A 288,358-nucleotide genomic window follows, 5' to 3' on the forward strand; every position below is an offset into this window, starting at 1 on the left:
GCTTGCCTGCCAATGCATGCTTGTCCCAACCCATGTTTTGACAATTGAATGGGAACTTGCCTGCCTGCCTGCCCGCCCATTTGATCGATGACAAATACATTTGATTGACATCTCAAATCAAATCAAATTGTATTGGTCACATACACATGGTTAGCAGATGTTAATGCGAGTGTAGCGAAATCCTTGTGCTTCTAGTTCCGACAATGCAATAATATCTAACAAGTAATCTAACAATTCCCAACAACTATCTAATTAACACAAATCTAAAGGGTTGAATGAGAATATGCATATATGGATGAACGATGGCCGAGCGGCATAGGCAAGGTGCAATAGATGACATAAAATACAATATATACACATGATATGAGTAATGTAAGATATGTAAACATTATTAAAGTGGCATTATTTAAAGTGACTAGTGAGACATTTATTAAAGTGGCCAGTGATTGGGTCTTAATGTAGGCAGCAACATCTCTGAGTTAGTGATTGCTGTTTAACAGTCTGATGGCCTTGAGATAGAAGGTGTTTTTCTGTCTCTCGGTCCCAACTTTGATTCACCTGTACTGACCTCACCTTCTGGATGGTAGCGGTGTGAACAGGCAGTGGCTCAGGTGGTTGTTGTCCTTGATGATCTTTTTGGCCTTCCTGTGACATCAGGTGCTGTAGGTGTCATGGAGGGCAGGTAGTTTGCCCCCAGTGATGCGTTGTGCAGACCGCACCACCCTCTGGAGAGCCTTGCGGTTGAGGGCGGTGCAGTTGCCATACCAGGCTGTGATAGGATGCTCTCGATTGTGCATCTGTAAAAGTTTGTCAGGGTTTTGGGTGACAAGCCAAATTTCTTCAGCCTCGTGAGGTTGAAGAGGCACTGTTGCGTCTTCTTCACCACACTGCCTGTGTGGGTGGACCATTTCAGTTGTCTGTGATGTGTACACCGAGGAACTTAAAACTTTCCACCTTCTCCACTGCTGTCCTTTCGATGTGGATAGGGGGGTGCACCCTCTGCTGTTTCCTGAAGTCCACGATCATGTCCTTTGTTTTCTTGACGTTGAGTGAGAGGTTACTTTCCTGACACCTCCTCACCTCCTCCCTGTAGGCCGTCTCGTCGTTGTTGGTAATCAAGACCACTACTGTTGTGTCGTCTGCAATCTTGATGATTGAGTTGGAGGCGTGCATGGCCACGCAGTCGTGGGCGAACAGGCAGTACAGGAGGGGGCTTAGCACGCATCCTTGTGGGGCCCCAGTGTTGAGGGTCAGCGAAGTGGAGATGTTCTTTCCTACCTTCACGACTTGGGGGGGGCGGCCCATCAGAAAGTCAGGACCCAGTTGCACAGGGCGGGGTTGAGACCCAGGGCCTCCAGCTTGATGATGAGCTTGGATGGTACTATGGTGTTGAAATCTGAGCTGTAGTCAATGAACAACATTCTTACATTGGCATTCCTCTTGTCCAGATGTGACAGTGTGCAGTGTGATGGTGATTGCATTGTCTGTGGACCTGTTGGGGCGGTATGCAAACTGCAGTGGGTCTAGGGTGGCCAGTAAGGTAGAGGTGATATGATCCTTGACTAGTCTCTCAAAGCACTTCATGATGACAGAAGTGAGTGCTATGGGGCGGTAGTCATTTAGTTCAGTTATCTTTGCCATATTGGGTACAGGGACAATGGTGGCCATCTTGAAGCATGTGGGGACAGCAGACAGGGATACGGAGCGATTGAATATGTCCGTAAACACACCAGTCAGTTGGTCTGCACATGCTCTAAGGATGCGGCTAGGGATGCCGTCTGGGCCAGCAGCCCTGCGAAGGTTTACACGTTTAAATGTTTTACTCACGTCAGCCACGGAGAAGGAGGGGGGGGGGGTGCAGTCCTTGTTAGCAGACCACGACGGTGGCTCTGTATTATCCTCAAAGTGGGAAAGGTGTTTAGTTTGTCTGGAAGCGTGACGTCGGTGTCCGTGACGTGGCTGGTTTAGTTTTTGTAGTCCGTGATTTCCTGTAGACCCTGCCACATACGTCGTGTGTCTGAGCCGTTGAATTGCGACTCCACTTTGTCCCTGTACTTGCATTTTGCTTGTTTGATTGCCTTGCGGAGGGAATAACTACACTGTTTATATTCAGCCATATTCCCAGACCTCTTTTTATGCGAAATGCAGTGGTTCGCGCTTTCAGTTTTGCCCGAATGCCACCATCCATCCATGGTTTCTGGTTAGGGTAGGTTTAATAGTCACAGTGGGTACAACATCTCCAATACACTTTCTTATAAACTCACTCACCGAGTCAGCGCGTAGATCGATGTTGTTCTCTGAGGCTGACGGGAACATACTCCAGTCAGCCTCAGAACAATCTTGAAGCGTGGATCAAAACATGATCAAAACATTCTTGAAGCGTGGACTCCAATTGGTCAGACCAGTGTTGAATGGTACTAATCACTGGTACATCCTGTTTGAGTTTCTGGCTATAAGACGGTACGAGCAAGATGGTGTCATGGTCGGATTTGCCGAAGGGATTGCGGGGGAGGGCGTTGTACGCATCGCGGAAGTTAGAGTAGCAGTGATCGCACATATTACCCCCGTAAGTAGTACAATCAATATGATGATAGAAATTAGGTAGCCTTGTTCTCAAATTTGCTTTGTTAAAATCCCCAGCTACAATAAATGTAGCCTCATGATATACGGATTCCAGTTTACATAGAGTCCAGTGAAGTTCCTTTAGGGCCGTTGTGGTGTCTGCTTGAGGGGGAATGTACACAGCTGTGACAATAACTGACAAGAAATCTCTTGGGAGGTAATATGGCCGGCATTTGATTGTAAGGAATTCTAGGTCAGGCGGATGTTACAATCTCTGATGTTTCTCTTGAAGGCAACCCTTGCTCGAATTTCATCTACCTTGTTGTCTAGAGACTGGACACTGGCGAGTAGTATACTCGGGAGCGGTGGGCGATGTGCACGTCTACGGAGCCTGACCAGGAGGCCGCTCCGTCTACCCCTTCTGCGGGGCCGTTGTTTCGGTTTGGCTTCTGGGATTAGATTCATTCTCCTGGGTGGTGGTCCAAACAGAGTATCCGCTTCGGGAAAGTCGTATTCCTGGTCGTAATGTTGGTAAGTTGACGTTGCTCTTATATCCAATAGTTATTCCCTGCTGTATGTAATAATACTTAAGATTTCCTGGTGTAAATGTAAAAAATAATACATAAACAAGCAAAATACTGCATAGTTTCCTAAGGACTCGAAGTGAGGCGACTATCACTGCCTCCGCCATCTTGCTATCCCTAACTAAGGGCGCATTCGTAAATTTCCTCCAGTGTGTCAGAGTGCGCTCTGGGTCGTTTGTAAATGCAGGGCGTTGTCAGATTGTCGGTTCGTAAATTCTGAGTGTGTCGCTCTCCGAACGCTCTGAGAGGACACTGCACTATTGGCTGAGGAGTAGGGTTGGCTGAGGAGTAGGGTTGATCCGAGCATTCCTCACAATGGTAGTCAATCACCGAAGCTAACTGGCTAAAAATGACACCTCACTCGCCCTAGCAGAGCTGGTCAGGCTGTTTACATGTTATATAGAACATTAGTGACTAACTTTGCTGCTGGCAACAATTTAATAACTATACTGATACCGGTAATATTCAGAGGGTGTTGCGCGTTTGTAAATTCGGCAGTTATTCAGCGCTCTGGCACAGTCAGGCAAGAGTGCTCTGAAATCAGAGTAGATAGCCAGAGTGAATTTATGAACTCAAAAGATATGCTAACTGGAAAACTGTTGTTTAAGTTCAACATAACTCGATTTTTCTTGCTAGTTAACCAAATAACACCTGCATATCTAGCTGTAGCCACCGGAAAATTAGGTGAAGGGGCAAAGTCGGTCACTCACCCACTCCTCCAATGACATGACATCCTCCCAGCAGCTAGCTAGCTAATGTTCTGCTGTTTTTTTCCCTTGCTAAATAAATAGCTACATATACTGAACAAAAATATAAATGCAATGTGCAACAATTAATGATGTTACTGAGTTACAGTCAATTGAAATAAATAAATGAGGCCCTAAACTATGGATTTCACATGACTGCGCAGGGGCACAGGCATGGGTGGGCCTGGGAGGGCACTTGGGAGCCAGGCTCAGCCAATCAGACTGAGCTTTTCTCCACAAAAGGGCTTTATTACAGACAGAAATACTCTTCAGTCTATTCAGCTGTCCGGGTGGCTGGTCTCAGACAATCCCGCAGGTGAAGAAGCTGGATGTGGAGGGCTGGGTTGTGAGGCCATGTGGATGTCCTGCCAAATTCTTTAAAACAATCTTGGGGGAAGCTTATGGTAGAGAAAATTAACATAAAATTCTCTGGCAACAGCTCTGGTGGACATCCCTGCAGTCAGCATACCAATTGCACTCTCCCTGCTGTTTAATCAGCTTTTTGATATGCCACACCTGTCAGGTGGATGGAGTATCTTGACAAAGGATGAAGATATTCTAGCCTATTAGTCATCTATATACTACTGCAACATCATCTAGTTTGATTTTATTGACATTCCCAGCCTTAGTTATATTCGTCCATTTTTGTACAAAATATAGTCATTTGAAACTGAAACAGTGCATCAGGAATGGGTGGAGTCAGCAAGCAATCAACCAGGGCAGATGTGATTTACAACCTGATAGCAATATTTTTTGGACTACCATATTAATCATGCATTGAACTGCATCCATCTATTCTGCCAACAATGGCTTACATCATGGAATTTGGAGTAAAACATAACATATTTTTTTAAACTCTTTTATAGTTGGTTTTGTAGCGTAAACTGGGAATTTGATGTTTTGAAATGATTGTCTGTTTATTTCATATCCGCAGTTAGTTAAAACGCTGTCAGTTCCACTTTAAACAAATCTACCATTGTCACAAGTGGATGATTCCATTGAAACCAAGTGATGTTTGCATGTTTTGTTCAACTTAAGATCCTGTTGCGGTTGCTCTGCTTTCAAATGATCTTGAACGCTCCTCCAATCTATTCAGCCCAACTCTCCCTCTGAGATCCCTGTTCCAACCCAACGAGACAATTACACTGCCGATAATCTTCTTTGCCCGCAGCATAGGTGGGCATCAATTACACTTGTTTATTGGCAGTAAGTCGCCCTGGAAAACAATGGTGGGGTTGTGCCACTTTAGAATGAGTCTGAACGACGTCCCGCAAGACTCATTCTATTCTAACAGGCCCTCTTTTCGTCCGGAGCTAAACGAGTGATTACGGAAACGACTTCAAGGGATCTGGATGAACCGTCTCTAAGGATATGCATTGATCATTCATACTGAGATTTTAAAAGGATAGCAAGGGATGGCATCTATATTGTGCTTCTCGCTCGGGCCTCGATTCATTCAAACCTGCATTGACACATTTCAACAGTTTCATATATACATACCTTTTACCATTTGAGCTTTTTTAGTTGTTGCAGAATTGTTTGGGGTACATACCCTGACTACTACATTTTTATGGCCCAAATACTTGTCACATACCACTTGGAATTACGTTCCAGAAGTGGGCCTGGTTGCCATACCATCTTCCAGGCACGGTGGATGTATCCCTCATTTAGTGGACCAGCATCTAGGGGACCACATACCTCAATAAAGGGCTGGCTCATAAGCAAAGGCCCAACCCTTCAGTGTGCATTCGGACCAGATCTGGGTCATATGATGCGTGGTAAGATCTGACCCACAGTCTGGGTACTAGTAGACTCCCCTCACAGGTAGATGCTTCCAGTATACAAAATAGCTCAAGAAAATCTTGACCCCCAATGAACGGATAGGAAAACATTGATTTCATGCCTGTTCCATCCTGACATTTAGAGGTGGAAAACAACCAGGACATTAAAACATTCATCAGTTGATGATACCACAGAGCTCTGTTTTTTTCTCTAGATTTCTCACGGTGCACATTGTCATCTCTCTTTAGTGCATGTGTGTGTGTATCTCTCTCGTGTGTGTGTGTGTGTGTGTGTGTGTGTGTGTGTGTGTGTGTGTGTGTGTGTGTGTGTGTGTGTGTGTGTGTGTGTGTGTGTGTGTGTGTGTGTGTGTGTGTGTGTGTGTGTGTGTGTGTGTGTGTGTGTGTTTGAGTCTCTCTCTCCAGTGGACGTGTTTAACTAGACCAGAAGTCCCCACAAGAATAGTAAACAAACAAACATTTTATCAACTGGTGATATTTTGTTAGTCCCCACATAGTAAATGCTTTAAGGTTAGGGTTAGAATTAGGCTTAAGGTTATGGTTAGGCGCTAGGATTAGTTTTAGGCTTAGGGATTAGGTTTAGGGTTACAAGTAGGTTTAGGGGGTTGGGGTCAAGGTTAGGGTTAGGGTTAAGCATAGGGTTAAGGTTAGGTTTGGGTTAGGTTAAGGCTTAGGGTTAGGGGTTCGGGAACATAGGATTTTGAATGGGAATGAATTGCTTGTTCCCCACAAACAAAGTAAAACAATTGTGTGTGTGAGTGTGTGCGTGTGTCTCCTTATGTGTGAGTAGTACCAGTGTTTGTCTATTTGACCTACAAATTGTGTGTGTTCGCTTGAGTTTCAGTGTGTATACTGATGTGCCCAGTAGAACTACAGATGAATAGAGGTCAGTGGCGATGTCCTCTAGTGGTTTTTCACAGGTCACTGTCACGTACACAAGCCAAACGTCTGCATCTTGCTCTCTCTAACACTTCTGTTGATTCTCAAAAATGTACTACTGAAAGCCACACACACACACACCATAACGAAAGGCTAAAGAGCTACTCGTTCTCACCTAGCATTGCTGATGAGTGTTTGTATCCTCAAAACTGATTACAGATCAGCTATTTCTACCCTACCAGCCCTGGATCAGTTTCTATGAGCCACAAAGCACCCCTACCAAATGCCTGTATCTACTTTCCCGCTCAACTCAGCTTTACTACGATGACCTATCAGGCAGCTTTACTATGATGACCTGTCAGGCAGCTTTACTATGATGACCTGTCAGGCAGCTTTACTGCGATGACTTATCAGGCAGCTTTACTATGATGACCTATCAGACAGCTTTACTATGATGACTTGTCAGGCAGCTTTACTATGATGACCTGTCAGGCAGCTTTACTATGATGACCTGTCAGGCAGCTTTACTATGATGACCTGTCAGGCAGCTTTACTATGATGACTTGTTAGACAGCTTTACTATGATGACTTGTTAGGCAGCTTTACTATGATGACCTATCAGGCAGCTTTACTATGATGACTTGTCAGGCAGCTTTACTATGATGACCTGTCAGGCAGCTTTACTATGATGACTTGTCAGGCAGCTTTACTATGATGACCTGTCAGGCAGCTTTACTATGATGACTTGTCAGGCAGCTTTACTATGATGACCTATCAGGCAGCTTTACTATGATGACTTGTTAGACAGCTTTACTATGATGACCTATCAGGCAGCTTTACTATGATGACTTGTCAGGCAGCTTTACTATGATGACCTATCAGGCAGCTTTACTATGATGACTTGTCAGGCAGCTTAACTATGATGACTTGTCAGGCAGCTTTACTATGATGTCAGGCAGCTTTACTATGATGTCAGGCAGCTTTACTATGATGACTTATCAGGCAGCTTTACTATGATGACTTATCAGGCAGCTTTACTATGATGACCTATCAGGCAGCTTTACTATGATGACTTATCAGGCAGCTTTACTATGATGACCTATCAGGCAGCTTTACTATGATGACTTGTTAGGCAGCTTTACTATGATGACCTATCAGGCAGCTTTACTATGATGACTTGTTAGACAGCTTTACTATGATGACCTATCAGGCAGCTTTACTATGATGACCTATCAGGCAGCTTTACTATGATGACTTGTCAGGCAGCTTTACTATGATGACTTATCAGGCAGCTTTACTATGATTACTTATCAGGCAGCTTTACTATGATGACCTATCAGGCAGCTTTACTATGATGACCTATCAGGCAGCTTTACTATAATGACCTATCAGGCAGCTTGACTATGATGACTTGTCAGGCAGCTTTACTATGATGACTTGTCAGGCAGCTTTACTATGATGACCTATCAGGCAGCTTTACTATGATGACCTGTCAGGCAGCTTTACTATGATGACCTGTCAGGCAGCTTTACTATGACGACCCGCGGTAAGAATCAGTCATGAAAAAAGCCATGCAAGCAGAATAGGCCGTGGTGGCAGGCTTTTACTGCATCCCATATAGCACTATTCCCTATTCCCCATAGGGCTCTGGTCAAAAGTGGTTTACTATGTATGGAATAGGGTATCATTTGGGACACAGCCTATAGCTGCGGGGGATATGAGAGATTACAGCTGTGGTCATGGACTCATGGGTAGTGCCGCTATGTTTGTAATGGGAAGCAGGGTGCTTTACTGCCTCTTTGTTGCCCTGCAGTGCTGTAATGTATTTTATGTGTGTGCTAGCAATGGTCCCATCCTCATCTCATATACGGCCTATTTTCTCTCTCTTTAAATTCCCTTGCCATATCCACATACACTCTCAGACACGCAAAAGTGTGTGTGTGTGTTTGTGTGTGCGCAGACACGAAAGCAAGCCCACAGACACGCGCACGCACGCACGCACACACACACACACGCACACACACACACAGCTGTCCTTGGGTCTCACCCTCCATGTGTCTTGTCGGTAGATGATGGATTTGAGGAGATTATGTCCATAAGAATGCAACTTTATTCAAATGCAATAACATTCACAATTCACATGCTGTGACAGCACTCTGGCGGACATGTTCACATCTTTTTTGGGCTATTCTCCATTTTTCGCATGTCTCAATAAATTCACTATGTCGTGTTCGCTTGCTCTTTGTAGAGACATATTACGCTCCGTTGCCCGGGGGGTTGGCGGGTGGTCTATGTACTTTAGCCAAAGCTCTCCACCTCTGTTTTATCTATCTCTCCATCTGAAGAGAAATTCTGCAGGACAGGGTCCTCCCCCAAACCATTCATCTCACAAAACATTGTTTTCACTCATAAATACTCATCGCCTGGTCTGAATTGACTTCAGAACAGACCAGAACTCCCTTCCTCTTTGAAGGCGGAGAAAGCTGAGTCTCTGTTCAGTGTCAAGGAAAATCTGGCTCACCACTCACCGGTTTGAGTGAGTGAAGGAAACACACCCGCTGTTTTGGGCCATTTTCTTCAGTTACCTACCTAGGAGATTAACTGTTTTATTACAGTAGCTGCCGCAGCTGTGGAAGTATCAGATGACTCCAGCCTTTCAGGGTGCCGAGGTGAGAGGCTCCGGAGCTCTGAAGCTTTCCTTCCAGTGGCACTCGCCCACTCACAGACACTGGTTGACCTTTCCGTCAGTTAACCAGTCCATGAGGGTGAGTGATTCACCAGGATAGTGGCACGGGGGTCAATAGCGGATAACGTCGACGTACCTGTCACCTCGGAGAAGGAGACAACTGGTCCATGAGTTCAGGAGGAAGCTCTCATAAACCTCCGTCGGCAGTCTAGGTCATTCTGGGTGGTCCCTCCATCAATCCAGAAGCTTCTTCTCCATTAACCTCCATTGCCTATAAGCAGATTTGCAAAAGAACTGCAGTGAGTCATGAAGACGGAGACAAAAGGGGACTAGGTTGTAGAGCTATAAAAACAAATGTAACCCCAAATAGGTGGTACGGTTTAATGTGGATATTCACATTTGATTCCCTTCAATCCAGAAGCTACTCCCATTTAACCTCCGTTATCTATAAACATTGTTTTAAAATGGCTGCCACAGTGAGTCGTGAAGACAAATATAAAACAGCTATAGGCTTATAAAACAAATATAACCCCTCTTAGGTGGTATGATTTCACGTGGGTATTTCCCGTTTTAGCTTTATGGCGGTTCAATCCAAGCTAAGATACTGTGTATACATCCTTTACCTGTAAGGGCCATGCGATATTCACGTAGAAAGAGCTGGCCCAGGGCAAAAGTTCCACTAAGTTGTAAGATGGTCGTTTCAGAGATAAATGTCCAACGCTAGTTCCACAAAATCAATTATATGAATTTGTCTCCTTCGGGTGCAAAAATAGTCACCATGATACGCCCACATGTTTCTTGTAATTAGCGACAAAACCGATCAATGGAAAATAAGCGAAGAAGATTAAAAATAGATTCATAGAGGGAAGGGTCTGGTTGGAGAAATAATGAGTCTGAGAAAGAAAGCATGTATCTTTAGGGAGTCAAGAAATGTTCTATACGTGGGTGGGTGAATGTATGTATGCATGTTAGGGTTGGCAGCAGTGGAATTGCATCAGTATTTGGTACCGGGGAGATTTCATGTTGTGGAAAGCAAACAACACTAATCTTCTTGTCTCCCGGAAATGGAGCAATTCGCTGTAGATTTAATTTGAGATTCTTATCGGGTGATACTGTGGGAAACTCTAATAGCACAAACATTTCACTTCCTAGACGGTGCAGACATAATTTAGGTGAAGTAATCTTGATAAAACCTTGCCCTTTAAATCTCGTTTTAGAGTAAACAAATGATTTTTAAAAGGCACCTCAGCGCGAATGAAGACAACATAAAGATGTCACTGAGAATCAGAGAAAAAATATTTTAGGGAACTTTTCTTTTGCGGTCAGTGGGATAATAGATCACTGATAGGGTAGCGGATTACTTTGTACTAAAGGCGTTTTGTGATGTCGCAGAGAGATTTTTTACTTTGAATTACCAATAAGAGTTGGGAGAAGATAGATGAGAGGGAGAAAGAGGCAACATGGGAGTAGAATAAACAGTCCTAGACCACCAATACTCACAGAATACCTCCATTTACGGCAATTCAAACTGCTGTGGGATGGGTTTTTCCAGAGTACAATTTCATTGAGTCCCCTATACAAGTCACCAATACTATCTAGTCACTACTCTGTCTTACTACTCTGTCATTGGCTTGTAGAAATGGTCAACACAACACTTTGCTCCGCTGCTCATTTATTATGTAAACATTCCCAAGGACTTTCATGTACAGTCATATGCCATGTGGCATATGGCCTAACATATGACATTAACTATGAACTAACCTCACCTTGACTTCTGGGTCATCGGAGATACGAGCATCTGTGAAATGAATAAATGTATATGCAATTTCCACATAGTTGTCTCAGCGTGCACCTGCAACCCCCTGTCGTATACCCTTGGTCTTTTATGATACGCCATACGACGACTCTAGTCGGCGACCTAAGTACGGCCGAGCTATTCTCGCATTAGAAGGACTATAGGCGGATTGATGGCCGTATACATGGCCGAGTCAATATGCGGTGCTATGTTGGTCTTACCTTGTCTTTCCTTGTCCCTCCCTTATCAACTTAAATCTCTAATCTGCAAACCAGACGCACGTTACTTCTGAAGGATTAAATTACATCGACTCTCGACTCTCGATGAGAGGGGAAAGTGTGGGTGTGTGCTTGCGCGCGTTTGTGTGTTTCACTGACCAGGAACCTTCTGAGCCTTGTTTGGAACCCGTTACCCCATTTCCATCACTCTTAAAGATACTGTACACTATGCAAAAATCCTAACAGTTTCAATAATTTCAGTTTACGTGACAAAACAAACAAGTTTAGTGTAGAGAGTCATTGTACCATCCAAACCGCAGTGAGATATCTTTTCCATAACCCAAAATATTGTATTTTCAGCTATTTGAAAAACCAAAAGTAAAAAATGCAAAAAGAAAACATAAGCACGGGCAGCATAGAAATAGCAAACATAGAACAGATCTACCCCATCTTAGACTTGCTTTCAATGAGAATGACAGATCTATAACCTATATTTCTATGTTGATTTGGCCAGGTCTCTCTTCTCTGCATACACCAACGATGTCGCTCTTGCTGCTGGTGATTCTCTGATCCACCTCTACGCAGACGACACCATTCTGTATACTTCTGGCCCTTCTTTGGACACTGTGTTAACTATCCTCCAGACGAGCTTCAATGCCATACAACTCTCCTTCCGTGGCCTCCAACTGCTCTTAAATGCTAGTAAAACTAAATGCAACCGATCGCTGCCCGCACCTGCCCGCCCGTCCAGCTTCACTACTCTGGACGGTTCTGACTTAGAATATGTGGACAACTACAAATACCTAGGTGTCTGGTTAGACTGTAAACTCTCCTTCCAGACTCACATTAAGAATCTCCAATCCAAAATTAAATCGGCTTCCTATTTTGCAACAAACCATCCTCCACTCATGATGCCAAACTAACCCTCGTAAAACTGACCATCCTACCGATCCTCCACTTCGGCGATGTCATTTACAAAATAGCCTCCAACACTCTACTCAACAAATTGGATGCAGTCTATCACATTGCCATCCATTTTGTCACCAAAGCCCCATATACTACCCACCACGGCGACCTGTACGCTCTCGTTGGCTGGCCCTCACTTCATACTTGTCGCCAAACCCACTGGCTCCAGGTCATCTACAAGTCTTTGCTAGGTAAAGCCCCGCCTTATCTCAGCTCACTGGTCACCATAGCAGCACCCACCTGTAGCACGCGCTCCAGCAGGTATATCTCACTGGTCACCTCCAAAGCCAATTCCTCCTTTGGCCGCCTTTCCTTCCAGTTCTCTGTTGCCAATGACTGGAACGAACTGCAAAAATCACTGAAGCTGGATACACATATCTCCCTCAATAGCTTTAAGCACCATCTGTCAGAGCAGCTCACAGATCACTGCACCTGTACATAGCCTATCTGTAAATAGCCCATCCAGCTACCTCATCCCCATACTGTATTTATTTATTTATCTTGCTCCTTTGCACCCCAGTATCTCTACTTGCACATTCATCTTCTGCACATCTAGCGTTCCAGTGTTTAATTGCTATATTGTAATTACTTCGCCACCATGGCCTATTTATTGCCTTACCTCCCTTATCTTACCTCATTTTCACACGCTGTATTATTGACTGTATGTTTGTTTATTCCATGTATAACTGTTGTTGTATGTGTCGAACTGCTTTGCTTTATCTTGGCCAGGTCGCAGTTGTAAATGAGAACTTGTTCTCAACTAGCCTACCTGGTTAAATAAAGGTGAAATAAAAATAAAAAGGTTGCCCAAAAAGTTACATGTTGCAGCTTTAAGGGAGACGTCCTATCAGCAACACGACCTAACTATATCTACTGCTGATAGAGCTGCAAATTCCAGCTATTTTTCCCTCAGGTAAAATATTACATTATCAGATGGATCTCTCTGGTGAAACACTATCAATCTACTGCTTATAGCTCTTTGGGAGTACACTGTCACTACACTATCTACTGTTGATTTTCAGGTACTGCTGATATCTCCTCAACATGGCATACAGTACTGATATCCCTTGGCCTAAGTTATGCTACAGTACTACACCACTGTAAATCTACTGCTAATATATATTTGTGAAAACTCTAACAATGTACTGTTGATGTCTTGAGCTGTATATTTATAGGAGTATAGTAGGATACTTTAGCCTGAATTATGGGATGTCAGTAGTACTGTTTGGGTATAGTACTTCTGATATCTCCTCCATACTATAAATCTACTGCTGAAATCTCCTCAATGGTAGAATTGTACTGATCAATACAGCATGTACTACTGACATCCCATAATTTACGCTATAGTAGCCTACTATGCCACTGTAAATATACAGCTAATTTCTATTGTTGCTATCACTGTTGCCATCTCTGCTGTTAGAATTGTACTGATATCCGCTTTATATGATGCATCTACTTATCGTATCTTCTCCGGTTGTGGTCCTGGGCACCTTCAATATCTCTTCATTTGCAGCAGACAAACAGACCAACAGTCCAGAGATGATTTGACCCTGATGCTCCTGGGATATTTACGGCTCTATTGAATTTCCCTCCTCCAGGAACGTTCCTCTTCTCTAACGCCAATGACACATCGCTAAACAAGTTCTGTCCTGGTCTTCACTCCAATCCAATATTCTGCTATTGATATTGTATTTTTTTTGTCGTTCTTCCGAGTAGAAAGGATGAGGGGTACTGGCGTCTTTTCGAGGGAAAACAAGACGACGAGGAGTGGAAATATTGTTGTTGTTATTTGTGGCGTTCTGGGAGATAGGAAACTAAGCGTTGCTCTGTTAAATTGAGAGAAATTGCTTTGGCAATGTAAACATATGTTTCCCATGCCAATACAGCCCATTGAATTGAAGTGAAATACAGAGTAGTCTTCCACAGCAGGGAGTTTACTGTCAACAACACCTTGACGCTGGCAGCACTAGCACAGAACACCATGCAGGTACGCACTTACACACACACACGCACACACACACACACACACACACATTAATACAGAGCCCCATACAGAGAAGGCAGCCCTGAAAGTGCAGCACCTCAACAATTATGATGCTTTGCTACACAGAGACAAAACATGGAGAGCGTATTTACTCTCATGGAGTGAAGAGCTTGTTTAGTTCAGTGTGTTGTTGTCCTCCAAGAGCCTCTGCCTGAACACAAGCTCACATTACTCTACTATGTGTGTGTGCGCATGTGTCCTTAACCGTGTGCATGTGCATGTGCTACGTAAGTGGTGCCCTACGTGCAATCCAGTGAACAGAAATATCTTAGAAGATCATACATACTTTAACCTTCTGTTGATGACCAATCTACCAATCCATCTTACTGGATAAAAACCTTCTCCAGAGCCTTTGAGATTCGTCCCTCATGCATTCTACAGTAGATTTACATTGAAGTCATTTAGCAGAGCAACTTACAAGAGCAATTGATTTTTTGAAGCGCTTTGTTCAGATTTTTACCTAGACAGCTCAGGATTTGAGCCACCAACCTTCCGGTTACTGGCCCGATGCTCTTAACCACTAGGCTACCTGCCAATTTGCTGCAGATTTATACGCCCTTGCATATAACGCCGCAGTATGAATTATGTGAGCTCTTACTGTTCTACCTATCTACTTATGTCCACTCATAGTTTTATCCATTTCAGCCGGGAATTCTCCTTGGTCAGATATATGAGATCCTTTATGAAAATATTGATTTTAGATATTACTCCGGCGCCCACGTGTCAAAGTATGATTTTAAGTATGCAGTGCAAACACAAATCATGTTGTGATAGTTCCCCTCTTTCGCGCGTTCCTTTCTTTTTCTCATTTTCCCACTACATCCCTGCAACACTCATCCCTCTCTCTGTTCCCTCTCTCTGTTACCCACATTTATCTCTCTCTCTCTCTCTCCCCCCCTCCCCAACTCACTCTCTCCTTAATACACCCGTACACAGGAAAGCACACACACATTTCATGTAGCCTTATCTAGCTACATGATGGTTTATGGTAATGAGTTACTAAATGAGATTTCATGTCACGCTTCAGTTTCTATCAATATAAATAGATTGGGCTTTGATTAGACCTTAAAATAGATGGGGGTAGATGGGAGCTATAGTGTATGTAGTTGGTCCCAGGTCTTCATCTGCCTACAGCCACACCAGCACACACACTGTTGCACCTCTCTTTTTTCTCTCTCTCTTTTTCTCTCTCTCTTTTTCCACATCTGTCAGCCCTGCATTTATCTTTCTATCTGCCTCGGACTTTTTATTTCTACATCTCTCCCTTCCTCCTCCTCTCTCTTTCCTCTCGCTGTGTGTCATATTCCTTGTTCTCGCTTTCCTTCTCCACCCCTCTCCTCTCTCTCTCCCTTCTCTCTCTTGCTTTCTATCCCAACCCCTCAACCCCAATCTCTCTCCGAACAAGTTCCTCTCCAGATGAATCCATCTACCCCTGTGGCAGCTGAGGACCCAGCCATCCAGACAGCAGCCAGGCCAGATAAAGGACCAGTTAGAGATGCTCCACTCTGGGGAGATGAGAACAGAGGTGCTCCACTCTGGGGAGATGAGAACAGTTAGAGATGCTCCACTCTGGGGAGATGAGAACAGTTAGAGATGCTCCACTCTGGGGAGATGAGAACAGTTAGAACTGCTCCACTCTGGGGAGATGAGAACAGTTAGAGATGCTCCACTCTGGGGAGATGAGAACAGAGGTGCTCCACTCTGGGGAGATGAGAACAGTTAGAGCTGCTCCACTCTGGGGAGATGAGAACAGTTAGAACTACTCCACTCTGGGGAGATGAGAACAGAGATGCTCCACTCTGGGGAGATGAGAACAGTTAGAGCTGCTCCACTCTGGGAAGATGAGAACAGTTAGAGATGCTCCACTCTGGGGAGATGAGAACAGAGATGCTCCACTCTGGGGAGATGAGAACAGTTAGAGATGCTCCACTCTGGGGAGATGAGAACAGTTAGAGATGCTCCACTCTGGGGAGATGAGAACAGTTAGAGCTGCTCCACTCTGGGGAGACGAGAGCTGCCTCCCTGATACACAACAGAGTAAATACATATTTACAGTCTGAGCTGAGATTACAAGAGAGCACAGAGGAACAGAGATTCTGTGCAGATTGCCAGATAGCAAAAAATGTATGTGTGAAGGGGGGACCTGGATTTGCCTTCTATGACTATTGGACTGAGGAGGGGGAATCGTTCCAGACAGGTTTGGAGATGCCTTTAAATGTAGTTATATACAATAGGTTAGAAACGCCTCTGATATGGTTCCAGGGCTTTAGGGTTAGTTAGAGCATGTTGGTGGCAACACCAGGCTTGTGGGTTTGATTCCCCCATAGCCCACACATATTAAATACACTGTAAGTTATTTAAGTCGCTTTGGGTAAAAGTGGTTGCTAAATTAACTTATAGAAATGGCTAAAACTGAACATTATCTAATGGGAATATAGTGTTCTAAGTCAGATCGACAAACCCACAGCTTTAATTACAGGGGAGAAATAAAGTTTGTTGAGGTTAGAAGTATATCATTACAAAGCACGCCAAATGTTAAACCTATAATCATTGATTTTTCTCTGACCCTGCCGTCTTCCCTGTGAACCATGCCAGGCAGAGATGAGATCCTTGCTCGTGTTCCTAAGTGCACACCGTCACAAACGTTTTGCAGCAGAACATTTGCACAAGTTGAGAGAGTTTTCTCCTCTGTTGTGTCTAATGAACATGAGCATGGTTTTTCAGGCGGCTAGGTTATGTTAGTACATCTTGTTCCCGGGTGCAGTCATACACCAGTGGAGGCTGCTGAGGGGAGGACGGCTCGTAATAGTGGCTGGAACGGAGCGCCTGGAATGACATCAAATACCTGGAAACAATGTGTTTGATGTTGTTGATACCTTTCAACCTATCCCGCTCCAGTCATTACCACATCATTCTCCTCACAGTTCAATGGCTTCCGCTGTTACCACTTTCCCCACAGTGACTCGGCTGGGGTGTTTTGTACACAAACCCTGAGAGGGCTGAGATGGGGGCAGTTTGCTTTGCGCCGGCACATTCTCTAGACCTTCAAAGGGGAGCCGCCCGTTCCCTGATAATGCTGTGTTTGGACTTGTCTCTTTGAGGAAGGATACTGTAGGTGAACCATATGATGGGGTGGGTGCAGTGCAAATACACTCTATCCACACTCACACACACACTAACAGGCTATCTAGCTTAATTGAGATCGAAAGAGGCACAGAGAGAGAGTGTAATAGTGACAGAGAAAGAGAGAGACGGGCGAGAGTAAAGAGAGAGTACAGTACATAAAGATGTCCCCACTAGATCTATCTGCGGTGGAAAGGACAGGGGCCAGCTCTCTCATCCTATCAGTGACAGGGAGTCTATTGACCTTTCTGAGTGAGAGATGCTACAGCGTAAAGTAAACAGTAGTTTGTTTGCAGTTTCATGGGCAAGTATGTATCGATTTCGGCCATCAGAAGAAGGTTGCATGCTTGACAGTTCGGGTAATTCTTATTAGGCACATAGAGAAAACACAATTAAGGTTCATCCATGAAGAGAGAAGGCAAATAAATGAAAGCTTAATTAGGTTAGCTTATCGCTATTATGCTGTTGTTTATATAGCATTTTATAAATTTAGCAGCACATGCTCTTCTCCAGAGCAGCTTAAATGGATACTTCGGGATTTTGCCAATGAGGCCCTTTAACTACTTCCCCAGAGTCAGATGAACTCATGGATAGCATGTTTATGTCTCTGTGTCCAGTATGAAGCACGTTAGAGGTAATTTTGCGATCCAATGCTAACTAGCATTAGCACAAGCTAGCAGATACGCATAGACTTCCAGTCATTGCGCTAATGCTGACTGGCAACAGGGACCAGAGTCCGAGTGGACGGAACTGTAGTGGAGAGAAAAGCAGCGCCAGGCTAGGGAAAACAGGCACCACAAGATCTATGCAGGAAGAAACGGCTTGAAATGCAGACTGACTGAGCAGAGGCTACGATCTGGCAGCATGGAAGTGGCAGGGCTGACTATTTGTAGAGGTCTTGATTATGGAACAGGTTGCAGCTGGTGGGGATCTGCTCTGACTCCAGCACACCTGTCTCCACTCACACAATCAGATACACCCACACAGAGAGAGAGAGGGAGAGATGAGACACAAGAGGAGAAGTAGAGGGCTTGGCAGGGGCAGATATAACATAGGCAGGCTAACGTTAGTTAGCTAATTAATTTGCTAGCTATTATACAGTAGGCAAATGTTAATAATTATATAGTTAATATCAGTAGACTGTAGCGCATATAAAGCACCCACGAGATACCGGTGGCTGAAAACACAATCATCGCGGGATGAACGAGTGACGAATTTGCAAGTCTATACTCATTAGACGTCATGATACGTCATCAAATCAAATCAAGTTTATTTTATATAGCCCTTCGTACATCAGCTAATATCTCGAAGTGCTGTACAGAAACCCAGCCTAAAACCCCAAACAGCAAGCAATGCAGGTGTAGAAGCACGACGGCTAGGAAAAACTCCCTAGAAAGGCCAAAACCTAGGAAGAAACGTAGAGAGGAACCAGGCTATGAGGGGTGGCCAGTCCTCTTCTGGCTGTGTCGGGTGGAGATTATAACAGAACATGGCCAAGATGTTCAAATGTTCATAAATGACCAGCATGGTCAAATAATAATCAGGAGTAAATGTCAGTTGGCTTTTCATAGCCGATCATTAAGAGTATCTCTACCGCTCCTGCGGTCTCTAGAGATTTGAAAACAGCAGGTCTGGGACAGGTAGCACGTCCGGTGGACAGGTCAGGGTTCCATAGCCGCAGGCAGAACAGTTGAAACTGGAAGAGCAGCAAGGCCAGGTGGACTGGGGACAGCAAGGAGTCATCATGCCCGGTAGTCCTGACGCATGGTCCTAGGGCTCAGGTCCTCCGAGAGAGAGAAAGGAAGGAGAGAATTAGAGAGAGCATACTTAAATTCACACAGGACACCGGATAAGACAGGAGAAGTGCTCAAGATATAACCAACTGACCCTAGCCCCCCGACACATAAACTACTGCAGCATAAATATTGGAGGCTGAGACAGGAGACACTGTGGCCCCATCCGATGATACCCCCGGACAGGGCCAAACAGGAAGGATATAACCCCACCCGCTTTGCCAAAGCACAGCCCCCACACCACTAGAGGGATATCTTCAACCACCAACTTACCATCCTGAGACAAGGCTGAGTATAGCCCACAAAGATCTCCACCACAGCACAAACCAAGGGGGGGCGCCAACCCAGACAGGAAGATCACGTCAGTAACTCAACCCACTCAAGTGACGCACCCCTCCTAGGTACGGCATGATCAGAAGTGTCCACTTATTTTGAGGACTGAGGGGATAGTGTTTGGATTTCAGCCCTAGTGCGGAAATGCTTGTTTAGTTCCACCCTACAAACACTCACGTTTGGCTCCTTATAAATATTGACTAATTGGGCATGCACATTTCCACCTTTCCTCCGTGTGCACAGCCCATATGGTCTCTGGCACAGCCCACACTCCGCAAATTGTAAACAAACCAAAAAGCCAGGGTAACTTTCTTCACTAATCGCTACAGATCACAGCAAAGCCAGCTACAAAAAGGAGGAGGACCATCCACTCTCTTCCTCCCTCTTCTGCAGTGGATTTGAATGATCAAGGATGAATACAGAATTTAGTGGTAATAATGCAGTTTTACCGGTGAAGCTAAAGACTAAAAGCAGCGATTTACTCAATGAGCAAAATATTAACTTGGTTCGTATGGATTTACTTCACTGCACAGTTAGCTATGCTCTAGATAGCCTTACGTGTATATTAAGCGAGTAACTGCTACTTGCTCGCTACACTCTTGCTGTAGCGCGGCCCTGCACATCTCTCCAGAAACGACGAGGTGTCCCAGCTGTGTTTACATGCCACCTATCCACTTCATCATCCACTAATCAGATGCACTGATATGACATCTTTGGCCGATACCGTTATCCAATATTTCCTTTAAAAAAAAAAACGATACCGATATCCGGCATTAAAGAAATGTGCGGCCTTTTAAGTATTCTAGTGCAGTTAAATAGTTAACACACACACACACATGGACGCAGCGGTATAAGACACTGCATCTCAGTGCAAGAGGCGTTACTACAGTCCCTGGTTCAAATCCAGGCTGTATCACATCAGGCCGTGATTGGGAGTCTCATAGGGCGGCGCAGTTGTCGTCCGGGTTTGCCCGGGGTAAGCCGTCATTGTAAATAAGAATTTGTTCTTAACTGACTTGCCTAGTTAAATAAAGGTTACAGACACACCACACTGACCAAAAAGTTATTTTGTTTGCATTGACGTATGTCCCCATTACCAGTAAAACATAATCAAAACCTATTTCTTTCACTTACTTGCTGTGCTGTTTCGTTGTTCATTTGTTCAGTCGTTTCATTCTCAAACAGGATTTCATCATACATGTCAAGCAGTGAAGTTTCAGCTCTGTCTGTCCTTGGCTTCTCTTCCTCGATGCGCACTGTCACTGTGTCCGTTTCCATCTTGTCCAGCTGTGTATGTAACATTTCACATTAACCCTGTTTCTCGTCTGCATCAAAGTAGTGGTCCTTGTACATAGCATCGAGCGACACAGTAAAGAGAGGCTGTGAACAAGCGATTCGGTGGCATTCTGTCTGCAATTTGTTGAGCAGGCGTTTCAATGCCATGACAGAGGCTATCACATCTGCTGCAGGCGCAGTTGATGAGATTGTCTCGTGTCAGTTGTCCGAATGGAGCTAGCTGGTGTGTTCATGTTTTCAAGTTTCAATCATGTTCTCAAATGCCATTGAAATGGCAGCAGTGGTATGACAACCAACACATTCATGAGCAGGCAACACGACTTTTCTCAGTATGAAATCCTCGAATGCCCACTGTGCCGTCAGACTCAGCATGTGTAACGGATGTGAAATGGCTAGGTAGTTAGCGGTGGTGCGCGCTAATAACCTTTCAATCGGTGACGTCACCTGCTCTGAGACCTTGAAGTAGTGGTTCCCCTTGCTCTGCAAGAGCCGCGGATTTTGTGGAGCGATGGGTAATGATGCTTCGTGGGTGACTGTTGTTGATGTGTGCAGAGGGTCCCTGGTTCACGCCCGGGTCGGGGCGCGAGGGGACGGACTAAAGTTAAACTGTTACACATGCTCATGGGGCTGATATCGCTGGTCCAAATGTCAGTTGTGAAGCTAATAGCAGTGATGCTATCAATGTGTAACTCCGGTAGGGCAACATCTGAAAAATAACGTGCTTGGTAGTGTGTACCGGTGCTCGACCAGTCGGCAAAAGCCAACATCACCCACGACAGAGAACGGTTGATTGTCAAGGACAATGAATTCCATTATCTTGGCGTTAATGGATTCACCTTTGAGTTGTCTCACTGAAATGTTCTTACTGTTTCAAATGACTGCTCGACTTGATGACTACTCGATCCAGACAGCAGACGTTGTGGGCTAGGTTAGGAATGCTGTGTTGCACGTGTAGCGCAAAACTTTACGTGGCATCATTACGTATCCACGTCAGCTTTGACATCGTTTTTGTACATCGGCGTTAAACTAGACATCGGGCCGATACTGATGTTGGCATTTTTAGCTAATATCGTCCGATTCCGATATGTTCACCGATATATCGTGCATCCCTACTATTTTGTTAGTCACCATTTCACCGGCGTCAGCCCATCCAACATCTCCCAACAGTCGAAGTGCATTACAGACCACAGTAGCATCAGGTTGTAAACAGGAAGTAAGGAGCCAACACATGATAGCTCTAACATATTTGTAGGTAGGTGGTTAACTAAAGCCAGCCCTATAACTGACACGTAGTCAGAAAGAACTTACAGGTCACCAATTTCCACAAAGTTCCCACTTCAAGCCCAAATATATCATACTTTGACTAAAATTATGACTTGTTTCCTTAAATTGTTGTGCAACATCATCGGTAAGCTCTGGGCATCGTCTTTCAGCTAAAACAGGTGAATTTTTGCTCGTGTGGGAGTTTAACACTGATGAAGGCAATTTTTAATGGCTGCTGAATTGCAAATAGGAGTCCATAGTGGAGACGCCACATGGGAGACAGGTGTGGGATCAGAGTGTCTCTCTCTCTCTCTCTCCAATCTGTCAGTCCACATGTCAACCGCATAACATTAGCGTCCTGAAAGGTTGCAAACGAGAGAGCGACGGACAAGGGAGATGACGGGAAGAGATGGATGGAGGGAGAGAAAGAGCAACAGACAATTAACTCATAAATATGAGATGAGTCCGTCTGTGTTTGTTGTCCCTAACGTCTCCGATGTGAACAGCAGATGGAAAAATCACTGACGTCTGCTGTTATGTTGCTAGGTAAGATAATGTTGCTAGGTAAGGTAAAGTTGCACTTAGGCTTTCTAGAAGCTGATAAGGTCAGTTTTCATTTAGCCACTAATGGTTATGATCAGGATTTGGGGATGGTTAGCTGATCAATGGGCAACTTCTATGCTCCGGCGTGACGTTTCCCTTAGTTACAGATCTAGGATCAGATTATCCGCCCCTAATCCAAACCTTTACCATTAGTAGGGGAAATACAAAACTGACCCAAAATCAGAGTCTAGGGGCAACCTTAGCCTATTATGAAATAAATAATTAATCAAACCTGTAGTGTCCTGCTGTCTGATCACATCTGAATGTTAATTAGAGTTGTGCTCTCACATAATGGACACTGACCCTCACGCTGGGCTTTGATTGGCTCCCTCTGGGTGTTCTCTGAGCAATTCAATTCTGCCTATGAATATGTCTTACCATATGTTTAACCATAAGAACAATTAGAGCAAGTTGGCAATTATGCATGGCTTTGCCTGCTTAGCAGCTTGAGTTGGAGTGGTCCTATTGTAACGGAGGTGTTCAGTGAATCTTGTCTGACATCTGAACATTTGAGTTAGTACCTTGATATTTACCATTGAATACAATACGGCCTAAAGTCAATCAATTGCATATAAAGGAAAACCACACTGCAGCTTCATGTACGGTATTTTAGCCAAGCACAGGTGTGGTTTCGCATCAATATACAATGACAATTCTAATTTATCTGAAAGAATTGTAAACGTTTTTTTTTTAGGTAGATGGGTGGATGGTGCGTGCGACAGAACAGCAGATGTGTGTGAATGTGTCAGATGTATGTGTGTTTGTGTGTGTGTGAGAGAGAGAGGCAGAAAAAAAAGACAAGAAAGGGCAGTATGTGTGTGTCTTCTGACTCCCATTCATTTCTCTGTGTATCTCAGCATGCTCTACTGTACTGTGGTCTCCACAGTGTGCTGGCTGCTGGCTGGGAGTGAGGACCATCTATCATTGATGAATGCCACCGTCTCCATGCTGCTCCACTGATTTGTCTCTCTGTCCCCGTTGTGATTTCTAGCGCTGGGTCATATACTGGGACTTGTCCCCTCCACTGCACGCATTTTAAAGCGTCTGACTCACACGCCGTTAACTGGCATTACTACTGTTAAGGACCACTATTGTAGAGACATCACTGAGTATCCTTATAAATACTCTACTGAATGAGGGACAGACTGGGCCCCAAGAATTTCTTACACACCGGCCCATATTGGTCCTCAAGGCCTCCTACATCGGCCCATTCTTTCCGTCGAGGCCACCCCCATGCCAGATATATACATTTACATTTTTTGTCATTTAGCAGACGCTCTTATCCAGAGCGACTTACAGTAGAGTGCATACATTTTATAACATTTTTTTTACATTTCATTACATTTTTTTTACATACTGAGACAAGGATATCCCTACCGGCCAAACCCTCCCTAACCCGGACGACGCTATGCCAATTGTGCGTCGCCCCACGGATCTCCCGGTTGCGGCCGGCTGCGACAGAGCCTGGGCGCGAACCCAGAGACTCTGGTGGCGCAGCTAGCACTGCGATGCAGTGCCCTAGACCACTGCGCCACCCGGGAGGACGGATATTAGGATATATATGATAATTCTGTGCAAAACCCCCAATTTAGACAGGCCCACTGGGCTAAAGATGGACCAGCTCTTCTGGCATTTGCCCTAACAGTCCGTTTCTGTTTCAGTCCGTTTCTTCTTAGAATACGTACAGAAGGGTGCACAGTTTTGTGCTTTCAAAGCATGAATCATTTGAAACGATTTGGAATCTCAACTGAATCCAGACATTAGCCCTTAATCTAGGCTAACCAGTGCTTTGGAAACACTTTGTAATGCCAATATGCTGCTTGTCTTTAATCGAGCTGTAATTATACGGTGAGTACACTCTCAGAAAAAAAGTGCTATCTAGAACCTTAAAGTGATCTTGGGCTGTCCTTATAGGAGTCCCCTTTAAATAACCCTTTTTGGTTCTACCCGGAACCAAAAAACGGTTCTCCTATGGGGACAGCCGAATAACCAAGAGTGTAGTACTTTCTGGCCCTACAGGCATTTAAGTACTAAAACACCCATTATCTGTACTGTCTCTGCCAAGGCCATTCAGAGCCTTTTCCCTCCGAGCCTCAAAGCTACAGTTTGGGATTAGTGCGCTCTTTATTTCTTTGAGAGGGGTTACATTTACCCAGACCCATCTCTCAGTGACATACAAAAACAAGTGGTGGGCATTTTGGCTGTGTTTCGAATTCCAAACTGTAACTTCAAGGAACACAAAGCCTCTCCATGTCGAGCTACGAGACGAGAGTCGTCGCCCAGAGCCGCTGAGTATCTTCCCGTTCCCAGGAGCGATGTGACATCATGGGCCAGATCAGAGGATTAGAACCAGGCAAGGCCCAGGGGCGTTCTCTTCCCTAAGCTTCCTAAATAACAGAGACAATGCGCTCCTATTAGATAAGCAAATGTGTGCGGAGATACATAATAAATGATCGCCCAGAGGAGTACTGTACGTTTGGCTTGTTTTTGTCAAAAGAAAGGAGGAAGGAGGAGTGAAGTGGAAGAGAAGGAGAAGAAGAGAATATCATGTTCTGTTACTCAACATTTGCTGCGATATGTGAAAGGAAACATGTAGGCAGGTTGAGAATCAACTGGATATGTGGAGCCATGTATGGTGCTTAAAGGCTCAAAGAATTCACAATCCACTGTATCTCTCTACACTCACTTCTTCAATCCTGTGATGCAAATGAAAGAACACAGAGGATCGGATGTCTGTTGAGAGTTGCTCGTCGAGGCGGCAGTGCGGAGCTTCTCTTCTGATGCAGAAAATGTGGACTTGGGAGTCTTCTAGACTTTGACATGTGTTTCTGCCTGATATAGAGAGCCAAGCAAATTTTCTCATGCAAAATTATCAGTGACCGCAGAGTCGCAGATGAGTAATGTAAATTCGTGAAAAGGAAACGAGCATCGCTGTGTCAGAACAAGATGGAGGCACTTTTTCTACAACCACGAGCATCTATTACACGGCTTTACTAATCCAAACATGCAAATCCATGTCCAAAATGTGCATTTTGTGTATAACCCCAACGCAATTCCCATGGGATTAGGATTGAAAGGGGAAAATAACTGGTCAAATACATAAAGGATTGTGTTATTGGTTAGGCTGCCAAGTACAAATTCGCCTTTAAATTCGGAAGTGCAGTATAAAGACGAAAAATAAACAAGAAAGAACAGTAGCTGAAGAAAACAGAAATGGAGAGCGTCCATGTCAACACTAGCTTCAGAAAGTGCCTGCTCCTGGTGAAGGCATCTGTTTATCTGGCAGCCGAGTGGTAGGGATGATGGTGATAATGGAGTTGTCCTCTCCTCAGACGTTGTTCTCGTAAATCCTCAGCTCCCTCTATAGCGACTGGATGACTCCTCCTCAAGCGATGTGTAGCACCCACTTGTGTGATGCTTCTTTTGCTGCCCTTACGGGTGCTAAAAGCACACCACAAAAGCTTAACTAAAAGCACACCACACATCATTCCAGAGATGAGCGTACTTTGGTACGGAAAGGGCAAATCAATCTCAGAACAGCAAAGGACCTTAATGTAACGGGTGTCGTCTTCTGAAGAGGAAGAAGGATCGGACCAAAGCTCAGCATGTTCATGATATTTAAGTGGTAAGTGTTTATGATATTTATTTAAAAAAAACTGAACATTGAGACAAAATAACAAAATATAACAACTTGAAACAGTTCTGTCTGGTGTAGACACAAAAACAGAAAACAACTACCCACAAAAACCATGTGGAAAAAGCTACCTAAGTATGGTTCTCAATCAGAGACAACGATAGACAGCTGCCTCTGATTGAGAACCACACCCGGCCAAACAACAAAGAAATACAAAACATAGAAAATGAACATAGAATGCCCACCCAAATCACACCTTGACCAAACCAAAATAGAGTGTCACGTTCCTGACCTGTTTTCTGTTGTTTTTGTATGTGTATGATGGTCAGGGCGTGAGTTTTGGGTGGGCAGTCTATGTTTTCTGTTTCTATGTTGGTTTTGGGTTGCCTGGTATGGCTCTTAATTAGAGGCAGGTGTTTTGCGTTTTCCTCTAATTGAGAGTCATATTTAGGTAGGGTGTTCTCACTGTTTGTTTGTGGGTGATTGTCTCCTGTGTCGTCCATGTCTGTACCATACGGGACTGTTTGGCTGTTCGTTCGTTTGATGTAGTCTGTTCCTGTCCGTGAGTTCTACGTTTAGTTATGTAAGTTCATGTTCAGGTTTCGTCTACGTCGTTTTCTTATTTTGTAATTTTGTAAGTGTTTTGTTTTCGTTTTGCCGTCGTATTCAATAAAAGAGATGGCTTATTTTCCTACTGCTGCGTATTGGTCCACTGATCCTTCTCTCCTCTCCTCATCTGAGGAAGAGGAGGACAACAGCCCTTACATAGAGACATAAAAAGATCTCTACGGTCGGTGTGTGACACTTAAGAAGATGCTGGAGGAAACAGGCACAAAAGTATCTATATCCACAGTAAAACGAGTCCTTAATCGACATAACTTGAAAGGACGCTTAGCAAGGAAGAAGCCACTGCTCCAAAAACACCATTAAAAAGCCAGACTACAGTTTGCAACTGCACAGGGGACAAAGATTGTATTTTTTGGAGAAATGTCCTCTGGTCTGATGAAACAAAAATAGAACTCTTTGGCCATAATGACCATCGTTATGTTTGGAGGAAAAAGGGGGAGGCTTGCAAGCTGAAGAACACCATCCCAACCATGAAGCACGGGGGTGGCAGCATCATGTTGTGGGGGTTCTTTGCTGCAGGAGGGACTGGTGCACTTCACAAAATAGATGGCATCATGAGGTAGGAAAATTATATGGATATATTAAAGCAACATCTCAAGACATCAGTCAGGAAGTTAAAGCTTGGTCGCAAATGGGTCTTCCAAATAAAATAAAATAAAGTGGTGATCCTAACTAACCTAAGACAGGGAATTTTTACTAGGATGAAATGTAAGGAATTGTGAAAAACTGAGTTTAAATGTATTTGGCTAAGGTGTACGTAAACTTCCGACTTCAACTGTATGTAACATTCTATTGATTGCAAGAATTTTGTATAATAAATGAAATTGAAAAATTTGAAGTTTTGAATCCGGCGTCGTTTTGCGTGTCAGTTCATAAACCATGTGCCATGGAATTGTTACATCAAATCTCTTCCCAACTATTTTGCAATTTATATGGCACAACTGTCAATTTGTTTGTCCTTAAATGAAACTGGTATATATTTTTATTTATCACAATTTTCTTTAACCATTTCTGGTTGTTAATGCAGGGCCGACAGACATGTTCCTTACTTTTTTCCCCTTCCCAGTGTTGAGCTAAGATAATAACGGCTTATTCATTCCAATAATCTACCTAATATTGAATGCAGGGTTGATAATGGCTCCAATGGTGCAGTGGGTTAGAGAGTGGTGCTGGCAACTCCAGGGTTGTGGGTTTGATTCTGGCATGGGCCACATACTATATATTAAATATGTGTCATATGAACTGTAAGTCACTTTGGATGCTAAAGGACAGTAATGTTATGTAGTGAGCTAGTTGCTATCCTATGCTCCCATCACTCTCATATTTAAATACATGTACCTGCATTAGATCCAATGAATTCCATTGACACTCTATTATAATAGCGTGATTATATCTACCTCCCTCATCGCATTACCTTTCACACCACACCCATCTCTTTGTCTTTCTGATTCTTTGAGTATTTATAATTAATTGGGCTTACTCTCTCTATATATCTCTCCTTTTGTGTGTTTAACTCTTCCTGCCCTCACGCTTGATGGCTCACCTCCACTGACCTCCTTTCTTTCTGCAGAGCCGATGACAATGCACCTCAGAGAATACCTCAAAAAGACTAGGCCCCACGCGGCTAAAGATGAACCATTGATTTGCTCATTTGGATCTATATTGTGGTTTAGAAGGCTGGACTCATTTGGTTTGCAGGTGGATAGTCTGAAATGTTGAGGGTCTGATGGGTCCTGTCAAGTTTGCCAGAGGGGTATGTCACAAAGCACATTTTCAGAGTTTAATGAGGCTGCGCCGGCTTGTTTATGAAGCTAATGGATCCAATCCTATGTTCCAATGTGATCCACCTGGGACACTATCTTAGCCTGCGTAAACCAGACTGTACACTGCATTAACCATTGTTTCACAGCATTCAGTCTGGTTCAACCAGGATAAATGTTTCTGGCTAGTAGGAGGTCCACTGAATAGCAGTGATCTTCAACATACAACAACTTCTTAGTCAAAGATATTCTAAGATCAGATTTCATTGTATGTTCAATTATTTTTCAGAGCCAACTGAACAGCAATGGCCTTCATCAAACAACAACTTCTGTTATGAGTCAAACTGGCAGATCTAAAGGTTATGCGCTATATATTTCTTTTCAGAGAGCATATGTGGATATTTCTAAGACGGACAGACATAGAAGAAGTCTGGTGGGAAGAAGTGCATTATTCCAGACACTGCCATGGCTTAAAGGCCCAATGCAGTCAAAAGGTGGTTTTCCTGTGTTTTATATCATATTGTACAACAGTTTATGAAATCAACACTTTAAAAGTGTGCAAAAATTAGATCAGTGTTATTTCCTGATTGTTGCTGGTTGAAAATACTATCTATTCAGGACCTTCTAATCAGCAGTATTGCATGGGCGGCAGTTTCGGCTTTCCATGGTGACATCACCATGCGGTAAATTTGTTAATAGACCAATATCGAAGAGAGTTCCAAACCTCTCTGCCTATAACAGCTAGTTTCCCCCTCCCACTCAGACCACTCCCAGACAGTCTTAGCAAAATGTTTGCTTGAGAAATATTTTTTGCAAAAAAAAACATTTTTTCCCATTTGAATGGAAATGTATTATAGTAGGGTACTTAATTGTTACCCAGGAATGATTTGATATCGATATAAAAATGTCTGTATTGGGCCTTTAAAGCAAGCAAGCTGCGATCCCCATACAAAATGACCCTATAGACAGTGTTGTGTCTGACACAGATATAAAATAATGCATAATGTCTACCCTGACTGTCAATTCTCTCATAGCAGTTTGTTTAAAATTTTGAGAGCGCGGTTCTGTTCTATCATTTTTGGTGGGTAATTACAAGTAGAGCTCCAACCATGAGGATTAATCTTCTGGCCTCACTCAAGGGAGAAGAGGGAATTTGTATTTGGCGCACAGCAGTCGTTCACACTAGCTGCAGGAGGAAAAATGTTGCACTTTTGTTATTCCCCATAAACGCTTATGAAATTGCCTGAAATCCACTAACACATTTGCATTGTGATGGGGGTGCCAAATGCACAGTGTGACATTGTGAGAACATTTGGAATAGTTTGTGATTCAAAAACAAGAAAATCAGCCTTGGGGTAAGCATTGCTGGGACAATGCTAGCAATTTGTTATACTTTTAGCGAATATAACTCAATCACCCCTCTTACTGGTATTGAGCCTTTTGGTTCAGATTCCATTGTTTTATAGGAGTCAAGGGTTATGTCCCAAATGGTACCCTTTCCCCCATGAAGTGCCCTACTTTTGGTCAGAAGTAGTGCACTTTGTAGGGAATAGGGTTCCATTTGGGATGTAGTTGGAAAAAATGATGTCGGAGGGGATGGCTGCCGTTTTACGGGCTCCTAACCAATTGTGCTATTTTGTGTGTATTTTGCATTGTTTATTTTGTAAGTAATGTTGATGTTACCGTCTCTTATGACCGAAAATATCTTTTGGATATCAGAACAGCGATTACTCACCTCGAACTGGACGAAAGAAAATTATTTCATGAGTCTGACGCGTAGGATATAATGCTGCTTCCAGACAAGGCCCAAATCCCCGTCATTAGCATGAAGAAAATAAGGAAATACAGGGTGCGGAGATCAGGGTAACATGTGAGAATTCGTTGGTGAGTGAGTAACCCGCCTCTACCATCCGTTCCATTTGGCCAACATACAATCACTGGAGAATAAACGGGATGAGCTCCGTTCAAGACTATCCTACCAATGGGACATTGAAAACTGTAATATCTTATGCTTCACAGAGTTGTGGCTGAACAACAACACGGATAATGTACAGTTGGCTGGGTTTTCCGTGCATCAGCAGGACAGGGGTTTTGTGTCTATTTGTCAATAACAGCTGTTTCACTATGTCTAATATTAAAGTAGTCTTGAGGTATTGCTTGCTTGAGATAGAGAACCTTATGATAAGCGGTAGACCACACTATCTACCAATCTATATTTTTCATAGCCGTCTATTTACCACCACAAACCGATGCTGGCACTAAGACCTCACTCAACAAGCTGTATGAGGCCATAAGCAAACAAGAAAATGCTCATCCAGAAGTGGCGCTCCTAGTGATGGGGACTTTAATGCAGGCAAACTGAATCCGTTTTACCTTATTTCTACCAGCATGTCACGTGCAACCAGAAAGAAAAAAACTCTAGACCACCTTTACTCCACACAAAGAGAAGCATACAAAAGCTCTCCCTCGCCCGCCATTTGGAAAATCTGACCATCATCCTATCTTCCTGACTCCTGCTTACAAACAAAACTTAAAGCAGGATGTACCAGTGACTCGCTCAATACGGAGGTGATCAGATGACGTGGATGCTACTCTACAGGACTGTTTCGCTAGCACAGACTGGAATATGTTCCGGGATTCATCCAATGGCAATGAAGAGTTTACCACCTCAGTCACCGGCTTTATCAATAAGTGCATCGACGACGTCATCCCCACAGTGACTGTACGTACATATTACTGCCCTCCTGTACTCCCTGTTCACCCACGACTGCATGGCCAAGCACGAACCCAACACCATCAATAAGTTTGCTGACGACACAACGGTGGTAGGCCTGATCACAGACAACGATGAGACAGCCTATAGGGAGGAGGTCAGAGACCTGGCAGTGTGGTGCCAGGACAACATCCTCTCCCTCAACAAGAGCCAGACAAAGGAGATGATCGTGGACTACAGGAAAAGGAGGGCCGAACACACCCCCATTCCCATCAAATGGGCTGTAGTGGAGCGTGTTGACAGTTTCAAGTTCCTTGGTGTCCACGTCACCATCAAACTATCATAAAAAATATATATACAGTATATATATTTCACCTTCATTTAACCAGGTAGGCCATTTGAGACTGCGACCTGGCCAAGATAAAGCAAAGCAGTGCGACAAAAACAACAACACAGGGTCACACATAAACAAACGTACAGTCAATAACACAAAATAAAATAAAAATGTAAAAATCTATGTACAGTGTGTGCAAATGTACAAGAGTAGGGAGGTAGGCAACAAATAAGCCATAGAGGTGAAAATAATTACAATTTAATACTGCATTAATACTGGAGTGATAGATGTGCAGATGATGATGTGCAAGTAGAGATACTGGGCTGCAAAAGAGCAAGAGGGTAAGTAATAATATGGGAATGAGGCAATTGGGTGTGCTATTTACAGATTGGCTGTGTACAGCTGCAGCGATCGGTAACCTGCTCTGACAGCTGATGCTTAAAGTTACAGAGGGAGATATAAGACTCCAGCTTCAGAGATTTTCGTTCCAGTCATTGGCAGCAGAGAACTGGAAGGAAAGGCGGCCAAAGGAAATGTTGGCTTTGGGGATGACCAGTGCAATATACCTGCTAGAGCACATGCTATTGGTGGGTGTTGCTATGGTGACCAGTGAGCTGAGATAAGGCGGGGCTTTACCTAGCAAAGACTTATAGATGACCTGGAGCCAGTGGGTTTGGCGACGGATATCTAGTGAGGGCCAGCCAACGAGAGCATACAGGTCGCAGTGGTGGGTAGTATATTGGGCTTTGGTGATAAAACGGATGGCACTGTTAAAGTCTACATCCAATTTGCTGAGTAGAGTGTTGGAGGCTATTTTGTAAATGACATCACCGATGTCAAGCATCGGTAGGATAGTCAGTTTCACGAGAGTATGTTTGGCAGCATGAGAGGCTTTGTTGTGAAATAGAAACCCGATTTCTAGATTTAATTTTGGATTGGAGATGCTTAACGTGAGTCTGGAAGGAGAGTTTACAGTGTAACCAGACACCTAGATATTTGTAGTTGTCCGCATATTCTAGGTCAGAACCGTCCAGAGTAGTGATTCTAGTCGGGCAGGAGGGTGTGGGCAGCAATCGGTTGAAGAGCATGCACTTAGTTTTACTAGCATTTAAGAGCAGTTGGAGGCCACGGACAGAGTGTTGTATGGCGTTGAAGCTCGTTTGGAGGTTTGTTAGCAAAGTGTCCAAAGAAGTGTCAGATGTATACAGAATAGTGTCGTCTAAGTAGAGGTGGATTAGAGAATCACCAACAGCAAGAGCGACATCGTTGATATATTCAGAAAAAACAGTCGGCCCGAGATTTGGACCCTGTGGCACCCCCATACAGACTGCCAGAGGTCCGGACAACAGGCCCTCCGATTTGACACACTAAACTCTATCTGAGAAGTAGTTAGTGAACCAGGCGAGGCAGTCATTTGAGAAGCAAAGGCTGTTGAGTCTGCCGAAAATAATGCGATGATTGACGGAGTCGAAGCCTTGGCCAGGTCGATGAAGACGGCTCCACAGTACTGTCTTTTATCGATGGCGGTTGTGATATCGTTTAGGACCTTGAGCGTGGCTGAGGTGCACCCATGACAAGCTCAGAAACCAGATTGCATAGTGGAGAAGATATTGTGGGAGTTGCTGCAGGGGATGCTGAAATGTTGGCTGGGGTAGGGGTAGCCAGGTGGTAAGCATGGCCAGCCGTGGAAAAATGTTTATTTAAATTATCGTAGATTTATCGGTGGTGACAATGTTTCCTATCACAATGTTACCAGTGGGCAGCTGGGAGGAGGTGCTCTTATTCTCCATGGACTTTACAGTGTCCCAAAACTTTTGGGATTTAGTGCTACAGGAAGCACATTTCTGTTTCAAAAAGCTATCCTTAGCTTTCCTGACTGAGTATATTGGTTCCTGACTTCCCTGAAAAGTTGCATATCGCGGGGGCTATTTGATACTAATCCAGAACGCCACAGGATGTTTTTGTGCTGGTCAAGGGCAGTCAAGTCTGGGGTGAAGCAAGGGCTATATCTGTTCTTAGTTCTAATTTTTTTGAATTGGGCATGATTATTTAAAATGGAGAGGAAAGCACTTTTGAAGAGCAACCAGGCATCCTCTACTGAAGGAATGAGGTCAATATTCAATATTCAATATTCAATATTCAATACCTGGCCCGGGTCGATACCCGGGCCAGGTCGATTAGAAAAGCCTGCTCGCTGAAGTGTTTTAGGGAGCGTTTGATAGTGATGAGGGGTGGTCGTTTGACCGCGGACCTTTTGCGCACGCAGGCATTGAGGCAGTGGTCGCTGAGATCCTGGTTGAAGACAGCAGAGGTGTATTTAGAGGGCAAGTTGGTCAGGATGATATCTAAGAGGGTGCCCATGGTTATGGATTTAGTGTTGTACCTGGTAGGTTCCTTGATAGTTTGTGTGAGATTGAGGGCATCTAGCTTAGATTGTAGGATTGCCGGGGTGTTAAGCATGTCCCAGTTTAGGTCACTTAACAGTACGAACTCTGAAATATGGATGGGGGGCGATCAATTCACACATGGTGTCCAGGTCACAGCTGGAGGCTGAAGCGGGTCTATAACAAGGGGTAACGGTGAGAGACGTGTTTCTGGAAAGGTGGATTTTTAAAAGTAGAAGATCAAATTGTTTGGGCACAGACCTGGATAGTATGACAGAACTCTGCAGGCTGTCTCTGCAGTAGATTGCAACTCAGCCCCCTTTGGCAGTTCGATCTTGTCGGAAAATGTTATAGTTTGAGATGTAAATTTCTGGATTTTTGGTGGACTTCCTAAGCTAGGATTCAGACATGGTTAGGACATCCGGGTTGGCGGAGTGTGCTAAAGTAGTGAATAAAACAAACTTAGGGAGGAGGCTTCTAATGTTAACATGCATGAAACCAATGCTTCTACAGTTACAGAAGTCAACAAATGAGAGTGCCTGGGGAATGGGAGTGATGCTGGGGGCTGCAGGGCCTGGTTTAACCTGTTTGGGCTGCAAGCCCGAATTCGGTACGACAATGACAACAGCTGCAGGGCGCGAAATTCAAAATCTATTTTTTTTTAAATATTTAACTTTTACACATTAACAAGTCCAATACAGCATTTGAAAGATAAACATCTTGTCAATCCAGCCAACATGTCCGATTTTTTAAATGTTTTACAGAGAAAACACCACACATATTTATGTTAGCTCACCACCAAATACAAAAGTGGACAGACACATATGGATATGATTATGAAGTATGAATTATGATTCAAGTAGCATGCACAAGCCAACCGAAATAAACTAAAACCAACCTAAAGAGCCCAGAAAAAACTACCTCAGATGACAGTCATATAACATGTTACACAATAAATCTATGTTTTGTTCATAAAAAGTGCATATTTTAGCTATAAATCAGTTTTACATTGATGCTACCCAAAAATGCTAACACATAGCTAGAGTCTGAATCCAGACGGGAGTAGCCAGAGAAAATACATACACCAACGTCGGCTACTAATTACACCTCATAAAACATTTCAGAAAAACATATGGTGGATAACTAATGAAAGACAGATATCGTGTGAATAAAGCCAACATTTCCGATTTTTGAAGTGTTTTACAGCGAAAACACAATATATCGTTATATTAGCTAACAACATAAGCTAGCATAAGTCAGCACTAGCATTGGTCAAGCGCTAGCCTAGCACAGTTAGCCCACTTAGCACAGCACAGCTCAACAGATATATGAAAAAGCATCCCAAATTGGGTCTTATCTTTGTTGATATTCCATCAGAATGTTGTAACGGGGTCCAATGTCCAGTAGAGTCTTTAGTTGGGTTCCAGAACAAATTATTTCCCTCTTTGGTTAGCAAGCACGATAGCATTGCGGCGCTACACAGCGTTTCTTCAAAAAATTCTTCCGTCGTATCACATCTAAAGTCCAGAATAAATTGCAATAATATAATTAAAGTATATTGAAAAAACATACTTTAGGATGATTTTGTGACATGTATCAAATAATATCGTAGTCAGACATCATATTCACCGTTATCTACCTTGTTCCAGAAGCCGAGACCAAATTATCCTTCGCGCCCGGAAATTTTTTTTAACTGCGCAGGTCTCACAAGAAGGTGTGTTATTCAGTCCATGGACGAGATATTCGACTCCTTTCAATTCTCACTTCCGCATTACAGCCTGACGAAGGCCTGTGACGTGTCCCTATGGTCCCAAGTCAAAGGGCCTTTTATAGAGAAGGTCTTAAAGAGACACATCGCATTTTGGAAATCTCAATTCGTCTGGGAAAATGGCTGTAAAAATATTTCTGTTCGACTTAGAGAAACAATTCAAACATTTTTCGAAACTATAGACTGTTATCTATCCAACAGTAGTAAATATATGCATATTGGAAAATAAAAAGTTTCTTAGGAGGCCGTTTGAAAATGTGCACACATTTTCCAGTTTTTTCAATATTCAGCTTGCAGCCCAAACAGGTTTTAACGTCTACATCACCAGAGGAACAGAGGAGGAGTTGTACGGCTAAAGGCTAAAAGAACTAGCCGTCTAGTGCGTTCGGAACAGAAAGTGTAAGGAGCAGGTTTCTGGTGCGGAATAAAATATTCAAGGTATAATGTACAGGCAAGGGTATGGTAGGATGTGAGTACAGTGGAGGTAAGCCTAAGCATTGAGTGACTATGAGAGAGGTTTTGTCTCTAGAGGCACCATTTAACTTCTACTTGGTCACAATCCCGGATCCGGGAGCACACTCATCAGTAAAAAAGCTGACTAGCATAGCCTAGCATAGCGCCACAAGTAAATACTAGCATCTAAATATCATTAAATCACAAGTCCAAGACACCAGATGAAAGATACACATCTTGTGAATCCAGCCATCATTTCTGATTTTTAAAATGTTTTACAGGGAAGACACAATATGTATTTCTATTAGCTAACCACGATAGCAAAAGACAGAACTTTTTTTTCCACCATTTTTTTCCTGCATAGGTAGCTATCACAAATTCGACCAAATAAAGATATAAATAGTCACTAACCAAGAAACAACTTCATCAGATGACAGTCTGATAACATATTTATTGTATAGCATATGTTTTGTTAGAAAAATGTGCATATTTCAGGTATAAATCATAGTTTTACATTGCAGCCACCATCACAACTCTCACCAAAGCAACTAGAATAATTACAGAGGACAACGTGAATTAGCTAAATACTCATCATAAAACATTTATGAAAAATACACAGCGTACAGAAAATGAAAGACAAAGATCTTGTGAATCCAGCCAAAATTTCAGATTTTTTAAGTGTTTTACAGCGAAAACACAATATAGCATTATATTAGCTTACTACAATAGCCAACCACACAACAGAATTGATTCAAGCCAACAATAGCGATAACGAATAAACCAGCAAAAGATATACATTTTTTCACTAACCTTCTCAAACTTCTTCAGATGACAGTCCTATAACATCATATTACAAAATACATATAGAGTTTGTTCGAAAATGTGCATATTTAGCGGCACAAATCGTGGTTATACAATGAGAATAGTAGACAAGCTGCCAACAAAATGTCGGGAGAAATCTTGGGAGAGGCACCTAATCTAATCAGTAACTAATCATAAACTTGACTAAAAAATACAGGTTGGACAGCAAATGAAAGATACATTAGTTCTTAATGCAACCGCTGTGTTAGATTTTTAAAATTAACGTTACTAAGACATACAGCGTGCGTTAAAGCGAGAACGCACCGAAGTTAATGGCGGAATAGTAGTTTCACATTTTTCAACAGAACAACGAATTAACATCATAAATAGTTCTTACTTTTTGATGAGCTTCCTTCAGAATCTTGGGCAAGTTGTCCTTTGTCCAGAAGAGTCGTTGCTCGGTTGTAGATTGTCGCCTTCAACTTTGGAATTACAGTAAATATTAGCCATGTGGCGAAGACGTGCCCAACTCACTATAACGCAGCACAAAGAAATATCCGAAAATCCCAAAATACTGATATAAACTGATATAACTCGGTTTAAAATAACTACATTATGATGTCTTTAACACCTATATCGAATAAAATCAGAGCCGGATATATCTAAGGCCTATAACGGAAGCTTTCCAGAACGCCATCCTGAGGTCTGTCTTGCGTCATGGCGAATGTTGAAAAGAGTGTACCCCACGTACCCAGACCCTTTAAATGGCCTCAGATCTGCCTAGCAACTCCATTCCAATTCTCACTATTTGCTGACATCTAGGGGAAGGCGTATTCAGTGCATGTCGACCAATAGAAGACATGCAAATTAATAAACTGACCCTAGAACAGACTGCCTGATTTCAGATTTCTCACTTCCTCACAGGAAGTTTGCTCCAACTTGAGTTCTGTTTTACTCACAGATATAATTCAAACGGTTTTAGAAACTAGAGAGTGTTTTCTATCCAATAGTAATAATAATATGCATATTGTACGAGCAAGAATTGAGTACAAGGCAGTTTAATTTGTGAACAAAATTTTTACAAAGTGAAAACAGCACCCCCTATTGAGAAAAGGGTTAAGCCAGGTGCGGTCACCGCATGTGTGGGGGGTGGAACAAAAGGGCCAGCTTAGGCATATTGAGCAGGGCTGGAGGCTCTACAGTGAAATAAGACAAAAATTACTAACCAAAACAGCTATAGACTAGGCATAATGACATTAGGGAGAGGCATATGTAGCCGAGTGATCATAGGGTCCAGTGAGTAGCTATGCGAGCTGGAGGCCCGGCGATTGAGACAGCTAGCAAGCCGGGGCAAGCAGGCGAGCAGATGGGCCTCAGGGGGACGTCGCAACGGGAGAGCCTGTTGAAACCCCCTCGGACGGTTACGTCGACAGACCTGTCGTGATGGATCGGCGAGGCTCCGTGTTGGCAGCAAAGGGTCCAGGCCAATTGGCAAAAGAGGTATTGAAGCCCAGGAATTATCTGATGGATCTCTTCAGCTAGCTGGGAGATGGGCTTAGCTCGAGGCTAGCTCCAGGCTAACTGGTGCCTGCTTCAGGACAGAGACCTTAGCCAGGAGTAGCCACTCGCATAGCAGCTAGCTAGCTGCGATGATCCAGAGTAAAGGTTCAGGTTCAGTAAAGGTTCAGAGTCCGATATGCTCTAGGTTGATATCGCGCTGTGCAGGCTGGCAGGAGTTGACCGGGCTGAGGCTGGTAGATGTCCGAGTTAACAGTGATGACCATTAGCAGTGGCTAACTGACTACTAGCCAAGTAGCTAGTTATCTGGCTAGCTTCTGAAGGGGGTTCCGGTTCTATAAAAAATAGCAGATCCATACCACATTGGGTGAGGCGGGTTGCAGGAGAGTATGTGGAAATAGATGGAAATTGATTGAAAATCAGTTGATGGAAATTGAGATTAACAATATTAAAAATATATATGAAATATATACAATGAAAAACGATATATACAAGGGATGGGACAAGACAATCAAAACAGACATCCCACTGCTACGCCATCTTGGAAGTCTATCATGGTCCAAACACACCAAGAAAGTCACGAAGAGGGCACGACAATGCCTTTTCCCCCTCAGGAGACTGAAAAGATTTGGCATGGGTACCCAGATCTTCAAAACCTTCTACAACTGTACCATCGAGAGCATCCTGACCGGTTGCATCACAGCCTGGTATGACAACTGCTCGGCATCCAACCGTAAGGCACTACAGAAGTTATTCATGCAGAGGTTAGTCTGGAGAGCCCAGTACATCACTGGGGCCAAGCTTCCTGCCATCCAGGACCTATAAACTATACGGTGTCAGAGGAAGGCCCAAAATATTGTCAAAGACTCCAGTCACCCAAGTCATATACTGTTCTCTCTGCTACCACAGGCAAGTGGTACCGGAGCGCCAAGTCTATTTCCAAAAGGCTCCTTAACAGCTTCTACCCCCAAGCCATACTAAGACTGCTGAACAATGAATCAAATGGCCACCCAGACTATTTGCATAGACACCCCCCTTTGTTTTTACAGTGCTGCTACTCGCTGTTTATTATCTATGCATAGTCACTTTACCCCTACCTACATGTACACATTACCTCGACTAACCTGTACCCCGGGACATTGACTCGGTACCGGCACCCCCTGTATGTAGCCTCATTGTTGTTGTTTTATTCTGTTTATTTAGTCAATATTTTCTTAACTCTATTTTCCTGAGAAAAAAAGGAGAAACCCACACACTGCTCTTGATGGTATCACTGCTGGTCTTTAAAGCTCTGACGAAGGCCTTGAGGCCGATACATGAGGCGTATTATTAAAGAGCAGCGATACCATCAAGAGCAGTGTGCGGGTTTCTCTTCTTTTTTTCTCATATTATTCAACTGTTATCTTACACCTGCAAAAAAGATAGCTCCGATGTGTGAGTGCCTTTTGAATTTTTAACTGTATTGTCCTAAAACTGCATAGGCATTTCACGGTAAGGTCTACACCTGTGACATTCGGTGCATTTGACAAATAACATTTGAATTGATTTTCTTTTTTTAGCTCGGAGACACAAATCACAGGGAATAAGTACATTGCTGAAGGCGTGGTAAGAGCTACCTTGTCATGGTCCGTGTCGAGTGACAAGCTAGAGGGTTTGTACTACAACTTAAGGCAGAAGTTAAAGTGGAGTTTGAGCACCCTAACCACAACTATTCTCGAGTCCTTGTTTTAATCCCTATGACATGTCTGTCAATAGCCAACCGTCAGTCTTCCTTTTTCACAACACCACAAAAGTTTGATTACTCTCATGATGGGTAAGGGAAAGGGGGACACCTAGTCAGTTGTACAACTGAATGCATTCAACTGGAATGTGTCTTCTGCATTCAACCCAACCCCCTTCGACCGAAGTCATGGTAGCTTCAAATATCCCATAAGAACAACATTTTAACAGTCATTCTGTTTTGAGTTAATGCAACCTTTGGCGCCAACATGGTGCCCATTCAAAATTCAACATCTCCAACCGAGTTTGCTCAACAGCTCGAGGCTAAACCAAATATTACCTCTACAAGCTGATCTTCACTCCTCCATTGAATAGTCATGGGGACGGATAATCTGATTTTAGACGTAGCTAACTTCAACCCAATGCACCTCCAGCAGCCCGCAACAATGAAATGTCGCAACAATGAAAAGCCCCTGTTGTGGGTGCATGGATGGGCTTACACACACACACACACACACACACACACACACACACACACACACACACACACACACACACACACACACACACACACACACACACACACACACACACACACACACACACACACACACACACACACACACACACATAGAGAGAGAGAGAGCAGTGTGCAATCAGAGCAACAAGATTTGTGGCCGTTGCCATGTGAAAAGGGCAACCAGTGGAGCACAAACAGCATTGTAAATACCCCCAATATTATCTTCCCCTACCTACTATTCATACCACAACTATTTTCCCATTGCTAAAACACTGTACATAGGTGATAATACAGGCGGAACACTTGACATATTTACTGTTAAATTATAATATTTTGGGGTTAATGTTGTTTTGTGCCTTCTCACTTTAGTTTATGGTTTATTTCAATTGCTATGGCAATGTAAACACATGTTTCTGAGAGAGAGACAGAAGGAGAACACCCCAGAACCCCACACAACAGAAGGAGCACATGCCTGTTTTTACACAGACTCTGGGCAAATTTGACTTTAATGAGGTATTGGTGAATGGACATAGGACAGGGTTTAGCATGCACCGGATGACTGGTTCGCATCACACTCAAACGTGCACTCGAGGGTGTGTTAGTTTGTGGCAGACCTGCACACAGCATGGGGTTAACTTCTGGTATGTGGCTGTGACTGCATGGTGGAAGAGTAGTCTGTGTTTGGGTTTTCCACTTTCATGCATGTTGACCCTATATATAAAGGGCTTTTAACCTATTTTCCATAGATTGCATTTTACAGTCATTTTATGAGTTCATGCAGAAATGTGCAGCCTTATGCAACCATATAACATAAATGATAGCCTACACAACCTTAGTTTCTTTTCAACGGGGAAAAAGTAATTGTTCTGGTCCTGTAGCAAAGCAACTGAGCATTACCAACGAGGGAATCCTGTTGGCTACTTTATTCTTTCAGACTCCTAGTCGCTTTGCTTTCAAGTTGAACTTGCATGGGAATCAGCAAGGAGAGCAACGAAGGCGTGTGAGCTTCGTTACGTCACCGCATCCTAAAACCGAGGCATCCCGGTAGAAACAGTAGGCTACTGCTGTTAAACCGATGTAGCAGCCGAAGTGCACGCAGATGAACAGTTGTGGACTCCGAAGTGCCATACACGCTTGATGAAAATGTGGCTTTTACGGATTTCGGAGGCGTTGAAAATGTAAATAATGTCGAATAACCGGTTTCGGATTGGTTCCTGTGTGTCACTTTATCGTTTTCTGCGACATGCTCTCAAACAAAATTTGGCAACATTTTCTGGGATTTATCTGAACAGAACTTTGGAGAGTCGGCGTCATCCAGCTCGTCTGGTAAGTAATCTAGGAAATAGCATTGCTTTACACTGATAGAGTAACGATAATGTATTGCATAAAACAATTGAAAATAGCAGGAGTCTTTCTTAATGATCATCATCAATATTATTGACATGATAAACTTCCGAGGAGGCTTTAATAGTACATTTTACTGGTAGCCTATGCTTCACAATCTCCAAGATTCCACTCTCACTACACCCACGCACGAACGCACACACACGCACGCACGCACGCACACACAGACTATAAAGTTATGGGTGAGCAGCAGCATGTGCCGTCCAGAGCGCAGTGCTTTGGAGAGAAAATAGCCTAAACAATAGTGAGAGAGCGCCATCAATCGCATATCGGTCACACTCCCATGCGCACGAATTTGGGAATAAGATATTATTGCACAGTTATTACAACGAATATTCCAAAATGAAGATACTTTTTGAATACCATGCGTGTACATGTGCACTGCCTCTCGTTGCACACATCGAAATTCAATTTGAGGTTGTAAATAGGAAAACACCTTTTCCCCACATAGGCTCATAATAAAACGTTGTAGGCTATTTGAACCTCACTACTGTATAGGCCATTGTTTACATTAATAGGAACACCATTCACACAAGCTGGATTTAAAAAAATCTAACCTACACCCAAAAAACAATTTCAATTTGCTTGGATTATCTCATAAACACTATTGGCACCGTGCGTAAATGTGCCAAAACGTTGTACGCCTACATTGGGGGAATTGTAATAAAGTGTAAGGTTCACTTTATGGATGCATGTAACATGCAATCATATAGGATAATAGTGCATAGGTATTGGCATGACTTTTCCCTATGAAATCATATTTTATATGATTTGCCTATTATTATATCCAGCCTGCATCACATCCGGCAGTGATTGGGAGTCCCATAGGGTGGCGCACAATTGGCCCAGCGTCGTCCGGGTTTGGCCGTCACTGTAAATAAGAAATTGTTCTTAACTGACTTGCCTAGTTAAATAAAGGTTACACATAAATACGAAATAGTAATTATAGCCTAGGAAGGAATAAATCATTGAAATTAGATTAGGGAATATAGCAGATCAAAGTTAACCGTTATCTCGGTTCTTAAAGCGGAGGAGCGAGCTGGTTGTTTTATCTTCATGCCAGCAAAGTAGATCCGGGCGTGCGCAACGCGGAGAGATACTAGGCGAATTCAGTGTGGAAGAAAGGGAGCAACGAGAAGAAGTGGAAAGTGGATAGAGTCGCGGAGAGTGAAGTCCACGTAGTTACCATGCAGACATTCGTACCTTACAAACTACATGAAAAACCGCCAAATCCACGCCGTTAATGAGGCAATAGGTATGTAATGTGATCTATTTGTTGTAGCACTTTTCCTGTGAATAATTAAGTTCTTTTTTGTGGTTTGTGAATCGGAGTTAAAAGTTGAGATAGTCCGACCGGACTAGTTCTCTGTCAGTGGCGCTCGAGCAGTGGACAGAAATCAGAGTCCTTTCCTTCCTCCAGTGAAGTTTAACGTTTTAAAGTGTTTAGGAAAGGTATTAAATCGGCTACTATCGAAATGAGAGACTTTGGAAGTTGGTCACTGTTTTACGCATTTTGTTTATTTGTGGGAATTGTTTTACACATTGTGTTGTGTTGGCGGTTCGGGCATTGTTGCCATTTCTTTAAACAAACCATACATCTGGCTCCCGCACGGCTGCGTGTCTACGTGAAATGAATAGGAATGGTGACCGTTGGTGGATGTGTTGGACAATTAAACAACAGACAGCAAGCAATGATTTTCACGAAGCTGTTTCAGTTTTGTCTTTTGCCATCTTCCAAGAATATGAATTCAGCAAAAAAGTTCATTATTATACATAACATGTAAATATCATTTAAAAAAAAATTTTTTTATTTTTTATTTGCCAGGAATAGCCTAGTTCAGCAGTTGAAAAATCCTGGAGGTGTATACAGACTTAGTTAAAAAACAACAACATTGTACATGTATTTATTTGACTTACGGTTGCTTACTAACCTGATATGACCGTGCCATAAAGCCCTACGCTGAAGACATGAATAGTTAACCTAATCCTCAGCGGGGGAAAAAAAATATCCTCAAGGCATACTTTTTTGTTGTTGAAAGTTCTCATGCATGCATTATGCCACTAGCCCCATAAAATGTATAGATGTAGTCTATTGGCCACATACATAATCTAAGGCAGCTGGACAGCAGTGTCCGTCATTAGGCTGGGATGTGCTTTTCCAGATGGCAACCCTCTGAAAGCCCAAAGAGTAGCACTGTGTTTATTATAGCACAGCCTACTAGACAGAAAGTAGCCAAGCTCAGGAACTAAGGCCCCAGAGCCAGTATAGAATCAGCTTTTCTGGCTAGAATTCAGTTGTTTTCCTCATACACTATTTCCAGGCATAATGATGTACTTATAATATACATGTGAAATCCAATATGAGCACAAACCTGTATGCCTGAATGTCACTTCCTTTCCTATTAGACCATCTTATTTTGAGTCAGTTTGCATATCTAGCTATGCGAGGACAGTACCACTTTTCCACCATTTCCAACCCTTTCTCCGTGTAATGTATCTGCTTGAGCTATTTTTACAATGTCATGTAGATCAAAGCATTTCGAAGATGTGCAATTTAAGGCTGATAGAAGGAATTGTGAAATCTGCTTATCATAGCTTTGAAGTCCGTTTTCGCTTGACCTGCAATGGAATAAGTGAGACTTGAATGCCTTACCGCTATTTTGTCACTACCAATGACCTCCGTCATCATTTCTACATAGAGGGTTGAATTAGAGGAGTATATGTTCTGAAGTGAAGAGACTGGTCTCGGAATTGTGCTTTGAAACAGTGAAACATATTTACGTAGTGTATCCTTTCTGTTAAACCTGTTGCCGAAATATTAAGAGGAATGCCGGCGAAGATAAATAAGTTATTTGGCCTATATCCTTTCTCCCTCTTCCCCTCTAACATAACACCCATTCATCAGCCTCACCATCATTTGTCATGCCATTTAAAGGAGTCCGTTGAGGCTCACAGTAAAGAGAGGAGTAAGGTTAGAGACCTTTGTCGAGCAGATATTAACAGCAGCCGTTCACCGTGCCACTGTAAAACCACAATTCTCCGAGGAAGGTTCAACATTTAGCCCTTTTGCTTGTTAGCATAAAGACATATTTTATTATGCTCTTAATTTAAAGCACTGATCCATCCCTATTGAGATTTTCAGAAAAATGTATTAAATGTTCAATTTTATGTTTATTTTTTTAGATTGATTCTAACCTTCTGTTTTGTGTGTCTCCAGGTGGTTTGGTAGAGAACACGGTACGAAAATGGGGAAATACTTGACTTCACTGCTCGTGCTGCTCCTGCAGCTCCTCTGCGGCTGCACAGGGAACCAAAGGACGGAGAAGGCATTGGTCCTGCAGTTCACTCACTCTGTTTACAATGCCACCATATACGAGAACTCTGCTGCTAAGACCTACTTGGAGAGTCATGCGAAGATGGGCATCTACATCACAGACCCCACCTGGGAGATACGGTACAAAATAGTGTCAGGAGACAATGAGAACCTTTTCAAAGCAGAGGACTACGTCCTGGGAGACTTTAGTTTCCTGAGGATAAGGACCAAAGGAGGCAGCACTGCCATTCTGAACCGGGAGGTCAAAGACCACTACTTGCTCACTGTCAAAGCTGTGGAGAGGGGCACCGACGTCGAGGCTCGCACCCGAGTCAAGGTCCAGGTCCAGGACACCAACGACCTGAGGCCTCTGTTCTCTCCCACCTCCTACAGCATCTCGCTGCTCGAGAACACGGCCATACGGACCAGTGTGGCCAAGGTCACAGCCACGGATGCCGACATAGGGACGAACGGGGAGTACTACTACAGCTTCCGGGAGTGGACAGATATGTTCGCCGTCCACCCCACAAGCGGGGTGGTGACGCTGACGGGCAAGCTGGATCACTCTGAGACCAAGCTGTATGACCTGGAGATCCTGGCGGTGGACCGAGGCATGAAGCTCTACGGGAGCAGCGGCTTCAGTAGCATGGCCAAGTTGACGGTGAGGGTGGATCCGGCCAACGAGCACGCGCCTGTCATCACCGCCGTCACCCTGGCGCCCTCGGGCGCTGACCGCGACCCCACCTATGCCATAGTGACCGTTGAGGACAACGACCAGGGACCCAATGGGGAGATCGCGTCGTTGAGCGTGGTGGCGGGCGACCCCCTCCAGCAGTTTAAGGCCATGAGAACTAGTCCCGGGAGCAAGGAGTACAAAATCAAAGCTGTCAAGGATGTAGACTGGGACACCCAGACTTTCGGATACAACCTCACGTTACAGGCCAAGGACAAAGGAAGCCCCCCACAGTTTTCCTCAGCGAAGGTGGTACATGTAACATCCCCTCAGTTTAAAGTGGGCCCCCCTAAATTCGAACAAGCTGTTTATAGGGTCAATCTCAGTGAGTTTGCCCCTCTCCATACACCCGTTGCTATGGTAACTGCCTTGCCAAAGTATCCACAGTTGAAGTATGCTTTCAGATATATGGCAGAGAAGAATCGTTTTGCTATTAATCCAGACACTGGCTTAATCACCACAGCTGGACCCATCTATGCGGATTATGCCACAAAATTTGAACTACAAGTTATTACCAGTGACAAAAAGGCAGCGACTAAGGTTATCATTGACATTATAGATGTTAACAATAATGCCCCTGAGTTCCAACAGACCTCGTACAAGGCCACTGTTGATGAGAATGTACCCGTAGGGACTAACGTGTTAGCAGTGAAAGCCACTGATCTAGACAGTGGCGAGAACGGGTATGTGACCTACAGCATTGCCAACGTGAGCCCGCAGCCGTTTGTCATCGACTACTTCTCTGGTGTCATCAGCACCTCAGAGGAGCTGGATTATGAGCTGATGCCAAGGATTTACAATCTTAAAATTAGGGCTTCAGACTGGGGTACCCCTTTCCGACGGGAGGTGGAGTCATCAGTTACTGTCACACTGAATAACCTGAATGACAATAAGCCTCTATTCGAAAACGTCGACTGTGAAGTCACGGTGCCTAGAGACCATGGCGTGGGAGAGCAGATAACGACGGTGTCTGCAATTGATGCTGACGAATTGCAGCTAGTGCGGTACGACATCAAAGCCGGGAATGATCTTGGTCTCTTTGAATTGAACTCCAACTCGGGTGTGCTTTCTTTGAAACGAACACTAAGCGAAGGGGAGGCAGCTAAAGTGTCCTTCCATAGCTTACACATCAGAGCCAGTGATGGAGAGCATGAGACTGAACCAATGATCATGAACATCATTGTCATCACAGCTCGCAAGCCTGTCCAAGTGAAATGCGTCGATACTGGGGTTGCTACCATGTTGGCAGAAAAGCTGCTTCATGGCACTAAGATCCAAGCCCCAACTGAGCCTGACGATAACTTCATGGACATCCATTCGGTTAACCGCTACTCTCCTCAGTTTGCAGAGTCCTTCCCCGGTGTCATTGAGGTCAAAGAGGACCTTCCAGTTGGGGCTAGGGTAGTCCATCTAAGCGCCTCCGACACAGACAGTGGTTTTAACGGAAAACTGGTGTACGTTATTTCAGGAGGAGATACAGAGAGTCGTTTCATTGTAGATATGAACACCGGTTGGCTTTTGGTTCACACTCCACTGGACAGGGAAACGACGGACCACTACACACTGAACGTCACAGTCTACGATCTAGGAATACCCCAGAAGTCCTCCTCCCGTCTTTTAGACGTTAAGATCTTGGATGCTAACGATAACAGTCCGCAGTTCCTGCAAGACTCCTATTCGGTGGAAATAAGTGAAAACACACCAGTGGGCACTGAAATCGTCCAGGTGGATTCCACCGATAAGGACCAGGGAGATAACGGAGTAATCAGGTATTCGATTGTGGCCGACACTGACCAGTTTGCCATTGACGAGCTGACTGGAGTAGTGACGGTGAAAAAGCCGCTGGATCGCGAGGTGCACCCGGTTTACATTCTGAAGATCGCTGCACGCGACCAGGCCGTTAATGAACCTCAACTCGTGTCTACAGTGTTGCTAAAGGTCATTCTCGAGGACGTCAATGACAACCCTCCCAAATTCATCCCGTCCAATTACAGCGTGAAAGTGAGGGAGGACCTCCCGATCGGCACTGTGATTATGTGGCTAGAGGCTCACGACCCGGATGTCGGGCTGTTCAGTCAGGTACGGTACAGCCTCATCGATAACGGGGACGGCAACTTCGAGGTGGACAAAGTCAGCGGCGCGGTACGCATCCTGCAGAATCTGGATTACGAGAAAAAGCAGGTGTACAATCTCACGGCGAAAGCCAAGGACAAAGGGAAGCCCATTTCCTTATCGTCAACATGCTTTATTGAGGTGGATGTCGTGGACGTCAACGAGAATCTGTATCGCCCGTGGTTCCCCTCGTTCGTGGATAAAGGATTTATAAAAGAGGACGTCCTCATTGGGACGTCCGTAATGAAAGTAACGGCTCAGGACGAAGACAAAGGAAGAGACGGAGAAATACGCTACTCCATACGGGACGGCTCTGGCCTAGGGATATTCACCATTGATGAAGATACTGGTGAGTTTCTCACTTTCTTTTCCTCTGTCATTACCATATTGCCCCTATGTGGAGGCCCATTTTGTTTATAATTTATTATTTAAGGCACCAAATGGGCATGCATGAATTTTAAATGACTGGGATGCGAAATAGGGTGCAGTCCCCTGTATCTGTGCAGACTGTGCTCTTCTGCTCATGCCCCCCCCCCCCCTCCCTGAAATATCAGTGGTGGGGGTAAATGGTGAATAGAGGTGAGGTTCGCTTCCTGGAGAACTGCTAAGCTTCCTGATTCCTTTCATTTTTCTGTCTGAGCGAAGAGAATTGATGGCAGGAACAGCTGGAGCAGCTGTCTCCTAGACATGCAGTAGACATTCCAAACTAGTTGCCGTGGAATTAAGAGGGTTGCTTAGTGATTTTACCCACTGACTCCCCCTTTCCCACACAAGCACTGTTGTGCTGAACACTGCATTTTGTTTCAATGTTGAAAAACGAGTCATATGCAAATTTAATAATGCTTCATGCTGGCTCATCCCACATGAGATGGAACTTGTTTGTATAATGAAAGAGTTATTTTTCTGTGATTGTCATATCTGATTTAGTACTGCAAATCTAAATGTTTGTTGTGTTGGCGATATGCCCTTGCTGGCCTCTTTGTGGTCTTACAAAGAAAGTAGTAATACTTTTTTTTCAGCTGCTCACGGACGTTAAAGCACCTGTGCCAAGGGTTTAAAAATAAACAGTCTGGAATTCAAACGGTTTTGCCACAAAAAGCTACTGGTCACCCCATTTTTCGAGCGTCAGACCTGACTTGCTGCCCTTCATTTTAAACACAGGCACCATACTCTGGGTGGCTTAGTGCCAGTTTTTCCCTTTTAAAATGTATTTCTGCATAGGAATATACATATTTAATGTACAAATGGGCCGGTGAAACTTGATGCATAAAACATTAGGTTTTTAGCATATATGTAGTCTATCCCCTAAGTCTGGAAGTTCAATGCAAAGTCTCTGGAAATGTAATTTACAGGTTTTAAAGTAACTAAATGAGAAATTGACGAGAGAATGTTAATTTAGATTCAGGTGGAGGCATACACTTTATTAAGCGGAGTAAATTAGCTGGGCCTTCCATGAACCTGTGGGGAAATCACACTTTCTTTGCTGGTAAATTTAGCATGACGGGATGAGCTGGCATGAAGCATTGCTCCTTAAGGACCATCTGTCGGCTATTGTGCCTGTCCAGTCTTAGTGGGATTGTTCTCTCTGGGGTAGTTGTCAGATTGCTGCTTGTAGATAATTCTACCTCTTTTGTTCAAAGATACAGAGGGAAAATGTAAATAGAGCAAACTGGAGCGAGCCTTTGATTTTTGAAATGCAATTTGAAACTCATCTGAGATTGGTTTAAAAATGGCTTCGGTCCCACTCATCAAAGTTTCCAGAAACGTTCTCACACACAATGCACTCTTTAGGGAATTGACATCTGAAACGAAGTGCCTTATATTTAGGCAACAGAGATTTCTGCTCTGGGGTTTGTTAGTTGAGACTTGGCCCTTGGCTTGGGGTTGTGGATCTTAGGACGAATCTCTGAAGTCTTCTTGATTCCGTAAGGGACACCCACTTCTTGTTTGATATCCCACTCCTGAATGTATTGGATGCAGGTCACCGGGAGCTCCTGACCTGCTCTTCCTCCCCTGCCCTTGACCTCCATGTCCTTCAGAGTGATTTATCAGGAGTGGCAATGATAGGATTGTCCTGCTATTCAGTCCCGTTGTTAGGGATCACAGCCAGAGCTGGTAGCAAACCAAATATGCCTAAGGCAGCGGTGTGCCTCCTGGGAATTCATGCATTGACTGAAGGTGGTTTGGGGGGTTGGTCTGGGTCTGAGCAGAGGGTGGTGCAAGGTTACCACATGAGGATTATGCTCTACAAGAATCGATGTCAAACACACCCAGCATCACTTTCACCCAGTCATGCAGCTACAGCTAGTGCTTTCCGACAAGTAGAAAAACAAAGGTTGAGAAGAGAAGAAAACAAATGAAAAAGTGCTAAAACCAAAGGGTACATGCCAGAAGCCACACACACCTTAAGCTCTGGAAAAGTTTTTATGAGAGGGCTAATATAGGAAGGCTGGCTAACATCTGTGGCTGGTTAAGTTAAATGCCTTTTGGAATCTCATGTTCTCGGTATGCATGCTTTATTTATTCCCTGTATCCTCTTGGAACCCTAGGTTTGAGAATGGAGGGGTAGTGATGAGGAATGTGCAAATGAAAAGGTCTTTAGTGCCAATTTGACTCCCATACCTCTCATCTTACCGCCAAGAAGATACCATTGTGGCTTTCAGTGTATCTCCTTAAGCCTAAATCTTGAACTTTAGTTAGTTACTAGCTTAATTTAGTTCAGTGAACAGAGGCGGAAATTAATTTATGTAACTTCAGCTTTCAATATATTTTTTCACCCGTTTCAGGGTTTGTGTAACAGTCCTGACCTATTTATGTTAGTTTTTATGTGTTTTTGGTCAGGGCATGTGTTATGGGTGGGCAGTCTATGTTATCTGTTTCTATGTTGGTTTCGGTTTGCCTGGTATGGCTCTTGATTAGAGGCAGGTGGTTTGCATTTTCCTCTAATCAAGAGTCATATTTAGGTAGGGCATTATCACTGTGTGTTTGTGGGTGATTGTCTCCTGTGATGTCTTCGTTGTGTTCGATGTATTCACTTTTGGAGCTGTTTGGCTGTTCGTATGTTTCGATGTCCGTTCCTGTTCGTGAGTTTACGTTTGTCCATGTAAGTTTATGTTCAGGTTGCGTGTACGTCGTTTTCTTATTTTGTAGTTTGTTATAGTGTTTGTTTTCCTGTCATCAGTTGTCGTTATTAATAAAAAAGATGGCATATTTCCCTGACTCCGCATATTGGTCTGAAGATCCTTCTCTCCTCACCTCTTCCGAGGATGAGGAAAGCGACAGCTCTTACAGAATCACCCACCAAAATACAGAGACCAAGCGGTATGGGAATGCTCGACGGAGCAACAAGGACTTTTGGACTTGGGAGGAGATCCTGTCTGGTAGAGGACCCTGGGCGCAAACTGGGGAATATCGCTGCTCTCGTGAGAAGAGTGAGGCAGTCACAGCCCAGGAGCGGTGGTTTAAGGAGGCAGCTAGGAGACGTGGATGGAAGCCGGAGAATCAAGCTCGTAACTGGAATTATGAGGGGACTCGTCTTGCACGGAAGCCCGAAAAGCCCGTGAGTAACTCCCAAAAATTTCTTGGGGGGGGGCTAAAGGGTAGTGGGCTAAGGGCAGGTAGGAGACCTGCGCCCACTTCCCAGGCTAACCGTGGAGAGCGGGAGTACGGGCAGACACCGTGTTACGCAGTAGAGCGCACGGTGTCTCCTGTACGTGTGCATAGCCCGGTGCGGGTTATTCCACCTCCCCGCACTGGTAGGGCTAGATTGGGCATTGAGCCAGGTGTCATGAGGCCGGCTCAACGCGTCTGGTCTCCAGTGCGTCTCCTCGGGCCGGCATACATGGCACCTGCCTTACGCATGGTTTCCCCGGTTCGCCTGCATAGCCCAGTGCGGGCTATTCCACCTCGCCGCACTGGCAGGGCGACCGGGAGCATTCAACCAGGTAAGGTTGGGCAGGCTCAATGCTCAAGAGAGCCAGTACGCCTGCACGGTCCGGTATTTCCGGCGCCACCTCCCCGCCCCAGCCTAGTACCTACAGTGCCTACATTACGCACTAGGCTACCAGTGCATTTCCAGAGCCCTGTTCCTCCTCCACGCACTCTCCCTATAGTGCGTGTATCCAGTTCAGTGCCTCCAGTTCCGGCCCCACGCACTAAGCCACCTGTGCGTCTCCTAAGTCCTGTACACACTGTCACTTCTCCCCGTACTAGTCCTGAGGTGCGTGCCCTCAGCCAGGTGCCACCAGTGCCGGTACCACGCACCAGGTATAGAGTACGCTTTGAGAGTTCAGTGTGCCCTGTCCCTGCTCCACGCACTAGTAGGAAGGTGCTTATCATTAGCCCGGTGCCTCCAGTTCCGGCACCACGCACCAGGTCTACAGTGCGCCGTATCCGGCCAGAGCCATCCGTCTCCCCAGCGCCATCTGAGCCATCCGTCTCCCCAGCGCCATCTGAGCCATCCGTCTCCCCAGCGCCATCTGAGCCATCCGTCTCCCCAGCGCCATCTGAGCCATCCGTCTGCCAGGAGCCTGCAAAGCCGCCCGTCTGCCATGAGCCTGCAAAGCCGCCCGTCTGCCATGAGCCTACAGAGCCATCCGCCAGACAGGAGCCGCTAGAGCCGTCAGCCAGACAGGAGCCGCTAGAGCCGCCCGCCAGACAGGATCTGCCAGAGCCGCCAACCAGACAGGATCTGCCAGAGCCGCCAACCAGACAGGATCTGCCAGAGCCGCCAGCGAGCCATGAGCAGCCAGAGCCGTCAGTGAGCCATGAGCAGCCAGAGCCGTCAGTGAGCCATGAGCAGCCAGAGCCGTCAGTGAGCCATGAGCAGCCAGAGCCGTCAGTGAGCCATGAGCAGCCAGAGCCGTCAGTGAGCCATGAGCAGCCAGAGCCGTCAGTGAGCCATGAGCAGCCAGAGCCGTCAGAGCGCCATGAGCGTCGAGAGCCGTCAGAGAGCAATGAGCGTCGTGAGCCGTCAGCCTGCCATGAGCGTCGAGAGCCGTCAGCCTGCCATGAGCGTCGAGAGCCGTCAGCCTGCCATGAGCGTCGAGAGCCGTCAGCCTGCCATGAGCGTCGAGAGCCGTCAGCCTGCCATGAGCGTCGAGAGCCGTCAGCCAGCCATGAGCATCGAGAGTCGTCAGTCAGCCATGAGCTGCCCTTCAGCCTGAAAAGGCTGGATACCCAGAACTGCCCATCAGTCCAGAGCTGTCTCTCTGTCCGGAGCTGCCTTTCAGTCCGGAGTTGCCCCTCTATCCTAATCTCCCTCTCTATCTTCATCTATCTCTATAGTCTTATCTATCCCTCTATCTTGATTTATCTCTCTGTCCCGGTGTTATCCTTATTAAATATATTATTAAGAGAATTGTGTGGGGGAAAAAAGAGGGTGGACATTCTTTGTGGGAGGAAGTTAGGATGGATTATGGTGGGGTGGGAACCGCGCCCGGAGCCTGAGCCACCACCGTGGTCAACTGCCCACCCGGACCCTCCCCTGGACTTTGTGCTGGTGCGCCCGGCGTTCGCACCTTGGGGGGGGGGGTACTGTAACAGTCCTGACCTATTTATGTTAGTTTTTATGTGTTTTTGGTCAGGGCATGTGTTATGGGTGGGCAGTCTATGTTATCTGTTTCTATGTTGGTTTCGGTTTGCCTGGTATGGCTCTTGATTAGAGGCAGGTGGTTTGCATTTTCCTCTAATCAAGAGTCATATTTAGGTAGGGCATTATCACTGTGTGTTTGTGGGTGATTGTCTCCTGTGATGTCTTCGTTGTGTTCGATGTATTCACTTTTGGAGCTGTTTGGCTGTTCGTATGTTTCGATGTCCGTTCCTGTTCGTGAGTTTACGTTTGTCCATGTAAGTTTATGTTCAGGTTGCGTGTACGTCGTTTTCTTATTTTGTAGTTTGTTATAGTGTTTGTTTTCCTGTCATCAGTTGTCGTTATTAATAAAAAAGATGGCATATTTCCCTGACTCCGCATATTGGTCTGAAGCTCCTTCTCTCCTCACCTCTTCCGAGGATGAGGAAAGCGACAGCTCTTACAGTTTGTCTTTGCTAACAGCAGTAATTCAGCCATTTGTAGGCCAAGATAAGATTAGCAAAACCCAGAAAGTTGTTACTTCTAAGATAGGAATCAACATGTTCCTCCCCTATCCAGTTCTTATTGTCCGACTGTAGACGGCGTTATCCGCCAAACGTCTGGCCCATCTGGATCTCTGGCCCTTGTATTTACGTCTGCACATCACACAAACATGTTTAGAGCTGGGGGCTATGTGGAGCCCTGGTGAGATGTTGTGTGCTGTCCAGGCTAATTCTGGCCTCGTGTGCTCAGACACTGCTGTTGGGGTTATCGAGCTAATGGGGGCCTGACACACTTAAGGCCAGCTAGGTATGCCCGCTAACCTGATTGATGTTCCCAGGGCCAGGCATGGAATCTAGTTCCTTGATTTAATAAACCTTCAGTTGGAAAAAGGAACAAACAGCTGGAGCTTGAGGTCGCGATACAGAGAGAAGAACAACAAGATGGACTTATTTTATAAAGTAGGCTAGTTGAGGCTTCAAGTGAGAGGGTGGTTGTGGTTGGGCGTAGAAGTTAGGGCTGGGAATTGCCAGGGACCTCAACATAAGATATTATCACAATACTTAGGTGCCAATACAGTGTTTATTGTATTTCTCATGATTCTACTGTATATATATATATTGCGATTCGATGTTCCAAACATATTACTCACAATATGTCTGCTGCAGAGGGGCAATAGAGCGCCATGAAGAAACAAGTTTTGATCAGGCATAGAAATAAAAGTGCTAAACACAAAATGTCTCCCTATTTAAAAAGATGGAGAACAAGCTATGAAGGAAAAATACTGGTGCAATTATTTTGGTGCAGGTACAGCCACCTAGCTCAAAACTATATTGCGATATTGTCGATGCTATGTGTATCTTTAAAAAATGATAATACACCCCCCCCTCATCACTAGTAGAAGTTGTTGTTGTGGGGTTGCCGAGCTGGTGAGTGGTATTCATTTTGGGACAAAGCCACTGGACGTTCCATTCTCTCTGTGCATCTAAATTGAGATCGACTCTTAATGGTCTTCACTCAGCAGCGCACTATAAATGCTTTCACCGACGTTCCTATAAAAAAAAAGCCAGTAATGCAGCTGTTGTTGCTTAGGGAAGAGGGAAGGGTGGATGATGTTGTTTGTCATGGGCTGTGCTTGATTAATGGTGAGGTAAGCTATAGGCCTAGGCCCTGTATGTCCCCTACTGGTACGTTGTTGTCGATGCAGACAGTTCTCCAAGTAGATCAATTAGACTTGGTGCTTGCACTAAAGGATTGACTGCCGTTTATGAGGTCGGGGAAGGGTCCTCTGTGATCAATTAAGCATGTCTTTCTGTTAGAACTCCTATTTCAGCCTTTGACGTTAAGAGCTAGTTCGACCAGACTCTCTCTCATTGTGTTTCTTCTCCAGGAACTGCTAGTTTTGATGCTGTTTTGACAGAACTATTGAAGGCATGTCTTTTAAGTTCGTTAGCCTACTTTGTGAACTATGGAGAACAACCAAGATGTGATAATTCAATGTGCACTGATTCACTTAACTGGAGGAAGAAGAGCATGGAAAAAAGAGGTGAAAATGCATATTGATGAAAGTCTCCAGGCTTAAAATATACTAGTAGTAAAGGTGAAGAAATGTGTAGGCCTTCATGCGGTGTGTTTGCATTTATGTAGGAAAAAGGGAAGGAGTCTCAAACAGCCCCAGTGAATCGCCTCTTCCGTCCAGATGCTCGTTGGATAATGTATGCATTGCCCTTTGCTCATTGGATAATGTATGCATTGCCCTTTTGCTCATTGGATAATGTATGCGTTGCCCTTTCGCTTCAAGTTGGAGGCAGCCGGTGTGCTGAAAGAGCTCTTTGTGGAAGCAAATGAAATAGTTTGATGTGTAATGGCAAAGTTCTGTGAGCTTGTGTTTTCCCCTCTTCAAATTGGGCCTTTCTCCCCCTCTCTTCCCCAAATTGTCCCCCCATTGCCCTTCCTGTCGAGAGCAAGGTAGGGCCGACCCTCAGTGATGCCAGATAAGGGAGGTATGTGCCGAATGGTTTTGTCTTTTCATGTTTGGCTGCCTTCACTATCCCAGGGTGAGTGGGGTGGGGGGGCGATAGTGGGAGGCGATAGCCGTGTCTGCACAACCAAAGCGTCATGGGAGATTGATTGAACCCAAGCACCCGTGCCCGGTCCCTTCTATTTTTTTGATTCTATACGCAGAAGCTGAAGCCAGAAGTGTGACTTCTTCAGCACACTGAAAAGAGCCACATGACTTGTAATGGTCTTTGCTTGAGCACCGTTGCTGGGGCGACGGGACCAGGAATGTGCAGCGGGCAGAAGTTGATTGTAGGGTGCTAAATGAAAAGCACACTTTCATTTGTTGCTTCTCTCAGCCCATTAAGTATTTTTTTGAAACCTGTAAAGGTGCCACGTGCAGATGGCATGCTCGATTGCGAATGAACTCTTGTCATGCTAATCTAGTCAATTGAGACAAACGGCTAATAATGATTGGTGAGATTTTCTTTTCATGTAAACTACTGAACATTTAAAGTAATGGTTGCACAGAGATTCTGCAGACACATACAAGACTGCAGTAACTACATGTTTGTCACACATTTGACGGGAAAGAAAAGCATCAAATACATTTTAGTGAGGTTTACTGAGATAATTAGAATGCTGAAACTTGGGCCAAGAAACCATTTTGTTGTTCAGTTCTCTATCTTGGCGTGTGTTCCCATGTTACTTTGAAAATACCTGCAGTTCCCTGTGGCATGTTCACCTGAATGTGAAGTCGTTTTTTTCCGATCATTGCCCCAATCAAAATGGAGTTTACCGCAGTGAAGGGGGTAACCGACAGAGGCTTAGCTGGCTGTTTATTTTCTCTATACTATGCATTGGCTATCAAAGCGTAACTGACTGAATGTCAAAGTGAAATGGTACTTGGCGTAACGAGTCTTGAGGTTTCATGTGTTGAGAGACAGCCACTTAAAATCAAACAGCGAGAGATGAAGATGCTCCTTTCGAATTCCCCATCCGTCATTTTCCCTGTTAAGCTGCCAATGTAGAGACCAAAGACAGGAAACATCAGAATTACGGTAGCATGACCAGAGACAGCAGCTTAATGGCACTGGGTTCAAGTCCCGTTTTATACAGATGGAGAAGTGACGTATTTAGGCCTAGGTGCCATGGTTGCCTCTTAGGGTTGGAAAGCTTGGGATAGAAAATGCTGCCCAAACATGCATTTCAACTCCAATACTGTCCCAACATTCCTGTCATACCTCTCAACAACTGTAATGCCTCTTATTTATATATATATTCTTTTTTTACCTTTATTTAACAAGGAAAATCAGTTAAAACTTCTTATGGCTGCAATCCCGTTAACGGGATCGATATGCCAACAGCCAGTGAAAGTGCAGGGCGCCAAATTCAAACAACAGAAATCTCATAATTAAAATTCCTCAAACATACATGTATCTTATACCATTTTAAAGGTAATCTTGTTGTTAATCCCACCAACGTGTCCGATTTCAAATAGGCTTTTCAACGAAAGCACCACAAACAATTATGTTAGGTCACCACCAACTCACAGAAAAATTCAGCCATTTTTCCAGGCAACGAGAGGAGTCACAAAAAGCACAAATAGAGATCAAATTAATCACTAACCTTTGATGACCTTCATCAGATGACACTCATAGGACTTCATGTTACACAATACATATATGTCTAATTTCGATTTAAGTTCATATTTATATCCAAAAACCTCAGTCTACATTGGCGCCATGTTCAGAAATGCCTCAAAAATATCCGGAGAAATTGCAGAGAGCCACGTCAAATAACAGAAATACTCATCATAAACTTTGATGAAAGATACATGTTTTACATAGAATTAAAGATACACTTGTTCGTTAATGCAACCGCTGTGTCAGATTTCAAAAAGCTTTACGGCAAAACACAATATTCAATAATCTGAAAACAGCGTCCAGGCACAAAAGCAAGCCATACAGTTACCCGCCAAATTGTGCAGTCAACAAAACTCATAAAAAGCATTATAAATCTTCACTTACCTTTGCTGATCTTCGTCGGAATGCACTCCCAGGACTCCCACTTCCACAAGAAATGTTTGTTTTGTTCGGTAATGTCCATCATTTATGTCCAAATAGCTATTTTTGTAGCGTGTTTGGTAAACAAATCCAACGTCAGGAAGCGCGTTCACTAAAAGCTGACAAAATGTCCAAAAGTTCCGGAACAGTCAGTAGAAACTTCTCAAACGATGTATTGAATCAATCTTTAGAATGTTGTTCAAATAAATCTTGAATAACGTTCCAACCGGAGAATTACATTGACTTCAGATGAGCGATGGAACAGAGCTCCCTCTCATTTGAACGCGCATGGTCAAAGCATGGTCAGGTCATGGCAGACCTGACTAATTCCCCTCTCATTCGGCCCCCCTTCACAGTAGAGGCATCAGACAAGGTTGACATCTAGTGGAAGTGCAAACTCATCCATATCTCGCTGTGATTTCAATAGGATCTTGGTTGGAAATCGACCAACCTCAGAATTCCCACTTCCTGTTTGGATTTTTGTCTCAGGTTTTTGCCTGCCATATGAGTTCCGTTATACTCACAGACATAATTCAAACAGTTTTAGAAACTTTAGAGTGTTTTCTATCCAATACTACTAATAATATGCATATATTAGCAACTATGACTGAGGAGCAGGCCGTTTACTCTGGGCACCTCTGTGCACCTTTCATCCAAGCTACTCAATACCGCCCCTGCAGCCATAAGAAGTTAAGAACAAATGCTTATTTACAATGACGGCCTACCGGGGAACAGTGGGTTAACTGCCTTGTTCAGGGGCAGAACGACAAATTTTTACCTTGTCAGCTCGGAATTCGAACTAGCAACCTTTCGGTTACTGGCCCGACGCTCTAACCACGAGGCTACCTGCCGCCCCCAAATAGTCGGTATATAGGGGGCGGCAGGTAGCCTAGTGGTTAGAGCATCGGGTCAGTAATCGAAAGGTTGCAAGATCAAATACCACTCTAATCTCTGAAGACAATAATAATTGAATGAAAAAATAATCAACCTTTGTAAATGTCAGCACGACAGCCTCTTGGAAAATGAGAGCTGGCTTATATTTCAAAGCGCCTTATCTGTCTTCAAAAAAAGACCTTTCCACAGGGACCATTTACCGCAGCGCATTGAGTACAGTCGGTGTCAGTGGGCAACTATCTCAGGGGGCTTCATAAACATTTTGCGATAAGGGGAAGACAGACGGTCGCGCCCACTATTGTCAGAGGAACGGGGCATGGCACCAGTGGGCCGGGAGGTAACAGGTCTTAAATTTATAACGTGATATTAAACCAGGTGCCCAGCTCACAGGCCCGCTCTGAGGCTTTCGAAATAACACTGCGCTCTGGTGACAATGGAAACTGCCTGGGCATGTTCCAATAGGCTTCCTCAACTGGAATTAATGGGCTAAATTCTGCCTGAAAAAAAGAGAAAAATCCCATCAGGCATGTTCTCATTGCATCACTCCCCTTTTGTTCATTAAAGACTCTCTCTCTTTCACTGTCTATCTTGTACATTCTCCCCTATTCCCCTCACTCCAGATGAATGCAGCCATTCTTTCATTTCTTTCCTCGGGCCAGAGAATCTAGAATATGATTCTTATTTATTACACAGTGTCATGAAGCTATAGTTTTGAATATCCATGCCGCTTTAAAATATGAATGTGCCACTGGTCTGCTAATGCAGTTTTAGTTAGTGCCCTCTCCTTTTAAGACTATACGATTAGGTCAGTATGTAGAGTGAAGCACACATTGTTAAGTTGTCTGAAATGATTCAGTTTGTCTAAAGTTTTAAGGTACCGTTTTCCTTAAGCCCAGCTGTTTATAGCGCTGTTTTATGCCTCGGGTGGCGATTGTATACAAAATGCACAATGATGCGCGAAGCGGAAGTGGTTGGTGGGGGCACAACTCAGAGGATCATCGGGTCAAAGAGAGATCAAATTGCATTTTGTTTTGTCACGTGCGCCGAATACAGCAAGTGGAAACTTTACTGTTAAATGCTTACTTACGAGCCCTTTCCTAACAATGCAGAGTTAAAAAGTATGGAAATTAGCTAAAAAAAGGAATTAGTAACACAATAAAATAACAATAATGAGGCTTTATACAAGGAGTACCGGTACCGAGTTAGTGTGCTGGGGTATGAAGAAGTTCAGGTGATTGAGGTAATAGGGACATGTAGGTAGGGGTGAAAGTGACTAGGCAATCAGGTTAGATAATAAACAGAGGAGCAGCAGTGTGTGTGAAAGTGTGAGTGTGTTGGTGTGTGCGTGTGTCGTCAATATGCACGTGGTATGTTTTGTGTTTGTAAGCATGTGTGTCGGAGTCGGTGTAGTATGCATGAGTGTGTAGGTAGTCCAGTGAGTGTACATAGAGTCAGTGCAAAAAATATATAATGGGTCGGTGTAAATAGTCCAGGTAGCCATTTTATTAATAACTATTCAGCAGTCTTATGGTTTGGGGGTAGAAGCTGTTGGTTTGGTTTGGTGCTCCGGCACCGCTTGCCGTGCGGTAATCACACGGCAAGCAGAGAGACATGCACTTTTGTGTTGAGAGACTCTGTGTGAACTCATCATGCAGCTGTTTGGATGATGGTTTTCCCGGATCTACACTAACGTACTGAATACCCCCTGAATGCTGGTCACTCTTCAAAGCACCACCATATTTGGTCAATGACCCCGATATGGTCTTTGCCACTTCAATAGCCTGCTAAGTCCTCTTTTGCATGGTGATTCTAAGCCTTTAGCCAATGTGTTACCGTGTGTAACTCGAGCTGTCTGCAGTATTCAGAAATATCCACCATTCTATAAAGTAATAAAGACGATGAGTGCGACAGCGAGCCCTGTAGGCTATGTGGTCATCCCATGAGGTGGAGTTTTTCCTCCTTTGGCTGCACTTCATAGCCTTGTGAATTTTTCAAAAGTTTCAGGAATTAATACTTACAGTATGGACTGAAAAATGTTGGAAGTGGAGGGCTTAGCTTCTGAGAACTCTTGGAACCAAAGATACGATTTGATTTAAGTTGCGGGGGCATGGGAAGCTTAGCTCAGGACTCTATTTCTAATACACCCAGGGCTCTACGTGGTGGAGGAATTTGAAGCATTTCGCCAGGGCCGGTGGAAAGAGAAGAGGGGGGGGGGTTGAGAAAGTTTATGTAGACATGTGAGGCAGGAGTCCTAAGAAGGCTGAGGAATGCGAGGGGAAAGGAGAGCAGAATTACCAAGAGGTAGTTCAAAGCAGACGTCTGACTTTTTCAAGTGCCGACCAAGGGAGTGCTGGCGTAAGCCGAAAGAGCTGATCTCTCGGTCTTGAGAAGACACGTTTTTAGTTCTCTCGTGGTCTCCGAAGCGCGTAAATTATTCCTGTACAGCCTCTTGTTGTGAAGGTCATCGGAAGACCATCTCGACTTCTGTAGATATCTTTGTCGACAATAGAAAAACTGTGAAACTAGTTTTTCTCTGGGCTGTGTAAAGTTGACTGCAGCCTAATTCCTCATTACAACGTTTTCAATGCCAGAAAAAATGTGATATTGACTCAGTTTCTGAAGTAGACAGCGTGCTACCATATGAAAATAAGCATGGGGGATAAACAAGATTTTGCAAATCCTAATCCTTTTTTGACAACTGCTAATCTTTTTGGCGCTCTAATTTGTTTCAATTGCCAGCTTTTGATATCCATGACATGTGCAATCCCCTCCATTTGTGGCGGCGCCATTGTAGTTACAAGGCCTTCTGGGGAAAAGAGTTTGTCTCTCCCCAATTTAGCCCCCCGCCCACTAATTACCCCCTTTCATGACAGGGACCGTGGCCCTATACATGCCAGAAATACTGAGTACACCTCATCCTCTGAACTAAATGGGGAACATCATAGTATAGTTCCGCTGTTACTACCCGCACTGTGTGGTACATTTTTGTTTTTCCCTGGATCAGCTGGACTTATCCAATCCACTTAAATGTTTTCTGTCCTCAGACCTCCAGACCTCCTCTGCCATTTTCCTCGGCGCCTCGTAGCACAACCATGTTATTTCACCATTTTGTCAAAACAACACTCAGCGCCTATGTGTTAAGCAGCGGACTTCTTCCAGCCTCCCCGCTGTAACTAGCTATTGAGTAAATGTCACGGTGGACCTGTTCCGGAGACTGATTGAAATGAACACCCTTTGCTGTTCACACGCCTATATGAGATGGCAGAATTGTAGGAACAGCGTTAGCCGTTAGCTCTTTTTATTGTGTAGCCTAACTGCTGTGCTAGGTGGCTGTGGAAGGTGTAGCCGTAAGGTATGCAAAGAAGAGGGAAAGAAAGGAGAGAGAGTAAGTCTGGCTGGGTAGGTTGCCTAGGCTTTGTGAACTGTTTTTATTGCCTCAAGGGCACATTTTGCAACTTCCTCATTTGACTAGCCTAGAAGTATAGGTGCGATGGCTAAAACACCTCAGATTCATCATTTATTCACATTTATACAGCCAACTATTGTTTCGATAGATGCTTTGTCTTCTAGTAGGTCTATTTAAAGCCAGTCACGCATTCATGTTTGAATAAAAAGTAGATGTCAACTGAAATTGTCATTGTGTTCAGCAATAGTTTAATTGAAATGGTTTTCTCTTTGAATTGAACTTCATATTCTTGGCGTCAGAGCCTCATCAAACTATAAAAAAGATACAAGATTTGGGCTTTCTTACTTCCGCCAGTCAACCATTACATTGCTATCGTACATGTTGGCCTTACCTACCACAGTTTTTAAGGGTCAAGGTCCTCTATGACTCTGTATTCTTGTTGTTAGTCACCACTAGAATGAATGAATGACATTTTATTTTCGTGTCACATCGTTAATTGGCAACCGATCCTTTCCGGGATGAATTGAAACATAAACAAACATTACAATGATTCACTGTGATAACACTTTCGGTGTTCTGTGCTTTACAATAATTCACCGTTATAATTCAGTGATAATTGCGGTAGCAGAACTTCAGTAATATAAAGCCATCTTCTCTTTACTGATGGCTTAAGGGCTGGTAGTGGGCTGCTAAAAGCCTGACACTCATGAGCAAATGGAATGAAATGGTATGGGTGTGGTGGCTAAATCCTTCTGATTCATCATTTATACACTCTGTGAGTAATTATCCAGCCAACCATTGATTTGATATGTTTCGATAGATGCTTCGTCTTCTGGTAGGTTTATTTAAAGCCAGTCACGCATTCATGTTTGAATGAAAAGTAGATGAAAAAAACTATAAAAAAAAAAGATTGGGACTTTCTTACTTCTGCTGGTCGACCATTACAATGCTATCGTACAAATTGACCTCATCTACCACAGTTTGTTTACGTTTCCTGTAAGGGGTGAGTTTGGGTCAAGGTCCTCTATGACGATGTAGTCTTGTTGTTAGCCACCTGTTGCAGTGCAGAACTGCACTAATATAAAGTATTCTTCTCCATGCCAATGGCTTTAGGGTTGGCAGCGGGCTGCTTAAAAGCCTGACACTCCTGAGTGGAATGGTTCTGTTATGACAGTGTCACCCAGTCAAACGGATGAGCACTCAAGCAGGGGCGTCGTCTTTGCACGGGCACAACAAATGTCTCATCCCTCTCGCTCTACCTGTTCTCTTTCACCTTCTATCACACACACTTAGTCTGATTAGCACACATTCTCATCCTTACACGGAAAAGTACAACACACACACACACACACACACACACACACACACACACGCGCACACACTCTCCCCTCTATCTTAGTCTCTCACTCCATTTTCTTTCACCCACTCAACCGCTCTCTCCATCTCATCCTCACTCCTTTTCCCAGTCTCCACCCTCTCTCTCTCTCTCTCTCTCTCTCTCTCTCTCTCTCTCTCTCTCTCTCTCTCTCTCTCTCTCTCTCCACCTCTCACACACTCACTCATACTCTTTCCCGATGCTCTCGCAGGACGCTAGCAGTCAGATTAGCACTCACGTTTCTTATTCGTGCTTCACATTTGCAAATCCCCGCACATCTGTTCCTCCCAGAAGCTATCTCAACGAGTGCAGTGAGTAGTCGACAGTGCTTCCGTGAGAAAAAACTCACACTTGCACATTTTGACTACTTTCTGTTTGGCAATATATATATTTTTTGTAATCTGTTTACTTCGTTATATAATCACATTTGTGGCCTGCTGGAGGTCATTTTGCAGGGCTCTGGCAGTGCACCTCCTTGCACAAAGGCGGAGGTAGCGGTCCTGCTGCTGGGTTGTTGCCCTCCTACGGCCTCCTCCACGTCTCCTGATGTACTGGCCTGTCTCCTGGTAGCGCCTCCATGCTCTGGACACTACGCTGACAGACACAGCAAACCTTTTTGCCACAGCTCGCATTGATGTGCCATCCTGGATGAACTGCACTACCTGAGCCACTTGTGTGGGTTGTAGACTCCGTCTCATGCTACCACTAGAGTGAAAGCACCGCCAGCATTCAAAAGTGGCCAAAACATCAGCCAGGAAGCATAGGAACTGAGAAGTGGTCTGTGGTCACCACCTGCAGAACCATTCCTTTTTTGGGGGTGTCTTACTAATTGCCTATAATTTCCACCTTTTGTCTATTCCATTTGCACAACAGCATGTGAAATTTATTGTTAATCAGTGTTGCTTCCTAAGTGGACAGTTTGATTTCACAGAAGTGTGATTGACTTGGAGTTACATTGTGTTGTTTAAGTGTTCCCTTTATTTTTTTGAGCAGTGTATATTTTTCTCACCCATCTACACACAATACCCCATAATGACAAAGTGAAAACAGGTTTTTAGAAATGTTTGCAAAGGTAGTAAAATAAAGTACAAAAATATCTAATTTAAGTAATCTGAGTCAATACTTTGTAGAAGCACCTTTGGCAGCGATTACAGCTGTGATTCTTTCTGGATAAGTCTCTTTAAGTGACTCTTTCTGGGTAAGTCTCTTTAAGAGCTTTCCACACCTGGATTGTGAAACATTTGTCCATTATTCTTTCAACAATTCTTCAAGCTCTGTCAAATTGGTTGTTGGTCATTACTAGACAACCATTTTCAGGTCTTGCTTTAAATGTTCAGGTAGATTTAAGTCAAAACTGTAACTCGGCCACTCAGGAACATTCACTGTCTTCTTGGTAAGCAACTCCAGTGTAGATTTGGCCTTGTGTTTTAGGTTATTGTCCTGTTGAAAGGTGAATTTGTCTCCTAGTGTCTGGTTGAAAGCAGAATGAACCAGGTTTTCCTCTAGGATTTTGTCTGTGCTTTGCTCCATTCCGTACATTTTTTATCGTGTGAAAACGGTTACAAGCATATCCGTTAGGGTTGGGCGGTATCCATATTACTGGCGCCAAAAAACTGAAAAAAGACCATGGAGTCTGGGAGTCGCTAGGGCAACAGGCCTGCCTGCTCTGCTTGGAGAAGATGGGGGAGGAGCAGGTGGGCCTAGAACGGAGAGGAGAAAAAACGCAAGGAAATCAAGCTGCAGTGGTAGCTGTACAGATAACTCATTCAAAGGGCTTTGGCTTCTCAAACACGGCAGAAAGCTAACACAATATGATGCCCCGTGACCTTATTAATTCAGCCACTTACTTAGATAACTAGCAAGTTAAACTTAGGGATCGACCTGTCTCCGAATTGTTTTGTTTTTCGCATTTAAAAAAATAAGTAAAACGCATAAGAAATATTGCAAAATTTTGTAAATGCAGATCTAAAATGCTTCTTATTGTAATTTTTGCTCAGCATCAAACAAATGTTGTGCTTCAGTTGCACTTTTCCACTCGGATGAGAATTCACGAATGAGCATTCTATCAAACGACAGCGCTCTGACTGATGTGTAACTACTTTTCTCAGTGTAGCCAGCCTACTTTTCTCAGGTAAAATGCAATATTAACTTTAAGCGAAACATTAGGAAATGTAGCTGGTTGCATTTATTCTATGATAAACATTTGAAATATGATGGCCATGCATAGTTTTTTTTTGCAAAAAAGACTTTGCTTTTTCATTGTTAGCTCATTTACTTGTTGTTGCACTTCTGTTGTCATCTGATGAAAAGGAAGCTATTTCCTGCCGAACGTGTTGCACTAATGTATTTTCTGTGAAGGAGAACCATAGCTGCACGTCGCTGATCACTCTTTTGAAGCCCAAAAAAGACTGGTTACTTTCAAAATAAAACGCGATCCCTGTCAATACACAGCTGGTCTCAGCCGCTCCCACTTTCACCCGTTGTGCTATTTACAACCAAACACGCGACCGGTTCAACTGCTCTGGGGAACAACGGTAAGCTTCATAATGAAAAATAATGTGACAGATTAAATGAAAAACGCCATCTGCTTTATCTCCTAACCTATTGCACAAGTTGACTGCAGGTATTTACTTAAAAAGTAACTACAAATATTAAAATGTACGGTATACCGTCCAAGCCTAATACCATAACATGATGCAACTACCACTATGCTTGAAAATATGGAGAGGGCAGTATTTTTGCAGTATTACTTTAGTGCCTTCTTGCAAACAGGATGCATGTTTTTCCTTCTTTTCCCCTAGACAATTCGGTTAGTATATTGGAGTAACTACATTTTGGCATTTTGGTCCAGAGCGACTTACAGTAGTGATTCCATAAATGTTTCTACAAATGTTGTAACTACAGTTTTGTAACTACAATGTTGATCCATCCTCAGGCTTCTCCTATCACAGCCATTCAACTCTGTAACTGTGTTAAAGTCACCATTGGCCTCATGGTGAAATCCCTGAGTGGTATCCTTCCTCTCCGGCAACTGAGTTAGGAAGGACCTCTGTATATTTGTAGTGACTGGGTGTATTGATACGCCATCCAAAGTGTAATTAATAACTTCACAATGCTCAAAGGGATATTCAGCATCTGCATTTGTTTTACCCATCTACCAATATAGGTGCCTTTCTTTTTGAGAAATTGGAAAACGTACTAACTCACTACATTGCAGCTTTAAATTTGTTATTAGATTGTAGAAATTTCAAAATACATAATTCCACTTTGACATGATGTGTAGGTGACATTTAAAAAAAATGTAATCAATTTTAAATTCAGGCTGTAAGACAACAAAATGTGGAATAAGTCAAGGGGTGTGAGTATTTTCTGTCAGGTTATACCGTCACATGGCTGTAGGAAGTGTTATGGAGTGTTACAGTGCTATCCATTTCCCCCTTTGCCGCACTGCCTCCCTGCCTTATTACACGCCTCAAGCTAACCGCTATCCCTGGCTAGCAGTAATGATGAGTAATGACAAAAAGCACCTCAGACTCAGACATAAGATACAGTAAATCTGAGGTGAATAAAAACTCTGAAACCTCTGAAAAGTGAAATGTCAGTGACAGGTGTTTTTGAGTTCTCTCTTTTTCCGGAATCTTTCTATTCCCCCCTGAGGCGAAAGTTAGGCTTCTCTCTCGGTTACAGACCTGCAGTGCAAGTGATTGAGTTACAGGGAGCAACAAAGGTTTTTGAAAGGCAGGCCGTAGGAAAAGTAGGAGAGGTGCCATGGAGCAGTGTCTAATCATTCTTCGGTATATGGCACACTAGGACAGTGTTATAGACTCTCTGCCATATCTAGTGCACAGCAGTATGCGATTACCGCTTGCCTATACACGGGAACCAGGCCCACGCCCTGGCTTTATTATCATTTATTATCGTCGGCGGTGGGCCGGGCCAATGATCTCACTTTTTTATTGCTTTCGATAACAGGTCATTGTGACCTTTTTCTAAAATGTTAATGTTTACTTAAATCGTGTGGAAAGAGATTTTCTAGAGATTGTCTGCTTAACAACTGAGTCATTTCCTATTGCTTTAGCCCTGACATGACACAACACAAGCCTGCATAATGATCAGATATATATTTAAAGCCCCAAATAAAATGTGCATGAGAAACCACATCATAAACATTGGGTAATCCCCGAGGGAAACAACTGTGCACCCATCCAGAGAAGGATTGCTGACTAGACTGCTTTCTAGTGTGCCGTTTTGATGGTTCCACCACTGATCTCCTTTCAGTCATCGGGGGGGGGGGGTATTGTTGTGAAATGTTAGTCCTAACAGGTCTTTGAAAGCTCCTCTGTTTGTTCAGCTGAAAGCTATAGGCCCGTCATGGCATATGGCCTGCTGTAAAACACCAGGCCTGTCATGTAGAAACAGACAGCAGGGGCTGATGTCAATACCAACCTTCTATCCTACCATATTCCCCCCACTGCTGTGCACCGACACCTACCCATGATTAAAATGGCACTGAATGAGTTTCTCTTTCTCCCTATCTTTCCTTTCTTTTTTTCTTTGTTCTCTTTCAAGTGCTATCTACATACTGAAAAATCTATTTTTCCTAAGCGTTTGTGTGTGATCCCCATAGCAGAATGCTGAATGCTCTTTGAACTACTTTTTGAGTGATGGCCTTATTGTTTTTATATGTATGGACGAAGACAATTTCCATCTAAAAAGCTGCGAGTGAAAGGGTTTTCCATATAAAACAATTATATGAATTTCTCTTACATAAATCTTCATAAGGATCGGCGTTCCGTCAATGGGACAGTTGTAAATCATGCAGCGTGTTTTGTCAAGATTGCAGATTTTAGAGAAACAACACGTCGGTACATAGAAGTGCCTTATATCGGCTGAAAACTTAAATTCTTGTTAACATAACTGCACTGTCCAATTTAGAGTAGCTATTACTGCGACAAAATGCCATGCTATTGTTTGAGGAGAGCTCCTAACAACAAAACACTTTTTTCAACGCGATAGGTTTGATAAATGCACCTCTGAAGGTGAAATGTGTACTTACATTTTGAAATCTTGCTCTGATTTATCATCCAAAGGGTCCCAGAGATAACATGAAATGTTGTTTTGTTAAATAAAATAATTTTTCATATCCTAAAAAGGTCCAATAAGCACACACGATCAATTTTGCATTTCCACTCGTTCAATTTGCAAAGAAAGGAATCTGTGAAAATCTCACCCTAAACGTTGTTTCAATGAGTCAAATAACGTTCGTTTCTATTCCTCAGAGACCCTAGAAGGTAACAAGACTTCACTAGTTCACTAGGGGTGTAGTATATCCTATAGGACACCATATTTGATCAGAGAGCTACGCCTTCATGGCACGCCGATGACTCGGGCGGCCATCACTTGAACGGCTGTATCTTTCTCAAATAAGCACCAATCGGGGTCAAACAAAGCTAGCTAGATGGGCTTTACGGGAGTATCCAGAAACCATGTATATGTCGTTAAGTGTTGGTAATAACCTTGTACGACAGCATGCCTTTTCATTTTGGACAAAAATTATAAGGATATTCAGAGTTATGAAGTTAAGGAAACTGGTTGTTTTGCAACTGTTCAACTTATAATAGGGCTACTAATACTTGGAAAGTTGAATCAAAGTCCAAGTATACAGATTTGATGATATTCTTGCAGAAAAATGGAATATGAATGTGAATGTTTCCTTCACGATTTGCCCAAATGACTCTAGGGACGTCACACTAAAAGTCTTGTAGGTCAGTCATTCTTCAAGTTATCCATCTGAAACGTTGCACATACACTGCTGCCATCTTGTGGACACTATCGGAATTATAACCAGAGTGACGGCTATAACAGTGACCTTTCTCTTGCATTTCAAAGATGGTGGTAAAAAAACACTGGTTGGTTTTCTCTTTGTATTTTCTTCCACCAGATCTATTGTGTTATATTCTCCTACATTCACATTTCCACACACTTCAAAGTGTTTCTTTTTAAATGGTACCAAGAATATCCATATTCTTGCTTCAGGGCCTGAGCTACAGGCAGTTAGATTTGGGTATGTAATTTGGGCGAAAATTGAAAAAAAGGGGGCTATCCCTATGGTAAATTATATTTATTTATCTTTCATAATAAAAGAGCCCTAAGAACTAATTATTCTCGCTTTCTTTCTCCCAGGGGTCATCAGAACCCAGGAACTCCTGGACCACGAGACCACCCCGCACTACTGGCTGACTGTGTACGCGACGGACGGTGGCGTGGTGCCCCTCTCGGCCTTCGTGGAGGTCTACGTGGAGGTCCAGGACGTCAACGACAATGCGCCGCAGACCTCTGAGCCTGTGTACTACCCGTCGGTTGCGGAGAACTCGCCCAAGGACGTGTCCATCATCCAGATCGAGGCGGTGGACCCGGACGCCCGGGCCGGCGACAAGCTCTCCTACAAGATCACCAGTGGCAACCCGCAAGGATTTTTCGCCATCAACTCCAAGATGGGTAAGACGAAGGCAAAGGCCGCCACTTTGCTGAATTTAACTTTATTGATTCCCAAGGTGGAATTGAATTCTCGCAGGCAAACATGTGTAGTGCTACTATGCTTTAAATGAAGTGCATTGACAGAATAGTAAAGGAAGACAGAAAACAACCAGTTAAGTTCATATTTGTTATTAATGTTATCCATTTTTGGTACAATGAAATGTGTTGGAAATGGCCTTGTCTTTTGCTTTGTCTATTCCAATGCGTGTGTTCTGTAATATGAAACACGATGCATGTACAGTGCCTTGGATTTATCCTCCCACGTATAATGTGTGGCCAGCAATCAATTAACCATTGCCTATCAGATTGTAGGCAATAGGCTACATACCGACTGAGAGTCAAGTGTATGTAATGTCATGTCCAATTTCATCACTTGAAAGAATCCAACTCCTCTCACAAGGTCATGAATATCGCTTCTACATAAAGAATAAATGTAGAAAGAATAGATGTTCAATTGCCCTTTGAGGGTACACGGGGGCAGTTGTAGGTTATCTAGGTGATGTCAATATTTTTGTTCTTGTTTTATAAGAAGCCTTCGGTATCTCCAGTATGCCCACGCGATTTTAGCATGGTCGATAGGAGTGATGTCTACAGGGGTTTTTCCCACTACCCACAGAGCACAGTGTTCACATATGGTGTTCTGAAAATGGACGAACGTTGAATATTTCATCGTTATTCTTGAGTGGGGTGAAGCCCACTGGAGCAGACAGTGATTTGACTTCAACATGAGCGGAAATAGTAGTAAAAGGAGTACAAGTTGCAAACTGAAGCTTTTGAAATGGAAGCCGAAGTTTTTGAATGTGGATGTTGTAGTTTTTGAATGTGGATGTTGTAGTTTTTGAATGTGGATGTTGTAGTTTTTTCAGAGGACTGTCTGTTATTTTTGGTGGGGTTTTGAGGAATTGTTCACACTTTATATTCAGTTGGACAGATACCATGTTATTATATATGAATGTGATTTATTAGTATAATATCATAGAGCTTGACTTTGTTCAGTTGGCTTTCATTACAATTCAGTCTGGACTTCAAAGGCCTTATCTGCAGGCCCCATGCCCAGTTATGTAATTACAGTTGGGTTACCGAAGCAGTTAGACGCTACAAGGCATAACAGCAGCTCAATATGAAAAGTTTGCTAGACTGAATCAAGTCCATCAAAAAAATGATATTTGTATGTCCCCTTTTAATAATTAACACAGAATGCTCATTACAAACAAGCCTGTTTACTTTGATTGCATTGTGCAACCTTGTATGTCTTTCAGTAACTGCTAATTAACAAACTCATTTAAATCCTTCCTCTGAGTTTTGCATACTAGTCTCTTTTTGCTTTAAATGCAAAGTACTCATTTAAACTGACTTGAGGAATGGGCGGTAGAGCAATCGTCTCTCTCAATTTCCCCCGTTGACTTGTGTGGTCCCATATTCCAAGGCGGTCCTCCAATCAACAAACTGTGGTTATTTTTGTTATAGCAGGGGCCAATGTAAATGTTCTTGACCAAATAAGGGTTCGTCATGTAGCATGCTCTCTCCAGCTTTCCCGACTGATGGCAACTGTCCAAGGAGAGACGGAAAAGAAAAGGAAGAAAGAAAGAGAACGTTTTTTTCTTTCTTTGTTTCTTTTCATTCTAAGGCGCATTTGTCTGCAATTAGATCATTTAGGCATAGGTTTGATAATTAAGGTGGGAGTTGTGTGGGAGGTGGAAAGTGTGGGGGTGTGTGTGTGTGTGGGTTGACTGTAAGATTCCACTTAGACAGATAAGACATCCTGAACACAGTGGGTAAAGTGTATTTATCTTGCAACGGAGCAGGCATTCTTGAAGTGGAGCAGGCTGTAACGGCTGTCGTCGGAATAAGACCAAAGCGCAGCGTGGAAAGTCTTCATGATCTTTATTGTCAAGAATCACTCAAACAAAAATAACGAATACAAAAAACGAAAGGGAACAGTTCCGTCAGGCACAGATACTAAACGGAAAACAACACTCCACAAAACCCAAACGCAAAAACAACAAAGAAATAGAAAACATATATTCTCCCACCTGAGTCACACGCTGACCTAACCAAACATAGAGAATAAATAAGGATCTCTAAGGTCGGGGCGTGACATAGGCATTCTTGAAGTGATTTACAGTATAGACTAGTAGAGATGAGTTCGCCAGACTCATGCTGTCGACATAATAGCCGTTGTTGGATTTTAGGAGTTGGCCTCGATTTGAGTTTCTCCTATCTGTAGTTAGTATATAGAGCAGACCAGCCTAGACATGAATGCACACCGGTGATTAATCACATAGGATCTGATCAGCCGAAGAGGTTTCATTTCACCCTCCGTTTTAACAGGATTGTCTGATTCTATTTTACTGTGTTCCCTTAAGAGCTCCATTGGTGCCCTCTTATCAATGGGCAGATCCATATTTGACCCCGGCCATTGATTTGGGCTGACATCCAGGGATTTTCATTTGACCTCTGAGATGGAAAGCACGTCACCGCTCAACTGTTGAAAAGCCAAAGGTGTGTCTGAGAAAGTGAATTGACGTGTCCGTCTGTCTATTTTCCGGTTAGCTGCTCTAGATCGGCCCCGTAGTCGCTTCCACTGTAGTGTATTGTAGTTGGTTGTTTTTGCCTCCTAACGTATCCGATATGCGTCACGCATAGTTCTTGGATGTTCCAAAAACGACCCTATTTAGCTACCACAGAGCAGATTCCAACGTGCCCTTTGAACCAAATGCTCCTTCTTAACCTACATATTACCAGCAAATATTTCCCCCCTTCCAGATTACGGGGTATTTATGAAACTCAAAGCTTTACGGGGCTACTGAGTCTACCTGTTTATGCTCCAAACACGCACCGCTTCTCCGGTTGCTTTGTAGGCCTTCTCAAATGGTTTACACGAAGGACGGTGGTGAGCAGGGATGAAACCCATTCATGCATATCAAAGTGTTTTACATTTTTTATCAGTGGAACACCAGGGCTCCTAGCATCAGGTTTCGACAAAGAGGCGGCTTGTACAAAGAGAAACTTCAACTAAATCACTGCCCCCGTATATGTGTTTGTGCAATTTCTCTGGAAGAAAGGGAGGGAGGGAGGGAGAGAGAGAGAGTGAGTGAGTGATAGTGCGGGAGGGAAGGTAGAGAGAGATTTGAGTGCATCTCAACTGTTGCTGAATACATTAAATGTAATATTCAGAAGTGAATGGGACACATTTGTTCAAAGATAAACTTAACTAAATCACTTCTATGTGCATTAATATGGAGAGAGAGAGAGACACATTAACTTTTTATGTTCCATATCACTACCATTACGACGGATGCAGATTGGCTTCATACCCGGTCGACATTATCAACTCAATATGACATTCTCCCCACATATTACAGCACAGCACGCTCTGTAATTATATGTTCAAAAACAGCAACGGGAGCAAGGCCCTGTTTTGGCATATCTACAAAGCTCTAGAAAGGGGTGGGGAAAAAAATAAAGGAAAATTGTGTGTGTTGTATGTGTGGGTTTTGGCAAATGTTGCATACACACGTGTAGCTAGCTAGCTTATTAGCTTTGAAGCTAACATTTCTTCCCTTCAGCTTTCTGCTTTAATGTCTGACAGCTTCAAATGCAGAGAGATGAAGGCTTCTTCTCATGCCACTTTTGGGTCACCCTTTTCCCTATTTTGGTGAGCCTTGCAGACACGTGTAGCTTAGCTAGCTAGCTAGCTATCATTGAAGCTAGCATTTTCCTCCTGTAGCTTATTGCCTGACAGTCCGAGGGCTTCAAACGCAGATGAAGGCTTCATCTCCTGGCTGCTTTTGTGTCACCTTGCCCTTTTCCCTGTGCAGCCCCCGTATCGGCTGGCTAAATCCCTGGATGAAAGGCTTACTTTATTTCTGCAGAGTAAACAAGTCCGGCTGTTTAGTTCCCTGTAACTCTGGGGGTTTCATTTAAGTGCAAGGCCAGCTCTCTCCCTCTCTCGCAAGACACCATGGCAATCCCATTCGGAGAAAGCTGACAATGGGAATTCATGGGTTTTGGGGTTTCGCTTGGTCTGGAATAAAAAGAGTTCCTCCCCGCTGTTTGGAAGTTTGAATGTTTTCTTTTCCCCAGTCTTTCGAAGACGCCAAGGAGAATTGGGTCTCTTGAATACTGTCTGCTTTGTGAGATTGACTCCTTGGCCATCAATGTATGTGTGCAGTCTGCGTTTGTAGCGTTGTATGTGCCTCCTCACATAACTCTGGTGTGTATCCAGAGCCGGTGTGAACGACTCTTCCCCTTTCTCCTTCACCCGATCTAGTGCTAACCCACCCGCTCGCTGTGTTGAAGCGGATCAGGTTTATCATGATACACATACCACAGGATTCCCTCCCTTCCTCCTCTCTCATTCGTCCCTCCCCCTCTCTCTCTCTCTGTGGGTTCAGCGTCCTTTTCAAACACAGCTCCGGTCGGAAAACACATTTCTGTTTTCCCACCCTCGCTCGGCTTGACCCCCAGCGAGCTCTTATAGGAGTAGAGTTACCGAGTTACCCACCTCCTGCTCTGTACAAGCCTCCACTCTCACGTGCACTCTCCACTCTTTAAATCGCTACAAAGCTTTGGCCTCTCGTTTAAAAGCGAGGTCGGGGCGTATTTCTCGGGCGGTCGTCAGGAAGAGGTGGACGTGAGCTGCCTACCTGCATAGATGGCGAGTAGGAAGACGGTTACTGTTAATGATACCTGGCGAATGAGGGATTGAAATGACGAAGGCAGCCTGCTGCGACGGTTTGGACTGGGCTTTTAAACAATGTCCGAACTAGAGGTTGTGCTCAAACAGCCGTGACTTCTCGTCGGAAATACACTTGCACTCAGGAAACAGGGAGGGTGAGGGAGAGGTCAGCCAAAGATCACAAGAATATCGCAGAGAGTCTGTGATAGAATTAGACTAACTAGCTGGCAATCCTATATAGGCCAAAGGTGATACACCAATGTGTCATCATGTGCTGATGGTTATGATAAAGGGGATGATCATTGTGATCTGTAAGAGCAAGAGCACCAATAGTCTCTGGTTCAGTATTTCAGTGTTTTAACTACGATCCCTCTAGGACTCTCTTTTATGACGATAGGTTCAAGGTTCCCTAGGATCAAACACTGGCCTTGCCCAAGAGACTATTGTATAGTCTGTTGTATGAAAGTTAGCCTTGGAGCGCAAAACACACAAAACCTCCCCTTTCACAATGAGGCACTCAATGTTCTTCACTTGACAACAGTACGGCATAGCCCATTCACTTAGTTCTGCCTCCTCTTTTAGTCCTGACAATGGCATGTCCTGTGTGGGACAGAGTTGTGTATACCACATTGTTTCCCCCGCATTTGGCGGCAGCAGTTGACCCACGTATTGAAATTAACGGGAAAGATAAACCCAGGTGAATTTTTGTATTTTTTGGGGGCCACCATTGAAAATGAGGGCTCAACGCCTCCTCCTAGCGAGTCCGGATCAGAGAGCCAGTCATTGTTGTAAATTGAAAAGGAATATCTCGGTATTGCGTTGGCAAGCATGGTTTCCCCTGACAGCTTTTATATGCATTTCTAATGCCGGTAGTCGTATGAAAAGCCTTTAGAACAGGAAAAAAAAAAATTTGCCGGTGGGGTCCGGGCTTCAAATCATCCACTCCGTGATATACCCGTATCAGCTTTCAGCGACGCCTTCTCTATTAGAAAAGGGAAGAGAAAAAACATCTGACAATGTGCACCGCGTTTTTCAAAGCGCCCAGGCCGATAGCGAGGGGAAGCCAGATAGGAAATGGATACTACCACCAACAACTTCCTGCCGTTTCCTGCTATTCGGGGGCCGAAAAATTGGCACGAGACACCAAATGTTGTTAAAGGAGCAAGAAAGGAAAGGGATGGAGTTTATTTTTCTCAGGGAAAACTAATCGACAGGTTCTAGCTACCTGCACCTTTGTAGGGTGTTTTGTGTGTGTGTGTGTGTGTGTGTGTGTGTGTGTGTGTGTGTGTGTGTGTGTGTGTGCGTGTGTGTGTGTCCATCTGTCTCTCTGTCTGAGAGTGTGAGGGAGGCCTATAGCACTACAAGGCTTCAAGGTTCATTAAGTATGAGCTCTTAGCACACCTGTTCCTCCCGGCTCGCCCCCTCCTAAGCTCCTAAGCACCTCCCTCACCTCTCTGGGAACAGCTGAATCTACATCCTTGCACACCGACCAGACTGTCTGTCTTCAGCGCGTGACTGAGAACGGGAATGTACACAGGAGCCGATGTAAAAAAAAAAAAAAAAAACATGTCTGTCATCTGCCTGGGGATCGGTGTTTTCTCACTCACACACAAGGTGTTTCCGGTCTTTCACTGTCTATTTTGCTCTACCTTTCTCTTCATACCTCCCTCTCCCTGTTTCTCTCATTCTCTGTCTGTCTGTCTCTGTCTCCCTCTCTCTCTCTCTCTAAATTGAAGGCAGAGACATTACATTCAGGCATAATATAAACAGTATAGCCAGTATGTAGACCCCAGCTGGTAATCAGCTCCACAGTATCCAATTACTCATCCTCGTCACCAAACCATACATCAATCACACGCTCAAACAGGCATCTGGACAGAACCCCCCCCCCCCATAAAAAAACAGACAAGGGCTGCATTCCTATAGGCACACCGTTAGCACAACGTTTTGCAACGGGAGATGAACATTTGTGCCTCTCCTTGGAGAAGTCCCTCACTGTTTTAGCCAGTTGTCTTCCGTTTGGTGCCCTGTGAATACGACCCCAGTCACATTTAACCATGGGAATCAGAATCAGTAACACCCAGGTGGCTCGGATACGCTTTCAATGTACCACGACCACAGATGACATTGACCTTATGAAAATTGGTCCCCGAAATTGCGTTCCTTCAGTGTCGATATTTATTTATGTTTATGGTCGTAAGCAACTGCGCTTCCCGCTTATCGGCAGTCCTGCACATCCTGCCGGGGAAAATTCCCAAGCTTCCAAATTTTCTCGGCTTCCATCATATGAATAATAGTTTTGGAGATGATATATTTCCCCAGATCTCCTGTATCCGTCCTACTCGAGAACCGTCTACAGAGAGACAGTGAGCTCATAGTAGGGGTCCCTCTTTTTGCGTCCCTAATGGAAACCTATTCCCTACTTACGGCATTATTTTTGACCAGGGCCCACTGTCAAAAGAAGTGCACTGTGTAGGGAATAGGTTTCCATGAGGGACGCGGGAATTGTTTATATCCCCTCTTATGAATATCCATTAGGTGAGTCCTATTAGCTACCTGGTAGGAGGGTAATGAGGTAGGGAGCATGGTCCTCTGAAGCATCCCTATCCCACCTTGGGGTGTGTGTGTGTGTGTGTGTGTGTGTGCATAAGGGAGCGGGGCATTTTAGTTTTGAAGGGATTTAGCTGTCCCTCTCTCTCTCCTTCGCTAAATGCTAGCCATTTTCACAAAGACCCCCTCTTAGCAGCAGGTGTGGGAGGGTCACGGGAGGGTATTGTCTGAGTCCACTTACACTGTGTCTGTGTGTGTGCCTGTCAGTACGTCCCTGTCCGAGTGTGTAGTGGTTTCTATCTTGTGTGAATCTGTGTCCCTGTCTGAATCCCTGTTAGTACGCGTGAAGTGGGCTCTTTATGGGGAAGGCAGGGGCCTTTTGTAAGCTGTGTGAAGTGCGGCATTCCCTTAGCTAAATGATACATCTGCGGAGGCCCATCAATGGTCCCCAGTCAACGGCTCTGTGGCAGCTCACCTTTAAAGGAACACCCAAACAACCCCTTCTCTACTCTAAGTGTTTATCCTGCCTTATCTTAGAACCCCTCACACAAGTCGGCCATGCTTTGGGCTACTTCTTTTGGGATACTTTGCCGTGCGACACACGCTTTGGGATAATGCCGGTTTTCTTGGGCTGTGTTGGCTGTGTGACGGAGCAACAAGTGCAGGAAACAAATCTCCCCGGAGACTAGGTTGGAGCTAGTTGGTAGATTCTACAATGAAACACGAAGATGTTGAAATTGTTGTCTTCGGCACACGAAGCTAGGAGAGCTTAAATGTTTTCTCCTTATGAGAAAAACGAGTCGCCCTGGGCCATTGTATATATATATATTTTTTTTTTACCCTCGACACAACAACAGAAAAACAGCAATCCCGACCTAGATCAAATAATGATATCTCGGGGAGATTTTTGCTAGTTTGTCAACAACTACGGTAAATACCTCAAGGCGCTCATATAGCTCGTTCATAACCGGGGAGGGTTTAAACCGCCCACTGCAGACACCAACAACATTCCCACACGTCTGCAGTCGACAGCTAAATATGTGTCACCCCGCTAGACTGCTAATCACTGCAGTAATACCTGGGTTGTGTCGTCCCAGCCCGGCATCGTCCCGGACAGCTCCCACGGCCTCCATTTTGGAGACGCGGTTGTGCTGAAGGACATGCTGAGGAGTGCCTCTCCTCTGCAACTGTTGTTTTTCCCCCTCTTCTCAAAACAGCCTGGCTGTAATTACTGTCGGCCCTGGCTCAGCCCACTCCTGAGGAGGCTTGTGTGTGTTTGGAGCGCGAACGGCAACCTTCTCTCTGCTGTCTAGTGTGTGTGTGATGGCGTGTGTGTGTGATTGCGTGTGTGTGTGTGTGATTGCGTGTGTGTGTGTGTGTTTTGAGAGCTTGTTTTTGGGTTTGGAACTTCAAGCTTCTCCCTGATGGCAGGCCTATATGTAGCCTGTTGGCAGGCCTATATGTAGCCTGCCAACAGCTGTACAGCTCCTCCAACCTTAACACAACTTAGTCATGTTGACTTCTGTCTGTACTCTGTATCTAGGACCAGTCTCTATAGCTATACACCGACTGTAAAAAAAGTTTCCATGACATAGACTGACCAGGTGAATCCAGGTGAAAGCTATGATCCCTTATTGATGTCACCTGTTAAATCCACTTCAATCAGTGTAGATGAAGGGAAGGAGACAGGGTTAACACATTATTTTTAAGCCTTGAGACAATTGAGACATGGATTGGGCAAGACAAAATATTTAAGTGCCATTGAACAGGGTATGGTAGTAGGTGCCAGGCACACCAGTTTGTGTCAAGAACTGCTGGGGTTTTTCACGCTCAACATTTTCCTGTAACTATCAAGAATGGTCTACTACCCAAAGGACATCCAGACAACTTGACACAACTGTGGGAAGCATTGGAGTCAACATGGGCCGGGCATTCCCAGTGGAATGCTTTAGACAACCTAGAGTCCACGCCCCGACGATTTGAGGCTTAATGTTTAGTACACTGTGTATAGTACTTATTGGCAGCAGTGTATTTCCAATCCATAGGCAGAATTGATCTTCAGAGGCTGGAAGCCTGGAGCCGTGGCTCAGGTAAAGATAGGAACGTACGCTAAGCTAAGAGTACCACTTCATAGTTGTTGATGCTTATAACCCCACATCAAAGGACCGCTCCCGAGAGCTTGGAGACAGCTAAGATACTTAAAAAAAGAAAAGAAAGAGCTCCAGCCATCCGGATCAATTTAGAGCAACCTTTCCTAAGAGTTCTACCTCAGTTAAATTTAGCTTCTCGCTAGGATGGGGGTACAGAGGAGTCAAACCCCCGTCCCTTCAATTAAAGCTGTGGAGGATTTTCAGCCTGGCACACTTGGCAGCTTGACAAAGGGGAATGTGTGTGTGAGAGCGCAACCCCCTCTCTTTGCCAGTCTTTGGGAAATGTGGGTAATATTATTGTGTGTATTTGTGTGTGTGTATATACGTGTGTGTGTGTGTGAGCCACTCTCTCTTTCATTCGTTGGGAAATGGGGGTAATACGATCACTTTGTTTATGTCAATTGAGATGCCTTGCAAATTGGCCGCTTTTCAGGACAGCCCCACCGATATGCCTTACCTTCGTTTACAAAGAGCCTTGTTCGCCGTGACCTTTTAAAAGCTACGTCACAGTTAGCTGCTAGTATCAACCCATAACACTACCCATCGCCAAACTACCCAGCATTATTACAACAGTACAGTGTAGCACATTGACTTAGTTCTTGCATTTGTCCTGACAGTGACATGTTGTCAAGAGTCCGTCCTGTCTTAATCGCTACCAATTTCCTGGACAAGCTTTTCCAACGTATTACAAACAAACAAAAACTAGCTTAGCACACAAGGGAAACATTGTCTTTCTCTAATGCTGACATCGCTTTGTTTTGATTTATTTTCAATTCCAAATGAACATTGTTAATTTTTAGGGTATAGCATGACGCTCGAGGGAGCTCTGGCTCAGTTGAGTCCTTCATTTGCCGTGCAGGGCTATTTTGAGAGGTGCTGTAAGTTGTGGGCTTGCTATTCTGGTTCGCACCATATGTGCCATTGATGGGCTCGGGTTTCGGAAATCCTTTTTTTGCTATGATAATCAGGTCGACCAGCCGGCTCTGGTGCGGTCTGCTCTGGCACGTCTACTCTGCACTCATGTCTACTGCAAGGTTACAATTACGCCGGGAGTGAGAACACTGCTTATTATTTGAGGAGAAGAGACTGCTCATATAATGTAGCCATATTTATTTTAAAAATTCTCTCTTCTCCCTGTCCTTTGGTTGAATCTGATTCAAATCGGATCAGATCTCGAGGCACGAGTTTTGCATTGATTTTTTATTCTTAGCTAAGCCGGGATACGCAACGCTTGAAGTCCCTACTACTGTTGTAGCCCTCAGAAAAAGTGAAACACCATTCCCCCCCTGTGTGAAAATAATTGTAGTCACAGTGGAAATCAGGGGATCTCGAAATCCTTAAAACAAACCATGGGATCTCATTCGAAGCCCCTACACAGATGAGTTGAGACTCTGGAGCTCGGGCTTGGGGCTGCAGTTGACTGTGTCTGCCTCTGACTGCCCGCCTCTGTATTTGTTCAGCTTGCGTTATAAACCTCAGTTAGAGTTTAGAGGCCACTGCTGTTTCAGAGCCCGTTAGCGGACCTCCGCGATATTTCACTTGTGGCGGACGGGGTGGCCTGACAGTGGACCTGTCTGGGTCGCGGAGGTGACCGGGGGGTTAGAGACTTTTCTGAGGGTCAGTATCTCAGCCCCTTCCTCCTCTTGCAGGTCATTTAGAAGAAGGGTTGGATGACATAACCAAGGAAACAAAGAATGGAGGGCTTGATTTTCACAAACATTATAAATGTTTACCCTTTACCCCTATTTACCCTGGCCCTTTCATGCTTTAGTGTTAGTTTGGCTTTAGGAAGCACATCATGTGTCTTGTAATGAAGTTTGACTGCCATTACAAATATGCCCTTTTCTCAATATTAGCTGCCTTTTTCTCTATGGTTTTGTGATTTCATTTTCATGATAGCATGAAGTCAAGAAAATGGATATCACATTGTCCTGTAGTAAGGCAATATAACATTGATGCAACATTGATACATTGATCGGGGCCATAATACTAGCAAACCTCTCTTTTTCTCTCGACAGGTCTTGTTACAACTACCTCGAGGAAGCTGGATCGAGAACAGCAGGACGAGCACATTCTTGAGGTAAACACCTTGTTCTGTCTGGTCTACCACTAACAGGAAGGGGGGAGGGAGAAAGAAGAGGGGGAATGAAAAAAAACGGTCTACTTCCTTGTCTGTCCGTCTGTGTGAGCCCTCGTGTTTGTTTGGAGAAGCATTAGCAGCATTGCTAATCATCAGAAAGGCCCTCAAGGACGACCTCTTCAGCCGAAACGGCCGTTAGGCTTGGCTGTCTTCAACCAACGTACTTTGGCCGAGCGCCAAGTATTGCCAACCAAAAACAAGCTGGGGCACAGAGACGCAGCGCATAGTTCCACACTAACCGGCGGACGGGGGTTTGGGTTTTGGATCGTGATTCCGCCGTTTGAGATTTCCAGGGGGGAATCAGGGTGACTGTGCCTTTGTTCTTCTCCAGTGTACCATCACGGGATCGAGGGAGGCAAGCCGGGGCAGGAAGCGAACCTTCAACGCCGGGTTGATGTTTAAACTTGTGGATACTCACTTTTTCTCTCGCTATCTCGCTCTATTTCTGTCTCTCCCTCTCTATCTTCTCTAACCCCATCCTCCTTCCACCCCCCACCCCCCTCTTCATTCCGTTCCCTCTGCCCAACCTAACCAAACGTTTAACGCCAGCACATTTAATTTTGTGCCAAGATCGATTAACCAGATTGGGCGCTGCTTAATTATCGTTATAGGAGTTAATGCAATTCGAGGTTCATTGGATGCCAATTAATGCCGATGTGTGCCTGCATGCCAGCCACTCCCTGTGTTTTCATACTCAATTTACAGTGGGACGCACTCATTTTATTCTGGGACTGGAGAGTAAAGATAGTGGGGGAGAGGAGGGGAGAGATCTGTTCTCCTGAGGAAGACATTTTACTGCCTCCCGCTTCTCCTCCTCCTCTCTCCTTCTCTCGCTCTCTCTTTTTCCCTCCCCTCTCTCTCATTCTCTCCAACCACATCTATGATAAATGAAATGGCCTACTCTTAGATTTGAGTGCCGAGTCGCAGAGGCCTCAAGAGAGAGGAAAACTAAATTGAAGCTTTCGACACAAAAGCCCTTTTAATTTGTTAAAGTGACCAGGTTAGGAGCCCTCTGTGCGAACGACCAAGCAGATTCTCAGGACAGTCAGAGTCAAAAGCCACCCTTGAGGGTTAATCTCAGGGGCATTGGTTGGTGTGTGACAGTAGCATTAGAGATAAAGAGAGTTGATAGCCAGTGTGCTTTTCCAACAGACTCCTGTTTTTACGAATACATAGCCAGAGCCCGTTTATTATTAGTACGCTGCTCATTTGTCCCGTTTGAAGAAATGCTCCATCAGACGTTAAATAACCACATTAAATGTTAACAAGCTCAAAGCGCTCCTCCAGTTCTTTCATGTTGGGGCCAAATTAAAATGCACAGTGACATTTTTACACTTCTTTTCTCTTATATATATATATATATACCGAACCAGTCAAAAGTTTGGACACATCTATTCATTCAAGGGTTTTTCTTTATTTTAACTATTTTATACATTGTAGAATAATAGTGAAGACATCAAAAACTATGAAATAACACATATGGAATCATGTAGTAACTTAAAAAGTGTTAAACAAAGCTAAATATATTTTAGATTCTTCAAAGTAGCCACTCTTTGCTTTGATGAAAGCTTTGCACACTCTTGTCCTAAAGGTGTTCCCACATATGCTGAGCACTTGCTGGCTGCTTTTCCTTCACTCCGCGTTCCATCTCATCTCAAACCTTGGGCTCCCGAGTGGCGCAGTGGTCTGAGAACCTGCATCTCAGTGCAAGAGGCGTCACTGCACTACCTTGTTAGAATCCAGGCTGCATCACATTCGGTCATGATTGAGAGTCCCATAGGGCGACGCACAAGTTGTCCAAGTTTGGCTGGGGTAGGTTGTCATTGTAAATAAGAATTTGTTCTTAACTGACTTGCGTAGTTAAATAAAGGTTATATAAAATAAAAATATCTCAATTAGGTTGAGGTCAGGTGATTGTGGAGGACAGGTCATCTGATGCAGCACTCCATCACTCTCCTTCTTGGTCAAGTAGCCCGTACACAGCCTGGAGGTTTATTGGGTCATTGTGCTGTTGAAAAACAAATGATAGTTCACACTAAGCGCAAATCAGATGGGATGGTGTATCACTGCAGAATGCTGTGGTAACCATGCTGGTTAAGTGTGCCTTGACTTCTAAATAAATCACTGACAGTGTCACCAGGAAACCACCCCTACACCATAACAACTCCTCCTCCGTGCTTCACGGTTGGAACTACACATGCAGAGATCATACCATAACAACTCCTCCTCCGTGCTTCACGGTTGGAACTACACATGCAGAGATCATACCATAACAACTCCTCCTCCGTGCTTCACGGTTGGAACTACACATGCAGAGATCATACCATAACAACTCCTCCTCCGTGCTTCACGGTTGGAACTACACATGCAGAGATCATACCATAACAACTCCTCCTCCGTGCTTCACGGTTGGAACTACACATGCAGAGATCATACGTTCACCTACTCTGCGTCTCACAAAGTCACGGCGGTTGGAACCAAAAATCTTAAATTTGGACTCATCAGACCAAAGGACAAATTTGCACTGGTCTAATGTCCATTGCTCATGTTTCTTGGCCATAAGCAAGTCTTTTCTTCTTATTGGTGTCCTTTAGTAGTGGTTTCTTTGCAGCAATTCGACCATGAAGGCCTGATTCACCCAGTCTCGTCTGAACAGTTGATGTTGAGATTTGTCTGTTTACTTGAACTCGGTGAAGCATTTATTTGGGCTGCAATTTCTGAGGCTGGTAACTCTAATGAACTTATCCTCTGCAGCAGAGGTATCTCTGGGTCTTCCTTTCCTTTGGCGGTCCTCATGAGAACCAGTTTTATCATAGCGCTTGATGGGTTTTCCGACTGAACTTGAAGACACTTTCGAAGTTCTTGACACTTTCCGGATTGACTGACCTTCGTGTCTTAAAGGAATGATGGACTGTCGTTTCTCTTTGCTTATTTGAGCTGTTCTTGCCATAATATGGACTTGGTATTTTACCAAATAGGGCTATCGTCTGTAAACCACCCCTTCCTTGTTACAACACAGCTGATTGGCTCAAACCCTTTAAGAAGGAAAGACATTCCATAAATTAACTTATAACAAGGCACACCTGTTATTTGAAATGCATTCCAGGTGACTTCCTCATGAAGCTGGTTGAGAGAATGCCAAGAGTGTGCAAAGCTGTCATCAAGGTAAAGGGTAGTAAAAAAAATAGTAAAAATAAAGAAAAACCCTTGAATGAGTAGGTGTGTCCAAACTTTTGACTGGTGGTGTGTGTGTGTGTGTGTGTGTGTGTGTGTGTGTGTGTGTATATATACACTGCTCAAAAAAATAAAGGGAACACTTAAACAACACAATGTAACTCCAAGTCAATCACACTTCTGTGAAATCAAACTGTCCACTTAGGAAGCAACACTGATTGACAATAAATTTCACATGCTGTTGTGCAAATGGAATAGACAAAAGGTGGAAATTATAGGCAATTAGCAAGACACCCCCAAAAAAGGAGTGGTTCTGCAGGTGGTGATCACAGACCACTTCTCAGTTCCTATGCTTCTTGGCTGATGTTTTGGTCACTTTTGAATGCTGGCGGTGCTCTCACTCTAGTGGTAGCATGAGACGGGGTCTACAACCCACACAAGTGGCTCAGTTAGTGCAGTTCATCCAGGATGGCACATCAATGCGAGCTGTGGCAAAAAGGTTTGCTGTGTCTGTCAGCGTAGTGTCCAGAGCATGGAGGCGCTACCAGGAGACAGGCCAGTACATCAGGAGACGTGGAGGAGGCCGTAGGAGGGTAACAACCCAGCAGCAGACCGCTACCTCCGCCTTTGTGCGAGGAGGTGCACTGCCAGCGCCGTGCAAAATGACCTCCAGCAGGCCACAAATGTGCATGTGTTTGCTCAAACGGTCAGAAACAGACTCCATGAGGGTGGTATGAGGGCCCGACGTCCACAGGTGGGGGTTGTGCTTACAGCCCAACACCGTGCAGGACGTTTGGCATTTGCCAGAGAACACCAAGATTAGCAAATTCGCCACTGGCGCCCTGTGCTCTTCACAGATGAAAGCAGGTTCACACTGAGCACATGTGACAGACGTGACAGAGTCTGGAGACGCAGTGGAGAACGTTCTGCTGCCTGCAACATCCTCCAGCATGACCGGTTTGGCGATGGGTCAGTCATGGTGTGGGGTGACATTTCTTTGTGGGGCCGCGCAGCCCTCCATGTGCTCGCCAGAGGTAGCCTGACTGCCAATAGGTACCGAGATGAGATCCTCAGACCCCTTGTGAGACCATATGCTGACACATGCACATTTGTGGCCTGCTGGAGGTCATTTTGCAGGGCTCTGGCAGTGCACCTCCTTAAACAAAGGCGGAGGTAGCGGTCCTGCTGCTGGGTTGTTGCCCTCCTACGGCCTCCTCCACGTCTCCTGATGTACTGGCCTGTCTCCTGGTAGCGCCTCCATGCTCTGGACACTACGCTGACAGACACAGCAAACCTTTTTGCCACAGCTCGCATTGATGTGCCATCCTGGATGAACTGCACTACCTGAGCCACTTGTGTGGGTTGTAGACTCCGTCTCATGCTACCACTAGAGTGAGAGCACCGCCAGCATTCAAAAGTGACCAAAACATCAGCCAGGAAGCATAGGAACTGAGAAGAGGTCTGTGATCACCACCTGCAGAATCACTCCTTTTTTGGGGGTGTCTTGCTAATTGCCTATAATTTCCACCTGTTGTCTATTCCATTTGCACAACAGCATGTGAAATTTATTGTCAATCAGTGTTGCTTCCTAAGTGGACAGTTTGATTTCACAGAAGTGTGATTGACTTGGAGTTACATTGTGTTGTTTAAGTGTTCCCTTTATTTTTTTGAGCAGTGTATATGTGTAGATATATGTATATGTGTGTGTGTGTATATACACTGCTCAAAAAAATAAAGGGAACACTAAAATAACACATCCTAGATCTGAATGAATGAACTATTCTTATTAAATACTTTTTTCTTTACATAGTCGAATGTTCTGACAACAAAATCACACAAAAATTTTCAATGCAAATCAAATTTATCAACCCATGGAGGTCTGGATTTGGAGTCACACTCAAAATTAAAGTGGAATACCACACTACAGGCTGATCCAACTTTGATGTAATGTCCTTAAAACAAGTCAAAATGAGGCTCAGTAGTGTGTGTGGCCTCCACGTGCCTGTATGACCTCCCTACAACGCCTGGGCATGCTCCTGATGAGGTGGCGGATGGTCTCCTGAGGGATCTCCTCCCAGACCTGGACTAAAGCACCCGCCAACTACTGGACAGTCTGTGATGCAACGTGGCGTTGGTTGATGGAGCGAGACATGATGTCCCAGATGTGCTCAATTGGATTCAGGTCTGGGGAACGGGCGGGCCAGTCCATAGCATCAATGCCTTCCTCTTGCAGGAACTGCTGACGCACTCCAGCCACATGACGTCTAGCATTGTCTTGCATTAGGAGGAACCCAGGGCCAACCGCACCAGCAAATGGTCTCACAAGGGGTCTGAGGATCTCATCTCGGTACCTAATGGCAGTCAGGTTACCTCTGTCGAGCCCATGGAGGGCTGTGCGGCCCCCCAAAGAAATGCCACCCCACACCATGACTGACCCACCGCCAAACCGGTCATGCTGGAGGATGTTGCAGGCAGCAGAACGTTCTCCACGGCGTCTCCAGACTGTCACATGTGCTCAGTGTGAACCAGCTTTCATCTGTGAAGAGCACAGGGCGCCAGTGGCGAATTTGCCAATCTTGGTGTTCTCTGGCAAATGCCAAACGTCCTGCACGGTGTTGGGCTGTAAGCACAACCCCCAACTGTGGACGTCATTTTGTCATTTTGCAGGGCTCTGGCAGTGCTCCTCCTGCTTTGCTTGCACAAAGGCGGAGGTAGCGGTCCTGCTGCTGGGTTGTTGCCCTCCTACGGCCTCCTCCACGTCTCCTGATGTACTGGCCTGTCTCCTGGTAGCGCCTCCATGCTCTGGACACTACGTTGACAGACACAGCAAACCTTCTTGCCACAGCTCGCATTGATGTGCCATCCTGGATGAGCTGCACTACCTGAGCCACTTGTGTGGGTTGTAGACTCCGTCTCATGCTACCACTAGAGTGAAAGCACCGCCAGCATTCAAAAGTGACCAAAACATCAGCCAGGAAGCATAGGAACTGAGAAGTGGTCTGTGGTCACCACCTGCAGAACCACTCCTTTATTGGGGGTGTCTTGCTAATTGCCTATAATTTCCACCTGTTGTCTATTCCATTTGCACAACAGCATGTGAAATTTATTGTCAATCAGTGTTGCTTCCTAAGTGGACAGTTTGATTTCACAGAAGTGTGATTGACTTGGAGTTACATTGTGTTGTTTAAGTGTTCCCTTTATTTTTTTGAGCAGTGTATATATATATATATATTCAGGTGGTTGTGGAGAAAGGGGTTTCAGGCCAGGGTTTGATGTCTCCCCACCTTCCCTCCACCACCTTTGTCCTATAAGTTGATTTTAGGTCAGTTTTACAAATGCCAGGCTCACCAAGATTAGCCTAGCATTTGCTCACTCAGAGACCTCCCCCACTGCCAGTGGCGCTCACACACATACACGCTGGCATGTGCACACATGCACAGATGCAAGCAAGCAAGCAAGCACGTACACACACACACACACACACACACACACACACACACACACACACACACACACACACACACACACACACACACACACACACACACACACACCACCTACCAACCCCCACCCCAACTCCATCCCTTTCCCCATCCACCCAGTCACCCAGCCATATGACCATATTAGAGAGACATACTTCCCTCAGATTACGCAGATCCACAAGAATTCGAAAACAAACCCAATTTTGATAAACTCCCATATCTACTGGGTGAAATACCACAGTGTGCCATCACAGCAGCAGCAAGATTTGTGACCTGTTGCCACAAGAAAAATGCAACCAGTGAAGAAATCATTTGTATGTTTTTTTATTTTCCCTTTTGTACTTTAACTATTTGCACCATGTTACAACACTGTATATAGACATAATATGACATTTGAAATGTCTTTATTCTTTTGGAACTTCTGTGAGTGTAATCTTTACTGTTCATTTTTATTGTTTATTTCGCTTTTGATTATTATCTACTTCACTTGCTCTGGCAATGTTAACATATGTTTCCCATGCCAATAAACCCCTTGAAATGAATTGAATTGAGAGTGATGGAGAGAGAGGGAGGGAGGGAGAGAGAGGAAACAACAAGGGAGACATGTTAGGACATGCTCGCCTAGACCTGAAAGAGAGGCAAGTTTAATGTTCTGCTCATAGGCATATCTCTACATCAACTTCCCAAGTTTCTATAGTCTCAGCCACTTTCTTGATTAATGCCCTCTGAAGTGTCTAGGCACTAATGTTTCACTACATCAGACTTGACAGTTGGCTGCCATTTGACCAGGGGTTTGTTGCAGACGTGCCAAGTGTAAACATTTCATTACAAAAAGCCTGAGAAGCACTGTGACACGGTCTTCACGTTGTTGTGACTGGCCTCTGGTAAAGGCTTTGTTTTGAAAGAGTAGGATGTGCTGATGAGCAACTGTCTAGCACGGCTCGGAAGCGCACACACAAGCACTCATGTACACACACACACACACACACACACACTCACTCACTCACTCACTCACTCACTCACTCACTCACTCACTCACTCTGTCTGACAAGGTAAAAATCTGCTGTTCTGCCCCTGAGAAAGGCAGTTAACCCACTTGTTCCCTGTAAAGTATTACAGAGTTCAGTTAGTTTTTGTAATTGATGCTCTTATCTTGCCTCTTCGGTCGCTCGGCAATAATTACCATTCAGGTTGCATCCCAAATGGCTCCCTATTTAATGCACTACTTTTGACCAGAGGCCTGTGAGCTCTGGTCGAAAGAATTGCACTATATCGGGAATCGGATATAATTTGGGATGCACACACACACAGCCGAGTTCAGCTGTTCACATTAGCCCGGGTCCTCATCTTCAGCTTTTTTCAATCCACTGCTTTGATTTCACAAAGGGAACAGGGAACTGTGGACAAAGCGTGTGTACCAATGACACTCTACTCCCTATATAGTGCGCTGCTTTTGAACAGGACACCTAGGGCTCTGGTCAAAAGTAGTGCACTATGTAGATGTAGGGTGCCATTTGGGATGCATAAAAATATCATCCGAAAACGTGGCCAAATGAACTCATCTGCCCGTAATGGCAATGTTCATTACAGAATATGAGAATACGGGCCAACGCACCGGCAACACTGCTCCCGAGAGGCGCACGCCGCCTCGAACTCGAATGGTCCTCGTCGTCCCATTTAATTAATTTTGTTCGGGCAAATAGCTCGGGCGGCCTTGGACCGACTAGGCGCAGGAAAACAAAAACACATTATGCCGCTAATTGTCGCTGCTAGTGCCAAATGGCGTGTGACCACAACCCCAAAGTGTTTTTGCTAAAGCGCTGAGCAGATGGTTTTAAATGACTATTGTTCAGCTCTTTATTTTTATTTCTGACGCTTTAAGCTCAGAATTGCTCACATCTCTCCCGGCTGTGAGATAGACCAACCCCAGTTCAGTTTCCCAGTTACTCATGAGATTTAAGGGTTGTGTTTGTTTGGGTCATCTAAGCTTATTGCTGGCTGCGTAAATTAAGCTGGCTGTGCATTTCATTTGAAAGACACCATTCAGCCATTAAGCCAGGCCTAATTAACAAAGTGTTAAAACAGCTGAGTGTTCAAACTACCAAGTGTTAAAACTAATGTTAAAACAAACATAAGTCTCTCCAGCAAACTATGGGCTGTAGGGTTTCATTTTTATTTTTGAACTATTTTTAATCAAACTTCTCCAAGTGTTTTTTAAACCCTGGTCCCAGATCAGTTTGTGCTATGTGTCACTGACCATGGGAATTGTCAAGACCGCACAAACTGATCTGGGACCAGGCTGGTGTTTTGATACCTAATTCTTATTTCGCTGTGAGGAAGAAATCAGTGCTAGAGGCATCACTACAGACACCCTGGTTCATATCCAGGCTGTATCACAACCGGCCGTGATTGGGAGTCCCATAGGGCGACGCACAATTGGCTCAGCGTCATCCGGGTTTGGCCGGCGTAGGCTGTCATTGAAAATAAGAATTTGTTCTTAACTGACTTGACTAGTTAAATAAAGGTGTTAAAAAATTAAAAAATAAATATAAAAACATAAGCATAGATAAAAATTATGTTTTTCTCCTTGTGTCTGGTTGGATGGTGATACATTCATCAGGTAAACCCATTTAACGGAATATGTTATTTTTGGAGCACTAAGGAGACATTGGGAAAGGGGATACCTAGTCAGTTGTCTAACTGAATGTATTCAACTGAAATGTGTCTTCCGCATTTAACTCAACCCCTCTGAATCAGAGAGGTGCTGGGGGGCTGCCTTAATCGATATCCACGTCTTGGGCGCCCGGGGAACAGTGGGTTAACTGCCTTGCTCAGGGGCACATTGCTCACCAAAGAGACGGGACCTGCTACATCACCAAAATAACGACGAGTCTCATTCTTCTGTGGCAGAAAAGCAAAGCAGCAAAGCGAGTGTGGTCTTTGGACCGTCTTGTTGCGCTCGTCTCGTAAAAAAACGGCAAACTATAACTTGCCTCTCACATTCATTGAATCCATTCACCATAAAAAAGAATGACTGAAAGGGAAAGAAAGAAAGAAGGAAAGGGAACAATTCAACTTCAATAAGCGAGCGAGTGAATAACAGCCTGTTCCCTTCGCATATTGGTTCTCGGAAGCACAGCGTGGGTCTTTGAATAAAATGACTTGACAGCTCGCTAATCTCGGAAGGAATTGCTTCAATTTTGGCAGCCAATTGACTAACTGAGAAACATTTGTGAGCACAGCAATGAAATGGAGAGAGGGAGGAAGAGATAGGGGGGAGAAAGAAAATGGGGGAGAAAGAGAAAGGGGGAGAAAGCGAGGGAAAGGGGAGAGAAGAAAGCGAGTTTGCTTTTTACCTCCGCTCTCTTTGGTTAATTCCAGGACTTCGAATAAGGAACGTCCTCAAACGTCGGAGCTCCGGTCATTACATATGCACGAGATGCAGAGTTTACTGCTTACACATATGTGCACCATTATTGCCTGGTCCCGCCCTCCCCTCTGCAGTATATGCATTGTTTCGCTAAACTGGTTTTAAACGTGGCTTTAATTGGAAATGTTTACGTGACAACACTCTTTCCAAGGTTGCATGGGAATATGGAACACATTGTCCGTTCAAAATGTGATGACACTTTATTCACATAGATCCTTTGAAGCGTTTCATTCAACGTTTCTCTCTTTTCCCTCACAGTCTCAAACATAGGATTCCAATTGTAATTCCATGTTTTCCCCAAAATTTCTCTCATGGAATTCCCATTGTAATTCCATATTTCCTGCTCTTTTTTTGTTGTTGCTCGGAATAAAGTCACAGGCATCATAATTTCCATACTCCCATTTTAATTCCATGTTTCTCCCAACTTTTCCCTAATAGATCACCGTCACCGACCACGGGGTTCCCGCAAAATCCACCACGGTCCGTGTCATCGTCAAAGTCCTGGACGAGAACGACAATCGGCCGCAGTTCCTGGAGAAGATCTACAAGATCAAGCTTCCGGAACGGGAAAAAACGGAAAAGGACCGGGCTCTGAAGCGGGATCCCGTGTACCGGGTGATCGCCTCGGACCGCGATGGGGGTGCCAACTCGGAGATCTCGTACTCCATTGAGGAGGGAGATGAGCACGGGAAGTTCTTCATCGAGCCAAAGACGGGTCTGGTGTCGTCCAAGAAGTTCTCCTCCGCCGGGGAGTATGACATCCTCACCGTAAGTAGCCTAGCGCATTTTGATTCATCGTTTTTATACTCGCTAGGAAATTCGCTAGGAAATTCCTCCGCATCTTATACTGAACCAAAATATAAACGCAACATGCAACATTTATTTAGTTCATATAAGGAAATCAGTCAATTGAAATACATTCATTAGGACCTAATCTATGGATTTCACATGACTGGGCAGGGGCGCAGCCATGGGTGGGTCTTGGAAGGCATAGGCCCACCCACTTGGGAGCCAGGCCCAGCCAATCAGAATGAGTTTTTCCCCACAAAAGGGCATTATTACAGACAGTTTCATCAGCTGTCCGTGTTGCTGGTCTCAGATGATCCCGCAGGTGAAGAAGCCAGATGTGGAGGTCCTGGGCTGGCGTGGTCTGTGGTTGTGAGGCGGATTTGGACGTACTGCTAAATTCTCTAAAACAACTTTGGAGGCAGCTTATGGTAGAGAAGTGAACATTAAATTATCTGGTAGCAGCTCTGGTGGACATTTCTGCAGTCAGCATGCCAATTGCACGCTCCCTCAAATGTAGACATCTGTGGCATTATGTTGTGTGACAAAACTGGACATTCAAAGTGGCCTGTTATTGTCCCCAGCACAAGGTGCACCTGTGTAATGATCATGCCTTTGAATCAGTTTCTTGATATGCCACACCTGTCAGGTGGATGGATTATCTTGGCAAAGGAGAACACTTGACAAGTTGCGTTTATATTTTGGTTCAGTATAGTTAGGGAGAAGTCATTTAGGCTTAGATTTTATTTAGCTTTTAGAGGAATGTCAATGTACATACTGAGTTATATGACATCTTAAACTAGAGCCAGGGTTTTAGAGAATTACTGGACATATCGGACTGGGGGCTTTGCTTTATTCACATTGATTTACTTTTACATTTCCAATGTACATGCCATATTGCATTTGTTAATAGTATTTTGAGGTTTAGGATAGTCACAGTACTTTTATGTCATAGAACTTTTGGGCCAATGTTGCCTGTGATAGATTTATCTCACTTGACGGAATTAGACACTTAACACAGTAATCTCCCCGTACATCTGTTTAACGGGGGACGCCATGGTAACAGGTGTTCTGCTCGGTTGTTGTTTTTTCCATGTGGGCTGGCTGACCGTTCTTTGACCCCTTGGCCTATCTGTCTCTGTCTCTCACTCTATTTCTCTCTCTCTCTCTCTTGCTCTCTCTCTCTCTCTCTGTCTGTTTCCTCTTTCCCCCTCTCTCTCCCTGTGTCTGTTTCCTCTTTCCCCCTCTCTCTCCCTGTGTTTTAATTAAAGTATTTTAATTCATGCTTTTAAGTGCTATCCCCTGGGAGTCCAATGTGTTTTGTTGTATAATTTACTTACCCAAATCAATTCAAATCAATTAATTCCCTCTCTCTATCAGATCAAAGCCGTGGACAACGGGCGCCCCCAGAAGTCGTCCACCTGCCGGCTGCACATCGAGTGGATCCCCAAGCCGGAGGTGGCGGCCAGCGCGCCCCCCCTGGCCTTTGAGGAGCCCCCCTTCTTCTTCTCAGTGATGGAGAGCGACCCCGTGGCGCACATGGTGGGGGTCATAACCACGGAGACGTCGGACACGCCAGTCTGGTTCGAGATCACAGGTGAAACCTTGACGAGTGGATGCAGGGTTTTGTTTTAGGTTGTGTGTGGGTCTGTGCATACGCGCATGCGTGTGTATGTGTGTTAGTTGAATGCATTCTAGAAGGAGATGGATCTAGCTGTATAGTCAAGGGAAGACATCCCCGGCATAGATTCTTGTAGCATTCTTCTTAACACTAACCCAAGCAAGCAAATATGAGTGTGAAGCGTACAAACCCAAAAACAAAACCAATGTAGAACCTTTTTTTCTCCTTGCTCACTGTAATAATTGAGTCTCTAATAGTGACTTCTTTGCATGGTGAATGTTAACATCTCTACTGCATAAACTTCCTGATATTTCCTGAAAAATACTTCTCCCTTCTCTCTTCTTCTAACCAACGTATGACTGACGCTTTCCCTCTCTTTTTCTATGTTTTCTGCTTCTCTGCTGCTCTTCTTTTCTCCTTTGGGAATGTCTCTCTTTTACTGGATTTGGTTTGTCCAGAAGGAGACACGGGGGAAGTGTTTTACATCGCTCAGATGGCTTGCGACCTCAACTGTACAGCGGAAGGTAGATCTGCTGTAATGGGATCTCTCTGCTGTCATTGGCTGTATTAAGTGATCTCTCTAATACCATTGGAGATTGTTGACTGTGATGTCTGTCATGCAGATCTGGGTTCAAAAACTATTTGAAATCATTTAAACTACTTGAGGTGTGCTTGACTGAGCTTGCCTGGCTTAATAGACCAATAGGATAGTCCCGGAAGTGCAAACCCCGCCCATCCTACACGTCATGCAGGCTCAAAGTGTTTGAAAGATTTCAAATAGTGTTTGAACCCAGTTGTGCTGTCACGTGGTTGAGCTTGTGCATTGTTTCTGTCATTCTTGTGACCGTGTGACAACAGATTTACATAAACACATATACTGCACATAAACATGAACATATGGCTCCATTTTGTCTATGTACCGTATGTGTATTTCATTCATGGTGTCTTGTGGAATCTATTGACACATGCAACTAACTGTATGCGATTGATGTATGCACATCATACCACTTGCACATATGGTTCCATAATTAGCCTGGAAAGTTAACATAAGTACAGGGAAATCTTTTTACATTGTTGATGCATAGTGCAGTACACATGTGCTTCTGTATGTATCAACAATAAGGATAATGTTGCTTATTATACTAATATAAGCAACCGTATGGATAATTTACATAAATTATTATTATTATACATGGATTACATACAATTTATGTATAAATTCCTCTTGCCTAACGCCACAGCCAAACAGACCCATATGTCACTCTTAGCTTACCTAGCTCCAGTACTGCGTCATAATTTAAACAGGTGATGATAGCCCCACTCATTTCCTGTCCATTTTAATTGTGCGCCCGCCTAACCCTTGCTTCCGTCGTTTCCACCAGGTGGGAACTACGACAGCCGCTTTGACGTGGGCAAGGCCAGTGGGACCCTGATCGTGGCGAGGCCCCTCGATGCTGAGCAAAAATCCAATTATAACCTGACAGTGGAGGCAACGGACGGGACGCGATTTGTCAGCACCCAGGTAATTGGAACGTTAATGTTTGTTGATGGCGGTAGAGTTTGTCATGGATCCTATGAGGTAGGAGGAAACATAAACATGCTCTGCATGAGAGTCTTCATTCTGTGTCCATCCGTTTCAATGCTTTTAGTTGTGATTTCGGGCACTCTTGCCAAATTGAAATTAAGCTGTGACTCCCTTTGTCTGACAGCCAGCCAGACAGAGAGACGAGGAGTTAATCAAGGAGGTGGATCTAGAGTGAGGTCAGAAAATCCGTGCGCCCATCCATTGCCTGTTTTTGATTAGACTCGCGCGTGGGTCAACACCGCACATACTCCAGGCGCTCGCTTTTCCAAACTTGACCCCTAACGTCATAACATGTGCTTGGCGGACATTCCTTCTTCTCTCTGTCCACATCGACCGGCGGCAGAAGAGGTCTGCATCCCAAATGGAACCCTATTCACTCTATCATGCACTTTATTGGGAACAAGGTGCCATTTGGGATACAGGCAAGGAGTGTTCAGAACCGCTTTCTTGGCAGACCAGCTCCAGGATTCTTCCATTGTGTCATTTCTGATGGGCCTAGGAGCGAGGGAGGAAGAAAGAGAGGAGGGCGGAAGAACAGTGCCTGTCTAGCCAGGCGCTTTTTAAAAAGTGTGCATTCCACAGCCCGTGTCTGCAGCTACACCCCTCCTTCACCCTCAATGAACCTGCATGTCTTTTCTTCTCCTTTTCTTTCTGCACTCCTTTCGTTCTCTCCCTCTCTTTCTCTCTCTGTCTCTCTCTCTCGGGAGACATGAAAGTGCATTGAGGTCTCCTGAAAAGACTGGGGCTAAAGAAAAGTGCAGGTCCACTCCACATTCTTTAATCCCGAGATGAACAATCTCTTGAGGTTAGAGGGTTTTATGAAAATCCACAACTAGTCACCTCCAGCTCATGGCAGATGCATAATGATATTGCTATTATGTGATATGTTAATAGTGAAATTGTTAACTTATTGGCCTCTCCGTTTCCGATCCATAGTCTAGATCGGCGTTCAAATAGCATTTGTTTACTTTCAAAGTGTTTCATTGTGCATGCCTAGTGACAGGTTTGCTCTTTTAGGACTATCCTATTCATTCCATTGTGCCAGGCAAGCTCAATCAAAGTATTTGAAATAAAACACACACTATTTCAACTAGAGGTCGACCGATTAATCGGCATGGCCAATTAATTCGGGCCGATTTCAAGGTTTCATAACAATCGGTAATCTGCATTTTTGGACGCTGATTATGGCCGATTACATTGCATTCCACGAGGAAACTGCGTGGCAGGCTGACCACCTGTTACGCGAGTGCAGCAAGAAGCCAAGGTAAGTTGCTAGCTAGGATTAAACTTATCTTATAAAAAACAGTCAATCTTCACATAATCACTAGTTAACTACACATGGTTGATGATATTACTAGGTAAACTAGCTTGTCCTGCGTTGCATATAATCAATGCGGTGCCTTATCATCAAATCACAGCCTACTTCGCCAAACGGGTGATGATTTAACAAAAGCGCATTCGCGAAAAAAAACACAATCTTTGCACGAATGTACCTAACCATAAACATCAATGCACTTCTTAAAATCAGTACACAGAAGTATATATTTTTAAACCTGCATATTTAGTTACAAGAAATTCATGTTAGCAGGCAATTTTAACTAGGGAAATTGTGTCACTTCTTTTGCGTTCATTGCACGTAGAGTCAGGGTATATGCTACAGTTTGGGCCGCCTGGCTCGTTGCGAACTAATTTTCCAGAATTGTACATAATTATGACATAACATTGAAGGTTGTGCAATGTAACAGCAATATTTAGACTTAGGGTTGCCACCCGTTTGATAAAATACGGAACGGTTCCTTATTTCACTGAAAGTGTCGAAATGATAGTGTCCGGATTTGACCATATTAATGACCAAAGGCTCGTATTTCTGTGTTTATTATATTATAATTACGATAAATCGGTATCGGCCTTTTTTGGTCCTCCAATAATCGGTATCGCCGTTGAAAAATCATAATCGGTCGACCTTCAACCCAGGTCCCTATCCATAGTCACAGTCTCAGGCCTATCGACTCATATTCCAATGGTTCTGTGCCTCTTCTCAAAAGCATTCAGAGATCTGTTGTGGGGGGGAAAAAAACTCTACTTGTTGTCTCTGCCTGTAAATAGAGCCTTTTATCATGTGGCCCTGTGCGCCGCCGAGCCCCTCTCAGGCTGCTGGGTTGGGACGGCGAAGCGGGCGGCTGTGTTTTCCACAGCCCGCCGACAGAAGCGTCACTAAATGGAGGCTTCAGATCCATCACAGAGCACCCTATTGTCATATAGAGAGAGAGAGACACACACAGGCAAATGCGCACACAGACTCTCACGCACACACACACACACACACTCACACACACACACACACACACACACACACTTGCATATGTAAGCACACACAAATACATACAGTACCAGTCAGTTTGGACACACTTACTCATTCCAGGGTTTTTCTTTATTTTTACTACTACTACTACATTGTAGAATAATAGTAAAGAAATCAACACTATCAAATAACACATGGAATCATGTAGTAACAAAAAAAGTGTTAAACAAATCAAAATATATTTTAGATACTTCAAAGTAGCCACCCTTCCCCTTGATGACAGCTTTACACACTCTTGGTATTCTCTCAACCAGCTTCAGCTGGAATTATTTTCCAACAGTCTTAAAGGAGTCCCCACATATCCTGAGCACATGTTGGCTGCTTTTCTTAAAGTAATGATGGACTGTTGTTTCTCTTTGCTTATTTGAGCTGTTCTTGCCATAATATGGACTTGGTCTTTTACCAAATAGGTCTATCTTCTGTTTTCCACTCCTACCTTGTCACAACACACCTGATTGGCTCAAACACATTAAGAAGGAAAGAAATTCCACAAATTAACTTTTAACAAGGCACACCTGTTAATTGAAATGCATTCCATGTGACTTCCTCATGAAGCTGGTCAAGAGAATACCAAGAGTGTGCAAAGGTGTCATCAAGGCAAAGGGTGGCTACTTTGAAGAATCTCTCATATAAAATATATTTAGATTTGTTTTAACACTTTTTTTGGTTTCTACATGATTCCATATGTGTTATTTCATAGTTTTGATGTCTTCACTAGTATTCTACAATGTAGAAAATAGTACAAATAAAGGAAAACCCTTAAATGAGTAGGCGTTCCCAAACTTTTGACTGGTACTGTACATGCTTGCATATGCACATGCGCGCGCACACACACACACACACGATCTTCGAGGACAATTCACTTCAGCAGACCCCTCCTTCATTCTCTTCTATCCCAGCCGATACATTGACTTATTAGTTCAATTTAGTCAAGTTCAGAAGACATGTCGGTCAGAAAACAAGGAAATATCGTGTATCGCTGATTCCCTGATCAGTACTTTCCTCGGACAGCGAGGGCGTTGTCCATAAGGCTCTGGTCAAAATGAGTGTACTTTATAGGAAATACGGTTCCAGTTGGAACGCATTCATGTTTTGACCGGCGGGATGGCGTTACAAAGGGGAGAAATGACATAACACAATTAGTGACTGACAGTGTTCAAAGGCTCGGCACGCCGTTTTTCAAGTCGCCTCTCGTTACTGTGAGGGCTGTGTGAAGGCCTTTGTGGAGCCGAACCCTCTTAGTTAGACATCAGAGAAGATCAGTCGCAGGCCGCGGATGAGCACACATACCGGGAATATGGGTCGTGTTGGGGAGTGGGGTGGGGGTGGTCTGGCCCGTTTTAGGGGTGTCTGTGTGTGGGGGGAGAGAGAGAGAGAGCGAGAGAGAATAAAGAATGTGTCAGTTTGACGATCTGTTGATTTAAATTATGTAAAATATTCAGTGTTACCCTTTTTGTTCAATCTTTCTTTTTTTAGAAGGGGTTTTAAAATACTTCAATATACAGTATATTGTCCCCCTGGATTTGTCGCTTTACAAAGTTCAATATTCTGTTTCAGCTTTTTAAGGTTTTTAGATGAGTCTAAAAAGATAACAGAGTAATTGACTTTGTGGATGACCCCCAAGGAAGACCTATTTTTGTGACGTTGCGTGTAAACCGAGGGGGAGGAAAAAAACAACAGAACATGTCAAACAACGGATTAAAGACACAAAGGGATGTTTTGGGTACTTTGTTTTCTGTGACGGAGGTGTGCTGTTTACCCTGTGGCCGGGACTATGCCATTCGTTTAGTCGAAACGGAACACACACACACACACACACAGTTTCATTTATCTTCTCCTTCAATTCAAAGTCATGTGGTGTCTGCCTCTGCCAGACTTGCTGGCCTATTTTCTTTCGTTTTTTCTCTCCTCCCTTCTTCCTCTCTCCAAGGAATGCGTTTGTTTGTTTTCTTGTTTTCTCTCTTTATTTCTCTCTCTATTTGTTTCTATCAGTCTCCATCTCTCTCTCTTTCCCTCTTTCAATTCCCTTTCTCTCTTCCGCTTTCTCTCCCTTTCTGTTCCCTTCCAAATGCGAGGTTCTCCCTCCCTCCCTCTCAGTCCCACCATGCACCGATCATTATTATTCTTTATTCTGTTGAGGGAGAATAAAGCCTAAACAAGAAACACTGGACCTCTGTTGGTCGTGTTCTATTTTAATCCTATTTCGAGAAGCGTGTAGCTACAGGTTGCACCATGCCAACATCCTGGACCCAAAAACCTGGCACTTGGCAGGGGGGGCATCATTGCCCGCCTTACCCGGACATGGCGCCCGCAGAGGGCGGTGGCGTTTTTCTGCCTCACGTGTACCATGTTGGACGCCGCGCACGGGTCTGCGTTGGAGGTCTGTGTGGGGGAGGTGTGAACTCTCTCTCTCTCGCTCTTTTTTTCTTCTCTGGCACCATTTTCCCTTTCTGTCCCTCTCGGAAGTTGCTGGCTGGCTCTCGCTCGCGCTGTTTGTTGTGCGGTTGTGGTTGGACCTAGGCTTATATGCCTGTTGTAGCTACCTTGCTGACCTGTTCCTAGGTCTCTGACTGGCTAAGTGACACCATAGTGAAGTAAAGTGCTTCTGTGTGGTGTTCTGTTATGTGGGAGTTTGTCTGTCTTTCTGTCCATCTTTCTCTCTCGCTCTCTCTTTCCTGTCTGTCTGCCTGCCTATACCTACCTACCAAACGACCAGTCTTGACTCTCTGTTTGTCTGCCTCTTGCTCCAAAGTGGCGCCTCTCTCTCTCGCTCTCTCTGTGTGGGGGTCAGCTGATCCGAAGCAGAGGCGGAGAGAAACATTCCATCCTGGGCACCTCATCGGCAGGGAGCGGTGCCAGCCCAGGCAGGCTGCCCCCTTCCTTCCCTTCCATTCCTTTCCTCTGCCTCCTTGCCTGCCTCCTTGCCAGCCACCCATACCATCCTCCTGCTCTGCAGTAGTGCTGCAGGCTGTTGTGTCCACAATCTGCCTCAGTTCCCTTTTAGTGGTTTTCTTTTTCCATCTTTCTCTCTCTTTCACTTTCCATATTTGTCTTGTGTGCTTTTCTCTATCTGTCTTGTTCCTCACTCTCCTTTTCACGTAGATGCTGTCCGTTTTCACCTCCTTTATCTGACTCTGTTCTTGTTACCTTGGAGCTATCCGTTCCCCTCTTTCTTCATATCGGATGTGTTACATCTTTATCTTTTCTCTCTTTCTTTCTCTCCCTCACTGTCTTCTCTCTCTTTTGCTCTTTCTTTCTTTCTGCCTCCTCCCTCTCTTTTTCTCTTGCTCATCGTGATTCGGGCTCTCCTCTCAGCCGTTTTCTCCCTTTCAATATCTCTCTCTCCTTTTTTATATATTTCCCTTCATCCTTTAATCTCTTCATCTGTTGTATGTTTCCGTTTGCTGTCTCAGTCCCAATCTTGTTTTGTTGACCCGAGTCCCTCAGGAAGGTATCGAGAGTGAGAAGCTTCTCTCCTTTGCCGTCTTTTCAACTGCCAGTCACACTGCATCATGCAGATTCGGGGGTAATGCCCCTTTGAAGTGTCTTGAAGAGGATATATGCTTTCCTCCCTGAATGTGTTTTTTTATTTTTTCGAAAAATAGACCGATGGATAGATAATAGTGTACGTTCGTATTTTTCTCGGTCTCGTTTTCCCCCCTTTCCTTTCTTTCTGACGGTATGTAGACTCACTTGGTGGATGATTGGGCGGATAGCAGCAGACACTCGCCTGGGATTTCTTTTTCTATTGCTTTTTTTTCTTCTCTCAGGCCCAACCGCTTGTGAAGGGCCCTCCTTTTGCTCGCTGCGCTATCTGCCACCGTCCAGATTGAAACGCATTGTGTAGGGGCTCAACTCGCGGTGGTGGGTTGAGAGGGTTTGTATGTGTGTGCAAACTGGATCGCAGAGGCCCCAGGGACCTTAGACAGTGTGACGTCTGGCGTGACATGAAACGAGGCGCCTGGACTAGAGACGGAGACTGGTGGGCTGCCAAGAGGGTCCTATCCATAACACCACACACACCCCACCGGCGACCCCTTTAGGGTCACACTGAGTACAGTTTCAAGAAGGATCTAAACAGGGACCGTGCACAGACGTTTTGGTCCTCAAAAATAACTTTCAGAGCTCTAAATTCATAACACACCAAATGTCTCTCTAGCCAAAATGTCCACATGTATAGACCTATTTATTTTCTAAAACAACAGCCAACATCACACATTGTAAGCAAGCTAATGCCAGACGACAAGAGGTGATGATGTAAATATGTAATATGTAATATGTAAATGATGATGTAAATATGCTAGCTAGTTAGCTATGCTGTTGAAACCAACTCGTTTTTTTCTTGATGTGAGTTTGTTCTGCTGCTGACATCTGCCACTTACTAAGACGCAGTCAAGTTGCCCCATTCTATGTCCCTAACAGTGAGAGACACACATATGACAGATACAACTCTAAAGTAGCCTCCTACCAGTATTCAAGTCTCGCAGCTAGTGGCCGCTACATGCAAGTCAGACAAGTGAGCTTCCTCGGGCTGGGCAGGGGGGACGTTTCTGAGATTCAAGAGCTTATGAAATTTGCTCGTTTGATGAGCACTTTGTTACATTTTAGATGAAAACCAAAAATGAAAAGAGAATCTAAATTCAAATAAAACGTAATTCATAGGAGGGCAAAAGGGCAGGTGCTCGGGCACAGATTGAGCACTATCTGTGGACGTGCCTGCATCTAGATAACAGCCAGTTCCGTTCAAAACGGTATGGGATAGAAAGCGAGAGGGATAGATTAGAGATGCAACTGTACAGTTGCAATATACAGTACACAGCGGTATACAATTCTACTTGGACTGAGAATAATATCTTTCAGAAGCTAACTTTCATCCAATCCACTAGCAGACTGATACAACTCTTGACTGTTAGCATACCGCTAACATTAGAGACTGCCAGCTCTGAAGCTAAAGCACTGCCTAACTAGTATGTAACCTAGCCAATAGCTGTACTCCCCACTGCTTGACATGGGCATCTGTGAACCCAGCCAGCCCTGCCAACCTCACAGCACACGACAGATTTTTTATGTTATCGCACCCGTCAGATTAGGCTATATTTGTCTCCTGCACTCTGCTGGCAGTGCTTTCCATGCTCTCATTGCTGTCAAGAGGCACCAACGGACTTTTTTTTACAGCGTAGCAGAGCAGAGGTGCTGGCAGTGAGTGAGTTGCCTATTTCTGTCCTCTTGACAACGATTCCTACTATAGACCTGAACGCCAACATTGCTGGTCCTAATATTTATATATTTCTTAATTAATTCCATTCTTTTACTTTTAGATTTGTGTGTATTGTTGTGAATTGTTAGAATCCACTGCACTGTTGGAGCACAAGCATTTCGCTACACCCGCAATAACATCTGCTAAATATGTGTATGCGCCCTTTGATTTGATTTGAACCGTGCCGCGCCGGCTCAAATGTTTCGTTTTCACGTTGTCTTTTACAGCACGGTTCCAGCAACTATGGCGGATGTGCAACCAGGCCAGCCCAGTATGGCTCAGCTCGGCGTGGCTCAGTTTGGCCCTATATAGTGGGATTCAGGTATACGGGTTCCAGCTAAATGTGTTATTCCCATGTGGGACATTGCCCCCTGGTGGCTGGCATCCAGGTGTCCAATCTGTGTTTTCCTTTTGTTTCCGCCATGGAAAAGCCCCGCCGGGCCAGCCACAGCCATTCCATGGGCTCGCCCTAATCCCTCGTCGGAAGTCCAGTAGACGAGTGGCTCACGTTGATAAAAACAAGCCTCACTGGATTTTTAGTTCAGGGACCAGGGATGTGATGCTTTGTATGAAATGGGGGGGAACTTCCACATTGCCAACTGTGGTATTGTGACAAAAAGGTCTGTCTTTGTGTGGAACATATATTTCGCAGTATATGTGTTTTGTTGCAATATATGTTTCGAGTATGATGCTGTGTTATGGAATTACACAATGGCACTTTTATCAGAGATCGTGTGCATAAATATATCTGTCAATGTATTATACGTTCCTATTAAAGTGGACCTCAATGTATGAGCAGATATATATTTTTTTCATAATCAAATCTTCATCCTTGAACTATGAAACCCACGTTGTCCGTGTGATAAATAGTTGGTGAACCTTTTGAATCTGCAACGTATTTCTAAATGCATTTCACGTTTCACAACTGATGGCTTACTTTGATGTCATTTATCAAGCGATCACCTGTACCTTTATCACCGCCTCTTTAACGCTCCCTCAATGCTCCCTCAACGTGTCTTCACCTGAAAGCATTAGGGTTATCCCACATTGATTTCTTGTTTTCCTTGTCGGCAGTGCCAAGTGGCCACCCGGTGGAAAATATTTCACAACACTGCTCATTACTTGAAAGATGGATGGAAAGGGATGTAGAGAGGGGAAGAGGGAGCCAGGAAGGGAGAAAGAGGGAGGGAGAGATGGGAAGTAGAGGATGAGAAGAGCACTCTCGGGAATGGAGAAAGAGAGAGTGTGAGTGAAGAGCGGAGACAGAGAAACAATGACTGAGAGACAGTGAAAAGTCAACAACATCATGTATTACTCTGATTGACCCTGACTCAAATATTCACAACATGCATTACTCTCAGATTGACCCTGACTCAAATATTCACAACATCATGCATTACTCTGATTGACCCTGACTCAAATATTCACCACATCATGCATTACTCTCAGATTGACCCTGACTCAAATATTCACAACATCATGCATTACTCTGATTGACCCTGACTCAAATATTCACTACATCATGATTTACTCTGATTGACACTGACTCAAATATTCACTACATCATGCATTACTCTGATTGACCCTGACTCAAATATTCACTACATCATGATTTACTCTGATTGACACTGACTCAAATATTCACTACATCATGCATTACTCTGATTGACCCTGACTCAAATATTCACAACATCATGCATTACTCTGATTGACCCTGACTCAAATATTCACAACATCATGCATTACTCTGATTGACCCTGACTCAAATATTCACTACATCATGATTTACTCTGATTGACACTGACTCAAATATTCACTACATCATGCATTACTCTGATTGACCCTGACTCAAATATTCACAACATCATGCATTACTCTGATTGACCCTGACTCAAATATTCACTACATCATGCATTACTCTGATTGACCCTGACTCAAATATTCACTACATCATGCATTACTCTCAGATTGACCCTGACTCAAATATTCACTACATCACGCATTACTCTCAGATTGGCCTTGACTCAAATATTCACTACACTGACATCCATCATCCCTCTCCCCTCCTCCCACCAGGTGCTGATCCGTGTCATCGACACCAACAACCACCGGCCCCAGTTCTCCCAGCCGCGCTATGAGGTGGTTGTGGCCGAGGACACGCCGCCAGAGACCGAGGTGCTCCGGATCGGTGCCACGGACGAAGACGATAAGAACAAGTTGACCTTTACCCTCTTGAGCAGCACGGACCCCTTCAGTCTGAAGAAGTTCCGTCTGGACCCGGGAACCGGTGCCCTCTACACGGCCGAGCGGCTTGACCACGAGACCATGCGGCGCCACACTCTCACCGTTATGGTACGGATTTCACAGATTTTCTAGAATCGACCTATTTAATAATGTGTGTTATTATTCTGGTGTCAGTGCTGAGTGTGCTGGGAAAAACTTGCTAGAGCTTTGGTCAAAGTGGTGTGGTGCTCAGACAATTAACACTGTACACCCTGAACGAACCCACTCATCCCAGGCAATCGGGAACATGTCGTTATATCATCATTGTTACCATAGAAACGGAACAGATGAAAGGAATGTCGGTGTTCTATTAGCATATTCTGAAAGGTTTGATTCTGAGCCCCTTTCTTCATTGAGAGAGTAACATAGGTTTCAGACCACTCTCTCCTATTCAGCCACTGTGTGTGCCTCTCTCTCTCAATCAGCCACTCTCCAATTCCAACAGATGGGCAGTCAGCCTGTATTGATTAATTGTTTGTTTGTTTGCTGGTATTTGCCATTTGGAACTAACCATGCAGCACCCATCCAAAGGGATTCCTCCCCCCATTCATTGTTTACTTGTTTGGATCACTGGGAATTAAGACACATTCAGAAAAAGAGTTACTTTGACGTGGTTTTTTTAAATGATTTGATGAGTTGTCATTTTAATGAAGTTACCGTTGAGGGAAAGAAGAGGTTTTTTTTTTTCAGATTATATTACAACTCATTCATTCTCTCTTTTTCTGTACCCCTATCTGTCTCCCCCTCTGTCCTATTCCTTTCTCTGCATCTCTCTGTCTCTTTGTCTTTCTTTCGCGCTCTCTTTCCCCCCTCCCCAGGTACGTGACCAGGACATCCCTGTCAAGAGGAATCTGGTGCGCGTCATCGTGGACGTGGAGGACACCAACGACAACGCGCCGTGGTTCGTGGGCTCGCCGTACTCCGGGCGCGTCTTCGAGTCGGCCGCCTTGGGCTCGGCAGTCCTCCAGGTCACCGCCCTGGACAAAGACAAGGGACAGAATGCAGAGGTCATCTACAGCATCGAGTCAGGTTGGCTAACAGCACCACAGGCGCCCTAGAATACATTCTTAGGAGTAGCATGAGGTTGCCCCTAGATGCGGATCTTGGATCAGCTTTGCATTTTCCACACTAATAGTTGTTAGGATTTGAGGAGGGGAAGCTGATCGTAGATCGGTACCTTGGGGAAACTTAACCCCGGAGCCACATTCTTAACATGTCAGCCATTCTGGCATTCTCTAGGCCCTGGCCAGTCATGATAGAGGTATGCATAGCAGCATAGCAGCCCAGTTAGCGATACCAACGCAGGGGGCCTGGGGAAAATGTATGCAGGGCATCCAGAGGTCCCCTGCCCACTGACCCTCGGTCGTGAATGGAATACTTCACACAAAGTAGAAGGACTTTGTCAGAGGATCTCCAAGCATGTGGGAGTTCGGCCGATGCCCCCTCTGAATTTCCCACCATTGTTTTCCCTGTAAAATAAGCTGTGTTTTGGGAGAGGGTCGGGCATATAGTCATTGGCTGGGTTCTTTGTTTAGGATGTACATTTTTCAGATAGTTGAGATGACTCAAGCTCATTGAAATGTATCTTGCCGGAGAACGAGTCAGGTTTTCAAAGCAGAGGTGGACTGGTGTAGGCAGTCTTCACAAATGCCTTTCGAGAGCTATGGCCATTTGGGGGGTGAGGATGAATGAAGGGGGTCATGTCTAGATTTAGTCAAATTGACATCAAAAGTAGATTTGTTTTTGCATGTTAGCTAACCCTAACCCCTTTCCTAACCTTAACCTAATTATCCTAACCTGCTACGTTCATTATCCTAACCTGCTGCGTAAGTTCACCTAGGCTGTATCCCTTTTAGACAAAAGCAGGGAGTATGCTAATCAGAGTTGAATTTGCTGTATTGTTTTAAGGAGGTCATACCAAGGATCATTTTGCTGTTGAACAACAGATACCCCCCCCCCCAAAAAAAAAATCTAAAGGAAGTTTGTTCTGGACATGTATCTAACCCATTAATTTTGACTCTAAACAGTCTCCATATATACTTCCATTAAGAAAAATATACCGGGGAACCTTCAGAAGAGTCTTGTGAGGCCTTTGGGCATCCTAGAGAAAAACATGATGTTCGTGATAGTCTCACTTTTCCACAGAGGGAAGTTGTCAGATCGGCTGTACTGACTTCAGACGTGTCCCAAGATGCTTGTCCCAAGGTCGTAGAGCAAAACAGAGAACACAATTGTTCGTGAGAGTCTCATCCTTCCATAGAGGGGTCATAATAGTTTGTAGGCCAAACTGTTTGGACGCTACAGACGATTTTGTGAGAAGACCAATTTCCAGGATGTCTTATGGTCTGACAAACTCCGCTCTAGCTCTGTCACCTTTCACAGCAGATGCGGAATTGCGCCATCGGCGGATGCAGTGGATTGAGATACATCCACTGCAAAAACATATCTCTAGCTTAAATTGACAAGATTTTTATGGGAATTTTGTATTATGCTAATTAGATTTCCTCAAGGGCGCTGACATTGACTCTAGTTAATTCAATTTACGGTAATCAAGAAGCCTAAAATTGCACCCTGCCTTTACTGGCTGGAATGAAAATCAATGCTGTAGTAACCACATTAATAAATCTTCTTCTGTTCTTTTTTTTGGAACAGGAAATGTTGCAAACTCATTTGCCATTGATCCGGTGCTGGGCACTGTTACCGTGGCCAAGGAGCTGGACCGAAGCAGCAAGAACCAGTTTCAACTAGCTGTGAAGGCAACCGACAAAGGAACCCCTTCGCTGACTGCCACCGCCACCGTCCACATCGCTGTCACCGTGTCGGACAATGCCACCCCCAGATTTACTGCCAAGGAGTTCTCTGCAGAGGTCAGCGAATTGGCCCTCCCCGGCAGTTTTGTAACCATGATCACAGCAACAAGCCAGTCCTCTGTGTTCTACCAAATCAAAGGTGGAAACACTGATGGCGCATTTGATGTAAACCCAAACTCCGGTGTGGTTGTAACTTCAAGGGCTTTGGACTATGAATTGACCCCTGAGTACAGACTGACCATCCAGGGAACCAACATGGCGGGTCTTGCTAGCAACACCACTCTGCTGATTCACCTGAAGGACGAGAACGATAATGCTCCCATCTTCCTCCAGCCAGAGTTCACAGGCATGATTAGCGAATCAGCTCCCATCAGCAGTGTGGTCTTGACCAGAGAAAACACCCCGCTGGTCGTCCGCGCCTCGGACGCTGACCGCGATGCCAACGCCATGCTGGTCTATCAGATCGTCGAGCCGTTCGCTCACAACTACTTTGCCATCGATTCCAGTACGGGAGCCATTAGAATGACAACCACTCTCGATTACGAACAAAGGAGTGTATTCCGCTTCACCATTCAGGTCCACGACCTCGGAATTCCGCGTCTGTTCGCCGAGACAGCCGCCAACGTGACCGTCGAAGTCATCGATGTCAACGACTGCTCGCCGCAGTTCAGTCAGGAGCTCTACGAGACATCAGTGATCGTGCCAACTTACAAAGGTGTCGAGGTAATCAAAGTCAACGCATCAGATGCAGACTCCGGACCAAACTCTAAACTCTTCTTCTCCATCTCAGAGGGGAACATCGGGGAGAAATTCAAGATGGATCCCAACACAGGCATCATCACTATCCAGAACGTCACCCAGCTAAGAAGCAGGTACGAGCTCAGGGTGAGGGTCTCGGACGGCAGGTTCGCCAACACAGCATCGATAAAGATAAACATCCGTGAGAACAAGGAGAGCAGCATGAAGTTCACTAGTCACTCCTACAAGGCTTATGTCAAAGAGAACTCCTCTGAGAAGAAAACATTAGCGGTCATTGCCGCTGTGGGGAACCACATCAATGAACCCCTCTTCTACACTGTCCTGAACCCAGACCAGAGGTTCCAAATCAGCCGTACTTCCGGAGTGCTCTCCACCACAGGGATACCTTTCGATCGCGAGGCGCAGGACATGTTTGACCTCGTCGTGGAGGTGACCAGGGAGGACGCTTCCTCCGAAGTGGCCCACGTTCTGGTGACGGTGATCATAGAAGATGTCAACGACAACCAGCCCATGTTTGTCAACCTGCCCTATCAAGCCTTGGTCCAGGTGGACGCAGAGGAGGGTCAGGCCATCCGTCAGGTGACAGCAGTGGACGGGGACGTGGGTCAAAATGCTGAGATCCATTACCACCTGAAAGAACACCACAAGCACTTCCAGATAAGCCCCTCGGGAGAAATCTCCCTCAAAAAACAGTTAGACAAAGACTCCCTCAACAGTGAGTTCGTCATCAACGTTGTGGCCAAAGACGCAGGAGAACCAGCCCTCTCGGCAGAAGTGGAAGTGCCCATAACTATAGTAAACAAAGCCATGCCAGTGTTTGAGAAGGCATTCTACAGCATTGAAATCCCTGAAAATATCCAGTTACACACACCTGTAGTTCACGTCCAGGCTACTGACTCTGAAGGCCCCAAGATAGTATACACCATCTCTGAGGGAGATGCCTTCAGTCAGTTTTCCATCAATTTCAACACAGGTGTCATACATGTAATCCAACCTCTAGATTTTGAGACCCACCCCGCTTATAAATTGAGTGTCAGAGCCACAGACTCATTGACTGGGGCCCACGCTGATGTCTTTGTCGATATCATTCTGGTAGATGTCAACGATAATCCCCCTGTCTTCCAACTAAAGTCATACAACGCAAGTGTTTCTGAAGCTTCCTTCATCGGCACTGCAGTTTTGCAAGTTGCCGCCACAGACTCCGACACTGGCAACAACAAAATGCTCTTCTACCAGCTAGTTGAGGACAATGAAAAGAGCTCAGACTACTTCAGCATTGACCGTGACTTGGGAATCATCTGGACTGCTTGCATGCTCGACCAGGAGGAAAAGCAGCAACACAAGCTGACTGTCCGCGCAGTGGACGGAGGAGTGCCTGCCCTCTCCAGCGATGTCACTGTGACCATAGATGTCACTGACCTGAATGACAATGCTCCGGTGTTCACTGAGAGCTCTTACAATGCCACAGTCAGCGAATTGGCCCCCCGTGGTTACTTCGTCACCCAAGTCCAGGCGTCCGACGCCGACAGCTCAGACGCCGGCAGGCTTGAGTTCTCCATCCTGTCTGGCAATGAGGACCAGAACTTTGCCATGGATAAAAACACTGGGGCCATCGTCATCTCCAACCACCGTAAGCTACAGATGGAGCCACTGTACAACCTCAACGTGTCCGTGTCAGATGGTGTATTCAGGACCTCGGCCATGGTCAAAGTCACAGTTAACGGTGCCAACTTCCACAACCCCACTTTTCCCCAGCTCGACTATGTAGTTGAACTCACTGAGAACTCGCCGGTCGGAATGTTAGTTGCTGAGGCCAAAGCCACAGATGAAGATGCTGGCACATACGGGAGCCTAACTTACCACATCGTCAACGATTTTGCCAAAGACAAATTTTCTGTCAATGAAAATGGAGAGATTTTCACCCGGGAGATCCTAGACCGCGAGAACGCCATTGAGAAGGTCATCCCCATATCGCTCATGGCAAAGGACGGTGGCGGCAAAGTAGGCTTCTGCATTATTAATGTGATTTTGACAGATGTCAATGACAATGCCCCACAATTCAGGGCAGTGGAGTACAAAGCCAATGTAGCATCGGATGTCCCCAGGGGAACCACCGTGGTGAAAATTGCTGCGTCAGACATGGATGAGGGAAGCAACGCCGACATCGCTTACACTATTGAAGCCGACGTGGAAAACGTGGAGGAGAACTTCGAAATCCACCCCTTCAGTGGAGTCATTGTCACCAAAGAGAGCCTCATCGGACTCGAAAATGACCTCTACGCTTTCTATGTTAGGGCAAAGGATGCTGGGAGTCCTTCCAAACAATCCGTCGTCCGCGTTTATATCAGGATAGTGGCCCCCGAGGTACTGGTCCCCAAGTTTGCAGAGCCACACTTCCGGTTCACCATCGCCGAAGACATGCCCATCGGCACGGATATTGACGTCATCCAGGCGGAGAGTGAACAACCGGTGTTCTACAGCCTAGTGAAGGGCAACACCCCGGAGAGTAACCAGAATGAGGTCTTCGTGGTGGATCGGGACACTGGGGCCCTGAAGCTGGAGAAGAGTATGGACCACGAAACCACAAAGTGGTACCAGCTCACGCTGCAAGCCCAGAGCCAACAGGAGGGCTACGAAACGGTGGCGTCTGTCGACATCAACATCCAGGTCAAGGACCTCAACGACAACAAGCCTGTGTTTGAGTCAGACCCGTATGAGGCGGTGGTGGTGGAGAACCTTCCAGAGGGCACGCCGGTGATCCAGGTCAAAGCCACCGACCAGGACTCGGGCACCAACGGTCAAGTCATCTACAGCCTGGACCCCAAACAAACTTTGTCTGAGATCTTTGAGCTGTTCGCCGTCAACAGTGAGACAGGCTGGGTGACGTCATTGAAAGAACTCGACTGCGAGAAGACCAGCAAGTACACCATTGCCGTGCTGGCCACAGACCGCGGAGACAAGCTGCAGCTGGTGACCAGCTCCACTGTGGAGGTTACCGTGGCCGACGTCAACGATAACCCGCCTCGCTTCACCGCTGAGATCTACAAGGGCACGGTGAGCGAAGACGACCTTCCACCCAGTGGAGTCATTGCCATCCTGAGCACGTCGGACACCGACACAGAGGAGATCAACAAACAAGTCAGCTACTTTATCACAGGTGGGTTTTTATCTCTAACAATACCAGTATTTGCTCTGCTCACAGCTCATGGCTTGATAGCCTTCCCTGTTTGTGTTAATACACAGCTTTAATAAACACCGCTCAAAAGAGGATTAGAAATTTACAGCTGCTTAAATATGAAGATCATATCTGCTCTCTGAACATATAATGCACATTCTTTATCTGTAAACACTTTGAATCGACTAATTTGCGAAGGCTCAAGGCAAATATGTAGGTCATCAGAAAGAAAGAAAGAAAAAGGTCATGTTTAATTATTTCGATGACGCTTTGAAACTGATGGGGGAACTGCACTTCCTCTGGTGCTCATTAGCGGATGGAATGACTTATGCCACGTTTAATAACCAGAGATTTTGATGTCATATTATCTTGGATGCACGTTTCCTACTACACAAAAAAACAGCCTCCTTATTATGGTTTCCTGTGTACCGAAGAGACTTCGTGAACGTCGGTTTGCAAGTTGAAGTGGTTAAGATAAATGAATGATAGGACCGTTACCCGAGGTAGATTTGCTCAGGCACTATAAAGATCCCGGGGGTTGAGCACGACTCTGACCAGCGGACAGCTTTTGAAATAGGAAGCGATGCAGTTCCTCTTTGAGCTTCGCTATCCCTCGCAGGGTAAGATCTTCTTGATTCCAAGACTAACCCTGATAGAAAGGCTTGGATGCATCTTATGTTTATTTTCGCCATTGATGTATGATCCAGTACAGAACACAAACCCTTGAGATACACACACACACACACACACAAAACCACTAGCCCTCTCGAAACCAGAGGCAGGGGCCATATTGTGGCGCGTTGCTCATTAGTTTGAATGCCACTCTCCCCATTTGACTCTCGCCATTGACTCTCTCTCCATTAACTTTCCCCAATGGCTCTCTACCCATACAGGAGGCGACCCTCTAGGACAGTTTGCGATCGAGCACCTCCAGAACGAGTGGAAAGTGTCTGTTAGGAAGCCACTGGACCGCGAGGAGCGCGACAACTACCTCCTAAATATCACCGCCACCGACGGCACCTTTGCCGCCAAGGCCGTGGTCGAGGTCAAAGTCCTGGACGCCAACGACAACAGCCCCGTTTGCGAGAAGGTAAAGAGAGAAGGCAGGCCACTAAAAAATGCCATGTTATCTGCGTGTGGGGGTACACGCTATGCATGACAAGTATCTGAGAGAAAGGAAGGAGGGAGCGAGGGAGGAAAATAAGAGGTTTGGAAAGGCTTCTCGTTGAAGAAAGGCAAGCGAAAATTAAGGGGTAATTTTCTTACATTGAGGGCTATTTTTACCAGCTAATGTATTTCCATTGCTGATTGTATTATGGTTTAAGTGCATACTGCTGTCGATTGTAATGTCTTTTCATTCTACCCCTCTATCCATTTCCTCCCTTCTTGTTAATATACCGATTGAATTATGCTTATTCTTGCATATTCTACCTTTACTTTTCTCTGTCCGCCCCCACCATCAATCTTTTTTCTCCCTTCTGATGTCTTTCCCACTCTTCCCTCCCACACACTCTCTCATTCTCCCTTTCTCTCTCTCCCCTCTCCCTCTCTCCGCTCCCCCAGTCCCTCTACACAGAGAGGGTCCCCGAGGGCTTCCCAGCCGGCAGGCTCATCCTGCAAGTCTCGGCCACAGACGCAGACATCCGCTCCAACGCCCACATCTCCTACGAGCTCCAGGGACCGGGAGCCGAGCTCTTCACCATCGACCCCGACACAGGTGTGTGTGTGTGTGTGTTGGTCTGTCTGTCTGTTTTCCTGTCTGTCTGTGTTACACCTCAACACACTCAATGTGTTGACTAGTCTGCCCATGCTACCATACAGCTAATCAAAATCAAAATAACCACAGGTTCATGTCTGCCACAATGTAGAGTTGTTTCGAGTCATTTCAAATGCTGCACTGCACTCGCATTCATCCAGTCATCACATTCACGGCATGTCCAAGGTTATTCTCACTATTATGACTATCAAATGTCAATGGGTGCGTGATGGCAGCATGACGTGTAACACTAACCCCCACACGCACGCACGCACGCACGCACCCACGCACGCACGCACGCACGCACGCACCCACGCACGCACGCACGCACGCACGCACGCACGCACGCACGCACGCACCCACGCACGCACCCACGCACCCACGCACGCACGCACCCACGCACGCACCCACGCACGCACGCACGCACGCACGCACGCACGCACGCACGCACACACACACACACACACACACACCAGTTTTACAATGTCATGATTTGATGTCTGAACCTAGTATACCTACACTCACGGACCCTGTCTTTTGTCTCCCTCTGTAACATCACAAACAGACACAGTAATAACCTCCCAGTGTGGACACCAGTCATGCACACTGCACACTTTCTGATTGAATCATAATCCATCCACCCCAGTTTGTGTGTGTTTGTGTGTGTGTGTGTGTCCCTAGTGGCAAGGTGGATTTTGTTTACGTCGCATCCTTTTTGATGATTATTTTAATGTATTTTGCCCCCAGAACATTTCCCCGGGGGATTAGCGAGCAATGGCGCTACGAACCCGAGTTTCATCTAACATGCAAGCGACATTGTTCTCGCCTGAAGGTTTCGAGTCTCCTCTGTAGAAAGCGGAGACAAAATGGAATGACACGAGCCAGGCCTTAGAAAACACAATACCAGTTAGCTCCTGTTAACCCCCACACACACAAAAAAAAAATGGCACATTGGTTTACTTCTGAAGGGGGAGAGAGAGGGTTGCGAAGAAACGGGACAGCAGCAGTGTAGAGTAGGCTAGAGACATACTTTTACAGCACAACAACAGCCCATTTTATTCTGGTTCAAATTCAGACGTACTTTGATATGAGCCAGAGACGAGCGAGGGGGGAGAGAAGAAGAGCGAAGAATCAGGCCATTTCAATTTGGTTTTGGCCCAAATTGAAGGAGAAGGATTTAGTCAGAGTATCGTGAGGGGGTCCTTTTTTTCCGTGCCGAGAAGGAGGATTTACAAGCATTTCGCCACACCCGCAATAACATCTGCTCAATGTGTGTATGTGACCAATACAATTGGGTTTGATTATTGCATGCGAGGAACACTAAGAGGCTTCGTTAGTAACGGCAGCTTGTGTGCTTGTGTGGGCGCACGTGTGTGTCCAGCGAGGCCCCGGTAATGTTGGCGTGCACCATATCCCAGGACACCTCCTAGCTGCTCTTAGTTGCCAACTATTCCTGTCCTCCTGCGTTTTCCAACACCCCCCCCCCCCCCTTCCTCTCTGTCAATTATTTCTTTCTTTCTCTCCATCCTCTTCTGAAAACCATGAGTTGTTTGTATGTGGGTTGGATGCTTGGATCAGGGGAAGGGGTTTGTGGCATACAAGAGGATATGAGGTCTCGGAACACGCACGACTGCAGGCACACATTGTCTGACTCAGTGATCTGTGAGAAGTGTTACTTCTGAAAGCACCGAAGCGGCTAATGCCAACTTAAAAATAGAGGTGCGTGTGTGTGGAGATGAGCATGACGAGGTTGTAAGGTTTTTCGGGAACTAAGTGTCGAAGTGAAGTTTCCCCCTAGTTACAGATCAGCTTCCCCCAACCTTAACCTTTGTTTCGGCGACTGTTAGAAATGTAGATCCGCTATCATTTGTACACGGTATCGATTTGGTTTCAGTTATTCTTTCTACTCAAACCAGCCGGTGGGCCGCATTAAATTGGTCGAGGGGCACGCTACACCGAACTAAACGGCTCAGACACCATTTAGCTTGACTTGCCTTTTATTTTGAGGCTTTCTTGGACGGGGCCTGGGGTAGGTAGAGGATGCTTTTCTAACACTATCTGTCCTTGTCGAACAGTCGATGTTGAAAGAGTGCAACCCGCAAGCGCCGTAGCGTGTAGACGTGCGTGTGGATTGCAAGAACTTTTAACACGCCTGTGTGTGTTTGCGTGTGTTTGGCTGCGTGTTTGTGTGTGTCGTCGCTTTTAACGAGTGTGTCTGATTCACGTGTGTGTGTGTGTGATTGCCTGCCCCGTTTATTGACATGTGCCTTTTTCCGTCTTCTATTTCCCAGGTGAACTGAAGACCCAGCAGCCCCTGGACCGCGAGGAGAAGGAGGAGTACCGCCTGACGGTGCGGGCGCTAGACGGCGGCGGGCGCTACTGCGAGGCAGCCGTGCACCTGACCGTGGAGGACGTGAACGACAACGCGCCACAGTTCACCTCCGGCCCTTACGCCATCACCGTCTTCGAGAACACGGAAGTCGGCACCTTCGTGGCGCGGCTGCTCGCCACCGACCTCGACACCGGTACGTTTGTTTGTTTATTTACAAATGAGTTGATATGTTTTGTTTATTGTTCTTATCTGACCAGTCTTCCACCAGGCAATGCTGAGCTCTCTGGTCTAGTGCTTGTACACCCGGTGCTCTCGGCGTTGTGCACAATGCGCAATACGTTGCGTCTTTCTGTTGACTCTGCCCACGTCCGGTAGCCACCGCGGAGCTCGACGTTATCCGCCAGTAAACTTCGTCGAATTTGAACCGCGTCATCTTTATTTGTGAACAGGCGAGTCACTGAATTATTCTGAATGATTAAATTCATCTTTCTGCTGAGAAATACAGACATAGTTGTTTGAGAAGTATGGCTGCTTTGCTTTTCCCCTGCAATGCTGATTCCACAGGATCACAGTAATCCCCACTCCGTTTTACACCAGACTCTTATGGCGTAAAACGATGATAGGGATGGATGAGTGAAATTCTGTTCTCCTCGAGCACTCGATTCTAAAAAAGGCCTACTGGCCATTTTCTATTTGCCATTTGCCGGTGGGTAAGTCACAACCCACACGTTTTCTTCATAGTCTTCTTCTGACTTTTGTGTTTGTGGCCCTGTGCGGCTCTGTTGGTAGAGAAGGGCGCTTACAGCTTCAGGATCACGTGTTCACTTCCCGCTGGGGACACCCATACGAAAATGTACGCGTGCACTACTGTTAGTGGCTTTGGATGAAAGTCTGCTACATGGCGTATGTGTACATCACCGTTCAGGAAACCCACCTGAACGGGTGCAGCTGCTTTGAGATGAAAACGACTGATTTGTCCCCCACAACTCCCTCAAATGGAGGACAGATGAAAGCGTTAGTGTGGCGGCCGTATTTAAACTCGAGAGCTCTGATACTAGCGAACTCCCCTGAAATGGGACACGATTGGCACTTTTAGCGGCAATACCAATTTGACTCGATAGGTTCTGGTTCTTTTACTGGCATTTGGTAATGACTCCTCTGACAGGGCAAGGTGTTCTAGACTAGGGGAGCGTGTCAGTTTATTCCCTTCAAAAGCCTAGGTATGGACGAAGAGATGCTCTCTCTCCCTTTCTCACCCCCGTCCTTCCTCCCTCTCTCTCAGTCCTTCAGGTAAACTGACAGTTTGGACAGATCGAATGGGATGTAAGAACTGGGTCGCTCGTTCGCTCAGAATGTCAAAACGGGGGCCTGCTTTTTCGACAGCTCTTCCACCCAGGGTTGGCAGACGAGCACGGAATTCCTAAAGTCCGCCCTACTTCCGTGCTAACATAAAGGATATCTGAAAGGAGGAGTGGAGGAATTAGTTTCTCACCCTCCCTCCCCCAATTTCAGCTGGAGGTGCATTTCGGATCATTTGGAGCTGGAGAGAGGGAGGGAGGGAGGGGGAGGGAAAGAGGGAGGTAGAGAGAGAGGGAGGGAGACCAAATTGAGACTGCATGCAGAATTCTGCAAAAATATCCTCTGTGTACAACGTAAAACGCCAAATAATGCATGCAGAGCAGAATTAGGCCGATACCCGCTAATGATCAACATCCAGAAAATAACCGTTAAATTCTACAACCACCTAAAAGGAAGCGATTCCCAAACCTTCCATAACAAAGCCATCCTCTACAGAGAGATGAACCTGGAGAAGAGTCCACTAAGCAAGCTGGTCCTGGGGCTCTGTTCACACACAGACCCCACAGAGCCCCAGAACAGCAACACAATTAGACCCAACCAAATCATGAGAAAATGAAAAGCTATTTACTTGACACGTTGGAAAGAATTAACAAAAGAACAGAGCAAACTAGAATGCTATTTGGCCCTAAACAGATAGTACACAGTGGCAGAATACCTGACCACTGTGACTGACCCAAACTTAAGGAAAGCTTAGACTATGTACAGACTCAGTGAGCATAGCATTGCTATTTTGAGAGGCCACAGTAAGCAGACCTGGCTCTCAAGAGAATACAGGCTATGTGCAACACTGCCCACAAAATGAGGTGGAAATTGAGCTGCACTTCCTTACCTCCTGCCAAATGTATGACCATATAAGACACATATTTCCCTCAGATTACGCAGATCTACAGCAAATCCAATTTTGATAAGCTCCCGTATCTACTGGGTGAAATACCACAGTGTGCCATCACAGCAGCAAGATGTGTGACCTGTTGCCACAAGAAAAGGGCAACCAGTGAAGAACAAACACCATTGTAAATACAACCCATATTTATGCTTATTTATTTCTTACCTTTTGCACTTTAACTATTTGCACATCGTTGCAACTCGGTATAGAAAGACAAAAGTCTTTATTCTTTTGGAACTTTTGCGAGTGTAACGTTTACTGTTATTGTTTATAAATATTGTTTGTTTCACTTTTGTTTGTGATGTATTTCACTTACATTGGCAATGTCAACACGTTTCCCGAGCCAATAAAGCCCTTTGAACGAGAGACATTTGCATTCCTTTCACACGTGTTGGTATCACATACACAGATCTGTAGAGTTCTAGTTTGTATCTTTATCGCCAGCCTTGTAAAATGTGTTGGCTGATGCCCGTATTGCCGGGAGAACTGAAAGAGTCCCACACACAGGGAAATAACAAAGTCAATGACGACTCTGATGACAAAATACCACATTTTGCCACAGTCCAGGTCACACAGTCCTCGCTCACTCAGCCGGCGGCCATTGGACTGAGTGTGTGCGTGTGCACCTGCATGTGTCAGACCTCCGTTGTCAGATAGAGGATTCATTCACTATTCGGGCGGGATATCATCATCAGTTGAGACTCCTAGTATCTCTTTGCTCCAAATGTTGACACATTTCGAGCACTGCCAGTTCCCTGCACCAGTTGTGCTATCTAGACCGGCTCATTTGCGTTGGAAGATATTGGGCACTTTCGTACTTACTCGCGTCATTGTCCCCGCTGTGTGCCCACTGCCATGGCGGCGTTTCTCAAAGTGGTTTCTTATCGGTCTGAGGGAAAGAAGCTGACAAACCATGAAGCTGGTTGGTGACCTTTATTGGCGTTTAAGGGAGAAGTTATGCTGACACATTCCTTTCTCTGTTTCTTCTCTCTCTCTTCATTTTCTCTCTCTTCATGTTCTCTCTCATTTTCTCTCTCTTCATTTTCTCTCTCTCCATTTTCTCTCTTCATGTTCTCTCTCATTTTCTCTCTCTTCATGTTCTCTCTCATTTTCTCTCTCTTCATTTTCTCTCTCCATTTTCTCTCTTCATTTTCTCTCTCTTCATTTTCTCTCTCTTCATTTTCTCTCTCCATTTTCTCTCTCTTCATTTTCTCTCTCTCTTTCTCTCTTCATGTTCTCTCTCATTCTCTCTTCATTTTCTCTCTCTTTCTCTCTTAATTTTCTCTCTCTCTCCATTTTCTCTCTTTATTTTCTCTCTTTATTTTCTCTCTTTATTTTCTCTATTTATTTTCTCTCTTTATTTTCTGTCTTCATTTTCTCTCTTCATTTTCTCTCTCTCTTCATTTTCTCTCTCTCTCTCTCTTCATTTTCTATCTCTCTCTTCATGTTCTCTCACTTCATTTTCTCTCTTCATTTTCTCTCTCTTCATGTTCTCTCTCATTCTCTCTCTTAATTGTATCTCTCTTTCTCTCTTCATGTTCTCTCTCATTCTCTCTCTTAATTTTCTCTCTCTCTTTCTCTCTTCATTTTCTCTCTCTTCATTCTCTCTCTCTCTCTCTCTCTCTCTCTCTCTCCATTTTCTCTCTTTATTTTCTCTCTTCATTTTCTCTCTCTCTTTCTCTCTTCATTTTCTCTCTCTCTTTCTCTCTTCATTTTCTCTCTCTTTCTCTCTTCATTTTCTCTCTCTTCATTTTCTCTCTTCATTTTCTCTCTCTCTCTCTCTTAATTTTCTCTCTTAATTTTCTCTCTTAATTTTCTCTCTCTCTCTCCATTTTCTCTCTCTCTCTCTTCATTTTCTCTCTCTTTCTCCATTTTCTCTTCATTTTCTGTCTTCATTTTCTCTCTCTTTCTCTCTTCATTTTCTCTCTTCATTTTCTCTCCATGTTCTCTCTCTTCATTTTCTCTCTTTCTCTCTCATTCTCTCTCTCTCTCTCTCTCAATTTTCTCTCTCTCTCTTCATTTTCTCTCTCTCTCTCTCTCTTCATTTTCTCTCTCTCTCTCTCTCTCTCTTCATTTTCTCTCTCTCTCTTCATTTTCTCTCTTTATTTTCTCTCTTTATTTTCTCTCTTTATTTTCTCTTCATTTTCTCTCTCTCTCTTCATTTTCTCTCTCTCTCTCTTCATTTTCTCTCTTCATTTTCTCTCTCTCTCTCTCTTCATTTTCTCTCTCTCTCTTCATTTTCTCTCTTCATTTTTTCTCTTCATTTTCTCTCTCTCTCTCTTCATTTTCTCTCTCTCTCTCTCCATTTTCTCTCTTCATTTTCTCTCTCTCTCTCTCTTCATTTTCTCTCTCTCTCTTCATTTTCTCTCTTCATTTTCTCTCTTCATTTTCTCTCTCTCTTCATTTTCTCTCTTCATTTTCTCTCTTCATTTTCTCTTCATTTTCTCTCTCTCTCTCCATTTTCTCTCTTCATTTTCTCTCCATTTTCTCGCTTCATATTCTCAAATTCAAATTCAAGCTGCTTTATTGGCATGAAAAACATTGTGTCAATATTCCCAAAGCAACAATGTATACAATATACATTGTAATAAAATTATAAGCAATGACAAATAATAATATAGAATGGCAGTAAATAATAATACAAAATTAAATATAAAAATAGTAACAATAAAATGGTAACAGTCAATAGTCAAATGTAATGTAATATACACTGCTCAAAAAAAAAAGTCTCCATGCTCTGGACACTACGCTGACAGACACAGCAAACCTTTTTGCCACAGCTCGCATTGATGTGCCATCCTGGATGAACTGCACTACCTGAGCCACTTGTGTGGGTTGTAGACTCCGTCTCATGCTACCACTAGAGTGAGAGCACCGCCAGCATTCAAAAGTGACCAAAACATCAGCCAGGAAGCATAGGAACTGAGAAGTGGTCTGTGATCACCACCTGCAGAATCACTCCTTTATTGGGGGTGTCTTGCTAATTGCCTATAATTTCCACCTTTTGTCTATTCCATTTGCACAACAGCATGTGAAATGTATTGTCAATCAGTGTTGCTTCCTAAGTGGACAGTTTGATTTCACAGAAGTGTGATTGACTTGGAGTTACATTGTGTTGTTTAAGTGTTCCCTTTATTTTTTTGAGCAATGTATATTTAAAAAATGAAACTATAACTAACTTATAACTAAATAACGGTCATCTTCATCAGTACTACAACTCCTATCATCATTACCACTACTACCACCACAATCATCATTAAACTGCTATCATTACCATTACCACCCATACCATTACTACTTGGAATGATAAACAACAATAATAATAGTAATAACAATAACAGTAATAACAATAATAGTAATAATAAGTAAGTTTCTGCTTACTATGCAGATGTTATTAATCAGTGTCCCTCAGGCTATGGCAGGCAAATACATATTTCTCTCTTCATTTTCTCTCTTCATATTCTCTCTCTCTCTCTTCAATTTCTCTCTCTCTCTCTTCATTTTCTATCTTCATTTTTTCTCTCTCTTAATTTTCTATCTTCATTTTCTCTCTCTCTCTCTTCATATTTTCTCTTCATTTTCTCTCTTCATTTTCTCTCTCTCTTCATATTTTCTCTCTTCATTTTCTCTCTCATTTTCTCAATCTTCATTTTCTCTCTTCATTTTCTCTCTTCATTTTCTCTCTCTCTCTTCATTTTCTCTCTCTCTCTTCATTTTCTCTCTCTCTCTTCATTTTCTATCTTCATTTTCTCTCTTTCTCTCTCTCTTCATATTTTCTCTTCATTTTCTCTCTTCATTTTCTCTCTTCATTTTCTCTCTCTCTCTCTTCATATTTTCTCTCATTTTCTCAATCTTCATTTTCTCTCTTCATTTTCTCTCTCTCTCTCCATATTTTCTCTCTCATTTTCTCGGTATCTCTTTCCATCTCTTTCCTCTCTATCCCGTTATCTATTCCCATCTCTTTCCTCTCTATCCCCTTATCTCTTTCCTCTCTATCCCGTTATCTATTCCCATCTCTTTCCTCTCTATCCCCTTATCTCTTTCCTCTCTATCCCGTTATCTATTCCCATCTCTTTCCTCTCTATCCCCCTATCTCTTCCCTATATATCCTCTCTTCCTATCTCTATCCCCTATCTCTTTCCTCTCTATCCCCCTCTCTTTCCTATGTCCCCCTATATCTTCCCATCTCTACACCCCATCTCTTCCCATCTCCATCCTCTCGTCTCTTCCCATCTCTTTACTCTCTATCCCCTATCTCTTCCCATCTCTTTACTCTCTATCCCCCTATCTCTTCCCATCTCTTTCCTCTCTATCCCCCTATCTCTTCCCATTTCTTTCCTCTATATCCCCATATCTCTACCCATCTCTTTCTTCTCTATCCCCCATCTCTTTCCTCTCTATCCCCCTATCTCTTCCCATATCTATCCCCCTATCTCTTCCTATCTCTATCCTCTCTTTCCTCTCTACCCCCCTATCTCTACCATCTCTATCACCATGTCTCTTTCCTCTGTCCCCCTATCTCTTCCCATCTCTATCCTCTCTATCCCCTCATCTCTTCCTATCTCTATCCTCTCTACCCCCCATCTCTATCCTCTCTATCCCCTATCTCTTCCCATCTCTATCCTCTCTACCCCCCATCTCTATCCCCTATCTCTTCCCATCTCTATCCCCTCATCTCTTCCTATCTCTATCCTCTCTACCCCCTATCTCTTCCCATCTCTATCCTCTCTATCCCCACATATCTTCCTATCTCTATCCTCTCTACCCCCCCATCTCTATCCCCTATCTCTTCCCATCTCTATCCCCTCATCTATTCCTATCTCTATCCTCTCTATCCCCTATCTCTTCCCATCTCTATCCTCTCTATCCCCTCATATATTCCTATCTCTATCCTCTCTACCCCCCATCTCTATCCCCTATCTCTTCCCGTCTCTATCCCCTCATATATTCCAATCTCTATCATCTCTATCCCTTATCTCTTCCCATCTCTATCATCTCTATCCCCTATCTCTTCCCATCTCTTTACTCTCTATCCCCCTATCTATATCCCCCTATCTCTATCCCCCTATATCTTCCCATCTTTCCTCTCTACCCCCCATCTCTTTTATCTCTATCCCCCTATCTCTTTCCTCTCTATCACCCCATCTCTATCTCTATCCCCCTATCTCTTTCCATCTTTCCTCTCTATCCCCCTATCTCTTCCCATCTCTTTACTCTCTATCCCCATATCTCAATCCTCTCTATCCCCCATATCTCTATCATCTCTATACACCCTATCTCTTCCAAACTCTTTAGTCTCTATCCCATATCTCTTCCCATCTCTTTACTCTCTATCCCCCTATCTCTTCCCATCTCTATCCCCATATCTCAATCCTCTCTATCCCCTTATCTCTATCATCTCTATCCCCCTATCTCTTCCCATCTCTTTACTCTCTATCCCCTATCTCTTCCCATCTCTTTACTCTCTATCCCCATATCTCAATCCTCTCTATCCCCTTATCTCTATCATCTCTATCCCCCTATCTCTTCCCATCTCTTTACTCTCTATCCCCTATCTCTTCCCATCTCTTTACTCTCTATCCCCTATCTCTTCCCATCTCTTTACTCTCTATCCCCCTATCTCTTCCCATCTCTTTACTCTCTATCCCCCTATCTCTTCGCATCTCTTTACTGTCTATCCCCTATTTCTTCCCATCTCTTTACCCTCTATCCCCTATCTCTTCCCATCTTTTTACTCTCTATCCCCTTTCTCTTCCCATCTCTTTACTCTCTATCCCCTATCTCTTCCCATCTCTTTACTCTCTATCCCCCTATCTCTTCCCATCTCTTTACTCTCTATCCCCCTATCTCTTCCCATCTCTTTACTCTTTATCCCCCTATCTCTTCCCATCTCTTTACTCTCTATCCCCTATCTCTTCCCATCTCTTTACTCTCTATCCCCCTATCTCTTCCCATCTTTTTACTCTCTATCCCCTTTCTCTTCCCATCTCTTTACTCTCTATCCCCTATCTCTTCCCATCTCTTTACTCTCTATCCCCCTATCTCTTCCCATCTCTTTACCCTCTATCCCCTATCTCTTCCCATCTTTTTACTCTCTATCCCCTTTCTCTTCCCATCTCTTTACTCTCTATCCCCCTATCTCTTCCCATCTCTTTACTCTCTATCCCCCTATCTCTTCCCATCTCTTTACTCTCTATCCCCCTATCTCTTCCCATCTCTTTACTCTCTATCCCCCTATCTCTTCCCATCTCTTTACTCTCTATCCCCTATCTCTTCCCATCTCTTTACTCTCTATCCCCTATCTCTTCCCATCTCTTTACTCTCTATCCCCCTATCTCTTCCCATCTCTTTACTCTCTATCCCCTTTCTCTTCCCATCTCTTTACTCTCTATCCCCTATCTCTTCCCATCTCTTTACTCTCTATCCCCCTATCTCTTCCCATCTCTTTACTCTCTATCCCCTATCTCTTCCCATCTCTTTACTCTCTATCCCCCTATCTCTTCCCATCTCTTTACTCTCTATCCCCTATCTCTTCCCATCTCTTTACTCTCTATCCCCTATCTCTTCCCATCTCTTTACTCTCTATCCCCCTATCTCTTCCCATCTCTTTACTCTCTATCCCCCTATCTCTTCCCATCTTTCCTCTCTATCCCCCTATCTCTTCCCATCTTTCCTCTCTATCCCCCTATCTCTTCCCATCTCTTTACTCTCTATCCCCTATCTTTTCCCATCTCTTTACTCCTATCCCCCTATCTCTTCCCATCTCTTTACTCTCTATACCCCTCTCTTCTTATCTCTCCCCAGTTGTTATCTTCTTTAAGTGGTTTCTTTTCTTTCTATTCCTTGTCTGTGCTGTCCCTCGTTCTATTGGGTAAACAGCATTCATGTGGCTCATACTAGACGCAAACGAGCTTCCTTGCCACTTTGGGCTGAGGAGGAACGTCTTTGTTACCTCTGTCGATAAAGCTTCAACCAAGGCTGTCTTCCGAGGGCACAGTTTAATCAAACCCACGGTGCAGAATTTGGAGATAGTCAGTTAGCATGTAGACAAGATAAAAGTAGGAACATCGTTTTATAAGGTACTGCATAAACATGACAGAAACGGGTCTGGTTGAATCAGAACCACAGTCTTGGAGGAAACCTCCAGGAGACGGGATATGAAGTATTATCGTCTGGTGGCGGGAGTCGAGATTGCCTAACGATTTGGCGCGATCCACTTAGACGTCATCGAGCAATTTCCGTCGGCCGAGTAATTTGGTCTGATAAAAGCGACGGTGACTGGAACCAATAGGTGGCAATAAACCGGGCTCCCGCAGACAGAATCTGCATCCCAAATGGCACCCTGTTCCCATTGTAGTGCACTACTTTTGACCAGGGCCCGTTTGGTCAAGAGTAGTGCACTATCGAATAGAGTGCCAGTTGGGACACGGCCAGAGTCTCTTTAGTCGTAACGAGATGCGCAGAGGAGGGGGATGTGTGTGTGTGAGAGAGAGAGAGATGTGGGCCACCTGCAAAAAGGCATTATGGTTATTGTCCACATCCGTCTCCGTCTCGTTTTTGGACCGCCCTGTCGGGAAGCGGCGAGGTGTTGTTACGATGGCGATGTGACTTGCATTTGGAATGTTTTAGGTCGGTGAAAAGGGTATATTGTGTTGACAGGCTGATACGACAAAGTGTTGTTACCCAGGAGTGTGTGACTGTATTGCTGAGGAAGCACACGCAGCTTTATATCGTTTTTCCGTTTGGATTGTTCATGGTTTTGCTTTCCAACAAAGGCAAAAACGATAATGAACTGTCACTCAGAATAATGTTAGTCGAATGGTCTTATATCAGAATATCAGATTCTACACATTAGTTTTATTTTAGTCTTATGTGTTTCTAACACGATCTCTCTCTCTCTGTCTCCTCCCAGGCTTGAACGGCGACATCCTCTACTCCCTCGCCGACTCGGCCGACGGCCACTTCTCCGTGGACGAGCGTACCGGCGTCGTCACACTACAAAAGCCCCTGGACCGCGAGGCGCGGGCCGTGTACGAGCTCAAAGCGCGCGCCTCCGACCGAGGCTCCCCGCGCCGCCTCTCGTCCCTCTCCCGCGTCACGGTCTCCGTGCTGGACATCAACGACAACCCGCCCGTGTTCGAGCACCGCGAGTATGTGGCGGGCGTTTCGGAGGACGTGGCGGTGGGCACGCAGTTGCTGCGGGTGCACGCTGCTAGTCGGGACATCGAGGCCAACGGGGAGATTGCCTACGCCATCGTGAGCGGGAACGAGCACGGCATGTTCAGTGTCGACGCTCGGACTGGTAGGTCTCTCTCTCTCTCTGTATCTGTATCTCTCTCTCTGTATCTGTATCTCTCTCTCTCTGTATCTGTATCTCTCTCTCTCTCTCTGTATCTGTATCTCTCTATCTGTATCTGTATCTCTCTCTCTGTATCCCTCTCTCTCTGTATCTGTATCTCTCTCTCTCTGTATCTGTATCTCTCTATCTGTATCTGTATCTCTCTCTCTGTATCCCTCTCTCTCTGTATCTGTATCTCTCTCTCTCTCTGTATCTGTATCTCTCTCTCTGTATCTGTATCTCTCTCTCTCTGTATCTGTATCTCTCTCTCTCTCTCTCTGTATCTCTCTATCTGTATCTGTATCTCTCTCTCTGTATCCCTCTCTCTCTGTATCTGTATCTCTCTCTCTCTCTCTCTGTATCTGTATCTCTCTATCTGTATCTGTATCTCTCTCTCTGTATCCCTCTCTCTCTGTATCTGTATCTCTCTCTCTCTCTGTATCTGTATCTCTCTCTCTGTATCTGTATCTCTCTCTCTGTATCTGTATCTCTCTCTCTCTCTGTATCTCTCTCTCTGTATCTGTATCTCTCTCTCTCTGTATCTGTATCTCTCTCTCTGTATCTGTATCTCTCTCTTTGTATCTGTATCTCTCTCTCTGTATCTGTATCTCTCTCTCTGTATCTGTATCTCTCTCTCTGTATCTGTATCTCTCTATCTGTCTCTGTATCTCTCTCTCTGTATCTGTATCTCTCTCTCTCTGTGTATCTGTATCTCTCTCTCTCTCTGTATCTCTCTCTCTGTATCTGTATCTCTCTCTCTGTATCTGTATATCTCTCTCTCTGTATCTGTATCTCTCTCTCTCTGTATCTGTATCTCTCTCTCTCTGTATCTGTATCTCTCTCTCTCTCTCTGTATCTCTCTCTCTGTATCTGTATCTCTCTCTCTGTATCTGTATCTCTCTCTCTGTATCTGTATCTCTCTATCTGTCTCTGTATCTCTCTCTCTGTATCTGTATCTCTCTCTCTCTGTGTATCTGTATCTCTCTCTCTCTCTGTATCTCTCTCTCTGTATCTGTATCTCTCTCTCTGTATCTGTATATCTCTCTCTCTGTATCTGTATCTCTCTCTCTCTGTATCTGTATCTCTCTCTCTCTGTATCTGTATCTCTCTATCTGTATCTCTCTCTCTGTATCTGTATCTCTCTCTCTCTCTCTGTATCTGTATCTCTCTATCTGTATCTCTCTCTCTGTATCTGTATCTCTCTCTCTGCATCTGTATCTCTCTCTGTATCTGTATCTCTCTCTCTGTATCTCTCTCTCTCTCTCACTCTGCCCCTCTTGTCTCCACCTCTCCTCTTCCTTTATATGTCTCCACTGTCGCCAGGGGCACCATATTATGACTACTATCTTTGTGTGTATGTACGGCTGGTTTAGCTTTTTTCCATGATAAGTCTTGTTCTGGAGGCAGCCCTGCAGAGTGGTCACTAGCTGTTTTGAACCCTAACCTTAACCACACTGCTAACCCTAATGCCTGACCTTAAATTAAGACCAAAAAACAAATGTTTTGTTTTCATGAATCTTTACAAAATAGCCAATTTCGACTTTGCAGCTGGCCTATCTAAGGGGAGATCACTCAGTAAACGTCAACCTGCGTTTCAAAGGGGACGTAGCAGATGACATTTCTGTTGTGTACATTGGGACAGTGGTGGAACCTTCTTCTAATCCAACCGTCCTATCCTCCCTCTCCCCTCCAGGTGACGTCTTCGTCATCGAGCCGCTGGACTTCGAGGCGTCCCACGAGTACTACCTGACGGTGGAGGCCACGGACGGGGGCACGCCGCCGCTCAGCGACATGGCCACGGTCAACATCAACCTGACGGACGTCAACGACAACAGCCCCGCCTTCAGCCAGACCACCTACGCCGCCGTGGTGGCCGAGGACGCCGAGCCCGGCAAGACAGTGGTGACGGTGAGTTGACCGATGAGTGACCGTTCTGATCATTTGGTCTGGTGTTTCCCTTCGCGACTTGAAAAAAAAGCATATCAAATCGCTAAAAGAATATATTAGAGTTTGTTTGTATTGCGGGGATTCCCCTACCATTGTATAGGCAGTGCGCTTATGTCCCGTTTGTCATTTTTCTTCCGTTTCCCTCCCGCTCATAAAATACCTTTTCAATCACCGCACACCTCATCCCATTATTTCACCCCTCTCTTAACAAGTATTTCAGTCAGTACTCTGTCTCTCTCTCTCTCTCTCTCTCTCTCTCTCTCTCTCTCTCTCTGTATCTCTCTCTCTCTGTATCTCTCTGTATCTCTCTCTTTCTGTATCTCTCTCTCTCTGTATCTCTCTCTCTCTATGTATCTCTGTATCTCTCTCTCTCTCTCTCTGTATCTCTCTCTTTCTGTCTGTCCGTCACGTATCAGTTGCTGTGTTAGATCACCTTCTGGTGGTGCAGAGTTAAACGAGGACCTCCCTCCGCTCTTCATGCTCAGCCTACTGTAACAGACACACACACACACTAATGAATTAAAGACAGGTGACTCACTGAGCCGTCCCTTTCTCACTGTCCCCCTCTCCTTCTCTCTCTCTCCCCTTCCCCCTTTTTCTACACATTTTCAAACACCTCTTCCCTTGGCCCCTCACCCCTCCTCTCCCTCTTTCTTCCATTGTGTCCATTTGTCACCTGTGTCTAATCAACCCGAATATAAATGATTCGTCGTTAAACAGGATTTTTATGCTTGCCCGTGTCACACACGTGTGAATCCTGTCCGTCCCCTGATTTCCCCAAGGATCCGTTTCTATACCGGCCAGGTGTGTGTGTGTGTGTGTGTGTGTGAACATCTGTGTCCCACGGTCTCGTGTCAGAGCAGGTGCGTGTGTAAGTCTACATCTGTGTGTGTGTGTGTCGTCCTCGGCGGCTGGTCGTAACTCTTCCTCTCTCCTGTTCTCCCGGGTCGTAGGTGATGGCGGAGGATGCAGACGGGCCAGCCTATAACCACGTGCGTTACTCCATCGTGGAGGGGAACCAGGGCAGTCCCTTCACCATTGACCCAATCAGGGGAGAGGTCAAAGTGGCACGCCAGCTAGACAGAGAGACGGTATGGTGAAACATTCATCTCTGTAATGGATGGGCATTGATGTAAATATATTCAAATGCATATCTGTGAAATGTATTTGAAGTGTGTGTGTGTGTGTGTGTGTGTGTGTGTGTGTGTGTGTGTGTGTGTGTGTGTGTGTGTGTGTGTGTGTGTGTGTGTCAATGTATTTATGCTACTTCATATATTCATTTATGTGTGTGTGTGTAAATATATGCATGTGTGTGTGTGTGTGTGTGGACATCTAATTCTGTCTTCAGTGGCACCTTAATTGCACTGTAGACTGCAATCAAACTGAAAAGCAGAGCCAGTTTACCAGTCAGCTTTGCATAATCGCTTACAAAAGCAGTACAGAGCGTGATAGAGGTATTAATTCTCCCTCCTCTCTTTCCCCCTCCGTTTCTCTCTCGCCACCCCTCTTCTCTCCCTTCCCCCGTCAGACATCGGGGTACACCCTGACGGTGGTGGCGTCGGACAACGGCGTTCCGGCCCGCTCCAGCAGCGCCACGGTCAACGTCGACGTGTCTGACGTCAACGACAACCCGCCCCTCTTCTCCCCTGCCAACTACAGCCTCATCATCCAGGTGAGGAGGAAGGGAGGAGAGAGTGGGAGGGAGGAGGGGCGGTGAAGGTGAAGGTGGTCAAGAGGGAAAGGTGCTGGTAGAGAGAGGCCAACGGGGAGGAGGAGGAGAGGATAGAGACGAAGGGAGGGATGAGGGGTGGAAGTGGTGAGACGACTGAAGGTGTAAGGATTCGAAAGATGATAGTAAAAAAGGTGGAAAGGTGCATTTATTTTGTATCAGGAAGGTAGGGAGAGATTGGGCAAGTAAGGATAGTGGATGCACCGTCAGGTATCTCTGTCTTTACTTTTGAGGAGCCGACGGTGAAAAGCAGAAACGTCATTTCGGAGAAACTCTGAAATCTGATATAGGGATTTGGTATCTGTGCACAAACACATACATATATACGCACACTGAAAAAAATGACTTAGCCTTTGAGGAAGAGAAAGATTGATACACAAGATTGATTCCCACATCAAATCCTCCGTCCTGCTCTCTCACACAGCAGTCGTTACTGCCCGCAGTATCCCTGAATACTAAGTCTAAAACCACTTCCTTTCCCCGCAGGAGAATCGTCCAATGGGGACCAGCGTTGTCCAGCTCATCGTGACCGACCGGGACGCAACGCACAATGGGCCGCCGTTCGCCTTCGCCATCATCGATGGCAATGAGGGGGGTGTGTTCGAGGTGAACCAACAGGGGGCGCTGCTGGTGGTGGAAGAGCTGAAGAGGAAGACCAAGGAGAACTACCTACTGAATGTCCAGGTACCATAGGAGCGTATGGAGTGTTGGTTGGTCACTCTCTCTCCTTCTATTACTGTGTTTCCTTCACTTTCTTTTTCTTTCTCTCTCTCTCTCTTTCTTTCTGTATCTCTCTCTTTCTCTCTGTATCTCTCTCTATCTGTATCTCTCTCTGTATCTCTCTCTGTATCTCTCTTTCTTTCTTTCTTTCTTTCTGTATCTCTCTTTCTGTATCTCTCTTTCTCTCTCTTGCTGTATATCTCTCTCTTGCTGTATATCTCTCTCTTGCTGTATATCTCTCTCTTTCTGTATATCTCTCTCTTTCTCTCTGTATCTCTCTCTTTCCCTCTCTCTTTCTCTCTCTTTCTGTACCTCTCTCTCTTTCTGTATCTCTCTCTCTCTCTTTCTGTATCTCTCTCTGTTTCTCTCTGTATCTCTCTGTTTCTCTCTGTATCTCTCTCTTTCTCTCTCTTTCTCTCTATATCTTTCTCTCTATATCTCTGTATATCTTTCTGTATCTCTCTCTCTGTATCTCTCTCTGTATCTGTATCTCTCTCTGTATCTCTCTCTGTATCTCTCTTTCTTTCTTTCTTTCTTTCTTTCTGTATCTCTCTTTCTGTATCTCTCTTTCTCTCTCTTGCTGTATATCTCTCTCTTGCTGTATATCTCTCTCTTGCTGTATATCTCTCTCTTTCTCTCTGTATCTCTCTCTTTCCCTCTCTCTTTCTCTCTCTTTCTGTACCTCTCTCTCTTTCTGTATCTCTCTCTCTCTCTTTCTGTATCTCTCTCTGTTTCTCTCTGTATCTCTCTGTTTCTCTCTGTATCTCTCTCTTTCTCTCTCTTTCTCTCTATCTTTCTCTCTATATCTCTGTATATCTCTCTCTGTATCTCTCTCTTTATCTCTCTCTCTCTGTATCTCTCTCTTTATCTGTATCTCTCTCTCTCTCTCTATCTCTCTCTTTCTGTATCTCTCTCTGTATATATCTCTTTCAGTATCTCTCTCTTTATCTTACTCTTTCTGTATCTCTCTCTCTTTCTCTCTGTATCTCTCTCTTTCCCTCTCTCTCTTTCTGTATCTCTCTCTCTTTCTGTATCTCTTTTTCTGTATCTCTCTTTTTCTGTATCTCTCTCTCTTTCGGTATCTCTCTTTCTCTCTGTATCTCTCTCTCTCTTTCTCTCTCTCTCTTCCTGTATCTCTCTCTTTCTCTCTATCTCTCTCTTTCTGTAAATCTTTCTGTATCTCTCTCTCTCTTTTTCTGTATCTCTCTCTTTCTGTGTATCTCTCTCTATATCTCTCTCTTTATCTCTCTCTTTCTGTATCTCTCTCTCTTTCTTTCTGTATCTCTTTTTCTGTATCTCTCTCTTTCTCTCTCTCTTTCTCTCTATCTCTCTCTATGTATCTCTCTTTCTGTATCTCTCTCTCTTTCTGTATCTCTCTCCCTTTCTTTCTGTATCGCTAGTTTTCTCTCTGTATCGCTCGCTTTCTCTTTCTGTATCTCTCTCTATCCCTCTCTTTCTGTATCTCTCTCTCTGTATCTCTCTCTTTCTGTATCTCTCTCTCTGTATCTCTCTCTTTCTTTCTGTATCTCTCTCTTTCTCTCTGTATCTCTCTCTTTCTCTCTGTATCTCTCTCTCTTTGTCTCTTGATCTCTGTATCTCTCTCTCTGTATCTCTCTCTGTGTATCTCTCTCTGTATCTCTCTTTCTCTTTCTGTGTGTCTCTGTCTCTCTCTTTCTCTTTGTAACTCTCTCTCTCTCTGTATCACTCTCTGTATTTCTCTCTCTCTGTCTCCACCCCCTCTACTCCCCCATCATAAATACCTATGCTTACCTCTCTTTCTCTCCCTTCTCTCTCTTTCTGTGGAAAATAGCCTGCTCTGCAGCTGCCCACTGTGATAAACCTCTCTTAGAAACATAACATCAAAATGATAACAAGATCTATAGCGTCAAATCTAAATAATCACCATGTATAAAAAAAAAAATCCTGCTGCCCTCTCTCACACCGAGTGAATCAGAGTGCAAGGCAGAATGTCTCACATGAGAGGCATAGTGGAGAGCGCCGCAGCCAGCTCGCGTGTTGCCAGTCGGTGAACTACTGTCCTCGCTCTCCGAGGAGAAAAGGAGTAGGCGGATGAGAAAGAAGTGTGATTTCTCGACTCAGACTAACGTTCTGAATGTTGCAGATAGAAATATATTGAGCCGAGCCGTTTTTTTTTGTCTGACCGACAATTCTATCTGTTCCACACGGTGTATTTCTCTCTGTAACGTTTGGTAATCCTCCTGAACTCTCCAGCGGTTGCTGTAGCATCTCTGGCTGTGTGAATGCCTTCCAAATGCAGGTGGATGTTTATTTGTCTGAGCACGTATGCCCTTAGTCTTTCTGCAGGTAGTACATTTTGACTTGAGTATTGATGAACGGGGACGGTTCAGCATTAGGAGAATGGAAGAGCATAAGCTCCCTCTACTGTGGGAAAGTGGAGCTGCATACAGCCATACAGCAAAATCAATGGCAAAGATGGAGTACATTCAACATGTGTTTTGGGTTTTTGCTGTACCCTGTATGTTATTTGGTTAGCCGTTTAAGCACTCTTGGTTGATAAGCCAGTGATTGGCTGTACTAGAGTATAATAAACAAGCAAACTAACATGCAACTGAAGAAGTGATAGTCAATCATAGGTCTAGCATAGTTATGTTATTACCCGTTATTACCCGTGTAGGGGTGATTGCAGAGTGATAGTTGGGTCTGCTTTAACATTATTGCCGAAATAGTGGCAGTTATTTGGCCTCATACATTGTTAGAAATAGTACTTTTGTTAACTTGATGAATGAAAGCAGTAAAATAAGTGAATTGTGTTGAAGTTTTGGAGACATTTTTAACTAGGCCTAAGTCCGAGTATGAGTTTTTCATTATCAATATGAAAGCTTTAGTTGGGTCACCGCACAATTTCTCTCTCAACAGACACAACGTGTGACTTATCCCTCTCTCCTCTCCCTTTTCTCCCTCTAGGTGGCTGACAGCGGCAAGCCCCAGCTCCTCTCCACGGCCTACATCAGCATCCGGGTCATCGACGAGAGTGTCTACCCGCCCGCCGTCTTCCCGTTGGACATATACATCTCTGTCGCCGGCGAGGAATATCCCGGCGGCGTGCTCGGCAAAATCCACGCCACCGACCAGGACATTTACGACACGCTAACTTACAGTCTCGCACCTCCATCATCCCCGGATAACGCCGAAGACGCTCTGTTCACCGTCTCCGCCGCGGACGGCAAAGTCATCGCCCGGCGCCCGCTCGACGTGGGCCACTATCCGCTCAACATCACCGTCACGGACGGGCGCTTTTCGGCGACGGCCGACGTGAACGTGCACGTGCGCCAAGCGACTCGCCAGGCGCTGGACAACTCCATCGCCGTGCGTTTCGCCGGCATCGCGCCCGAGGAGTTCGTCGGGGACTACTGGCGCACGTTCCAGCGGGCGTTGAGGAACATAGCGGGGGTGAGACGCAGCGAGGTGCAGCTGGTTAGTCTGCAGCCCTCCGAGCAGGGGACAGGAGACCTGGACGTTCTACTGGCTCTGGAGAAGTCCGGGAGTCCCTACCAGCCACAGGAGGTAAGAACCATGACCACGGCTCGTATTCACACAAACGTCTCAGAGTAGGAGTGCTGATCTAGGATCAGGTCCTCCCCCCGTCTATCATCCTATTAATTGTGATATGAAAGGCAAAACTGATTCTAGATCAGCACTTACGTTGTTTACTAGCCAATGATACCGATAATAATACCAATAGCATATGTAATAATTTAACGCAATATAATGCTTGTCATAATGATGATAGGGATATTAGCTTTAGCATAACATATACTATGGCACACTATGTATGAATAGCTTTTAAAATGTTGGTCTGTCTCCCACTAACATAAAAGTAAGAATAGAAGACGGGCAACCATGGAAATTGACAGACTGTATTTACAGTTGTGAAATAGAATCAAAACTCTAGAATTCACCACGAAGAATAGTCAAATGCAATCGTAAGGCGGTACACATCAAAAGAACGTGTATCAACTTTAGTAGATCTCTTGGTGTAATGGCTAAAGTGTTGAAGGTTGCTGGTCCAGAATTAGTGTCCCGGCAACCCCCCCCCCCCCCCCCCCAATTCACTGCATTTCAATGAACATTTCAATGAATATGTCCGTTGAAGGACTTCCAAGTTGATCTTTCAGTCTTTTCGACGTCTTCACTATTGCTCCTCCAGGTGGTCTTCCGCAAGCTCAACTCGTCTGCGGCGGTCATCGAGGAAATGACGGGCGTGCGCCTCGTGCGCGTGGTCAAGAAGCTGTGCGCCGGCCTGGACTGCCCGCTGCGCTTCTGCGACGAGGTCATCAGCCTGGACAAGACCACCATGTCCACCTATAGCACGGCCCGCCTCAGCTTCGTCACGCCACGACACCAGCGCACGGCGACCTGTCAATGTGAAGGTACTGACAGACACACACCGAGACGTACATGGGCCTAAACACACACACACACACACACATAGATGTGCATAAATAGACACACACACACACCTTTACCCCTCCCACCCCATCACACACACATACGCCTAAACCACGACAGCCCCCACACACACACCCCCCTGACCCCATTCTGGCTTCATCATGCTCTTAACCCGTGTACGTTGTTGTTCCAGGTGGCAAATGCCCCACGGCGAACAAGCTGTGTGATGCCAACCCCTGCCCAGAGGGCATGGAGTGTGTGGCAGGCCAGAAGGAGGCCAAGTATAGCTGTGTGTGTCCAGACGGTGCCAAGGAGGGCAAGTGCTCCGGTAAGAGCAGACACACCTCTCATCCTATCTGACTCTCTCTCTCTCTCTCTCTCTCTCCCCCTCTCTCCATATCCCTCTCTCTCTCTACTACCCCTCTCCCTATCTCTTTCCCTCTCGCTCAATTATATGAAGCTGTCAAATGAGTATATATGAACCTATTGTTTGTTTTGCTGTCTAGTTATCGGTCTCTCCCCCCATACTTATCTTTACCCCCCACAGACGGCCAGTCCCTGACGTTCAGCGGGACGGGCTATGTCAAGTACCGTCTGATGGAGAATGAGAACAAGGAGGAGATGAAGCTGTCCCTCAGGCTGAGGACCTTCTCCAGCCACGCCACCGTCATGTACGCCAAGGGCACCGACTACAGCATCCTGGAGGTGGGTCAAAGGTCAAACACGGTGTGCGCGTCCATGTGAGAAAACGCCGGATTCTAGCTACTAGCTACAGATTATAAGTTTAAAAAAATCTCCTTCCCACACCCTTTCAAGTCCACCGTAGTATTTTTCCCGGCTTGGGCATGAAATCACAGTAAACAAACCCCTTTCTTGTCTGTGCTGTGGGTACTGTCCTATTTATTCTGAGTCTGCTGCTCCAGCTCCCAGCCCAATGCCCAATCCCCGTATTAGCCCATGTTATCCTGTGTAGGCAACGGCCTGATAATCGCTAGTTGCCAGGACCTCCCCTTGGGGGGGCACCATGCTGTGTGCTAGTTGTCTTTTATGAGGGCTCTGGGAATGCGGTGGTGGGGCTGCATGTAGAACAACACACACAGCCGTGCTGTTTTCAGGGAATGCTGAGAGGGAAGCGGAAAGCATTTTCTCACACATTCCTCGCCGGGGTACTGTCTGGGTGCCAGAGGATCAGCTATTCACTACGTAGTGCACTACTTTTGAGCAGGGCCCATAGGGCTCTGGTCAAAAGTAGTGCACTGTCGATGAAATGGGGTGCCATTTGGGACACTGCTTCGTGCTCCAAGGGAGTTAGCCTACTGATTGGAATATTACATCACAAGACAATGTCATACGGTAAGATACATTACATATACAAAAGCCCTTCAAATTTGTGGATTCGACTTAATGTCAGTCACACCCGTTGCTATGCAATCTCCATAGACAAACATTGGCAGTAGAATGGCCTTAATGAAGAGCTCAGTGACTTTCAGCGTGGCACCGTCATAGGATGCCACCATTCCAACAGGTCAGTCCGTCAAATTTCTGCCCTGCTAGAACATTTATTTTTACTGCTCTAATTACATTTGTAACCAGTTAAGAACAGCCCTTAGCAGTGGTATATTGGCCATGTATCACACCCCCTCGTTCCTTATTGCTTAATTATGGTAGCCCCGCCTTGGCTAGATGAACATTTTGCCATATTGCTGATACTTATCCAATCTGGTTAGAGCTTCAGAAGTTCCTATGGTGGGTAGGGACTAGCGGTTCTATCTGGACAGGGCCTAACTTCTCTCTCTCCCTTTCTCCTTCCGTCAGATTGTGAATGGCCGCCTGCAGTACAAGTTTGACTGCGGCAGCGGCCCGGGAATCGTCTCTGTACACAGCACCCAGGTCAACGACGGTGACTGGCACACGGTCACCCTCGAGGTGGATGGCAACTACGCCAAGCTAGTCCTGGACCGCGTGCACGCCGCCTCGGGCACAGCGCCGGGTACTCTGCGCACACTCAACCTGGACAACAGTGTCTACTTCGGCGGGCATGTGCGCCAGCACCCCTCTTCCACAGCCGGGCGCCACGGTCGCAGTTTGCCCGTCACCAATGGGCTCCGAGGCTGCGTGGAAGCCATCATGCTCAACGGCCAAGAGCTGCCGCTCAACACCAAGGCGCGTGGTGCCCACGCCGTGCTGGAGGACGTGGTGGACGTGGCTCCCGGGTGCGTGCTGGCGCCCGCCACCGAGGGCTGCTCCAGCAACCCCTGTACCAACGGGGGCAGCTGCTCCTCACTGGCCAACGAAGGTACGAAGCTCCCGTTGTGGGTTTTGTGGCTTGGTGTCGTGTTTACTCAAGCTGCTTAGTTAAGCTCCTCAACCTAGTCTGCTTATAATACCCAACATTTCATTATTTAAAGATGATTACGTTGTCATCCAAATGTGTGTTTCTGAACCCAAAGTTAAAGTATACAGCCGGAATCCTCATTCCTCAATCCAAACTTGTTTTCCCCACAGCTCTGTGAACACACAATTACAATGAAATGTCCAACCTTTTCTCTTATGCCTTCTCTGCTGTTTCACCAGGTTACTTCTGTAAGTGCAAGGCTTCGTTCATGGGTACTCACTGTGAGATTGGCATCAGCCCGTGTGCCTCCAACCCCTGCCTGTACGGGGGGACCTGCGTGCCACGCGGCGACGACCTCTACTGCCAGTGCAGAGGGCAGTACTCAGGACAACGGTATGAATCTGTCTCTTTCCTATAGATCTGATACTTTAATTAACATAGTGACTGTTTAAGGGGGAAAATGGAATTATAGATTTGGGAGCTCAGACGAGCCATTTACCCTGACTTTTGCTGGCAGATATAATGATTTATTACTTGTTATAAGCATGGTATTAAAAATGATGCCCTCTTACCAATTTCAATGTTCAATTTCAAACATTTTCAAAGAAATATTCTGTTTTGGCATGTGTTGTATAAATATTTGGCGGCGGAAACCATCTCAGCTTATCTGCGTTCCCATATCCATCATCCCGTATTTTTTGTTGTTGCTCCTATCCAGGGCTCCGCATTCTCCATCAAGAGTAACATCTGTCAGCCCTCCATTCGCTCAACCTGAAATGAAAATCGAGCCTGAGCTCGCGTTGATAAAAAAACGGAAGCGTTGCACTGTGGGAAAGGGCATTGAGCGTTTCCGCAGAGCTGAAATCACATGCACGCGTATAGATCATTCTCTAAGATACTAGGATTAAGCATTGGATCAGTGACTGTCGGGAAGTAATGGGGTTATTTCTCATTACTCTTGGGTCTAGGCTGCTGTATTGAATACGTATCTTTTCGCTACAGGTGCCAGGTGGGACCATACTGCACAGACAACCCCTGTAAAAACAGTGGGAAGTGCATTGACAGCCTGGATGGTCCTGTGTGTGAGTGTGAACAGGGATTCCAGGGTGACAGGTATGTGTGCACAAAGGGCGGCCATCTTACTTCTCAAGGCCACAGTTTCTCCAGTAGTAGATATGCCAAACTACTATCTTTTACTGTCAATGTGTTCTTTTACTGTCAATGTGTTCCTGTCTCCTGATCCTCCCTGTCCTTTGTCGCGGTGCAGGTGCCTCAGTGATGTGGACGAGTGCCTGAAGAACCCATGCTCCAACGGCGGCCAATGCCAGAACACCTACGGCTCGTACACCTGCAACTGCTCCCTGGGCTACATCGGCTGGCTATGCGAACTCCGCTCCGAGGTCCGCAACGAGTTCGTCTCCACCTCCTGGAACATCGGCCTTGAAGAAATCATCGGTATTGTGGTCTTTGTGGCCTCCATTTTCCTCCTGGTCGTCCTCTTCGTGGTCATCCGCAAGAGGGCGTGCCGAAGAAAGTCCAAGTCTGACGACGACAATCGCAGCCCGGGAGGTTTAGGAGCGCCGCACTCCTTCCTCCAGCGGCCCTACTTTGACGCAAAGCTCTGTAAGAACATTTACTCGGACATTCCGCCGCAGGTGCCTGTTCGGCCCAGCTCGTACACACCCAGCATCCCCAGCGATTCGCGCAACAACCTGGACCGCAACTCGTTTGAGGGCTCGGCTATCCCCGAGCACCCCGAGTTCAGCACGTTCAACCCGGACACGATGCACGGACACCGCAAGACGGTTGCCGTGTGCAGCGTGGCGCCCAACCTGCCTCCGCCGCCGCCCTCCAACTCGGTCTCCGACAGCGACTCCATCCAGAAGCCCAGCTGGGACTACGAGTATGACGGTAAAGTTCCTTTACTTCAGTCCATATCTTTATTGTTGATTAGTATTTGTAGATTCCCTACTATAGATTTGTCAGGCTGATTGGTGGAATTACCTTCACATCATTCATGGTGTGTCCAATGGGGTTGGGCCGATATATGATTAAATCGACTATCGTGATATTTGATATTATCTTGAAGTGCAAGACGGTATATCGTAACATGCAAGACTACACTCTTTTTGAGCTTTACAAATCAAAACTGTGCAGTTCTATCAGTTTGGCTGTATCAATATGTCTAAATGAATTAACAAAGCCTTATTTTTCCGCCATACTGAGATTGTTTAATGAGAATGTGACAATAATATTCTAAATAAAGACATCAATTGTACAGTCTGGAATAATCTATCTAGTTATTAAAGGGGCAAATATCTCCCAACCCTCGTGTCCAATACTAAAGCCAACGTACAAAAACCATCGAACTTGATCACAGTAGAAATGTAGCAAATCCCTGCGTGTAGTCTCTTCCGGACATACTACTTCACCAACTTACATCTCTGTTTGTCTGTGTGTATGTGCTTCTGTACTCCAGCTAAGGTAGTCGACATGGATCACTGTTTGACCAAGAAGCCAGTGGAGGACAGTGCCTGTCACTACAACACCGGGGGCAGTATGTCTGAGGTCCAGTCCCTCAGCTCCTTCCAATCCGAGTCCTGTGACGATAACGGTATGTATCTGAACAGAAATGGTCAACCTCTTTTCATTGATAAATGTCCTAATGTATTGACTAGATTGAATTATACCCGAAATGAACCACGTTTGGTCGTCTTGCAGACCCATATTTGTTCTTAATATAGATCTAAATATGTACTTTGGTTGTATATTTCTGAATTCCGAGGAAGTACATCAGACTCTTGCATATTTGCAGTGGAAGGCAAACGTGGGGATGCTTGTGGAAAAGTCGTCTGGTTCTTGTTTGACTACAGTTCTTTGTAGAGTGGCCCCTTGGCTGTAGTTGACTTGTATACATGCTACATGCTAATCATCGCTCTTTGCATGCCGTGGTTGGCTGCAGCGGTGGCTCTGTGGGGTCATGTGTTCTTTTCTCTCCCTCTTTGCTGCGGGGCTTCAGTTCCCATTTGGATCAAATCGGTCCACAGACCCAGAACACGGTTTTAACTAGGGGTCAGCTTGTAAGTCCTCAATCACCTCGGTACAGAAGGAAGCGATCAAAGATTTTTAAAAATTGCCAGATTCTCCAGGAATAAAAAAGCCTTTCTGTTGTCGGTCTCTTTCTTTTTTCTCTCTCGCCCTCTACTCAGCCCTAGCCGCAAACCAGGCTTGCTTGTACAGGCTGTCCCACTGAAGTGGCAAGAGGGTAAATTGGCATTAGCCAAGGAAGTTAGCAAATTAGCATCATAACATGATTTTAAGTTATTTTCTTTTATTTACTTTTATGTCCCTTTTTTTGTTTGTCTCTTTTCGCATGTGTTTCTTTTAAAACAAAATCTAGCCACGGATGGATGTTTGAAGAAGACAGCGAGGAGAATTAAGCAAGGGTATAAAGTACATATGATGGTTCTTCTCCCATATCTGCCCTCATTTCCCATTGGGTTGTGGGGAATGTGTTTGCCATCAATCACCACAACCTTCATCTGTACTTACCCTTAACCTGACCGTGAAAACATGCTGGATTTCTGATACATAGATCTAATGTATTTATCATAGATATCTTTACAGTATATCTATATAGAAAATATTTCAACTTTGAAGTATTTTTTTTTTTTTAAATGTTTCACTGTATTTGGACAAAATATAGTCTTCGCTATTTTAGGGCTGGAAAGGCATTTTTATCCTTGAGAATTTCTCTGATCCTTCCTTCCGTACTGTCAATGGCACCCCCAGCATCTTCGGATGTTGTTGCTGTGTGTTCTCCTGCACAAAGACCAAACTCCCTCTCCACCGTGTCCCGTTCCACCTCTGTGTTTGTGACCAACCATTGAAACCCAAACATCCAATGTAGACATCCTTCAACATCATGCAGTCAAAGTCTTACCCTTCCTTCTTCGTCCTACCCCCCCCCCAACCAAACACTCCATACGCTTCAAAGCAACACAGGGGGGGGAAATGTTTTTGTAGGGAAACGTCAAACCGACGTTCGAGAAACGTTTCCCGACGCAAACGTGCTCGTCCATTTTGGTTTGGTTTGTTTTTCCAAACCATTTGTACTAATGTGAAAATATTCCTCATCTGCTCCTTTCCCTTACCTTTCACAAGCCTCCATAGTGACGGTCATCCACCTTGTCAACTCTGTTATTGACTCGGTGGAAGGAGAAGGTACCTTTTTTTACTACTATCACCTCACTACTTGTTAGTCGTCTGTGGTGTTACTGTGTGGTGGCGTTCCATAGTTTCCAGACCTGGGTTCAAATACTATTTGAAATCTTTCAAGTACTTTGAGTGTTTGCTTCCGCTTCCTGGAGTAGCAGGTGGGCGGAGTTTGCACTTTAAAAATACATTTCCATTGGTTCCATTGCAACAGGCAAGCACAGTTTAAAATGATTTGGAATACTATTTTAACCCACGTCTGGTAGTTTCGTGCTCCGTCCTCAGTGTCAGGATGATGAGTTAGCCCTCGGAGATGCCATTTCCTTATCCAATGATATGCCTCATTTCATTGTCATCCAAATTATTGTAATTTGAGTCTCAAAATTGAAATGTCTCACACGATTGGCCAATTAACAGAGCAGCAAAAGTATCTTTTGGAAGGTGCTAGGTTAATTTCCCTTGCCCCTCGATTGACTGTTTAAGAAAATGGCACTACCGTTGTTTGTATTGTAAGCGTGTATCTTTACTCAGAGCAGTAGGTGTTTTTTATCATGTTATATTCTTGTTCTGGGCTTTTCTCTCTCAGGTTCTTAACTTGACTTGTTCTCCCTCTCTCCTCTCCCGTCTCGCCTCGTCTAAAGAGTCTTTTTTGGCTCATGATCTCAAGAACCCAAGAGGTGACTGTTTTGTCATTTTTTTGCCTGAAGCCCAGTGGTGTTTCCCCCCCTTACTGTCAACCAACAAAACAATCTTTTGCATGACGTAGATGCTGTGAGGAAATAAGACTGGAAATGTGTAAGCATTATTTGGTTGAAAAAAATATATCGATAATTTTAACTAAACTTGCAAACTAATTTTGTCACAGTACTTCAATTCAAATCCCTCATGTAGACACTACAATGTGTTTTGTGTTCCCCCTTTCCCCCAGTAACTATAACAGTCCCACGTTGAATGAAGTTAGATTCCTTTGATGTCTGACACTAAAAAACTTTGAGACAACTTTAAAGAAACTGTTTGAAACGTTGCTTTGAAAATCACTAATCGTATTCACCCCCATTTTGAAATGATCTCAGCATAAACCACTCCATAAAAGCAGTACATGTAGTAAAAGTGTCTGTTTCAAGTGTATTTCAAGTATATCTTAATCAGTATTTGTTTATACTATGTGTGTGTACGTGTGTATTTGCAAAGAACGTGTGTGTATTTGCAAAGAACGTGTGTGCATTTTAAACTGTTTTGTGATTTTTGTGTTTATTTTTTAACACATCCAACTGAATGTGTTGGTGTGTCGTGAAAATTGCATGGTGTGGGTTTTTAACACTAATATGCTGCTGTTGTGTACATGTATGTAATCTGATCTGTGTGTGTGTGTGTGTGTGTGTGTGTGTGTGTGTGTGTGTGTGTGTGTGTGTGTGTGTGTGTGTGTGTGTGTGTGTGTGTGTGTGTGTGCTTTGAGGGGTAGGGTGGTGGGACCTGTGGTGTCTAATTCTTTGCATCCTGTCCAACAGGCTATCACTGGGACACATCTGATTGGATGCCAAGTGTTCAACTTCCTGGAATCCAGGAGTTCCCGCAGTATGAGGTCGTGGAGTCCCCGGCCCCCCTGTACAGTGACCCGAACGCCATCGATACTGACTACTACCCCGGCGGCTACGACATCGAGAGCGACTTCCCGCTGCCGCCAGAGGACTTCCCCGCCCACGAGGACCTGCCCCCGCCGCCGCTATCCGAGTATGGCGACCGCTACGCCACCCTGGAACCACCCCGGAGGGACCTGGCGCCTCCTGGCAGCCCAGGTTCGAGTTCGGCCTCGGGGGTACGCCACCGCCCACCACTGCCCCAGCTCTATAGCCTTAACCAGTACCTACCGCACCACCACTACCCCAGCGACGCTGAGGGCAGCCTGGGCCGGGGAAGCTCCATGGCCGCCACCAACTCCACCCCGACCTCCACCATGGGCGGCGCCAGCAGCTACCGTGGCGGCTACCCCATGGGGTACGGGCGGGGGGACTTTGAGGCGCCGGTGCTGGACAACATGTCCATGTCCCTGTACACATCCACGGCCTCCTGCTCGGACATGTCGGCGTGCTGCGAGGAGTCAGAGGTCATGATGAGCGACTATGAGAGTGGTGACGAGGAACACTTTGAGCGGCTGGCCATTCCCGCACTGGACTCCCAACAGCACACTGAAGTCTGACACTGGATCCAAACAAAAGTGCCTGAACCTCCCCCCAATCCCCCCCACCCATCCATCTCTACCTTATGTTAACCCCCTCTACCCGTGTATGTTAACCCCCTCTACCCGTGTATGTACACACTACAACTGCACACAACACAAAGAGACACTACACTGACACAGACACACTTATACATACAGTGCCATGCAAAAGTATTCACCCCCTTGGTGTTTTTTCCTATTTTGTTGCATTACAACCTGTAATTTAAATAGATTTTTATTTGTATTTCATGTAATGGACATACACATAATAGTCCAAATTGGTGAAGTGAAACGAAAAAAATTACTTGTTTCAAAAAAATTACAAACGGAAAAGTGGTGCGTGCATATGTATTCACCCCCTTTGCTATGAAGACCCTAAATAAGATCTGGTTCAACCAATTACCTTCAGAAGTCACATAATTAATTAAATAAAGTCCACCTGTGTGAAATCTAAGTGTCACGTGATCTGTCACATGATCTCAGTATATATACACACCTGTTCTGAAAGGCCCCAGAGTCTGCAACACCACTAAGCAAGGGGAACCACCAAGCAAGTGGCACCATGAAGACCAAGGAGCTCTCCAAACAGGTCAGGGAGTGGAGAAGTACAGATCAGGGTTGGGTTATAAAAAAATATCTGAAAACTTTGAACATCCCATAGAGCACCATTAAAACCATTATTAAAAAATGGAAAGAATATGGCAACACAATAAACCTGCCAAGAGAGGGCTGCCCACCAATACTCACGGAGCAGGCAAGGAGGGCATTAATCAGAGAGGCAACAAAGATAACCCTGAAGGAGCTGCAAAGCTCCACAGCGGAGATTGGAGTATCTGTCCATAGGAACACTTTAAGCCGTACACTCCACAGAGCTGGGCTTTACAGAAAAGTGACCAGAAAGAAAGCCATTACTTAAAGAAAAAAATAAGGCATGTGTGAGACTCCCCAAACATATGGAAGAAGGTACTCTGGTCAGATGAGACTATATTTGAGCATTTTTCGCCAACAAGGAAAACACTATGTCTGGCACAAACCCAACACCTCTCATCACCCCGAGAACACCATGGCCAGGTCTTGGAATGGCCTAGTCAAAGCCCAGACATCAATCCAATTGAGAATCTGTGGTATGACTTAAAGATTGCTGAACACCAGCATGAACCCATCCAACATGAAGGAGCTGGAGCAGTTTTGCCTATAAGAATGGGCAAAAATCCCAGTGGTTAGATGTGCCAGGCTTATAGAGACATACCCCAAGAGACTTGCAGCTGTAATTGCTGCAAAATGTGGCTCCACAGTATTTACTTTGGGGGGGGGGGGGTGAATAGTTATGCACACTCAAGTTTTAATTTTTTTTGTCTTATTTCTTGTTTAACAATATTTTGCATCTTCAAAGAGGTAGGCATGTTGTGTAAATCAAATGATACAAACCACCAAAAAAATCTATTTTAATTCCAGATTGTAAGGCAACAAAATAGGAAAAATGCGAAAGGGGTGGTGAATACTTTCACAAGGCACTGTACACACACAGAGCAATGCATTTGTTCACCTAAACAGGAGTAATGTGGACTGGTCTTACTCTGAAGGCTGCTTGGCTGGGCGGCAGTGTCTTCAAGGAGATATCATTTAGCACTGGACCCCATAGCCTCCTCTATCTACTCAGTCCAACTCCTGCAGTACTGGAAAAATACCCGTGTTTGAGTTGGATGTGCCATTGCTTTAAGTAAGTGTCAATTATGCACAAGAAATGTCTGACGGACAACTACATTGATGTACAACTACGAAGTAAAAAAAGAAAACCATTGACACAATAACGATTATGATGAATTAAACACCGAATTCAAGGTGATATCTGTATTTGTAGAGGTTAAACCGTGCAAACTGATTTTTGATACAAATCCTCGTTCATTTTCAATGTAAATTTAAATGTACAGTTTTGATTTCAAGGTTTACTAGGTTTTGTAGATATTTTAAGCTTTTGTTTCCCCCCCCCCAAAAAAAAACCAAGTTAAATGGTGTGCTACATTATCAGCCTTACTGTTCCTTCATTCACAAGAAGAAAAAACTGAAACCTATTTAACAAAAGAGAAGAGCTCTGCTTTTCCAAAACACGATGTATCCGTTGAAAGTTGATCGTCTCCTGCTCATTTCAAAAAGGGTCTTCGATGAGCGACTGCATATTCTTGTGTTGTTCTATTTTTTATTTGTTTGTTTGTACATGGCGACTTTGGAACCTCTTTATTTTTCCACCACGAAAATGGGACCCAATATATTTATAGTGCAAAGTTATCCATAGACACTTGACTTTTTCAGATGTCAATGTGGGTGTGAGCAGTGCTATGGTCTTGTTAAGGTTTTTATTGAATACTGCCACTAGCTCACGCTTTCCTACTGGCAATAAATTATTCATAAAAAAAAAACATTTGGGTTCCTTGTGTCTTTTATTTGCTGCTGGTGTTTCAAGTATTTCATTTAATTCAATTCGATACAACTTTACTTAGGGGCAATTAAGTGAAGCAAGTAAGGGTAAACATCACAGGCAACTGTAGAAATATCATGTGTATAACATACAGTTGAAGTCGGAAGTTTACATACACTTAGGTTTGAGTCATTAAAACTCGTTTTTCAACCACTCCACAAACTTCTTGTTAACAAACTATAGTTTTGGCAAGTTGGTTAGGTCATCTACTTTGTGCATGACACAAGTCATTTTTCCAACAATTGTTTACAGACAGATTATTTCACTGTATCACAATTCTAGTGGGTCAGAAGTTTACAAACGCCAAGTTGACTGTGCCTTTAAACAGCTTGGAAAATTCCAGAAAATGATGTCATGGCTTTAGAAGCTTCTGATAGGCTAATTGACATCATTTGAGTCAATTGGAGGTGTACCTGTGGATGTTTTTCAAGGCCTACCTTCAAACTCAGTGCCTCTTTGTTTGACATCATGGGAAAATCAAAAGAAATTATCCAAGATCTCAGAAGAAATTCTAGAATTCTAGACCTCTTCAAGTGTGGTTCATCCTTGGGAGCAATTTCCAAACGCCTGAAGATACCACGTTCATCTGTACAAACAATAGTACGCAAGTATAAACACCATGGGACCATGCAGCCGCCATACCGCTCAGGTAGGAGACGTGTTCTGTCTGCTAGAGATGAACGTACTTTGGTGCGAAAAGTGCAAATCAATCCCAGAACAACAGCAAAGGATCTTGTGAAGATGCTGAAGGAAACAGGTACAAAAGTATCTATATCCACAGTAAAACGAGTCCTATATCGACATAACCTGAAAGGTCACTCAGCAAGGAAGAAGCCACTGCTCCAAAACTGCCATAAAAAAGCCAGACTACGGTTTGCAACTGCACATGGAGACAAAGATCGTACTTTTTGGAGAAATGTTCTAAGAGAGGGGAGCATTTTTTGTTGTTGCAATCACCCTACAGATTAAGAGGCACGTATGAGTATAAGACTGAGGGATAGATTGGGGTTTTTAATGTTCATTTGTGTCTGGATCTGTGTGTCTGGTTAGGTGTAATGCAACTCTTGATAAGATCAAATAACATTGGCTCTGGCAGTTAACTCATACACTCGCACGTGCACACACACACACAGGTGAAGATGGCGCCCGAGAAGAAGGCAGACGTTTTACATGCCCCCAGCCAATTGTGTTTTTTTGTTTGTTTATTTGTGTTCGTAACTTATTTTGTACATAATGTTGTCGATACTGTCTCTTATGAACGAAAATAACTTCTAGACATCAGGACTGCGATTACTCACCACGGACTAGCAGAATTAATTTTTTTGACACTGACGAGCCAGACGCAAGGATATACGTGATCTGCATGAAGAGGAGGCGGAGAAAGAGGGGCCGAAGGTCGGGCTGGCTTCTGAAAATTTGTAGGCGATCGAATAAATCCCAACTTCCCTCCATTCAGCTAGCAAATGTACAATCTTTGGAGAATAAAATCAACAAGTTACGCGGAAGATTAAAATACCAACGGGACATTAAAAACTAACATCTTATGCTTCACGGAGTTGTGGCTAAACAATGTACCGGCAGGATAGAACAAGGGGAGGCGGTCTATGTATTTTTTAAACAACAGCTGGTGCACGATATCTAAGGAAGTCTCGAGCTATTGCTCGCCTGAGGTAGAGTATCTCATGATAAGCTGTAGACCACACTACCTACCGAGAGAGTTTATCTGTATTCTTTCTAGCTGTTTACATACCACCACAGTCAAAGGCTGGCACTAAGACAGCAATGAATGAGCTGTATTCCGCCATAAGCAAACACTCCTTGTAGCCGAGGACTTTAATGCAGGGAAACTTAAATCCGTTTCACCAAATTTCTATCAGCATCTTAAATGTGCAACCAGAGGAAAAAAAACTCTTGACCACCTATACTCCACACACAGAGACGCATACAAAGCTCTCCCTCGCCCTCCATTTGGCATTCCTGCTTACAAGCTAAAATTAAAGCAGGAAGCACCAATGACTAGATCAATAAAAAAGTGGTCAGAGGAAGCAGACACTAAGCTACAGGACTATTTTTTTAGCACAGACTGGAATATGTTCCGGGATTCCTCCCACGGCATTGAGGAGTACACCACATCAGTCATTGGCTTCATCAATAAGTGCATCGATGACGTCATCCCCACAGTGACCGTACATATATACCCCAACCAGAAGCCATGGATTAAATGCAGCCTCCGCACACAGCTAAAGGCTAGAGCATCCACTTTCAAGGAGCGAGACTCCAACCCGGAAGCATATAAGAAATCCCGCATACCCTCCGACGAACCATCAAACAGGCAAAGCATCAATACAGGACTAATATCGAGTCATACTACACTGGCTCTGACACTCGTTAGATGTGGCAGGGCTTGCTAACCATTACAGACTACAAATGGAAGCACAGCCAAGAGCTGGGCAGTGACACGGGCCGACCAGATGAACTAAACTAATTCTATGCTCGCTTCAAGGCAAATAAATGTGAAACATGCATGAGAGCCCCAGCTGTTCCAGAAGACTGTGTGATCACGCTTTCCGGCAGCCGATGTGAGTAAGACCTTTAAACAGGTCAACATTCACAAGACCATAGGGCCAGACGGATTACCAGGACGTATACTGCGAGCGTGCGCTGACGAACTGGCAAGTGTCTTTCCTGACATTTTCAACCTCTCCCTGTCCGAGTCTGCAATACCTACATGTTTAAGCAGACCACCATAGTCCTTGTGCCCAAAAACACTAAGGTAACCTGCCTAAATGACTACCGACCCGTAGCACTCATGTCGGTAGCCATGAAGTGCTTTGAAAAGCTGGTCATGGCTCACATCAACACCATCATCCCAGAAACCCTAGACCCAATTCAATTTGCATATCGCCCCAACAGATCCACAGATGACGCAATCTCTAATGCACTCCACACTGCCCTTTCCCACCTGGACAAAAGGAACAGCTATGTGAGAATGCTATTCATTGACTACAGCTCAGCATTCAACACCATAGCGCCCTCAAAGCTCATCATTAAGCTAAGGATCCTGGGACTAAACACCTCCCTTTGCAACTGGATCCTGGACTTCCTGACAGGACGCCCCAGGTGGTAACGGTAGGTAACAACACGTCCGCCACACTGATCCTCAACACAGGGGCCCCTCAAGGGGTGCGTGCTCAGTCCCCTCCTGTACTCCCTGTTCACTCATGACTGCACCGCCAGGCACGATCCAACACCATCATTAAATTTGCAGATGACACAACAGTGGCAGGCCTGATCACCGACAATGATGAGACAGCCTATAGGGAGGAGGTCAGAGACCTAGCCGTGTGGTGCCAGGACAACAACCTCTCTCTCAATGTGATCAAGACAAAGGAGATGATTATGGACTATAGGAAAAAGAGGACCGAGCGCTCCCCTATTCTCATTGACGGGGCTGCAGTGGAGCAGGTTGAGAGCTTCAAGTTCCTTGGTGTCCACATCACCAACAAATTAACATGGTCCAAGCACACCAAGACCTTCATGAAGAGGGCACGACAAAACCTATTCCCCCCTCAGGAGACTGAAAAGATTTGGCATGGGTCCTCAGATCCTCAAAAGGTTCTACAGCTGCATCATCGAGAGCATCCTGACTGGTTGCATCACTGCCTGGAATGGCAACTGCTCGGCCTCCGACCGCAAGGCTCTACAGAGGGTAGTGCGAACAGCCCAGTACATCACTGGGGCCAACCTTCCTGCCATCCAGAACCTCTATACCAGGTGGTGTCAGAGGAAGGACCTAAAAATTGTTTGACTCCAGCCACCCTAGTCATAGACTGTTCTTTCTGCTACCACATGGCAAGCGCTACCGGAGCACCAAGTCTAGGTCCAAGATGCTTCTAATCAGCTTCTACCCCCAAGCCATAAGACTCATGAACAGCTAGTCAAATGGCTACCCAGACTATTTGCAGTGCCCCCCCCCCCCCTTCCCCCTCATTCATCCCCTCTTTACACCACTGCTACTCTCTGTTGTCATCTATGCATAGTCACTTTAATAACTCTACCTACATGTACATACTACCTCAACTAACCGGTGCCCCTGCACATTGACTCTGTATCGGTTCCCCCCTGTATATAGTCTCACTATTGTTATTTTACTGCTGCTCTTTAATTACTTGTTACTATTATCTCTTATTCTTATCTGTATTTTTTTTAAACTGCAATGTTGGTTAGGGGCTCGTAAGTAAGCATTTCACTGTAAGTTCTACACCTGTTATATTCGGCGCATGTGACTAATACAATTTGATTTGATTTGACACACACATACACTGGAAACACTCCCCCAGTCTTATAGAATATGTTCACTTTACATTAGCTCTCATTAGTGGTCCAGTCTTTTAAAGATATCCGGAAAACATACACATTCTCCAAAAATATGTTTTGTTTACACCTGATTGATGTCTCAGCTCTTATAGAGAGTTTCCATGACACATCACATGCATTAACGTCAGGTCATACACATCAATAACACATTTTCATTGAAAGCCCCTCACTTAGCTAGCTAGCTCTCAAAGAGCTGATGAGTTCATGGCTACATCCCAAATTGAAACCTATTCCCTATATAGTGCGCTACTTTAGACCAGAGGCTTATGGACCATGGTAAAAATAAGTGCACTATATCGGGAATATTATGCCATTTAGGATGCAACACATCTATTCAGTTCACTTAAAAGTCACCTCTTATTGCACAGGAAGAGTCTTACAAAGGTCCCTAAAAAAGGCTTTGAGCAGATGTATAATAATGTGTTTCCAGTATATTTAACCCTTTATTGGGCCAAACCGGCCTTTGTGTCAGTAGTACTGTGCTATAGATGTATTTATGAAAGGATGAATGAGTTAATTAATTACATACATTTGTATTTGTTACCCATCCTTTAAAATGTACAGTGCAAGATTGTTAATGAGTTACTTTTATGAATAATATAATTATGTAACTGCTTGATGTTATCAGTTAGAGCAGGGCTTCCCAAACTCGGTCCTGGGGACCCCAGGTGGTGCACATTTGGATGTTTACACTTGCACTACACAGCTAGCTAATTCAAATAATCAACTACTCGTCTAGCGTTGATGATTTGAATCACATGTGTAGCTAGGGCAAGAAAACTCATGAGCACCAGTTGGGGACCACAGGACCGAGTTTGGGAAACGCTGAGTTCGAGTTACAATTGGCCTGATGATATCAATTAGAGTTAGAATTGGCCTTATTCAAGGTGTGAAATGGAATGTTTGGGAGCTTTTTCTTCTCAGAAACCCTTTGTGGTGTGGCTGCTGCCTGTTCAGACCTGTTCTGTTGAGAGTAAGGCATTCTGGGGGCAAACTCGGTCCACCCATATGTCAACAAAATCAATATAACATGTGTTTTCCCTCGGTGACAGAATTAGAATTGTTAAGCAATCCGTTAACTTTGACATGGTGTATTATCGCCTGTCAGACAGAGACATTTTAACGGTCGTACCTGAAAAATGACAAAATAAATAAAATGGGGAAAAGTTGTGCCCATTTAATTCACTTTTTGCACATCATGGTCCCCTGTGGGCCTTCATTTCCTGCTTGAGCAGACTCCTCCAGAACTTCTAGAATGTCTGCCCCTCCGTCCTAATGAATTATTAGAGTTTGAATCACGTCATTTATCAACAGAAATGTGTGGGGAAAACACTTTTAAAACTCTCAGGAGCACAGTCTGGCCAATTTCATATGGAAGATGTAACTCAATGCCATAGTGGAGGCTGGAACAGGGAGAAATGGAGAGGACTGTCTCATTGAAATTCCTGGAAAAATGGAACGGTATCAAACAAATGCAAATTAAAGTTGTGTGTTTTATAAATACTTTTTGTTACAGTTATTCTCAGGTGAGTGGAAATTGTAGATATTTGAAACCAAGGGCTCTGTTTAATCAAATGTCTAACCAGCTTTCCATGTGATGTAAAACAAATTGACATTTCTGCACAATACAAATTAATGTTGCAATGATTTGGTCCATCTTGACAAAAATATGTTGAAGTTTTTTCTTTGGTTTACATTTCTTCGTGATTTAAAATAGATGAAGCATATGACAAAATGGCTGTTACATATATGGTGCAACATCACCTTTTGTGTGTGTTTTGGGATTATGCTTTTTCTCAATTGAGACCCATTCGGAACCATTCTCCTACCCTGACCTGTCTCAACTGTAGCGTGGTTAAGAATGATGAGTAAAAAAAATATCACTGATCGTTGACACATAGGGTGAGAACATATAGCTTAGGTAGATGTTCCCTTAATCACAGATCTAGAATCAGATTACTAACCTTAATCCTAACCTTAATCATTAGGGGGATTAAAAAAGATCTGTGCCTGGAACAGAGGTTGGGGACCGGTTATAGTCTAGCTATTTCACAATCGTTCATGCCTTCCCTTAATCTTAAACTCCACAGATCCAATTTAATTCCTAAATGGCATGTGGGGCGCTTTCTATTAAACAACGTCGCGGCTATAATTGCTTAAAATGTTTAACCTTCTAGATTCAATTGACGAACGGGTGCGTCAATCTAAATGACATAACAATCTCATTCAAAGTCTCTCAATTTAAAATGGAGACATCCGTTTTTTTTTTGCATTTTATGTATGTGTCTCAATCCACCAGTGTCACACTTTCGCATCTGCGGTGAAATGTGACAAAGCAGTGTTTGTCAGACCATGAGACATCCCGAAAATCGGTCTTATGAAAACGTCTGTAGCAACCGAACGGTTTGACCTACAAACTAATGGGACCCCACTGTGGAAAGGGGAGATTCCGTTTCGCTCTAACAACCCCCACAAGTGTCACGGGACTCGTCTGAAGGTAACCGGTACCAATTTTTTTAAACGAATGGAAGTATGGAGGTAGTTTTGTTCAGGTAGGAAGTATGAAAGTAGTTTTTTTTGCACAGTAAATATGTGTAAAAAAAGGAACAAAAGTTATTTTATATCTCCTAGATTTAGGACAGACACTTCAAAACCTTGTTTCTTATGATTAATTATTTTACTGTCCTTTTTTGTCAATCTGTTATTCAATGCGTTTCTATTGGATTTAGTAGTAAAGGCCAAAATCATTATTTTATCTTTTTTTTTTTTATATATATATTTGTTTTATACCTAAAGGGTTAATTATCTAAAACTTTAAATAATTAATGAGGAACATAATGTATAGGATCAGGAATTACTGAGTGATGTTCGGAGTAGGCTGCCTCGAGTGCAGTGGTTAGTCACTGGATCAGCTTGATGTTGTTGTTGTTGCTCTGGAACCCCACCAGGTGGCGCTGTTTAACAAATACTATTGACACTTGACAATTACTGTTGACAGCATACATTCAATTGTTTAAGTGATATTGATAGGCCCTTAAAGACATTATGGGGGAGTTGTCCTCTAAAATATATATTTTAAATGATGATGTATGCAGGTATCTGTGTAGTATTCACTGTGTATTACTGGGTGCTTTAGTAGAGGTTATACGTTTCTTTTACTTCCAACCCTCAAAGTAAGACCAGACAAGACCAGATCAGGAAAAGCTCATGTTTTCGGGCTGAGTAAATATAGTATTGATGATCTGTTTGTGTGTGTGTGTGTGTGTGTGTGTGTGTGTGTGTGTGTGTGTGTGTGTGTGTGTGTGTGTGTGTGTGTGTGTGTGTGTGTGTGTGTGTGTTGATGATGATGATGATGATAAATCAGATTTGAATCACCACATGTAGCCTAGTGGTTAGAGCGTTGGACTAGTAACTGAAAGGTTTCAAGGTCAAATCCCCGAGCTGACAAGGTACAAATCTGTCATTCTGCCCCTGAACAATGCCGTTAACCCACTGTTCCTAGGCCGTCATTGAAAATAAGAATGTGTTCTTAACTGACTTGCCTAGTTAAATAAAGGTAAAATGAAAAATGTAAGCATCAGTGTGAATTATTTCAAGACTATGCAAGTGTCAGATTGTGTTACGCTTTTTCTGCACTAGAGGGCGGTCACCACTAAGCCTGCAGTAATCACATATTCACAGGTGGTGAATACGCGTTTGTAGTTATGCTCCGCGAACTGAGTGATGATACAGCAGCCCACTAATGTTCTCCAGATGAAGAAGTCATATCTACACATTCCTGAATCGCTGCCTCAAGCTGAAACAAGACAATACGATTGGAACCTCACATTCATAGGTTTTAGATTAGAATAACTTTGTTATCCCAAACTTTCATCTGGAGTTTTAAACTTCACATCATCACTAGTCTTTCAGACCACTATCTATAAGGAAAAAAACAATCGTCAGTGAATGATGCAGATTAAAGATGTGGGGTGAGTTGAGATGTTTTTTTACATTCAGTATCACTACATCAAGGGGAATAAAGTATTCTTCCTAACAAAGATACGTCTACATTTATTTCAGGGTGTTGTGTATCCCTGGAAATAACCCGAATTGGTGTAAAGATAACGGTTAAGAAAATATAGCTTCTCCAAAGAAAGTGGTGTTTTGTTTGGCACACATCTCCCCGGGTATGGGTTAAGTTGAGCGTAGGGGACAGCGTAAGTGGGTGAGGGTGTTGGTAGGTCAAACTTTCATTCATAGAATGCGGGTGTTGTATGTTGTATATCTTAAATGTATGCCTACATTCAGACATAGATCTCTGTTCAATATCACTTACCCTTCCAGTTCTCTGGGACACAGATGTTGTTTTGATGTGCCAATTCGTAGGCACGTTTTCTGCATTTGAGGCTACTAAGCCCATGAAACTGGTCCCTGAGATTCTTGATATGTCTAGCAAGCTCAGACTCCATGTCATCAGAAAATACCTTGTGGCTCTTCTACTGGCTTCTTCCTTTCTCTCACTTCCTTATCTGCTCTGTAGCAATAAAAAATACACCATCTTGATTTCATATGCATGACACATTGCAAAAATACTATGCATATTATGCATACAGTGGACAAAATGTAACCATCGTTTGTATGGGGTATGGTGGCTATTGGCTCAACGCGTTGACTATATTAGCCCACACAGCTACAAGGATACACTTTCATGCTAGGTTTAGGACCTCATATTGTAGCTAATAGAGACGCCAACTGATGTGTAAAACAATATTAAAATTATATACTTTTAGATTCAATCATCATGAAACCTATCACATATTTATTTGACTTTGCTAACATTTCTAGACCTAACTTGCTTACTGCTTTTTCCATGCCGTTTCTTTCTTCACATACTCCATGAAATGAGGACCTCTTCCTAAATATTTGGTCACATGATTCATTTTGTGTATGGTTTCCTAGAAACAAGAGTGGCTCAACTAAATATTTGGCTCAACTTACCACACTATCCCCGACAGGCAAAATACTTTGTATCAATCTGGATATTTGCCATATTCAACTGTCCTTGTTTCTAGCCTTGCTTCACCGCCTCCCTAAACACTGGTATATATTAGCTGCGTCAAGCCTGTTCCAAATTACAAGTTAACCAGGGGTTAACGGGTGTTGTCCACCTTACACTCCTTAACAGTGTCATGACTCTCCTGACAGTGGATCAAAGGACCCATCAGCTAGGCAAATGTTTGAAGATAGCCAGACTCCCTCTCTCCCACAGAAGAGGGGAAGGGGGGCTGTGCCGGTCTCGACATCATAACACTGGATCGTACATTTAAGCAGGAGGGAACTTTCCCTCTCTGCCTTCCAGTATCCACCAAAGAAAGGCATTTGTCTACAGAATACTGTTGCCTTCTAAATGATATCATTGTTTTTCATGTAAACTTGTGCCCAGTCAGTAACCACGCCCACGTGAGCACAGACATTGTGTCAGCGTGATGGAACGCCCCCTTTTTACTTGAGGATAAAAGCTCTGGTAACAAAATGTATATTAGACCAAAACATGCCTGGTTGCTGCTGGCGTGTTTAGTGGTCGGGAGCCTGAACCTGAATAATTAACCTTGAGACCACTACAAGACCAAGCAGACGGACGGTGTAAGCCGGTCGTCACGAATGGTTAAAACTACAAGACCAGACAGCGTGGAGCGGTGGCTACACGTTACGAAATGGTTAGAAACTCTGAAACTCTCAACACAAGTGAAGAAGATAAAGACCAGAACATTCACAGTCTGCAGCTGTGCATGTAAAAGTGGTCCTAGAACTTTGACTAAAAGACACGAGGCGGGAAGGAAGAATCCTTCCCAGACAACCGTTGGTACATCTGAAGTATCTATTCTAACAAACACTCCAAGACCAGTCGAGCCTCACACCGAAGTGGGATAGGACACTCAAACCCTTTTTGAGAAAGTGGTTCAACAGAGAGACAACGATCACGGACAGCTACACGTAAATATATATATTGCATTTCTTATCCGATTGATCGGTGATTCATGTGCAAAGTATTACTCTTCCTTTGAGCGTAAGTTCCAAATGTATTCATGTGTTCTCTCTTTGTCTCTCCCTCTCTTTACCTACCCCTCAACTCTAAAAATGTGTAACAAGCCGTCATATCTTGTCAGTCCACTCGGGACTTTTGTCTCATGTAAGTGTGTATGTGTATTCTATGTTATTATTTAGTTAGTTAGTAAATAAATGATTAAATCAATGTATATATTCAGAAGGGCTAGGGTTCAGAATGAGACTGATGAGGTAATGATTAATAAGTGACTGTTATTGATGTAAGAGATATCTATATATCTTTAGAGTTTAATTAAGTCGGGAGATAGTAACTCGTTAAACAACTTTTCCTGTGGTGCCCCAAAATCCTAATGAGTTAATTGTTACATGATTAATTTAATCGAGTAACAATTAAACATAGTTAGTTTGATTTAATAAATAACAGTCATCACATTAATGAAAGTCACGTCACGACAACAGTTGTGGGTATATTTTCTAGGAAAGTTGTACACTCTGACCGAGTTTATATACTAGAGACTAGTCTAGAATATTATCAAGTACTGAGTTTTATGCAGGGAAGGGGTTGCATGCGACACAGGATCTACTATAGTTTGTATCTGGTCAATTCCACGATAACTGAGACTCAGATGTTTCACTTTAAAATGTATGCCAAATAATTTTTTTAAGTTTAACAAATCATACAGTGACTACTTTTAAAAAATTTAACTGAACATTTTACAAAAATACATCTACTGGAAGAACTGTGTAGATGCAAAGTTTGGTAACAGAATATTGGTTTAAAATATCCCTCAGTTCTTTATGTGACTATGTTTTCCAAAAACTCTTGAATATAAGCTCTTTATTAAGATTCAAAGATGTTTGCAGAAAGAATTGGGTGTCAGCTCTGACATGACACTGAGTCTGAAAAAATCTCCTTTGGTTATTGAACTATAGAAAGAAGAGGATTTACACCTAGTAACAGAATTATGGTAATGGTATTACATCATGGGTCCCTGATCTGTACTATATTTAAATGCATGATTATGACTAGGAATGTCATTCTCTTCATGGTGAGTTTTAAGTATCAAAGTTTGCAACAGGTGTAAAACAGTACAGTGCATTTCTGACCTTGATCTCTTTCTCACAATGCAGTGATAAGAATATAGTTAAAAACCTCTAACTAGTCACAAACCCGGATCCGGGATCCCCCCCATCAAAAAAGCTGACTAGCATAGCCTAGCCTAAAGCGACAGGGATATCATATAATAAAATGTTCATGAAATCACAAGTCCAAGACACCAAATGAAAGATACACATCTTGTGAATCCAGCCATCATTTCAGATTTTTTTTAATGTTTTACAGGCAAGACACAATATGTATTTCTATTAGCTAACCACCATAGCAAAAAAGACACAACTTTTTTTTCCCACCATTTTTTTCCTGCATAGGTAGCTATCACAAATTTGACCAAATAAAGATATAAATAGTCACTAACCAAGAAATAACTTCCTCAGATGACAGTCTGATAACATATTTATTGTATAGCATATGTTTTGTTCGAAAAATTTGCATATTTTAGGTATAAATCATAGTTTTACATTGCAGCCACCATCACAACTCTCACCAAAGCAACTAGAATAACTACAGAGAGCAACGTGAATTACCTAAATACTCATAAAACATTTATGAAAAATACACAGCGCACAGCAAATGAAAGACAAAGATCTTGTGAATCCAGCCAATATTTCAGATTTTTTAAGTGTTTGACAGCGAAAACACAATTTAGCATTATATTAGCTTACTACAATAGCCAACCACACAGCAGCATTGATTCATGCACGTTAGCGATAGCGAATAAACCAGCAAAAGATATTACATTTTTCACTAACCTTCTCAAAACTTCATCAGATGACAGTCCTATAACATCATATTACACAATACATATATTGTTTGTTGGAAAATGTGCATATTTAGCGGCACAAATCGTGGTTATACAATGACAATAGTAGCCAAGCTGCCAACAAAATGTTGGCAGAAATCTTGGGAGAGGCCCCTAATCTAATCAATAACTATTCATAAACTTGACAAAAAAATACAGATTGGACAGCAAATGAAAGATACATTAGTTCTTAATGCAACCGCTGTGTTAGATTTTTAAAATTAAAGTTACTACGACATACAGTGTGCGTTAAAGCGAGACCGCACCGAAATTAATGGCGGAATAGTAGTGTAACATTTTTCAACAGAACAACGAATTAACATTATAAATAGTTCTTACTTTTTGATGAGCTTCCATCAGAATCTTGTGCAAGTTATCCTTTGTCCAGAATTATCGTTGCTCGGTTGTAGATTGTCGTCTTCAACTTAGGAATTAGCAGCAAACATTAGCTATGTGGCCTAGACGTGTCCAACTCTTCATAACGCAGCACAAAGAAAATTCCGAAAATCGCAATATATTGATATAAACTGATAGAACTCTGATATAACTACATTATGATGTTTTTAACACCTATATCGAATAAAATCAGAGCCGGATATATCTAAGGCCTATAACGAGAGCTTTTCAGAATGCCATTCTGAGGTCTGTCTTGCGCCATGACGAACGTTGAAAAGAGTGCACCCTCCGTTCCAAGAGCCTTTATACGGCCTCAGATCTACCTAGCAACCCCATTCCAATTCTCACTGCTTACTGACATCTAGGGGAAATCGTATGCAGTGCATGTCGACTCATAGATTACATGCAAATTAATAAACTGACCCTGGAACAGAGTGCCCGATTTCAGATTTCTCACTTCCTGACAGGAAGTTTGCTGCAACTTGAGTTCTGTTTTACTCACAGATATAATTCAAACGGTTTTAGAAACTAGAGAGTGTTTTCTATCCAATAGTAATAATAATATGAATATTGTACGAGCAAGAATTGAGTACGAGGCAGTTTAATTTGGGAACGAATTTTTACAGTTAAAACAGCGCCCCCATATTGACAAGATTAATAAGAGAAAATATAATAAACTAAATAAAGTAAGAAAAATGTGTATATTTATATATTAATCTGCACACTTGCTAATATTCAAAATGGCTCCGTCCCTAAACAAGACATGATGCACAAAAAATGCTAATATCGGTACCGTGACATGAATAGGATTTGCGCCATGAATGCTAAAACGTTAACATTTTAGAAACAGTGCCAGGGAAACTAAACCAAAGCATGGATTGCTGTCATACCTTGTCCATAGACTGCTTACAGGGTAAGGACACCAAGGTCATTTGTGTGAACTATCCCTTTAATAGTGATACAACAGCTACAGCTATCACAAAGAGCTTACAATTGTAATGTAGAAAATATGACTTTTCCTAACGACCATTTATAGCATTCATCATTATTCAAATTTCTGTCCAAATGGGTTGCTACCAAATCTTTATAATCAAATAAAATAGTATTTGTCACACACGCCTAATACAACAGGTGTAGACCTTACCGTGAAATTCTTACTTACAAGCCCTGAACCAACAATGCAGTTCAAGAAATAGAGTCAAGAGGGGCCTCCCGGGTGGCGCAGTGGTCTAAGGTGCCACCAGAGATTCTGGGTTCGATCAGACAAGACAGTAACTACTACCAATTGGATACCATGAAATTGGGGAGAAAAAGGGGGTAAGATAATTGTAAAAATGTAAAAAAGAAAAAAAAGAAATAGAGTTAAGAAAACATTTACTAAATAAACTAAAGTAAAAAATTTAGTTTAATAAAAAGTATCAAAATAAAATATCTAAAACGGGGCTATATACTGTTACCGAGTCAATGTGCAGGTACAGGTTAGTTGAGGTAATTTCTACATGTATTGTAGTTAGGGGTAAAGTGATTCATTTGATTAATTGTTCAGCAGTCTTATTGCTTGGTGGTAGAAGCTGTTAAGGAGCCTTTCGGACAAAGACTTGGTGTTCCAGTACCGCTTGTCGTGTGGTAGCAGAGAGAACAGTCTATGACTTGGGTGACTGGAGTCTTTGACAATTTTTGGGACCTTCGTCTGACACCGTATAGTATATAGGTCCTGGATGGCAGGAAACTCGGCCCCAGTGATGTACTGAGCTGTACACACCACCCTCTGTAGCGCCTTATGGTCGGGTGCTGAGCAGTTGCCATTGGTTGATGCATGCAACAACATCTGAGCAGGAGAATGCGTCCATTACACTGCGTGTGTTCGAGCAGTAAGGCTAACGAAGCCGACTGTAGACGAAAGTTGCCGAGGGCGGTGTCTCTGCGGCGTATAGAAAAGTTTGATAAATAGCAAGTTAGCTTCTCTATGTTTGCTGCATGGCCATCGTTGGCTGTGTGGCTCATATATCTTCATTTAGTCTGTGACTCTGGCCGGCTGAGACGCACTGTAGGCCTGGTGCGTGGTGCCGGAACTGGAGGCACTGGGCTGGAGACACGCACCATAGAGAGAGTGCGTGGAGGAGGAACAGGGCTCTGAAAACGCACTGGAAGCCTGGTGCGTGGTGTAGGCACTGGTGGTACTGAGCTGGGGCGGGGAGGTAGCGCTGGAAATACCGGACCGTGCAGGCGTATTGGCTCCCTTGAACACTGAGCCTGCCCAACCTTACCTGGCTGAATACTCCCCATCGCCCGACCAGTGCGGGGATGTGGAATAACCCGCACCGGGCTATGTAGGCGAACCGGGAACACCATGCGTAAGGCTGGTGCCACGTAAGCCGGCCCAAGGAGACGTACTGGTGGCCAGATATGTAGAGCCGGCTTCATGGCACTTGGCTCAATGCTCAATCTAGCCCTACCAGTGTGGGGAGGTGGAATAACCCGCACCGGGCTATGCACAGTACAGGAGACACCGTACGCTCTACTGCGTAACACGGCGTCTGCCCGTACTCCCGCTCTCCACGGTTAGCCTGGGAAATGGGCGCAGGTCTCCTACCTGCCCTTGGCCCACTACCTCTTAGCCTCCCCCAATACATTTTTGGGGTTTCTTCACGGGCTTCCGTGCTAACTGCATACCTTCATAAATCCGGTTTTGAGCTTCATTCTCCTGTCTCCAGCCACGTCTCTTTGCTGCCTCCTCATACCACCGCTCCTGGTCTCGCGCTGCTTCCATCTCCTCACGAGCGCGGGGCGATATTCCCCAATGTGCGCCCACGGACCTTTTCCATTCAGCTCGTCCTCACAAGTCCAGTAGTCCTGTGTATTACCCTGCTCGAACATACGCTGCTTGGTTCTGGTAATTTGGTGGGTGGTTCTGTAACGGTAGTCCTCCTCCTCTTCAACTGAAGAGGAGGAGTAGTGATGGAACCAAGGCGCAGCGTTGTGAAATGACATATTTAATAAAGACACGAAAAAACAACTAAGACAGAAAACGAATTATACTTGAATAAACTAACAAAATAACAAAACGAATGTGTAGACAAACCTAGTCATACGAACTTACAATAAAACACGAAGAACGCACGAACAGGGAAAAATAGACTACACAAAAATAACGATGTACAAACATACTGAACAGTCCCGTATGGTGCGACAAACACAGACACAGAAGACAACCACCCACAACAAACACTGTGAAACAACCTACCTAAATATGACTCTCAATTAGAGGAAAACGCAAAACACCTGCCTCTAATTAAAAGCCATACCAGGCAACCCTTAAACCAACATAGAAACAGAAAACATAGAATGCCCACCCAAACTCACGTCCTGACCAACTAACACATACAACAAACTAACAAAAATAGGTCAGGAATGTGACAGACCAGCATTACAGGCGATTGAATAACACCAACTGAATGCAAAGATATAGCATATGGTCATCGGTATCCATTAAAAAGTGTTCATGCAAGACACCTCTGGTTGCCCATATGCCCTGATCCACTAACATCTACACGACATGAATTGTCCTGACAATGACACCCACTATCAGATAAACCCATCTACATGATGTGCTGTACAGACAAATTACATGAATTTGCAGCTTCTATAGACTAATGTTAGGGGATATAGAGCATTTCTTATGGCACGTGGATCTTCATTCACCCACTATTGGAGGGAGGCATGCTGACTTTTAGTGTGCAGAGCTGAAGAATGCAAAGTGACAGCATCCCTGGATCTATCTGACTCTAGTTGTTGTGTGCCACCTGGGCTGTGTTTAGACAGGCAGCCCAATACTGATCTTTTTTGCGCTAATTGGTGTTTTGACCAATCAGATCAACTCTGAAAAAGATCTGATGTGAAAAGATGTGATTGGTCAAAAGATCAATTTAGTGGACAAAAGATCAGAATCGTGCTGCCTGTCAAAACACAGCCCAGGTATAGTGTCCGATGCACTGAGCTGCTGCATATTTGAGAGAGCGAGAGAGAGACCATATTAGAGACACATTTCCATCAGATTACGAATCCTTTGTCGATCTGTGTAAACAAACCCGATTTTGATAAACTCCCATATCTACTGGGTGAAATACCACAGTGTGCCATCACAGCAGCAATATGTGTGACCTGTTGCCACAAGAAAAGGGCAACCAGTGAAGAACGAACACCATTGTAAATACAACCCATATTTATGTTAATTTATTTTCCCTTTTGTACTTTAACCATTTGCACATCGTTACAACACTGTATACATATATACACATTATGACATTTGAAATGTCTTTATTCTTTTGGAACTTCTGTGAGTGTAATGTTTACTCTTCATTTTAATTGTTTATTTCACTTTTGTATATTATCTACTTCACTTGCTTTGGCAATGATAACATATACTTCGGATGCCAATAAAGCCCCTTAGAGAGAGATCACATGTACATCCTCACCTACTAGAGCTTGCTAGCAGTGGCAGCAAGAGAACTCATCATTTGTGAAATTGAGTGTAGGAAAATCTGTCCAAGTCTCATGGAGGATAGCCAGTTGCCCCCCCCCCCCCCCCCCAGTGAACACCCAAGTGCCACTCACAGCGCACATGTCCCATATGTGGCTTAAGGCAGGGTTTTCCAAACTCAGTGGTCCGATGCCATGCATGCCCGACCACCTTTGAAGTTGGCTCAAACAATCTCACAGCTAAATTGTAAAGCAATTGAAGCATGTAACACTTGGTAACTGCCCACGAGCGCTCGGAATATCCCGACCGTTTTCTCCTCATCACTCCAGGGTGTGTGCGCTTCCTAAACAATCCAGTGCCATTCGTTATTCCCAATGGCGAGGCTAATTGTGAAAGTTAGGCGGTCGGCGGGATCAAAACAGTTTGTCGAGGCTACCGAGGGAAAGTTGCCAAGCGTTCGCACACCTTTGTGGCACAGTGATATGAAGGATCACGGGTAATCACACGACCATGATAATCATTTGGGGGGTGCTTATATGTCTTTTTACACAAGTGTGTTATGGATTTTTGGGTGTTATTTTTTTGCATATCCCAACTCCCTCTGACACACTCGCAGGGAGCGGGGTCACGGCCAGGGTCACGGCCAGGGTCACCATTGTACAGCGCCCCTGGAGCAATTACTGTTACGTTCCTTGCTCAGGGGCACAGCGACAGATCTTTCACCTTGTCAGCTCCGGTTTTTAAACCAGAGACCTTTCAGTTACTGGTCCAACGCTCTAACCTCGAGGCTACATTCCACCCCACACAGCTTGGTGAAAGGGGGAAAAGGGGTAAACTGGGTTTTTAACCACAGATCTGGGATTCTTGCCTCATTTGTCTGACTGAGAATAATCCTTCAAATCATTTGATGCTAATTCTTGATCTAGGAGTTTTGTCTTTGTCGACAATAGTTACCAAATATGTTTCCTGACATGACTAGAGTCTGTCTAAAGGGTAAACACACTAGAGTTTTCTCGCTTCATCACAAAAACTATTTTTAACCAGAACACTTGATTTCTCATGGTGTTTGTGATAACAGGTGTTTATAATGAGAAAATGGAGTACTGAACCTTAGAATACTACACTATTTCTGAAGAAGCGTCATTTCAGAATGAAGACTACTATAGTTCAGTCACTTGTGCTGTTCTGTCGGTCTAGGGCATGGGCTCGGGAGAGAATGGAGCGGTCAGAGAAAATGGGGGCACTATGGTGTTGGGTGCTGAGCTGAGCTGAGCTGAAGTCAATGAACAGGTGGGAAAGGGCCGTGTGGAGTGCGATTGAGATTGCGTCATCTGTGGATCTGTTGGGCGGTATGCGAATTGTAGTGGGTCATCTCTTACCTAAGGACTGGGACTAAACACCTCCCTCTGCATCTGGATCCTGGACTTCCTGACGGGCCGCCCCCAGGTGGTAAGGGTAAGCAACAACACATCTGCCAAGCTGATCCTCAACAGTCCCTTGTCTCAACAGTCCCTTGCTTAGTCCCCTCCTGTACTCCCTGTTCACCTACGACTGGGTGGCCAAGCACGACTCCAGCACCATCATTAAGTTTGCTGACGACAAAACAGTGGTAGGCCTGATTACCGACAATGATGAGACAGCCTATAGGGAGGAGGTCAAAGACCTGGCAGTGTGGTGCCAGGACAACAACCTCTCCCTCAATGTGAACAAGACAAAGAAGAGGATCGTGAACTACAGGAAAAAGAGGGCCGAACAGGCCCCCATTAACTTCTCTAGGGTAGGGGGCAGCATTCGGAATTTTGGATGAAAAGCATGCCCAAATTAAACTGCCAGCTACTCATCCCCAGAAGATAAGATATGCATATTATTAGTAGATGTGGATAGAAAACACTCTGAAGATTCTAAAACCGTTTGAATCATGTCTATGAGTATAACAGAACTTATTTATTAGGCGAAACCCCGAGGACAAACCATTCATATTTTTATTTTTTTGAGGTCACACTCTTTTCAATGAAATTTCATTGGGAATCCAGATTTCTAAGGGAACTTCTTGCAGTTCCTACCGCTTCCACTGGATGTCAACAGTGTTTAGAAATTGGTTGAGGTTATTCCTTTGTGTAATGAAGAAGTACGGCCATCTTGAACGAGGGTCACTCGAAGTGTCCTGTTTGTTAGAGGCGCATGACCAGAAAGCTAGCTACAGTTTGTTTTAATCCTGTATTGAACACAGATCATCCTGTCTTCAATTTTATTGATTATTTACGTTAAAAAATACCTAAAGTTGTATTACAAAAGTAGTTTGAAATGTTTTGGCAAAGTTTATAGGTAACGTTGAGATATTTTGTCGTCAAGTTTCAAGTTCCTTGGTGTCCACATCACCAACGAACTATCATGGTCCAAATACACCAAGACAGTCGTGAAGAGGGCACGACGAGACCTTGTCCCCCACCGGAGACTGAAAAGATTTGGCACGGGTCCCCAGATCCTCAAAAAGTTCTACAGCTGCACCATCAAGAGCATCCTGGCCGGTTGCATCACCGGCTGGTATGGCAACTGCTAGGTCCAAAAAGCTCCTTAACATAACAGCTTCTACCCCAGCTTCTAAGACTGCTGAACCATTAATCAAATTACCCCCCCCCCCCCCCCCCCGTTGTTTTTACACTGCTACTACTCTCTGTTTATTATCTATGCATAGTCACTTTACCTCTACCTACATGTACAAATTACCTCGGCTAACCTGTACCCCCACACATTGCCTTGGTACCTCCTGAATACAGCCTCGTTATTGTCATCTAATTTTATTGTGTTACTTTTAATTGTTTACTTTAGTTTATTTAGTAAATATTTTCTTAACTATTTTTTGAACAGCATTGTTGGTTAAAACCTTTCTGGGATATGTGGGACAGTATAAAAATCTAACTTTCATGAAATCACACATTCAATATACCAAATTAAAGTTACACTTGTTGTGAATCCAGCCAACGTGTCAGATTTCAAAAATGCTTTACGGCGAAAGCAAACAATGCTATTATCTGAGGATAGCACCCCAGCAAACAATCACAGACCATCATAGTTCAACCCCCCCGGCGCGACACAAAACGCAGAAATAAAGATATAATTCATGCCTTACCTTTGACGAGCTTCTTCTGTTGGCACTCCAATATGTCCCATAAACATCACAAATGGTCCTTTTGTTCGATTAATTCCGTCAATATATATCCAAAATGTCCATTTATTTGTCGCATTTGATCCAGAAAAACACTGGTTACAACTCGCTCAACATGACTAAAAGTTAACTGTAAGCTTTGTCCAAACATTTCAAACTACTTTTGTAATACAAATGTAAGTATTTTTTAACGTAAATAATCGATAAAATTGAAGACGGGATTATCTGTGTTCAATTCCGGAGGAAAACAATGTGTAGCATGCAACAAACAGTACACTTCACTGGAGCCTCATTCTGAACATGGCTACTTCTTAGTTTCTCAAAGGAAAAACCTCAACCAATTTCTAAAGACTGTTGACATCCAGTGGAAGCGATAGGAACTGCAGGAAGCTCTGGATCTGGATTCCCAATGAAAACCCATTGAAAAGAGAGTGACCTCAAAAAAATAAATCTGAATAGTTTGTCCTCTGGGTTTTGCCTGCCAAATAAGTTCTGTTACAGTCACAGACATGATTCAAACAGTTTTAGAAACTTCAGAGTGTTTTTATCCAAATCTACTAATAATATGCATATATTAGCAACTGGGCCTGGGTAGCAAGCAGTTTACTCTGGGCACGCTTTTCATCCAAACGTGAAAATGCTGCCCCCTATCCCTAAGAAGTTTTAAGGGCTTGTAAGTAAGCATTTCACGGTAAGTTGGTGTTCGGCGCATGTGACAAATGACTATTTTATTTGACATGGAGCAGAGAGTGCAGCTGAGGAACGTGGAGGCCAGACTGAGGGACAGCGAGGACAAGGTGGACGAGCGGAGAGTGGAGCTGATTCTGACCAAGAGCAAAGTGGCAGGCTTGTAAGGAGTGAGAGAGGGAGAGTGAGAGAGGGAGGGAGAGAGAGAGAGAGAGAGAGAGAGACTGCCATGAAAAATTTGCTGAATCAAGTATTGTTTAACTCAGCAGTGATAATTGTTACATTTTTGGACTTCTCCTGTAGCGTTTGAGACCAGAGAGACAGCCAATGAGGGAAAGGTTGACCAGCAGAATGACGAGATCATGGCTCTGCTAGTGAAACTGGAAAGAAAAACGCAGGTATGAAGCGGGTTTAATTGTGTATTGACAGCTGGTTGATGTTAGTTTTCACGGTGATTTCTCCTCAACTTCTGTTTGATGTCAACCTCCAGATGAAAACGAGCCTAGGACACAAGAGAAAACAGGCAAGGAGTCTGCTTTTTAATGATTCTTCTGTCTCATTTCACCCTTGGATGCCAGACTGACAGCCAGTGAGGGTCAGATTTCAGATAACTAAGTGATGGTACTAAGAAATATCTCTTACAATTCTGTATATATGAGCTGTGTCATCGATGCTTATCCACATTATTCTTAATATTGTTGTAGCTTTTGAGGTCAGACTGAGCGTCAGTGAGAGCCAGGGGGAGTAGCCGAAGACAGAATGCAGCAGGTAATAAAAATGTTGTCTCTCCATGACAAATCCTTCACTATAATGTCATGGATTCTTCATTTCCAGCATCCTGATCATTCAACATAATCCACACAGAACCATTTTATCCCCAGACACTGGTTTATGGTAGCGCTGAGTGTACTTTATTGCCATGCATGTAATGATAATGTAATTCATTATCAAGGCATCTTCTCCCATTTGCGAGGCGTCTACTAGTTCACTGTCAAGGATGACCGTGACAATGTTTGCTATAGAGCACACCTGCTAAAGAAGCAATAAGGCATGAAGGGGTGTGGTATATGGCCAATATACCACGGCTAAGGGCTGTTCTTATGCACGACGCAACGCGGAATGCTAGGACACAGCCCTTAGCCGTGGTATATTGGCCATATACCACAAACCCCAGAGGTGCCTTAATGCTATTAGAAACTGGTTACCAACGTAATTAGAGCAATAAAAATAAATGATTTGTCATACCAGTGGTTTACGGTCTAATATACCATGGGTGTCAGCCAATCAGCATTCAGGGCTCGAACCACCCAGTTTATAATGTTTAACGTTGAATGGAAGTATCATCTAGGTCATAGTTATTTAGCCAATTGTCTTACTGTAGAGCTGGATGAGGGTGATGTGGTGCACGTGAATCCCTCAGAAGGCTACGTACTATACGATAGTGTACAGTAGACAACCACGGTATCTTCAGTGACTTCCTGCTCGTCCCCATGTGAGGGCAACTGGAAGGCTGCATCCCAATAAGCTTAAGGGGTTTCAGAGCATTGATGATATAGGAGAGGGAACCATTTTAAACCTTTTTAGCTGCTCAATGATGAAAAGGGTGAAAGCTGCCAAATGGTGATGTCATACTGATTACTAATAAAAAACAATGAGAACCGAAAAATACTGTGTTGTGTGTCATTGCGATCACTCTCCCTATGGCAGAGATTCAGTTCAAGGCATGTTGAAGCGCTGCGCCCTATATCACACGTTTAAAGGACATTTATGCTTGAGCCTAAATGCCCAGCATTTAGCATGAATTAGATCTCTGCGAACACCAGTGAAAATGCCTTTAAAAAGGCACATTGTTGGCTGCATAGAGCACTGAGCTACACGTTGCGTTGAATCATCACGCTTTGTCGGCTAGACACTTTTCAAAGGCAATGCTCCCACAGAGACGGCATTCACAGTAAACACTGCATATGTCGACTCAATCGGAAATGACCTTTAAATGGCGGACAGCCAACAAAGCACGGTCGGATTGAATCCTATGTGTATCTACATGTTTTTCTTTCTGCGGCCTACTGGAGGAGTGTGGATGGTCATTCAGTGTCATGAGTACCCCCGTTAATGCAGAGAGGTCTTAAGTGGTACACCTCAAAGGGCGAGAAGTTCATCAAACACTCCTCTGCCGCCCTCTCCCCGCAAAAAACCCCTCCGGGGCCTGCGAGGCACAGAGCGAGGCACAGAGCGAGGCACAGAGCGAGGCACAGAGCGAGAGAGATCCGTCGTCTCCCAAATCACTCTTAACCATCCTCTCCCCCTCCCCTCTGTTTTTTTGTACCCTCCTTTCCTTTCCCAGGTCTGCCCTATAGTAGTATGTACTTCAAAAGAAGTACATTTGAACCTGGCTAGAATTACATAAAGAAGATGATCAAAGAGACTAGGAAGAGACCAGGACATGCGTGGCTCCATAAGGGGTAGGTGCTTGATTGGTTTAGAGGTCGTTTCTGAACAGGGCATCAGAAACCATGTCCAACACACTCTGGTGGCCATTTTGAGTCAAAAGATCAATCATACCAACAGTTTCCTCAAACATTTCTGCTCACAATTCATTTGACTAGACACACCATTCGACACTGTTGTATAATGTTCAGTACCTTTTATTCTCTCTGGCTTATCCATCCGGTATTAACCAATAGAGTCACACATGAGCTACAGCATATTACTCAGGTGCTGGTTCAGATGAGTCTCAGAATCATTGATTCATTTAGAATATAAATTGGGGCGGAAACGCACAAAAAAAAGGGTATCTCTGTCAGGTCTCGAGGTGACTGAAAATGTTCTGGCTGCTAGCTTACAGATAAGGAACAAGTCAGTTTAATGAATGGAGATTCGACAGCTCTCCCAGTTTCCCAATTTCACCTCGACTTTGAATACTGCCACGGCGATGCAAAAATAATATACACTGAGTATGCAAAGCATTAAGAACACCTGTTCCATGACAGACTGACCAGGTGAATCCAGGTGAAAGCTATGATCCCTTATTGATGTCACTTGTTAAATCCACTTCAATCCGTGTCGATGAAGGGTTTTTAAGCCTTGAGACAATTGAGACATGGATTGTGTGTGTGTGCCATTCAATGGGTGAATAGGCAAGACACAAAATATAAGTGCCTTTGAACGGGGTATGGTTGTAGGTGCCAGGCACACCGGTGTGTGTTAAGAACCTCAACGCTGCTGGGTTTTTCATGCTCAACAGTTTCCCGTGTGTATCAAGAATGGTCCACCACCCAAAGACATCCAGCCAACTTGACACAACTGTGGGAACCATTGAAGTCAACATGGGCCAGCATCCCTGTGGAACGCTTTTGACACCTGGTAGAGTCTATGCCCGACGAATTGAGGCTGTTCTGAGGGCAAAAAGGGTTGTGTGTGTGGTGGGGGGGAGGAGGAGGGGCACAACTCAATATTAGGAAGGTGTTCCTAATGTTTGGTGTACTCAGTATATATGGTTGGAGCGAAAGTGGAGGGTATACATCACTATTATAGCTGATGGGTGGTGAGCATTATAGCATAAAATGGCTACCATAGCATCCGATGCTCAACATTAGCATGAGGTCACCGGCTTATAATAGGTCTATAAAGTGCTTTGAGCACTTGGGAAGGTGCTTTAAGTGATCCTTCCTCATTCGAAACTCATCCATCGTTGGATTTGGCATGACGGTCAATTGTCTTGGGGAGGTTGAGCACATCTGTGGATCTAAGGGCGTATATGTTATAATGCATGGGAGATCAGGCCTAAAATGACGATGGCGATCCTATTCAATACTGTGGCCGATATCTATATGGACACGTGGTCCACTAAGTCAATCAAAAGGGCTTTTCTTATGGCAATCAATACAATATGTTCATGATCATTTGAAAGGCCTAAATATAAATGGTGACTGTTTAGATTGTTGTAATGTTTTGATGTTCTTTGTTCAGTCGGCCATTGATTTCACATTCGTCAAAACAAACTGGATAATTTTTACTCAACTACATGAAAACGGTGAACACAAAATGAGCAATACAAACAAATAACCCCGAAGTGACAAAGCTGCATGTAAATGCGTTTTAATTGCAACGTTTACCCAAACCATCTTGCTGGAGACACGGAACCGATAATTGAGTCTCTCGTCACAGAGTAATGAAATTGCCTCCTGAATGTCAAAGTGTGGAAATTGAGAAAACTTAAAGGCTCTCATTTGTAGCGTGGCATTTTGGGAGTCATGTCTGAGCAATTTGAGTAATATAAACGCTTAATGCTTGCTAATCTATGTGTGTGTGTGTGTGTGTGTGTGTGTGTGGTCAGACCCAGACAACAGCACTACAGATGAGAGCCGGGTCCTCAGGATCACCACTCTCAAGTGAAATAATCCCACTTCAGCCACCAGCCATGAGAAATCCTAATGGGCAAACCAACCTCTCTCAGAACCAACTGGAGTAGACTCTCCAGGCCAAAATAACACGGGGCTTCTCTCCATCTCTTCGCAAGGTTTTTCTACTCCCTATCCCCCAAACACACACTCATGTGCATGCACGCACACACGCACGCACACACAGTGGGTGTTCTCAGCTCACCATGACCTGAATTATGTTATCCCTCTCTCAATCGAATGATGGTTGTGTTCTGTTCTGTTCGCCACACCGATACTTTGAATGAAATTGAACCTGAATCAACGACATCTTGACAGATGTCTAATGAAATGACCTGACAGCAACAAGCGCTCGCAGGACTACCGGGCGACTGGTAAAGAAGTGTGTTTTGTCTTTTGTACTCTCCATCTTTTGTTATGGACCCAATCTAAGTATTTCAATGCATTATTTAGTAGCTCCATCTTGCCCTCTGATAGAGATGTACTATTTGTCAAACTAATCCAATTCTTACAAATCTACACAAGTGTATTGGTGTAGGGGCTAGGTGTTGTTTGTGGACAGCCACTATCTCCAACCACTATCTCCAACAAACACCAAGGTTATGTACCTCCCCACCTAAGAAGCCCCAACAGATCATTGCATAACCTGATGGCCCAATGACCTACTCTGCGTTCCACTGTAACTCTATTGCCCCATCGCCACACACACATGGGGACGGCTGCTGTCAAAACAAACTTTGACAATGACTGATATGGGATGTGTGTTGCCATGTTGGCAAAAATCCCCTCTGCATTGTATATCATTGTCAAAGTTTGTTTTGACAGCAGCCGTCGCCATGTTTGTGTGGAGCTGGGGCAGTAGAGTTACAGTGGAATGGGGCTAGGTGTTGAACTGGTGGAACCAATGTTTGTTTCCACGTCAATTCAACCCCCCAAAAATGTCATGTGATGACGTTGAATCAACGTGGAAAGCTGATTGGATTTGAAATACGTCATCAACGTAAGGGAATTTTGCAACCAACTTTTAACCTAAATCCAATTACATGGTGAAATTTTTTGTTGATTTCATGTTAACATGTCTTGGGTAGGGGGCGGTATTTTCACGTCCGGATGAAAAGCGTGCCCAGAGTAAACTGCCTGCTACTCAGGCCCGGATTCTAGGATATGCATATTATTAGTAGATTTGGATAGAAAACACCATGACGTTTCTAAAACTGTTTGAATGATATCTTTGAGTATAACAGAACTCATATGGCAGGCAAAAACCTGAGAAAAAATCCAACCAGGAAGTGGGAAATCTGAGGTTTGTAGTTTTTCAACTCTTTGCTTATCCAAGATACAGTGGAAATGAGGTCATATTGCACTTCCTACGGCTTCCACGAGATGTCAACAGTCTTTAGAACCTTGTTTGAGGCTTCTACTGTGAAGTGGGGGCGAATGAGAGGGGATTGAGTAAGGTCTCTCCCAGAGTGCCACGAGCTGACCATGCGCGTTCATGTGAGAGAGTTAGCTTGCGTTCCATTGCATTTCTGAAGACAAAGGAATTCTCTGGTTGGAACATTATTGAAGATTTATGTAAAAAAAACTTCCTAAAGATTGATTTTATACATTGTTTGACATATTTCTACAGACTGTAAAGGAATTATTTGACTTTTCGTCTGCAACTAGTGATCGCGCGTCATGATTTTTGATTACTGGGCTAAACGCGCTAACAAAAATGAGTAATTTGGACATAAATGATGGACTTCATCGAACAAAACAAACATTTATTGTGGAACAGATTCCTGGGAGTGCATTCTGATGAAGATCATCTAAGGTAAGTGAATATTTATAATGCTATTCTGACATCTGTTGACTACACATGGAGGATATCTCTTTGGGTTGTGTTGGTCTCTGAGCGCTGTACTCAGATTATTGCATGGTTTGCTTTTTCCGTAAAGCTTTTTTGAAATCTGACAGCGGTTGCATTAAGGAGAAGTGGATCTAAAATTCCATGCATAACAGTTGTATCTTTTAGCAATCTTTATTATGAGTATTTCTGTAAATTGATGTGGCTCTCTGCAAAATCACCGGATGTTTTGGAACTACTGAACATAACGCGCCAATGTAAACTGATATTTTTGGATATAAATATGAACTTTACCGAAAAAAACATACATGTATTGTTTAACATGAAGTCCTATGAGTGTCATCTGATGAAGATCATCAAAGGTTAGTGATTCATTTTATCTCTATTTCTGCTTTTTGTGACTCCTCTCTTTGGCTGGAAAAATGGCTGTGTTTTTCTGTGAGTTGGCGGTGACCAAACATAATCGTTTGGTGTGCTTTCGTCGTAAAGCCTTTTTGAAATCGGACACTGTGGCTGGATTTACAACAAGTGCATCTTTAAAATGGTGTAAAATACTTGTGTGTTTGAGGAATTTTAAATGTGGGATTTCTGTTGTTTTGAATTTGCCGCCCTGCAGTTTCACTGGCTGTTGACGAGGTGCGACGCTACCGTCCCACATACCCTGGAGAGGTTAAATTCACATTAGTTGATAACTCAACCATAGGTAAATCAAAACTATAATTTATAATTAGGGGTGTGCCGAGTAGTCAAAGAAAACGAGTATCGTAACGGATATGGGCAATTTTCTGGACACGATTATGATCGGAGTAATTATTTTAATTATCCGTCCTAAAAAATCTAAAAGTGTGATAGGCGCCCATCTTTCTTATGTCAGTCAGTCATGTGCGACGTTCTATGCGGTCTAAGTAACTCAACTGGCTCGTTTTCCTGTCTGTAAAGACAAGGGGGGGTGTACATTGACCCTGCAGGTCTGATTAGATAGAGTGAAGCTGTAGCCTATTTCTCCATCTACTCACTTCATAATTTCACCCAATCACGTTTCCTAATTTCGATCGCATGTTGTCAGGCTGATCATTTAGATTGCTGCCGTCTGCTACTATGCTACATTACACGGCGAGGACGTTTTCTAGCAAGCTATCAATGTGCATAATATCTAACAAGTGGGACAAGGGTAGGGAAAAAAAGATTCAACAAGCCGAGCGGAGACACAGACTCGCTGCTCCTAATCAGCAGCTTTTTGAAGTGAGAACGTGCAGGGAGGTATTTTGCCAACATCTACTTACGCCTATTAAAACTCTTCAGTTTTTTCCGATCACGAGAATCATCCGATCCGACTGTCAACTGCCAATTTACGGATACGAATACGAGCATGGCCATGTTGGCACACCCATACTTGAAATTACTTCTGAGCCTAGTGGGATATCTGTTATACAATTGTGTAATTGTGTGTGTGTGTGTGTGTGTGTGTGTGTGTGTGTGTGTGTGTGTGTGTGTGTGTGTGTGTGTGTGTGTGTGTGTGTGTGTGTGTGTGTGTGTGTGTGTGTGTGTGTGTGTGTGTGTGTGTGTGTGTGCGTAACACAGATGGGTGGTTTAGTGCCATCGTTAAATGTTGCAAACATTTTCATTGGATGGGAGAAAGAAGCTGAGATTACAGAGTGGACTGCCATAGAGGGGTACGCACACACACACACACACACACACACACACACACACACACACACACACACACACACACACACACACACACACACACACACACACACACACACACACACACACACACACACACACACACACACACACACACACACACACACACACACACACACACACACACACACCACACCTCACCTAACCAGGGTACTGTTGTAATCTGAGAGCATGGAGATAACTCTGCTTTCTCTTGGAAGTCCACATGGAGAATTGCATTATTCTGTGTGTGTATACAGTACGTGGCCACACATTTCACAGACCGGGAGCTCAGTGTGACGAGGGAGCACTATTTGTCAGAGCACAGACAACACAAGTTCCTTAACAATCGCTATTTAAATGTCATAAAACGCAGTGTGTCGTCAGTCTTTTCTACTTTTCATTATGACAAATAGACTGATACAATAAAAGGTACATTGGAAGCGCATGTGTACGGACAGACAAACCCATGCAAGGACACGCACACACAAATACACATGCCCCCCCCCCCCAAAAAAACCCCCCACATGAACAAAACACAAATACACACTCCCACATGCAATCCCAACCTGTTTATCATAGAACTCTGTACTATCACCAGAAATCGTATACGAATGGAGCGGTACTCCGTTTGGCATTTCAAAGGTCACGCTACCATGTGGATCCTACTGTCTTTTACATCCATCTTTGTTAGACAGAAAGGTCAAAGAACTGCCCTCGGAGCCCGCAGGCAAATATAACCTCATGACAATGTGTCCAATATTAGCCTTGCCACTGGTAAGGAGCAGTGGGATACACACACTGGGCCCATTGGGCTCTGGCCAAAAGTAGTGCACTATGGGGCTAGGGTGATATTTGAGACGCGTTCATACTGTTACCTCTGTGACTTCTTCTCCAGTTCCCCTTTAATTTGTGGCACTTCATCACACAGGCGAGAATAGAAGAGTTGTTCAACGCCTTTAACCCTCTTACATTCTACAGTTGACTAAACAGTGTTATTTAATAGTGATATGTTCTGGGGTTAACTTGAGGGGATACCCTGCTCTACAAAAGTACTTCACCTCCCATAATTCCTGGCTATAAAGAACAGGAGAGGATGTGATTTTACAGAGTCTGTGATCGAGCCATAACACAGGTTGTGATTTTGTGTCACAATATCATGTTGCTTCAATATTTCCAATTTTATATCAATTTCTCATGATGCCAGCTATTTTGTGAAGTGCACCAGTCCCTCATGCAGCAAAGCACCCCTGTGCATCATGGTTGGGATGGTGTTCTTCGGCTTGCAAGCCTTCCCCTTTTTCTTCCAAACATAACGATGGTCATTATGGCCAAAAAGTTAGATTTTGGTTTCATCAGACCAGAGGATATTTCTCCAAAAAGTACGATCTTTGTCCCCATGTGCAGATGCAAACCATAGTCTGGATTTTTTTATGGCGGTTTTGGAGCAGTGGGTTCTTCTTTGTTAAGCGGCCTTTAAGGTTATGTCGATATAGGACTCGAGTTACTGTGGATATAGATACTTTTGTACCTGTTTCTTCCAGCATCTTCACAAGGTCCTTTGCTGTTGTTCTGGGATTGATTTGCACTTTTCGCGCCAAACTATGTTCAGCTTTGGGATACAAAACGCATCTCCTTCCTGAGCGGTATGGCGGCTGTGTGGTCCCATGGTGTTTATACTTGCATACTATTGTTTGTACAGATGAACGTGGTACCTTCAGGCGTTTGGAAATTGCTCCCAAGGATGAACCACACTTGTGGAGTTCTACAATTAGTTTTCTGGGATCTTGGCTGATTTCTTTTGATTTTCCCATGATGTCAAGCAAAGAGGCACTGAGTTTGAAGGTAGGCCTTGAAATACATCCACAGGTACACCTCCTATTGACTCAAATTATGTCAAATCAGCCTATCAGAAGCTTCTAAAGCCATGACATAATTTTCTGGAATTTTCCAAGCTGATTAAAGGCAAAGTCAACTTAGTGTATGCAAACTTCTGACCCACTGGAATTGTGATACAGTGAATTATAAGTGAAGTAATCTGTCTGTAAACAATTGTTGGAAAAAAATACTTCTGTCATGCAGAAAGTGACTGACTTGCCAAAACTATAGTTTGTTTACAAGACATTTGTGGAGTGGTTGAAAAACGAGTTTTAATGACTCCAACATAAGTGTATGTAAACTTTGACTTCAACTGTTTTTACATTGAGGTTGGCTTCAACCTAGTCAAAAGAAGGGGACGGGGACGGAACATTATTGGCCACCATGCCATTGTGATGGCCCCTGGACAACGTGGAGGAAATATCACCATGTGCTCAACCGTTAGCCAGCAAGGTGTCCTCCATCACCATGCCAACCTAGGTCCCTAAAACACCGCCCTTCACATCACATGCCTGAACACGCTTACATGGCATCCTCATTCCAGCCGAGCAGAGGGGTGGACCAGAGCAGCTCAGGTATGTTGTCATCTGGGACAACGTGAGTTTCCACCGGGCTGATCTGGTCCACAACTGGTTCATTGACCACCTACAAATTATTGTTCTATACCTCCCACCATATTCCATTCCTAAACCCAATTGAATAGTTTTTTTTCGGCATGGCCCCGTTGTTTAGCCAGGGAGAACATTACTTGTGATGTAGATGAGGTGCTCTGGCCAGACCTAAAAAGGAGGGAGGATGCCGCCTAATGTCTTTTTTCTTACATTTTGCAGGTGTGTTTGCCTTTAGAGTTTTGAAAGAATGAGCCATTTGCATTTTTTTGTACAGAAAACCTTTTATCTTACTGAATGTTTTTCCTGGTTTTCTCCTGTTGGGTATGGAAAGCGCTACATACACAACACAAGTGATAAAAAATACTTCATTTTGGAAATAAATGACAATGTTTTTGTTACTGTATTGCATGTGTGTGTGTTTATTTATGTATATTTGAGTAGGTATACATTACTGTAACAATCTTTTACAACCGGCTACAATGTAACACTGAAAATAAAAAGGCATAAACCTACTGATGGGATATTCATAGTAATGTTTTGTGTTGATCACATCAGTGTGTTGTTGGTTGGTAGACATATCTATTTATATGACGTGTGTGTCATTTTGATGCAAAAAAACATTTTGGAAAGAGATAAAACAGTTTTGAATGCAGTGTTTGCTTTTGCCAGAGATTTGTAGAGTTTTGCATTTTGTTTGTGGTTTTGTGTTTAGAGTTTTGGGAAAATGGGCCAAAGAGTCAGCAAATGTGTGTAAACAATTGTGGTAAACTGTAATATAAAATATATATTGCATTTGATAAATAGCTGCCGGCTTGCCGCTGCCAGTCACTGACCAACAGGGTTGGGTAGTTTACTTTCTAAATGTAAACCATTACAAATACTCGCTACCTGTCCATAATTGTAATCAGTAATGTACATTTTAGATTACACAAACTCAGTAACGCAGTCAGATTATGTTCAGTTACTTTTGGATTGCTTTCCCCTTCTTAGGGCTGCAATCCCGTTAACGGGATCGATATGCCAACAGCCAGTGAAAGTGCAGGGCGCCAAATTCAAACAAAAGAAATCTCACAATTAAAATTCCTCAAACATACAACTATCTTATACCATTTTAAAGGTAATCTTATTGTTAATCCCACCACAGTGTCCGATTTCAAAAAGGCTTTACAGCGAAAGCACCACAAGCGATTATGTTAGGTCACCGCCAAATCACAGAAAAACACAGTCATTTTTCCAGCCAAAGACAGGAGTCACAAAAAGCAGAAAAAGATCAAATTAATCACTAACCTTTGATGACCTTCATCAGATGACACTCATAGGACTTCATGTTACACAATACATGTATGTTTTGTTCAGTAAAGTTCATATTTATATAAAAAAATCTCAGTATACATTGGCGCGTTGTGATTTTGCAGAGAGCCACATCAATTTCCAGAAATACTCATAATAAACGTTGATCACAGATAAAGTGTTATACATGGAATTTTAGATCCACTTCTCCTTAATGCAACCACTGTCAGATTTCAAAAAAGCTTTACGGAAAAAGCAAACCATGCAATAATCTGAGGTCGGCACTCAGAGCCCTATCAAGACAAAAATATATCCGCCATATTGTGCAGTCAACAGAAGTCAGAAATAACATTATAAATATTCACTTACCTTTGATGATCTTCATCAGAATGCACTCCCAGGACTCCCAGTTCCACAATAAATGTTTGATTTGTTCGGTAATGTCCATCATTTATGTCCAAATAGCTACTTTTGTTAGCGCGTTTTGTAAACAAATCCAAAGTCACGAAGCGCGTTCACTAAAAGCAGACGAAACGTCAAAAAGTTCAGGAACAGTCAGTAGAAACATGTCAAACGATGTATTGAATCAATCTTTAGGATGTTTTTAACATAAATCTTCAATAATGTTCCAACCAGAGAATTCCTTTGTCTTCAGAAGTGCGATGGAACTCTCACATGAACAGCGCATGTTCAGGTCATGGTAGACCTTACTCAAGCGCCTCTTGTTCGGCCCCCCTTCACAGTATCAAATAAAAGCATCAGACAAGGTTCTAAAGACTGTTGACATCTAGTGGAAGCCTTTGGAAGTGCAAAATGACCCATATCCCACTGTGTATTTGATAGGCGATGCGTTGAAAACCTACAAACCTCAGATTTCCCACTTCCTGGTTGGATTTTTTTCTCAGGTTTTTGCCTGCCATATGAGTTCTGTTATACTCACAGACATCATTCAAACAGACTTAGAAACTTCAGAGCGTTTTATATCCAATACTAATAATAATATGCATATATTAGCAACTGGGACTGAGGAGCAGGCAGTTTTTCTCTGGGCACCTCTGGGCACCTTTTCATCCAAGCTACTCAATACTGCCCCTGCAGCCATAAGAAGAAGAAGAAGAATCTGAGGAATTCGAATAAAACATTAGAACACTCCAAAACGCCTCAACACGTCACAGACCTCTGGACCTGAGCCGGCTGGTTACAACGGCAATTGCAAGCCCTGTGACCCCCCCGTGTCGCCCCCCGTTCATAGTCTTCTTTATGCAAATCTCTCTCCCTCTCTTTTCTCTGTTTCCCTCTCTCCTTTCCCTCACTTGTCTTGTTCATTTCTCTCGATGCAACTCGACTGGCCGTCTAAGAGTAACCTGGGGACATACCGTGGAGTTTACATATGTCACGCTTACAACAGGCCCGGTTGGCTCATTTAGTGCTGTGGGTTCACTGGCTACTAGGGTGATTTAAAATAACCAAATGCAGGACAAAGGGATGATTTTGCGGGACGGTGTAGCCTACATTACAAATTTTTGTGGGCAGCACCCCCCCCCCCCCAAACAAATTCTCCTTCTGCTGCACCGAACGAATTGAAGCGGGCCTATAGGCGGATACTTTGCCTGGCGCAAAATGTGATCATGCAGAAACAGGAGACCAAATGTGTAGATGTTTTATGAAAATCTGGGAATACTTTGCCAAGGAAACATTTCTGATTGGTCTCAGGGAGTGTAAAACAGTTAGGAAGGGAGACTTTTAAAACGGGTTTGTGTGAAGTAGCAAAAAATATGTTTAAGCATTTAATGAGCATGGAGAGCCTCACAAGTTTGACGAAATCACCTTATATATTTTCAGTCTAATACAGCTATTTACAAAAAAATGTGTAGCTTACTGTAGCCGAATAATATACATTGCCTTCACACCACATAACTTTTTTCCACATGTTGTGTTACAGCCTGAATTTAAATTGGATAAAATGTATATTTTGTGTCACTGGCCTACACACAATAACCCACAATGTCAAAGTCGAAGTGTGTTTTTTGAAATGTTTACTAATTAATTAATAATGAATGTCTTAAGTCAATAAGTATTTAACACCTTTGCTATGTCAGCAGCATACCACCCTGCATACCACTACTGGCTTGCTTCTGAAGCTAAGCAGGGTTGGTCCTGGTCAGTCCCTGGATGGGAGACCAGATGCTGCTGGAAGTGGTGTTGGAGGGCCAGTAGGAGGCACTCTTTCCTCTGGTCTAAAAAATATCCCAATGCCCCAGGGCAGTGATTGGGGACACTGCCCTGTGTAGGGTGCCGTCTTTCGGATGGGACGTTAAACGGGTGTCCTGACTCTCTGAGGTTATTAAAGATCCCATGGCACTTATCGTAAGAGTAGGGGTGATAACCCCGGTGTCCTGGCTAAATTCCCAATCTGGCCCTCAAACCATCATGGTCACCTAATAATCCCCAGTTTACAATTGACTCATTCATCCCCCTCCTCTCCCCTGTAACTATTCCCCAGGTCGTTGCTGCAAATGAGAATGTGTTCTCAGTCAACTTACCTGGTAAAATAACGGTAAAATAAATTTAAAAATAAATAAATGTAGCAATCCTAAATAAATGAATGTGTCGAGCAGTGAATTTCAAACACAGATTCAATCCCAAAGACCAGGGAGGTTTTCCAATGCCTCACAAAGAAGGGCACCTATTAGTAGAAGAGTAAAACAAACATAAATCCCTTTGAGCATGGTGAAGTTTTTAATCACACTTTGGATGGTGTATCAATACACCCAGTCACTACAAAGATACAGGCGTCCTTCCTAACTCAGTTGCCGGAGAGGAAGGAAACCGCTCAGGGATTTCACCCTTTCAGGCCAATGGTGGCTTTAAAACAGTTACGGAGTTTAATGGCTGTGATAGGAGAAAACTGAGGATGGATCAACAACACTGCAGTTACTCCACAATACTAACTAAATTGACAGAGTGAAAAAAAGGATGCCTGCACAGAATAGAATATTGCAAAACATGCATCCTGTTTGCAACAAGGAACTAAATTAATACTACAAAAAAACTATTCATTGAATACAACTAGTTTTGTTTGGGGCAAATCCAACAATACAACCCAATACTGAGTACCACTCTCCATATTTTCAAGCATAGTGGTGTGTATGCTTATAATAGTTAACTGGGGAGTTTTTCATGATATAGTTTTTCAAGTTGTTGTTGAGGAATGTGGGAGGGGGGGCTATAAACAAAGCCCCGGGGCCTATGATTTCTTAATCCGGCTTTGACTGTACCACACAATCCAGGACATGTGGTCACCCTACTGTCTAATATTGACAGAAAGGGCTCAGGGCAGTACACAAAAAGCATGATTATGTAATGAATGTTGTTTTCGCTCTTCTGTCTCTCTCTCTCCATTGAAAGACAGTGTAACGGCATATAGCAGTGCCGAGGGAAAAGGAAGAAGAAAAAAATAATAATAATAACAATAACAATAACATCTTGTACTGCAAATTGGCATTTGTGATTAAAAATGACAAAAAAAAGAATACAGAGAGATCCTATAAAAACGTCCATACAAATCGTACCTGCTTACCATATGATCGCCTGTACGATCTCAGAGTGCAAAACTGTCAGGGGTGCACCTGCAATGGGAGTGCAGATACAGCAAGTAACTTTGATCTGCATAGCTATGAAACTTTCTCACACCATTACTCGTGTGAGGACTAGAACTGCTCAACACCTCCACAACTGTATTCAATGGGGCCGGGAATGTACTATCAGTACACGGAGAATAACAACAGGCAAATAATATAAAATGGATTACCATTGTTTAGAAAAGAATAGCATTAATGAGAGTGACTACTGAGCTGAGCTCTAGGGATGAGAATAAGGACAATGGACAAGACATTAAGGATCCCTTATTTTGATTCATTTCTGAAAAGATGGGCAAAGTTGCACGTCCCTCAGAAGTTTTTCAGCGTGCACGTGGGGGGAGCTAACAACAGGAGACGACACACTCAGGAGAAGGGAAGCGAACAAACACACACGAGCACGCATACACTCACACTCAGTCATGCACACAAACACTCACAGACATTCTGAAAAGATCAACAGAGCACCCTTACCCCCTGCCTGAAGTGGCGTAGAGGAGAACATGGAGTGGATCCCTATGCGCCCTACACTGCTCGCCCTTTTGTCACTCCAGTCTCCAGTGATCTCCCTCTCACCGGAGCTGACATCACCCCTCGCAGGACACCTTGTTTTGGGGGTGAACACGATACGAGAGGAAGTAGTTCCCACGCCGCTGCCTTTCAATCCCAGCGAGACAGCCTTAGCGAGGGGAGGGTAGGATGTGTGTGAGGGGGTGTTCGTGGTAAGTGCGAATGTGTGTGCATGTGTGTGTGTGTGTGCGCGTGCGTGTGTGACCAAATGAGACAAAAAAAACATCAGTAATTTAGAATCCTCATTCAATTGAGAGGGAGAACATAATCCAGATCAACGTGACCTGAGAACACACACCTACACACCACACACACACTTTATGTCATGTGCATGAGAGAAAAATCAACAGAGAGAGAGAAAAAAACGTGAATGAATGTGAAAGAAAATGACATCGATTAAAGATGAGGTAATCGGGATGAGACAGCTGTGGCCAGGGAGAGGGAGGAAATGTAGAGAAAAATACTGTGTGTGTGACTGAGAGATTACTGTATATGAAATGTGAAAGAAAATTTGATGGATTAACAATGAGGTCATTAGCATGAGAAAGGTGTGGTTGTGCGACAGGGAAGACACCTGTGATGGGCACACAGAGAAGGCGATAGGGATAACACTGTCCCATCACTCACACTGGACTGTCAACTCTACAAGACTGTCTGCCAGTACAGATACATATCGACAGTATCTGAGAGAGAGAGAGAGAGAGAGAGAGAGAGAGAGAGAGAGAGCAGACAGAAAGAGAGAGAGAGAGAGAGAGAGAGAGAGAGCAGACAAAGAGAGAGAGAGAGAGCAGACAGAAAGAGAGAGAGAGAGAGAGAGAGAGCAGAGAGAGAGAGCAGACAGAAAGAGAGAGGGAGAGAGAGAGAGGAAGAGAGCAAGTAGAGGGTAGACAGAAAGAGTGAGGTAGGGGGAGAGGGAGAGAGCAAGTAGAGGGTAGACAGAAAGAGTGAGGTAGAGGGAGAGGGAGAGAGCAAGTAGAGGGTAGACAGAAAGAGTGAGGTAGGGGGAGAGGGAGAGAGAGAGAGAGAGAGAGCAAGTAGAGGGTAGACAGAAAGAGTGAGGTAGGGGAAGAGGGAGAGAGAGAGAGAGAGCAAGTAGAGGGTAGACAGAAAGAGTGAGGTAGGGGGAGAGGGAGAGAGAGAGAGAGAGCAAGTAGAGGGTAGACAGAAAGAGTGAGGTAGGGGGAGAGGGAGAGAGAGAGAGAGCGCAAGTAGAGGGTAGACAGAAAGAATGAGGTAGGGGGAGAGGGAGAGAGAGAGAGAGCAAGTAGAGGGTAGACAGAAAGAGTGAGGTAGGGGGAGAGGGAGAGAGAGAGAGAGAGAGCAAGTAGAGGGTAGACAGAAAGAGTGAGGTAGGGGGAGAGGGAGAGAGAGAGAGAGAGAGCAAGTAGAGGGTAGACAGAAAGAGTGAGGTAGGGGGAGAGGGAGAGAGAGAGAAAAATAAGGGGGGGTGGAGATATAGATAGAAGGGGGAGTTAGACAGGGACAGTGTGTGGAAGAGAGGAGAGGAGGTGGAGAAGCTGACAGAGAGTGAATGAGTGACAGTCGGATTGCATGTGTGACTGTCTCTCTGACTGTCTGCCTGGCTGAGTGAGTGTGTGAGTGAGTGAGAGAGTGAGAGAGTGAGAGAGAGAGGCAGGGAAAAGCTACTCCAAGCGCCTTTCTCTCTTTCTCACTTTCTCTTAGCATGACTTATTATAGAGGACAGATGACCAAGTTTTCACAAAACCAGGGGCAAGACAACACCACACAAACCCTTTCTCAGTCTGACAGGCTGCATCACATCACATTGTGGGTTAATTGACGTGGCTTGGAGAGACGAGGGAGGGGGGACATCTATAGGCACTGCTCTGGCCACAGCATGGTAGAGAATGATACCGGGAGAAGTTGGGGGGAGTTGGGGGTATTGGTAACAATTAAGAGAGCAGTGTCAAGTTAGATTGGTATAGATGTGTTGGGGGCTTGGGGAGGGATGAGGGCTGTTAACTGTCCCAAGGAAGACTCGTTGCTAGTTAACGAATTCCAATTTCTTCATTACACAGTTGGAGCTCACCTGGCAGAAGTCTCATGTTCCTTGAGTAGTGTCTCTGGGCGATGTCAATCAAGCCATACATAAAGGTGTGGTTCAGGTTAGGTGTGTGTAGGAAGGAAGGAAGGAAGGAAGGAAGGAAGGAAGGAAGGAAGGATACATTTTCAAATGATTCACAAAGGGCCCTGGAAGCAAATCATCTATAACATAGCGTTCCCCTGTCCCGTGTTTTCAAATCAGTGAAGCAACAGAAGGAGATTACCTCCCCTAAAAAAACAACAACAAGTTTAGGCTTTGACATCATCCTGGAACGAGAACAAAAGTAGGGAAGACAACACGTTGCTCATCCTCAGAAATGGCATCTGCACCAAACACAAATGTTTATTCCACTGCTTGTCACAATTCCCATCCGCAAGCAGAACACACGATTATCTACAGTTGTCACGACGGCATAAACCTAGGACTCATCTTTGGCTGCGATGCCATAATCACATTTGCACAAGCCACTGGAGGCATGAATTGTCTGCCTCTAATCATATTATAAATGCCCCAAATGGCACCCTATTCTCTACGTAGTGCACTATTTTTGACAAGGACGGCTCATATAGTCTGGTCAAAAGTAGTGCACTATGTAGGGAATAGGGTACCATTTGGAATGCAAACATTGCATTTGCTAGACTGTGTATAAACAGTGCCTTCAGAAAGTATTCACACATCTTGACTTTTTCCACATTTTATTGTGTGATTAAAATTGATTTAATTTGTCTTAACAATATCATGGGGTTCCCTGTTGCTAAGTGGTGCAACTGTCTTTTTTAAGGGGGTTAGTGTGTGTGTCTGTGCGTGTGAGCTTAGTGAAGCTATATTAACCTATCATCAAATCTTTCTGATTGGGCGTTTCCTTCCCTTCCTTTGGAAAATGCATCTTCTCACTTAAACTGAGATACGGCCACAGGTTGGAGAATGTTAGTCAGGTTAAGATGTTTGTGGTAACGAGCTGCCAAGGCCCATCATCAGTCTCAGAGAGGACCCAGACAAACACTCATCAGTATTATCTAAAACCTTTACCAACACCACTTAGAGTGCCGTGCCCTTACGCCCCTTCAAAGACTATTAACCCGACACAGGGAGCAACAACACTCACACCAATGCCTAGGAGGCGGGCCAACACATAGATGTTAGCGAACCGGCATGTTAAAATGTTCTGACGTTCTACCCTTGAGCAAGGCAGTTACCCACCGACAACAACTGCTCCCCGGGGCCTGATGGCGTGGAAAGTGATTAAGGCAGCCCCCCCGCACCTCTCTGATCCAGAGGCGGTGAATGCATTCAGTTGTGCAACTGACTAAGTATACCCCTTTTCCTGTCCTTTCCATTTGCTCAACCCATCAGCTCCCTACTGGGTACCAGTGCTGAGATGCTAATCTAGGCTATCAGTGCTAACCATTAGCGAAAGCGAAGCCCTCAGGCACAGATCTAGGATCAGTTTACCCTCCAACAAATTCCATAGCTAACCACCAAGGGAAAGACGACCATCCTGACTTTTGAATCAGCGTCTATGGCAGGTGTTGTCAATTCCAGTCCTCGAGGGCCTGATTGGTGTCACAGTTTTGCCCCAGCCCCAGCTAACACACCTGACTCCAATAATCACCTAAACATGATCTTCAGTTCAGAATGCAATTTGATTAATCAGCTGTGTTTGCTAGGGATGGAGAAAATGTGTGACACCAATAAGGCCCTCGACGACTGGAGTTGCCCACCCCTGGTCTAGGGGCAACTTCACCCTACTTAATTCCAGAGGTGTCATACCCCTAGGTAAGAGGCATCATGGATTTATTTACAGTACCGGTCAAAAGTTTGGACACACCTACTCAATTATTTTTTACTATTTTCTACATTGTAGAATAATAGTGAAGACATCAAAACTATGAAATAACACATACAGAATCATGTAGTAAAAGAAAGTGTTAAATACATCTAAATATATTTATATTTGTGATTCTTCAAAGTAGCCAACCTTTGACTTGATGAAAGCTTTTCTTGTTTGTTTCACAATAAAACATTTTGCATCTTCAAAGTGCTAGGCATGTTGTATAAATCAAATGATACAACCCCCACAAAAAATCCACTTGTCCTGAGAGGAATTAGGACCAACCACTGGGAAGCCAGGCCAGCCAATCAGAATGAGTTTTCCCCCACAAAAGGGCTTTATTAAAGACAGCAATTATACTCAGTTTCATCAGCTCTCCGGGTGGCTGGTCTCGCAGGTGAAGAAGCCGGATACGGAGGCCCTGTGCTGGCGTGGTTACACGTGGTCTGTGGTTGTGAGACTGGTTGGACGTACTGCCAAAGTCTGTAAAAGGACAATGGAGGGGGCTTATGGTAGAGAAATTAACATTAAATTATCTGGCAACAGCTCTGGTGAACATTCCTGCAGTCATCATGCCAATTACACACTCCCTCAACTTGAGTGTGGCCTTTTATTGTCCCCAGCACAAGGTGCACCTGTGTAATGATCATGCTGTTTAATCAGCTTCTTGATACGTCACTCATGTCAGATGGCCCATTCCTCCATGTAGATCTCCTCTAGAGCAGTGATGTTTTCCACCATCATTTGCAAATAAATTCCTGAAAAATCCTACAATGTGATTTTCTAGATTTTTTTTTCTCATTTTGTCTGTCATGGTTGAAGTGTACCTATGATGAAAATTAAAGGCCTCTCATCTTTTTAAATGGGAGAACTTGCACAATTGGTGGCTGACTAAATACCTTTTTGCCCCACTGTACATATTGTAAAATGTTTCAGATTTTTTTTCATATTTGTATTGTTACCTTGAGCTTGTGTCCTCAAAAGTTACTACACCTCAGCAATTTATGATAGTTTTTACCAGAAAGGGGATATTTGACGTTGGAGTATGTAGTATTACCAGTTATTGCTTATGGTCCTCTCATGATAAATAATGTGTTTTGGGGATTACGTAGATTATACACTGCTCAAAAAAATAAAGAGAACACTTAAACAACACAATGTAACTCCAAGTCAATCACACTTCTGTGAAATCAAACTGTCCACTTAGGAAGCAACACTGATTGACAATAAATGTAACATGCTGTTGTGCAAATGGAATAGACAAAAGGTGGAAATTATAGGCAATTACCAAGACACCCCCAATAAAGGAGTGGTTCTGCAGGTGGTGACCACAGACCACTTCTCAGTTCCTATGCTTCCTGGCTGATGTTTTGGTCACTTTTGAGTGCTCGAAATAGCTCAGGGCAGACCGATCCGAGGCGCCCCTGAAGCACAACCGGCAGGGTGTCAGCAAGAAGCAAACACACTAAATCACTTCCTTCAATGACTTACCTGGCCCCCATTGCTCCCCTCAGAGCCAAAATTAGATGTCTCGAAACAGTCTTTTGGGGCTGAGGTTTGAGAGGGCTGGTGAGGCTACACACAGGGTATGTCTGAAATGGCACACTATTCCTTATATAGTGCACTACTTTTGACCATTGACTATTCCTTATGGCTCTGGTCAAAAGCATTTCGGATACAGACGCAGTTCCTCGAGCGTGACTGTGGGAATAACTGGGTCAACCACTTGTCCAATATTGTTTGGCGAAGGGTGGTGGTTTGCAATGTTTGTCACGTGAGGTCTCGCGGGTGTTTTCCTCAGTGTCAACTTGTGTCTGACAGAGAAAGTGTTTTCTGAGAATACAAAATGTAGAGAATACAAAGTGCATATCTGTTTGCAAAAACATACAAATGTGCCTTCAGAAAGTATTCTTACCCTATTATATTATACACTGCTCAAAAAAATTAAGGGAACACTTAAACAACACAATGTAACTCCAAGTCAATCACACTTCTGTGAAATCAAACTGTCCACTTAGGAAGCAACACTGATTGACAATAAATTTCACATGCTGTTGTGCAAATGGAATAGACAAAAGGTGGAAATTATAGGCAATTAGCAAGACACCCTCAATAAAGGAGTGATTCTGCACGTTTAAGTGTTCCCTTTATTTTTTTGAGCAATGTATATATTATACTTATTCCACATTTAGTTGTTACAACTTGAATAAAAAATGGATTAAATCAACAACAAAAAATGACACAAAACCCTAACAACAAAGTAAAAACATGCTTTAGAAATGCTTGCACATTTATTGAAAATGAAATACAGAAATATCTCGGAAAGAAAGAATTAAGACCACTTGACTTTTTCCACAGTTTGTTACGTTACAGCCTTGTTCTAAAATTGATTAAATAATTTTTTTCCTTCATCAATCTACACACAAAACCCCATAATGACAAAGCGAAAACAGGTTTTAAGAAAATACCTTATATCAAAGGGTCTGAATACTTCTGTAAATGAGACTCAAAATTGAGCTCAGGTGTATCCTGTCTCCATTGATCATCCTTGAGATATTTCTACAACCTGATTGGAGTCCACCTGTGATATATTCAATTGATTGAACGTGATGAACATCTACAGTATATAAGGTCCCACATTTGACAGTGCATGTCAGAGCAAAAATCAAGCCATGAGGTCGAAGGAATTGTCCGTAGTTCTCTAAGAGAGGATTGTGTCGAGGCACAGATCTGTGGAAGGGTACCAAAAAATGTCTGCAGCCTTGAAGGTCCCCAAGAACACAGTGGCATCCTTTATTTTTAAATGGACGTTTGGAACTGACTAGAGCTGGCTGCCATGCCAAACTGAGCAATTCGGGGGGGAAGGAACTTGGTCAGGGAGGTGACCAAGAACCCGATGGTCACTCTGACAGAGCTCCAGAGTTCCTCTGTGGAGATGGGAGAACCTTCCAGAAGGACAACCATCTCTGCAGCACTCCACCAATCAGGACTTTATGGTAAAGAGGCCAGACAGAAGCCACTCCTCAGTAAAAGCCACATGACAGCCCGCTTGGAATTTGCCAAAAAGGCACCTGAAGGACTCTCAGACCATGAGAAACAAGATTCTCTGGTGTGATGAAACCAAGGTTGAACTCTTTGGTCTGAATGCCAAGCATCACATCTGGAGGAAACCTGGCACCAAGCATGGTGGTGGCAGAATCATGCTGTCGGGAGCTTTTACAGCGGCAGGGACTGGGAGACTAGTCAGGATCAAGGGAAAGATGAATGGAGCAAAGTACAGAGAGATCCTTGATGAAACCTGCTCCAGAGGGCTCAGGACCTCAGACTGGGGCGAACGTACACCTTCCAACAGGAAAACAACCCTTAGCACACAGCCAAAGTTTTTGCTTTGTCGTTATGGGGTATTGTGTGTAGGGAAAAAAACAATTTAATCAATTTTTTACGTGTCAAAATGTGGAAAAAGTCAAGGGGTCTGAATACTTTCCGAATGCACTGCAAGTATCCACACCCCTGAGTCAATACTTTGGAAAAACAACTTTTGCAGTGAGTCTTTCTGGGTTTGGCTCTAAGAGCTTTCCACACCTGGATAGTGCAACATTTGCCCATTTATTATTTTCCAAAATCTTCAAGTTTTGTTAAATTGGTTGTTCATCATTGCTAAACAACCATTATCAGGCATTGCCGTAGAGTTTCAAATAGATTAAGTCAAAACTGTAACCCAGGAACATTCACTGCCTTCTTGGTAATCAACTCCAGTGTCGATTTGACCTTTTGTTTTAGGTTATTGTCCTGTTGAAAGGTGAATTCATCTCCCAGTGTCTTGTGGAAAGCACTGAAGCAGGTTTTCCTCTAGGATTTTGCCTGTGTATACAGTAGCTCCATTTAGTGCATTTTTTTATCCTGAAAACCTCCCCAGACCATAATGATTACAAGCATACTCATAACATGATGCAGCCAACACTATGCTTAAAAATATGTGACTCACCACCTGGATTTGGTCTTATGTAGCAACATTTGAAACATTTTTTTTTTTTACAATGGATAAAAGTAGAGACTCAGAGCTACAAAATGGTATATCATACCACTGCATTTTTGAGGAACAATGGGAAAGTAATTCGGCTTTGATGGTTGATAAACTTGTAAACTCACTTTTGAGAAAATGGCCTTTGAATGTTTTGGTATCTAGTGAATAGCTCTTCTTTGTCTACATCCATTCAGCATCGTTCACACCCTCTTAAGCTTTAGCCCCACCCATCTCGTTTCGCTCTTGGAGTCTTCAGAGCACACACTTGATGCTTTGGCCGATGATTTGTTTACCTTTGGATAACATGAAAACAGTCTAACCAGCCCTGCTGGCAAAAATTTCATGACGCTTTTTTGCCGATGTTTACTTACATATTCAACGGGTGTTGTACACTTTAGCTTAAGACATGTAGCTAGTTAGCTAGGTAAACAATGAACCTAGCTAGGTAAACAACATATAAGATCACACACTTCATGTAACGTTAGCTAACGAACCAGCCAGCTAACGTTAGCTAGTTAAACAACATTGAACATAGTGCCAAATCATGTTGTTACTACCCTGCATGAATCTGCTGGGAGCTAACCAACGAGGTTCAATGTTAGCTAGCTAATATTGGGCTCGAACTATCAAAGCAAACGGCTATGGGATACGAATAATAACGTCATACACGTACCATTAGCTAGGGAACCAGCCAGCTAACATTAACGAGCTAACAGTAGACTTTAGCTTAAGACATGTAGCTAGCTAGCTAGGAAAACAATGAACCTAGCTAGGTAAACAACACGTAAGATCACACACACGTCACGTAACGTTAGCTAACGTTAGCTAGTTAAACAACAATGAACAAAGTGCCAAATCATGTCGTTACTACCCTGCATGAATCTGCTGGGCGATAACCAACCAGGTTCAATGTTAGCTAGCTAACACTAGGCTCTAACTAGCAAACCAAACGGTTCTGCGATATGAATAATAACATCATACACGTAACGTTAGCTAGGGAGCCAGCCAGCTAACGTTAGCTAGCTAGCTAACAGTACACTTTAGCTTGATATTAAAACAGTTTCTGTCAAAATTAGAAATATGTAATATCTGAAAATGTAGCTAGCTAGACTATCTTACCCGTATATATCATCATGCATGATGGACGCGTCTCCCTGTCACGGATGCCATGACACGGTTGCCCTTAGTTTAAAGATGTAATCCGGAGACAGGTATTTTCTCCATCTCTTTATCTATCATAGTCTAATTCCACTGATTTCAAAACGTGATCCTCCAGAAAGTGGAGAGCAACACTTATGCAGCTCCACTACAAGATACTCTTGAAAAAAAGACGCGTTTGACAGGACTACCAACACAGACTGACCAGCTCAAATAGAGAGAATCCTTCTATATAGCAGACCAATCTGAACTCCTCTCTCGGCATGTCCAGCCCACTCATTATCCCAGCCAATCACGGCTAGTGAAAGTTGAACTTCTTCTGTGGCTTAACCAACACAGCTTTTAATGTAGCTATTTTATTCATATCGACAGATGGCATACAAGTTTGTTATTAAGGCACATGAAAGTTCACATGTTCCAGAAGGCATTTCTGTCCCCCAAAAAATAAACGTTCAAATGGCTCTCCTGTGGTTGTAACTTGTGACATACGCCTACTTTCCTGAAATGGGTCACATGTTGGAAAGTGGTAATCAGTAATGTGGTGTATTGGATTTGCCCCAAACATAACACTTTGTATTCAGGTCAAAAAGTGAATTACTTTTCCACATTTTTTTTGCAGTATTACTTTAGGTCATTATTGCAAACAGGATGCATGTTTTGGAATATTTTTATTCTGTACAAGCTTCCTTCTTTTCACTCTGTCACTTAGGTAAATATTGGGGAGTCACTAAAATGTTGTTGATCTATCCTCAGTTTCGTCCTATCACAGCCATTAAACTCTTTAACTGTTTTAAAGTCACCATTGATGTAACGATTTTCCTCCTCTTCCGACGAGGAGTATGAAGGATCGGACCAATACGCAGCGTGGTAAGTGTCCATGATAGTTTAATAAAACTGAACACGACAAAATTCAAAAATAACAAAGTGAATGATAACAAAAACCGAAACAGTCCTGAAATGTGAAACAAACACAGGAAACAATCACCCACAACACACAATGGAAAACAGGCTACTTAAATATGGCTCCCAATCAGAGACAACGATAAACAGCTGCCTCTGATTGGGAACCACACCAGGCCAAACACATAGAAAAACAACAACCTAGAAAAAAGAACATAGACTGCCCACCCTAACTCACGCCCTGACCAAACTAAAATAGAGACACAAAAACGGAACTAAGGTCAGGATGTGACAATTGTCCTTACGCTGAAATCCCTGAGCGTTTTTTTCCCTCTCTGGCCAGTGAGTTAGGAAGGACGCCTGTATCTTTGTAGTGACTGGGCGTATTGATACACCATCCAATGTGTAATTAAGAACTTCACTGTGCTCGAAGGGATATTCAATGTGTGTTTATTAATTTTTTTACCTCAGAGATGAGGTAGTGATTCAAAGTCAAGTTAAACACTATTATTGCACACAGAGTGAGTCCAAGCAACTTATGTGACCTTTTTAAGCACATTTTTACTCCTGAACTTATTTAGGCTTGCCAACAAAGGGGTTGAATACTTATTGACTCAAGACATTTCAGCTTTTCATCTTTAATTCATTTGTAAAAAAAAAAATGAAAAACATAATTCCACTTTGATATTATGGGGTATTTTGTATCGGCTAGTGATAAAGCATCTCAATTGAATCCATTTTATATTCAGCCAGTAACACAACAAAATGTGGGAAAAGTATAGGGGTGTGAATACTTTCTGAAGGCACTGTAAACTGATTACAAGCTGCAATAAGCACTTCTCCAGCGTGTGTGGGATGTGTTCTTGTTTTGTAGTGTGTGTTTGTGTGTGTCTGTCTTGCATAAGTGCGCGTGTGCGTCTTGGATATTTGTGTGTGTGTCCTTTGGATGGGGAAGATTAGAGGGAGGTAATATTGGATAGTCATCCTGTGGTGGTGGCAGATGCTGAATCATAGGCGGAATCATTTTGGAGAATCATTGGAAATGAGATGCGACTTTGGCGTCTACAACAACTTCCCACCAAATATGTCTTTTTTTATTGACCAAAAATAGTCTGAATAAAAGAAAGTGTACCAATAAACTCCATCTGGTGCGAATTGGAATTGTGTAAGAGCAACGCAGTAGACCTGAATGTGCGAGTTGATTCTTAATTGGGTGACATTCTGCCCAAACATCCACGACATCATGGTGAATGTGTGTGTTAGCTCCCCATAGAGTAGAGGCGAAGACTTGGCAGTAGCCCCCGTTTATATTTTATCTATCTGGGAGCTTATCAAAGCCCCCCCGTATGGGACGCAGCAGGGGTCGATACGCAGCAGGGGTCGGTACGCAGCAGGGGTCGGTAAGCAGCAGGGGACGGTACGCAGCAGGGGACGGTACGCAGCAGGGGTCGGCCCATGCAGTTTGTTTCTTGTCCAGGTATGAGTATGGCCCAACACACACACACAGACATCCTCCCCCCTCCAACGTACACACACACTGTCTAAAGCGGATCCATGCGAATCCCGGAGGCAGAATTCAAAGCCCGACTGGCCTAGAATCCTTGTGAGGACACTAGCTATTTAAATTGGCTGAAAAGACACTCACATGGCACATATTGAAGCGAGAGTCCATTTCAATTATTCCTCATGCCAAGTGTGGCTTTGTTCGTTGCTTTGTAGGTCACATGTTTGCGTTACTTGTCCCCGGACAACAGTATTCCTCATCCCTGTTGAATTAAAGTCAATTTACTTTGAACTTGAGCAGCTGGCGTATGGCTGGAGAAGCTAGTGTGCTGCTTTCAGTGCAGTTTGGGCCCTCCGTGTTAGGTTTTTAAAACATGAAGTTATATTAAGGCCCCTGGGTTGAGGTGGCATTTATGTATATACACATCTGGCCCTGGTATGGTATGGTAGAGAAGGGTTGTCAATGTAAAAGAGAATTTGATCTCAATGACTTGCAATTGGCAGGACAAGTAAAAGGTTAATTACATTTGTTAGGGGTTATTGGGGATAGGGATCGCAGGGGCTGAGAGAGAGAGTGTGGCAGAGTGGGCTGTGACGTAGAAGTCCGTCACTGGCCGCGGGCAGCATTTGGTTCTTTAACACATGCACATATTATCACTCCTCCCTGCTCCGTTATCAGATAAGTTAACAATGTGGGTCGACACACAAGTTACCTTCTCTGTCTTTCTACATACATTTCACACTTATGTCAGTGTTCATATTTAATATATGCAATATTTATGGCGCCCGACATTTTCTGACCAGCTTGGCTACTTTTCTCATTGTAAAACCACGATTTTTGTGGCTAAATATGCACATTTTCGAACAAACTCTATATGTATGTTGTAATATGATGTTACAGGAGTGTCATCTGAAGAATTCTGAGAAGGTTAGTGAAAAAATGAATATATTTTGGTGGTGATAACGTTATCGCTATTTTTGCCGTGAATCAATGCTGGGGTAATGTTTGCACATATGGTATGCTAATATAACGATATATTGTGTTTTCGCTGTAAAACACTTAGAAAATCTGAAATATTGTCTGGATTTACAAGATCTGTGTCTTTCAATTACTGTACGCTGTTTTATGATGAGTAATTAGGTAATACACGTTGGTCTCTATAATTGCTCTGGCTGCTTCGGTGCTATTTTTGACGGTAGCTCTGATGGTAGCTGCAATGTAAAACTGATTTATACCTGAAATATGCACATTTTTTGAACGAAACAGATTTATTGAATAACATGTTATAAGACTGTCATCTGATTAAGTTGTTTCTTGGTTAGTTTGGTTGGTTCTTGGTTAGTTAGGTTGGCTTTGTGCATGCTACTTGTGCTGTGAAAAATGTCTGTCCTTCTTTGTATTTGGTGGTGAGCTAACATAAATATATATTGTGTTTTCCCTGTAAAACATTTAAAACAATCAGACATGTTGGCTGGATTCACACGATGTGTATCTTTCATTAGCTGTATTGGACTTGTTAATGTGTGAAAGTTAAATATTTCAAAAAAATATTTTTTGAATTTCGCGCTCTGCCTTTTCAGTGGAATGTGGGAGGAGTTCCGCTAGCGGAACCCCAGTCCCAGACAGGTTAATTAATTAGTGTTAATTGTTCTGAGGGGAGGGGCTAGCCCTACAAAAAGGAGCCTCTCTTTCAGTTCATGGTGAGGCATTTTGGATTGAGCTGTGGATGGAGTAGCATTTTTTATTTTTATTTTAATTTTATTATTATTATATATTTTTTGGGGGCCCATAAGGTATATGTTTGATGGCAGTACTGTTGTTTTTGTTCCGGAATCACTTTGTAAATAAACACCCTTGCACTGAAGAACTTTTGTGGTTCCGCAATCTTTTTATTTTGATAAAGGTTAGGTTTTCCAGTTTAGCCTTCTGGCCTACTCTACGTGACATATGGTGGCAGTGGTTGGATGGTGCTCCGCAAATCAGTGAATTCCAACAAGAGAGGTAAAGGAATGCTTACAGGATTGTGTTCTCAGCAGCAGCATCAACTGTCAGAAAAAGTACCTGAAGTTGAAACGGCTTGGAATACCATGGAATCATCTGGTGAAGAAGTCAAGTATGAGAAACTAGGAGCCCGACCAAGGGGCCAAACACAACCAGAACCGGTTGAGCTACCGGTTGAACCAGCAGATACAGCCATAAAAGACCAGCTGACTGAAGGAGCAGTTCGGGGACCAGAACCACACCCAACCATGGTAGCCCTTTTCCTGCAACTTTTCACCTACCTTGAGAGGAGGGATGAAGACCTCAAGCAGGAGTTACGGGGGCCTACGCCAATCTATCCTCACAGCTCCTCACCAAGCGGAACTCGTCAGTGAGAGCCCAAGATTGGGTCTGCCAACACCAGGACGACAAAGGCTCGACGCAGCAGGGACCCCAAGCAGTAATGAGGCCAGCACCAGGAGACCAGTCCAGCAGTGTTAACGTCCATCTTCCAGCATTCCTGAGGAAGGAGCCAAAGATGCCCACATACCAGCAGGGGGAGGACATTGAAAACTACCTGCTGAGGTTTGAGCGCATGGCCAAGACGTGGCAGTGGCCGGAGGTAGAGTGGGCCTGCAGGCTTGTCCCATTGCTCACGGGCAAGGCCTTAGAGGCTTACACAGCAATGGATGAGGGGCTCTCCAATGTCTACAAGGGCTTGAAGGAAGCGCTGCTGGCGAAGTTCGACATATCACCGGAGACCTACCGTCAATGCTTCAGAGCTGCATCGACGCCATCGGGTGAGTCGCCGACAGAGACGTACCACCACCTCAAGGGTCTCTACCGACGATGGGTTCGACCGGAAGAGAAGACACAGGACGAAATCGGTGAGGTCATCATCCTCGAGCAACTTCTACAAGTTTTACCACACAACATTCGGACCTGGGTCCGAGAGCACGAGCCCAAGGACGGGCTTATGGCGGCCACGCTTGCACTGCAGTACCTTAATGCACATAAAGGGGGGCCCCCACGACCTGCAGCACCCGCTCCAAGGAGTCTGAGACACACGGGACATCAGAGACGCCAGAGATGGTGGAGGTAACTCTGGGGGTTATGTGTCTGGGAGGAGGGAGGTAAGGGATCATGCATTTCGCTCTGATGGGAGGGGTCTGACCTGTTTTTACTGCCGGCAGCAGGGGCACAAAGCTTCAATGTGTCCGCTACGTAAATCCAAGCTCTCAGGTTACTGTTATGTACCCAGAGAGGTGGATGGTGTTCAGAATAGACAGACTGGGGAAGGGTCAGGCTTGGTATCTGTAAAAGTGAATGGTAAAAGTCTTACTGCAATGATTGACACCAGCAGTTCCCTGTCGTTGATCAGGAAAGGTAATGTACCTGTTAATGATATTGATTACGGTCATCAGACACTGATACAATGTGTTCATGGTGACCAGTCACAGCAGCCCACAGCTGAGCTCACAGTTGAGATTCAGGGTCAGAAATACCTCCTCAAAGTTGGGGTAATGGACAAGCTACCATTTGAGATGATTTTGGGGAGGGATGTGCCTGTACTCTCTGATCTGTTGGGAAGTGTGGGGTCAGCTATATGAGCAGTCAGTTTGCCAGTCTGATGTTCAGTTGTCACTCGTGCCCAGGTCAAAGCTGGTTTACAACCTCTGCCTGACTTGTGTGATAGTCTGTCTGAGGGGGGAACCAAAGGGCCCAGAAAGTCACGCCGCCAGCAGCGTCTTGAGAAGTATGTGGGAACCCCTGTACCTGTTGCTGATGTGTCTGGGTTAGAGGTGCAATGGAATGTTCCGCAAAATTTTGCTACACTGCAGAAGTCTGACGCAACCTTGAAATGTTTGTTTGACAAGGCCTTAGCTGGGGACAGTCAAACTTCATATGGGGGGATTTACACGGTAGACAACCACATACTCTACCTTGGGTCAGAGGCAGATAGCAGGAAGTTGGTGGTGCCATCTACCTGTAGACCACATGTTCTCAACCTTGCACATACAGTTCCATGGGCAGGTCATCTAGGGCAACATAAGACCTATCTTAGGCTAGGCTCCCGGTTTTTTTGGCTCTCCATGTATACTGATGTACAAACATACTGCAAATCATGCCCCACGTGCCAGAAAACCAGTGCTGTCTGTAGGTCTGACCGAGCACCTCTATGTTCACTGCCAGTTATCTCTACCCCATTCAAGAGAATTGCAATGGACATTGTTGGACCCTTGGAGAAGAGTAGCGCAGGTTATAAGTATATATTGGTGATCTGTGACTATGCCACCCGGTTCCCAGAAGCCTTCCCACTCCGTTCCATAACCACTCCAAAAATAATCAGGGCTCTTGTTAAGCTCTTCTCTCGTGTAGGAACAGCAGATTAAATCCTGACGGACCAAGGGACAAACTTTACCTCGCGACTGATGGTTCAACTCCACCAACAGCTGGGCATTAAAGGCTTGAGGAACACTCGTAGAGAGATTCAATCAAACGCTCAAGAACATGCTGAGGAAGTTTGTGGCTGACACTGATAAAGACTGGGATAAGTGGTTACCCTTTCTGCTTTTTGCTTACAGGGAGGTGCCTCAGGCATCGACAGGTTTCTCGCCATTCGAACTCCTCTATGGATGGCCTGTGCAGGGACCACTGGACCTGCTGAATAAGTGCTGGGAAGGTCCCCCAGTAGCTACCTCAGGACAGGGGATTGTCCAGTATGTTCTCCAGATGCGAGACAGGTTGGAGCGGTACCGAGAGGAAGCTAGGGCAAACCTTCAGCAAGCCCAGAAGGCCCAGAAGGAAGGGTATGACCAGCACGCTTGCCACAGAGAGTTTGAGCCAGTACAAAGTCCTGCTCCTCCTTCCCTCGTCTACCAGCAAGCTCCTTGCGCAGTGGCAAGGACCGTACCTAATCGGGAGTAAGATGGGCCCGGTGACCTACGAGGTGCTGCACCCAGACAAGGGTAAAGAGAAGCAAACCTATCATGTGAACCTCCTCAAGGCCTGGGAGGAGAAAGAGGAACTTTCCAAGGGAAAGTCCTTTCTGGTCAGCAGAGTAGAAGAATAGGATGAATCGAATGGGGTCACAGAGGCATGGAAAGGACGAGCAGAGGTCATACTGGCTCACCTAGAAGAAAACAAGCAAGATGAGCTGAAGCAGCTGTTTGGCATGTATCCGGCCCTCTTCAGTCAGAGACCAGGAAGAACCAGAGTCCTAGAACACGTCATTTGTTTGAAGCCTGGCCAGAACCCTGTCCGCCAGCATCCTTACCGTGTGCCTGAGAGGCTGGTAGTAGCCCTCAAGGAAGAGGTCCACACCATGATAGAAATGGATGTTGTCGAGCCATCTTCAAGTGAATGGAGCAGCCCTATTGTCATTGTCCCAAAGAAGGATGGCTCTTTGCGCGTCTGCATGGACTTCCGTAAGGTGAATGCCGTCTCCCAGTTTGATGCCTACCCAATGCCCCGCATTGACGACTTACTGGAGAGAATAGGTAGAGCTTATTACATCACCACATTGGATCTCTGCAAAGGGTACTGGACGGTGCCCCTGGATGAACAATCCAAGGCCTACACTGCCTTCCGGACGCCAATGGGCCTATTCTAGTTCAAGATCATGCCGTTTGGCCTTCATGGGGCCCCTGCAACTTTCCAGAGGCTGATGGACAAGGTCCTCCAGGACTGTGACGATTACTGTGCTACTTACTTGGACGACGTGGTGATCTACAGCCACTCCTGGGAGGAGCACATACAGCATCTTAGCAGAGTCCTAGGGAAGATCCATGATGCAGGCCTCACGCTTAACCTCCTGAAGTGTGAGTGGGCGAAACAGGAGACAAAGTACCTGGGTTACCAGCTGGGTAAGGGTGAAGTTCGGCCTCAGGTGGACAAAGTGGAGTCCATCAGGAACAGCTCTCAACCCAGAACCAAGACACAGGTAAAGTCCTTCCTAGGTCTGGCAGGGTGGTACCGGAGATTTATTCCGCAGTTATCGACCATCGCTGTCCCTCTGACCAACCTTACTTCAAAGGTGGCCAGCAACCCTGTGAAGTGGACTGAGGAGTGTGAGGAAGCCTTCATGATCCTGAAAAAAAGACTGTGCTCATTCCCTGTTCTCCAGACCCCTGATTTTCAGAAGAGGTTTCTCGTGCAGGTGGACGCTTCGGCTGTGGGAATTGGAGCTGTACTGGCCCAAGGGGAGCCAGGGGAAAAGCTTCCTGTGCTGTACCTGAGTCCGAAGCTTTTGCCCAGGGAAACCAGGTATTCTACAATAGAGAAGGAGTACCTGGCTATAAAGTGGGCCCTAGATAGCCTCCGTTACTACCTTCTTGGGATGGAATTTGACCTGCACACGGACCACAGAGCACTGACCCGGATCCAGACCATGAAGGACTGAAATTCTCGTGTTGCCAGGTGGTATCTGGAGCTCCAGCCCTTCAGGTTCTGTGTCCGTCACAAGGCAGGAAAAGAAAACGTTACGGCGGACTACCTATCAAGGCTCCCGAACCTGGTCGCTTCAGGAGAGGAGGAAGGTAATGTGATGTAGAAGTCCGTCACTGGCCGCGGGCAGCATTTGGTACTTTAAGTAGTATTTTACTGGGTGACTTTCCCTTTTACTTGAGTAATTTTCTATTACGATATCTTTACTTTTCCTCTAGTATGAAAATTGGGTACTTTTTCCACCACTACAGATGCACAACATCCCTTGTCCTTTCCATTCATAACGGAACCTGAATATTACACGCAGGTGACATGAGTGGCCAGACACTTACTTTAGAGGGCACAAAAAATTCCCTGTCAGCATGGGCCAAATGGTGACACACATGACAAATATTGACATGCTTACCATTAAAAGAGGAACTTACAGCGTTTTAAGACCATTAAATCTCATTCAAATATACACCCTCAGGAAGAATATGGCCATTTTTTTAAAAACATTTTGTGACAAGATAGCAAATAGATATGGTCATTTCACATGTTTCATACATTCATAGAATGTTTGGGAATGATGTTGAGTCGGGTATTTCTGAAAATTCTATACAGGTTTATATAGGGTCAAATCACAACTGAAGATAGCTGTCTAACTCCATGTTTTGTGTATTTCACCCGATGCAGAGTCACAAGCACATTTCTAAAAGTTAGGGTTTGGTCCATCAGTTACCACTAAAATAGAGACTGAATATCGTAATGGGTCCACCAAGTTGACCTTCTGCCCTATTGCTTTCACATATTCACATCTTTCAGATCTGTGAAAATTGATGGAGCGTTGGAGCTAGAGGAAGGGCCCTCTACCTATTACACACACAGTGGTTTTACCACCACCACCACACAGGTGGCCAATTATTTGCCTGAAGGACCCTCTCTGTGCTACAAAAGGTTGACTGACTCATCCATCACACAGACAAACAGTCCCCAAAAGGCCAAAGTCAGCTCATAAAGGCTGCAGAGTGTACCATTATTAACTCCTCTGTCCCCAGCCTCATATCCTTTACCATTATTAACTCCCCTGTCTAGGGGTGGATTGGCCATCTCGCAATTCTGGCAAATGACAGATGGGCAGGACCATTTTTTAGTTGGGTGGGCTGGACGAAATGGACACACGCAAAAAAAAATGTCTTACATAAAAATAAAACAATGAGTAAGGTGACATGGCCAGTGAAAAAAAATATATATATTAAAAATATATTTTTTTGCAATTTCTCTGGTATACTAATCTATAATGAGATTCTGGCTGATCAGTGGGCAATGGCCAAGATCATGGATCGTAAAAACAGAAAGGGTGCCTAGAAACGTAGAAAGAGCACATTCTACATTATTACCTCACTCAAAACATCCAATTTTTGGGGGGTGGCTAAACAATGATTTGGTCAAACAGTAAAGTGCATTATCCTCATGATTCCTGCAATGAAAGTTTCTGCCATGTCCCTGTGGCCTCGCTAGGGCCTGCTGCTGTGATGAGAGAGCTGCTCTCCTATCCCCCCCCCCATCAGCTCGAGAGAAATGCATTCTGATCGTATAACATTTCAAAATCCAATTGCAGAAAACCACAGCTTTGGAAGCTTCGTCCCCTTGTCCCCGTCGAAGAGAGGAGGTTCTCAGCTTTCTGTAGGTATCTTTTTATTTCTCAACTCTCAATATTCAGCTCAATAGCAACTATTTTATAACCAAGATGTTTGGTATGGCTTTGAGATATGGAGCAGTGCACGCAGAATGCGCACCGGACATTGCGAAGGCCTATAGGTCACATGGGTGTATGGTTAGTTGAATACATGGCTCCTAGAGGTTTTATTATATTTAGTGTGTATTATATTTAGAGTTAGCAATCTAATTCATGTTTTTTTGTGTTTCCACTTCCTCAGGTTTTGAACTCCAAATGAATTAGCCTCTGATATCACTTTAACAAATTGCTGGATATTTACAGCAACAATTATACAGTTAGCTACTGTAATTATATATTACAGTACATGCATGTAAGAGCAATGCATTATCGGGGCTCAATGGCATTTTGCTACACTGCTGTAAAATTACAGCAATCACAGTAAAGTACTGTATTACCTGTTTTGCTGTATATTTACAGCAGCATACGGTGAATTATGGTGCATTTTGAGAAAATGATGTGGGCTGAGAAATAATCTCTGGTTCATTAACATATTTTGACAGATGCCTTGTAAGAGGCTATATTTGTTGCACCGTTACTGGGAATGCTGTACCCCACAGAATACAGTACCAAACCGTATTGTTGTTTTTTTGTCCTGTAAATCTAATGTAACTTACTGGCTACTGTGCTGCCAGTCATTTATTATGATTTAGTACCACCCCACAGAATACAGTACCGTTCTGCATGGTATTGTTGTGGCTCATTAACACATTTTGAGGCGTGCCTTGTAAGAGGCCACACTTGTTGTACCCGTTAGTGAGAGTGCTGTACCAATTAAGTTATATGTGGTAGTAGATGCCTAACAATTACATCTATATGTGGGACAGATCAGAGTGGCGGTTAGTCTCAAACCATTAAAGGTTGAGTGTTTAGCCATGGCCTTTTGATCTTTTTTGCCCTGTAGTCACTGCCAGTTTCAAAGCCTCTGTTAAGGCCTCTGCCATGGTCTTTTGATCCGTTTTGCCCTGTAGTCACTGCCAGTTTCAAAGCCTTTGTTAAGGCCTCTGCCATGGTCTTTTGATCCGTTTTGTCCTGTAGTCACTGCCAGTTTCAAAGCCTTTGTTAAGGCCTTTGCCATGGTCTTTTGATCCGTTTTGCCCTGTAGTCACTGCCAGTTTCAAAGCCTTTGTTAAGGCCTCTACAAGTGCATGTGACTTAAAGCACAAAATATTCATTGTTATGCTTTAATACATAATAATAATATATTCACTGTTAGCAATTGCTGTAATGTTATTACAATACAAATTAACAATAAAGTACTGTATTGCTGTATACACTGAGTATACCAAACATTTGGAACACCTGTACTTGGTGTGTTTAACCTATTTAATCCCATCGGTCACAATAGTGACCGTAAAAAACGTTTCCAGTTATAAGGCTCTAAAACATTTACTGAATGATCAATCAATGCATTTCCAGCAAATATTGAAATAATAAAGGGTCTCAATGAAAGATGTGCAGTGTCACATGTTTAGTGTAAATTGTCACATGACCAGAGCTGTTTACTTCCTGGTTGCACCAAGAGAAGAGGATGGCTGCATCAAAGGTCCCAAACAAAAGGTTAGTAAAGTATGTTAACATAAAGATAGGACAAAGATTTTTGGTACACATCATCTTTAAGCTATTTCAGCATTTAGACACAGCCCGTCTCTCACCTGATGCCTCATGTGACGTGATCGATAAAGCTGCAGGTGTAGGCTTTGATGATTGCAATAGACGTGCGCTGCTATACAGTAACCCTCTTCACATCATTCCCCCCTCCTATCACAATCTGCTTTGCAGAGGGTCTGACAGAGCTGCATCAATCACAGATCTCATTGTTGTCTCTGTCAGTATGGGGTCAAGCCTGCAGTTCGCTCACTGCCCAAAGCACTCTGGGAGATGAAGATGATGGATTGTGACCAGTGCTGGCAGTTTAAGGCTACGTCTGCTGGTGTGTATTAGTGTGTTTGTGTTAGTGTGTGTGTGTCGGAAGATCATTGTCTAGGGGCAACCTACTACTAGAGAAGCCAGTGTGAGGTAGTATTCGATATCCCCCTGGTGAGAGCATATAGACCAGAAATCATTTTCACACGTCTCGTGCGAGTGGTACGACAGTATTACAGTCCTTCGCTCATGGGCCACGCAACGGACGTCACATCTCCAGAAGTGACAGAGCACCGATCCCGTCTCTATGAGATTCGAGCTTACATCACCAATTCCAGTGCATTAACCTCCCTTCCCCTGACTAGTAAAGTGGAGTTCCCGAGAAAGATGGCTGGGGTAGGGGGTCAAGGATATCACTGTCTTTCTTTCGACTCCGTTTGCTGATGGGCCAAGTGGGACAATGATGGGGGTCTCAGAGAGGGACAGGCTTGGGAAGGTTATCGTTGAGTCAGCCCCAATGGGTACGACCATAGGCTCAAGGAGTTCTAGCACTACTCGACTTGTCCTTGCGACAGATTTCTGGGGTCTCGGGCTGGAACGATTGGATAACTGCCACTGGCTAGAGAGATGATTGCCTGGCAATCTTAGTCACGTTTGTGACACGTGAGAGCAGATCCTTGCTTTGACTGTGTGCAACGGTTTTCTTCCTGGGATGAAGGAGAGGACCAAAACGCAGCGCGGCTAGTGTTCAACATGATTTAATAAAGAATATATTAGAACACTACAAACAAGAAATGTGAAAACCGAAACAGTCCTATCTGGTGCAGAACACAAAGACAGAAGACAACCACCCACAATCCCCAACACAAAACAAGCCACCTATGTATGATTCTCAATCAGGGACAATGATTGACAGATGCCTATGATTGAGAACCATATTAGGCTGAACACAAAAACAGACAAACTAGACACACAACATAGAATTCCCACCCAGCTCACGTCCTAACCAACACTAACCAACACTAAACAAGCAAAACGCATAAGAACTCTGTTCAGGACGTTACACTGTGGCTGTACCATTGAATAGGTTTGCCCTATAATTTGCGATTCAGTTTCCACTGCTACTAGAAAATACTGTTTAGTAACAATGGGTACTTTCTTGTAATTATTTCAAATAATTCAACACAATTAGGAACTACCTATCCCATAGGGCGGCGCACAATTGGCCCAGCATCGTCCGGTTTAGGGGAGGGTTATGGCCCGAGATAGACCGTCATTGTAAAATAAGAATTTGTTCTTAACTCACTTGCCTAGTAAAAAAGGTTAAATAAAAAATAAATAAATTGATGCCTAGTAGCGTTACATTCATAATTGATGATAACCGTATAATTGACATTTTGCTTGGTCATTTTTGTCATGTATAATAAAGAGCAATCATGTGCAAAGAAGTTATTTAGGAATTTACAGGGTTTTACTGTAGTAAAGTAGCGGTGCATTCAGTCTTTTCACAGGACAAGTAGGGACTAGTTGTCACGCCCTGACCTTAGAGCACAGGTGTCAAACTCATTCCACGGGGGGCCGAGTGTCTGCGGGTTTTCGCTCCTCCCTTATACTTGATTCATGAATTAACATCACTAATTAGTTAGGAACTCCCCACACCTGGTTGTCTAGGGCTTTATTGAAAGGAAAAAACAAAAACCTGCAGACACTAGACCCTCCGTGGAATGAGTTTGACACCCCTGCCTTAGAGATCCTTCTTATGTCTCTATTTGGTTTGGGTATTCTATGTTCTATTATTTGTATTTCTATGTTTTGGCCGGGTTCTCAATCAGGGACAGCTGTCTATCGTTGTCTCTGATTGAGAACCCCGAGAAAGATAGAGTAGGTGGGATGGGTTCTAAACCCCCTGCTACTCTGATATCAATGTGAAATAATCTACAGCTGATCTACTGTTTACTTAGGTAGCCTTTTTTCCCCACCTGTCTTTGTGGAAGGTTAACTTTGTTTGTGGCACATAGCCCTTTAGCTTCACGGTTGTTTTGGATAGTTTATTGTTTTTGTCGGCGTCATATAAATAAAAGGAATATGTACGCTGACCACGCTGCACTTTGGTCTACTTCTGTTGACAGCCGTGACACTAAGGATATTATGATTCATAAAAAAATATCATACTACAAATCACTGTGAATGAAGCGAATATTTTCCTCGGCCTACCGTACAATCCTGACCGAGAATGACCCATCTTGTCATAACATCTCTAGTAAATTCTCAAACCCCTAAACAACTCAATTAGGTGAGATTAGAAGCCATTACCTACCTTTGAAAAACTGATCTGTAAACTGGGGGAGAATAACACAGCAGAATGCATACTCATGATGCAAATAGGACCTATATTGGAGTGTGTTGGTGTCCATGTATCCCTTAGTGTGTGTGCATGAAGTGCCTTTGTGTGTGTGTGTGTATCATGTTTCAGGAGAAGACCCAGATGCAGACGGTGTCGAAGTAACACAAGTGTATTACTAGAACTGGGGGCAGGCAAAACGACAGGTCAAGGGCAGGCAGAGGTCAATAATTCAGCGTGACGTGACCAGGTACAGAGTGGCAGTCAGGGTCAGGGCAGGCAGAGGTCAATAATTCAGCGTGACGTGACCAGGTACAGAGTGGCAGTCAGGGTCAGGGCAGGCAGAGGTCAATAATTCAGCGTGACGTGACCAGGTACAGAGTGGCAGTCAGGGTCAGGGCAGGCAGAGGTCAATAATTCAGCGTGACGTGACCAGGTACAGAGCGGCAGTCAGGGTCAGGGCAGGCAGAGGTCAATAATTCAGCGTGACGTGACCAGGTACAGAGCGGCAGTCAGGGTCGGAGCAGGCGGAGGTCAATAATTCAGCGTGACGTGACCAGGTACAGAGCGGCAGTCAGGGTCGGGGCATGCGGAATGCTCAAAACCAGGAAAACTAGAAAACAGGAAGTAGAAACAGACCGGAGAAACGGGGAAAATGCTGGTTGGCTTGACAAACAAAACAAACTGGCAACAGACAAACAGAGAACACAGGTATACATATAATGGAGAAGATGGGCGACACCTGAAGGGGATGGAGACAAGCACAAAGACAGGTGAAACAGATCAGGGTGTGACAGTGTGTCTGTCTCTGTGTTTGTGTGTGTTGGTCTGTCTGTGTGACGTGTGTGTTTATGTTTATTTTTACAGTTACAGTGCACATTAAATCAAAGTTTCAGTAAAAGTGCCGGTTTTAGCCAGCCGGCTAATTTTCAACCGCAGTCCCTGGGCAGGTTATTAAAAACAATTACAATAACAATACAGACAATCATTGAGCAGTGAGCACACGCAGAGCAACATAGGACAAGCAAGAATTAGCATGCAGACAGAGCAACATACCACAAAAAAGAACAAGACAAAACCCATAATAGCATCGAAATGATTCCACACCTCACAAGCTACAGACGACATGCAAAGCGGCAATACACAGCTAGGGATTATGTTCACAAATCTGATTGTCCTTTAGCCATGTCTTTTTTGTGATAGGTGGTGCAGTTGTGTGTCTGATGGCAGTGTATTCCAGACATGGGAAGCTCTCACAGAGAAAGCAGATTTGACTAAAGGTGCTTTTCCTTAAGGGAACTATACAGTCACCTCTCCTGGCAGACCTTGTGGATCTGCTGCCATATGTTTGGGTTTTCTGTTTAACAAAAGTACTGAGTGGAGGGGGAGCCAGGTCATTTAGGATCTTGAATACAAGACATGCATCGGTGTATTGCGCAAGATTTTTCCAACTCAGGAGCTCATGCTTTCTGAAGATGTAACAGTGATGATGGCTCTTGGGCTTCTTATCAAGCACTTTGAGAGCCTGTTTGTAGACAGACTGATTTATTTTTAATGTTGTACAGCAAGCTTGGGCCCAACTAGTCAAACAGTATGTTAAGTGGGGGAGTATCATAGATTTGAAGTACAGTTTTGTTACCTCTGTAGTCAAACAATTTTGTATAAATCGGAAATTAGCTAGGTTGAATTTGGCTATTTGAATGACCTTTTCCACCTGCTTTTTAAAAGAGAGGTTGGAATCAATTATGATGCCAAGGTACTTAAAATCAGATACCACCTGGAGCTTCTCCCCTGACACATAGACATCTGGCTCAGTAGCATCAGTTGCCCTCTTTGTGAAGAACACGCAGATAGTTTTTTTCACATTGAGATGCAAACGTGTGTGTTAGTTTGTGTGTGTGTGTACTGCTTGTTTACTTATTGTCATGCACCGTGGGTAAGTAAAGAAGTGGCCACAGCACTCGATAGATTGAGCAGACTTAAGGGTTTCCCCTTTCATTCGTCAGCAGCCATTAGCCGGCTGCCTGAGCGCTGTCTAGCGAAACCAGATTAGCGTTGAAACACCACCCCATTCTCCTTTGTAGATGGGCAAACTATGTTTTATGAATAGTAAGCGGAGGCATGGAGGGATGAGGGATGAATAGAAGGGGGAGGAGGGCTTCATTTTAATCAGATACTGGTTTTAATGAGGAACCTCTGTCAGCAGGGGGAAACAGTAGAGAAAAAGTGACGACTTTACTCGAGCTCTAATTTTCTGAAATCTATTAATGTGCAAGATCAATATGGAATGGCTGGCGGTTTTTGTTGTTGCTGTTGTTATTGTTCCTCTGGCTTGAGCTGGGAAATTGGACAGAGGGGACAATACGGCGAGAAAGGTTTAGAGGAACAGAAAAAGCTGTTCTGTTGGGCACCGGTGAAAAGAAGTTTCAGAAAGCGATGAGAGCACACATTTCAGCATACACAAAGCATCACATGGCCCTGTGTGGCTCAGTTGGTATAGCATGGTGCTTGCAATGCCAGGGGTTGTGGGTTCTATTCCCATGGGGTGCCAGCGTGAAATATGCATCCACTCACTACTGTAAATTGCTCTGGATAAGAGCTTCTGCTAAATTGTAAATGCAAAGTGGAGTTTACTTTCGGGATGAACATATTACCAGCTTAGTGGCTACGTCCCACATGGTAACTTATTCAGAGCCTGATGGACACTGGTCAAAAGTAGTGTCCTACATAGGGAATAGGTTACGACATGGAGAAGTTTTTTTTTGTCATTGCCAGGAGTGAACGTCCATTTTCATTCTACTGACGTTTTACAGTCAGGAAAACGATTTTGAACGAAGATAATGTGTCATTTGAAGGGAGGGAGGAAGAGAATGAGAGGGGAATGATGTCGACTGTGTCCTCTTCTCAAGGTCCTTCTGACAAAGATAGGTGACAACACAAACGGCACCCTATTCCCTAAGTTGGGCATTGCTTTTGACCAGGGTCTTTAGGGCTCTGTCTAAGGTAGTGCACTATAAAGGTAGTAGGGTTTCATTTGTGTTGCAACCATAGACACAATACAGAAACCGTTTCATTTACTTTGAGTTTGAGACTCGGGACGCCATTGTAACCCACTGCATTTTCTAATGGTCAAACATAATGAGAAGAGAACTCCATTTGCTTCGGGTGAGAACTCTTGAACACTCATACATGTCTACCTCCCGGCTAGCGCTAACCTGCTTAGACAGATGACAAACAGTACCTGTCTGAAGATTATTCATGACGTATTGTACATCAGGACTCGTTTTCACCTGCCGGACAGAAAGACAAGTATTTTCAGGAACTAATGTAGTGCTTAAAACTTACGTAAGCAGGAGGGTGCACCTGACATCTAGACCTTATCTACAAGTCTTTGCCAGGTAAAGCCCCGCCTTAGCTCACTGGTTACCATAGCAGCACCCACTCGTAGCACGCGCTTCAGCAGGTATATCTCATTGGTCACCCCCAAAGCCAATTCCTCCTTTGGTCGCCTTTCCTTCCAGTTCTCTGCTGCCAATGACTGCAATGAACTGCAAAAATCACTGAAGCTGGAGACTCATATCTCCCTCACTAGCTTTAAGCATCAGCTGTCAGCACAGCTCACAGATCACTGCACCTGTACATAGCCCATCTGTAAACAGCCCATCTATCTACTTCGTCCCCATACTGTACTTGTTCTCAACTAGCCTACCTGGTTAAATAAAGTTGAAATAAAAAAATAAACCTGCATATTCACTTGTCACAGCAGGAGGATATAACCCATGTAATTGTACATCTATAAAGCATTTACAGTGCATTCAGAAAGTATTCAGACCCCTTGACTTTACACATCTTGTTACATTACAGCCTTATTCTAAAATGGATTAAATTGTTCTCTTTTATCAATCTACACACAATAGGCCTCCCGTGTGGCGCAAGGAACTGCATCGCAGAATTTACCACAGGTGGACTCCAATCAAGTTGTAGGAACATCTCAAGGATGATCAATGGAAACGGGATGCACCTGAGATCAATTTTGAGTCTCATAGCAAAGGGTCTGCATACTTATGAAAATAAGGTGTTTTGCTTTGCCATTATGGGTTTTGTGTGTATATTGAGAATATACTGAGAAATGTTGCTTTATTTAATCCATTTTAGAATAAGGCTGTAACGTAACAAAATATGGAAAAAGTCAAGCGGTCCGAATACTTTCCGAAGGAACTAAATAATGCACAACTCTCAGGAATACATTGATTGTACATCCTCTGAAACCTACTTGACGATCACACTGTAAAACACACATCTATGCCTATCCCTTTCCGTTAAACTTAACACTGTCAATCAGTCATTCATACTCTTCTCAGACTGACAGCTGACGTTTCCACTCCTACCTCCTTTCCTAGCAGACAATGCTCAGCAGTGACTTGTTTTAAGTCCCAATCATTCAGTCACTCAGACTGTTACTCGGTCAGTCCAGCATTGTCTTCTCAGATTGACAGCCAGTGTTGGGGAAGCTACTCTGAAAATATAGTTTACCAAGCTACCAATTAGCGAAAGCATGCCATGTGATTGTTTGAGGACGGCGCCCCACATCAAAATATTTTTTCAACCAGCACAGGCTTCACAAAATCACAAATAGCGATTTAAACATTCACTTACTTTTTGAAAATCTTCCTCTGATTTGCAATCCAAAGGGTCTCAGCTACAACATGCATGGTCGTTTTGTTAGATAAAATCCTTCTTTAAATCCCCAAAAGTCAGTTTACTGCCAAGCTACTACAAAATGTTTAATTACTTGTTGATGTAGTTCACTACTCCCCAACACTGTTGACAAAGAGGTCACTGGTTTTAATCCCCGAGACGACTCTGTGAAAAATCTGTTTACGTGCCCTTTAGCAAGGCACTCTAACACTGGCTGATCCCTAGCCGTGATCCCCCCTCTTCAATTCACACGTGTTTAGTACACGAATGAAAGAGGACGAATCTAAGCACTCACCTAATTATTACTTTTTGCATTCCTACGCAACCTAACTCTGGAAAAGTCTTAAATGTCCATGTCCCGATCTGAAGTGGGGGCTCTGTCACCTGATGTTAACACTCTATTAGGCCTCTATAACCATTCACACCTTATTGTGGATATACCCGATTGGCTTGTGGCAGGCCGTGGCCCAGAGGCGAACAATGCCCAAACACTCACTTAAACACACATCACAGGAGGTTGGTGGCACCTTAATTGGGGAGGATGGGATCAGTGTCATGGCTAGAATGGAATAAATGGAATGATGTTGAACTCATCATGTCACGCCCTGGCCTTAGTATTCTTTGTTTCCTTTATTATTTTAGTTAGGTCAGGGTGTGACATGGGGAAGGTATGTGTTTTTTGTATTGTCTAGGGTGGTTGTATGGTTTAGGGGCTTAAGTAGAGTAGATGGGTTTGTGTTTAGTGTAGGTGTCTAGCTGTGTCTATGGTTGCCTGAATGGTTCTCAATCAGAGACAGATGTCATTAATTGTCTCTGATTGGGAGCCATATTTAAGACAGCCATAGGCACTAGGTTAATGTGGGTAATTGTCTATGTTGAACGTTTGTAGCTTCACGGTCGTTTCGTGTTTTGTCTCTCTTCTAAATAAAAGAAGATGTATTTTCCACACGCTGCGCCTTGGTCCACTGTCTTTCAAGAAGACGATCGTGACACATCAACCACACGGTTTTCATGTTTGATGCCATTATTATAAGCCGTCATTCTCTTGTGACACACATAGCATCAGTCACGTATTTGTCACACAGCTCACACACACCTGAGTCCATGTCCACTTACTGAGTCCGGTTACAGGATTAATAGGAACAGACTTTGCCTCTGGTACAGGCTCTAGTCTTTCATTTTAATTGTTTCACTGTTTGGGTCGTGTAACTGGTGTGACAAGTGGAGGAGTGTGGGCCTAAGACAACATGGCGGGGAACAGCTGGAGGCGAGCGGGCGAGCAAGCGAGAGAGTGTGGGTGAGTGGGTGAGTGAGTGAGTGACAACAATGGAGACTCAGCTCCAACAACATCAGCAGAGCTGGGGCTCTAATTGCCAAAGGTCGACAGAAGTGGAGATTCTTCGTGTTTGTAGTTGATTTTTAATTAGTGACTGATGTGGACCTGCAGGGGCCCTGTAGGGGACCTGTGATGGACAATCGATGACAACCAACAGTACTGGGGCCTAATGGAACTGGAATTGTTTTTCCATGGTTTAGCCATTTGACTTAAACTGTTGCGGATGTTGCTAACCAGTGGGTTAGTGATTCAACCCCAGCAAGTGCTGATGTGGTTCTGGTCATGCACTGTCCTTATAGGGTACCAAGCTAACCTCACGAAGAAACTGACAAAGTGCTACATTCCATTATATGTGCAAGAGAAATAAACACATTAGGGATTTCTCATTAAAATGTTCATGTGGATAATTAATTTGAAAACATTAAATCAAATAGACAAGGGAACATTGTGTCAGGCAGGACAGACTGCAAACGTGCACTTTAAGCTGCATGAGACTTTGCTGACCTCTACCCTCGCTCTGGGCACCTCTCTCTCTTGACCTCCCTCTTTCTGTCACTTGCTGCCTGTAAGGGAAACTTTACTCACCATGGACATTTCTCTCTCTATTTGCTCTGTGTCAATTAATCTAATGGCGCTGGAACGTGAGAGAGAAGGTGGGAAAGAGACAGAGGGCAAAAGACATAACATGTGTCTCTTTCATTCTGGCATTGCCTTATCAGTACAGAGAGATCCTTGATGAAAACCTTCTCCGGAGCGCTCAGGACCTCAGACTGGGCCGAAGGTTCACCTTCCAACAGGACAGCGAGCCTAAGCACACAGCCAAGACAACACAGGAGTGGCTTCGGAAAAGTCTCTGAATGTCATTGAGTGGCCCAGCCAGAGCCCTGACTTGAACCGGATGGAACATCTCTGGAGAGACCTGAAAATGGCTGTGGAGTGAAGCTCCCCATCCAACCGGACAGAGCTTGAGAGGATCTGCAGAGAGGAATGGGAGAAACTCCCCAAATACAGGTGTTCCAAGCTTGTAGCATTGTACCCAAGAAGACTCAAGGCTGTAATTGCTGCCAAAGGTACTTCAACAAAGTACTGAGTAAAGGGTCTGATACTTATGTAAATGTGATATTTACATTTTTTATGAATTTGCAAAAAAAACTGTTTTTGCTTTGTCACTATGGGGTATTGTGTGCAGATTAATTTTAGAACAAGGCTGTATCGTAACAAAATGTGGAAAAAGTCAAGGGGTCTGAATACTTTACAAATGTACGAGTCAATTTTTTTAGTTGTCAATTATTTTGCGAAAGTATCTCTTCTCTATCGCTTTTGTTCCTCCTTTAATCAGAAACAGAGCCTCAGAAACAGTATCACCACCTCTGTATCAAGTGTAGTCAATGTTGAAGGGGACAAGGGAGTTGATGATGGCAAAAGTTGAGGCGGGGGACAGGGGTTCAATCTTTTTATATCTAGTAATTTTACGATCACCCAAGTTTGGTAGCATATGCACTTCCAAGCCATGGGCATGGTTGTTCATGCAGTGGTTACAATGTAACACTAAGGTGGGCGCTGGGAGTCAGGAAGCAAGTGTAGGTGGTGAGCTTAATAATAAACAGAACATGGAACAAAACAAGAAACACGAGTAGCATACAGACATGAAACACAGTTTGTGTACTCTGCCCAGATCTCCCGGTCAAAACACAGAAGTGTCGAGCTGAGGATGTGGCAGGTTGTGGCACTGGGATGCTTTTATGTCATCATAGTACCAGACATAATTCAGAGTGTTTTCTATCCAATAGTAATAATAATATGCATATATTATCATCTGGGACAGAGTAGGAGGCAGTTCACTATGGGCACCAATTCATCCAAAAGTGAAAATGCTGCCCCCTATCCCAAAGAAGTTAAATTACAACATAAGAGTTGGACACGGTAATGAGAAAATGCAATAAAATACAAAAAATTATTCTTAAGTTGAAATTACTCTGTGCAAGGTAGAGAACACTATCTTTATGATATTATGTTATATTACATGTTTTAAATTTAAAATTATTACTGCCATGGTATTTATGGTTTCATGAGTGACCCACCCGTGATGTGAATCGGGGGCCACAGTCGAAGACGATGTCCTCCGGAAGGCCACAATGCCGGAAGATCTGCTGGAACAGTGCCTCAGCGACCTGGATAGCAGTGTGGAGACCAGAGAGGGATGAAGCGACATGATTTTTAAAATCTGTCCTCAACCACCAGAATGGTGGTGAAACTGTCAGAGGTGGGATCGGTAAAATCAATGGACAGATGAGACCAGGGACGCTAAGGCACAGGAAGGAGTTTTCCTGCTGGAGTGTTCCCGAGAGACTTAGTCTGGGCACGCACACAACACGAATTGAAGTAGTGTGTAACGTCCTACGCCAAGGTGGGCCACCAATACTTTTTGGAAAGCGATTGTATAGTACGGGTGATCCCAGGATGTCCAGCAACGACAGCTGTGTGTGCCCAGGTCAACAGTCGCTCCCTTATCCCCGTGGGAACGTAGATGCACTCAGGGGGACAGGTATTGGGAGTGGGTTCTCTCCAGAGCCTGGTGAATGTCCACATCTACGTCCCAGACCACAGGAGCTACGACACGAGAGGGATTAGGAAAACAGGACCTCTGGCATTCGGGTGACCAGTCCGGGATTCTCATCCTCGACCATGAGATGGTGGGGTTAACGTGTTGGATCCATGGGAGGCCGAGAATGAGTTTGTGAGCTGGTGCACAAGTGATGAAGGGGGATATTTTCCTGATGAATAGACTCCACGGTGAGTGGTGTGGGGATGTGTGTGATGGTTCCGGTTCCTAGTGGCCAATTATCAAGGGCTTGAACCGGAAACAGAGGAGAGCGGGTTTGAGGGGATGTTCAGAGATGAGGAAAGGGTCTGGCCAATAAAGTTGCCAGCGGCTCCGGAATCCACTAGCTCTGTAGAAACATTACACGAGGGACAGCCAGCTACTGTGATCGACACTAAAAAAGGGTTTAGCAGAAACTGATGAAAATGGGATACTCATACCTGCCCCAGGAGGTGGAAGACCACGTGACCAACCCTCTGCTCTTGGGACGTACCGGACACTGCTGAAGCCTGCCTTAACCACAATAGAGACATAGCCTCAGCTGTCTCCGTCTGTGTTGCTCTGCCGCGGGGAGGCATGTGACCCCGACCTCCATAGGTCCAGGCTCTGCTACAGCGTGTTGGACCTCCTCGCACACTCCTCTTGTGGAATAGCGTACAGAGAACCGGCTCATTCCAGCCGCTGGATGCTGCTACTGTCCAAAAGGTGAGTGCTTCTGGTCAGCGGTCATCCTGCCGTAGTTGGAGCAGGCGCCCACCCCCCTCTCTGCCCTCTGGTGGATGAATGAAAATAACTGAACAGAGCCATGAACCTCTCATACGAAGCCAGCCTCTCCTCCCGCCCAGACCTCCCACTCCTACTGTCTCTCACAGTTGAAGTGTACCTATGATAAAAATTACAGACCTCTACATGCTTTGTAAGTAGGAAACGCTGCCGATTTTGCAGGTTATCAAATACTTGTTCTCCCCACTGTATATATAGACATATCTGATATTGGCAGAAAGCTTAAATTCTTGTTAATCGAACTGCACTGTACAGTGAAATAATATCATGCTATTGTTTTAGGAGAGTCAACAGTTATGATCTTGAAAATCTATTAATAAACTAATTAGGCACATTTGGGCAGTCTTGATACAACAGTTTAAACAAATGCAATGGTTCATTGGATCAGTCTAAGACTTTGCACATACACTGCTGCCATCTAGTGGCCAAAATCTTGTACCTGGGCTGGAATAATACACTATGGCCTTTCTCTTGCATTTCAAAGATGGTCCAAAAAAAATACAAAAAAATGCATGTTTTTTTCTTTGTATTATCTTTGCCAGATCTAATGTGTTACATTCTCCTACATAAGTTTAACATTTCCACAAACTTCAAAGTGTTTCCTTTCAAATGGTATCAAAAATATGCATATCCTTGCTTCAGGTCCTGAGCTACAGGCAGTTAGATTTGGGTATGTCATTTTAGGCGAAATATCTATATTTTTTTAAAGCGTCAGATCCTTAAGAGGTGACCCGTTGTCATTCCGATCTGTTCCCTACATACATTCAATTGTTAGGGCACTACTACCACATGTCAGTTTAATTGGTACAGCATTGTTACTAACGGGTGCAACAAATATATCCACTGACAAGGCATGCCTCAAAATGTTAATGAGCCAGCGATTCTTTCCACTCCCACAAAATGTGTCCACAATGCAATTTTATAGAATGCTGCATTAACCCATTTAATCCCGAATTTTTCCCAGACATGAAAATATCCAAATCAAGTGCCATTAGTAACCCTTTGAAGTAATCAATCATTATTTTTCGAAATTCTTATGGAAAAGTAGGTGAAAAAGTGTGTTTTATGGTCGGTCACAATTGTGACCGGTGGGATAATGTTACCTGTACTAAATTAACATATTTCTCCTATGCAGTTATCAAAGTTCTTATAAATCCCAGCCCAGTTATTAACACATTTAAAACTGTCATTAGCAGTCCCCAGTATTGCCTCTAGAATGCCCCTTCACATTCTACTGTGACTATTTTACACATCAAAACCCTTTTACAACACGATATGAATACTGAGAGCAAAGAAAAAAAACAACCATCAACGTATTTCAACATTGTTACTTTATTGTAACACTGTTACTTTAGTGCAACATGTATTGAAACACTAATATTGTAACTTTTGAACTTGTACTTTAGTGCAAAATTCATTGTAACCTTGTCATTGTGACATTTTAGTGCAACATTCACTAACAACTGTATAGCAGTCGTGTGATTCATTCCCACTGAACATAAAGGTAACATTTAGGATAGAGGTAGCCTGTAGAATATGCATTCAAGTAGAGGAATACACTGAACAAAATACAATTATTTATATAAAAAGCGCCACTGCACAATGAGTGCATATATATATATATATCATAGAGGTGGGCTTCAGAACCAAGTGCAAGATTAGTTTGTGCATAACTATTTTGAACTAAGATCAGTCAGTCCTACTGTCATACAGGATGTCTTGAATCAATTGACCTTCTTTTCCAAAAACATTTCAGTAATTTTGATTGTCTTTTTTGTCGACTTTTCTTTTCTTCCTAGAGTCCGTTGTACTGCTTCTCCTCACCCTTTATCGACTTTTCTATTTTTCTTTTATTGTCTTTTTCAGCCCTTTTTCATTCGCTCTTATCTCCTTTTCTACTGTCCATGGTATATCTTGAAGCACTCAATGTGCAGTGGCACTTTGCATTTCTCACATGCATAGGTAGTACGTTTGTCACAATGACGACATCTCTGGAACCGGTGCATCGTGTTGATTGGCCAGTGAGAAGCTTTGTCATATCATGCCTGATCTTCAACAGTAGCAGCCAGTAAAGATTTCCTTCCATGGCTCAGTGGTTTCGTGCCAAACTTTTGCATATTTGGGCTGTATACTATGTGTTTTGGAATCACAGTGGTGGCAGGCCTCTTCGATCGTTTGAACACTCAATCTTTATTTTTGGCAACCTGCAGCTTTCCCTTGTCTCTTCTGGCTGACATCTATGGCTTGTAGAGGCCCTTGGCTCTTCTGACTGGACCCTCTGGCGGGTAGAGGCCCTTGGCTCGTCATTATCAACAATGGAGGGGGGTGAGGGGGAGGTGAGGGGTAGGTCATCATCACTGATAACGTTGTTCCTGTCATGATCTGTTTGCATAGGATCAGCATATGCATTCAACAGCCTGGCTGGCAAATGGCCTGTCCATAGTCCATATCTGACCCATCGCTATCACAATCACTCAGGACAGCATCTTTCTCATTTTGACGGATAACTGCAATGTTGCATGGCTTGTCTGGGCAGTCACCTAGATCCAACATATCCAGAACTTGACTCAAAGTGAAACTAAAAGAAATAACAGAGTAGAAAGTTAGGTAGAACAAGAACTATGTATGTGTATAAGTATGTGAATACCTAGATGCACTGTGTTATCCCAGAACTATGTATGTGTATCAGTATGTGTATACCTAGATGCACTGTGTTATCCCAGAACTATGTATGTGTATCAGTATGTGTATACCTAGATGCACTGTGTTATCCCGCCGGTCACTATTGTTGCCGTCAACATGTTTACACATTCTATGACCACACTGAACAAAGTTGAGTAATTGCAAATGCATGTATCAATACTAGACACTTTAACCTGTCTAGGATGAGGGTGCCGCTAGCGGCACTCCCCCCCCACCCCCACTGAAAAACCAGTGCCGTGAAATTCAAAAAAAATATTTTTTTTAAATATTTAACTTTCACACATTAAAGTCCAATACAGCTAATGAAAGACACAGATCTTGTGAATCCAGCCAACATGTCCGATTTTTAAAATGTTTTACAGGGAAGACACAATATGTAAAGATGTACATCTATTACCTAAAAACACATTAGCATAATCCACCATCTTTTATTTGTCCACCAACACCAGTAGCTATCACCAATTCGGCTAAACTAAGATATTTATAGCCCCTAACCAAGAAAAAAACTCATCAGATGACAGTCTGATAACATATTTATGGTATGGGATAGGTTTTGTTAGAAAAAAGTGCATATTTCAGGTAGATGGCATAGGTTACAATTGCACCCACCGTCACAAATGGACTAGAATAACTGCATAGAGCAACGTGTTTACCTACTTACTAATCATCAAACATTTCGTAAAAATACACAGCATACACTATTCGAAAGACACAGATCCTGTGAATACAGACAATATTTCAGATTTTCTAAGTGTCTTACAGCGAAAACACAATAAATCGTTATATTAGCATAGCACATAGCACATAGCAGCCCAGCATTGATTCTAGCCAAAATGAGCGATAACGTCAACATCGCCAAAATATATTTTTTCACTAACCTTCTCAGAATTCTTCAGATGACACTCCTGTAACATCATATTACACAATCCATATAGAGTTTGATCGAAAATGTTTATATTTAGCCACCAAAATCATGGTTAGACAATGAGAAATGTAGCCCAGCTGGTGAGAAAATGTCCGTGCGCCAAATTAGACAGTGATCTACTCTTATACATAAATACTCATAAACGTGACTAAAAAATATAGGGTGGACAGGGATTGATAGACAATTTAATTCTTAATACAATCGCGGAATTACATTTTTTAAATTATCCTTACTTTTCAATACAGTTTGCGCCAAGCGAAGCTACGTCAAAAAACATGGCGTCCTAAGCCACTAACATTTTTCGACAGAAACACGATTTATCATAATAAAAATTTCCTACTTTGAGCTGTTCTTCCATCAGTATCTTGGGCAAAGGATCCTTTCTTGGGTCTAATCGTCTTTTGGTGGAAAGCTGTCCTCTTGCCATGTGGAAATGCCAACTGCGTTCGGGATGAACTGGAAGCGTGCCCAGCAATTCACAGCGTTTCAGAAATAAATGTCCCAAAATCTCACTAAACGGATATAAATTGCTATAAAACGCTTTAAATTAACTACCTTATGATGTTTTTAACTCCCATAACGAGTAGAAACATGACCAGAGTAATATTACTCCCTCCACTAATGCTTGGAACAAGTGCGGGTCGATGTCCTCCAGGCGCATTACGCAGCAAGAAAAGAGTTCCTAGCTACAGGGTTTTTTAATTTATAGTGCCTGTGAACGCGCAATCGACCCCATTCAAATCGTCATCACGTAAAGGCATCCAGGGGAAGACGTAAGCAGTGTCCGTATACTCATAGCAATAACTGTGACCTTTTAACTGACTCCAGATCAGGGGCCAACATTTCTGAAATCTGACTCCATGTCAGGGAAATTGCTGTAGAATGGGTTCTGTTCCACTTAGAGACAAAATTTCAACTCCTATAGAAACTATAGACTGTTTTCTATCCAATAATAATAATAATATGCATATTGTACGATCAAGAATTTTGTGGGAAGCCGTTTCAAAAATTACACGATTAGCATAAATAGTGACAACAGCGCCCCCATCCTCAACAGGTTAATCTCCTTACCCAGGTGGGTCCCCTGCGGGACGGTTGAGCTAACGCGATTAGCATGAGGTTGTAAGTAACAAGAACATTTCCCAGGACATAGACATATCTGATATTGGAAGAAAGCTTAAAGTCTTGTTAATCTAACTGCAATGTTCAATTCACAGTAGCTATTACAGTGAAAGAATACCATGCTATTGTTTAAGGAGAGTGCACAGTTTTGAACATGAAAAGTTATTAATAAACAAATTAGGCACATTTGGGCAGTCTTGACACAACATTTTGAACAGAAATGCAATAGTTCATTGGATCAGTCTAACACTTTGCACATAAACTGCTGCCCTCTAGTGGCCAACATCTAAATTGCACCCGGGCTGGAATAATACATTATGGCATTTCTCTTGCATTTCGAAGATGATTGTTCAAAAGAAATACAAAAAAAAGGTACTTTTTTTCTTTGTATTATCTTTTACCATATCTAATGTGTTATATTCCTCTCACATTTCCACAAACTTCAAAGTGTTTCCTTTCAAATGGTACCAATAATATGCATATCCTTGCTACAGGCAGTTAGATTTGGGTTTGTCATTTTAGGTGAAAATTGAAGAAAAAAAAAAAGGGGCCGACCCTTCAGAGGTTTTAAGTATTTTTATAGAAGTGTTCCTGTGTGCAAGGAATGTTTCCAAGAGACCATCCCCTATGCAGAAATCGCTCAGTCATTTACTGGTTGCAAAATACTCTTTTCAGTTTGTGCGACAAAACAAGTATGGTGTAGAGAATCGTTGTACCATCTAAACCGCTATGAAATGTATTTTCCATAACCCAAAAATATATTTTCAGCTGTTTGAAGCTGGTGTATAAAACCGAAAGTAAAAGTTGCAAATAGAAAAAGTAATTACGGAATAAAAAAAAATGCACATAGAACAGATTTTCTGCTTCTTAGACTTGCAGCTCTATAATAGCAATGCAAGACGATCGATGCACTTTCATACTTATTCATGCAGCTGAAGTGCTGGTTGTAGCACGAGTGGAAGTAGGGAGAAAGCTTGATTATGGCTTATAAAAGTATTGAATAGAAAGTGTTGACAGTGCTGAGTAAGAACTTCAACATGAACTCGCTCATACAAACAGCAGCTCTTTGCTGTATTCGTTAACAGTGTCTCTCTAGTCATGGTTTTACATGTTTAGAAATCTCACAGTATCAACTTTGCTGTAGCTTTTGTCGTGTCTTTGGCTATGCCGGATTAAGTGATATGACATGCTATTCTATAAAATAATTTCTATTTAATTAATATTACCTGATTAAGCTAATCAGGTAAATGTAATTAACTAGAAAGTTGGAACTACAAAATAATGTTTATAGAGCTGTTATCTTCCGAATAAACTCTTAAAGACCTAGTAATCTTTTACATCAGTAGCAGTCAATATTTAATCGTCACTTTATCCTGTTATGGCTGCAGCCCGACGCCGGTACACCTATGACAACATCCAGCTCAAGTGCAGGGCGCGAAATTCAAAATCTATTTTTTTTTAAATATTTAACTTTCACACATTAACAAGTCCAATACAGCATTTGAAAGATAAACATCTTGTCAATCCAGCCAACATGTCCGATTTTTTAAATGTTTTACAGAGAAAACACCACATATATTTATGTTAGCTCACCACCAAATACAAAAGTGGACAGACACGTATGAATTATGATTATGAAGTATGAAGAGTTTTGGTTCACTTAGAGAAATAATTCAAACGGTTTAAGAAACTAGAGAGTGTTTTCTATACAATAGAAATGATAATATGCATATTGTACGAGCAAGAATTGAGTAGGAGGCCGTTTGAAATGGCCACCTATTTTCAGGTTACTCAGTGCTGCCCCTTGCAGCCAAAAGAAGTTAATCAGTCTCATCTCAAAGTTGTAAATTCTTGGTTATCTTCACGAACCCTGGCTAACAAGTTGAATCAGCAATACAACATTTGGGTTAATTATTTATTTACTAAATAATCTACACAGAATGGATCATACATTGATTACAAATGTCATACTGTCATGTTCTGACCTTAGTTCCTTTTATGTCTTTTTTTAGTTTCCAGGGCGTGAGTTGGGGTGGGCATTCTATGTTGTTTGTCTATGTTTTGTTCTATGGTTATATTTCTATGTGTTTGGCCTAGTATGGTTCCCAATCAGAGGCAGGTGTCAGTCATTGTCTCTGATTGGGAGCCATATTTAGGTAGCCTGTTTTCTTTTGTGGGTGGTTGTTTCCTGTGTTTTCATCATACGGGACTGTTTCGTTTTCGTTTTGTATCATTCAAGTTGTTATTTTTGTATTCTTAGTGTTCAGTTATTAAATTGAATATGGACACTTACCATGCTGCGCATTGGTCCTCCTCTCATTCCAAAGATGAGCGTAACACATACAGGAAAACGTCCCTAGAGGACGGAACAGATATGACGGCTGGTTACACAAAGAAAGGGGGTTGGGTTTTGAATGAAAGAGCGGGAAGACTGAGGGACAAAGGGAGAAGCTATGCTATCATAAATACAGAATCTTATGCATTCTAAATAACCTCCCATTTGGAAAAAGGAAAATGCAGTAAATATTTACGGGTTTATATAGTGGTGAAAGAAGGGCGTGTTTCATAGTTTACAACCAAAGTCTGTTCACTTGGGCGGAGCCTCTGAGTGAGCAGAGTTTCTTTATGACAAACCGTTCTCTCATTTAAGAAGCTAAAATCACATTTCATCTTTTCACAAATAGTTTCATATTTAAACATTTAAATTGCACAACATTTCCATGTGAATCTGATAACTAGAATGTGTCGACTTTCCAAGATACAGTTTGTCATCCTGTCATTAGTAATGTCTCAGACAACAACTGATCTGAGATCATATTCATTAAGTACCAACGCATATTTTCAACTGGTTGGATTACCGAAATATGGTTCCGTTTTCCACCTTTCAATGTTACCAGACTCTCTATGTTACAAAGGCTTTACAAGAGTCAACTCTATAAAGTAGAGAGAGAGAAAAGGGGAAAGGTATTTATGGGGGTCATAAACCTCCCCCGAAAGGCCAACTTCATGACACTTTCTATAGACACTACAGTAGCTATGTTACTGCAGACATGGTAATCTGAGCCATCCGACTGGTCAGTGGTAGGTAGGCCTGTAGTGCACTTGATTGTTGTTCCCCCCGAGCCCACTACCCAGTGCGCAGGGTATCTGAATTGGGTGCACCTACCAGCAACAGCGCGAGACAAAAAAAAAAAAAACAGGAATGCATTTTTTACGGAAATGTTTGGTGATCGACAAGGAATAGCTTGGAAATCGACCAGTAGGTCGCAATCGACCGGTTAGTGAACACTGCTCTAGGACATGTACTTATTGGGCCAGTATAGTTAGGCCCTGTCCTGCCCAGAAGAAACCCTACCTCTTCCTCTGTAGGCACTAGTGTAGCAATAGGGTGAATGCACTTTGAAGTAAATCTCAACCCTGTTAAAAGTACACTTTTATTGATCATAGTGATTCAGATTCATTATTAATAAAACAGGTTAACATGCCCCACCAACACCCACATCCGACCGGGTCAGATCCCACATTGTGTAGTTAAACCTCGAATCCTGGGTCAGATCCCACATTGTGTAGTTAAACCTCGAATCCTGGGTCAGATCCCACTCTCTGTGAAAATATGTGAAATACTGACCGGATCCGAAATTATATTACAAGAGTTTAGTTCCTAAAACAACATAAACACAAATTTCACACATTTACATTTTATTCTCTTAAATGACTGTCAAAATGTGTCAGTATCATTGTGACAAAAGGGCATAATGACTTCATGAAAATGAGCCACTGTGACGTACAGTAAGGTAAAATAGGCTACTTGTTGTGGCACAGGAGGAGGATGCAGCTGCAAAGAGTGATAGCCCCTAATCTATATAAAGTGAGTATCTGAAACATTGAGTCGTTCTTTGCTGATGTGAAGAAGAGACTGAATGAAGGGGTTCATGGAGGAAAAAACACATTTATGCACATTGTGGATACGGAGGGAAAAAGGTCACCCATATTTTCAAGACCTGAGCTATTTAATTTAATTGTTTTATTTATTCGATTTACCGTCTATTTTGTTATTTTATTTGGATATTTTCTGTTTAAAATAACCGTTTTGGTAGTTAACTAATGTTGAATGAGTCAAGTGTGATATTTGTCAGATTAAGGATGAGCGACTCATTCATGTGCTATTTTTGTGTCCTTTGTTTCAAGTTATATTATAATGCAGAGTTGGCGCCGGAGGAGATGGCCGCCGTTTTACGGTCTCCTAACCAATTGTGCTATTATGTGGGGGTTTTTTTGCCGATATTTGTCAATTATTTTGTACATTATGTTTCTGCAACCGTGTCTTACGGAAGAAAAGAGCTTCTGGATAACAGGACAGCGATCACTCACCTCGGATCAGACAAAGATTTCTTCAACAACAAGCAGGACTCACACGATATTCTCCAGACACCCCACAGGGCAGACATCCCAATTATTCGCAAAAAGGAAGCGACGCAGAGGACGAAGAGCCGGATGCCTCGTCCGGTCACGCAGAAGGCAACTAGGAAAGCTGCCGTTAACGTCAATATTACTCGCCAACGTGTAATCATTGGACAATAAACTAGACGAGGTACGATCACGAATATCCTACCAACGGGACATCAAAAACTATAATATCCTATGCTTCACGGAATCGTGGCTGAATGAAGACATGGATATTCAGATAGCGGGATACACGCTGCACTGGCAGGATAGAACAGCACACTCCGGTAAGAAGAGAGAGGGAGGGGGGGGGGGGGGGGGGCGGTCTGTGCATATTTGTAAACAACAGCTGGTGCACGAAATCTAAGAAAGTCTCTAGATTTTGCTCGCCTGAAGTGGAGTATATTGTGATAAATTGCAGGCCACACTACTTGCCTAGAGAGCTCTCAGCTATACTTTTAGTGGCTGTTTATTTACCACCACAGACAGATGCTGGAACTAAGACCGCACTCAGTCAGCTGTATAAGGAAATGAGCAAACAGGAAACCACTCACCCAGAGGCGGCGCTCCTAGTGGCCGGAGACTTTAATGCAGGGAAACTTGAATCAGTTCTACCAAATCTCTATCAACATCTTAAATTTGCAACCAGAGTTGGAAAAACATTCTAGATCACCTGTACTCCACACACAGAGACGCGTACAAAGCTCACCCTCGCCCTCCATTTGGTAAATCTGACCACAAATCTACAAACAAAAATTAAAGCAGGGAGCACCAGTGACTCGGCCTATAAAAAAATTGGCAGATGAAGCAGATGCTAAACTACAGGACTGCTTGCTATCAGACTGGAACGTGTTCCGGGATTCTTCCGATGACATTGAGTAATACACCACATGAGTCACTGGCTTTATCAATAAGTGCATTGAGGACGTCGTCCCCACAGTGACTGTACGTATATACCCCAACCAGAAGCCATGGATTACAGGCTACATTCGCACTGAGCTAAAGGGTAGAGGTGCCGCTTTCAAGGTGCGGGACGCTAACCCGGAAGCTTACAAGAAATCCAGCTATGCCCTGCGACGAACCATCAAACAGGCAAAGCGTCAATACAGGGCTAAGATTGAATCATACTACACCGGCTCCGATGCTCGTTGGATGTGGCAGGGCTTGCAAACTATTACAGACTACAAAGGGAAGCACAGCCATGAGCTGCCCAGTGACACGAGCATACCAGATGAGCTAAATCACTTCTATGCTCGCTTCGAGGAAAGCAACACTGAGGCATGCATGAGAGCATCAGCTGTTCCGGACGACTGTGTGATCACGCTCTCCGTAGCCGACACGAGTAAGACCTTTAAACAGGTCAACATACACAAGGCTGCGGGGCCAGACGGATTACCAGGACGTGTGCTCCGGGCATGTGCTGACCAACTGGCAGGTGTCTTCACTGACATTTTCAACCTCTCCCTGTCTGAGTTTGTAATACCAACATGTTTCAAGCAGACCACCATAGTCCCTGTGCCCAAGAACACAAAGGCAACCTGCCTAAATGACTACAGATCCGTAGCACTCACGTTCATAGCCATGAAGCGCTTTGAAAGGCTGGTAATGGCTCACATCAACACCATTATCCCAGAAATCCTAGACCCACTCCAATTTGCATACCGCCCAAATAGATCCACAGATGCTGCAATCTCTATTGCACTCCACACTGCCCTTTCCCACCTGGACAAAAGGAACACCTATGTAAGAATGCTGTTCATTGACTACAGCTCAGCAGTCAACACCATAGTACCCTCAAAGCTCATCACCAAGCTAAGGAGCCTGGGACTAAACACTTCCCTCTGCAACTGGATCTTGGACTTCCTGACAGGCCGCCCCCAGGTGGTGAGGGTAGGTAGCAACACATCTGCAACGCTGATCCTCAACACTGGAGCTCCCCAGGGGTGCGTGCTCAGTCCTCCTGTACTCCCTGTTCACCCACGACTGCATGGCCAGGCACGACTCCAACACCATCATTAAGTTTGCTGACGACACAAGTGGTAGGCCCGATCACCGACAACGACGAGACAGCCTATAGGGAGGAGGTCAGAGACCTGGCCGGGTGTTGCCAGAATAACAACCTATCCCTCAAAGTAAACCAAGACTAAGGTGATGATTGTGGACTACAGGAAAAGGAGCACGTCTCCATTCTCATCGACGGGGCTGTAGTGGAGCAGGTTGAGAGCTTCAAATTCCTTGGTGTCCACATCAAAACAAACTACAATGGTCCAAACACACCAAGACAGTCATGAAGAGGCCATGACAAAGCCTATTCCCCCTCAGGAAACTAAAAAGATTTGTCATGGGTCCTGAGATCCTCAAAAGGTTCTACAGCTGCAACATCAAGAGCATCCTGACCGGTTGCATCACTGCCTGGTACAGCAAATGCTCGGCCTCCGACCGCAAGGCACTTCAGGGGGTAGTGCGTACGGCCCGTACATCACTGGGGCAAAGCTGCCTGCCATCCAGGACCTCTACACCAGGCGATGTCAGAGGAAGGCCCAAAAAATTGTCAAAGACCCCAGCCACGCATGGCAAGCGGTACCGGAGTGCCAAGTCTAGGACAAAAAGGCTTCTCAATTGTTTGGTTACCCGGACTATTTGCATTGCTTGCTCCCCCACCAACCCCTCTTTTACGCCGCTGCTACTCTCTGTTTATCTTAAATGCATAGTCACTTTAACTGTACATACTACCTAAATTGGGCCGACCAACCATTGCTCCCGCACATTGGCTAACCGGGCTATCTGCATTGTCCCACCACCCCCTTTTACGCTACTGCTACTCTCTGTTCATTATATATGCATAGTCGCTTTGACGATACCTACATGTACATACCCCCTCAATAAGCCTGACTAACAGGTGTCTGTATAGCCTCTCTACTGTATATAGCCTGTCTTTTTACTGTTGTTTTATTTCTTTACTTACCTACACACACACCTTTTTTTTCGCACCATAGGTTCGAGCCTGTAAATAAGCATTTCACTCTAAGGTCTACTACATCTGTTGTATTCGGCGCACCTGACAAATAAACTTTGATTTGATTTTGATTAATTTCATGTCCTTTGTTTCAAGTTATATTAGAATGCAGAGTTACCGACACATTCTTTCTGGTCGTCTTCAATAAAGACCATTTTTGGACCAAGTTCCTCTGCTCATGTTGTAAGTGCGGATGCGGTAGACTGATAGACGTCAAAAAATATTGTAGCCTAATGTTGAAAGGACGCAGCTGTATTGAGTGTGTAAGACATGTGGGAGGCGATAAGAAATATCTGGACAACTTTTCTCTTCAAGTATTTCTATTGTATTAACTCTCCGGACGGTAAGGCCTACACAGCCGTGGCGTGGATGAGTTCTCTATCGAACCTGCATCCTAACTAATCTCAGGCGGTAAAGGCTAATTCAAGTTATGTCAAATGCACAAGTACAGTGAAATGCCTTTTTTTGCAAAACTCAAAATCCAACAATGCAATAATCAATAGCAATGTATGACTGGAAAGAAACACACGAGAAATAAGAATAGGAAATACACAATAAAGTAGGTAAGTAAGCGTACTATATACAGGAAATATTTCAAAAGTAACATCTAATACCATGTTTACATGTGCAAGGATACTGGAGATATGTATAGGGGCAAGGTAAATAGGCAACAGGATAAAAGATAAACAGAGTAGCAGCAGGTTGTGTGTGAGTGGGTGTCTGGGTGTGTAGTCAGTATAAATGTAGGTGCATATTATGTGTGAGTGAGCAAATGATGGAGTGAGTGTTTGTGTGTGTTGGAGTGACAGTGTGTGTGAGTGTGTAGAGCCCTGTGAGTGTGCATAGAGACATTGCAAATTTTAAAGATAAAGATACAGAGTAAACTCAGTTATTTTAGCTATTTATCAGTCGTACTGCTTGGGGATAGAATTTGTTCAAGAGCCTGTTGTCAGACTTGATGCACTGGTAGTTCTGTACACTTTCAGGAAAAAAGGTTCTGTATAGAACCAAAAAGGGTTCTATTGCTTGCTTCATATTACAACCTTTTTATAGGGTTCTATGACCAGAACCCAAGAGGTTCTTCTTCACTGAACCAAAATGATTCCATATTGAACCCTGCATGGTGCCATGACTTAGTTATGGCTATTACTATTAAATAGTCATATTTTTAGCTCTGAATAATTTAATAAACAATTAAATTATGGACAAAATAATACCAGCATAGTTTTTAGAATGTATTGTCATTATATGCAAACATCGTTTGGAAATTTGCATTGGTATATACAGTTGAAGTCGGAAGTTTACATACACTTAGGTTGGAGTCATTAAAACTCGTTTTACAAAACTCCACACATTTGTTAACAAACTATAGTTTTGGCAAGTCGGTTAGGACATCTACTTTGTGCATGACACAAGTAATTTTTCCAACAATTGTTTACAGACAGATTATTTCACTTAATCACATTTCCAGTGGGTCAGACGTTTACACACACTAAGTTGACTGTGCCTTTAAACAGGTTGGAAAATGTGTACCTGTGGATGTATTTCAAGGCCTACCTTCACACTCAGCGCCTCTTGCTTGACATCATGGGAAAATCAAAAGAAATCCACCAAGACCTCAGAAAAAAAATTGTAGACCTCCACAAGTCTGGTTCATCCTTGGGAGCAATATCCAAACGCCTGAAGGTACCACGTTCAACTGTACAAACAATAGTACGCAAGTATAAACACCATGGGACCATGCAGCCGTCAAACCGCTCATGAAAGAGATGCGTTCTTTCTCCTAGAGAAGAACTTGTGCGAAAAGTGCAAATTAATCCCAGAACAACAGCAAAGGACCTTGTGAAGATGCTGGAGGAAACCGGTACAAAAGTATCTATTTCCACAGTAAAACGAGTCCTATATTGACATAACCTGATAGGCCGCTCAGCAAATAAGAAGCCACTGCTCCAAAACCATCATAAAAAAGGCAAACTACAGTTTGCATCTGCACATGGGGACAAGATCTTACTTTTTGGAGAAATGTCCTCTGGTCTTATGAAACAAAAATAGAACTGCATGGCCATAATGACAATGTTATGTTTGGAGGAAAAAGGGTGAGGCTTGCAAGCCGAAGAACATCATCCCAACTGTGAGGCACGGGGGTGGCAGCATCATGTTGTGGGGGTGCTTTGCTGCAGGAGGGACTGGTGTACTTCACAAAATAGATGGCATCATGAGGATGGAAAATTATGTAGATATATTGAAGCAACATCTCAAGACATCAGCCAGGAAGTAAAAGCTTGGTCGCAAGTGGGTCTTTCAAATGAACAATGACCCCAAGCATACTTCCAAAGTTGTGGCAAAATGGCTTAAGGACAACAAAGTCAAGGTATTGGAGTGGCCATCACAAAGCCCTCACCTCAATCCCATAGAAAATTTGTGGGCAGAGCTGAAAAAGAGTGTGCGAGCAAGGAGGCCTACAAACCTGACTCAGTTACACCAGCTCTGTCAGGAGGAATGGGCCAAAATTCACCCAACTTATTGTGGGAAGCTTGTGGAAGGCTACCCGAAACGTTTGACCCAAGTTAAACAATTTAAAGGCAATGCTACCAAGTACTAATTGAGTATATGTAAACTTCTGACACACTGGGAATGTGATGAAAGAAATAAAAGCTGAAATGTGTAATTCTCTCTTATTTTGACATTTCACATTCTTAAAATAAAGTGGTGATCCTAACTGACCTAAGACAGGCATTTTTTTACTAGGATTAAATGTCAGGAATTGTGAAACTGAGTTTACATGTATTTGGCTAAGGGTGTATGTAAACTTCTGACTTCAACTGTATATTTCTTTCTCTTGTTCTGCTTATTTCTTTTTCTTGTTTGTTTTTGTTCTACATTTGTTATAGTACTACACTGAGTGTACAAACATTAAGAACACCAGCTCTTTCCGTGACAAACTATCCAGGTGAAATCTATGATCCCTTATTGATGTAACTTGTTAAATCTACTTCAAATCATTGTTATTACAACTGCTTTGCGGTTGTGAGGCCGGTTGATTGTTCTGCCAAATTCTCTGAAACGACATGGTAGACAAATAAACATTCAATTCTCTAGCAACAGCTCTGGTGTTTCATGAACTGAAATAGAAGATCCCAGAAAATGTTCCATAAGCCCCCAAAAAAGCTTATTTTTGTCAAATGTTGTGCACAAACTAGTTTATATCCCTGTTAGTGAGCGTTTCTCCTTTGCCAAGAGAATCATCCACCTGACAGGTGTGCCATATCAGGAAGCTGATTAAACAGCATAATCATTGCACACCTTGTGCTCGGGATAATCAAAGTCCGATCTAAAACGAGCAGTTTTTTCACACAGCACTATGCCACAGACGTCTCAAATTTTGAGGGCGCTTGCAATTGGAATGCAGTGATGTCCACCAGAGCTGTTGCCAGAGAATTGAATGCTTTGCCATTTCTATTCATATTAATGATACTGCTGCATGATTTCACCTGGTCAGGAAAATGGCTAGCTGATGAAGTTTTGCATGCCCCCTTCTATTGAGTATCTCTCAGGTTCTTTCAAGAATATCCTGGGGGGATTGTCATCACCACAGCAGTCTAACTACCACGGCCTGAGGATTATGTCTATTTGAGACTCCAAGCCAAATTCTACAGGGTCACCCCCCGGATCCATCATCTGCAGCCTGTGGCTTCACCTGGCCTATTCTCATTTCCCTCCTGGATCCTTCTCAAATCCCTTCAATTTCCTCAATAAATATTCTAAACACATTTCAATGTCTGGTCCTTAAAAACTCATAATAGCCTAATATTCTTTGTTCTAAAATAAATGCAAATTGGATAAATCCTTTGGGCCTATGCTCTTAGAAAAAGGGTTATTTGGGGTTTTATATAGAACCTTTTGGTTCTTTGGACAAGCTTAAATAACCTTTTCCTAAAAAATATATATATAATCGCAACATGTAAATTGATCACGCTAGTAATGCACTGCAGAACACAGGAGGAATGTCAGTTTGGTCAGGTTTAAGTATTGTGGCAATGGTGATTAAGGAGAGTGAGGACAGGTGTGGAGGCTGATTGGCAGTTAGTAGCAGCTGGTGCTTGTTCAGTTAGTAGGTAGCTGCGTTCAAGGCAACTAGTTAGGCGTTGCATTCAAGTCTGGTCCTCTCTCCTGAATTTGAATGAATGCTTAACACCAAAAATACTAACCTAGACCTAAAAATCCCAATTGTTGGAAATGACGCTGGAATGCAGATCTGAGACTCCATCCTTCCGTAGCCTATTCAAAATAGATTTTGAATTTGAAGCTTGTTGGTCAAACATGGTATAGCCAACCTTTAGTCTAAATCAATGTCCATCAAAACATTTTAATGTTGGTAAGTAAAGTAATAGAGTTACAGAATATTAGGTCACAGGTCAAAGTGAAATATCTGCTTCTCTCAGTCTGGCAGTCTGATCATCACGTAAATAAATCCTCGTACTCAAATATTTGTTCAACCGAAATAAGGAAAACATTTCTGAAAACCTCAATGTTCTCCATCTAACTATAGGCATGTCATTATGAAAATACTAATCTGTAGACCACAAATCAATTATTTTAGATTCAACCGAACTAGCACATTAAGTTCACTGACAGATAAGTTCAAATAATTTCTCGATTTTGTATCTTTCAGATCCAATTTGATCACTCACACCTGACCTAATTTGCATCCGTTTCTCTCTCAGCTCGGACATGTTTTGGGTCGGATCTGGTCCACCTCAGAATATAGATTATTCAAATTTTTAACAGATTCTGTCGGGATCGATAGGAATTTAACAGATCCAATTTGGAGACCTCTACAGTGAACCAAAGGGTTGTGAGTTCAAATCCCATAGGAAGAGATGTTGAATAATAATAATTACTGTATAAATGCACATGCACAATGTAATCATGTATGTCAGTGTGTCAAATATGCACGTTGAAAACACTAGGCTAAAAGTACTTTGTGTATGTGTGAGTATCCCTAACCTCGCCAACAGACAAAGAACTATGAATGAATCAGTGGTTCACCAATCAGGGCCTTGATTGACTCAGTAACAGTAACAAAGCATGATGTGTAATTAAACATTTTTGGCGGGAGAACGTTTCTTTAAGACCATCATGCAACATCCTGATAACTGAGACACAGAAATGTTCTTGCAACTTTCCCATCAAACGTGTCTAGACCATTTTATGTTCTGAGAACAAGGCAACCATGTTCTGTGTATGTTTGGTGACCCGTTGATGGAATATTCTCCTAACCCTGGGAAAACTGGACACATGAATGTTCATGTAACGTTCAAATGAAACTTGTCTAGAACACCAATATTTTATGTTCTGAGAACATGGCAACCATGTTCTGTGTATGTTTGGTGGACCTTGATGGAATATTTGTCACGACTCCTACCGAAGGTGGCTCCCCTTCCTGTTCGGGTAGCGCTCGGCGGTCGTCGTCACCGGCCTACTAGCTGCCACTGATTTTTTCCTCCCCCTCCTTATTTGTTTATTGGTTACACCTGTTTGTAATTAGGTTGAGTTGGGCTTTATTACCCAGGGGGCCCACCTGCTGGGTGTGCGGGATTGTTTTTGTGTACTGTTGTACATGCCTGTATGTCACGGTTTGTGTACGTTGTATTTTCGGAACTGTTTAGTTCCCCTTGTGTTGGGGCATTTGTTTTAAGTGGCGTCGTTTTCACCTAGGTGGTGATTAAAGTTACGCTACTCTGAACTCTCTGTCTCCTGCGTCTGACTCCTTCCTCCACTACACCCCGGGCATTACAATATTTAAGTATAATTAAGATAAGAATAATTAGGCAAATCACTGTTACAAGTCCATGAGAAGCATTATCATCAGCAAAATGAGGGTGGACTTTTTTTTCTTCACAAGAAGCACCATCAACCCGAAGTTGGAATGGAATGTTTTCGGAGATAGACTGTGATGTAGAGAAAAGACGAATGAGAAATATTTTTCCCAGGGTCATATTAATTTGGCATTAAAAGTAAGAAAACGGAATGAAACAGGGAAGGATTCTGAGAAACACTCGTTATCTTTTTCCATTGCAAAATGTCTTACTACATTTTTGACTAATGAATACAACCCAGGAAATACTCATGTGTTTCTGACAGTGATGCATCATGCTTTTGCTTTGAAAAGAGAACTATCATCCAGTAACTATTCCATGTTATTTCCCTGACACACAAAACATCTCTCGGCTTTATTTTCCTTCAAATTTTATTGCTGCGGCCAAGAACATTCTATTCACGTCTGTTTTTCCTCTGTCACAATCACTTGAATCAAAGTCATACAACCGGCTACACACGCCTGAACAAACCGCTCCATCCAGCCTGTTCTGCACGGCCTTATGTAACCACTGGTTACCATGATTTTACCGTGCCTCAACTCTCCAATCACTTCTCCTTCCCTCTCTCCTTCCATCCCTCCATCTCATGCTTTTCCAGACGTGGATGACTGGGGCAATTGCAGTTTTCTGTGTCCCCCAGCCAATTCAGGGCTAATGCCATCACGCCCGCGCCGCTTAAGTAAATGTGACATGCCAGCGCAAATACAAGTTGGCGCCAAGGGAGGACAGACCCAGTCGCCAGGTGTCAAGGACGGTTGGCGGGACTTTTTCTGAGAGTGCATTATCATCGTCCCCGGGCCTAGGCTTGCAGTTTGATGATGTAGCCAACAGAAAGGGAGATAATAGTGCAATTTGAAGCCTTGGTGACAGCTATATCTCAGCAGTGATGACCAAGGGAAAGAATAGTTGACTAGACAAAGGTGCTTTTGTCTGACAGCCTGTGTGAATCCTGTCGCAGTTTGATAATGCGTCCATAAGAAAGATGAGATCAATACCCATAACATGATGTAGCTACCACCATGCTTGAAAATATGAAGAGTGGTACTCAGTGATGTGTTGTGTTCGATTTGCACCAAACGTAATGCTTTGTATTCAAGACAAAAAGTGAATTTCTTTGCCACATTTTTTAGCAAACAGGATGCATGTTTTATTCTTTATAGACTTCCTTCTTTTCACTCTGTCATTTAGGTTAGTATTGTGGAGTAACTCCGGTGTTGTTGATCCAACCTCAGTTTTCTCCTATCACAGCCATTCAATTCTAACTGTTTTAAAGTCACCATTGGCCTCATGGTGAAATCCCTGAGTGGTTTCCTTCCTCTCTGGCAACTGAGTTAAGAAGGATGACTCTATCTTTGTAGTGACTGGGTGTTTTGATACATCCAAATTGAAATTAATAGGATATTCAAGGTCTGCTTTTTAGTTTTTGGGGTTTTACCAATCTACCAATAGGTGCCCTTCTTTGCAAGGCATTGGAAAACCTCCCTGGTCTTTGTGGTTGAATCCATGTTTGATATTCACTGCTCGACTTAGGGACCCTAAAGATAATTGTATGTGTTGGGTGCAGAGAGGCAGACGTTTTACGTGCCCCCAACCGATTGTGTTTGTTTGTTTATCTGCGTTGTTTGTAACTTATAAAATTTAAAATATTGTACATAATGTTGCCGCTACCGTCTCTTATGACCAAAAATAACTTCTAGACATCAGGACTGCGATTACTCACCACGGACTAGCAGAATCCTTTTTCTTCTTTCATGACTCTGACGAGCCCAATTAATTGTTACTTTTATCTCTTATTCTTATCCGTATTATTTTTAAACGGCCATATGTCGGTTAGGGGCTCAAGTAAGCATTTCACTGTAAAGTCTACACCTGTTGTTTTCGGCGCATGTGACCAATAACATTTGATTTGATTTGATTTATTATTGCACACAGTGTCCATGCAACTTATTATGTGACTTATTAAGCATATTTTCACTCCTGAACTTATTTACGCTTACCATAACAAAGGGGTTGAATACTTACCGACTCAAGACATTTCAGCTTTTTATTTTTAGTTCATTTGTAAAAATGTCTAAAAACGTCATTCCACTTTGACATTATGGGGCACTGTGTTGGACAGTGACATAACATCTTGAATCCATTTTAAATACAGGCTGTAACACAACAACATGTGGAAAAAGTCAAGTGGTGTGATTACTTTCTGAAGGCACTGTAGTACTTGCGGTGATATAAGGGTACAAAGGATACAAAGGACTATGCCTGACTGGCAAGGAAAAGCTGAATACCAATTTCTCCCCGTGTGGATTGTGGGTTTGAAAAAATGTGTCACTTTGTCATGAAATCAACCTCACTGTCTAAGCGTGGATGTAAAATATAAAAATATGTGTGGGAGAAGCTGAGGTTCTCCACCTCTAGCTGTCGCTAAATGTTATCTGTGATCAGTCGAAGGGATCATGGTGTTGATAGAACTGGGAGACAGAGGGATTTCAAGGGGATTTGGATAAGAGCCTCATCCCGAACATATTCTCTCACACACACACACACACACACACACACACACACACACACACACACACACACACACACACACACACACACACACACACACACACACACACACACACACACACACACACACACACACACACACACAGCAACTGTCAGTGCTAACTAGTCTACTCCCTATATCATAGTTTATATGGGCCCCAAAGATCATGCTGAAACGACATACAATCTGCTCTGGCTCTGTGACATAAATCTTTGATATGGAATTATTGGCTTTGAAGTAAATTGAAAAGCATAATCTTTGCTACATAAAATGCTTTGCACACCAGTGAACATCAGCAGCATAATGCCATTCTCTTTCTTTCTCTCTGTGTGTGTGTGTGTGTGTGTGTGTGTGTGTGTGTGTGTGTGTGTGTGTGTGTGTGTGTGTGTGTGTGTGTGTGTGTGTGTGTGTGTGTGTGTGTGTGTGTGTGTATATATACACCTTGCTACATGAGTTGGAGCTGAGAGCTCAGCTCCAACTCAGGCATCTCATAAAAACATGAACAGGATAAGCTGCTTTCCATGCCGAGTTGGCATCCACAGCACTCTAAACAAGCTATGCCGTTCCAAATGTTTACCGACACCCTCTCTCTCACACACGCCCTTTCTCTAACTCTCTCTTTCTTGCACACTCAAACACTCCATATCACCCAGAAACATACACACACACACACACACACACAACCAATATTCTTGCAGACGGATACTAAAACAATCTCTCTAGCACTTTCACACACTTGGGCCTTCTGGTTTACGAAATAAAGTGCTGCCAATGTACTTCAATATAGCACAGCCATTTTATATTTACCGTGCATTCAGACCCCCATTCAGACCCCTTGACTTTTTTCACCTTTTGCTATGTTACGGTCACGTCTGCTCCCGCTTTCCCTCTCTGGCACTCGAGGGCACCAGGCTGCTTCACCTTGTTGATTGCCCCATCTATATATGTCTGTTCCTCCGTTGGTTCCCAGTGTCAGCATTGATGTTGTTATCTTTTCATGTCCAGATGCTTTTTGCTATTTTTGTAAATGTATTAAAAATGAAAAATAAAAAATATCACATTTACATAAGTATTCAGACCCTTTACTCAGTAATTTGTTGAAGCACCTTTGGCAGCGATTACAGCCTTGAGTCTTCTTGGGTATTACGCTAAAAGCTTCTAACACCTGTATTTGGGGAGTTTCTCCCATTCTTCTCTGCAGATCCTCTCAGGCTCTGTTAGATTGGATTTAGAGAGCTATTTTCAGGTCTTTCCAGAGATGTTCGATTGGGTTCAAGTCCGGGCTCTGGCTGGGCCACTCAAATACATTCAGAGACTTGTCCCGAAGGCACTCCTGTGTTGTCTTGGCTGTGTGCTTAGGGTCGTTGTCCTGTTGGAAAGGGAACCTTCGACCCAGTCTGAGGTCCTGAGCATTCTGTAGCAGGTTTTCATCAATGATTTGTCTGTCCTTTGCTCCATTCATCTTTCCCTCTATCATGACTAGTCTCCCAGTCCCTGCTGCTGAAAAACATCCCCACAGCATGATGCTGCTACCACCCTGCTTCACCGTAGGGATGGTGCCAGGTTTCCTCCAGACGTGATGCTTGGTATTCAAGCCAAAGAGTTCAATCTTGGTTTCATCAAACCAGAGAATCTTGTTTCTCATGGTCTGACAGTCCTTCAGGTGCCTTTTGGCAAACTCCAAGTGCTGCTGTCATGTGTCTTTTACTGAGAAGTGGCTTCCGTCTGACCACTCTACCATAAAGTCCTGATTGGTGGAGTGCTGCAGAGATGGGAGAACCTTCCAGAAGTACAACCATCTCCACAGAGGAACTCTGGAGCTCTGTCAAGGTGACCATCGGGTTCTTGGTCACCTCCTTGACCAAGGCCTTTCTCCCCCGATTGCTCAATTTGGCCGGGCGGCCAGCTCTAGGAAGAGTCTTGTTGGTTCCAAACTCTTCCATTTGAGAATGTGTGTTCTTGGGGACCTTCAATGCTGCATACATTTTTTGGTACCCTTCACCAGATCTGTGCCTAGACACAATCCTGTCTCGGAGCTCTACGGATAATTCCTTCAACCTCATGGCTTGGTTTTTGCTCTGACATGCACCTTATATAAACAGGTGTGTGCCTTTCCAAATGTTATTTTATTTATTTTATTTAACCATTATTTAACCTGGAAGGGCTCATTGAGATTTAAAATCTATTTTTCAAGAGCGTCCTGGCCAAGATAGGCAGCACCAAGTCATTACAAAAAGTACAGACAGCCAACATGAAAAACTACAAGTAATCTAGTAAAAACCATTGAATTCACAAGAGTATAACAATATCAAAAACAGCAAGTTAAAAACAGTGACAGGTCAGTGAATCAATCTCAAAATCCTTCATCAGTGATTTAAAAACACCAATCGGGACAAGTTCTTCCAGTTTAAAATGATTTTGTAAGGTGTTCCAAGACGATGGCGCAGAGTACATAAAAGACCTTTTACCAAATCATGTCCAATCAATTGAATTTACCACAATCAAGTAGTAAATACATCTCAAGGATGATCAATGGAAACAGGATGCACCTGAGCTCAATCTTGAGTCAATATGGGGTATTGTGTGTAGACTGATGAGATTTAAAACAAATCATTTTAGAATAAGGCTGGAATGTAATAAAATGTTGCAAAAGGTCTGAATACTTTCCGAATGCACTGTAAGTTAAAGACAGAGACACGGTCTCTCTACAGTTTATTTGAGGGCCCCATATTAGAAGGAGTTGGCACAGAAATATTTGGGTCTCTACAGGCATCTGGTCTCAGAACATTTCGTATTATTCTGTATGTAAATCCGAGACACTCCATTTAATACGAAATGCTCTGAGACCAGATTGCTACGGGCACAAATCCAACTCAAGTGGAAAAATTGTCTAATACATTCACTTGTTCTGGCAGTCTGTCTCCTGTCCTCCTCTCCCTTTTCTTTGCCTATCATTCTCCCTCATGTATTCCATTTCTCTCTCTCTCTCTCTCTCTCTCTCACATTTCTAAAGAAAACATTGTGCTTTTTACTTCATACATTTTCCCTTATTCCCAAAAGTACTCGTTACATTTTGACTGCTTAGTTCCAATTCACACACGTATCAACAGAACATCCCTAGTCATCCCTACTGCCGCTGATCTGGCAGACTCACTTTGCACAAATGCTTAATTTGTAAATTATGTCTGAGTGTTGGAGATAGCCCCTGGCTATTCATGAATAAAATAAAAACAAGAAAATGGTGCCGTCTGGCTTGCTTAATATAAGGAATTAGAAATTATTTTTACTTTTACTTTTGATACATAAATATATTTTAGCAATTGTGTTTACTTTTGATACTTAATTATATTTAAAACCCTTACTGCTCTGTCTCTTCGTCTCGTGCCAACTTTTTTTAAATTATTTTTTAAATTACTTCCTGAATTCCCTTTGGACCCCGTCCTCGGGGACGTTACCCACATAGCCGTCCAATGTCAGTGACCTATAGAAGAAAGCAAAAACAAAATGGGCCATTTCCATTGTCTTCCTGTTCACCCATCTCCTTGTGATAGCTAGCACGTCACTGGTGAACCATTTTATTGTCATGTGTCTTACATAAACAATGATAACACCATTTTGTGGTGACGGCGAGAGAGCGAAACGGGTCGAAAATGCTCTTTACTTCCTCTTTATGAGTCACCTCCTATTATGGGAGTTGTGAGAATCCATCTATGACTGGTGGAGAACGGACAGAGAGTTGGTCATCTTGATTTTAAAGCTGGGTTGATTCGACCTCCAAGCTAAGGGGAATTAAGATGCATTGAACGACAAGAAAAACGAAAGGGATGTGACTGCCTAGTGAACCTATGTTGTGTGTAATAATTGGTTAGGTGAAGGTTAGGGGTTTGCCCTCATCTGTCTGTCAATGGGTTGTTGTCATGTCTCTTTAGCCTCACCCTCAACAGAAGCTGCATGTCACTTCCTTCTTTTGCCAACCCTGTGATAAAACTCCATACCTAAAAGGAGACTGAATACAAATCTATTTGAAGAATAAATTAAAGGACACTGAATTCTATTCATTCTGTTGTGGGTGTGAAAAAGCCAAGAAAAGCAGATCTCGGGGTCAATCGAGGAAACGTTGTTGGAGCGGGAAAGTCAGGGTGCCACATGCATCCTGTTTCAGGCAAAATCGACATGGCGCTCTTGTTTTCCTTTTCTAATGACATAGTCGACTCCGAGAGATGTACCCCCTCCCGGTTACCCAAACAGTCTGTTCTGAAACGCTCTCAGCGTTCCCTCTCTTGGAAGTAACTGCCTGGAGAGTGTGTGTGTGTGTGTGTGTGTGTGTGTGTGTGTGTGTGTGTGTGTGTGTGTGTGTGTGTGTGTGTGTGTGTGTGTGTGTGTGTGTGTGTGTGTGTGTGTGTGTGTGTGTGTGTGTGTGTGTGTGTGTGTGTGTGTGTGAGAGAGAGAATTTCCTTCACACTGTGTAGGATATAGGGTCTGTTTTTGGAGTTGTTACCTTGGTGCCCCCTGTCATTTGTCATTTTCCATATTCGGGAAATAGACTCTCACTTACAAATGCACTTAACCCTAACCCTAACACTATGGATGTCCCTTTAAAAATCATGGTTACAGGCGACAAAAACTCGAGATTGACGCTTGTCACTTAATGTTTTGGGCAAATCGCCTCATTGACATGAATGCATTATAAAACGGGAAAGTCAGAGCTACAAGGATCAAGTTTGCGATTCTAACCTAGATGCAACGGAGTGTCGTCTTCAGAGCCAATGTTTACTGCTCATCATAGGCTGGCCCTAAGGCCTCTACAGATCACTGGCAAACAGCTCAGGATGCCCCTAAGGCCTGTAAAGAGTACTGGCAAACCGCCCAGGATGCCCCCTCATGGCTTCCTGTCAGAATCCTTTCCTGGGGATCTTTCAAACTGGGGATCAAGCACCTGTTGAAGAAGTGCAACATGTAACGTACATACTTGTAGCGGCCTCCCATGAGCATTAAGTCAATGTCTGTGATCAAAATGACACCCTATGCGCTGCTTTTAACCAGAGTCAAAAGTAGTCCAAGACTGTACGTAAGCAATACGGCGCCAATTGGGATGCGCACAATGACTGTTGGGCTGTTTGTTCTCTGACTTTGGAGATCATTAAGTGTATCAGCGAGAGAGGTCTTCTTTACATGGAACTGATTAATAAATTATCACGTGCCGCGGTCTGAGAACAACCTTTTTGGTTTATTTACCTGGTTGTCAAGGATTCCGAATCGATGTAGTCCATAGCTGCATTCCAAACACTTAAAAGACGCACCCTATCCCCTCAGCCCTCAAATTAAGTGGCCACTTCTGATGACGTACTGTGTCATGACGTCTGACGAATGTACACTTGCAGGGCGAGGGAGGAAGGAATTATTTTTAAATGGACCGCCCTTGCACGGAAATTTGTCACTCGTTCATCCCGCGATGATTGTGTTCTCAGCCACCGGTTGCTTGTGGGTGCTTTATATGCGCTACAGTCAATTATGATTGCATGTCTACTTATATTTAATATCATTATTAACATACGCCTACTGTATGATAGCTAGCAAATTAATTAGCTAACTAACGTAGCCTGCCTAGCTACTTCTGAAGAAGGAAAATGTTTTATTTCTACAATTTCCAAAAGCTAACCAAAATAAAACACATAATTACTTTTATGAGACGTGTTTGTCTGTTAGTAGCACCATTTCTAACTTATTTACATCATTTTTTACTTACAATTGTGTGTTGACTCCATATTGACGTTGAGTTTTTAAGTTTTGGATTAGGACAGGCATTTCAAAATGTCACAATACATGGTACAGATCAAGAAATGCGAGGGAGATGATCCACGCTGGTACTGCTTCCTGAATCCTCCACGCTGGCCAGAAGAACAATTGAAGAAATGAAGGTTTGTGCCTGATCCAACATTGACAACAGACAGATATGATCACCAGAAACGCGATGATCTGTACAGCTTAGACACCCCTGACAATGATAGGCCTTCTATAACATCAAACAGAGAAAATGTGATGAGGAGTGCGGTCATGGTCATTGCAAAGGTGAGGAAGTCCGTCAACGGTGTTGAATGTGAGAAGGCAAGGCGCTTGCATGCCGAAAGAACGCCGTCTAGACAAGAACAGTAAGCAGTCCCGACACATTCGAGACGAGAACATCTTTTTCATGTGACTCAGAGCCGTTCTAAGAAAGATAGTCCATGTCACGAGCAGATAGTGGCTTTCGAGGTGCTAACCTGTGGAATGCAAGTGGAGACACAGTATTGCTCATCAATCACAGTGTCATTCCCAGATGTGTGTGTCCACTGTGGATGTCCAGATGTTGTTGAAGGGGGAAGAGGTGGATGAGGCTCAAACAACAATTCCAACATGTCAGGCCCATGTGCACTGTGTGTGAACAAGACGAGCTCCAATAAATCGTAAAAATGAATGAACACCCCAGTGAACAGAACAAACAGGAAGTATAATGGACAAAACAGACCACGCCGTTGAACGGTTGAAAGCAGCAGGTGACTGTCATATTGCTTCTGACCAAAGAGGACATTAGCCGTCATTATTTTTCAAATTGATTCATTCTCCACTATTTATGAAAAACCCTCTCACTTGGGTGGGGTGGGTGGGGGGGTTAAACAGTAAATCAACTTTGTCTGGCATAATTGTACCTTTTATGCATGACAATTACAATCACTGCAGGCAAACTGCTAAAGGAAAACTTGGTTCAATCTGCTTTCCAAATCACGTGGCCAAATCTACACTGGAGTTGCTTACCAAGAAGACAGTGAAGTGGCCGAATTACAATTTTGACTTAAATCTATGGCGAGACCTGAAAATGGTTGTTTAGCAATGATCAACAACCAACTTGACAGAACTTCAAGAATGTTGTAAAAGAATAACGGGCAAACGTTGCACAATCTGGGTGTGGGAAGCTCTTCGAGACTTTCCCGGAAAGACTCACAGCTGTAATCACTGCCAATACTTATTTCTGTATTTCCTTTTCAGTACATGTTTGCAAACATTTCTAAAAACATGCTTCCACTTTGTCATTATGAGGTATTGTGTGTAGATGGGTGAGAAAAACAGAACAATTGAATTCATTTTTAATTCAGGCTGTAACATAACAAAATGTGGAATAAGTCAAGGGGTATGAATATTTTCTGAAGGCATTGGATTATGGAAATGCAAATGGAGAGTGGCAAGGTAATGTGGCGTGTGGTTGGCCTGGCAGCGAAAGAGGACGTTGTCCACATTATTATTCAACGAATTGTTCAGGATTCATATATTGGTAAAATTACTTATTACCCCCTGTCTACCCCGCAAACACACACACACACACACACACACACACACACACACACACACACACACACACACACACACAGAGAAACATTTTTGTATAGTTTGACAACACTGCTTGTAAGCTTTTAAATGATATCAAACTCAACCGTTTATCTTATCCAGTGATGAAGAAAGGTCTCATGGTATGGTGGAGTATGCAAAATTGATCAACTATGGGGCCTGGTCAAAAGTACTGCACTATATAGGGAATAGAGTGCCATTTGGGACACCGGCCACAATGTCATGCGGTTACAATTAAATGGCTGACCTTTGGCTGACCTTTCCTTCCTCATCCCTCCATCCCCCGGTGGAATCTTCTCCTCAATTACTCTTTCTTTTCTGCTCCCTGAGCGGTGCATTCTGTCCGGTTGGTTCAGCATATAGATGGTGATATGTTCCCCGCTTGCACCCCCGATCCTCTCAGATCCCTTCTGAAGTGCACCTTTAACTTTCCTGCACGTGCCTGGTGTTGTTCCCCTCTCATCTGGTATGACCCCTTTAAAGTGGAACAGAGCTTTTGTTGATTCGTTGACCTTTTGAACTTTAATAGAACGACGCTCTGTGTCCGTGGGGTATCTATACAGGTGGGTTTTGCGGTGATGGAAATGGAATTGGTCATGGTGGATTGTACTGTGTAGGTATGTGTGTGTGAACGTTTGTTTGCGTGTGTGTTTGTGTGTGTGTAACTGTGTGCACTCACTCACCTGTCTAAGGCTTTGCACAGCGCAAGCCCCCCATCCATTCACTTCAGACTGCTCCATCAACATGACAATAGCTCGGTCGACCGGACGTATTGACTGCCCCAGCCTCTAATCTTGATATTCCATGTACGAAAGAAACATTGGTGGCATGAATCATCCCATTTGAAAGCCACATCACTGAAACTCAGAGTGTGTAGACATCCATGGGCGATAGTTGTATGATAGTCGTACAAACAGCTCCCGAAATATTGCTCTCAACATTTAAGGGGCATACCAGGGATCCGTTCGCCATCCATCTCTGCCAACGGAATGGGTCTCTGTTGAATGCTCAGCTAGGGCTCAGCTAGCCCCGATGGGGATGAAACTGGAACAGACACAAACAGCACTCCTGTCTGGTCCCTCTCGTCACAGGTGCTGCCCACACCGGGAGCTCTCGGCAAGGGTCATCCTCAGGGACGAGAGGGGCTAGTGCTAAATCTCTGGAGGATGTCGGGAATAGAGTTCCCTCTTGGCTGCATCCACCAGCTGGCAAGTTTTTCTTTTCTCACCACACTTTGGTTTGAGAAACCTTCCCGAACACACAACAAAATCACAGGTTCCTATCAGTAGCCATGCAATTGGTGACAGTAGCCATCCAATCATGCGAATATTTTTTTAAAGTGCATAAAAACAATATGTGCATTTTCCTACCAGAGCAGTGTTTCCATCAAATTGATAAAAAGCTGTGTGTGATGATGTAGCTCATTTAAAAATACCTTTTGCGGTTAAATTCCCATGTGCCGAATAAAAAATGTAAATGGGTTTCCATCGCGTTTTCAACTCTACTGATGGTTTTCTCACAATTTTTCTCACAATTATATAGCAAGTGGAATTAGCACGTCCACTCTAGCCAACAACTTGCAGATACAGTCCGGATATAGCCTACAAGATTATTATGGACAGTGAGATCATTTTTACTTGTCAAGTGGCAGTCAAGCATCCATGATCATGTCACCGAGAATAAGACCCTTGAAAGAAGCATCATCTTGCACTTTCACCAACCTGTGAAGTTCATCGTAATCTATTTCATCTGCAGCCTAATAAACTGCATGCTTTCCCGATACATAGTGGGAGGGTCACACAACATGTCAACATGTCAGCCTCCCATATCTATGCTACAACAGTCTATGTGCAGGGGGGCTAGGGCCAGTCGTTTATATCTGGTGTAATTCTTCTCTTATATATTGTCCTGTGTGAATTTAAGTATGCTCCCTCTAATTCTCTCTCTCTCTCCCCTCCCGGAGGAACTGAGCCCTAGGACCATGCCTCAAGACTACCTGGCCTGATGACTCCTGGCTGTCCCCTGTCCACCTGGCCGTGCTGCTGCTCCAATTTCAACTGTTCTGCCTCTGGCTATGGAACCCTGACCTGTTCACCGGACGTGCGACCTTGTCTCGGACCTGCTGTTTTCAACTCTCTCTCTTTACTGCACCTGCTGTCTCGACCTCTGAATGGTCGGCTATGAAAAGCCAACTGACATTTACTCCTGAGGTACTGACCTGTTGCACCCTCTACAACCACTGTGATTATTATTTTACCCTGCTGGTCATCTATGAACGTTTGAACATCTTGAAGAACAATCTGGCCATGCACAGCCAGAAGAGGACTGGCCACCCCTCAGAGCCTGGTTCCTCTCTAGGTTTCTTCCTAGGTTTCTGCCTTTGCACTGATTGCTGTTTGGGGTTTTAGGCTGGGTTTCCGTATAGTACTTTGTGACATGCTGATGTAAAAAGGGCTTTATAAATAAATGTGGTTGATGGATGTCATTGCATGACTCCAAGTTAACTTTGATATGATGGTTATTATATCAATATTTATTTTTTATTTTTTATTTTTTTAATTGTACCCCCTTTTCTCCCCAATTTTCGTGGTATCCAATTGCTAGTAAATACTATCTTGTCTCATCGCTACAACTCCCGTACGGTCTCGGGAGAGACGAAGGTCGAAAGCCATGCGTCCTCCGAAACACAACCCAACCAAGCCACACTGCTTCTTAACACAGCGTGCCTCCAACCCGGAAGCCAGCCGCGTGTCGGAGGAAACACCGTGCACCTGGTTAGCGCGCACTGCGCCCGGCCCGCCACAGGAGTCGCTGGTGTGCGATGAGACAAGGATATCCCTACCGGCCAAACCCTCCCTAACCCGGACGACGCTAGGCCAATTGTGCTTCGCCCCACGGACCTCCCGGTCGCGGCCAGCTGCGACAGAGCCTGGGCGCGAACCCAGAGTCTCTGCGATGCAGTGCCCTAGACCACTGCGCCACCCGGGAGGCCCCTATTATATCAATATTTGCGCATTAAAAGCGTTTCCACCGACATTTCTCGCATTTTTCATTTTACTGACACAAAAAGATCCCATCTTCTCTAGTGCATTTTGTTTTGTCAACATTTGAAAAGTTTACAGACAGATTTTCTGTTTCAATCAGTCCGGTCATTACATTTTGTATCCGACATGTACTTCACTCGCGTAAAAAGGTTGGATGAAAACCTGGTTACTGATACTGTCACGACTTTGGCCGAAGTTGATGCCTCTCCTTGTTCGGCGGTCGAGGTCACTGGTGTTCTAGCCATCGCAGATCCATTTGTCTTTTTCCATTTGTTTTGTCTCGTTTTCCCACACACCTGGTTTTCATTTCCTAATTACTGGTCAAGTATTTAACCCTCTGTTTCCCCCATGTCATTGTGTGTGATTGTTATTTGTTCAGGTCAGTATGTTCCGGCTGGTTTGTACCGTTAAATAAGGCCTTTATTTGAATCTAAGTTTCTCTGGAGACTTAATAACAAGTTATCCATGCCACCAAATAGATCTTCTGACAAGATATAGCACCCCATGGACTCGTCTAAGATTGTACTTTTCTAGACCACGACAATGTCTGCCAATGGTATAAATACTTGATAGAACTGCAATACAGAACTCCGATACACTCTGAATCTTCACAGAGAACTGTATTGGTGTGTATTCCCGAAAAGTTATTCTATGGCAGATCTAAAAAAGTATTTATTTGAATCCAGGTTTCTCTGGAGACATAATATTAAGTTATACATTTGAAGTCGGAAGTTTACATACACTTAGGTTGGAGTCACTTGATTTTCAACCACTCCACAAATGTCTTCTTACCCCTTGACAGGAGAGCTAGATTATAGGTTCATTTCCACCCGAAAGAGGAAGAGTTAATGAATGAAAATAGCGGGCGATAGAGAAAGAGTGAGAGAAAGTCCAGCTGCATTGAGCTCCGTCCTCTATCTATGCCAATGTTGTGTGTGTGTGTTTTTTTATGTGCGTGGGAGAATGAATGTGAGTATGTTTGTGCTTGTGTGTGTGTTTGTGTATTGGAATGCATCAGTAAGCAAACCACAGACGTACTGTGTTGTTGCGCACATATTAAAATGGAAAGAGCCCGTTTGGCAGTTTAATCTTGGCATGCTATGCGTCGAATGCACCACCCCATTGAAAAATAATACTTTGAGCTTTGCCCGTGACTGCTGAATGTGTTGTTTGGCGAACAGACGTATACAGATATCGTTCCACTGCCACACAGGCACATCAAAAAGGCTTTGTCGCTACATTTTCCCCCCATGATAACAGCAAGAGATCCAGTATCATCTTCTGCAGTGTAACATTTTCCCCACAGACCTCGCATAATCAACTCCTTTTTATGGAGACAGATGCCTTTGACAACTTCCCATCTATTTTTCTCTGTGGTGGACACAATTGCCTGAATTTCGGGGATCGCTTGAAATAGACAACTTGGGTATATGGATTTTTTTCAAAGTTGCAGAGAGAAGAAAATGTCTGACGTGACAGCATCCCCCATATAAAGCAAAATAATGTTGGACCCGAGAAAGATAATCGAGGTGTGATCTGTCTGTTTTCTGCTGTATTATGTAGTGGTAATAGTGTAGTAAATTAGATTGACCCACTGTCACACATACTGTAGACAACATGGATAGAACTGGCTGCTATGGTTGCACAAAGCAAACAGCAATACAACCTGAGGCACCGTCCAACCGTTGCCCTGCACAGACACACAAGGTTGGCGTGTAGCCTAGAGGTTAGAGTGACCCCCTTTTTGCAAAGAATAACAGAGGAGATAAGAATGAAAAACGCAAAAGGTAATTATCTTGAAAAAAGGAAACAAGATGGACATGTTTGTCCTGTCGGTGTGGATTATCTCTCGAGACGGTCAGTCTTTGTGAGAAGGGGAAAGGTTGAAGGTTTGTCAGTCAATCAATAACAACTGCCTCCATCCACACGTGGATCACGTGGAAGTGTTGTTGACCCGTTTTCAAAATGACATCGTCAAGAAGTCGATGTCAACGTTGAGAGTTAAGCACCTTCATGTTTTCTCTGTGTTTGAAGGAAACCTATTTGTATGACATGAATGGTCGCCAGTGTAAGCAAAGGGAATTAAGTTTAGGATTGTCCGACGTGTATTTATTGTGTGTGTTTTATTTCCTCTGTTAACCTGTCAGGTCACCGCTCGCCTGCGTGATTTTGCCTAAACTCCCTGCAATCACTCTTCCCAGCTAGCACATAACATTCTGAGAACCATATGTTTCTTAGAGCTTGATGAAATGGTGGTTGTCCTATGGTTATTTTGCATAGAACCTACCCACAACTTCCTGTCAATGTTGCAGGATAGTTGCGTGGGCTGTGGAAAATGTTGAGCACATTTAGACAAAAAACAAAAGTTATTTTCATGGTATTTCATTACTTGAACAGAACGTTTCCTAAAAATTCAAACATGGTTACATTTCATTTCAATTTTGGTAATGTTCTATGAACGTTCACCAAGTTAACAAAAAGCGTTCTTCAGAATAATGCTTCCTACACGTTTCATCATGGTTCTATTTACAGTCATGCTCTCAAATTGTTCAGAGAATATTAAAAACTTTCCATTAAAAAACACAAATCTTTAGTAATGTTCAACTCAAATCAAGTCACATTTTATTTGTCACATGCGCGGAATACAACAGGTGTAGACCTTACAATGAAACGCTTACTTACAAGCCCTTATCCAACAATGCTGTTTTAAGAAAATACCTAAAAAAAGTAAGAGATAAGAAATGATTAAAGAGCAGCAGTAAATAACAATAGCGGGGCTATATACAGGGGGTACCGGTACAGAGGCAATGTGCGATGGCACAGGTGTTGAGTTAATTGAGGTAATATGTACAGGTAGGTAGAGTTATTAAAGTGACTATGAATAGATAATAACAGAAAGCAGAAGCAGCATTCCAGAGAGGTGGGGGAAAAGGGGGCAATGCAAATAGTCTGTGTAGCCATTTAATTAGCTGTTCAAGAGTCTTTTGGACCTAGACTTGGCGCACCGGTACTGCTTGCCGTGCAGTAGCAGAGAGAACAGTTTATGACTAGGGTGACTGGAGTCTTTGACAATTTTTAGGGCCTTCCTCTGTCACCGCCTGGTATAGAGGTCCTGGATGGCAGGAAGCTTGGCCCCGTTGATGTACTGGGCCGTACGCACTACCCTCTGTAGTGCCTTGCGGTCGAAGGCCGAGCAGTTGCCTTACCAGGCAGTGATGCAACCCGTCAGGATGCTCTCGACGGTGCAGTCTCCTGAGGGGGAAAAAGTTTTGTCGTCCCCTCTTCACGACTGTCTTGGTGTGCTTGGACCATGTTAGTTTGTTGGTGATGTGGAGGACAAGGAACTTGAAGCTCTCAACCTGCTCCACTACAGCCCCGTCGATGAGAATAGGGGTGTACTCGGTCCTCCTTTTCCTGTAGTCCATAATCATCTCCTTAGTCTTGATCAGGTTGAGGGAGAGTTTGTTGTTCTTGCACCACATGGCCTGGTCTCTGACCTCCTCCCTATAGGTGGCTCATCGTTGTCGGTGATCAGCCCTACCACTGTTGTGTCATCAGAAAACGTAATGATGGTGTTGGAGTCGTGCCTGGCCGTGCAGTCATAAGTGAACAAGAGGATCCAGCTGCAGAGGGAGGTGTTTAGCCCCAGGGTCCTAAGCTTATTTAAGAGCTTTGAGGGCACTACGGTGTTGAATGCTGAGCTGTAGTCAAGGGATAGCATTCTCACATGGGTGGTTCTTTTGTCCAGGTGTGAAAGGGCAGTGTGGAGTGCAATAGAGATTGCATCATCTGTGGATCTGTTGGTGCGGTATGCAAATTGGAGTGGGTCTAGGGTTTCTGGGATAATGGTGTTGATGTGAGCCATGACCAGAATGTCATGGCTACAGACGTGAGTGCTACGGGTCGGTAGTCATTTAGGCAGGTTACCTTAGAGTTCTTGGGCTTCGAGTGGTCTGCTTGAAACATGTTGGTATTACAGGCTCAGACAGGGAGAGGTTGAAAATGTCAGTGAAAACACTTGCAAGTTGGTCAGCGCATGCTCGGAGTACACATCCTGGTAATTCGTCTGGCCTTGTGGCCTTGTGAATGTTGACCTGTTTAAAAAGGTCTTACATCAGCTGCGGAGAGCGTGATCACACAGTCGTCCGGAACAGCTGATGCTCTTGTGCATGTTTCAGTGTTACTTGCCTCAAAGCGAGCATAGAAGTTATTTTGCTTGTCTGGTAGGCTCGTGTCACTGGGCAGCTCTCAGCTGTGCTTCCCTTTGTAGTCTGTAATAGCTTGTAGGCCCTGCCACATCCGACGAGCGTCGGAGCCGGTGTAGTACGATTCAATCTTAGTCTTGTATTGATGCATTGCCTGTTTGATGGTTCGATGAAGTGCATAGCGGGATTTTCGGGTTAGAGTCCCGCTCCTTGAAAGCGGCAGCTCTACCCTTTAACTTCTTGAGAATACAGGGGGTGCTGTTTTCGCATTAGCATAATTGCCTCTACAGATAAAACTGCCTCTTATTCAATTATTGCTGTTACTATATGCATATAACCATATACCATTGGATAGAAAACAAGCTATGGTTTCTAAAACCGTTCCAATTTTGTCTCTGAGTGAAACACAGGTCATTTCACAGCACTTTCCCTGAGCAAGAAGAAGATTGCAAGATGTGTATGCTCGCTTCAACGCTCTGCCTATATATGGTCACGCCACCTATGACCCGAAACACACTTCATTCGTCTTCCTCTGGGTGTCAGGAAGACGTCAGAGGAGAAATTTTTTGTTTATCTTGTACTGACGTGAAATAAGACCTATTTCTTTAGCGTGACCGACAACTTCCGGTTTTCTGAAACGCGCGTTTTTAGAGGTGCAATTGTCGTTTGTTATGCTGACGTTACGGATGAAAACTATCTCCGTCTCGAAGTTTGTTTGATACATGTGACCATATCATCGTAATGTATGTTTTTTCAATATAGTTTAATCAGATTATTCGAATTTTTTCGGGAGTTTTGCCGTGTTCCGTTCTGTGAGTTTTTTAACTTTGGACAGGGACCGTGCCAGTCGACCAGTACCCAGGCTAAATGAAAAGGGAAAGTTGCCATTGTGAATGGATTGAACGACTCATCAGGACTAAGGACACCTTGATCAACATTCTGATGAAAGATCAGCAATAGTAAGACCCAATTTACGATGTTATTTCATATATCTGTCGTGCATGTGAACTGGTCGGGCGCGCCCAGCTGGTTCTGGCTGGCGTGGCTATGCTAATTTAGCGCTACATTTTGTTTTCACTATAAAACATTTAATAAATCTGAAATATTGTTTGGATTCACCAGATGTTGGGCTTTCAATATCTGTACGCTGTGTATTTTTTCTGAAATGTTTTAAGACAAGTAATTAGTTATATAACGTTGGTCTCTGTAATTGTTCTAGCTGCATCAGCACTATATCAGATTGCAGCTGCAATGTAGAACTGTGATTTATACCTGAAAAATGCACATAAAAAAAAAAAACTATGCTATACCATAAATATGTTATCAGACTGTCATCTTATGAATTTGTTTGTTGGTTAGTGGCTATATATATTTTCATTTAGTCGAATTAGTGATAGCTACTGACGCAGGAAAAAACTGTTGGAGTAAGAAAATGGTGTCTTTTGCTAACGTGTTTAGCTAATAGATTTACATATTGTGTCTTCCCTGTAAAACATTTAAAAAATCTGAAATGGTGGTTTTATTCACAAGATCTGTGTCTTTCATTGGGTGTCTTGGACTTGTGATTTAATGATATTTAGATGCTACTATTTAATTGTGACGCTATGCTAGCGATGCTAATCAGTGTGGGGGGGGTGGGGGGTGCTCCCGGATCCGGGTTAGGTACTCGGTAGAGGTTTTAACTCAGTGTGAATGTTGCCTGTAAGCATCTGCTTCATCTGACCACTTTTCTTATTGACCGAGTCACTGGTGCTTTTGCTTGTAAGCAGGAAAAAGGAGGATAGAATTATGGTCAGATTTGCCAGATGGAGGGCGAGGGAGAGCTTTGTACGCTTCTCTGTGTGTGGAGTAAAGGTGATCTAGAATTTATTTCCCTCTGGTTGCACATTTAAAATGCTGATTAGGTAAAACTGATTGAAGTGTCCCTGCATTAAAGTCCCCAACCACGAGAGAAAGTTATAAGAATGTTATTTAAAACATATACATTCTGTACTCAGCATCAACAAAACGGTCTCTAGCCTCTATCTTGTTGAAAGCCCAGTGCAGTTAGTTACTGTAGATACACTCAGTGGCCAGTTTATTAGGTACACAAATCTTTTACCGGGTCGGACCCCTGCCATTGCCTTCAGAACACCCCAAATTCTTCAGGGCATGGAAACATTGTTCAGTTAGTATCAAGGGCCCTAACTTGTGCCAGGAAAACAATCCCCACACCATCACACTACCGCCACCAGCCTGTACAATTGAAACCAGGCAGTATGGGGCCATGGACTCATGATGCTTATGCCAAATTCTGACTCTGCCATGAGCATGACGCAACAGGAATCCGGATTCGGCGGGCCAGGAGATATTTTTCCACTCCTCAATTGTCCAGTGTTGTTGATCGCGTTCCCACTGGAGCCACTTCTTCTTTTTAGCGGATAGCAGTGGAACCCGGTGTGGGCATCTGCTGCAACAGCCCATCTGTGAAAAAGACTGAGTTGTGCTTTCCGAGATGCCATTGTGCACATTACTGTTGTACTGCGCCGTTATTTGCCTGTTTGTATTCCGCCTGTTAGCTTGCCCCATTCTTGCCATTCTCCTTTGACCTCTCAATGAGCTGTGTTAACCCACAGTTAACCCTCAGTTTTTCACAGTTCCTGACATTTAATCAGAGTAGAAATTCCCTGTCTTAGGTCAGTTAGGATCACCACTTTATTTTAGAATGTGAAATGTCAAAATGATAGTAGAGAGAATGATTCATTTCAGCTTTTATTTCTTTCATGACAATCCCAGTGGGTCAGAAATGTACATACACTCAATTAGTATTTGGTAGCATTGCCTTTAAATTGTTTAACTTGGGTCAAACGTTTCGGGTAGCCTTCCACAAGCTTCCCACAATAGGTTGGGTCAATTTTGGCCCATTTCTCCTGACAGAGCTGGTGTAACTGAATCAGGTTTGTAGGCCTCGCACACGCTTTTTCAGTTCTGCCAACACATTTTCTATGTGATTGGGGTCAGTGCTTTGTGATGGCCACTCCATTACCTTGACTTTGTTGTCCTTAAGCCATTTTGCCACAACTTTGGAAGTATGCTTGGAGTCATTGTCCATTTGGAAGACCCATTTGCGACCAAGCTTTTACTATCTGACTGATGTCTTGAGATGTTGCTTCAATATATCCACATAATTTTCCTCCCTCATGATGCCATCTATATTGTGAAGTGCACCAGTCCCTCCTGCACCAAAGCACCCCCACAACATGATGCTGCCACCCCGTGCTTCACAGTTTGGATAGCGTTCTTCGGCTTGCAAGCCTCCCCCTTTTTCCTCCAAACAACAATTGTCATTATGGCCAAACAGTTCTATTTTTGTTTCATCAGTCCAGAGGACATTTCTCCAAAAAGTAAGATCTTTGTCCCCATGTGCAGTTGCAAACCGTTGTCTGGCTTTATGGTGGTTTTGGAGCAGTGGCTTCTTCCTTGCTGAGTGGCCTTTCAGGTTATGTCGATATAGGACTCGTTTTACTGTGGATACAGATACTTTTGTACATGTTTCCTCCAGCATCTTCACAAGGACCTTTGCTGTTGTTATGGAATTGATTTGCACTTTTCGAACCAAAGTACGTTCATCTCTAGGAGACAGAACGCATCTCCTTCCTGAGTGGTATGACTGCTGTGTGGTCCCATGGCATGTATACTTGCTTACTATTGTTTGTACAGATGAACGTGGTATCTTCAGGCATTTGGAATTTGCTCCCAAGGATAAACCAAACTTGTGGAGGTCTACAATTTTGTTTTTGAGGTCTTGGCTGATTTCTTTTGATTTTCCCATGATGTCAAGCAAAGAGGCACTGAGTTTGAAGGTAGGCCTTGAAATACATCCACAGGTACACCTCCAATTGACTCAAATGATGTCATTTAGCCTATCAGAAGCTTATTAAGCCATGACATCCTTTTCTGGAAATGTCCAAGCTTTTTAAAGGCACAGTCAACTTAGTGTATGTAAACTTCTGACTCACTGGAAATGTGAAACAGTGAATTATAAGTGAAATAATCTGTCTGTAAACAATTGTTGGAAAAATGACTTGTGTCATGCACAAAGTAGATGTCCTAACCGACTTGCCATAACTATAGTTTGTTAAAGCAATAAGATAAGTGTATTATTGGCCAAAGAGGTCAAGGTCTACCCTTTGGCTGAAGTCTGCATCCTCAAAATGAACACACCAGTACTTTTACAGACACTGTAAACCAGGCTGGGATTAAGAACTCTAAAAGTCTCTCACTTTAAAGCACTGCTTAGCTAGCAACTAGCTTAATAATGCCCACCTCTGTCTGTCATCTCCACCTTGCTACTAGCTTAATAATGCCAACCTGTCTGTCATCTCCACCTAGCTACTAGCTTAATAATGCCCACCTCTCTCATCTCCACCTAGCTACTAGCTTAAGGCCAAAATGTATATAAGCATTTCAAAAAGGTAAACATAAAATGTCAAAATATTGATGAAAATATATACTTTCCTGAGTTCATCATACTGTACTACCGTAATCAAAATATAATGAATTTGAACTACTTTAAAATGGACTCGCATACATAATTCCAAAACCCATTTCATAGATAATGTAACAAGCTTGATTAAATTGTAGTAACTTATTTTGATGAGATGGCTATTGGGTCTAAATAGGTGTTTGGCATTTGCTAGTCTAAAATCTTCAACTGACATTTCCCAAAAGTCAGGCCTCCTCCCACATGCTAGCTAATTTCTCACCTTCAGAAGCATCTTCATTCACCAAATTGTGTGTGGTTATCCTTAGATACATTCTCGAGACTTACCCAGAGGGAATTTGATATGTTGTCCATTTTTGTTCTAGATAACATTTTTTTGTTGAAAAATTAGCCAAAAATGCATTTTACGTACATCTCTTGAGATTTTACAGATAGTTCAGAAGAAACAATTATTTATCCACAATCTGCTTTGATTAAGTCAAGCCTTAAGTGTCTCAACAAAATTAAACCAAATTATTGAGGCTGACTAACGGCAGTCTAGCTCTTCCTCAGACGAGGAGAGGAGAGAAGGATCGGAGGACCAATGTGCAGCGTGGTAATTTTCCATGAATTTAATAAACACAAAGACAAGATATTGACAAACTAATACAAAACAACAAACGACCGTGAAGCTATAAACAAAAGTGCAATACACAAGCTACTAACGTTAGACATAGACACTATACAAAATAACAAACGAACTAACCGTCACAGTCCTAGCTGGTGCAGACAAAACACAAAGACAGGAAACAACCACCCACAATCCCCAACACAAAACAAGCCACCTATATATGATTCTCAATCAGGGACAACGATTGACAGCTGTCTCTGATTGAGAACCATATTAGGCTGAACACAGAAATAGACGAACTAGACACACAACATAGAATTCCCACCCAGCTCACGTCCTGACCAACACTAAACAAGCAACACATAAGAACTCTGGTCAGGACGTTACACTGACTTAATCCAGTGTCCTGAAGAAGGAATTTGTGCGATTTGCAAATATGCACATATTTCATGAGCTTTCACCTCATTTGCATATATATTTTTTTTAACAAAAAAATATTATATTTTTATCTACATTCAACTGGTTAAAGTTAATTGTGATTTTATTAAGGGAAACAAATCCCTATTCGGGTGTGGTGCCTGGCCTTAGTAAAGCCCACCTCTGTCTTGTCAGCTCCACCTTACAAATGGCTCTCATTAGCATATCGATGTACTGCTTTGAGAACAGGGACCCTGTCACCAATCTCATTTAGGGGGAATCATTGAGAAAATGGAGAGAGTGTTAGCGGCAGCGGCGCGTTACTAGTGTTAACGTGCCACACACCGTCAAAGATGCAAGTGATCGAGCCCAGAGGATTATTAGCAGCGTGCTACAGTAGATTTGAATGGCGGTAGTCTGCCCTGAGAGCGTCGAGGGAGGGAGAAAAAAAAAAGATCCCACTGCTTCCACTGATAGCACAACAACAAACAAGGGTGTAGTGGAGGTTTTGTTACACACGGGAATGTTCCGTTCTGTACTGTACTCACTAGCGCACGTGGAGCGTGCTAGCCGCTAAGTGGTCGTTAATATGCTGTCTACCTTTGTCTTCATTACTGCCTTAACTGGTTGGCTGTGCTTTCAAATGTTAACTAGCGATGTCAAATGCCCATGAATCCCCAGGTAAGATGCATGCTCGCTCCCCCTTTGAAGGGGAACAGACTATATTAATGCGACCTCGCCGTACGTGTGGCAACCCCCCTGTCGCTACGGTAATTGCTAATGTCTTGAAACCATGTCTACCACCATGCCTTAATTGAACGTACAGAACGCAGGCTCCCATTTTTTCCACTCACACCATTTAAAGATAGGTATTGATGTAATTTCCTTTCCACCTTCTCTCCGTTGTGATTGAGTGACACTCAATTAAATTCCAATGGGAGAGATTAACAGAGCGACACGTTTCGCACTGTCAGTGATGTCACTGTCAGTGATGCCCATTTGGTGTAGATGGCGACACAATCGGAAGCCTTTGTGAGGGTATGAGTCACAGTGGTGCGGCGTGTGTACACTGTGTATAACAAACATTAGGAACACCTTCCTAATATTGAGTTGCAAAACCCCCTTTTCCCTCAGAATAGCCTCAATTTGTCATGGCATGGACTCTACAAGGTGTCGAAAGCATTCAATAGGGATGCTGGCCCATGTTGACTCCAATGCTTCCCACAGCTGTGTCAAGTTAGCTGGATGTCTTTTGGGTGGTGGACCATTATGGATGCACACGGGAAACTGTTGAGCGCAAAAAACCCAGCAGTGTTGCCAGGGCCGGTCCTGGACGTTCTGCCACCCTAGGCGAGACAAAAAATGGAGGAAAAGAACATAATAGCAGCCCAATTAATTGGCCTATGCTACAAATTATACACAACATTTAACACAATTACTAGGCGATATAATCAGTTCAATGTCAATAACATAGCCTAATATTTCCAATCTTATTACAAAGATAATATCACCAATGCCCTTGATGTTCTGCTGCCCTAGGAGAGACAAAAATAACAGCATCTTAGACATCCTTATGAATCTACGCATGGCACTTTCAAAAGTTACCTTTCAACCCAGACAAAGGCTCTACTGACGCAGAAAACTGTAAGCTTCAACTGCTGGCTACTCGTCCGTTGTATAACCCAACAACAGAAGTGCTTCCCTAAAAGCTGCCTGGATTTAAACAAACATATTTTTTCAGAAAGTTAAAAGCTCAATTGATAGGGATGGCAGAGTCAATTGTTTTTATCTCTTTGAATATTATAGGCGGCAGTTTAGCTTCAGATTGTCAAAGAGAGGAATCAATATAACCCCATATGCATCGCGGGCATTTTAGAGCTTGTTTCTACCACAAGGCATCACAAGTTTAAGCATTTTTACAGAACGCTTGATATAATCTGGAAACGTTTAATGTATTTATTTCAAAATATATAGCAAACAATAGATATCCCTTTTTGCCCTCTTCTTTAACAAAGGGCATGTGATACCCTCACTCAATTCGAGCCCTGGTTTTCGTCAAGCACACCAAGCCCTTCCCAGACACAGAGGTATTTAATCAGCGCATGCAACAGCATTGGAGTATTTGGCTATAGCGACATCTATGGAAAGGATAATTGTGTCTGTCAAACAGGTAGGTTTACCACTTAGTTTTTGGAAGATGAAGAAATGATATTTAACCCCTGCAACGGAGAGTTACAATGTTGCTATCACTATGCAACCTACTACCTACAGTATAGTAGGAAAACAAGTTTCTGACTAATATTATCCCACCTGTTTTCGCACAGCTCGACCCCATAATTGTTACAATTACAATAAAAATAACACTTTTATATAACATATTTAACATATATTTTTATATTCCTGTAGAACTGTAAAACAGTAAGATCATTTGAGCTTTGGAAACAAGTGCATTCATAAATGTATGGCGGGCCTCGTTTCGCTGGAGCAGTGTCAAACAAGCTTTATGTCAATGACCCAGCCTTAACAAATGTAGTTTATTTACATATCGAATTTGATTGTCCAACATCAGTTACAACAACTGATTTATTTAGTCTCCACCTAGAGTGCAGTCTTTCCTCTGCTGTGCTGTTGTATTGCAGTCAGTAATGTTTTCTCTCGGTAGCTGTCCATGGTCCTGAAATCAAATCATCTGAGTTTGCTTGGACACCAGCCTGATATCCAGCTCCTTCCACCTCTGGAAACTATCTAGGTGGACATGCGACTTCTCATGCGAGCTGAGGAGGTGGGACAGATTCTTCCAGCCTTTGGTTCCATCCCTGACCAGTACAGATATGCACTCATGTGAAAAAAAGTTTGCAGCAAAAACAGAAGGCTGCATCATTTTGCTTGGAATAGACAAGCCTCGGTCTCTCCACTCTCTCCCCGTTCGCCATCCTCCTATTGTAGTGGGCCACCAAAAACTTTCGTTGCCCCTCATCTCATGGGAAATTCCCCTCCTTATCCTGATGTGGCCCAGCCTGCACTAACATATCCCGTAAAGATCCATTCATATATTTGGCCACTCACCGGGATCTTTTATGATTTTTGTCTGGGAGTCGGATTTAGCAGCAGCACCACCACTGTCATCCGGGACGGGGAGCTATTGCTTCTCCTTCCTGAGCGGTATGACGGCTGTGTGGTCCCATGGTGTTTATACTTGCGTACTATTGTTTGTAAAGATGAACGTGTTACCTTTAGGCCTTTGGAAATTGCTCCCAAGGATGAACCAGACTTGTGGAAGTCCACCATTTATTTTCTGAGGTCTTGGCTGATTTCTTTTGATTTTCCCATGATGTCAAGCAAAGAGTCACTGAGTTTGAAGGTAGGCCTTGGAATACATCCACAGGTACACCTCCTATTGACTCAAATGATGTCAATTAGCCTTTCAGAAGCTTCTAAAGCCATGACATCATTTTCTGGAATTTTCCAAGCTGATTAAAGGCACAGACAACTTAGTGTTTGTAAACATGACCCATTGGAATTGTGATACAGTGAATTATAAGTGAAATAATCTGTCTGTAAACAATTGTTGGAAAAATTACTTGTGTCATTCACAAAGTAGATGTCCTAACCGACTTGCCAAAGCTATAGTTTGTAAACAATACATTTGTGGAGTGGTTGAAAAACAAGTTTTAATGACTCCAACCTAAGTGTATGTAATCTTCCGACTTCAACAGTAAATATTTTGTCTTGCCCATTCATCCACTGAATGGCACACATACACAACCCATGTCTCAATTGTCTCAAGACTTTAATAAAATCCTCCTTTAATCCGCATCCTCCCATTCATCTACACTGATTGAAGTGAATTTAATAACAGGTGACATCAATAAGTGAGCATAGCTTTCACCTGGATTCAGTCTATGTCATGGAAATAACAGGTGTTCTTAAAGTTTTGTACACTCAGTATGTTGAAATACAAACACACATTGTGGCATTGAGGTAGCCCTGACAATGACAGATGTGAACAAGCAGCAGACACAGGGTGATTTATAGAGCAAATCACACATCATTACCAGCACCCGGCAACCTCCATCTTGTAGACACAGCTTGAGCATGCCTTTTGAGAACACCTCACTCAAGCTGGAAACACATATATAGCTGAACACACACGTACAAGCACACACATGGTTTATGAGTAACGGATTACATGTACTGTATCTGTAATCAATTACATTCCCAGAATTGTTTTTGTAATCAGACTACAGATACTTTTGATATTACTTCTAGGATTACTTTTCAATTAGGAAAAGTTCATAACACCTTCTTTTTCTCAATGACATTCAAATCAGCATTGAAAAAAAGGCTCAAGGTTAAGTTTGTTCCGCCTGACCGAGTCTGACCACAAATTAGAGACCACTATGATGACAGACCAAATGTGTTTGACGGATCGTGGGAAAAGAGCAGGAATGGGCTTTTGTAGGCTACAGTCCAAAGTATGTCTTCCAATGGTGCGACTGCTGGTGGCATCCAATGATAATCCAACTTGAATAAACACTTGGAGGTAAGGATGACAGCAGTCTACAGGCGATACGGATATCACTTAGGACTATTATTGATATTTACATAGCAATTATGTGAATCACACTGCAGCTCTCTCAAATATTAAAATCTTACTGATTATGGATTGTGGTTGTAGTGGATGGCTGTTCACAAATGTGCAGGGTAGGTGTATTTTGCCCCAATAAACGTTGAATTTGAGAAGTGTAGGCAAAATAATCATTATTCATGCGACCCGTGGACAGCCAGGGAAAAATGCGCTCTTGCAACATCTGCATAGTGTTGATCCCAGCCAATCAAATACAAGTTTGAGGGATTTCCTCCATGTAAACTCTTCCGTGGTACTTTGCTCCACTGTCACACATGCTGTCAAAAAACTAGTTTAGTTTAAGAAGACCACGAGTAGGGCTTTTATTGGTCAATCTAATACATGCTGATTCAAAAACAATGTCCAAAAGGCCTAATGGGTACAAGCTTTAATCTCACACAGTTTTGAGAGATTTCAACAGCTGTAAAAGTGTTACCCATAAAGATCCTATTCAGTTAATTACGTTTTCTAATTCCTAATTCTATGGCGTCGCTAATTGAAAAAAAAATGTAAACAATAGGCCTATAGCAAATGCAGCATGTGGCATTCATTTTTCACGTCACTCAAATAGCACTTTTTGGTAGTGCTCAAAGCATGCCATTCCATGATGTAACGATAATCCTCCTCCTCTTCATCAGAAGAGGAGGAGCAGGGATTGAACCAAGGCGCAGCGGATAGTGAAGACATAATGATTTATTAAAGACAAGACGAAAACACGAACTTCACTATAAACTAACCAAAATAACAAAACGAAAGTAGACAGTCCCGAACGACGAACTTACATACAACGTAAAGAACGAAATGAACAGGAACAGACTACATGAAATGAACAAACCGTATACAGTCCCGTATGGTGCAAACATTGACACGGACACAGGAGACAACCACCCACAAACAAACACTGTGAACCGCCTACCTAAATATGACTCTCAATTAGAGGAACGCCAAACACCTGCCTCCAATTGAGAGCCATACCAGGCAACCCTAAACCAACATAGAAACAGATAACATAGAATGCCCACCCAACCTCACGTCCTGACCAACTAACACACAAAAACTAACATAAATAGGTCAGGAACGTGACAGTACCCCCCCCACAAGGTGCGAACTCCGGACGCACCAGCACAAAGTCTAGGGGAGGGTCTGGGTGGGCATCTAACCACGGTGGTGGCTCAGGCTCCGGGCGCGGTTCCCACCCCACCATAATCCATCCTAACTTCCTCCAACATAGAATGTCCACCCTCTTTCTTCCCCCACACAATTCTCTTAATAATATATTAAATAAGGATAACACCAGGACAGAGAGATAAATCAAGATAGAGGGATAGATAAGACTATAGAGATAGATGAAGATAGAGAGGGAGATTAGGATAGAGGGGCAACTCCGGACTGAAAGGCAGCTCCGGACAGAGAGACAGCTCTGGACTGATGGGCAGTTCTGGGTATCCAGCCTTTTCAGGCTGAAGGGCAGCTCATGGCTGACTGACGACTCTCGATGCTCATGGCTGACTGACGGCTCTCGACGCTCATGGCAGGCTGACAGCTCTCGACGCTCATGGCAGGCTGACGGCTCTCGACGCTCATGGCAGGCTGACGGCTCTCGACGCTCATGGCAGGCTGACGGCTCTCGACGCTCATGGCAGGCTGACGGCTCTCGACGCTCATGGCAGGCTGACGGCTCTCGACGCTCATGGCAGGCTGACGGCTCACGACGCTCATGGCGCTCTGACGGCTCTGGCTGCTCATGGCTCTCTGACGGCTCTGGCTGCTCATGGCTCACTGACGGCTCTGGCTGCTCATGGCGCTCTGACGGCTCTGGCTGCTCATGGCTCGCTGGCGGCTCTGGCTGCTCATGGCTCACTGACGGCTCTGGCTGCACATGGCTCTTTGACGGCTCTGGCTGCTCATGGCGCTCTGACGGCTCTGGCTGCTCATGGCTCGCTGGCGGCTCTGGCAGATCCTGTCTGGTTGGCGGCTCTGGCAGATCCTGTCTGGTTGGCGGCTCTGGCAGATCCTGTCTGGTTGGCGGCTCTGGCAGATCCTGTCTGGTTGGCGGCTCTGGCAGATCCTGTCTGGCTGACGGCTCTAGCGGCTCCTGTCTGGCTGATGGCTCTAGCGGCTCCTGTCTGGCTGACGGCTCTGTAGGCTCATGGCAGACGGGCGGCTTTGCAGGCTCATGGCAGACGGGCGGCGTTGCAGGTTCCTGGCAGACGGATGGCTCAGATGGCGCTGGGGAGACGGATGGCTCAGATGGCGCTGGGGAGACGGATGGCTCAGATGGCGCTGGGGAGACGGATGGCTCAGATGGCGCTGGTGAGACGGATGGCTCTGGCCGGATATGGCGCACTGTAGACCTGGTGCGTGGTGCCGGAACTGGAGGCACCGTGCTAATGATAAGCACCTTCCTACTAGTGCGGGGAGCAGGGACAGGGCACACTGTATCCTCAAAGCCTACTCTACCCCTGATGCGTGGTACCGGCACTGGTGACGCCGGGCTGAGGACAAGCACATCAGGATTAGTAGGGGGAGAATATATAGTGTGTACAGGGCTCTGGAGACGCACTGGTAGCTTAGTGCGTGGGGCCGGAACTGGAGGCACCGGGCTAGATGCACGCACTACAGGGAGAGTGCGTGGAGGAGGAACAGGGCTCTGGAAATGCACTGGTAGCCTAGTGCGTAATGTAGGCACTGTAGGTACTAGGCTGGGGCGGGGAGGTGGCGCCGGAAATACCGGACCGTGCAGGCGTACTGGCTCTCTTGAGCATTGAGCCTGCCCAACCTTACCTGGTTGAATGCTCCCGGTCGCCCTGCCAGTGCGGCGAGGTGGAATAGCCCGCACTGGGCTATGCAGGCGAACCGGGGAAACCATGCGTAAGGCAGGTGCCATGTATGCCGGCCCGAGGAGACGCACTGGAGACCAGACGCGTTGAGCCGGCCTCATGACACCTGGCTCAATGCCCAATCTAGCCCTACCAGTGCGGGGAGGTGGAATAACCCGCACTGGGCTATGCACACGTACAGGAGACACCGTGCGCTCTACTGCGTAACACGGTGTCTGCCCGTACTCCCGCTCTCCACGGTTAGCCTGGGAAGTGGGCGCAGGTCTCCTACCTGCCCTTGGCCCACAACCCCTTAGCCCCCCCCCAAGAAATTTTTGGGAATTACTCACGGGCTTTTCGGGCTTCCGTGCAAGACGCGTCCCCTCATAACTCCGGTTCTTCACTCCAGTAGCCTCTGCTCTCCTCAGTGCCTCCACCTGTTCCCATGGGAGGCGATCCCTTCCAGCCAGGATCTCCTCCCATGTGTAGCAACCTTTACCGTCCAATACATCGTCCCAAGTCCATTCCTCCTTCTTGCGCTGTCCCTTACTCCGTTTAAACCGCTGCTTGGCTCTGGATTGGTGGGTGGTTCTCTAACGATAATCCTCCTCCTCTTCATCAGAAGAGGAGGAGCAGGGATTGAACCAAGGCGCAGCGGATAGTGAAGACATAATGATTTATTAAAGACAAGACGAAAACACGAACTTCACTATAAACTAACCAAAATAACAAAACGAAAGTAGACAGTCCCGAACGACGAACTTACATACAACGTAAAGAACGAAATGAACAGGAACAGACTACATGAAATGAACAAACCGTATACAGTCCCGTATGGTGCAAACATTGACACGGACACAGGAGACAACCACCCACAAACAAACACTGTGAACCGCCTACCTAAATATGACTCTCAATTAGAGGAACGCCAAACACCTGCCTCCAATTGAGAGCCATACCAGGCAACCCTAAACCAACATAGAAACAGATAACATAGAATGCCCACCCAACCTCACGTCCTGACCAACTAACACACAAAAACTAACATAAATAGGTCAGGAACGTGACACATGAGGGCAGCATTTATTTTTCAACCCTGTTTTGAACTGAAGCAATGAGCCCAATCAGTCCTCCATGACAAAAAGGCTCCTTCATTTTTGGGTTATGTTCAGGTAATACAATTATACGAATCTACTGTATATTCCATCAATCCTATTCTTGAAGGTCAAGAGGTATTTAATTAATTGTAATGACTGGAAATCTGACAGACTTTGGTTTTTAGTATAAATATGTAGACTAATCGTAACCCATAAATTCAAATGCAACATCCATTTATGGCCAACTATGTAAACTCTAACATTGCTTTATCTTGCAACAGATGTCGTTCAATTGGTAATATTAGCTTTTGTTTTCTTCTAATGCCTCTTAAATGGGAAAGTAATCAGATTACTTCATGAGTTTGGGTAATCCCAACGTTACCTTACTAATTACACATTTGGACAGGTAACTAGTAACTGTAATGGATTACATTTAGAAAGTACCCTACCCAAACCTGTGCACACACACACGCACGCTCCACTCTTTCTGCAAGCTCACCGAAATAGGAATACACCCAATCACAGCAGGACACACACAGATTTCCAACCTTATTCAACCAAAATCTATATTAGCTGCAGATGAGGGTAAGAAAAATGTATAAATCAACTTTGTCTTGTGGTCTTTGTTGCCCTGGGGACCTGCTGGAATTCTTGTGAAATGCATTCTAGGAAACCGGGAGGGCCCGGAGAGTGGCTCTGTATAGACCTCTACCGATATACCTCATACATGTTTTTACTCAAATGTGAACAAAAAAAAGTTTGTCTGGGCTCCTCCGTGCCCACTTCTGAACCTCATATTGGTGATGCTCGACCCCAAACCAGAGCATTTAATACGTTCTCTCCTCACAGATAATCAGTCATTGTCTCCTTTCCTCCAATCACCTCGTCTACACTGTCTCATTGCCAATGAGACAGTGAGAGAAAAACTACGAGACAAAAACGGCACACTAGTCCTGTATTTATAGGAAGGAAGGAAGGAAGGAAGGAAGGAAGGAAGGAAGGAAGGAAGGAAGGAAGGAAAGAACAAAACAAACAAACTAGCAGATTCATTCATGAATTAATGAAGGAATGAATGAATGAATGAATGAATGAATGAACATACATGTTTAATTATTCACAAAGGGTCCTGGAAGCAAATCATCTATAACATAGCTTTCCCCTGTTCCGTGTTTTCAAATCAGTGAAGCAACAGAAGGAGATGACAGGAAGCCACTTCAGACTTTTAAGATCCCTCCCTCCCCTAAAAAACAACAACAAGTTAATGCTTTGATGTCACCCTGGAACGAGAACAAAAGTAAGGAAGACAACACTTTGCTCATCTGCACCAAACACAAATGTTTATTCCACTGCTTGTCACAATTCCCATCCGCAAGCAGAAAACACGATTATCTACAGTTGTCACGACGGCATAAACCTAGGACTCATCTTTGGCTGCGATGCCATAATCACATTTGCACGAGCCACTGGAGGCATGAATTGTCTGCCTCTAATCATATTATAAATGCCCCAAATGGCACCCTATTCTCTACGTAGTGCACTATTTTTGACAAGGACGGCTCATATAGTCTGGTCAAAAGTAGTGCACTATGTAGGGAATAGGGTACCACTTGGAATGCAAGCATTGCGTTTGCTAGAATGTGTATATACAGTGCCTTCAGAAAGTATTCACACATCTTGACTTTTTCCACATTTTATTGTGTTATAAGGTGTGATTAAAATGGATTTAATTGTAATTTTTTTCTCAACGATCTACACAAAATACTCTGTTAAGTCAAAGTGGAAGAAAATATCTAAGATTTTAGACAAATTATATGAAAACTAAAACACTAATATCTTAATTATATAAGTATTTAACTCTGAGTCAATATATGACAGTCTCTAAGAGCTTTGCACACCTGGATTGTAAAGTATTTGCACATATTTCTTTGTTATTACTCAAGCTCTGTCAAGTTGGTTGTTGATCATTGCTAGACAGCCATTTTCAAGTCATGCAATAGATTGCAAGATGATTTAACCTGTTTGGGCTGCAGGGGCAGTATTGAGTAGCCGGATAAAAGGTGCCCATTTCAAACGGCCTCGTACTCAATTCTTGCACGTACAATATGCATATTATTATTAATATTGGATAGAAAACACTAGTTTCTAAAACCGTTTGAATTATATCTGTGAGTAAAACAGAACTCATTTTGCAGCAAACTTCCTAACAGGAAGTGGAAAATCTGAAATCAATGCTCTCTTCTAGGGCCTGCCTATAAAGGTCCTTGATATTTATTAGAATACATGCACTTCATACGTCTTCCACTAGATGTCGACAGGCAGTGAGAGAAGAAATTGAGTGTATAACTTGATCTGGGCTCGAATAAATGCTCTTTGTATGACGTGTCACCAGTTTCCTGTTTTCTGGAGAGCGCGTGAAGGGACCTGGTTTTGCCTTCTGTACAGCTGTCGTTATAGACGACTAATATCTCCGGCTTTGATTTTATTTGATACATGTGACAATATCATCATAAAGTATGTTTTTTCAATATAGTTTTATTAGATTATTGAAATTTTTTCGGGATGTTAGGCGTGTTGCGTTGTCTGCGTTTGTTCACGAAGGAGAGCTTAGCGCCACTTTGCTAGCTTTCCGCGCTAATTGACTGGAGAAGAGGACATTCTAAATCCAAACAACGATTGTTCCCGACAAAGGACCCCTTGTACAACATTCTGATGAAAGATCATCAAAAGTAGAACCCATTTTATGATGTTATTTCATATATCTGTCGAACATGTTGTACTAGTAGTTTGCAGCCAGGTTTTGGGCATGCTCTCGCCATAACGTAAACTGCATATCGTAATGACACGCCGATTGCATTAAGAACTAGTGTATCTATAATTTCCTATACAACATGTATTTTTTAGTTATGTTTATGAATAGTTATTTGGTCAGAATATGTGAGTGCCAGAAAAATATCCGGACGTTGTGGGAAAAATATGCTACGTTAGCACAATGTATAACCACTGATTTCAGCTCTAAATATGCACATTTTCGAACAAAACATAAGTGTATGTATAACCTGATGTTATAGGACTGTCATCTGATGAAGCTTATCAAGGTTAGTCAAAAATTATATATCTTTTTCTGGTTTGTTACGATCGCTAACTTTTGCTGCTGGGGAATGGCTTGTGTTTCTGGCTATTGTGGTAAGCTAATACAATGCTATATTGTGTTTTCGCTGTAAAACACTTAAGAAATCGGAAATATTGGCTGGAATCACAAGATGCCTGTCTTTCATTTGCTGTACACCATGTATTTTTCAGAAATGTTTTATGATGAGTATTTAGGTATTTGACGTTGGTGTCTGTAATTACTCTGGCTGCTTCGGTGCCATTTCTGACGGTAGCTGTGATGGTAGCTGCAATGTAAAACTGATTTATAGCTCAAATATGCACATTTTTCGAACAAAACATAGATTTATTGAATAACATGTTATAAGACTGTCATCTGATGAAGTTGTTTCTTGGTTAATTTGGTTGGTTCTTGGTTAGTTAGGTTGGCTTTGTGCATGCTACCTGTGCTGTGAAAAATGTCTGTCCTTTTTTGTATTTGGTGGTGAGCTAACAGAAATATACGTTTTGTTTTCGCTGTAAAACATTTTAAAAATCGGACATGTTGGCTGGATTCACAAGATGTTCATCTTTCAAATGCTGTATTGGACTTGTTAATGTGTAAAAGTTAAATATTTAAAAAAAATAAAATTTGAATTTCGCGCCCTGCACTTGAAGTGGCTGTTGTCATATTGTGCCCGGCTTCGGGCTTGCAGCCATAAGAAGTTTTAAGTTAAAGCTGTAACTAGGCCACTTAGGAACATTCAATGTTGTCTTGGTAAGAAAATCCTGTGTATACTGAGTTTACAAACATCACGAACACCTTCCTAATATTGAGTTACACCCCTTTTGCCTTCAGAACAGCCTACATTTGTCGTGGCATGGACTCTATAAGTTGTTGAAAGCGTTCCACAGGGATGCTGGCCCATGTTGACTCTAATCCTGACTCCCATGTTGACTCCACAGTTGTGTCAAGTTGGCTGGATGTCCTTTGGGTGGTAGACCTTTCTTGACACTGTTGAGTGTGAAAAACCCAGCAGCATTGCAGTTCTTGACACACTCAAACCTGTGCACCTGGCACTTACTACCATACCCAGTTCAAATGCACTCAAATATATTATCTTGTCCATTCACCCTCTGAATGGCACACATACACGATCCATGTCTCAATTGTTTCAAGGCTTAAAACGTATTCTCTAACCTGTCACGACTTCCGCCGAAGTTGGTCCCTCTCCTTATTCGGGCTGCGTTCGGTGGTCAAAGTCGCCGACCTTCTAGCCATCGCTGATCCTCTTTTCATTTTCCTTTGGTTTTGTCTTGTCTTGTATCACACCTTGATCCAATCCCATTCATTACATGTTGTGTATTTAACCCTCTGTTCCCCCTCATTGTCCTTGTCAGTGATTGTTTGTTTGTAAGTTTTGTGCAAGATATGTTCTGGTGTGTGACGGGTTTTGTACCCACGTGTATTATTTTGTATATTTGGTTTTCGGAGGTTTTGAGCACTTATTAAATTGCTCCGTTTTATACCAAGTTCGATATTCTGCTCCTGACTTCCCTGCCACCAGCACGCACCCAACACACACCTATCTCTTCCCCTGCATCTACCCTGATTGAAGTGCACATAATTATCCTCTTAAGGATCTGACCCTTTTTTCCAATTTTTGCAGAAAATGACATACCCAAATTTAACTGCCTGTATGCAGAACCTGAAGCAGGGATATATATATATATTTTAAAATTTCATTTCAACTTTATTTAATTTAACCAGGTAGGCCAGGTGTGAACAAATTCTCATTTACAACTGCAACCTGACCAAGATAAAGCAAAGCAGTGCGACACAAACAACACAGTTGCACATCGAATAAACATACGTACAGCCAAAAACACAATAGAAAAAGAATATATACATTGTATGCAAATGGAGTAAGGAGGTAAGGTAATAAATAGGCCATAGTAGAGAAGTAATTACAATTGAGCAAATTAACACTGAAATGATAGATGTGTAGATGATGATGTGTAAGTAGAAGTACTGGTGTGCAAAAGAGCAAAAAAGTTAATAAAAACAATATGGGGATGAGGTAGGTAGTTGGATGGGTTATTTACAGATGGGCTGTGTACAGCTGCAGCGATCGGTTAGCTGCTCAGATAGCTGATGCTTAAAGTTAGAGAGAGATATAAGTCTCCAACTTCAGCAATTTTGAAATTGAACACTGAACTCTGAGAAGCAGTTGGTGAACCAGACAAGGCAGTCATTTGAGAAACCAAGGCTGTTGAGACTGCTGACAAGAATGCGGTGATTGACGGAGTCGAAAGCCTTGGCCAGGTCGACGAAGACGGCTGCACAACATTGTTTTTTATCGATGGCGGTTATGATATCGTTTAGTACCTTGAGCGTGGCTGAGGTTCACCCATGACCAGCTCGGAAACCGGATTGCATAGTGGAGAATGTACAGTGGGATTCAAAATGGTTGGTGATCTGTTTGTTGACTTGGCTTTCGAAGACTTTAGAAATGGTGGGCATGATGGATATAGGTCTGTAACAGTTTGGGTCTAGAGTGTCACTCCCTTTGTAGAAGGGGATGACCGCGGCAGTTTTCCAATCTTTAGGAATCTCGGACAATACGAAAGAGAGGTTGAACAGACTGGTAATAGGGGTTGCAACAATGGCGGCAGATCATTTTAGAAAGAAAGGTTCCAGATAGTCTAGCCTAGCGGATTTGTAGGGGTCCAGGTTTTGCAGCTCTTTCAGAACATCTGCTCTCTGGATTTGGGTGGAGGAGAAGCTGGGGAGGCTTGAGCAAGTAGCTGTGGGGGGTGCAGAGCTTTTGGCCGGGGTTTGTGTAGCCAGGAGGAAAGCATGGCCAGCTGTAGGGAAATGCTTATTGAAATTCTCTTTTATCGTGGATTTATCGGTGGTGACAGTGTTTCCTAGCCTCAGTGCAGTGGGCAGCTGGGAGGAGATGCTCTTATTCTCCATGGACTTTACAGTGTCCAAAAACGTTTAATAGTTAGAGCTACAGGATGAAAATTTCTGTTTGAAAAAGCTAGCCTTTGCTTTCCGAACTGACTGCGTGTGTTGGTTCCTGACTTCCCTGAATAGTTGCATATCGCGGGGACTATTTGATGCTAGTGCAGTCCGCCACAGGATGTTTTTGTGCTAGTCGAGGGCAGTCAGGTCTGGAGTAAGCCAAGGGCTATATCTGTTCTTAATTCTACATTTTTTGAAAGGGGCATGCTAATTTTAGATGGCAAGGAAAGCACTTTTAAAGAACATCCAGGCATCCTCTACTGACGGGATGAGGTCAATATCCTTCCAGGATACCCGGGCCAGGTCGATTAGAAAGGCCTGCTTGCAGAAGTGTTTTAGGGAGCGTTTGAAAGTGATGAGAGGTGGTTGTTTGACTGCGGACCCATAGCGGATGCAGGCAATGAGGCAGTGATCGCTGAGATCCTGATTGAAAACAGCAGAGGTGTATTTGGAGGGCAAGTTGGTCAGGATAATATCTATAAGGGTGCCCATTTTTACAGATTTAGGGTTGTACCTGATGGGTTCCTTGATCATTTGTGTGGGATTGAGTGCATCTAGCTTATGCATATGTAACAGATGTGAAATGGCTAGCTAGTTAGCGGTGGTGCGCGCTAATAGCCTTTCAAACAGTGATGTCACTCGCTCTGAGACCTTGAAGTAGTGGTTCCCCTTGCTCTGCAAGGGCTGTGGCTTTTGTGGAGCGATGGGTAACGATGCTTCGTGGGTGACTGTTGTTGATGTGTGCAGAGGGTCCCTGGTTCGCGCCTGGGTCGGGGCGAGGGTTAAACTGTTACACATATTCTTGATACCATTTGAAAGGAAACACTTTCACGTTTGTGGAAATGTTAAATTAATATAGGAGAATATAACACATTAGATCTAGTAAAAGATAATACAAAGAAAAAAAACGTTTTTTTATTTTTTTTGTACCATCATCTTTGAAATGCAAGTGAAAGACCAATATGACTTCCTGTAGGAATATAGACACAATTTAGATTTTTGCCACTAGCTGGCAGCAGTGTATGTGCAAAGTTTTAGACTGATTCAATGAACCATTACATTTTTGTTCAAAATGTTGTATCAAGACTGCCCAAATCTGCCTAATCGGTTTATTAATGCATTTTCAAGCTCATAACTGCACTCTCCTCAAACAATAGCATGGTATTCTTTCACTATAATAGTTCATGTAAATTATAAAGTGCAGTTAGACATCGGGGGTACGCCAAATAAAAATGTGATTCAAATGTTTTTATTTATTCAAACAGTCCACTTATATTTTCCAATGGGGCTATAAATTTGGGTGAAGTTTTTTTCTTGCCTGAGTAGCCTCATTTCACTGCCAAAAATAAAATTATACCATCTAGTGTTCAGTGAAATAACAACACAATGTCAAATACAGGTAGCCTAGTCAAATAATTAACATCCAATCACATTAACCGTTACTCTCTTGTGGGAATTCCACTAACAAACAGTCCGTCTGTAGCCAAACAAAACTGCTGCTCATGTTAGTATCTGTACTGATGCCGCAAAAGCCATGACAGGGAGAAATAACCTGCCCAGGGACTGCGGTTGAAAATTAGCCGGCTGGCTAAAACCGGCACTTTTACTGAAACGTTGATTAATGTGCACTGTCCCTGTAAAAATAAACTCAAACTCAACTCAAAATAGTAGAGTGGTAACGTGCGTGCAAGCAAACGACTACGAACTTGAAAACCATAGTGCACAAAACACTAACACAAACAATATCCCACAAAACACAGGTGGGAAAAAGGCTACCTAAATATGATCCCCAATTAGAGGCAACGATTACCAGCTGCCTCTAATTGGGAACCATATAACTCAACAACATAGAAATACAATGACTAGAACACCCCCCCTAGTCACGCTCTGACCTAAACACCATAGAGAACCAAGGGCTCTCTATGGTAAGGGCGTGACACTATGATCAAAAAGTTGGAGCTCTTCTCTGTCTGCATTAACAAGGACAACACACATGTCTTTCCATCATTGCATGATTTGTTGTGTGCAAATGAAGCTTTCGGATAATATCAAATGTGATATACCGAAGCACCTGAATGAGTAGGGAACCAATTACACAAGTATTTCCCGAAAAGGATGACACAAACAACTGAATTCGTTATCCCTTTCATTCCCTGCCTCCAGTCCACTTACCAATATCTGAACAAGAGAACCTCATCGAAATTGCAACAAGTGGTTCTGGGAAAATTTAATTTAATCAGAAGCCACTGACAGATTTCTGAATTGGGCTGCGCTCAGAATATCCTGCCTTGGCAAACCGCACTGTTAAGACACTGATGCACTTTGCAATCACGTACCTATGTGAGAGTGGATTCTCGGCTCTCACTAGCATGAAAACTAAATACAGGCACAGATTGTGTGTGGAAAATGATTTAAGACTGAGACTCTCTCCAATACAATCCAACAGAGTTATGTGCATCCTTTCAAGCACAACCTTCTCATTAACCTATGGTGAGTTATTCACACTTTTTGATAAACAAATAAGGTTTTATTTGTAAGATGGCTAAATAAAGAGCAAAATGATTGATTATTATTATATTATTATTTGTGCCCTGGTCCTATAAGAGCTATTTGTCACTCCCCACAAGCCAGGTTGTTACAAAAACCATACTCATTCTTGTGTTTAATAAATGTATCGTATAGTGTGTGTGCGGCATGCTTACAATGATTGCAAAAAAACAACATTTGAGATTGCGCTGACCCTGGTGCTAGAGGGGGTACGCAGCTGGAGGTTGAATGTTTGAAGGGGAACAGGACTATAAAAACTTTGGTAACCACTGCTGTAGAGGATAATTATAGGTCATAGCAATACATGGCACATATTCTACACAAGCAAGGAGAAACACGGACAGAATGACACAGGGAGAGATTATTCACGTCAGCGTGAGGCATCCTTTTCCCTGGAGTATGTGTGTGTACGTGCTAATGCGTGCATGTGTGTGTGTGGAGAAGCAAGGGCACAGACGCCCCATGTTTCTCCAATGTACTTTACACGAGGGCACTGAGTCAAACAGAAGCAGGGCAAAACACATTACTGATAAAATGTTATTTAAAAGTCTCAGCTGCTAATCTGACAGAACACGCATGAGGTGTGTGTGTGATGGACGGCTGTTTGAGATACAGAGAGAGAGTAAGGAAGAAGTAAAAGTGTACGGTCGTAGTGTTCACGTGCACCTGCATGTCAAACTTTCCTTTTGATTTCCACCACTATATAAACAACTGATGGAAACATATCACAGTGCCTTCTTTAACACCAGAGTAATTCAACGTAATTGAAGGTGTACAATACACTGAAAAGTAGTTGGTGGATTAGAAGTGTACAGGACCATCTTCTTACAGTTTCTCTAAACTTCTAACAACAACGTTCTTTGTCAGTCTTAACGAGATTTTCCGGTACTTTTTGTATACCTTTTAGCCAGTGTTCTGAAAGTAGCGCTCACGAGACAAAAGTGGTACCCGAAAATGGCGTACTACGTCAGATTTGTGCACCACGTCATTTGACGTGCACCATGTCAGATTTGTGTACCACGTCATTGACGTGCACCATGTCAGATTTGTGCACCACGTCATTGACGTGCACCATGTCAGATTTGTGTACCACGTCATTGACGTGCACCATGTCAGATTTGTGCACCACGTCATTGACGTGCACCATGTCAGATGTGTACCACGTCATTGACGTGCACCATGTCAGATGTGTACCACGTCATTGACGTGCACCATGTCAGATTTGTGTACCACGTCATTGTTCTCGCTCTGCTGTGTGTGCCTCTTGCGTGCCCCTTGCTAGCTATCACTCAAATGGCGAGGGACTGAAGCTCATTGGTTGACCTCAAATTGCTAGCAGGCTGGCCCATGTGGGGACAATGTTGGGGAAATGGCACGGCACAGCTTCCAGGAAAAACAGTCACTTTCAAACTAGGGATTTTGTGGCTAGTTGAGGTAAGACAATAGTTCTGCACATAGATTATACATTTATGAACTTCACACTGACACATCAAGCCCAAAGTTGGAGGACTAAAAAAGACTTAGTCGTCGCCAAACTTCCGGAGCATGTCTCTAAAAGTGGCAATGTTGGCATGAGGTAGCGTTAGTTCAGGGTGGTAAGCCAACTCTCTTCCTGGAGAGCTACTGGGTATGCTTTTCTGGCCCTTCTCTAGCGTACATGATTCAGCTAGTCAAGGGGTCCTGAGGAGCAGTGAATCTGCACACGTATTCATAAAAAAGTCTCAGAAGTGCTGATCTAGGATCTTGTCCCGCCTGTCCATGTTATAGTATTCATTATGATCTTAAAAGGTAAAACTGAGCCTAAATCACCATTCCTGCTCAAAGATGCTTTGATTCAGCTGCTAATCGAGGCCCTGCAGAGCTGATGAATAGAATCAGGTGGGTTAAAGTAGAGCTGGAACAAAGTCCAAAAGGAGGCTAATAGCTCCTTACGAGGCTTGGCCAACTCAATAAGCTAATCCATTCACATTGAATTTGGGAACCAACCAATAAACTTGAATTTAAAAGTAAATACTGAAAACTTCTCAACTTAGTTGGAAATGTTAAGTGCAGGGCCCTCCCAAGTGGCGCAGTGGTCTAAGGCACTGCAGTGCTTGAGGCGTCACTATGGATCCGGGTTCGATCCCGGGCTGTGTAGCAACCGGCCATGACCGGGGAGACCCATGAGGTGATGCACAATTGGCCCAGCGTCGCCCAGGTTAGGGGAAGGTTTGGCCGGCCTGGGTTGTCCCTGTCCTATTGCGCTCTAGAGACTCCTGTGGCGGGCTGGGTGCATGAACGCTGACACGGTTGCCAGTTGGAAGGTGTTTCCTCTGATACATTGGTGCGGGTTAAGAAGCAGGGTCATGTTTCAGAGGACACAGAGTGAAACACTCAACGGACAATATGAAAGCTTAACCAAGTGTATTCTTCCCAGAGGATCAATACAGCTGCATTAGACAAAAACATTTTCACACAAGCACTGATATTTAACTGTTCCTCATAGCCTGAGTCTTTTCCTACTCATCTGTACAAACATCATTCTTTACTGTTAGGCAGGACACTAGTGATATGGGCCATGCATTTTTATTTCTCCCTGAAGGTGACCTGACCTGGTCTCAACCCCCTTCCATCATCAGTCCATGGCTCTCTCCCCTTATCAATGCCTGCGACATGTTATCGCTTCCCTGCACTCAACATATTCAAATCAAATCAAATCAAAGTGTATTTGTCACGTGTGCTGAATACAACAGGTGTAGACCTTAGTGAAATGCTTACTTACAGGCTCTAACCAATAGTGCAAAAAAGCTTTAAGGTGAACTATAGATATGTAAACAAAAATAAAGGTAGCGAGGCTACATACAGACACCGGTTAGTAAGGCTGATTGAGGTAGTATGTACAGTGGGGCAAAAAAGTATTTAGTCAGCCACCAATTGTGCAAGTTCTCCCACTTAAAAAGATGAGAGAGGCCTGTCATTTTCATCATAGGTACACTTCAACTATGACAGACAAAATGAGAAAAAAAAATCCAGAAAATCACATTGTAGGATTTTTTATGAATTTATTTGCAAAGGCCTCTCTCATCTTTTTAAGTGGGAGAACTTGCACAATTGGTGGCTGACTAAAGACTTTTTTGCCCCACTGTACATGTAGATATGGTTAAAGTGACTACGCATATATGATGAATAGGGAGTAACAGAAGCGTATAAGATGGGTTGGTGGGTGGTGGGTGGGACACATTGCAGATAGCCCGGTTAGCCAATGTGTGGGAGCACTGGTTGGTCGGCCCAATTGAGGTAGTATGTACATGAATGTATAGTTAAAGTGACTATTTAACAGAGAGTAGCAGCAGCGTAAAAAGAGGGGTGGGGGGGGCACCCAATGCAAATAGTCCGGGTAGCCATTTGATTACCTGTTCAGGAGTCTTATGGCTTGGGGGTAAAAACTGATGAGAAGCCTTTTTGTCCTAGACTTGGCACTCCGGTACCACTTGCCATGCGGTAGTAGAGAGAACAGTCTATGACTGGGGTGGCTGGGGTCTTTAACAATTTCTAGGGCCTTCCTCTGACATCGCCTGGTGTAGAGGTCCTGGATGGCAGGCATCTTAGCCCCAATGATGTACTGGGCCGTACGCACTACCCTCTGTAGTGCCTTGCGGTCAGAGGCCGAGCAATTGCCGTACCAGGCAGTGATGCAACCAGTCAGGATGCTCTCGATGTTGCAGCTGTAGAACCTTTTGAGGATCTCAGGACCCATGCAAAATCTTTTTAGTTTCCTGAGGGGGAATAGGCTTTGTCGTGCCCTTTTCACGACTGTCTTGATGTGTTTGACCATTCTAGTTTGTTGCTGATCTGTGGATCTGTTTGGGCGGTATGCAAATTGGAGTGGGTCTAGGGTTTCTGGGATAATGGTGTTGATGTGAGCCATTACCAACCTTTCAAACCATTTCATGGCTACGGACGTGAGTGCTACGGGTCTGTAGTCATTTAGGCAGGTTGCCTTTGTGTTCTTGGGCACAGGGACTATGGTGGTCTGCTTGAAACATGTTGGTATTACAGACTAAATCAGGGACATGTTGAAAATGTCAGTGAAGACACCTGCCAGTTGGTCAGCACATGCCCGGAGCACACGTCCTGGTAATCCGTCTGGCCCCGCAGCCTTGTGTATGTTGACCTGTTTAAAGGTCTTACTCACGTCGGCTACGGAGAGCGTGATCACACAGTCGTCCGGAACAGCTGATGCTCTCATGCATGCCTCAGTGTTGCTTGCCTCGAAGAGAGCATAGAAGTGATTTAGCTCGTCTGGTAGGCTTGTGCCACTGGGCAGCTTGCGGCTGTGCTTCCCTTTGTAGTCTGTTATAGTTTGCAAGCCCTGCCACATAAGACGATCTGTCACGTCCTGACCATAGTTCTTGTGTGTTTTGCTTGTTTAGTGTTGGTCAGGACGTGAGCTGGGTGGGAACTCTATGTTGTGTGTCTAGTTTGCCTGTTTCTATGTTCAGCCTAATATGGTTCTCAATCAGAGGCAGCTGTCTATCGTTGTCCCTGATTGAGAATCATATATAGGTGGCTTGTTTTGTGTTGGGGATTTGTGGGTAATTGTCTATGTCTAACGTTAGTAGCTTGTGTGTGCACTTTTGTTTGTAGCTTCACGTTCGTGGTTTATTGTTTTTTTGTATTAGTTTGTATAGTGTTCATTTCGTCTTCGTATCTAATAAAAGAAGATGTATTCATATCACTCTGCGTTTTGGTCCGATCCATGCTCCTCCTCAGACGATGAAGAGAACGAACGTGACAAGAGCGTCGGAGCTGGTGTAGTATGATTCAATCTTCGTCCTGTATTGATGCATTGCCTGTTTGATGGTTCGTCGCAGGGCATAGCGGGAATTCTTGTAAGCTTCCGGGCAGCACCTTGAAAGCGGCAGCTCTACCCTTTAGCTCAGTGCGACAGTTGCCTGTAATTCATGGCTTCTGGTTGGGATATGTATGTACAGTCACTGTGGGGACGACGTCCTCAATGCACTTATTGATAAAGCCAGTGACTGATGTGGTTTACTCCTCAATGCCATCGGAAGAATCCCGGAACATGTTCCAGTCTGTGATAGCAAAACAGTCCTGTAGTTTAGCATCTGCTTCATCTGACCACTTTTTATAGACCGAGTTACTGAAGTTTCCTGCTTTAATTTTTGCTTGTAAGCAGGAATCAGGAGGATAGAGTTGTGGTGGGATTTACCAAATGGAGGGCAAGGGAGAGCTTTGTATGCGTCTGTGTGTGGAGTAGAGGTGATCTAGAATTTTTTCCCCTCTGGTTGCACATTTAATATGTTGATGGAAATTTGGTGGAACTGATTTAAGTTAACCTGCATTAAAGCCTCTAGGAGCGCCTCTAGGTAGTGGTTTCCTGTTTGCACTCAGTCAGCTGTTTAAGGAAATAAGCAGTCTTAGTGCCAGCATCTGTCTGTGGTGTTCAATAAACAGCCACAAACAGTATAGCTGAAAACTCTCTAGGCAAGTGGTGGTCTGCAATTTATCACAATATACTCTACTTCAGGCCAGCAAAATATAAAAACTTCCTTAGATTTCATGCACCAGCTATTGTTTACAAATATGCACAGATCCCCCCCTTGTCTTACCGGAGTGTGCTGTTCCATCTTGCCGGTGCAGCGTGTATCCCGCTAGCTAAATATCCATGTCGTCATTCAGCCACGATTCCGTAAAACATAGGATATTACAGTTTTTGATATCCCGTTGGTAGGATATTCGTGATCGTACCTCGTCTAGTTTATTGTCCAATAATTGCACGTTGGCGAGTAGTATTGACGGTAACGGCAGCTTTCCCACTCGCCTTTTCCGGGTCCTGACCGGGTCCTGACCGGGTTCTGAACAGGCATTCCAAGCTTAGTTGCACACACTATATACCTTCCTCCTATAACCATTCACTTCTGGTGTAGACCCTCTAAACCTCAGCACTCCCTCAGTGACATGAATAAGTATATTTCATATTCTTAGAACCCAACAATAGGTTTAGAACCTATTTAACCAGTCAAGAGTTTTTTTGTCACTCAGGGAAAATAGATATCACATGTGGCGCTCCACAAGGTTTGATTTTGGGTCCGGTACTGTTCATTTAATATACTGTATGTTACCCATTGGCAGAGTTGTCAGAAAGCACAGCATTCATTTTCACTGCTATGCAGACGATACACGACTTTACATTTTTCTGTCACCAGATTTTATCTCCACAGATAAATTATTAACTGTATTAGTGATTTAAATACTTGTATAACAGTATAGCTTCCGTCCCTCTCCTCGCCCCTACCTGGGCTTGAACCAGGGACCCTCTGCACACTTTTACAATTGCCTCCCACGAAGCATCGTTACCCATCGCTCCACAAAAGCCACGGCCCTTGCAGAGCAAGGGGAACAACTACTTCAAGGTCTCAGAGAGAGTGACGTCACCGATTGAAACGCTATTAGCGCGCATCCCGCTAACTAGCTAGCCATTTCACATCGGTTACACTTGGATGGCTCAAGAATTCCTACCTACAGTAGGTACTTATTATTGGAGCCAAAGCACAGAGAGAGAATCTAGCTGCACATTTTAATTTAGGAAGGAAAAAATGAAATGCCTGTTAAAAAACCTAGGTGTCATTTTAGATTCTGAACTATATTACAAATCACACGTTAGGAATGTAACAACCTAAGGAACATTGCCAAGGTGCGGCCATTTCTATCTCAGGCCGATACAGGGAGACTCTACCATGCTTTTATTACAAGCAGGCTTGAATACTGTAAGGATCTCCTGTCTGGTCTACCCAAGAAAAACATTGGTCAACTGCAAAACATACAGAATGCTACAGCATGGGTACTGACTAAGACCAGACGTAGAGCACACATTACACCGGTTTTAAAGTCTCTGCACTTGCTGCCTGTGAATATAGAATTAATTTAAAGATTATTCTATTGGTTTTTAAATCAATCCACAATATTGCACCCCAATACATATCAGATATGTTTTTGAGTTATTTGCCCAGTAGGTCCATCAGGTTTTCTGGCACTGGCCTTTTAAGAAAACATCCTTCCCGTTCAATTACCCAGAATGCTATTTCTGCCCCGCTGACACATTCCCAGCATGCCTTGCCCTCGGAGTAACACAGCGGCCAGACATCGTCTCCCCGAACTCTCCCTCAGAACATGTGTGCCTACTTCCAGCCACTCCTGTGCCAATCCCCTGCCCTTTCACGCCCAACAGTAACAAGTAACCGTGGGCATAGTCTTTCCATTAGCTCACTGCTAATGTCTTGTCAAGCTGCATCACCATGTTGACTTGCTGCTCTCTACCAATCACATGGGTCCCTCCGTCCAAGACTAAGGCTGTATCCAAAAATGCCTGCTATTCCCTATATAATGCACTACTTTTGACCATTGCCACAAGGGCCCAAGATGATTATTTTAACAAGTTTGAGTTACCCCCGGACACAGTTATTCCCATGCCACAGCTGTACCGGGTACATGTAGATTATGTATGTGATCACCTCTCATCAAATGAAATCAAATGTTTTTGGTCACATACACATGGTTGGCAGATGTTAATGCGAGTGTAGCGAAATGCTTGTGCTTCTAGTTCCGACAGTGCAGTAATATCTAACACGTATCTAACAAATTCACAACGATTACCTTATACACACAAATGTAAAGGGATGAACAAGAATATGTACATATAAATATATAGATGAGACAGTCATCCATATATCATAATAGATGTGTACAGTACATTGGTGCCTACATACCACACTGAACACAAATATAAATGCAACATGTTAAGTGTCGGCCCAATGTTTACGGAAATTTTCCATATGCATAAAAAGCATATTTTCCCAAATTTTGTTAACACATTTGTTTAAATCCATGTTAGTGAGCATTTCACCTTTTCCCAGATAATTTATATTTTTGTTTAGTATGCATACTGTAAAAACTCATTTAGAAAGGGGGTGAATACTATGCAATGACTGTATTTTAGTTATTGAATTTTTATTAATTTGCTTAAAAATATATATAGATATTTTCACTTTGACATTATGGAGTATTTTGTGTAGATCAATGACCAATAAAATAAAAATTTGGCCCTTTTTTTTAAGCAACAACATTTTTAAAAAAGTTAAAGGGGGTGTATACTTTACATAGTTGTGCTGGGCCAGCTCCAGAAATAAGTGATATAAGCGACCAAAGACCACCCAGCCGCTAGGGGGTCGCCGAAATGTTTGCTAATTTATTAAATATAAAAACAGAAATACCTTATTTACTTAAGTATTCAGACCCTTTGCTATAAGACACAAAATTTAGCTCAGGTGCATCCTGTTTCCATTGATCATCCTTGAGATGTTTCTACAACTAGATTGGAGTCCACCTGTGGTAAATTAATTTGAATGGACATGATTTGGAAAGGCACACACCTATCTATAGTAGAACCAGCAGTTGTCAGAGCAAAAACCAACTCATTAGGTCGAAGGAATTGTCCGTAGAGCTCCGAGACAGGATTGTGTCAAGGCACACATCTGGGTTACCAAAACATTCTGCAGCATTGAAGGTCCCCAAAAACATAGTGGTATCCATCATTCTTAAATGGAAGAAGTTTGGAACCACCAAGACTTTTCCTAAAGCTGGCCGTCCGGCCAAACTGAGCAATCAGGGGAGAAGGGCCTTGGTCAGAGAGGTGACCAACAGCCCGATGGTCACTCTGACATAGCTCCAGAGTACCTCTGTGGAGATGGGAGAACCTTTCAAAAGGACAGCCATCTTTGAAGCTCTCCACCAATCAGGCCTTTACGGTAGACTGGCCAGACGGAAGCCACTCCTCAGTAAAAGTCAGATTGGCAGCCTGCTTGACGTTTGCCAAAAGACATCTAAAGGACTCCCAGACAATAAGAAACAAGATTCTCTGGTCTGATGAAACCAAGATTGAACTCTTTGGCCTGAATGCCAAGCGTCACAACTGGAGGAAACCTGGCACCATCCCTACGGTGAAGCATGGTGGTGGCAGCATCATGCTGTGGGGATGTTTTTCAGCGGCAGGGACTGGGAGACTATTCAGGATGGAGGGAAAGATGAACGGAGCAAAGTACAGAGAGCTCCTTGATGAAAACCTGCTCCAGGGTGCTCAGGACCTCAGATTGGCATGTAGGTTCACCTTCCAACAGGACAACAACCCTAAGCACACAGCCAAGACAACGCCGGAGCGGCTTGGGGACAAGTCGCTGAATGTCCTTGAGTGGCCCAGCCAGAGCCCGGACTTGAACCCAATCGAACATGTCTGGAGAGACATAAAAATAGCTGTGCAGCAACGCTCTCCATCCAAACTGACAGTGCTTGAGATGATCTGCAGAGAGGAATGGGGGAAACTCCCTAAATTCAGGGGTGCCAAGCTTTTAGCATCATACCCAAGAAGACCCGGGGCTGCCAAAGGTGCTTCAACAAAGTACTGAGTAAAGGGTCTGAATAGTTATATAAATGTCATATTTTAGATTATTATTTTAATACATTTGCAAACATTTCCAAAAAACTGTTTTTGCTTTGTCATTATGGGGTATTGTGTGTCGATTGATGAGGGGAAAAAACTATTTAATAGATTTTAGAATTAGGCTGTAATGTAGCAATTTGTGGCACAATTCAAGGGGTCTGAATACTTTCCCGAATGCACTGTATAGGCCGAGATAATAAGAAGTCAAAATTGCCATCCCCCGTGCTTCACGGTTGGGATGGTGTTCTTTGGCTTGCAATCCTCCCCCTTTTTCCTCCAAACACAACAATGTTCAGGATGGCCAAACAGTTTTATTTTTGTTTCATCAGCCCAGAGGACATTTCTCCAAAAAGTACGATCTTTGTCCCCATGTGCAGTTGCAAACAGTAGTCTGTCTTTTTTATGGCGGTTTTGGAGCAGTGGCTTCTTCCTTGCTGGGCTGCCTTTCAGGTTATATCGATATAGGACTCGTTTTACTGTGGATATAGATACTTTTGTACATGTTTCCTCCAGCGTCTTCACAAGGTCTTTTGCTGTTGTTCTGGGATTGATTTGTACTTTTCGCACCAAAGTACGTTCATCTCTAGGAGACAGAACGCATCTCCTTCCTGAGCGGTACGATGGCTGCTTTGCTATTGTTTGTACAGATGAACGTGGTACCTTCAGGTCTTTGGAAATTGCTCCCAAGGATGAACCAGAATGTGGAGGTATACAAATAGTTTTCGGAGGTCTTGGCTGATTTCTTTTGATTTTCCCATGATGTCAAGCAGAGGCACTGAGTTTGAAGGTAGGCCTTGAAATACATCCACAGGTACACCTCCAATTGACTCAAATGATGTCAATTAGTTTATCAGAAGCTTCTAAAGCCATGACATAATTTCTTTGAATTTTCCAAGCTGTTTAAAGGCACAGTCAACTTAGTGTATGTAAACTTCTGACCCACTGGAATTGTGATACAGTGAATTATAAGTGAAATAATCTGTCTCTAAACAATTGTTGGAAAAATTACTTGTCATGCACAAAGTAGATGTCCTAACCGACTTGCCAAAACTATAGTTTGTTAACAAGAAATTTGTGGAGTGGTTGAAAAACGAGTTTTAAAGACTCCAACCTAAGTGTTTGTAAACTTCCGACTTCAACTGTATATATATTTGTACATGTATTGTTTTTCTTACAATATTACATTTCAGGGAGATGTCTTCTAAAGACAACATGCAATACTGCTTAATACTGTAAAACTGTAGGTATTACTGTAGGTATTTCCCTGTAAATTTGACATGAACGTTTTTAGTTTTGGTTTTCCTTGGATTGCTGGCTGAAATGTTTGCTAGCCTAACTTCCTTTCATGGGCAACAATGAGCCAGGCCTACTACATCTAGCTACATGTTGATCTTCCGTCTTCTCAGGCCATGGTGCACAATGTATACATTTATGGTCGGATAAGAATCGCCGTTATAATCATTGGCCAGTACGGAGAATTAAGTAAAACCACAAGCCCAAATCCGTATCTACATCCATGATTTATTTTCTTAGGATCCCTATTAGCCGACGCCAATGGTGACAGATAGTCTTACTGTGGTCCGACATATAATGAAAAAGACATTACAGACAAAAGACTTTAAAATGTACATACATTTAAAAGCACTAACATGTAGTGGGTGTGTGCATCTATCAGTTACACATACATGTCAGTACGTACACACAACAAATAGGTCACATGGAGGAGAGGTGGCATATGCCATGAGGTGTTGATTTATTTGTTTTTTTAAACCAGGTTTGCTGTTCACTTTGGCTATATACTATGGAAGGGAGGTCCATGTAATCATGGCTCTGTGTAATACTGTTAGTTTACTTGAATTTGTTCTGGACCTGGGGACTGTGAAGACATCCCTGGTGGCATATCTGATGGGGGAAGTATGTGTGTCAGTTGACAATGCAAACAATTTGGAATTTCCAACGCATTAATGTGTCTTATAAAAACAAGAAGTGACGCAGTCCGTCTTTCCTCAACTCTTAGCCAAGAGAGACTGGCATGCATATTATTAATATTAGCCCTCTGATTACAATGAAGAGCAAGACATGCCGCTCTGTTCTGGACCAGTTACTGCTTAACTAGGTCTTTCTTTGCAACACTTGACCATATGACTGGACAATATCATGATACGATAAAACTCCCTAAGATTTGCTTTATGGAATGGGGTGTCAAAAAAGCAGAGCATCTCTTTATTACGGGCAGACCTCTCCCCATCTTTACAACCATTTAATCTATATGTTTTGACCATGACAGTTTACAATCTAAGATAACAGTAACAGTAAGTAATTTAGTCTCCTCAACTTGTTCAACAGCTACACCATTCATTACCAGATTCAGCTGAGGTCTACCACTTAAGAAATGATTTGTACCAAATACAACGCTCTTAGTTTTAGAGATGTTCAGGGCCAGCTTATTACTGGCCACCCATTGTAAAACAGACTGCAACTCTTGTTAAGGGTTCAGTAACTTATTTAGCTGTGGTTGCTGATGCGTATATGGTTAAAGCATCAGCATACATGGACACACTTGTTTTGTTCAATGCCAGTGGCAGGTCATTGGTAAAAATAGAAAAGAGTAGAGGGCCTTGAGAGAGCCACTTTATATGTTTGACATTAGAGAAGCTTCCATTAAAGAAAACCCTCTGAGTTATATAAAATAGATAGCTCTGAGTTCACGATATGGCAGAGGTTGAAAAGCCATAACACATACATTTTCTACAACAGGTTAAGGTCAATAATATCAAAGGCTGCACTGAAATCTAACAGTACAGCTTCCACAAT

General features: G+C 43.7%; 1 protein-coding gene across 11 annotated transcripts; it reads left to right on the forward strand.

Moving 5' to 3' along the window:
• The first annotated feature begins 41,953 nt into the window (after positions 1-41,953).
• Positions 41,954-147,757, forward strand: LOC129840915 (protocadherin Fat 1-like). Of its 11 annotated transcripts, none has more exons than XM_055908938.1 (31): positions 41,954-42,247; positions 45,543-48,832; positions 70,476-70,790; positions 82,229-82,290; positions 92,875-93,204; positions 94,603-94,819; positions 95,302-95,367; positions 96,226-96,365; positions 106,124-106,399; positions 107,149-107,359; positions 108,983-113,056; positions 113,968-114,164; positions 114,638-114,791; positions 117,122-117,355; positions 127,320-127,709; positions 129,439-129,653; positions 130,646-130,783; positions 131,221-131,364; positions 131,908-132,105; positions 135,088-135,687; positions 136,331-136,553; positions 136,766-136,900; positions 137,120-137,277; positions 138,388-138,868; positions 139,147-139,300; positions 139,910-140,020; positions 140,175-140,818; positions 141,387-141,521; positions 143,072-143,131; positions 143,764-143,799; positions 144,631-147,757. In XM_055908938.1, the coding sequence occupies exons 2-31, from the start codon at positions 45,571-45,573 to the stop codon at positions 145,317-145,319; spliced, it is 14,049 nt and encodes a 4,682-aa protein (XP_055764913.1). In that variant the 5' UTR covers positions 41,954-42,247; positions 45,543-45,570; the 3' UTR covers positions 145,320-147,757. The 11 variants fall into 11 exon arrangements, 10 of the variants coding, with proteins under 10 accessions (XP_055764913.1, XP_055764922.1, XP_055764919.1 ...); XR_008757258.1 differs by lacking the exons at positions 41,954-42,247; positions 144,631-147,757 and adding exons at positions 43,184-43,580; positions 141,927-141,987 and having other exon boundaries at positions 143,764-143,794; XM_055908944.1 differs by lacking the exon at positions 41,954-42,247 and adding an exon at positions 43,184-43,580 and having other exon boundaries at positions 143,764-143,917; positions 144,631-144,721.
• Positions 147,758-288,358: the final 140,601 nt, after the last annotated feature.

This window comes from Salvelinus fontinalis, chromosome 42, assembly GCF_029448725.1.
Source record: "Salvelinus fontinalis isolate EN_2023a chromosome 42, ASM2944872v1, whole genome shotgun sequence".
Lineage (NCBI taxonomy): Eukaryota > Metazoa > Chordata > Actinopteri > Salmoniformes > Salmonidae > Salvelinus > Salvelinus fontinalis.

Coding starts and splice junctions, on each gene's coding strand:
- LOC129840915 (XM_055908938.1), top strand. CDS start 45,571: ATGGGGAAATACTTGACTTCACTGCTCGTGCTGCTCCTGCAGCTCCTC. Junction 48,833..70,475: donor CACCATTGATGAAGATACTG/GTGAGTTTCTCA, acceptor TCTTTCTCCCAG/GGGTCATCAGAACCCAGGAA. Junction 107,360..108,982: donor CATCTACAGCATCGAGTCAG/GTTGGCTAACAG, acceptor TTTTTGGAACAG/GAAATGTTGCAAACTCATTT.